This window comes from Mus caroli, unplaced genomic scaffold, assembly GCF_978045245.1.
Source record: "Mus caroli unplaced genomic scaffold, Mus_caroli_1 scaffold_6, whole genome shotgun sequence".
NCBI lineage: Eukaryota > Metazoa > Chordata > Mammalia > Rodentia > Muridae > Mus > Mus caroli.
In genome coordinates this window covers 109,716,948-109,940,000 of record NW_028227261.1, presented here as the reverse complement: position 1 = coordinate 109,940,000, position 223,053 = coordinate 109,716,948, and the positions used below count along the sequence as shown (strand labels likewise).

Sequence of the window (223,053 nt, the reverse complement as noted above, 5' to 3'; positions counted from 1 at the left end):
TGGGTGGCAGAGCAGCCTGCTTGTGATCACAGACACAAGGAGTGGGTGTGAGGGGGTGGGGAGGGTCAGAGACATAGAATCCCCAGAGTAAGCTGACTAGCAAGACCAGCAGAAATAGAGTCTGCTTTAGCAAGAGTCTCGGCTTCAGTGTATGAGGCGGAGTGCAATCAAGGAAGACACGCAGTATCACCTTTGGTCCTCTGCATGCAGGGCACAGATTAAACAGGAGTCAAAATGATACTCTTTACAAAACAAAAGAAGTATTGGTGGGAAGGGGAAACAAGAAAGATGACAGAATAGAGAAAACACACATCAAAGTGGCAGAAAGAGATTCTGGATTGTCAGTGATCATTTAAACATAAATGATTAGACTCACAAATTCAGATAAAGAGCTGGGCATGGTGGCGCACACCTTTAATCCCAGCACTTGGGAGGCAGAGGCAGGCGGATTTCTGAGTTCGAGGCCAGCCTGGTCTACAAAGTGAGTTCCAGGACAGCCAGGGCTATACAGAGAAACCCTGTCTCGGGAAAAAAAAAAAAAGCAAAAACAAATTCAGATAAAGACTGTCAGGGTGGAGGGAAACTGCTCACCGAAGTGCTGTGCACATACTACCTGCTGGACGAGGGCACCCACACTAAAGAATGCTGTCTGCCTTGCTTCTTCTCCCAATTCAAAGTTCATCTCTCCCCAGAACATCACTGTAGATAATTAACCAAATTGCTGTATAACTGACTATCATAGTGGGGTTTAATAGAATGCTTCTCTTTAAACTTATAAGTCTGCCTCCTGTTCTGGAGGTCTCCACTGTTTGGTGGATATAACTGTTGTATCATCTTCATCGCTTGTCTCTCTTAACAACATGAAATGTCCCTGTTTTAGAGTCACAAGTTTTATTTTAAGTTGACTTTGTGTGATATTAATACAGCTACTCAGTTCTGGTTTTATTATTATTTGTGTGAAATGTGTTCTTCCAACCTTGTACTTTCAATGATACTGACAAAAACTGAAACAGACCAGGAAGAGAAAAAAAGGTAAATAACTAAAATCTTAAATGAAAGTGGAGAAATTACTATTGAATTTGTGGAATTGAAGGGTTATGCGAAAGACCTGTAGATAATTAATTGTACAGCAACAGAGCACATAATAACATAGATAAAATGGAAAAATTCTTAGAAACAAAAATTACCAAGACTGACACAAGAAAAAAAGGAAACTATTAAAAGTCTATAAGAGCAGAATACTCTGAAATACTAATTAAAAGACTAATCTTCCAATAAATGAAATGCCAAGAGCAGCTGATGTCACTGATGAATTCTACCAAACACTTGATGAAGAAGTAACACCAATCCTTCTCGACGACTTGCCAAAAAATTAAAGATATATTTTTATGAGCAGTCCTTGACACTAAGGCCAAAAACTAATATACTACATGAAAAGAAGATGACAGACCAGTATTCCTTATGAATATAGACAGGAAAATCCTGAACAAAATACTAGAAAACCAAATCCCACAGCAAACTAAAAGGATTATACACCATGACTAATGGGATTTATGCTAGGAAGGCAAGACTGGTTCAACATGGGAAAACCAATTGATGTAATACATAATATTAATAGAATGAGGAGGGAAAGCCACAGCGTCATCTCAATAAACCCAAGAAGGCATTTAACAAAATTCATTTCATTATCCTTTCATGCTAAATTTTTTTTTTCACCAAACTAGGCATCAAAGGAATTTTGTTAGCATGACAAAGAGCATTCATGAGAAACCCATGGCTAACATCATACTCAATAGGGAAAGAATGAGAGTTTTTCCCCCAGGGGCAAAACAAAGCAAGGGTGGCTGCTTTCATCTCCACTCTTTAACATTTTACTGGAAGTCCTAGCCAGAGCAATTTGGCAAGAAAAAGAAAAGAAAAAAAAAGAAAGAAAGAAAGAAAGAAAGAAAGAAAGAAAGAAAGAAAGAAAGAAAGAGAGAGAGAAAAAAGAAAAGAAAACAACAGCAACAACAAAGAAAAACAAAACGCTCACCCAAGTTTCCAAGGAAGAAGTAAACAGTTGCAAATGACATGGTTATATATAGAGAGATCCCAAGGGACATGTCACAGATCTACTGGAGCTAACATGTGAACTAACCAAGCAGGGAATGAGGTCAACACACAATTGCCACTGTTTCTATACACCATTAAGGAATACTCAAAAGTAGAAATTTAAATTTTCTACTTAAAATGACAAACAAAACAATTTCATATATCCATGCATGCACGTATGAACGCTCTGACTCAGGCTTTTGCATTTGCTAAGCATGCACTGTAATACTGATTTATACCCTTAACCCCTAAGAATAAAGGATAAGAAAACTGTATATACTGAGAGAAACTAAAAGAGGATTTAGCTATTTGGAAAGATACTTCATATTGCAAAAAAGCTTAATGTTGTCTAGAGTAAATTCCAGTGACTTCTACAGATGTGGAACTCTAATTCCTATGAAGTTAAATAGGACTCCAAAAATCCAAAGCAATGTTAAAAAATAAATTCAGAGTTAATGATCTCCTATTTCCTGATAAAACTTACTACAAAGCTATAGTAGTCAAAACAGCATGGTGTTGTCATAAGACAGAAAAATAGACATATATTCAACAGAACTGAGAAGTATAGAAGCAAACCCACACAGATAGGATTAATCAGTTTTCAGCAATGGTATCATAATGAGCCAATGGGAAAGGATAGAATCTTCAAAAGGTACTGTTCAGCCCTAATTAGAACAACAATAAAAAGAGAAAATCTGACAAATGCTGGCAAAGGTATATACAAAGAAGCCTTTGGGGCTGGTGAGAGGGCTCAGTGAAAAAGCTGATTGCTGCATCATCCAGAGGTTGATCCCCAGCACACATATAGTCATACACACCAGTAACCCCAGGGATGCGGAGGTAGAGACAAGGGGGTCCTTGGTGCTTGCTGGACAGCCAATTCAGCAGAATTAGTGAGTTCTAGGGTCACTGAAAGACTTTGTCCCCCCCTCACCCAACACCCCACCCAAAATAAGGTGAATAGGTGACTTGAGAGATAGATGGCTTAGCAGTTAAGAGCACTGGCTGCTGTCCCACAGAGTCTACATTCAGTTCTTAGCACCCACACGGTGATTCACAAACACCTGTAACGCAACAGGGGTCTGATGGCCTCTTCTAGTTTCTGTGGGTATCAAGCATATATGTGGCACAAAGATATACATGCAGGCAAAACACCCATACACATTAAAATAATTTTAAAACATCTTAAGGGCTGGGTGTGCTGACACACACCTTCAATCCCAGCACTTGGGAGGCAGAGGCACTGAGTTCAAGGCCAGCCTGGTTTACCAAGAAAGTTCCAGGACAGCCAGATCTACACAGAGAAATTCTGTCTTGAAATAAAACAAAATCTTAAAAGAATACAGTGGAGGACCAATGAGAGGGCTCTAAGGTAAGGGCACTTTCTGCTAAGAATGATGAACCTGAACTCAGTCTTTAGAACTCACAGAGTAGAAAGACAGAACTGTAACCCATAAGTTGTCTTCTGACCTCCACCACATATGCATCAGAGCATTTGTGTACACACACACACACACACACACACACACACACACACACACAGAGTGAAATGTGATAAAGGAAGACACTGATGTCAGCCTCTGGCTTCTACATGAAAACCTATACACACATACACACACCTGAAAAGAAAAAAAGAAAAAAGAAAAATTCTTACCTACTGTTGATGGGAATGTAAATTAAAATAGTTATTATAGAAAAGACTACAGATATTTCCCAAAAATTAAGAATAGTATCACATATGTGTAATCTCAAGGGAGGCTGAGGCAGGAGGATTACAAGTTTAAGGCCAACCTGGGCTGAATTGCAAGATTCAGGCTAGTCTGGGCTACTTTCCAAGGCCTTATCTCAAAAGATTAAAGAAAGAAAGAAACAAACAAATAAATAAATATAGAAGTTCCATATAATCCTACAGTTCTAAAGGAGGTGGAAGCAGAATGCCAAATAATTCCAATAAATGGAGTACTTCAGAAAAATCGGGTACACAAGAATAGTTGCCAAAGGCAGAGAATGCCAACTGACTAAAGAAAAGATAGAGCAAACCCAGTGTTGCACAGAATGCAAACTATTAGAGTCAGAAAGCCTGCTCAAATCTGGGTTTGTCCCCAACACCACATAACCCCCAACACAGGACCCTAAGTTCAACATTATCCTTGTCTATATAGCAGGTTTGAGGAAAGCCTGGGCTATCTCAAAACAAACAGATAAGAGAATTCCCAAAGCCCAAAGCAAGAAGAAGGGGTTAACACACTGGTAAACATGGCTGCTCTGCAGCTAACCAGAATGTACCAGAGCTTTCCTTTTCCGTTTTCTTTTTTCCTTTCCTTTTCCTTTTCCTTTTCCTTTTCCTTTCCTTTCCTCCCCTTTCCCTTCCCTTCCCTTTTCCCTTTCCTTCCCTTCCCTTCCTTTTTCCTTTTCCTTTTTCTTTCTTTTCCTTTTTTCCTTTCCTTTCCTTCCCTTTTTTCTTTTTTCCTTTCCCTTTTCCTTTCCCCTTTCCCTTTTTGCCTTTTCCCTTTCCCTTTTCCCTTTCCTTTCCTTTTTCCTTTCCTCTTTCCTTTCCTTTCCTTTCCTTTCCTTTCCTTTCCTTTCCTTTCCTTTCCTTTCCTTTCCTTTCCTTTCCTTTCCTTTCCTTTTTCCTCTCCTTTTTCCTCCCTCCTCCCCTCTCCCTCTCTCTCCCTCTCCCTCCCTCCCTCTCCCCTCTTCCCCCTCTCCCCTCTCTCCCCTCTCCTCCCCTTTCCTCCCCTCTCCTCTCCCTCCACTCCCCTCCTGTCTCCCTCCCCTCCCATCCCTTCTCTTCCCCTTCCCCTTTTCCTGTTTTCTTCCTCTCTCTCTCTGTCTCTCTGTCTCTCTCTCTCTCTCTCTGTCTCTGTTTCTCTCTGTCTCTCTGTCTCTCTCTCTCTCTCTCTCAAAGTTTTATTTGTTTTTATTTTATGTGTAAAAATGTTGATTTGCATGCAGGCCATTGTGAGCTCCCACATGGGTGCTGGGAACTGACCCTGAATCCTCTGCAGGAACTAAGTGCTCTTAGCTGCTGAGCCATCTCTCTAGCCCCTGTACCTAGGCTGCCTCAGAAAACTGTCAACATGTCAAGAGTCATTTAAAAAACAGTCTAGGTGTCACTCCACAGCACAAAATGATCAGCTGACTGTGCTAGTGGCTTGCTTTCTCCTGTAGGGTTTAGAATGAGAGCCAGGGTCACCCAATGGGCAAAATGCTGGTTATGACCAGATGGCTATAGATGCTTCCTGGTAAATCCCTACAGTGGATGAAGAAAATGTGATGTATATATACACAAGAAAAGCATATCCAGTCACAAAAAGGACAACATTCTGTCTTTTGCAGCAACACAAACAGAACTGGATATAATAATGTTAAGTAAAATATAGAATGTCCTGTGGGAGAGGAGGGAGAGGTTGGGAAAGGAAGAGAGAGAGAGAGAGAGAGAGGAGGGAGGGAGGGAGGGAGGGAAGGAAGGAAGGAAGGAAGGAAGGAAGGAAGGAAGGAAGGAAGGAAGGAAGGAAGGAAGGAAAGCCAGGGGTGGCAGTGGTTCACAGCACTCTGAGGAGCACTAAGAGCTGCTGGATTATAAAGTATAAAGCCATGCACTGGATGTATAAAGCCATGCACTGGATGTATAAAGCCATGCACTGGATGTATAAAGCCATGCACTGGATGTATAAAGCCATGCACTGGATGTATAAAGCCATGCACTGGATGTATAAAGCCATGCACTGGATGTATAAAGCCATGCACTGGATGTATAAAGCCATGCACTGGATGTATAAAGCCATGCACTGGATGTATAAAGCCATGCACTGGATGTGTTCTTGTGCATTTCCTCTCAATCATTGTTGGTTTTGTTTTATCTTTTTCAGAAATGCAGAGTTATCTTCTGACTATGTGATATGCCTTTTATATAAATACAGATCAAAAGTAAGAGGATAAGAAAGTGGAATATTCATTAATTATAAGACTGGGTGATGACTTAAATATCATCTGTCTTAGCGTTACTACTGCAGTGAAACACCATGACCAGAGACAACTTGGGAGGAGAGGGCTTATTCACTCACAGCTTATCATCAAAAGCAGTGAGGGCGGGAACTCATGCAGGGCAGGAACCAGGAGGCAGGAGCTGAGGCAGAGGTCGTGGAGGGGTGCTACTGACTGGCTGATTCATCATAGCTTGCTCAACATGTTTCCTTATAGAACCCTCTACCACCAGCCCAGGGGTGGATCCACCCACAATGGGCTGGGCCTTTCCCCATGGATCATCATTTTTTTTTTTTAAGATCCACCCATTTATTATATGTAAGTACACTGTGGCTGACGTCAGTCACTCCAGAAGAGGGCATCAGATCTCGTTACGGATAGTTGTGAGCCACCATGTGGTTGCTAGGACTTGAACTCAGGACTTTCAGAAGAGGAGTCAGTGCTCTTAACCGCTCAGCCATCTCTCCAGCCCACATTGATCATCAATTAAGAAAATGTCCTATAGGTCAGTTTCTCAGAAAACTGGAAATTTCAAGACCCAGCTATACCACTCCTGGATATATATATATATATATATATATATATATATATATATATATATACCCAAAAGATTCTCCACCATCCCACAAGGACATTTGCTCAACTATATTCACAGAAGCTTTATTCATAAGAGCCAGTCACTGTAAACAACCTAGATGCCCTTTAAGAGAAGAATGGATAAAGGAAATGTGGTACATCTACACAATGGAATACTATTCAGCTATTAAAAACAAAGAAATCATGAATTTTGTAGGCAAATGGATGGAACTTGAGAATATCCTGAGTGAGGTAACCCTGACCCAAAAGAACATGCATACTATCTACTCACTTATAACTGGATATTAGCCATAAAATATAGGATTCCCATCCAACACTCCACAGACCCAAGGAAGCTAAACAAAAAGAGAGGCCCAAGCAAGGATGCTTCTATCTCATTTAGAAGAAGGAATAAAATAGTTGTCAGAGGCAGATGGATGGAGGGAACAGGGTACACAAGGGGATTAGGAGGGAAATGAGGGGTGTGTTCAGGATCAAGTATGGGAAGGGACAGGAGAGATGGCCAAGATGGCCATGGGAATGAATGGAAATCTACAACTGATGGGAGTGGGAAGGTGGGGGGCATCTCAAGGACTTGCCAGAAACCTCGGATGGGGGGCACCCAAGAATCAGTGGGGTTGACCTTAGCTGTCCCTCACAGCATTGGAGATATGGAACCTGAAGAGGCCACCTCCTGTAGCCAGGCAGAAGCCCCAGTGGAGCGATAGGGACACCAACCCACCTACAAAACTTTCAACCCCAAAATTATCCTGTCTACAAGAAATGCAGGGACAAGGGTTGAAGCAGAGACTGAGGGAATGGATAAGCAATAACTGGCCCAACTAGAGACCCATCCCCTGGACAAGCATCAGTCCCTGACACTATGAGTGATACTCTGCTATGCTTCCAGACAGGAGTGTAGCATGGCTGTCCTCTGAGAGGCTCCACCCAGCAGCTGACTCAGAAGGATGCAGAGACCATAGCCAAACAGTGGATGGAGCCTGGGACTCTTGTGGCAGAGTTGGGGGGAGGATCAAGGGTCCTGTGACCAACAGAGTCAACCAACCTGGACCCTTGGGGCTCTCAGAGACTGAACTACTAACAAAAGAACATACTTGGGCTGGACCTAGCCACCCCCTGCCCCCACATATGTAGCAGCTTTTTCTTCATGTTGGTCCCAAATAACTGGAGTGGGGACTATCCCCAAAGCTGTTGTCTGTCTGTAGGATATGTTCCTACTGTCTTGTCTGGCCTCAGTAGGAAAGGATGCATGTAGTCCTGCAGAGACTTGATGTGCCAGGGAGGGGAGATACTGGGGGGAGGGGTCTACCCTCTCAGAGGAGAAGGGGAGGGGGTGACCACGATGGGGGCAGAGGTTGGGATGTAGAGTGAATATTAAAGAGAGAATGGAAGGAAGGAAGGAAGGAAGGAAGGAAGGAAGGAAGGAAGGAAGGAAGGAAGGAAGGAAGAATGAGAATGGAAGGAAGGAAGGAAGGAAGGAAGGAAGGAAGGAAGAAAGAAAGGAAGGAGAAGAAAGAGAGAGAGAGAGAGAGAGAGAGAGAGAGAGAGGCCCTACAGGTACAGGCTGGGCTATAGCTCTGTCTTATGAAGGGAGGCTCTCTCTCTCTCTCTCTCTCTCTCTCTCTCTCTCTCTCTCTCTCTCTCTCTCTCTCTCCTCCCTGCCCACCGCCCCCCTTCTCTATTGTCCAGGCAGGATTTCTGGATTTCTTTGATGTCCTAGAACTTGTTCTGTAGACTAGGCTGGCATCAAACTCAGAGATCCTCCTGGCTCTGTCTTCTGAGTGCTGGGATTAAATGTGTGCTATACTTGGAGGCATTTTCTTAACTGAGCCTTTCTCTTCTCAGATGACTTTTAGCTTGTGTCAAGTTGGCATAAAGCTATATAGCACAATGTAAAAATATCGCAGGGAGCTAAGAACAATAGTTGCTCTTCCAGAGGACCCAGATTCACATGTGCACAGACATATGGACACAGGGCAGTCATACACATAAAAAAGATAAATCTTTTTAAAAAGATTACTGTAGGGCTGGTGAGATGGCTCAGTGGGTAAGAGCACCCGACTGCTCTTCTGAAGGTCCAGAGTTCAAATCCCAGCAACCACATGGTGGCTCACAACCATCCGTAACGAGATCTGGCGCCCTCTTCTGGAGTGTCTGAAGACAGCTACAGTGTACTTACATATAATAAATAAATAAATCTTTAAAAAAAAAAAAAAGATTACTGTAAATCTAAAGAGCTCACAGTGATGAAAGATTTATCAATATTCTATGACAGCTTCAAAAGAGCTGAAGCGGAAGCTCAGTTAAATCAATAAATACACATATTTCTTATTACAATTTACCACACATTATTTAATGAGTTATTTATTGACAAGCATTATATTTGTACCCAATTTTTACTATTACCATATAATTTGAGTGTGTGCAAAATACTCCCCTACTGAGCTCTGTTTCCAGCCCTAATGGTTCTCACATACATTAAAATGGCAATAGTTTCATGAGTCGATGCTCATTACTGAGTCCTTGAGACCTAGGTTTTGAGGGGTACAGTTCCAATTAGGAGTAACAGCAAGGGGGAATGGAGTCTGTGACATACTAGTCCCTTATCCCTAGGACTTTGTTGTAATGAAAATATTATCATATATATAACTTAATTTATGGTATATGCATTTTTTACATTTCAGTCTCCAGGAAAAATTAAAAGCCATCTATCTATATGAATGTCCAAATTTTCAAGGAAGATTTCATAGTCTGGTTGAAAATTGTGTGCTCTCTCCATCACCTTGCAATTTGAAGAGCTGCAGAATCATGAATAATACAAAAGCACGTTAAAACTTTTCAGCAAATCCAGATGGGTACCTATGTCATTGAGAATTCCCAAGAATCACCTTGATTGCAGCTTTGGACTTAGGAGCCTGAATTGATTAACACTTATCAGCCCAGTGTATCAGCTTTAAGTGATAACTGCTGCTGAGATCATATTAAGCCTGTATTTGGGCAAATGAAAAGCACCCAAACTCTAAAGGGTAAACACCCTGTCATTTGTGCTAGCCTTCTGTGTCTGCTGCATCTTAGAAGTTGTGGTGAGGCTGAAGCTGACAGATTGCAAACTGGAAGCCAGCTTGAACACTCTCTAGCTGGGAACTTGCAAATTCCTTCTGCATTTTGGATTTTCATTCCTTCTTTTGAAAAATGGGGAGGGAGTTGTTGGATTGGACAGACACTTTCAATGATGACCCTGGGGTTTCTGATTGTTTTCTGGGCTCACAAGATGAAGCTGACGCTGAAATACCAGAACTATAGTAGGTGCACTACTCATTTCTCACAGGTAGACAGAAAATATCACATCCTCACGTTCTTGTTTAGATGGCGGGCAAGTGTGTGTTGAGTCAGCCACTTATCATTCCCACCCTGCTCCCACCTCCACTCATCATTCCCGTCCTGCTTCCACCTCACGTTACAGTCCGGACCCTCAGGGCCACCAGCTATTTCTCCACAAACTTGTCAAGTCTCCTTAATTTCTTTGTCAGAAGATTCTCCTGCCTTCTTGGTCTTGAAAGCCCATTCTGTATGTTTCCCCCTTGTATTAGGGCTCTCTAGGGTCACAGGACTTATGGGTAGTCCCTATACAGTAAAGGAATTTGTTGACGACTTGCAGTCTGCAGTCCAACAATGGTCAGCAGCAGCTGTGAATGGAAGTTCAAGGCTCTAGCAGTTGCTCAGTTCCTCAAGGCAAGCAGGCGAAGGAGAGTCTTCCTCCTTCCAATGTCCTTATGTAGGTCTCCAGCAGAAGGTGTAGCCTAGATTAAAGGTGTGTGCCACTATACCTTTAATCCCAGATGACTTTGAATTCAGAGATCTTCCTGTCTTAATCTTCTGGAATTCAAAGCCACTATGCCTCAAAATCTCCATGCCAAGATCCAGGTCAGAAACTTGTATCTCCCAGCTTGCAGATTAGGATCACTGGTGAGCCTTCCAATTCTGGATCGTAGTTCATTCCAGATATAGTCAAGTTGACAACCAGGAATAGTCACTACACGCCTTTTAATTTTATATTCAGTATAACTTCAGGCTTAGAAAAAAAAAAAAGACCAAGTAGAACAAATATTCTTGCAGACCTTGTAACCTAGCATCCTCCCAAATGTCAATTTCTTTCTGGATTCTACCCGTCACAGTTCATGCTGTAACAATCCAGTTCCAGAACTTAGTGCCCCTTTATCTCAGATTCTTCTGGGTGCATATCCGAGAGAGAGAGAGAGAGAGAGAGAGAGAGAGAGAGAGAGAGAGAGAGAGAGAGAGAGAGAGAGAAACAGCAAAGGCATCGTACACTCCACAATGCAAATACGAAAACCAGGAGAACAGTGTGGATTCAGTACTGTCACCTTTTTTTTTTTTAACGAATATTTTGCTTTCTGTAGGTGTTGTGCCAGCTGTAAACATCAAAAGACAATATTAGAACTTGTACTCTCAAGTAGTTTTACAGCCCAGCCCAGCTGGGATAGAACTATGAGAACAGTGAGAGGGAGGGTCATACAATGGGTAGGAAATCCCATAAGCCCATCCTGTGTGTGTGAGTGAAGTTTCTCTGAAGGCTTGGGACTTTAACAGAAGAGACTGAGAGAACACTGGATGGACAGAGGGTACTTCGCAGGCAGAGGGGGTTTCTATGAGGACACAGATGTGGGAGAGCATCATGCGTTAGCGGCTAACTGCTCAGCATTCAGCATGTTAGTCAACGACACCCCATGCTTTGAACTGATATGGGTTTACTTTGCATGTATGTGTATACACGTGCACGTGTCTCACCAGAGGTCAGAGGATAATCTATGGGAATCAGTCATCTCCTTCCACCACCTCAGTTCCAGAGATCAAACTCAGGTGGTCAGGCTCAGCAGGAAGTGACCTCACCCACTGAGCTAGCCCTCAGTCCTCCACCTTTTAAGGTATTTTGTTGGCTGCATGAGTAACAGTGAGAGGCCAGGGCACAGCCATTAAGGGTTATGCTCATTAGCTTTACATTCTTGAGAGAAACGAGGTAAAGGAGCAGCGTATTTATTCTGGCTCACACCTCTCTCTTTATCCCCTTCTAACTCTATCTGGGTGCTTAGTTTCCCTGGATGGTAGGTACAGCTCACATTTAGGTCCTGACCTAACTCCCTCACTGAAAATATGCTCACAGAATACCCAGAAGTGTTCATCAATGCTTTTCAGTTTGATTAAACTGATAAACTCAAGATTAAGCAGTATTCACTGCTTCAGGCAGTTAGAAAACTGTTCATCTGAGTCTGCTTCTCCTTTTTTGTAAATAAAAATTAACACTAATAATAAAAATAATCACTGAGCACAGTGGCACACGTCTTTAGTCCCAATAGCTCAGCAGGCAGAGGCAGGTAGATCTCTGAGTTCAAGGCCTGTCTGGTCTGTATAGAGAGTTCCAGAACAGCCAGGACTACACAGTAGAGAGATCTTGTCTCAAACAATCAAACACACATAAAAATAAAAAGTTAGGTTTTTAAGGTTAGGTTAGGTTGCACCAGGTTGCAATCCCAGTACTTGAGTTTAAGGCTGGACTAAGCTCTGTAGTAAAACCTAAAGAACAAGCAAAAGGGGCAGTAAAACAATATATTGTTATGAAATATAATGTGGTGGGGGGGCACCTGGTGGGTACTTGGCTCATGCCAAGGCATATTCCTGAGTAATTATGCCATGCAACAGATCTGGTATAAAAGAGGTTTCTTTAATAAAAAAAAAAAAAAAAAAAAAAGAGGTTTCCTGGGGGAAAGGAGAGGACTGAGGACCTGGGACAGGGTAGGAAAGGGTAAAGAGGCAGGCAGAGGCCACGAGGGCAAGAGGTGGGGGGGACCTCTGAGGACAGACAGGGGGAGAGGGAAACAGAGAGGGGGGAGGGGGGAGAAGGAGGGGAAAAGAAAAAGGAGAGAGCACATGAGATTATGGAACACACAGAGAGCCAGGTGGCCAGCAGTCCTTTTATAGGTCCTCTAATCCCTTGCTAAGTCCCTGGGAGGAGTCTAGTGAAATCACCTGTAAGCTAACAATATACTAAGAGGAGTTATTATGGTCCTTGATTAAAAATTCAGTCTTTTAATACACACACACACACAGTATTCCTTTGGCACATATTCCCTGAACTGTCCAAACATGTGACCTACTTCTATACCACTTTTTCTATCCCCCAAATAGGTTTTTCAATTTTGCCTTTTCATAGTGTCTTGTCCCTTCTTTCCTAGCACATAACTATAATGCTAATCGAATTTTGTAATTATTTTCAAACTCCTAATCTGGACTTTCTAGAACAGCCTGATATTTTCCTGAAACTCTTCCCCCCCTCTAATTTAGTTTAAGTAAATATAAGCTTATTTTTCTAATAACGTAGAAGGCTGACAGCTTGGCTCTAATATGTTCAATAAATGTTGGCAAAAAGACTTAAAATCAAACTCATCTATCAGGGATGTTGTCAATACCTAATTCGGTATTTGTAAAGTTGCTTAGATGAACTTAGGTTTGCTTGTTTGTGTTTGACTGCGATAAGGTCTTAAGTAGCTCAGGCTGTCTTTGTCCACGTTGCTAAGGATGAACTTGAATTCCTTATTTTCCTTTTCCCACCTCCTCTGTACTAGGCTGCTTATGTGGTGGAACTGAGGAATGAACCCAGGGCCTTCTATGCGGTAAGCAAGCACTTTACCAACTGGGTTACACGTCCAACCTCATAATTAAACAGTTGTTTTGTTTTAAAGGTGTGACCAAGGGAACCAATGCTGGAGGCGGTGAAACCGGTCTCCTAGTACCAGAAAGAATAGCATTTACTCCGTGTTGCAGGAGTGCAGCTCTTCACGGTTCACAAACAGTTAACAAGGCGGAAGCACCTCCGAATGCACTTTACAACCTAAGGGTGGAAAAGCCGTGAGGTCTCTTATCCCACTAGCGGAAAAACCCAAACCCAAACCAGACACTCTCAAAAATGCCTTTTCCCGCGCTGGCATTACCAAGGTCCCTCTCCGAAGTCACCTACTAACCCTAAATCCCCTACTAACTCTGACCTCCACCCGGTAAAGGGGCCGATTTGCTCTGCGCCACGTGTTACTACGAGGGCGTTACCCAGAGCTAGAAAAGAGACGGCCCCTGCCGACCGTACCAAAGTATCATGGGAATTGTAGTTTTCTTCCCAACACCGGAGTAAGTGAACTCGCATTTATTTTTGCCCTTCAAGTATCTTCTATTTAGTATAACTCATAAGATAAAAATAATATTTTCAGCCGAGATTTCTTTTCGAAAGGAAGGATGAAGAAAAAAAGAACAAAACCAAACGCAAAGTTTATAGGCGGAGAAAACAAAGGGTTAATAGGCGTTACGCATGCGCTCCGAGGACTCGCGGGTTGGGCGGAAGGACAGCTCCCAAGAGCTCTGTTTTCCCCGGAAGTACCTTCTCCTCCCTGGAGTCCGCGCGGACGCGGCTTCCTTACCTCATTTGTCCTCGCCCCTCCCCGTTCCTCTACGCGTTTCGGTTCCTGGTTGGTGCTTCCTGGTCGCGGCCGCGGCAGTGAGTATGTGTGTGACGGACCCCGAGCTGTCCCGCGGCCGGGGGACCCCTTCCCCTCTCCGCCTCGCCCGCGGAGCTGTGGAACTAATGCGTGCCCCTCTCTGGCCTTCCCTTCCCGGTCCTTCGGGGCGCAGCGCAGTGCAGCGCAGCAAATGGCCTCTCAGCTCCGTGCCGCCCCACGCGGCTCAGTGGCCGGGCTGGGGTTTGGCGGCCCGAGACCAGGGCTTGGGCAAGGCTAGGCGGCGATGGCCTTGACGGGCACGTCTTCTCTTTCGGCGTTACTCCGCCGCCTCCCACGGTTCACCCGTCCTGGGGAGGTGGGCCAGTCCGGAAATGTGGAGGCCTCCCTTCGCTGAGGGGAACCTGGCCCTCAAGGATGCGTCCAGTCCGGGGCCACCTTAAGCTGGTGCTGTCAAGTAGCCGCTTCACGAGTAGACACAAAGAATCTGGGAACTATGCCCCATCCCTTATATAAAACCAGGGTATCCTAAGATGATCCTCTGTCCCCGCGCCCGCACACCCTAACAGCAGACAGTTGTAGTCAACTTTACTGTGGGGAAATCGAGGTTGGGAGTTGGCAGCCCCCAGTTCCAGCCATCACTGATTAGCTGCCGACGCTCAGAATACCTTTAGGTCGAGTTTACTGTGATTTCAGGTCTCAGGGTTGAATGAAGGAAACTTTTAAGGGCCTTTTTTAGCCCATTGGATAATTTTTTTTCTGAGCCTGTTTTTCCGAAGTATAAAATCATCCTTAATTTAATGACTAGCTTCCTTCAAAAGCTCTCGACGTGGTTTTGAATATTTGGACCTTAAATTGCAGCGTGTATATTTAAGACGGTGTTGTGCTTTAGGGACATTTAATTATTGTCATTTAGTCAGAGGATGGGGTGTGATCTGAGGGAAGAATTGGAAGTGAAAATTGTATGAAAACTACAAGGTTAACAGAGCATGGGACAAATAGGAAAAGCATTGTTTCCAGCAGAGTCCAAAGAGTAGTTAGAAGTTAACATCAGTAAATTTAGCATGCATTTCTGACATGGAGACAAGCCCATTGTTTCTCTCTTTGATGGTCCCATTTGGATTCCTTACCTCCTTGGATTGGAAGTGACAGTAACATTTGAAAAAGGGGCAGACATTTTAACTTTTGTAATTGGTTTTGTTTCAGCCTTCACTGAATCTCAGTAGCATACTGAGATTCTTGTAAGTTATAAACCTAAGTAGAGCATAAACTATTAATCATGTTATCCATTGACAACTGTGGATTTCAAAATTCAGCCCTCAAGGTGGGGTCCAGCCCCAGGTAGAACACTGGCTTAGCATGTTCAGGCCCCTGGATACAGTCCCCAGCACCATCAAATGAATAAGACCAAATTTGGGATTTAAATTTACCTCAGATGACCTATAGCACCCAGAAAGAAGCTCTAAGCTGGAAATACTTTGAAAGAAAATTAAGACCAAAATGTCTAGAATGACTAGTCGGTAAACTATTAAGGGGAAATATTGGCTTTTAAGTCTTGGTAAATTCTGGAAACCTAATTAACCTTTGTTAGTTTAAAGAAATTCGATGACTGACTGCCCCTCCCCCCTTAAAAAACACAGTGAGTGGCTTTATATTCTTTCTTTAGATAAGCTTCGTTTCCACTTCTGGTATTGTAGATTTTAAGATGGATCAGTCTTCTGAGTAGCTGCGCTTTGGGAACATCTTCTGTTTATTTACTTTTTGGGGATGGGTTCTAGGGGTTAAGACAGGAACTTCTGACCAAATGCTAGGATTATTGTGTGTCCCTGTGCCCTACTACACAGAACTTTGATAAAGTTTAAGTACCAGTTAGGTTCTTAAATAGTAAATTTGTAAGTTTAAATGTCTACTACTCCTTTTAATTAAAATGTCTGTTTCAGGTTTGTTTCCCTGTGGAAAGTTAATGTATATGTCAGATAAATGTAGGTGTTTAGCCAGTGCACATATAGCAATGCTTGTAGTGATTGATTGGCTTAGGTCAGGAACATGTAAATCATGCTAGCCGAGTTCTTAACCAAGTGTCCAGCCTTAGGGAGGCCTCCTTATGTCTTTGGACCTGTTTCTTCAAATGTTTATAAAGGGAGCTTTGTGAAAACAATCCAGCAGGTACTTTTTAGATTTAAATGTTTGTCAGAAACATGTGTTACCTGGTTAAGTATGCTTAGTAAAAAGCCGAGAAAGCCTTCTGCGTCTAAGGTGTGTGTGTACACATGCAGATACACATGCAGATGTGCTTCACACTCATCCTTGAGTATACTTTTTAAAAATTAAGAGAATTTGATTGAAATTAAAGTTGTAACAAAGCAAAACAGCTTGAGGCAAACCTTAACTTTGGCATACATGAGCTATATAAATACAAGAGCGTATGTTATGCCAGAACACAGTTTTCAAGTACAGAAGGAACAAAATCCTCTTAACTGCCATAGGGGTTAAATTGTTAAATTCATTTTTCTACCTTTCATGGGAAGAGATAAATCCTTAGACCCAAAGAAGTCCGGGTTTTTTTTTTTTTTTTGGCTCTGTAGTTTATTTTTGGCATATATTCACAGGTGTGCCTATGGCTCTATTCTTAATCCCTTTCCTTTGGGATGGCTCCAAGAGTGGTACAAATTTGTAACTCTGTAATTTAGCTCTTTCATTTTTTTTTTTTTTTTTTTTTTCTGTCTGCCCTGGAATTAGGTTTTATCTTAAGTCCACACTGGATCCTCTGGATGGGTCCACTGAGGATTTTGAAGGAAGCATAATTCCTTGACTTCTTTTAGAATTAATTTACCTATTAAATAAAAAAAGGAAAGAATTCATCTTTCACTTGAATTCCTCTGAGGCTAACATTTCAATATAAACCGATAAATGTCATGAGCATTATTATTCAGATAGCCACATTCCTCTCGAATGACAATAACAGCATATAACTTGAAAATAACTTGAAAGATCACATGGAGGGAGCAAGTACACTATATCCTTTAAAAGAAAAAGAAATTAATTGTGTTTTGTTCTGTTTTGGTTTATTTTGAAATAGTATCTTTTAACTCAGACTGACCTTAGAATTTACTGTGTAGCTAAGGATAATCTGGAACTCTGTATCTTCTTGCTTCCATCTGGAATTACACCAGAAGTCATTTATTTCTGGAAAACAACACCAAACTCTAGCTTGAGTGTATGCTTCTTTGGCTCTTAGATTCCTGGAGTTTGCTGGTTGTCTTAACAAAACAGACAAGACACCTTGAAGTTCTGGCAAAAGCAGCAAACCTAGGAAAACAATCATTGTTTCTTAATTGTATTTGTAAAGCTGAAAGTGGAAGGAAGAGTAAGTTGGCACTGTTACTTTTGTCTAGGGTGCTCCTGTTGTTTAGACAAGCGTGATTTCCTTTCTCCAGAACTGTTATTTTGATCAGCATTCCATTGGTAGATAATTGAAACATCTACTGTGTAGACTTTTGGTTAGTGCTTTGGAATAATTAAAGACAACTGAGAAATTATCCTATCACAATGTCTATGTTCTAAGCATTTGTTAGGCTTTTTTGGGGGAGGGAGGCCGCTAAAGAACAAAGGCTTAATGATAGAAGTCATGTTTTCAAACATTTAAAAACATCTCCAACTAGCTGTTTGGCTTGGCTATTGTGATCTATTTAACAAAGTGAACAAGGTCCCTGCCTTCCTGGATCCATACTTCTGGGACATTTACATTGAATAAGTAATTAGAAATGTGGTGAGTGTTTTATAAGTACCATGGAAGCCTCTGAAATAGAGCACTTAATTCTTTCTGATGGGAAATACTATTAAACCTGAGTTGAAAGATGCAGGGGATTTTATAGATGCTCAGTAGAAATTTTTTTTTTTAGACATATATTCCCAAAGCTGTGATTTTTGTCTCAATTTTAGGTATTTAAAAGAATTGTGTTTCAAATACAGTTTTATAACTAGCATGGGAATAAACATTATCACAGGGTAGGTTATTATTATAGTAAAGGTAGTAATAGTTCTTGCAGCATTGGGAATGAACCCTGGGGTCACCTCACATGGAGGCTCACACATTATTCCTGGGCCCTTGTCTGTTTTGAATTGAGAGTAAACACACTCACAGTAGGTGTGAAGAGAGTTTTCTCTTGTATGAGAAGGTGTACCTGAGAAGAAGTGATGGAGAATGAAAGGAGAGATGGAGGAGATGGAGGGAGGCAGGTGATTCTTCTGTTACTGCGGTGCAGGACGATACACTTCTCTCTTTTTCTTTAAAAAATGTTAATAGAGCTAGGCAACTTGGCATACTTTCATTCCAGCATGCAGATGGTTGAGGCAGGAAGATCACTTTTAAGTTCAAGGTTAGCCTGGTGTCTCTTATAACAACACCCTGTTTTAAAAAAAGAAAAGAGGAATAAAAGATGAATGGACTGGGGAGAGAAACTTTTAGGAGTCTTAACATTTTAGAGAACAAGTGTTCACTGCCTAGCACTGGATCTCAACCTGTTTCCTTTCAAGTATACCTTTAGGATATTTGAATTGATACAGTTCAGTCTGTTGGTAGCAATTCTTGTTTGAAAGGTCTAAGTATTGTTCTAGTGCATCAATCAGTTCTCAACCTGTGTGTCACAATCCCTTTGGGGGTCGAACAACTCTCATATCAGGTGGCCTGCATATTAGATATTTACATTAAAATTCACAACAGTAGCAAAATTACAGTTATGAAGTAGCAGCAATGGTTTTATGGTTGGGGTCATTTCAGTATGAGGAACCCTACTAAAGGGCCTCAGCCTTAGGAAGGTTGAGAGCCACTGTTCTAGTGGGCAATAGCAGGGCTTAGAAATGCGTAGGAAAGTGTATTCTTAGGGGAAAAAGTTTCAGCATGTTGGGAGAAGTGGGATCTTAAAAGTCAGCTCTGGGCTAATAGGTACTTACTGAACAAGATTTCAACTTTTAAAACCATTCTCGTATGACTTTCTCTTTTACAGCATTAAGGCAACTGACTTTCCATAATGTTTGGTGGCTATGAGACTATAGAAGCATTCGAAGATGATCTTTATCGTGATGATTCATCTAGTGAACTGAGTGTTGATAGTGAGGTGGAATTTCAGCTCTACAGCCAAGTCCATTATGCCCAGAATATACATAATGCCAACAAGGAGGAAGGGTATGAGGAAAAGAACTGTGAGAATTCGGAAATAGTGAGTAGTCAACCAAATCAGAAGAACTTAATCGTCCTTTCAGATAGTGAGGTCATCCAGCTATCTGATACATCAGAGGTCATCACATTATCTGATGAAGATAGTATTTATAGATGTAAAAGAAAAAATATTGAAGTCCAATCGGAAGAAAAGACCCAGAGCCCTGCTACTTCTCATTCTAATAAAGTAGCTCAGAAATGCAAGAGGAATAATGAGAAGCCTGAACCTGAAGAGAGGCCAGGTGTGATCCGAGAGGTCATGATCATAGAGGTCAGTTCAAATGAGGAGGAAGAAAGTACCACTTCAGAGAACGAAAATGTGGAAAGCTGGATGCTCCTGGGATCTGAAGAAGATGGTAAAGACAGTGACATCCTTCTCAACTTGGTGGGATGTGAGAACACTGGTGCTGAAGGTTAGTGTCCTGTTGACTGTTTTGAAAAGTACTAACATCTTTATTAAAGGAGGACTACCTTTCCTAGATAAAAGACCAGTAGGCTCTCATCTATTTAATTTCATTTTTTGGTTTTATTTACATGAGACTCACTAGCTTAGTGGTGCTTTTTCTGAACATGATAAAGAATATATTAAAGTGTCAAAGAAACTGCTTCTATAAGCAAATTTATAGCGTTTCTTCTTGTTTGGCTCAAGTCATTCTAGATGGAAATCTTAGTTCTTTTCTGTCTGTGAGCATAGGTGAGTACTCTATCTGCTTGGCTTTGTGCTCTTATTTGGCCAACTCTTTGAACTGCCTCTATAATGCCTGAATAAGTGTTTGCTTATTCAGGAGTTAGCCAGATAACAAACATGTGGAATATCTAGGTCACAGAAGACACAAGATACAGGATTGATATTTCAGGAACTGCAGATCTAGTAGCAGGAGATAGGACAGGCTTAAATTCTGCAGTGGACTGTAGGAGAAAATATTAACGTTAAGCACCACATTCTTGAAGGTGCAACTTTTGGTGTTAAGTTTTGTCCCCTCTGTTAGGTATAGTCATGTAATATCAGTGAATAGTTTTAGAAGTTCCCTTCATGCTCTTCCTTTGTGCCAGGGCTTTTACAAGCTTCCTCATTGGTCTTCTTTTACCTGCCCTGCACACTAGTGCTCTTCAGATGTTTCGTGACTCATGGTTCTTTACTGGTGTTTCAAAACCTTATTGCCTCTCTTCTGTTTTCTGAAGAAATGATGACATTAAATATAAATCATTCTTGGATCTCCAAAGGAATGGTCATTTTTTTTTTTTTTTTTAAGAATCAGGTGGTCAATATTTTAGGACTCCAGGCTATAACGTTTTTTTAACTATTCAACCTATTTGTTGGAAAGTTGCCTTCCGTACTACTTAAAGAAATGGGCACCGAGGATGTAGCTCATTTGAATCCATGTCTAGCATGTGTGAAGGTCTGGGTTTGATCTCTGACACCATATCTATCACTTGTGGTGATGCACACCCGTGTCCTCGTATTTGGGAGGTGGTGGAAGCAGGAGGAGGAGGAGTTAAAGATCAGCCATGGTTATATAGCAAGTTAGAGGCCAGCCTCAAATACATGAGATCCAGTCTTAGAAAGAATAGGAAGACTTGGGGGTGGCTGTTCCAACAGGATCGTACTTAGAAAACGGGGCTAGCACAAGCTATAGTTTGATGAGCGTTGGGATTTGACAGCCATAATAATAATAATAATGATAATAACAACAACATAGCAGTTATACAGCCAAATCAAATGAATTTCTGCCTAAATAAGGGAGAAATGATAGTTTTTAGGCAGAAGGGAAGAAACTTTTAGACCAAGCTGGTTTGCTAGGTCAGGGAAGTTTTGTAAGATGAGATTGGCTACATATGTTATTAGTCTTAAAAGTTAACTGCCAAATCTAATATTTGTAGAGATAGAGAAGAAAGTTATACATTCTGATGGATTGAAATGGATGAGGGAACAATATAAGCTTGTGTATGCTTTTCTTGGGAGGAGGGGAGTGAGAGGTGACTGTGCAAAGGATGCATGCTGTAGATACTCTTTGGTAGTAGATCATGGTATTTGCAAGATAAAATCCTTTTAGAACAGTTGACCAGTCTCACTATGACTATAGTTCTATCTTTTTGTATCTGGTAATCGAGAAAATGTGTGTTTATAAAGAGTTGCTAATACTCTCCTAAAGACTTTGTATTTTACTAATCACAATACTGTAACTTGGTTAATACACATATATGGGAGGTGGTCTTTATATAATGTATGACTTGGCACCTAAGCTGTTACTAATTGTCTGTCTCCCCAGGAGTTCTGAGCTTGGAATTCATTAAGCTAACACATCAAAAATAAAAGAGTAAAGATTGCTTAGAAGTAGTGTTCAGTCACAGTTAGGATAATGTGAATGTAGTGAACTCATTTTAAAGCACTCCATTGTTTTCGTAATATTTGGGTCGAAAGATTCCCTCAACTAGTTTCTATTCATCTTCCTGTATATCTTTCTGTATGTGTATTTTTTTTTTTTTTAGTATCTGTATGTGTATTTTTTTTTTTTTTGCTTAGTATCTCCATTTGGAGCCTTTATTGTAAATCTGAAACCTTGTTTTAGATTTAGCATACTGAAGCTAAAGTTTGTTTTTATTTTGTAACAGGTCTCTGCTGGTTTAAGGATCTGCAGAGATGGTAAAAGCTAACCGCAGTATTTAGATAATTTCTGAAAATATAAACTAGGCATTGACTTTATGAAAGAACTTGAAATGGGAAAGGGTGGTCCTGAGAAAGAGAAGTTGCTAATGCTATGGACCTAAAGAGGAAGTGGCTAGATGGTAGATGATGGACCTGATGTGGCACTGGTGTTGGAGCATGGTGTGGGGCAAGGCTGCCTTTCTCCTGTTAGATGGTGAGGAAACCTGGTTGGAGAGAAGGTTTCTATAAGAGAGGATCAAAGGCAAGTTGTGGCTAGAAAAGATAAACACGAGGAGAAGGCTTATTTATTTGGTAATTTTTTTATTAAAAATTACACTTTTAGTTTTTATTTGTATATATGTGCACATGCATGCATGGGTGTGTGTAAGTTTGGACATGTGAATACCGTGGCACACTTGTGGAAGCCAGAGGGCAACTTAAAAGAATTAATTCTCTCCTTCTACCATGTGGGTCCTTAGAGTCTGTATTGTTTCCTACTAAGCTGCCTCACCAGTTCACTAAAATCATGTAAGTGTTGGGGCATGAGAAGGAAAGGTGGTGCTAATGGAACTAAGTCTGAGAACCCTGAGAAAAAGAGATGCTTAAAATACAGATTGGCATAAGAACATAGAAATGTACTTATTTTAAGCTAGAGACCAATTGTTTCATTGAAGAGACTAATACAGTAAGAAACTGAGTTAATTTTATAGAAGTCTCAGCTATTGAAGTTAAGTTTTTCAAAATTCTGATGTTACTGAAATTTCGTGGTTTATAAATGAGTAAGTACAATTATTGAATTTGAACTATCACATAAGTATGGAAGACTATAAATGCATACATAGTCTGCATTTTCCCTCTAGATATATTTTCACAGATAGAGGATTCATAGTTGCTGTGGATTTTTGGCGATCTCAATATACACAATTTCTATCAAGAACCTGAACATTTTCGAAGGAAGGCCTTTATAACATCTCCTCTTTGGTCTATTCTAGGTGCCAGGTCACTGTCTTGAACTTTGAGGCTGCTGTGAAATAAGATTAGGGATGCTTACTACTCCCTTTGTGATGTCATGATGATTGCCTAAGGACTGAGAGGGCTGTTGAGGGACTAGGAGGCAGTACTGCATGCAGCACATATGCTGGATAAGGGATGATTCTCAAAAGCCACGGGAGGATCGTGTAAGATGTTGCCACGCTACTCAGAATGGGGTACAGCTTGAAACTTACTGCACTGGTTATTCCTGGAACTTTCCATTTAATATTTTTTCAGATTGTAGTTGACCATGTGTAACACACTATGGAGACCAAACCATGGATAGATAGATAGATAGAGGAGGACTTCTGTGTTAGAAAAGCATGTCTGTTGTTGGGAGAGAAGATGTACCGAAAGAAACAAGCATGTTTTCATTGGTGTAGTGAGTGGCAACCATTGTTTGCATAAGACAGCTAAATAATAAAGACAGTAAGTGCTTTAGGAATTGTTTTCCTTGGATTAAAAAGAGGGCATTTTAACTGTAGGAAGAATGGTTAATTTTTCCTGTAGGTCTTTATTAAGGATGGAATGTTGTAATGAATTCCAGTGTCCTGTAAACCAGCTTCATAGCTGACACAGGTCTCAGAACTGGGAACTGATCCTTTCTATCTGCAGTTACATGCTTCTGTCACTATTTTGAAGCAGAACATAGATATAATGTTATCTCACTCATATATGCAGTGTATGTTTCACTCTGTAAATCTTTCTGAAGAGAAATTCATTTTAAAAAATGTAATTATTATCACTCCCAAACAATTTGCGAATAACTGTTTTATCATCAAATGCCCAGTGAGAATCACAGGCTAACTCTCAGTTTTTTTCCCTTAGAGTTAATTTGAATCATTTCTGATCTGTATGTTTCAAGTTGTTGCTGATTTTAGTGTCCTTTCATTTATAAGCTACCCTTTATCTCCTCTCCTTTCTTTTTAATTTTTTTGTAATGTAGTTTCACTAATTGGATTGCTTTCCATCTAGAATTTCCTATATCCATTTTGTTTTGTTTAAATATTTCTTATTGTATTTCCTACTTCCTATGGCTTGTTTTCCTTTTACTTACCTTTGATACATAGGCTCATCTGTTTCATTTTGCTTTTGATATGTTTATTTTCAATTGCCTTAAAAATGCATATTTTTTTAGATTATAGTATAATTACATTCTTTCTCCCCTCCCTTTCCTCCCTTCAGTCCTTCCCATGTTTACCAATCAACTTGTTCTCTTTCAAATATATGCCCCCTTTCCTTTTCTTGTTGTTATATATGTGTGTTGCTGTTATGTATATATGTTGTATCCCTAACTATAATAAATACAACTTGCTTGGCCCATATAATGTTACTTTTATGTATGTTTTCAGGGTGAACATTGGACAATCAATTGCTTTGCTCTTCCCTAGAGAAGACTATTATCTCCCACTCTAAGTTGCCTGTAGTTCTTTGTTAGGGTTGAGGCTTCATGCTCACTCTTCCACTCCCACCCCTTCACTTAAGCATGTCGTTTATTTTCCTTGTTCAGCTCATGTTTAGGCAGTCATGTTGGTGAGACTTTATGAGTATATCTTCTGACATTCCTAGGAGACAGTCTCACAGTAAATTCCCCAATCCTCTGGCGGTTACAATCTTTCTACCTCCTCTTCCAGTGATCCTGGAGCCTTAGGTGCAGGAGTTGTATTGTAGATGTATTCATTGGGACTGGGTTCCACAGCTATGCATTTTAATTGTTGCTGAGGTTTCTGTAATGGTCTCTGTCTATTGCAAAAAGATGTTTCCTTTTATTGTGGGTATGAGAATAAATATTTAGAGTGTAGTTAGGGATTATATGGGTAAAGATTATCTTTTTAAAATTTAATTTTACCTTATAACTATATAAACAATTTAGTTTTATATAATTATAAAATCAATAAAATAAGGTAAAGCCCATTCAGATAAGCCTATTTTTAAAGTCTCCACCTTGTCCCTGAAAATAATTGAGTAGAATGGATTTAAAATTCAGTTTTTCGCATCTTGCCTTTTTATTTATTTCTTGTCATTTCCCACATGGGTGCCATGTATATTGATCATTGAGACCACCAGCCTCACCTTCCTACCTTATATTTACCCAGTGTCTCTCTCTCGCCTTCATGTCTTTGTAGTTGTCAAACATTTCAATTATTTGATTTGATTTGGGTCTTTACATACACAGTCTATCTTCTCGGATCAGTCTCTTCCTTGCCTGCTTGATACCTGTTCATCCTTCAGTTGACAGTTTAAAGTTTACTGAATGAAGTAATGGTTATACTTTCTCAGTTATTAGATACCAAATTCCACAGTTGACCTGCTGTCACATAAACAAAAAACCCAAGTTGTTTTTTGAATGTCTCAAGTATGACACTTTTCTTAAATACATTTTATTTGATTTGATGACATTTTCTAATCTACTAGCTTATGAGATAGTCTTTTTTTTTTTTGGTTTTTCCAGACAGGGTTTCTCTGTATAGCCCTGGCTATACAGGCTGGCCTCAAACTCAGAAACCCGCCTGCCTCTGCCCTGGCTGCAGCCCTGGCTGTCCTGGAACTCACTCTGTAGACCAGGCTGGCCTCGAACTCAGAAATTCACCTGCCTCTGCCTCCCGAGTGCGGGGATTAAAGGTGTGCGCCACCACACCAGACAAGATAGTCTTAATTCTTAAACCTTAAACAAACAAACAAACAAACAAAAAACCCTTGCAAGCCACTTACTTAAGTAAGGTATTGGGAATTGGGCTTCAAGAGTTGTCATATGGTTCCCGCCTTTAGAAGCTTAAAATGCTTGATAATGTGGAAAACTCAGTGATGTTAAACAAACATTTCTACAAGTACAAAAGATGTTCCAGAACCAAACACAATCATCCTCGATGAATATAATACACTTTATATTTTTAAAAGTTCCGGGTGCTGTAGAGATGTCTTGGTAGTTAAGAGCACTGTTGCTCTTGCCTAGGTTCTTTTACCAGAATCTACGTGTCTGTATCTGTAGTTCACATTCCAGGGAATTCAAAGCCTTCATCTGACTTCCATGGGCACCAGGCATGCATATGCGACACATACAAACATGAAGGCAAAATACTCATATGTATAAGATAAATCTAAAATCATATAAAAAATAAAAAGCTCAGTCTGTAAAGCACTTGCCCGCAAGCTTGAAGACGTAATTTTGATCCCCAGCACCTGAATAAAAAGTCTGGTATGATTGTAGGTACTTAAAATTCCAGCACTGATGGGGCTTGCTGGCCAGTTAGCTAGCATAATTGACAAGCATCAGATCCCAACAAGAGCCCTTGTCTCAAAAAACAGGACAACACCCAAGGCTGATCTCTAGCCTCCATGCATGTGCACACATACATGTACATCACACATGTGCTCATGCACAGGAGCAGACACCTACATGGGGGGAGAGAGTGGTGCATGGAATTGAGAAAGCTCACTAGCTGGGTGTGGTGGCATATGCCTGTACCAGTTCAGGATGGCTAAGGCATGATTTCAAGTTTAAGATCAAACTAGGCTATACTGAAACCTTGTCTCATAAAACAGTGCACAGCTGGTTTCATGTCTTTAATCATAGCACTCAAGAGGTGTGCAGGAGGATTGCTGTGAATTCAAGGCCAGTTTGGTTTACATAATAAGTTCTAAGGCCAGCCATGGCTACCTAGAGAGACTGTCTCAAAAGAAACAAAACAAAACAAAAATGAACAAAACATAAAGCAACCCCCAAAACTCCTACTTTGTAGGCAAAACACAAGGCTCAGTTGGAAAGTTTAAGTAATGTATAAGAAAGAAACATGAGTATATGGTATCATTAATGTTTATATATGGTTAGATAGGATGGAACATTTTAACAGCATGTCTTTTAACATGGCTATCTTAGCTGAGATAAGAGCAGACACTTAGGTTCTTTATATGCTCAGAATGCTATGGAAGATTTCTTGGGTCATGATTTTCTTTGTTTCTGCCTCTTTCTTGTCTCTCTTTCTTCCATCTCTTCTTGCAAATACAGTTGGAACCAGGCAGTGGTGGTGCACACCTTTATTCCCAGCACTTGGGAGGCAGAGGCAGGTGGATCTCTTGAGTTCAAGGCCAGCCTGGCCTACAAAGTGAGATCCAGGACAGCCAGGGCTACACAGAGAAACCTTGTCTTGAAACCCACTCCCTACACATAAAAAAGAAAAGAAAATATAGTTGGATATTTTATTTATATATAAAAAAAAATGCCCAGCCTGTGCATTGCTTTATGAGACAAGGTGTCAGTTTATAGTCCAGTTGGAGTGTATACTATATTGCAGTTGGATCAGGTGCTGTGAATAGTTAAGGAATGTGACCAGCTATTTAAGGAGTATCTTATACAGTTCTTTAAATTTTTAAAAATTATATTTACTTTGTATGTATGTGTGTTTTGCTTGCATGTATGCCTGGGCACCATGTGTGTGCCTGGTAGAAGATGAGATCCCCTGGAACTGGGTGGTAAGCTATCATATGGGTGCTGAGGATCAAACTTGAGTCCTCTGGAAGAGCAGCCAATTCTCTGGGCCATCTCTCCAGCCTCTTTATGCAGAGCTTTTGAAAATAGAACATTTAAAAAAATTATATAATTTGGGCTTTTTATAGGTTGTTGTCTTTCTTAATTGTTTGACCATAGTAAAGGAACCAAATTGTTTAGTTTGAAACCACTAATAAAGCTTTATTTTTCAATAATCCTTCAGATTTTTAAGGTAGTATTTTCCTCCTTTTATCAACTTAATTTTGGTAATTACAGTTCTTAGGACATCCCAGGCCTAATTGGTTACAAAAATGAGTTGCCATTTGACATACTTCCTTGTGGATGTATAGTTTAGTATCTGTCTTATAATTAAAAAGTAGCCCCATGCTAGAGCTCCAGTGACCAAGAGCAACAAGGCTCCCTCCCTAGTGTGATCAGCTTTTGTAAGCATGGACTACATACACAATTCCTAAAGCTGCTTTGAGCTGTGTCTCTAGTTGTACATGTCACCTTCCACTTAACTGTTGTAAGGGCATCTTTTTTTATTTAATTTCTAATTAGCATAGTGACTTGAGCTGTGTTATTCACTGTTTCATGGTGAAGTTGTCATAGGAAGAGAAGAAATAAAAATGTTCAGATTCCACTTTACTTGTGAATGGGGTGAAGTTTAAAAGCCTCTTATAGCTATTGTTCAGCAGACTACAAATCTTATTGGAAACCCATGAAGTCCAAGGGAGCTTTGGGTTGAATTTTAATAACATTTTGAAATGTTGATATTGTGTGTCACTAATTTTACTGTGATTTTTCTATAGATCACCAACTTTGGTACGCATTCTTTCAAAGTCATCTTATGACTTTCAGTCTAAATTCATTTATCATTGTTTAGAAAAAATACCTTTTTTAGTACTGAGGAAGAGAATTGAATTTTGCTTTTGAAAAAGCATTAATAACTAGCTTTGATTTTTCATAGTTACATTAAATTTAATAGAAACTGTTCTGTGGAAAACTACCTTGATATATATTTATTGAACTAATGACTTAGTATAGTTACTATTTAAAAGTTAGTTTATAGATTTGCTTACTGCTTTGGAATGGAGAAGCATAAAATTAAGTGGGCAACATTTTCATTCTTGTCATAGGAACTTGAGTCCTGATGTGTTTAGGTGCAGGGTTCAATGTAATTTTTGCATAGCCTCTTGCTATAAACATAATCTACTGTATATAAAGATCATTTGTATAAAGCTATTAACTATAACTAATAGGATATTTTTATGGTTAGATTATACATTTTATATGAATGGCATGTTTAGATTATGAAACCTTTTTCAAAAGAAATACAGAACTTTTTTTTCCATGAGCATAAAGGCTATTCAGATAATTTCTTTATAGATTTTATTTTGTTAAGACTTTGCTAAACTTATGTTCAGTTTCAAGTAATTTGTTACTTTCTTAAATACTCCAATTGTGGTTAAAAATGAAATGTTGATGGAAGTTGCTCAGTCTAAAAGTCTCTTTTGTTTCCTTGCTTACCTTTGTTGGATTGGATGTTAAAGTTCCTGTGGCTAATTAATGTTTTGGCGTTTTCAGTTACAGGCCTGATCATTGTCACTTATGCTAAGAACATGAGAGAAACATTTTAGTGAGCATCCACCATGTAAGGGCACATTTTCTTTGAAAGTCGTACAGAGCACATAAAGGCACACCTTTATTTGATTTTCATTTGAGTCTTGATCCAGTCATATTGTCTCTGGTATAATTCTAGAGATGAAATTTACTTTGTAGTGCCTGTTTGGATTCAAGAAATGGATGAAACAAATTATTTTAAGGAATTCTTACTATGTTAAATGTGTAACTTTGATTTCTGTCGTAAATTCTTAACCTTAGAATTTCAGCTTTTGTCATTTTTGAAAGTTATTCACTGTTCTTATCCCTGCCTTTTACAAACACATTTTAAAAGAAGACAGGGAACCTGTGTGATGGTGAGATGCTTTAAGCCAGCCATCTGCCCCCAGGTGAGAGAGTAGCATTTAGAAGCTCAGGGCTAGTTTTTAAGGGAAAGTGTTTTTATTGGCAAGTCCCTTGAAGGGAGTAGGTCGCATTTGGTTTTACTTTGTAGCTAAATAGCACTTGTAACAGAATTACCCACACCAGCAAAAAGTCTACCTCTAGAGAACTTTCAACACTCTCCATGTTCTACTAATGAGGAGTTCTAAAGACTAGGAAAGTTTGGTTATGCTGATAAATGTCTGCTAAAGTCATTCAAATAGTGCTTTTAAAAGTGGGGAATGTAGGATTACGGCAGATAAGTTTAACTGAAGAAAGGTGGCTTTTGAAGAGTTGTAGAACTACATTAACCCTGGAAGTTAGTCTGTACACTACACTAGCTGTTCCTACGTGTTAAATCGTCTTGCTTTAAGCATAGGGATTTTTTTGCCAGTGACTTTTAGAGGCAATATTATTTTATACATTTAAGGAGACTCTTGATTGTCATTAAAATGTCTTTGTTACAATAAGAACTTGAAAGATTGTGTCAGTTCTATATAGGCAAGTATTTTGATCCTTCTATTTCTGCTCATTTGGTTTGCTTTAGACATGACACAGATTTTGTGGTGAATACTTGTAATTTAAATAATTTAAATATTGTTCGGTTTCAGTATTGCCTAATAATCATTTAACCTGATGCCAAATAGTTGAAGAAGTTCATGATACCCAGTTTAAATGTTTCTGAAAAAATTCTTGGTAAAAATCCACCAGGTAGTAGCTTGTGAGGTATTTGTGAGTGTTTTTGTTGTTATTGTTCTATTTGTACTTAAAATTTTCTGTTTAAAATGTTTTCATTTGAAAAGCCATTATTATTATTATTATTATTATTATTGGGTTTAACAAAATAAATGTAATAGTCAAATCTCAAATCATCTCATTTTCAACAGTATTGGTTAGTTAAAAAACTGACTACAATATAGTTCTGTGTGAGTGAAGGAGCTGTGCTTGCTGTTGGATGGCGCAGCTACCTAACGCTAGGTTAGCAGGACCAGCAAAGAGACTTTATTTCATTAGATGTTTTTATTCCTTTGATTATTTAAACCTTGAAGATTATAGGTTTGTGTGCAACTTTTTAAAGCAATAGTAAGCAATGAGAATCCCTTTTCTTCCTTTAAATATATTACACTCATGTGCGTATTTTAGCAAAAAAGGAAAAACTTAATCTTCTTTTGAGTCTTGGTAGTTATTCTTAAAAATGGATTAAACCAATAAAGTTTGTTTAGGAATCTCAAAAAGATCTTCAGTAGGGTACCTGCGGCGCAGCAGTCTATCTGTGCAGAATCCCTGCCTATTGTGGCTGCTTGCTCATTTACATTTCCCATGGCTTTGGGTTGCAGACTTGGTTTTCTGCAAGAGTGCCCATGCTCATTTGGTCATATATTCTGAGTGACTTTTCTACTTTTTCTTTCTTCTTATTTTGTTGATTGCTAAGAGGACAGAGTTTTGTTTTTTGTTTGTTTTTTTTTAAAATACCGGCCACACTTGTTCCTTTGCTCTTTCTTTTCCTCAGTGCATATATTTCTATGTTGTTTTGTTTGGCATATTGTGAAGAATTATTGTGTGGTAGTTAGATCCATGGGGACTAGCAGAGAAAAAGTCATTTTGATCATGTTTTTGTTTTCTTAATAACAGTAGCAATTTAATTCCCAAACTATTGAGAAGCTTAAAATATATGTCAGCTTTATGAAATTGATGGAAAGTTATTAGTGCTGTAAATTTCTGCTCTTGATCATTTTACTACTGTTAGAATGAAGATGTTTTTTTGTCGTGAGTCAAGTTTTAATAGTAAAAATACTAATTGTCAGTAAGGAGTATTGTAAAATTTTATTTTAAATATTATGTAATAAAAGCACACTCTTGAGATTAGTTATAATTGTATATATGATTTCATCTATATTGAAAATTTGTTGTCCATAACATATATAAGTGGACATTTGAATGTTCATATACTTGATTAGGAATATTGCATTTTTACCTTGAGATCTTCTTATAAATTGGTCTTTTAAAAAAAAGATAGATGATGCTGTTTCTTCTCAGATGTGAGTAATTTTGTTTCATGAAATGACAGCTTGATGCTGCCAAATGCTAAGTCCTTGAGAAAATGTGCTGTGGCAGCTTAACAATCAGGCAATTTTGTTGTAAATAAAAACCAGGGAATCTGCGTCTAACAGCTCTACAAAATATTTTTCCCATATACAAAGGTTTTAAAAGTATATGTGTCTGAAACTATTTCTGTTTTATGGACATGACATAATACAGTATTGTGTATTACTTTAACATAAAATAAATTTAAAAAAAAATCCTTGGCCATTTAAAGGTTGTAATGCTGTGATGCCTCTGAGTTAACAGGCTGAAAACCTTGTTGTTGGTGAATGGAAGGAAGGAGGGAGGGAGGGAGGGAGGGCTAATTTATCATTTTGGAATTTTTAATGTAATACATAATAGTAATTGGATATTTAGTAATTTTCTGTATATGGGTACTCTGATAGTTGGAGAATGGCCATCCTGTATCTAATAACGGTGTTCTTTTTAAATTTTTGATATTTTTAGTGTCTAGTAATGGTGTTCTTTTTAAATTTTTGATATTTTTAGTGTCTTAAATTACAGAATTCATAATTACCAAGAAACATCATTTTTATGTTATTTTGCTTTTTTGGTTTATCATTTCTCAATATTTTGATTTTACACTAATATTTTGATTTGTATGAAATGAGTTCTCAAGAAACAATTTCTTTTAAAAACAGTTTCAAAACAAGAAAATATATGCTGATATCTAACTAGTCGTTGACTGTTCTAAGTAAAATAGTCATTTGAACTTTTTGATCATATATTTATACTCTTCATTAGTTTATAAGATTACTCAGACTTCTGAATGGTATTTTAAAAAAATTTTTTACTTGACCTTTGATGTTTCAATCTAATAATTGCAAAATACAACAATTTGAAATAGTGCATCAGATCGGGGCATGTTCTATAATGTGAAAGTAACATAACTATAAAAAAGTGTGCAGCTTTGAACATATATTTTCATGGCAAGTGTAGGCCTGACTGTGAGCATACTAGCACAGTATTGCAGAGCTAGGCTGGAAACGGACCAAGGGCAGAAGCTGGGGGAGTGCTCAGTGCTGCTGAAACCTCCCAGGCAGTTGTCACACAACCTTTGTTTTTAAAGGTCATGATTGCCTGGTGCCTTTGCCAGTCTTTATTTGCAATTCTTGTTTTGCAGTATTTCTTTTTTTTGTTCTCTCTCTCTCTTTATGCTTTGGCACTGGGTGGAATATTCTTTTAAAACTGAGTAGCTAAACTTGTGTAGTAATATTAAGGTGTAACGGAAATACTTTCATGTATGCTTTGTTTTAGGCCAGAAAATGCTGTGACGGTAAGCTAACGAGAAGAGAATTAATTAATTAATTAATGAGTGTTTTGAAAACTGATTGGCTTTGAAATTTTCTGTTCAGTTTCTGTTCTGAGTTAGAATTTAAATTGGAGCTGTTTACGAAATAAGTCATATTACTGTGTTTCTGTGTTCCAGTTGGGTGTTGGTATTTTTTGAAAAATGATATTTGGTGATATGAGAGAAAGTAGGAGATGAGCACAGAGTAAAAGTTGGGGGAGGGGCAAGGAAATGTCTGCTGCAAGTGACTCCAACTGACAGGTGGAGAGACTGCAGACCAGTGTAGAGTTTTAAGAGACAAAAGTGCTGAAACTCCATTTAAAATACTAAAATACATGCTTGACAAGGTTTGATAGTGAAAAGTGTTATTACTTTTCTCTGGTCTTTATATGTTTTAAAACATTAACAAAAAGTGCCGTGAAACTTAGTATTACTGCCCAATAAGTGATTGTATTTATTAAAGCTTATTAATACGAAACTCTAAAATTATAAGAGGTCTATATAATAGTACAGAAGTGGAATCACAAAAATTAATTTTTATATTTTGCTTTAGAAACTGCTTCTAATTCAGGCATGCCATAATACATACTGTCTTTCTTTGGGTTGTAAGGATATCACTTTTTAGTATTCAGAAATTTTTGAACTTTTAATTTTAAATATTGATATAAATTGGAGCCTTTTTTTTTTTTTAACAAAACAGGTGCAGCTATGAGAAAAAGATACAGGATGCATGCTAGCAGTTGGCTTTTAAAGTTTTTAGTGACTACCCTTTGAAATAGAGATACAGTCCTGGCATGTTTCAGGATACACTTGCATAGTTAGCAACATTAATACTGGAAGGAAGCATTGTGAAGAGTAGCAGATTGTAGCCTTGATTATCCCACTGCTGCTGTCGCATTGGTTTCTTTGTTGGGGTAGGAGGTAAATTGTATTTCAGAAAAGGATGAAATAGAAAGCTGCTTTCAGGTAAATTTGTATCTTTGCTCTAAAATGTCTTTGAAGATTCATGTGAAAGCTTGTGAAAATTCACAAAGCATATTTTCATTTAGTTGGCTGCTAAAAACACGATTAATCTAGAAAAAAATAAGTGAAATTTATTTTTTTATAGTTTAGTGTTTGTTCTTGAATGTTGTTTAGTGTTTTTTTTTTTTTGTTAGAGTTTATTCTGAATTTGGTTTTTAAAGTTCTATTTTTAATAATGTTGTTTGGACAAATTCTCATAAATGTAATTATATTTCAGTCATCAAGATACTTTATGAGCCATATATAAACGCTAGCATTCTTTTATGGGCAGCCGTAAAGTGAGTGCTGCTATATATTACAGTGTATACGACCATTTCTAATTTGACCTGTTACTGTAAAGGAGGCTAACAAGTGTGTGTGACTAGCCCACCCCTTCTGCAGCAGTTGAAAACAGGCCTCAGAAGGCTCAAAGGAATTCTTTTAACTCCTAGCAGGGCCACGGGGTCAATGTCAGATTTAGTCATGCTGTTATTTTAGCCCAGTGGTCCAGAGAGATGACTGAAAAGTGAGTCTTTTATTTCTTTTTTTGTGTGGTTATTAACAGGATTAAATGTAAGCCATTGTGTACTTAGTACCAATTAGTTTCTCATCTGAGAGGTTCATTATGATTTTTTGTCAGGCTTGTTCTTGTAATATTTGTTTTATTGTTTGATTATTTAAAGGGATGGATGGACTAAAGAAGTCTTCCAGCAGTGCTCTGCTGTTCATCGAGAATTTTAATAAACACTTAACTTTCCAGAGATTTTTCTCTTGATTAAGAAATGACTATTACTAAAAACTGACATGAAAGTGAGGAAGTTAAATAAGTGTTTAAAGTTTTCTTTTTTGATTTTTGTAGTTTTCAAAAAGGGCTAACTTTATCAATATTTCATGTTTTTGGAAGTCTACTTCATATTTGTATGCATATTTCTTAAGATTATGTTCATTTTTGTGAATTTGTAATTTATCAGGAGAAATATATGCAAAGAAGTCCCAAAGTGTAAGTTTCTACATTTGAGCTTTTAAAGCAGAACATAAGAATTCTAGAATCAAGATAATTGCCAGGTATAAGCAGACCTTAATTTAGAAGGAAAGAATCTGAAGTTGATTCTTTATGCCATTATAAATGAGTAAAAATAGCAAGGTTTATGAGTTTAGAAAAAGGAAACATACCCAACTTTTTAGTTGCTTATTACATTAATGATTGCTTTTAAAACTGTGGAGTAAAAATTCTTAGTAGTGCTTCATCACGTAATTCCTCACTTAGCATGTTGAAATATCTTAGTAAAATTTTAGTCAGAATTGTTCTTACACGTTGGATTAGTTATGGTCATTTCATCTAAAAGCAAGGAATATAACCCAAATTAAAAGATAAGGTGTCTGCTAATTCGTGTGTGTGTGTATCTTACATCTAGTAAATCAATGTATTTAGATAAAATATGAGCTTTGTACTTGAGGTGCTGAATACACATTTTCCTGTGCATTCACTGTTAATGGATGAATGCGTTACACAGTTCAAATATTATGTTATAATTGCAGTTTAGGTAAATGTGATTTCTACTTTAACTGAATTGTTGAGTTTCTTAATCTCAGATTATTTGATCTATGGTATTAGATTGTACGATTCTGTTGAAGACCTTTGCTATAGGGCCTAACATTTTTGGTACTGAGATTACTGTAGAGTTGAATATGTAAGATATATAAAATATACTGCTTCTGAGGTATAGCTGCCCCACTTTGGCTAGCCCTTACAATTTAAGATTTGTGTATTTAACTTTTTGGGAAAGGCATTTCTACAAAAATCTACATATACTATTTTTCTTACCTTTCTCTTTAATTGTAATTGATTCTCCAGATGGAAGCTTTGAAAAAATAAGAAAAGAGTGTATGGTAGCTGTATAAAGTGACCTGAAGATTTTCTAGCTACAGGAATTAAATCAGTTCCCTCCCCCTTGTGGTTTGCCATCCATCCCATGGGAAAGCAAGCAGCTTCTTTCAGATAAAGCGTGTGGCTTCACTAACATTTTCTGAAGGTCTGTAGGAAGCCAGAGGTGGATCATTAGTGTAATGGCATGGCAATATGAAAAGACAAGCCTCTCATTTTACTGCTTCTGTATTTAACTTTAAAGGAAGTGGAAAGAAATCAAATAGATACTAAGTTGCAAATCAAATTCACCTCTGAGTTAATAAAAATTCACTTGAAATTAAAATTCTTATTGTTCTATGGAATACTTTTTAGATGGATCAACCCCTTGTTATTTCCTTTTTAATTTGACGTTTAACTTTTAAGTACCTGGTAGAGAGCATCCAGGTATTAGCATTCAACAGGAAATATAAAAGGTAGATGGAACTGGAAAAGAATATATTGAATGAGGCAATCCAGGCTCAGAATGTCAAGTCCCACATGTTCTTTCTTGGAGGTGCTAGCTTGTAATGTTCCGTATGTGTATTTATGTGGGAGTGAGCATGGGTAGATGCCAGGAAAGTGGAAAGGTGCTCAAGAAAGGAGGAGAAGTAGACCTTGAGAGAGGAATGTGGGGGGAGGGTAGCAGAATACATATGGTCTGGACATGGAAAGGGAAATACTTGAGGCTAAAGGGAACACACAGGGGTGGGTCAGAAGTTGGGTATCAACCACAACTAAATATGTATGACACTGCATTAGAAAACTCATTAATTCTGGATGCTAATTAAGAAAATGAAAGAATAGATTATGAAAAGTTGAGCTGTAGTAAAGATACTTCATTAGGGCTTCTGCTCCTTTAGGGCAGGGCACCTCATGCAGTAGTGACTGTTGTGAGCAGTTGATGCAGCCCGCGGGGAATACTTGCCCTTTCACTCTTTCTGTTATGTATTACGCTAGTCACACAACCTCAAGCCAGGCTACTTTTAAAAAGTTCAGTGGAAGTTTAAGAACTTAAAGTAAGTTGTTTTACTTTAAGACCATTAAAGATTATTGTTTGATTTATAATGAAGTTCTTGGAATAATAGGCATTTTATTGTAATTGGCAAGTGCTCTGCTAAATAAAAGTGACTTTTAGATAATGCCTTTCTATTTACTCAAATGAAGGCTACCAAATATTGCTAAACTACTTTAAAATGTTTAATATTGCTATAGAGATATAATTTTTTATTATATAAATTAAGACAAAAGGAAAAATAGAAATCTAAGAAGATAAGTGAGAGTCGTGTAGATGAATAGAATGAAAACATGGCTAGTATTTAAATCCAAAGGCTGACTTTTATATACAGTCTCTAATGCTGGGGCTTTTGTTTCCTGCAATACAAATGACGTTTCTTTGTAAAAGTCATGACGTTCTATTAGGATTAAACGTTATAGTTCATACTGTGCTTTTATTAAGCTTATAAGGTACCATCAATGTTTTAGTATATTGAACTTACAACTGATTTTTTTTATAGCTTTTTAATGAAGACCAAATATTTGTGGCTTTTGTCTGTAACTAAGTATATATTTGATAGGTTTTATTTAAATTTTTTAGTACATTGTTTGAAAGATACCAGGCACAAGATGGCTACTTACACACTGTGATATTGTTAATGTCCAATTGGCCTCTTGAACAACACTTAGAGTTGAAAATCACCAGTATTGGTTAGCTAATTTTTACTAGAGCTTACTTATTTCTAGAGTCTAACATTGGAGTTTAACTAAAAGGGACGTTTTGCTCCATTTAAATTTATAAAGCTCCACTTACTTGTTTTTTGTCTGGTATCTTCTAAGTAATTATTTCTTCATATTGGGCTAGCAAAATATATTTAATTTGTTGTTTTTATTATTTAAGGATTTAATTATGAAACCTGTAAACTTTTTGGTTATCTTTTATTGATTGAGAACAAAGACAAATAATCTATGACAACAAATAATAACCAAAACTAAGATTCATATCCATTCATTTAATCAAGGACTAATCAGGGCCTACTGTGTTACACTGTAGATGTCCTGGTAAATACAGAGATGAATCAAGTACAGAGCCTGACTTTGCAGGTCTTATAGTGTAGTGAAGTCAGGATCTGCAGGAGAAAAACCTAGAGGTACAGCAAAGGGAAGACACTTTCCTTCAGGGTTAGAGGTATGTGGGCGAGATACAATGTCATACAAATGGCCAGGGGACAGGGCACAGTAGACTGTCATTTCTTACAGGACACTACTCCAGACAAGGCTCCTCAGAATTTGGAGAAGAAGGTTGCAGAATTTGTCAAAAATTTTAAGATTTGTGTTCTTATTTTGGCATTGAAAGGTTTTGTATTAAAGCTACTGTTTCTCATTGCCAGTTAGGGATTTGCCACAGATTTGATGGATGTTTAAGAGAATTTCACTTTTCTTAAGATGATCCACATAATCTTGATAAACTTGATAAACAAAAGCTTAGGCTAATGTTTTAAATTAATCTGTGCTCTTTGAACAACATTCAGATTGAGGCACAAAAGTAGGTAGGCCAGTGGATATGGGTGGCAAGGGAGTCACCTGGGGATTAACTATTCATTTTATAACTATCTCTTTTCTAGGGAATAGTCAAGGCCTTGAGAAATTGGTTGCTTTTGGATTTCCAGTTTTACTTTCTGTTAGCAGTTTTGCAGTGAATTAACTGTTTAAATAAGTTAATTGAACCTCTTTTATCTTGTAGAATGTGTGTAGGATGTTTCATAAATTCAGGGACTCTGAAAAAGAACAAATAACCTTACCTTATAATTTAATGTTTATAAGGACATTTTAGTTCCATATTATTGCTTTAAGTATAATAAATTAAAGAATATTTATACTGAATGTCTCAAGCATATAATTTTTTGGGAGGAAAAGGGGCATTGAAAATATGTTTTTCTTCCTTCCCTCTTAAAAAAATATTTTTAAAGAAAAATATTCTCTTTCCCCTACCAAACAAAACTGACCAAAGTAAAAATTTGGTGGCTTTGATTTTATACACGTTCTGAAGTCTGTCCAAGCTTTCAGAATGGGAGAATTCCTCAGAAATTCCTGTTTTTCATGGGAGATACTTTGATCTTAGGGTACAAGTTAGGATGACATTATTTGCTTTTGTCATACATAGATAGAGTAATTTTAGTGCGCAAGGTCCTTACAGTATTTTGCATATAATAGGTTTTGTTACTATTTGATGCTCATAATAGTTCTTGTGTCAGCTTGCCATTATATAAAACATTTTCATTTTGATTGATGGATACTTTAAATGGCTAACAGGAACAAAAATGCAGTATTGTTGTTTTCTTGTTCTTGTTTTGTTTTACTTTTTTAAACTCTGAGCATTTGCAAGCATCTTGTAATTTCCTATGTGTGGAAACCCTGACACAGGAGAAGCCGCTTAAAGACTGAGGCCCTTGAAAGAAGTCCTAAAGACACCACTGCCTGACTGCAGGCATTTTTTAGAAGTCACTGGCTGTAATGAACCCAGCCTTTAATGGCAGTTTTTCCTCCTCTTTTCAGAGAATGTGACAGAGTGTCTTTAAGGTTTTAGAAATGAATGCTCGGGAGGGGTGGAGGATCCCTGGGACCACTGTGATGCCCAGTGTGTGGCCTGGGGCTTCTCAGTTGGGCTCCTTTTAGGTTTTTAATCAGGTGCGGAAGGGGGATGGAGAGGTCAGGAGTGGGAGTAGACCAGAGCGTTGAGCACCTGTACTTTTGTCACCGGATGAGGGAAAGTTGAATTTGTAGGGTTCAATGTAAAAAGGTAAACCGAACTCTTATATGTTGAGATATGTTGAGAGCCAGTAAACAATCAGCCTTAACTATTTGCATTTGGAAATGTGATTTCTTTTTGAATTTAACTTAAACTGTTTGAATATATTAAATCTGAAATTTCATTTAAATTGTAATTCCACTTCTGCTCTGGGGATCCTGTTTTAACCTATTGTTCTTTCCTGTGGTGACAGTAATTGCCCTTGATGTGTTCTGCAGGTAAATCAGATTGCATCACAAAAGAGGGCAAATAATAAATGTGTGCCAGAAAGAGCTATTTCTTAGAATAGGAACAGAAAAGCTTGCCTTTCCCCCTTCATACATTGTAATAGCATCTAAAAGATATTGCACCACTTTTTTTTTTTTAAGTGGGGTAGAGGACAGAAAGAGAAATTATTCTAAAATAGTCATTCAAAATTTCTTCCTTTCAATTTCTTCTTAAACACTTGTATTTAATGAATAACATTTGCCATCTGCGTAGTATTTTGTGTTGCTTTTGAGATTCCAGTGTCTATACAATGCTTTTCCCTGTTTTGTAAGCCATAACAGCCTTTTTTTAAGCAGGTAGGTTCCCCCCCCCCCATGAATCCCTATAGTGCTGAAATTAATAGGAATGCAATTTGTTTTCCTGAACTTTTTCCAGTTAAAATTGGAAATTTCTAGAAGGGCTAAGGATTCATAGCTTAGTAGTAAAGAACTTGCCTGGCATACCTATGAAGTCCTGGGTTTAGTTCCCAGTACTCCCCTGCCACCAAGAAACAAATGTATACCTTATTTCTGTTTCCCACGAGAATCTCTTATGTTAAAATGATTTTTCTATACTTAATTTTCTTGGGATTAAAAAAAAAGTTGACTTTGAAAAGGATGGCTTTTGCTTTTTTCTAAGCTTTTTATAGGTTTATGAAAAATTATAAAAGTAATTTTTATATGTTAAAATACTTTAAAAGGTTCGTTTTCCTTGACTCTGAGATGATATTAGAGCTCTGTATTGCTCAGGGTTAACTTACCTTGCATGGGCTGCCTCTTGTTGGTAGCTCAGTGTTTCATTGAATCTTGGTCATTGCCATCTGATACAAAGTAAAATTCACCAGTGTTTCTCCCTTTCTTAAGGAAGGGTTGAGAACAGTAGTTCTCTAAAATGTCCTCAGAATTTGGGTTTAAATCAGCACAGGCTGATAGTGATGGTCAATATATTAGAAGAAATTAGAGAATGTTCATCCCAAGGAGCTTTAAAGAGAGATGTCTAAGTATCTACAAAAGATTAAATAACTTTTCAGGAATTGTGTAGGGATTATTATGTACTTCATTATTCTCATCTCTCTATCTAGAAAGTGTCATCTGTTCTCTGTTCATCTTTTCAAGAGTATATAGTAGAAATGTGTGATTTATTGATGTTAATAGTCTTGTTTATCTGGCTAAGGTAGTATTTGGGTTTTTAAAAATATCGTACTTATTAAATTGCATGTATGTGTATAAGATTGTGTGTATGTGTCTGTGATGGGGGATTGCTCATGTATGTGGAGGTCAGAGGACAACTCAATGAGTAGGTTGTCTCTTTCAACTTTCACGTGGGTTTCAGAGATGAACTCATGCTTACAAGCAGTGATGAACTGGCCTCTGTGTTTTTGAGGGTAGAGTACATGTAAAAATTGAAATATTGTTTACCTCATCTATTTGTTCTTCACATGGTAGTTTATACCCTCACCATTTCTCAATTATTTTTCCCTTTCTGGCTTTTTGAGATGACAGTTACTACACTTTGAATTTCTAGTTACACTGGATATTGGAAGAAATATAAATATAAACACTAAGATGATAATTATATAATTTGCTTAGTGATAACTAGGTCTTCCAAGTTGACTTTTATTAATTTATAATAGCAGAACTTTTATTTGGATTTTGTTTTTGTTTTGGAAGTTTTGGGGACATTGTTGAGGCAAGTACTCTATTACTTAGCTGTACCCCAGTAGTTTTGATAGTAATGTTTGATTGGTGAATATATTTTTAAATAGTCCTGTTATCTGATTCTAACATTAAAATAGCTCTTTAATCTAAATTCTAGGAGAGTGAAGATTTTATCACGTGAAGAATTCTCTTTGTAAGTTGCTGTTGGCGTTCTGAGAAGTTGACCCAAATAGAATTCTTTTAATTTTAAAACGTCTTTGTTCTCAGATGATAACATCTAGCAAATTTCAGAGTCTTTCTCATTTCTTACTACCTAAAATATGCTACATTTATTTTCTTCTCATTAGCTAGTCTTAGCTCATAGAGTGAGTTCAAAGAGGATTGTGTTTGGTAGTGTTGCTCTGAGGGTCAGTGCCCATTAGTGTACAGATTTCATTAGGTGCTTTCTGTAGGCACACAGATGTGCCTGTGGGACTAAGACTGGAGGTCATCTTAAGAAGCAGACCGCAGTATAGTCTGCTTCCCGTCTTAGACTCGTAGGAAGTGGGCCTCTGCGTTAGACTCCCTTCATCTCAGTTTGATTTTGTTAGCAGTTCATGTTTATTAGCTTCTAATTTTCATCGTTGTTCTTATGTTGTGGAGATTCACTCCAAGTCTTGGTAGTCTCTCCATTGGCTGAGGTAGACCTCACCTCTGACCGTGGCACAGTCCTTTGATTTAGGTGCTGATTCACCTTTGTTCTTTCCTTCTTTTGGGCATCCTTTTTTCCTCCCCAACTCTCATCATTTTTTCCAAATATTTATTTGAATTAACCTTTTTTTTTTTTAAATTTTAAGCTATTTTTGCAAATTTTCTTCAAGTATATATACATTAACAGAATATATTTGGACTGCAAGAAAGCTATTTAACTTTTCTTTTTTGTTTTTTGTTTGGTTTTGGACAGGATCTTCTTACGTAGCTTTGACGGGTCTCTTATGCTTGGATTACAGGCTTATGTTACCATGCTTGTCCATGTGTATGTGTTTAAGTGTATGCATGCTTATGCGTGTTTGTATACTCTCTGCCTCCTCAGTGCTGGGATTAAAAGGATATCATGACAAACTGCCCCTCCGTCCTAGCATATCCTCTGGTTTACAAGGCAAGTACTTTACCGATTGACCTTTCTACCCAGCTGTTTAACTACCTGTCTTTAAAAGTAGATTTTCTTTGTATTTTTCTATCAGAACAATATGTTACAATGCAAAGAATGTTAAAACAGATGGAAGCCCACATTTGGGCTGGGGAGTTGGTTTAGTGGTTAGAGTATATACTGCTCTTTTGGAGGACCCATGTCAGGTGGGTCACAACTGTCTGTAACTCTAGCTTCAGAGCATCCAGCTTCCTCTCTTGGCTTTCTGAGGATACCTGCATCAAAGTGCACATCCACCTACACAGACACACATACACATATTTAAAATAAGGCACAACTTGAGAAGAAAATTAACTCCATTGTTAGGCCAGCCACTAGACTATTGTGAAATTACTGTTCAAATAACACTTTGAAAGTATTCATCAAATTATTTTTATTAATAATGAATTTATTGTTAATGAGTTAGCATATATTAAATTACTTAGCTTTAGTTTATTGTATGGAAAAATCTTTAGGCAAAGAAGCTTAAGATGCAGTTTCCTAGCAAAGGCACACATGACTCAGATGTAACAATAATTACTGCACAATAATTGAGTGTATAAAAGCTTTGTGCTTAGAGAAGAGTGAGTTTTTATTTCTTGAGTGGAAGCCAAACGGTTTCATTAGGGAGGCAAATATTAAGCTTATGTGTAGACCTTGTAGAAGTAGGGCTGGGAAGGCGAGGGAAGGGGATATTAAGATGAGGGGATTGAATGGACAGTTCCTGGGGAAGAAATACACTCTTCACAATTCCTGTACATTAAGTGAAGAGGAGGCAGTACTTCCAAGCTTACTTCATGAGCCAGTTGTCAAGCTGACACTAAGGACAGTAAAAGAAAAAAAAATTACATAGTTAAATCTGTGATGAAGATAATTGCAAAATCTTCAACAAAGCAGAGATAAACCAAATTCAGTGGCACATTGTAATTATCACAAAGAGAAGGTACAGGGATAGTTCAACATATATAAATAAATTCGTGAGATGTACTGTATTAATATACAAAAGGATAAAAATCATACCCTTTTACTGTGTTGTTTTTTGGGACAAGGTCATCTTTGTAATACAGATTCACTTGGAACTCAGGAGTCTCCTAAATGCTGAGGTTACACCTAAAAATCTTATTTTGATGCAGAAAAAGCATTTGAGATAACACCACATTCTTTTGAAGTAAAAACTGAACAAATTTGGTGTAGAAGAAAGAAATGTATCACAATCGAACAAAGGTCATATGACAGTCCTACATCAAACATAGTCAGTGGTGAAAGTGGAAGGCTTTCTTCTGATAGTTCAAGACAAGACAAGATCCTTTTTGTCACTTTTGTCAGCAATTAGGTGATGGGAAAAAGGAAGTAGTACCAACAATGGAAAAAATAAATTCATCTCCAGGTAATATTTACATATGGAAATCCTGTAAGACTGCACTGACACTGTTAGGATAAGTGAGACCAGTAAAGAAACAGGTGCAGAGAAATGGACAAACTCAGTTTTAATTCCAAACAATAACAGTGAGCTTTGTGAAGAAGAAGAAACTAAGGAAAGATCCATGAATAATAGCATCAAGAAGACTAAAATACTCAACGACAATCTAGTCAAGAAGGTATGCTTACATTTATTTGTGAATATGTATGCGTGTGCAATTGTGTCATGACACACGTGAAATTCAAAGGGCAGTTTGTAGGAGTTGGGTTTTTCCCACCATGTGAGTTCTGAGAATCAAACTCAGGTCTTCAGGTTTGGTAGCAGCACCTTTATCTGCTGAGCTGTCTTGCTGGCCCTACCAGTAGAAACTGGAAACTGAAACATCAATGAAAGAAATTGAAGGCGAGTGTGTGTGTGTGTGCGTGTATGTTTCAGATATCCTGCATTCATAAATTGGAAGAATTATATAGTACATTCACACACACAAAGACAGACAGACAGACACACACATACACACATACTCCCCTTCAATTTACAATATTCGTACTATATAATCTAATCATAATCACTGAAATACCTGTCAGAATTTCAATGCCCTTCTTTTTTAGAATTAATGAATACATTTTTAGAATTTGTAGAGAACCACCAAAGACCCCCCAGATAGTCAAAGCAATCTAGAGAAGGAACAAAAGTGGAATCATGCCATCTGATTTTGAAGTATATTTTAAAGCCAGAGTGATCAGAACAGAATGGAAATGGCACAGAATGATACACAAAGATATTAGAACAGAGAGTCCAGCAATAAATCTAACCATAAAAGTTTAGTTAGTTTTTGACAAAGGGGTCAAGATCATGTAATTGGTAAAAGTTAGTTTCTTTAATAAGTGCTGTTGGGAAAGCTGGATATTTACCTATAAAAGAAAGAAATTGAATTATACATAAAAACCAACATGAAATGTATTAAAGACCTAAATGTAAGACATAAAGCTTAAAGTCTTAGTAGAAATAGGATAAAAGCTGTTATCAGTGGCCTTATCAGTGAATTCTTTACATATCACACTCAAAGCACAGAGAACTAAAACGGAATAAAGGAGAACTACACAAGAAGTACAGCAATTAAAGAATTACCTAATTACATAAATAACCCAATTGAAAATGGACAAGAAACTTGAATAGACCATTTTTTTCAAGAAATATAGCTGGCTAAAAAAAAATATGGTGCTGAATATCACTAACCATAGGGAAATGCAAGTCCAAACTACCATGAGATGTCACCTCATACCTATTCAGATGGCTTTTATTAAAATGATAAATCATACCAACGGTTGACACCGCTGTGAGGGAAAGGAAACCTGTGTACATTCCAGTGCAGCCATTATAGGAAACAGTGTCAAAATACCTCAAGGAATCTGAAAAGTAACAAATGGTCCACTACTCATCCCACCCCCTGAATGTCTACATCCAAAGAAAACAGATATTTTTCTCAAAGAGAAACTATGCAAGTATATACTTGGTAAGCTTGTTTTTCAGCAGGTTCAGTTAGAATAGAGTGGGTGAACTGAGAGTGGTGTGTTGCTAATGATTAAGTGTTCTGTATCTTCACTATGTTGTATAAAATTAATTGAAAGCATTGATCGTTAAGATATCTAAGAAAAGACTTGTGAATATTGTGACATTTTGAGAATATATAGTGTTTCTAGATAGAAACCAATCAGAATGCTCTGAGGAATGGATACAGTCCATATATATAGTTTTTTCTTTCTGTGTTCTAGAGTGTTTGTTGGTGTCAGAATAAAGCTGTATAGTGGTCAATACTTAGCACCAAGTTAAATAAGAACTTGCAGGCTGAACAGAGCCAATGAGTAAAGCAGAAGTGGGAGAATCAGAACCTAAAGCTTTGATTGTGTGCTGGTAGTCAAGGAACAGAGAATGGAAATGTGTAAAGATATTTGTAATTGTACCCTTTGACTCACAGTAATGAACATAACAAGTACATATACTTACCTGATGTGGAAACAAATACTTTCTGTTTCTGGGTTAATTAATTAAAATTTAAATGTTTATTTAAAAGGTATACAAATTATAAAATCATTGTGGTAATATTTTCATCTTAAAATTTTCCAAAGATTCATTCCTTGTAGAATAGAGGAATAAAAATCTGTATTCAGTATATAAAATGAGGGAATATAGGGCACCCAGTAGTTGTGTACACTTGGCTTACAGGTATTAATATAGTATATTACATTTAGTAAATTAATCCTATATTTCTTTCTGTAGTGTATTAATTGTATTATTGTCTGCCATGGCCATTTTAGTACAATCTTTCTAGTCATGGAACAGCAGCCAATTCTAGGAATTAAAAGAATTAGGTTACTTTGCCTGATGGCACAAAACCACACAAGGTATTAAATCATTGGCTGTTTGGGGAACAGACAGAAATAAAGTTCAAGATAAAAGGCAATTTGCATGCTGTTCATATTTATTCATACTTTAACAGGTATATTTTTCTCCTTCTCCTTGATTGGTGTAATCTTTTTGAAACAGATTTTCAATTGCTATTATGTCCAGAGGAACAGAATTTTAATAAAATTTTAGGATAAAGTCTAAATTCAGGATTCACCTGCAGTAAGTCAGTGCTACTAGCTATGAAAAATATTTTAATCTGTCTCTAGAATATTTAAGCATATTTTATATGATCACCTGCCATAAAACATTTAAAGCATTTATTTATCAAGTAATAAAAAACCGGTTTGTTAATAGAAAGAACTGATAGTTTTAAATATTTTAAAATGCTGTTTTATACTAGCAGCTAACCTGAAGGACATTCTGAAAACATCACAAGTCTATGTTAATGCCTTGGATATTAAATGTCCCCTAAAGGCTCCTGTGTTAAAGGCTTGGTTGCCAGCTGATAGGCATTTGTGAAGTGGTTGGATAATAGGCCTCAGAATCCACTGATGGTGTAATACCTTGATAGCATTATTGGGAAGCAGTGGAAAATTTTTGATGGGGAATTTAGTTGAGGGGAATAGGTCACTAAGGGCACATTTTGAAGGGTTTGTCTTGTTTCTGTCTCCTCCCTCCATCTGATTTGCTTTACCATTTGCCCTCTTCTATGCTTCTCTCTTACTGTAGACCAGATCTCACAGATCTAAGTGGCCATAGGCTAAAAGAAACCTCTGCAGCTATGGTGGTGCCCACATTTAAAATAGTCTTTCCTCAGTTAATTCTCGCTGGGAAGAACTTCAATCTATCAGTTGACAAGAAAGATAAGCACTATACCACTTATACAGATGAAGCTTAGGCTTGTGTATTGAATCTCACAATGGTGTATACTGGTACAAATTGATTGCAAGTCATTGCTTCAAGGGCAGCACTCTGCTTTCCTAAATAGAACATTTCAGTACAGTGACATGCCAGTGTATATTCAGTTTGGTTCTCTATTCATGAGAGCTACAGTTTATAGCATATTTGTAGCTCAGGTCATGGCTGTAATCAGATCTCTAAGAACCAAAAGTTTTGACTGTGACTCTTCAAGACATTATTTGGCGGTTCTTCAGTTATAGCAGGTAGATATTTTAGTGTTAGAACCCTTTCTGGGCATTGCTGAGGTTCTGGGCTCTATTGATCTCTAGTACTGTAAAAACCCCTTCCAGAAGTCTCCTTATGCCTCTTTGGTAGTGCTATCTCTTGCTGCTCCACAACCTTCTTCCTTTGGAACAATTGGCTTCCTCCAGGGTAGAGCGATTTTGCATTAAGAATTATGCTTTTTTTTTTTTTAACTATAAAAGACTGAGGAGATTACTCAGCTAAATAAATACAAGCATGTATGCTTGAGGACCAGAGTTGGGAATCTCAGCACGTATGGGACAAGAATGCCAGGTGTCTCTTTTCTATTTTGTAGTTATGGTTCTGGGACTAGTACTTGTGCATGGTAGACAAGCATTGTTTTTATGAGGTAGAGTTTTGATATAACTCAAGCTGCCCTTGAACTTATTATGTAGCCCACTCTGGCCTAGTACTTGCGATCCTCTCTGCCTCACCTCTTGTGTGCTAGAACTATAGATGAGTACCATGTTATACTCCATGTTTAAGGCCCTAGGTTCAATCCTAACAACAACAGAAATCACTACTTACATGAGAATCTATTTTTGGAATCTGTTTTCCATTTACCGGTCTTAATTCTAGCTTCATGATAAGTATCAATTGAGAATATATTAGTCCTCCAACTTCAGTGTGCAAATTTTCTGTGGTTGTTTTAGGCCCTTTGCATTTTTAAAGTAATCAGTTTCTTCTAAAAACTGTGTTAGGGATTTTAAAATATGCTGAATATTTGCCAGTTAAGATTTGGAATGTTGGAGTATGGAGAGATTGCTCAATGATTAAAAGCACTGTTGCTCGTGCAGAGGACCTGAGTTCAGTTTTCTTCACACAGCCACTTGTAACTCTAGATCTGGGGGCTCCAATATCCTCTTCTGGCCACATGTATACAATTAAAATAACATCTTAAAAGAATTGACATGGTAAAAATGCTTAGTATTTCAGCTCATGAATATTGGTATATCTCCATACTTTAATTTCTCAGCAGTGTTATTTTATTTTATTATTATTATTATTATTATTATTTTTTTTTTTTTTTTGGTTTTTCGAGACTGGGTTTTTCTGTATAGCCCTGGCTGTCCTGGAACTCACTTTGTAGACCAGGCTGGCCTCGAACTCAGAAATCCGCCTGCCTCTGCCTCCCGAGTGCTGGGATTAAAGGCATTCGCCACCACACCCGGCGTGTGTTTTTTTAATTTTAGAGTCCAAATTCTACCATCAAACTCATGTCTAAATGTTTTGTTTTGTGATTTTTGATACAATTGTGACTATTTATTTATTTATTTATTTATTTGTATATTAGTCTTTGTTCCGGTATCTTTGCTAAAATCACTCATTTGTTGGAGAAAATCTTTTGTTGATTCTTTTGAATTTGACTCACTTATCAAGTACAAATAAAGACTGACTGGTATACAGGTGACTTTTTTTTTTTTTTGCTTTCCTTGCCTTATTGCCCTGCATAGAGACATCAGAAATGTTGGATAGGTGGCAGCAAGTATCCTTTTCTCCTTTCTGATTTCAGTAATTACATAAACATCTTCTTTCATCACTCTATATACAGTTTCAGCTATAATTTTTTTGGATTGTGGGTGTTTCCTTCTATTTAGTTTTAAAAGCATTTTTAAAAATTAGGATTAGACAGTTCATTTAAAAATTCTGATTATTTGGTTTTCACTGACTTTTATATATGTTGGTTTTTAAGTGTATATTACTTGTATACCTTAACAGGCTTCAACATTTTTATAATTCACATAATATACTTTGATCATATTCATATCCTTTGTATGTAGCTCTTAGTAGAAGTGAAGAAAGGTTTTCATAGCTGAGACTCATGCAACTTAAAAAAAAAAGTTTCATTCTATAATTCAGACTGGCGTCAGATTTGTGGAGTTTTCTTGCCTCAGCATTCCAAATGCTGGATTACAGGTTCAAGCCTCCTTTTTCTTTGGAACTGAAATATCTGACCTAATTTCTTATAAAACTTAACTTTCAGAAGCAAACATAGTGTAGAAAGCTAAGTACTGTCATATTATGTTAGAACATGTTTCTTTTGGACGACAGGACATTTAACTTTTAACTAGGTTAATCTGATTACACATTTGGTTTTTGATAGTTTGTAGTGGCATAATGGATAGATAAACTTCTGACTAACAGCAGTCAGCCTAATCCATTATGTATCATGGAACTAAACTTCTACCTGGCCTTTATTATTACTTATAAGCAGTGTATTTCTCTCAGTTTTCTAATGGCTATGATGTTTATTTTTCTAGATAGAACCTCTGTGGTGGTTTTGTGGTAGGTTTAATCTTGAATTTTGGAGTCAGATCTTGTTCGTATACCGAACGCATTTCCTTTATAAGTAAGTTACAACATTTCCAAGTTTTAGTTTCTTTAGTTGTACAATACAGAGATCTGTTTTCTTTCCTTTTTTTTTTTCTTTTTGGATTTATTTATTGATGTATTTTATGTGTATTGTATGTGTACTTTGTCTGTGTGTACAGGTGTGCACCAGATGGTGATATCAGACAGGTGTGAACTGCCATGTGGGTACTGGGAATTTAACTCAGGACCATCAGAAGCAGTGATTGCTCTTAACTGAGCCATCTCTCTAGCACCCCACCCCCACCCCCAAAAGCTGTTTTCTACATGAATTGTATCATGGCAGTTATTGTATATTAGAATTCGGAGTTGCTTTTTTTCTCTACAGTTACATAGTATTTTGTTATATGGACATATTTTTCTTTACTTAATATGAATTTTAATATAGTTCTTTATTTAAATGACTGCATAGGTATGTTTAGCCTTTTGTTTGGTCCCTACTTTTCGCACATGTTGTGTGTATAGTACAAAATTTTAAGAGTATACTTGCACCAAAGGATAGATCTCTGTGGTGACTTTAGGTTCACCCTCCCACCCATAAACAAGAGTGCTTGTTTCACACAGTCTTTGTCCATGCTCTTTCTGGTAACTGTTTTAAGAACAAAACTTCTTAGCCAGGTGTGGTGGCACAGGCCTTTAATCTCAGCACTGGGGAAGCAGAGACAAGTAGATCTCTGTGATCTACAGCAAGGTCTAGGACAGCCAGGGCTACACAAAGAACCTCTTTCATTATCATTTCTACTTCTATGTATTTCTGTTATTGTAGAAGAGGTTGAAAATCTTTTTATATATTTACAATTATTTTTGCCTATTTGACTATTAGACCAGTGGTATTTACTTACTGATTTTTTTCCTCATTGATCACCCTCCCCCAATACATGCATTATAACAAAGTACGTAGTAATTTTCCTATGTGTGTGTTCAGTTCTATGAGACTTATCTTTTAAACAATTGTCTATTTGGTAAAATAATTCAAACACTGATAAAACACAGAACACAGGCGCCTTCTCTACCACAGACCCTTCTCTCCTCCCTCTGTCTTTTTCTTGTTTTCACTGTGTAAAATAGAAGCTGGGGGGTTGGGATAGGGGGTTTGTGGAGAGGAAACCATGAAGGGGGATAACATTTGAAATGTAAATAAATAAAATAACCAATTAAAAAAGAAAAAATATAGCATTTCTGAGTAGATATTTTAAAATCTAGACCAGCCCTTTGGGGTTACCCCATTTTGATTGTCTTATGGACACTACAAACTTAGCTAAACTCAGTGTTTTTCCTTATAAGCATGTCTTACATTAAAATTGTCTGAGATATATCAGTAGTATCATTTTCTATTAGGAAGACTAACAACTGTAAGACTCACTAGTGAGAAAGTTCTTACAGTATGTTAATTCATTCATTTATCCAGTAAAAAGTACTATATATTGGAAACTAGAGGTACCTGGATAAAAGAGGTACCCTTCTGCCAGGGCATCTCTCGTCACTTTGGAAAGACAAGCAGTCAGTTGTGCAGCTGAGTAAGAGGCATTGTGTTTGGATAAGCATGGTACTTGAAGGTTTCTATGAAGCAGTGCATAGAGGAGAAGAAGGGAAGCTTGAATTACATTTGTAATTACAGAATATGAATCTTGATAAGGTCAAGAACACTTCTGTCACTATAAGGGGCCATAATGTTGACCCAACTTCCTTTGTCTTCTGTGACTCTTTGTAACAAACCATTAATCTGCATTTCTATAACTTTAAATCTTATATAAATAAAATTGTACTGTATGAGTGAGAGACCTTTTAGGATTGACCTTTTGTGTTCTCTGGAAATTCATTGAAGTTGTGTTTGTATATTATTAGTTGTTTATTCTTTTTGATTGCCAAGTTATATCCTCTAATATGCATACATACAGTTTAATCAGAGTGCTGAAAGACAGCTGTATTGTTTTCAGTTTTAGTCTTGCAAGGAAAGCTGCTGTGAACATTTTTGTGTAGGATTTGTGACCTACAGTCTGCACTGATGTATGTAAGTGTCCAGGAGTAAGTGGATGTGTTATATGATAGCTTGATTGATTTTTTTTTTTTTTGTATACAGAAATTGTTGAATAGGTAACACTTTATATTTCTATCAATGCTGTATGAATTCAGTGAACATGCATATTGTTTTTATAAGGAAATAACCACTAAGCAGAAATAGAATAATAGTTAATTATAGGTTTCATTATTATGGGAAAATATTCATGTTAGTTAGAAAACTAGAGTCTAAGACATGATTATCTTAGGTAGTAAATGTGCAGAAAATAGAGAGGTGGTTCATTATTGATACTTGTATAAGTGGTATTTATGACAAGTTGATGTTGAAGGACATAATGCTTAGTGTTGATTCTTCTCTCATGTCTGGTAAACTAATGATCTCCTTTTAAAAGCAAAGAGAGGGAGGTAACTATTCTATGTCTTTAGCTGCAAAAGACTCACTCCACTTTGTGCACTATGTGAAACAATGCAGTATTGTTCCTTGGTTCTTTTTGTCCTTTTCAGTCACACTTAAAGAGAATAGTTAAATTTGTTGCCATAAACAATTAAGGGTAGCAGTATATTAGGGGTAGCAGTCTATTATTAAAAATGCCTTGAAGTTTAGAAGAATAAAAAATATGGCAGGCATGGAGGTGTACACTTGTAATCTCATCAATCTGGAGGCTGAAGCAGGAAGGTCCCAAATTTGGAACTAGCTTTGAACTATATAGTAGACATATATAGTAAGAACTTGTCTCAATAAAAAACAAAAGGAGACGACAAGGGGGGTGGCTTAATAGATAAGGATGCAAGCATGAGGGCATGGCTGGAATCTCCAGTACCCATTTAAAAACTTGAGAGGCATGGAGGCTCTTTATAATCTCCCCATTCAGCCAGTAGAGACAGAGTCCCTGGAGCAAGCTGGTTGTCAATTCAGTGAGTTTGGGTGTCTGTGAGAGACCTTGCCTCACTTGGTACATGGAGAGTGATTGGCAAAGACACCTGATGTCAGCTTATGACCTCTATATGCATATACACTCCATCTATGCATGCACAGATGCAAGGGAACAAAGCAAACTAAAATAGCCATTTAAAAGCAAAGTATAAGTGTAGTTTTTGTGAAGGCTAAAGTTAAGTTAGAACATAATAAAGAGTGCTGTGTAGACTAGTAATGACAAGACGCTATGTTGATAGTGCCTGCACTTAAGATGAGGAGATATTGCTCTTAAGATGAGGAGAGTGATACTACTAAAGTCTTCCTCCCCCAACCCATACTGTTCCTACAATGAGGAAAACATCAAATAGACCCCAACTATGGAACATTGTATGAGATACCTATGTAGCATTCCTCGGGTTGATAGATCATCACAAAGTTCTAGATACATCCACAGCCTAGAGGAACATTAAAGAAATATGACAGCTGAATATAATGTTTTTTACATATGATCCTAGAATAGGGAAAAAAACTGTAGTAACAACGAAAGACATGTGAATAAAGATGGATTTTGGTTAATAAAAAGGTTTTGGTATCAGTTTGTTACTCTTGCAAACTTGCCATACTAACTAGGATGAAGCAATAGGGGAGCTGGGATGGGGCACCTGGAAAGTGTACTTTTAAAGTATTGTCTAGAGCTTGTTATGGTGTGCACACGCTCCCTAAAAAATATTTAAAAATCACGTACCAGGATTTGGAAGTGGAAACCTTTGGTAGACAATTAAGATCACACAAGGCAATAAGCATGGGGCCTCAATTGATACATCATTGACTCTCACCCTTGTTTGAACATCATCTTGTTATGATTCACTGAGAAGACCCTCACTAGAATGGATGTGGCTTCACACTTGGGCCTTCCCAGCCTCCAGAACTTTCAGAAATACTTTATCATTATTATTATTATTTTAAAGAAATTACCCAGTTTGAGGTATTTTGATATGATGACTCAAAGTGAACCAAGACAGAACCCTAAACAATAGTTTGCTGAAATGGTGGTTTGGTAGTTAAGACACTGTGCTGACGGTTGCATAATGATTCTACTTAGCTTCACTAATTAACCCTTTGATAGGGTTTGGTATGTCATTATTAATGCAAAAGTCAAGGTATGTTCAATCCATATGAAAAACCACATAATAATAGAATTTTTGTTTATAATTTAGAGAAAATTCCAGATTTTCTTTAATTCTAGCCATCTCCACTCCATCCCACCCCCAAAAAGTAAAGAAAGAGAGTAAAGAAAAAAGATAATGTAAACTAGGAAAGAGGGAGTAGAAGGGAGAGACAGAAAAAGTACACTGCCTGGTAGTATAATTAAAATATAAAAGATACAACAGTGATGGCACATGGTGTCGGAACTATTTATTAGTCTTACCAGCAAGGCTATAACGTTCAAGTGTGGCCTCAAATGCGTTTGACCTAGAGACTAAGCAATGAAATAAAAAATAACCATTTTTTAGATTTGTGAATAGAGCTTTTGAAGGCCTTTATAAGTACGATGAACTAGCATGTTTTAGATGTGTTCTGTGTAAACAGTTAATGATCCATGGTGATGAGTAGTGGTCATTTCATCTTCTGATCTGTGTTTGTGATATTTATTTTGTTCTCTTGGGAAGATTAGAGTCACCTTTGTTTTATATCTGCTATACCCTTGCCTGCCTGCCTGCCTGCCTTCCTTCCTTCCTTCCTTCCTTCCTTCCTTCCTTCCTTCCTTTTTTGTTTTCATGGCATTATGTACTCCTTGGTTTTTTTTCTTCTTTGTCCATATGATGCTATGACATTTGCTGCTTTTCTTGGTCTTAGTTGTATCATGATCTTCAAAATAACCAGGTATGTTATTTACACTAGGCAGATAAGCGCAACCCTGTATGTCCTCATTATGTCTCTGAGAGGTGGTGTGGGTTTTTCCCTTTTTCTTTTAAAAAAAAATTGTTTATTTTTTGCTGGCAGTGTTAATAATGTTTTCATAAAATATGATTGATTTATAAGTCTGTTTAACATGCCTTTCCCTTTTTGTCTTAGTGCTTTGCTTCTAAGTTGCAGATGCAGTGACTGAACAATAAACTGTGTGGTGTGACAGGTAAATTTCCCAATTTACCTGCCGCAATAGTGTGCTGTGTAATGCCATTCAGTCATCTCTGAATTTTACTTGCCTGATTAGTTGAGTGAAGCAGATTTTCAATTTAAATGTAACTTCATCTGCTTGATTAAAAATGTAACAGAACATTATCTGCTGCAAATAAATTTCAGTGGAAGAGATGATTTTGCCTGTTTAAAAATAACATCTGTTTATATTGGCTGGAAGCAGGCGATTAATACCTCTCTAATTTCGAGGTTTACCAGTCCAGCTCACCTGTCTCTTTGCATGGATAGTTGAAATTGATGGCTGTCGAGTATAAACATTTACCTGTTGATGTTTAGTTGATGGATTTCTTTTTTAAGGATAATACAGAATCCCATCATTGGGCATTCATTTATTTGCTGCTCATCAAGATGATTGACAGTTTTGCCAACAACATGGAAAAAGGATCTGCCTTCATGATGCATATGAGAAAAATTTTACCCCTCAGTGATGAGTGCCCTACAGAAAAACAGATTCTCGTGAATTCCTTTTCACAGTTGGTATTTATTTGAATTCTGAGTTTATAGAGGCCATGAGTATAAATTTAAGGCAAGTGTGTAGTAAATGAGGGTACTATCCCCTGCTGGCATCTTTCATCAAGTGATTATTTGTGTTGGCCACACTGACAAAGAAAATGGAAGATAGGGAAAAACAGAATGGTGTTTTTTTTTTTTCTCTTTTCTTTTCTTTTCTTTTCTTTTCTTTTCTTTTCTTTTCTTTTCTTTTCTTTTCTTTTCTTTTCTTTCCTTTTCTTTTCTTTACCCATAGTGTTTAGTATAGTGTTAGGCATGTACTAGACCACTCAATAAATATTTATTGAATTTGAATTCAAAATTAGGTCCCAAGTATATTTGATATCCTACAAGTGTAACTCTAGATTTTGTATTTTAAATGTTTATCTGTAAAACTACAACAAAAATATTTGCAGGATTGATTTCTTTCTTTTAAAGCTAACTTTTAGGAATTTACTGAAAGTTTTTAAAATATAGAATTCTCTAATAAATATTTTCTAGGTAGGCATTGTTCACCGTTTATTTTTCTTCATTGAATAGAAAGGTGTAGATAAAAAGCATAATGCAAAGCATTCTGACTCTAGTTAAGAGGGGCTGCAGTTAGTGAGCTTGGCTACGTTGGTAATGCTGCAGAACAATATGTATCATCCCAGAATTGGCATAAATTATGCCAGTCTTGAGCATAGTCTCAAAAAGGTCTTTAAAATTTTAACCTTTTTAAAATTTATTTTTAAGTAGTATGTAAAAACATAAAATTGAGCATATTAATGAGAGTTGTTTCAATGCTAGATTTTTTTGTAGCATATTTTGACTTCATTTAATTGAATAATAATAAATAATAATAATAATATTTTGTTGACATTATTTTCAACATTTGTTTGTAACATTTAGGGATTTTGACCACACATATAAAAAAATCAAAACTATATTTTTCAGGTAGACATTTGATATTTGGTTTTTATCAGATTAATTTTAATCACTAATCAAAAATTAATTTTTAGCTTAAATTTTGCTTCCAAATATATAGGGCTATTTAATCTCATCAGTGTTGATTTAGACATCTTGGGTGGTTTTGTTCTTCAATTATAAAATATAAATATTGGGGATTGGTTCTTAGATATGGGATCCTAGATCCATCCTAGTGCTTTAGGAGAGCATAGACTTATGGTCTTATCTTCTTAGAGGCTTGTGAAGATGACAATTCAGATTTAAGTACTTAAGCTACCTTTAAAATGTAAAGGACTTCACTATTTTTATTATTATTATTTTTTAGATAAATATCAGAAATTTAGAATACTTCTTGGCAGGCTGAGACAGGAGAATCACAAGTTTGAGGCCAGCCTGGACAACACAGTGAGATCCTCTGTCAAAAAAGAAAAAGGAAATTGTATCATATGTTTCAGCACCTTTTTGTCGTTTCTTCTTGTTTATGCAAGTTTTGCGTTTTCCTCTGTCCAGATAATCTTAAAGTAGAATGAGTAACTCAGAGAACTGAGTTTATAGCAAAATAAGATGCTGTAGGTTTTGAAGATATCTAACCTGAGAATCCCAAAATACCCAAATCTGAAATCTAATACAACATGTTACCACTGTGGAAAATTCTAGATCTCACAGTCCAAATGGATATACATCACAGATTTCATAAGACTGTTTTCAAGGTATGTGAATAAAATACATGAGTGTATTAAATACAAATGATTAATAATATAATGTGTGTATGTATATATATATAATATATTACATATATGTGTATATATAATATATTACATATATATGTATATATGTATATATATATATTACAAATATATGTATATCACATATACATGTATTTATTATATATCCTATAATTATATATCCTAAAATCTAAAAAATTGAAATCAGAGACTTTTTCTCAAGTGTTAAGAAGCCTTCAATGTGTATTATATGAAATTTGTATTATTGCTTAGTTTGCTTCATAGACTTCTTTTGCTAGTTGTTTTGTGATTTGCTGTAATTTTGAAACATTGTCACATAATTTCAAACAAGGTGAAGAACTTGCAGAGTGGTGTTAATCTTAGTAGCCAGGACTTAGAAACAACCCAGGAACCATTAACTAATTGAAGGATAAACAAAATTGTAGATTGTTAAAGTAAAATATTTAGCCATATAAAAATGAAATACTGATGAATACTATAAGTGAACCTTGTTAACATTCCAAGTGAAAGAAATCAGATTCACAGAACTATATTCTATGATTTCATTTATGTGAAATGTCTCAAATAGGGAAGTTCATGAAGACGGAGTAGATTTGTGGTTGCCAGGGGTTAGCAGGAAAGAGAATGGAGAATGACTTGGTTGGGTGGAGGGTATATAAGTATATAGATGAATGTTTTATGATGAGTGGTGGTGACCAAATGACTTATGACTTTACAAAGCCTGTTGAATTGTGCCTTTCATATCATGGATGCTAACTGATATTAATTGAAAAGGAGTAGATGGAGAAATTTAAAGCTGCCGAGGAGTGATTGAGAAATCATTATCAGAAGAGTGTCATTATTCATTCTCCTTTTGTTTAATTAAGGTGGTGTCTGCTGGGAGGACTGACAAGAATGACAGGGAAGTAGACTTGCAAGGTAGTGATGAGATTGCAGTCTTAAAGCAGCATCTTAAATTTTATTATATTGACATTTATCAATTATTAACAATTTTGCTGATTTTTGCACATCTTATCTTTTAAAGAACACAGTTTTCTTTCAGTAATTTTAAAAGATATGATACATAAGATAGTCTTGAGGAAATTCAGGCTATCTTGAAATTGTGCTGTCCTTGTTTTGAGATTTCAGCATTCATTTCTGGTAGAGAGGTTATAGATTCTAATGTAGATTGTAAATAAGTTGTTAAATTAGAGAAATAAACCCTTGGTGAATATTTAGGAAAATGAATGAATTAATAAAATCAAGGTAAAATTTTGAAAAATGGAAATATATCCTTTGTATTTAGTCAATAATTTATATCCACTAAAAATTTGGCAGGTATTGTGTTAACAAGCCAGCATTAGTTTTATAAAATGTTCACATGACTAAAAATGTCCATTTTTAGTTTGTAGCTAATAAAGAATACAGTATGTACCTTTTGAGATGTGATAACATTCATTTTGTAAGTCAGAGGAAAATGCCGTCTATTTGAATATAAAATATCCCTTTAGCTTTCAGAATCAATGCAGTGTTGAGTATTGACTGTCTTAGAGGTCAGTCCTAATGGATTGTACATTATATTATTTGAAGTGTGTGATTTGTTTTAAGCCTGCTACAGAAATCAATTACTTCCAGTTATATTTTAGAACCACTGTGTGAATGAATGTATTCTAAGGTTAGCTCTAGTTACTTAATTTTAAAATTACATTTCTTTATCAATTTTGCATGTGTTTCTAAATGTGGGTATTTAAGTACCAAGTTACATGTGTGGAGGTTAGAGGCCAACTTGTAGCGGTCACTTTCTCCTCCATATGGCTCCTCCCATGACGTGGGTCATCCGATATGGTGGCAAACTACTAGAGCCACTGAGCCTTCCGCCCAGCCACCTAGCTGTAGATCTTGAATGCCATGTACATCCTTAATTTTTGCTACTATTTCATTAATTTGAGCCATAGAAACATGTCCAAATTTTAAAGTATTTTAAAAGTGCCTATAAAAGTAGTAATTTTATGAGGTCCAAATTAATAGTAATTTGTGTCAGCTTACCAGGTAAGAGTGAGTACTGATAGCAGACATTGTTCTTTGTCCCAAAAATCAGTTCTGTTATCTGTTATCATGAAGAGATAATATGCTCAGCAAGCGGGATACTCAGGATTTAAACCCAAGAGGTCTTGCTTCAGATCCCAGACATTTGAAAGATGTTGTGTATGTTGCCTTGCTACTTGCTCTAGTTCCCCAAGTCTACTGCAGGTTTGCAATCTGAAACCCCATTTTGTCTCTGCTGTTTCTCTCCTTTTCTTTACCTATAGAATGGTAGTACAAATTGACTTTTTATTGAATTGTGCTTGTATTGTAGTTGTGATTTTTTTTTCAGAATGCTATGGAATGATGTAAGCATAAAGGAACCAATCAACAGAATATACTAATAAGGGATAAAATCCAATTCCTTCAACAAACACACTTCAAAATAGAGAGATGAGAGTTCACAAGGAAAGGAAACTTGTAAATAGGAAAATACAATACCTAATTTTAAATTATGTAATTGGATTCTTATTTATAACTTATTATAATATAATATGGATGTTTCCTAAAGCTTTGCAATATATCACGATATTTTTAACAAAATATATTGAGAACTTCACTTCCCAGCTACTACTACTTTAATGGTTCTCCATTGTGAAACGCCTCATAATCTAACCCCAGATAGGACTACTAGTTCTATGTGCTAAAACATCATTCAATACAGCATAATGTTTGTTTGTTTGTTTGTTTGTTTGTTTGTTTGAGGAAGATTGCCGTACACCCCAGGTTGATGTCAGCCAGCTATGTAAGCAATGCTAGCTTCATGTCTTTACTGCCTGAGGATGACGGCTTGTGCTACCATGCCCAGCTTACAATATAGCTTTCAAAACTGCCAAGAGCATTTGGCTTCTTCACCTTTCTCATAGTTTAAAAGTGTTACACTCTTTCTTTAAGAATTTCAGGTTACTTGGGTTCGAGGGTTTTCTTTTTTTTCTTTTTGTCTTCCACCTCTTGTGTATGGCATTTAAAGTCTTGAAATTTGAGACAAGAGAGATGGAGAGAGTTAATCCACTTCTAAGACAGATCATTTTCAGAGTAAATTCCAAGGTCGAACAGGATATATTTTACTTAATATCTATTAGAGATGGATTTTCATAAACTTTTATCCAAAGTAACTAGATAGACTCATACTTTCAGTGTAAAGGGTGTTACGAAAATGTAAAGTTCATTAATATGCTGTATATTTTTATCCCTTTGAATGTAATTTAGAGATTATATTTTATAATAGGATTTATGACATTATACTGTTTAATCTTTAGGGTATTACAAACACATCAAGGACAGTTGGCAGTAACTCAGGTTTGCCTGCATTTTAACAATGTATTAATACTACTAAGGATCATGTATTTTAGTTAAAAGGAAACAAAAGTTATATTGCTAGAATATTTACAAATTTGAAGATAAATTTTTCTATGGGATACAAAATAAATGTTTAAGAACTAGCAAGATGAATTAAGATGAAATGATTTATTTCTTGCATTGGGTTTTAATATATCAGGGAAGAAACATACACATGCATGCACATACACACTTTACGTGTGTGTGTGTGTGTGTGTGTGTGTGTGTGTGTGTATGCACGTTTATCTAAATATGCATGTTCTCAATAACTTAAACTTATAAAGTGGAACAATCTTCCCACTTTGCACTTTGAAGCAGTTCTGACTTATTAAAGGTAGGTGTGTTGGTGTATTTTTTGTCAGAAATAGCTTGACATTCTAAAATAGGAGGTGCCAAACCAGTAGCACACGGTAAAGCTTCCTTGGTGGTTTTTCTTTGTGCAAACAAGTATATTGTTATGTAATACAATAAGATAAATTTGGGCCTTTACATCATTGCCCAGATTTTTTTCAGCCTGTGATTAATTCATTACTTTCATTTCTTTTTCTTATTGATTTTAATAGTTTAAACTGCAAAATTTTAAACTTATCTTTTCAGTTGTGGTCACCTTGCACTATTAGCAAAGACAGCTTGGCTTTTCAGGATTTATGGGTACCTGATCTTTTAATTTCCCTTTTTAAAAGTTGGCGTTAGGAACACATAGTTGCAAGTAGGATTAGTAAGATGGCTCAGTGTCAAAGGGCACTGCTTCCTAGTCCTATCCTCGGGACCCACATAGTAGGAGAGAATATTGCCCTCTGACCTCCAGGTGTGTACTGTGGCACACCCCTCCCCAATTAATAAATATGTAAAGAATGAACAAATGCATGTATGCAAGTTGTGGAAAGCAGTTTTAGGAAGCGTGTCTTCTGGTGTGTCTGAAGACAGCGACAGTATACTCATGTACATAAGATAAATAATTTTTTAAAAAGTACCAGAAAGACAGAGAATAGTTTAGAGATTTAATAGTTTAAAGAATTCCAATAGAGGACATTTTCCTCACTGCAGTCTTAACTGCCACTGTGGTTATTGTATCCACCATCATCAAAAACTATTGTTATATAAAAGAAAAACAAGCTAGAACTAGACGCCTACTACTGGAGTTCTCTGTTTTCACTCAGTGTGCACTTCCAGACTTTGGCTATATTAAAGTAGGTCAGGGGACAGCAGAGAAGGAACTGTTAAACTTGCTACCGTTTGATGGTAGTTCAGATCTGCCTTAATAAGCTGCTTCATAGATCCTAAGAAAGACAGAAATGCTTATTTCAGCTTACCTCAAGTTGAAACTCTGAAATCTTTTCCTAAATGAAAAGGAACTTTTGTCTTATAGTTAAGGCTTTCCGATTTGTCTTAAGTAAGATTCTAGTCTAAATATCCGTCTGTTTTCTCTAGTCTAGGTATCTTGATAATTGTTTCTAGCAAAGCTTTTGTTTGTTGCAAATATTAGAAGCATGGTAGGTTTCTTGCATGCTTGTCCTGTCTTCTCCCTTGATCTTCCTCTCTCTGTCTTTGTTTTTAAATCTGTTTTAAACTATACAGTTTAGCAAGTATATTGAAGCTGATCCTGGTGCCTCAAATCTGTGATGGCAGTATTTGGGAGGCTGAGGCAGGAGGAGCACCATGAGTTCAAGGTCTGTCTGGGCAGTAGAATGAGACTCTGTCTCAAAATAAAGAGGGAAAAAATATGGAAATCAGTCAAAATAATTCTTTCTTCCTCTCTTCTCTTCTTATCACAACTTTTGTATTTCCTCAGGACCTTTACTCTCCCTCCCTGCCGCCCTCTGAACTACTTCCAAATGGGTGGGTAGAATTATGTAGCCTGCTAGTCTAAGTGGAATTTGAATTCTGAGAGAACATTCCTCTTCCTCCTCCTCCCCCTCCTCCTCTCCCCCATTACCCCAAAGGCTGTCTGTATTAGCTGTCCTCCTGGCTAATTATAATTCCAAAGGGCATTAATAACCATTTAAATTAATCCTATAATACCTGCATTTGCTAAAGGTGAGGCTCAGGCTATTTAACCCCCTACTAATGGACTCAAACATGAATCAAAACTAGTTAGGAATTTTGTATTTTATTTTTGCTATAAGGGGAAATAACCACCCCCCCCCATGCACACACTCATTCTCTTGTCTTCTTGCAGCCATCCAGTTTCTAGTAATGCAGAAAAAAAGCTTTGCCATTTAATACAGCTTTCATTAAGCGACCAAAACTAAATAGCTTGACTTTTTTTTTTTTTTTAAAGAAACATTTGGATTGATTGTGAGTCTTTTGAGACAGAACTGTAGAAGACCACCTAACAGGAGATAATCCTTTAGTTAAATGCACAATTTTATAAAGAGCTAAAAATTCCCATTCTAATAACCAGTGTTATGATAATTTGACAATAGCAGTCTCCCAGGGGGCATTATGCAGATGACAAGACAATTACAATTTCACAATTCTAGATAAAGAAGATTGGAAATTAAATGACCAGTCTTAAAAGGAAGAAGAATCACTACAGGTTATCTAGACCACCTCATGTGAGTACTCTGTCTCAGCACAATGGAGCTCGTCCCTTGGTTTCTAGGTAGATGTCTTAGTACCAACAAGCATTACGAAGACAGCCTGCAATATAGCCAGATACCTTGTCATTTTTAGCAGAGTCTGTCTGAAATCAGTAAACAATACATTGTTTTCTTTCATTTTACCCCTTGAGTCACAGAGTTATTCAGGAACAGCACATTTCCTCATTCTCTTTTTCCCGACTCCACTGTAGCTCCTTTTGAGAGTAGGTGTATTCTATGGCAGGTTTTTGGATTTATATGGGAGAGTAAAGTTTCACAAACTGGACCAGAGAGCAGCATTCTTTGGACATGTTGAGGTCAGAATTCTGCAGCAAGGAAAAAAACACATTCAGATGAAACATTTCTTTCTATGTAATAGGGTGCTTCTTGAAAAATTGTTTTTAGTGCTAGTATATGTGCCAGCTTTGGAAAAGTCTAGAGTCAAGGTCTAAGTCAAGAAAATTGTTTTGAGAAAAAGACATCGTCTGGTATCTCCAGAGCACTCCTTCAACAAAGATATCTTTGGGTCAATAGATGTCATCCCACACCTGGCTGGGACGACTCACTCCTTTCCTGATTACCACTTAGAGATTTTTTTTTTCCCTTTAAGAAAAAAACTTTACACAAAATGTAAACTTCATACATTTGGGATTATTCTTTGGTCTGGATCTTTTCTTTGAATAAAATGAGCTTTGGGATGCTTATTTAGATGTTCAATGGAACAGTGTGGAGAACAGTAATTGTGTTTGGGCTAAAGAATTAATCCAGTTAGTCATGGGAAGCATGACTTAGCTTTTCCTTAGTAGCTGAATTGGGGTGCAACCTAGGGGCTATTTTAGGATTTAGACTCGAATAGAAACTTAGAATTGAAAGTTTATTTTTGTTGATGAACATATGCTTTTGTATAATGATCCATTGACTTGATTTCAATGAATGTGAAATTGTTTGTTTCAGTTCACTGTTATAGTATCTCTGTATTATCCCAGTTTTTAAAAAGATCATTGTCTGAGAGAATGCATTAATATGTGTTATAATTGGAATGTCTCACAGAAGGATTCTAACTTTAATGTTTTTGATAGTTACAGTGAAATTACTCTTATCAACAGTAATTATGCTCCTCAAATAGAAAATCTTACATGTAACAGGCTGGAAACGGGTATTTTTAGAAAGTCCTATTTTTACTTTAGGAGAATAGTTATTCTGTGTCTGGTGGAAAACAGCAGTTTAGATTGTTAAAGTGGTAGACAGGAGAGCATTTCTCTGGTGACATTAGTCGCACAAGCGCACCTGCACTGTACTCTGCATCCTACTGCCTGGAGAAAATAACTTTAAAAAACTTTTTACTTGCTTATCAGAACTTGCTTAAGCGTTTGCATTTCCCATTGTTTTATATACAAGTAAATATGAAAAAATCAATGAGCTACTTGGCATTGAATATTCACTCTCTGCCTAGTACATGGTGGGTTCAGTCATGAGTAGATGCATACAACAGAAAGAGCAGAGTCTGGTTCCCCATGCTCTTTCTCTCTCGGTTCCATGTGGACAGCTCATAGACATACACTCAGGCGACGTGTTGCTTTGGATTCGCTGCTTCTTTCCCTTGCACTGCTTTTCAGAGCAGCCCAGTAACTGTCAGAACTTACTGCTCTTTTAAGGGCTGAATTATAGGCAGTTTGTATGCATAGGTCACATTTTTGTCACTCAGTTTGTAGACATTTGAGGTAGTTTCACTTTTTGGCTATTGGGAATAATGTTTGTTGTGAACATTTTTTTCATACATGTTTTTAGTTCTGTTGGGCATGTACTTGGGATAAGAACTGCTGACTCTTATTTTCTCTCTTAGATTTTAGAATTTGTTTGTTAAATGTTTCTTTCCTACCTTCCAATCTCACCAGAGATCTCCAAATCTAGTCTTAATTACTTTATTGATCACCCCTATTGTTTGCACCTGAAGAAATTGTACTTACCTTTCTAGGCATATTTCAAAAGAATTTCCTATGTAAGAACTTTGCTATCTGCTCCACAAAAGAATCAGTTTTGTATTGTTTTTAGCATGTCACACACATGATGCCATTATATCAAAATTTTTGATATGTAATTATGGATATTAGTTTTACCAGATTTTGAATTCCTGAATATAGAAATTATTAGCAGATTTCTCAGACGTATAAGGAAATCCCTGACACATAGCTTTTAGTGTTTTAGTCATCTTGTTCAGTTTTTTCAAAATATAAATACGTCATTCATGAGCACTGCTAACTTCCCAGTTTCTCAGACTGGCATTCAAGACATTAAGTTTCTTCCCAGGCACTCAATGGACTTAACTCCCGAATTGTTCTTGCTTTCCAGAGTTCTGTTTCTTGTTTTGTTCTTTGTGCAGAATGTTTCTTTCCATCCTGTCTCAACCTTTTCACAACCTGCCTATACTTCAAGCTATATCTTGATTATAACACTGGACATATTTCTAAAACCAGACATTATTGAATATGTTCATTTTGCTTTCTGAAGATTCAGTTAAGCAATCCAAAGTATAAACAGTCTATCTTTTCCGTGTGTGTGTGTGTATGTGTGTGTGTGTGTGTGTGTGTGTGTTTGTTTTTGCGTGCGCCAGAGATGGATGTCCTCTATCATCCTCTTGTTTTATGGTTTTGCTTGTGTTTGTTTGTTTGTTTGTTTGTTTGTTTTTTAAATAGGGTCTCCTACTAGTCATCTAGATTAGCTGACCAGCAAGCTCTATGTGTCTGCCACCTCACCACCATACCAAGCTTTTATATCATTGTGAGTTTCTGACCTCAAGGCCTTGTGATTTTACACACACACACTTTCAACTGAGCCATCTCCTCAGGCCCTCAGACTTATTTTTAAAGTCTATAAATAGAAATTATAGCTACAGATTACCCTCTAACACATGAATCTCCATCTCATTATACTGATTTTTGTTTGTTTGTTTCTCTATTGACCTGTAATTTTTTTTTTTTAAATAAAAATTCCTGTTTGTTTTCATTGATGGGTGTATGCTCTGGTTTTCTAGTAAAAGTAGTGCAGAACTACTCTTATTCTTTGGATAAATTGGTTCCTGAAAGGTGATAATAGATTTATCTAATAACTTACCACCTTTCAATGGCAGATGTTTTCTGGCACTGCCATATTGGATTTTTCTGGAGGCCATACATTTATTTATGGCAGTTCAAGTATAAATCTTAGACCAGGCATGGTAGGTCATACTTCTAATTAGTCCCAGCACTGAGGAAGCTCAGGTAGGGGATTGACATTTGAGACAGAGAGACCTGGGTTTTTCATACAGGTCTGCATATATTAAGGTCGGGCTCTGAAAAGTGGGGTAGCAGCCACTCTGTTCATGTTCATCTCTTACACCATAGTGTATTTGAGTATATTGAGGGTTATTCTGGTGGAGGTGATGCTCTTACCAGAAGACTGCATGGTAGAATCTAGATTACAGAACCTTTTCGCACTGTGAGCTAGGAAATAGTTCAGAGAGCTTATTCAGTAAATGGGTAGGAAATTTGGAGTTAAGTAGAGACTTGAGCAAGAAGCATAGTTCCTATAGGTTAAGAAACTAACAGAATGAATCAGGATTCAGTGTAGGGTTAATTTGAACAGCTCTGAGAAAGTACATCTGAAAGGTGATTCATAGTGCAAGGTTAGAATAAGACAGAGTGAAACTTGGGCTTGTGCAGACAACATACTCTTCATTATTTAAGTAACGTCTAAGTAATGTCTTCATTGTTATCGTGGAATGTTTCTTTTCAAAGAAAAGATTTATTTTGGGTGTTCTGGTTAACTTATTAAAAGCCTTGTGTGAAATTATGCTGGAATTGGTTTTAAGAATGTAAGTCCTATAAATTCACAGCCTGGGTAACAAATTGAATCTCTAAATAAATGCTCACAAGGAATTTAAGAGAAAAAAATCCCATTTTTAAGAGACTAGCTAATATTTATTACAAGGAATTAATATTTAGAGAAATTCTCTATCCAGGTGACACCCGTGTGCTATATCACTGCTAGCTCAGATCTTTAGTAAGACTGAACCAGTTCTTGCATTCTGTTACCTCTGGGAAGACAAGGCTCTGGTAAGCATACCAAGTACATACATGATGCCTAACAGGGTTGGCTGGGAAGTTCTCAAAGCTCTTTGTTATATTGTGAGTCATTCATTGTGAGCATTTGGGAGAAGAAAAAACAAAGGAGATTTTGTTTGTTACTTATTCTTTCCTATCTCTGTCAGAAATATGAAAATACCACCAGAAAATAATATTTGTGACATGATCACATAAGCCCATGTCTTATGTCTTTAAATTAGCAAAACGATTATTTTGGTGTAAATATGGTTTGTTGCATGGTGAGGAAACAAGTTTGAATCCTGAAAAATCTCATGTCAGAAGTATTTTACTATGTGGAGAGAGTGAATGGCATTTTAAGCAAGAAAAACTGAACAGTATAAGTAAGTGGGATTGAGGAAGTAATTAATGCAATTGTGTAAAATGTTTACTATGAATTATCTACTAGAAACACTGCACATATTTTACTATAGTCCAAAATTTGAGAGGTAGTTTATAGTAAACTGGTATTATAGGATTGAAAGTAAATATTACCCAAATAATTCTGAAGTAAAAGTCTCTTAGGACTTGATAATATAATTAAAAACACGACCAAGAAAGAAGTAAAAGAAGTTGCATTTTTTAAAATGACTTTTAGATGTTATTCCACTACTGACGGTTAAAGGGAGGTTGGAAGAAGGTTCAGTGTAGTGGATGAGTTGAGTTCAAATCATCTGCTTGATTTCAGTGAAGGAATTGTGAAGGTACCTCCAGAGAAAGAGTAGGATGTTGTATTAGAAACTATGATACAAATATATCTAGTATTTTTGGTTCTGGAATTAATCTCAAAAACCATATCATCTTCCAACATTGTCTTTGCCAAACCCCAAACTCTCTGCCTTTTGTTTATCTGGCTCACACTGTCTAGTGCAGAAATAGGTTGTAGTAACTAATGAAAGAAGGAAGTATTAGTCATCATACTATAATGAAAGTTTATCTCTAGGTACAGCTACTTTGTAAGCTCTCTGATAACAATATTATCTATTTAGTTTTCACAATAAATCTTTTGCAAAGCGTTGTTCACATGAACAAATATTGCTTAAGGTTCTATACCAGATAAATGGACATTTGAAATTAAAAAGAATCAGGCAAAATTCATTGAGGTAGTGGTTTTGCGACTTACACTGTTATTAAGTATATGTTCATTTAATTTTTCTTATTGTTTTTATATCTAGCTTTTTGTTTTGTTTTGGCACTAGAAAAGGTAAATATGACATTCATTCGGCTTTAGTAGGATGCTATTTAAAACTGAGAATTTAAAGATAACTTTCTTTTCCAGCAGGTCTTATACTTAAGTTCCCTTGTTGTTTTATATGAATATTGATTAGAAGTTTTCTCGTTTCATATTATGGTTGTTATAACATTTCTTGAGGCATTGAAAGGAGAATTTTACCAGATATCTAGGATAGTCCTAAAACCAAATCTTTAATTATCTAAAACAATTTTAGGTCATTATTGGATAATTATTAAAAGGATTAATTATTAATATTTTATTGTTACACATTGGTGGCATATTAAGTATTTATATTTGATATTAGCAAACACTTGAGAGCCAATTTGAATATATCACACTACTTTAAATTCGTTGTGTTTAAGGAGGGAGTGGTCACCACGTTAGTATTTTACTCTATTTATAAGGAGGAAAAAGCAATCCAGAACAATCAAAGCAGGCTGAAGCAACTTGTTAAACACTCTTGCGTTAGGCTGTCTCCCCCACTTCTGATGTGATACTTTGAAGGCAGCTGCTACAGATAAACTCTGGAGCCCCAGATGGTGGTTGCCTAATCCTCATGAGAATTCATGTCCTGGAGCAGCTCTTATCTCTCCAGACCTGACATTGTCTGCGAGCTTTCACTAAGGAGAGGATAATATAAACATGCTATGCATGAGCTTCACTTCTTGAATATGTCAGAGACACAGGAAGTTACAGCAAAGTATAACAAGAACAGAGCTCACATTATTGAAAGTATTATTTAAAGCACTCGATGGCGCTTGTGTTAAGTGGTATATAGTTGGCAGGAAATGCACAATGAAATCTTTTTTAAATGCCACAGCCTCCAATAGCCTGAATTCAGAAATGTAAGTTTGTCGATAAAGGTGCTATTCTCAGAATTCATTGTTAATATAATTTGCTTTAAACTAATAATTTTAAGCAAGCCATCCTTTGAATGAATATTGTGGCTTTTACTTCTTACTTGGTAACCCTTTTTGTTTGAGAAATCAACACACCTATTCAGTATTTAATAAGTTCATATTTAATGTTTTGTTTGAAAATCCTAAGAATGTGATTTGTAGGATCAGGGTCAGAGAGAGCATGCTTGTCTTTCTGACATGGTAGCCACATGTTCTAAAATGGGAATACAGCGGCTGTCTGCTTCAGGCAGCATCACATTTAAACTGTGAGCAAGGGGCATTGACACTAACTCTATGGAGATAAGGAAGGGGGTTCTTCACAGAATTTCTCACCAAATGGAAAGCGATAGTTGTTTTCCATATCTTAAGCCTTTTTTCTCTTTCCTCAAAATACCGTCTTCTACAGCCATACTGGACTTCCCACTAACTGTAGAATCAGTAGGGCCCATTCATGTTGTCATATGTTGTCTCAGTGTATTTCCTTGGCTTATCGTGCATGCTCTTTCTGAAAAAGGCAGCTTTAGACCCCAGAGACACAGCTTAAGTAGCAATTCTGCGAAACCTTTGTGGGTGTCATTTTGTTTTGTTTGTTTCTAGATTTACATTTACTTATCACTTATCTTGCTTGTGTGCGCACATGCATATATGTGGGAATACTTCACCATAGCACTCATGTGGAAGTCAGAGGACACCCTATAGGAGTAGGTTCTGTCATTCTACCATGTAGGTTCCTGAGATCAAAATCAGTCTTTAACCTCCTGAGCTGTCCTTGAGGCTCTTTTGTTTTTCCCTGTTTCTAGAACTTTATAGCTAGAATAATTTTTGCAAATTATAGGTTTGCCAGGCATTATGGTACATGTGTTCTCTCAGCATTTGGGAGGTGAGAGAGTGTAAGTTCAAGGCCAGCCGTTGCTACTTAGTTCAAGACCAGGTTAAGCCGTATAACCAGACTCTTTCTCTACAATAAACAAAAGAGCTATAAGCTGTGTGTGTGGTTGGGTATAGCAGCAGTCTCTACATTCTGGAGGCAGAAGCAGAAGATTACAGGTCTCTGACCAGACCCTATTTCCAAAGCAAAGGAACCCAAGCTTGGGGTAGATGGGCTGAATGACGGGGGAAAGAAGCAGTTCTAGAGACCCGTGTTCCACATATAGGTTTTTACATTAAGCTAATTGATGGTGCTTATTGTGGTTTTTCTTTTTCTTGCTGTATCCAGTTCTGTTGTTCTGTGTAGTCATGCAGCCTGACATCAAGTGCTTACCATCTGTGTCCACTGCTGCTACCCACTGACCTCCTCTGCTGCTTCCTTTTTCTTTCTTGTTTGTTTCACCCTGTCATCCACAGGGTTTGGAGGGATGGTAACAGGGGCTCTTAGTGTATTCAAAGGCCAATGGAAACATACTGCACAATCTCTCATCACATTGTTTTCCATTTTTAAAAACCAGAACAAAAAGACAGTGCTGGCTATGGCTGTGATCCCTTTCTTCTTTGGTGGTCCTCACTCCACCTCTTTGTAACTCACTCTGCTCACTGTCTTTGTAAAAGCTCATGTTTCTTATTTTTGCTTCCCACTCTTACTTTTTCCCAATTTCCCCCTTTCCTCTAATTGCCCCACCCCCACATGCATGTACCACCTTGTGCTGGGATGGAGCATGGAGCTTTAGACATACTGCCATTGCTCCCCTTTCTCTGAGTTTCATTCCACATCCCCACGTCTGCCTTCATTACCCTTATCTTGTCTCCCTTCCCATCCTAGGTTGTATGTCATGTTTCAAACACATGTACCAGTCCCACTGTGCTTCCATAGTATCTATCACAGGCACTGATCCCACGCTGCCCTGACATTTATTACTCTTCTCATATGCCTTGACTATAATAAATCTTTAAAAAATTATTATCAGCTCACTTTTTGTTAGTTTCATACATGACTCTGTGCTTCCTTCCGTCATCTTCCCTTGTTTTAATATGTGTGTTTTATTCAGTCCGTAAAGATGAGAAAGGTGTACAGCTGAGTGCTGAGGTATTTACTGTCTCTTAGAAACTTTAATGCTAAGTTAGAAACAGGAGTCAGCGCAGAAAGAAAAACGAGACTCAAATAAAAAGCTAGAGGAGATCCTGCACATTTTTCTCCAGAGTGTAGCTAGGTAAGTGTAGTCTTCGTCTCTCATCAAGGAAGTATCTCTTTGCAGCAGATGGAGACCACTATAGAAAAACTACAACCAATCAAAATGAATTGTTGTGGAATCCAGGCCTAACTGATAATATCTGCAACACAGCTCCTGAGCCTAAGGCTCAGGGAGCATTGCAGAAGAGGGGGACGCAAGATTGTTAAGAGCTGATCACGAAAATTGTTGTGAGACTGACTCCAGAATGTCAGAAGCTAAACTCGTAGTCTCACCAATACAACTCCTCAAACATGAACTGAACAAATACAGCAGACATGGAAAGGAGAAAGTTCAGGACCTCAACCCTAGATGAAGAACTGCAGGCAGTTAAGGACTGCTGAGAGCAGGAGAAGCACTATCCCTCAGGGACGAGCACACCAAGTGGTTACCTGATACCAAATGGTTATGTGAGTAGCATCATAGACTGACCAGGCCAGATTTATATATTTAGGAGCATATATACATGCATGCACACAGTAACAACCGTTAATGAAAGGAGATGCCCTGAATTTGAAAGAAAGCAAGGAGGGGTATTATGGAAGGTTTTGGAGGAAGGAAAGGGGAGAGGGGAAAATAACATAATTATTTATATATATATATTTTAATCTGGAAGACATTACAGTTGTTTGTAAATTATGCTTTCAGGAAAATGTGTTGGGAGCATGATTGAGAAACAAGGAAAAGTAGATAAACTTTGTGTTGTCTCTGCTGAAACATGTAATTCACATCTACCAACAAGTCCTATTTATTAGAAATGCATATGGTTTAAGTTAAGTATATACCTGTAGCCCCTACAAATGGGGAGGCTGAGGCTGGAGGAGTTTAGGATTAAAGTGAAAAGTGAGTCTGGGTTCTATAGTGAGTTCAGGCAAGCCTGGGTAACAATGTGTTTGAGACCTGTCTTCAAATCTTCCTACATCTCCCACCTAGCCCATATACAAGAAAAAAGGAATCTATGTGTTTAACTGATTCTTTTGGAAATGCAAATGTCCTGACCATAAGTCTCTTCTAGACAGTGTTTGAGTTAGTCTTAGATTGTGAGCAGGAGTTTTGATTTGGGTGTAAAGGACAGTGGAAAAAGTGACAATCTATAGTGGGGAGAAGAAGCCGTATGGAGAAGTATCATCTCATTTTATGATTTCACATAGAATTCATTGATTTTTAGTTGAAGGAGGTGGAGGTTTACTTAATATTTTGTTATAAAGAAAAAAAAATAGCCCAAAGAGATTGACTTGTTAAGCCCTTTGGCTTATTTATATATAAAGGGATGAATTCTGTTCATTGCTTTCTTCATTGAACCGTGTTGTTTTATACTGTAGTGGCTCTGTAGCCATTCTCTGGCTTGAAGAAAAATGAGTAGGATCAAAGAGAAAAAGGGACTCAGATAGCATGTACTTGGGCCCTTCCATTCTTCATGCTTTCTCCCTTCACTGCCAGCTGTTATAACATTCTTGATGTTTATATTTGAAGAGCAGACCCTGCTTGTATCACTACATATCTGTTGTATTGTCCATAAAATAAAATAAATGAGAATCTTCAATTTTTATTGTAGAGGAAAGGTGATAATAGGTAATGACTAGAGAATCAAGTGTCCCTACAGTACTTAAAAGTCGAATGTGTTTGGATCAACGTAGGATACTTATAGTTTTGTCTGGAATCATTGCAGAGGCAGCAGCAAATTACCATGCACAAAATGTGATGAGCACAGACTAATTGTTGGTCTGGCGTTCTCCACTACCTCCTGCTAAAGGTAGAGAAACAGAGCTGCTGTCTAAGACTCGTGTTATTTGCATTGCATTGGCACTGCAAAACCACTTCTTGAGCCATAGTTTCCCTTTTTATATTCTCAACTTACTTATTCTAATGGGCATCCAGTGCTGGTTTTAAGAGTTTGTGTAGTCTATGTAGGAAATAATGAATATACAAATTAGAATTTATTTTACATGGTCTCCCAGAGTCCCAGTTCAAAATACTGCTAACTTACAGTATCATTTGATTCCCACATCCAGAATGTCTTTGGTATGCTGTGTATAGATAAAATTAGCTGAGTATGCTATAGAAAAAAAATTATATTTTATAGATTCAGTTTGTTAATACAAACTAGACTTTCTTTCTTGTTTATTTTATATTACCTCAACAGGACTTGAGATAGATTGAAATAAAGGCAGTTACGCATAAGCTAGAAGACAATAAGTAAAATGGTATGCAGCTGTTTCCCTTAGGAATATTTCATTTAATGAAATGATGACTGGCCGTAAACATTACATCAGATCTTAGCCTTGACAACTAAGACAGTGAAAAATATAATAGACTATATGCTTATTAAAGAGATGTACATTTTAATCTTAAGTTTCTTCATGTTTATGCAGCATTATGTCTTTAAACTCTCTGGAATAAGCACTGTCTAGATCTATGTTTTAGCACAATAAGATTTTTAGTTCAAATTACCAAGTGGCTTTTTCAAGAAAATGAGCTGTTTCAAGAAAATGACTTCTTTTGGCAAAACCAGCAATGCAAAAGTAGCTTTTTGTATAGAGCTGCCACTTACAATGAGCTCCTGAGAAATCACTGGGAAGACCGTGAACAAATCAGAAGCTCTGGGTTCAAATGAGCCCCAGATAGACATTTGGCCTTCCTTTGGACTCTGTGACCCTGGGTGCGGAACAGCCTCATTGACCTTTAGTTTCCTCACTTTAAGTTACGACTAACAACATTTACCAATGTGTCCTCAGCTCAGTATGGGTTTTCCAGAAAAAACAGACCTTAGGTTTTGTTATTTAACCCTAACAAATTATTTAACATATTCAAGCTTGGTTTTCTCACTTGTAAACAAACATTAACAATAGTATTAATACTGGACTAATTGTTAAAAAAAAAAGATAAGAGCACTTAATTACTCAGTATAGCCATTATTAATGATAATGTAATGTAAATCTTTTCACTGAAAATGGAATTTGTTTGACCTAAATGCATTGAATTAAATGTTGGTATATTTGCGTACCAGTAGTGGGTTACAAAGTAAAAGAAAGCTCTCAAATATCTGCCTGGATTGTTGATATTTCTGGCAGTATTTAAGCTCTTATAAAATCACAGTCATGAGCATTACAAGTTCAGCCCTCAGTGTTCCCTTGTAATGGTTAATGTTGTCAACTTTAGAGATTAGACTACCTAGACTCAGTTAAGAGAAGGTCCCGTGGGTTTGCCTGGGAGAGATTATCTTGATCGTGTCTACCAAGGGAACAGGAGTTGCCACTGTGGGTCTGTTCCCTGCTTGGGATTCTGGACTAAAAAGAGAGAAAGGGTCTAAGCAGTAGCATGCAGTCATTGCTCTCTGCTTCCTGATTATGGATGTGATGTGACAGTTGCTTTCTGCGATAGACTGTATCCTTAAACTGTGAGCCAAAACAAACTCTTGCTTTTGTTAGAGATTTTATCACAGCAACAGGTAAAGAAATTAAGACACCACACACTCCTCTCAAATTTAAATCATAGTAATTTGAGTACAAGCAAAAGATTCCCTTATATTCCCACAGCTATGATTGCGTAGATTATTCTAGACAACTGACCATTATGTTTAGGTACAGCCTTCTGTCACGGTAGAAAAGATAGTTTGTTTGTCATGCTTACTAGTAATTAGAATGCTGTAATAGCCTACACTGCTTTTTTGATGACAATATACCCTCTAAGTTCACGAACCCAGTTTCTTTTGTTTGCGTATCTTCGAGAATCTGGTATATCGTGCACTTGCTTTGCTGCTCAGCACTGGCACTGTTTCCCTCACACTGCGTCACTGCATCACTCCAGCACAGTGCCAGGCTGCTAACTGCTCCGTGCTCTGGTGTTATCTGTGCACTTTTACTTACTCAGAATTGAGTGTTTCTTTGTAGTTTTGTGTGTTTTCGATACATCTACTTCTCCTTGAAATTGTACCAGTTCTTCTTTTGTTGTTAGGTACATACATGTTAAATAAATGTTATGTCTTCTTTGAAAATTGGTTTCTCTGCTATAATATGATGCCCCTGTTTATCCCTGAGCCTCTAAGCACAGTGTGATGTGTCTGGTCCAACATAAGGGACATTCTCACAGTCATTTTACATGTCTATTCTGTTTTCTCTGTCTCCCTGGAGAATCCCATCATTCATTTGTGAAATATTTTGTAACTGCCCATATTTCTCAGACATTTCGTTTAGGTTTTTCACTCTCCCTTTTCTTTTCGGTTTTGGAAGTTTCTGTTCTAATAGTTAAACATTCTCTGATGTGTGCTTAACTAGGGAGTGATCAAAGACGTTTGTTTTTAAAGTGTTATTTGTAGCTTTTCTGACTCCTTCTTTATAGAGTTTTTATCTCTGCCTATCTGGCTTACATAAAATGTGTGCTGTTTCCATTAGAATATTAAGCAGAATTTTAAAAATTCCCAGTGTGATATTCGTAACATCTGTGCTGTGTGACAGTGGATTTGATGCTTGTTTGGGTTCTTTGACTGTGGGGTTTTTTGTTTGTTTGTTTTGGTTTTTACTGACACCTGCCACTTTTTTGTTGTTGTTGAATGGTATAAATTGTATGACAGAAAAAAAGTACTATAAAATAAGTAGGCCTTTATTAATCTAATGCTACAGTGTGGGGGTAGGAGACGCACTCTTTGGTTTATAATTTTTAGCCTTTAGGCGACCCTGTGCCTGGCTGTGATTTTCCTTGTTGCTTCTGGGTCTTGTCCTTGCCTACTGTTAAATGAGACTAAATGATTAGCAGGGGTAGAAATTGGCATTGCTCTTCCTCAAGGTAGGGAAAACACTGATAACACTCTTAAGTCAAGTGCTGCTAAATGTTTATTTGAGGAAAATTTTGACTTAAAAATTCTTTCAGATGCTTTCTTTGCCCCCTCCTTGATGGCTGTATGAGGCAATTTTTCTCAGATAGTCATGTGAGGACGTGGTAGATCTCTCCGAAATAAAACTCAAAAAGCTCTGGAGGTCCTTATATGATTTGGTCCCTCTAGAATTTTTAACCTTTAAAGGTATCTTGTTTCTAGCCATTTATAGATTACAGCTTAGGTTTTCCCACCAGGGCATTGGTTCTTCGGAGATTTCAGTTCTCATCCTTTTCCTTCAGGAGGTTTGATTCTGTCTGCCTGTCCCTTTAATTTTAGGTATAATACTTTGTCACAGGACTTGCTTCTCTTCTGGTGACTTCTGTTTGTCTGTCTGATACTGAATCTCACTTTGTAGACCGGACTGACCTTGAATTTATAAAACCCACCTTCCTCTGCCTTCTGAGTGCTAGGCTTACAGGTGTTTACTACCATGCCCTGAGAGAGTGGTGACTTCTGTTTCTTATTTGCTGAACTAGAAACCAAAAATATAGATGCTTGTTTTTGTTCCCCTTGAGCATTGTTACAGCTTTGTCCTTGCTATTAATCACGCAAAATCTTGTCTATTTGGGAGTCACTTTTCATAGATTGTTGTATATTCTTTTGAGCATAGGTAATATTTTACTTAATTGAGAGGCAGAGTGACAAATCAGAGTAAGATTTGACAGAATAAGTCAGAGATAGGATATGAAGGTGTAGATAGGAAAAGTAACTCACATGAGAACAGCACAAGAAAGAGCAGAAGGGGCAAGGCAGGGAGGAGAGTGTAATGTGCTGTTTGTGTAGGGCAGTTTTACAGATACCAGTTGCAGGTGAAGACATAATGAGCCAGAGAAAGAGAAGGAGCCAGAAAATTAGAACAGATTTAGCCAAAGTCAGTATGAGGCCAAGCAGAAGCAGTGAGAAGCCAGACTAAATCAGTCAGCTTGGAAGATTGGATTGTAAGGAGGCTAGAAGCTTCCAGGCCTAGGCCTAGGGATAGAAATTCTCTAAGTTCATCCTAAGCCTTCTATTCACACAGCTTGGGTACAACTCTCATCCCATACCATAATGAGAGGAAATAAAAGCGACATTTACAGTGTCTAATTTAGGGCTGTTTGATTGATTACTAAAAATAATACCTTGTGGGGTCTTTGGATTCTGTTATGCTTCTCCAAAGAGACTTGTTTGTTTTTCAAAGCTAACAGTTGACTATATTTAAACTTCTTCGGCCCCAATTTCTAAATCTTTTAAGATGGGGTTATTGAAAAATTGGGGAGAGTAAAGAGTCAGTGTATATGAGTTCCCTACATAAGAAACTATTCTAGGGCTGGAGAGATGGCTCAGTAGTTAAGAGCACTGACTGTTCTTCCAAAGGTCCTGAGTTCAATTCCCAGCAACCACATGATGGCTCACAACCATCTGTAATGGGGTCGGATGCACTTTCTGGTGTGTCTGAAGACAGTGACAGTGTACTCATATAAATAAAAATAAACTTTAAAAGAAACTATTCTAATTTTTACAAAAATAACAGCATATATATTTTTCCTCTTGTAAATTGATATTTAGTACGGTGTTGCATATGTATTAGTAAAGCATTGTTATACAAAAAGCTCAGAATTGTCATATTTGATGGTGTTTTTAAGTGAGATCTTTTTGGTTTGGGAGTCTACCGTCTTTTCTGACTTCTAAATTTTTCTGCTGTTTAAGTCATTTTCTTACCTTGACAGTTAGTTTTCATCTTTCTATACTTTGTGAATTCTCTCGCTTTCCTTTCTTACTTGAAGTTTCTAGTTACCTGAAGAGAAATGCCATAACTGAATTAATTTAGGAACGTATCTTAGGGGTTGGGTGGAGTGGTGTATAGCTCAGAACCTAGATAGTTGAGACTGAAGGCCAGCCTGGGCTACATAGTCATTTTTCTTGCCTCCCAAGTATGTGATAGATGTGTAATTTTGGTGACCTTTACACTTGCATTTCTTTTACTGCACTTTAGATGAATTTGAGACCCAGAATTCTTTTGGGGAGGTTGTTTGTTTGTTTGTTGTTTGTTTTTTGTTTGGCTTTTTCAAGACAGGGTTTCTCTGTATAGCCCTGGCTGTCCTGGAACTCACTTTGTAGACCAGGCTGGCCTCGAACTCAGAAATTCTCCTGCCTCTGCATCCCAAGTGCTGAGATTAAAGGCGTGTGCCACCATGCTCAGCTGAGACCCAGAATTCTTACATTTAAAGCTTTTTTTTTTTTTTTAAAGAAACTATAGATTTTCCAAAAACTGATTTATTAGGGTAGACTATGCTGTTCAGATATTTTTTAATGTTAAATTTGTTAAGGAATGGAGTATCTTTTTTTCCTTAAAGTTTTTAAAAGGTTAGTTATAAGAAACAGCTCCATTTTGTTTCTAGTAAAAGAATGTGACCCTCCCACCTAGAATAAAACTATGTTAAACCATGTTTTGATGATCATTCTCTTTCAATAGACAAGTGAATAGTTTTGCTATGTAAGTTCTTAGGCACTGATACTCCTGCCCTGTTCTGTGTCTGTCTTGTTCACTTCAGATTTTGAAATGAAAGTTTTAGTGTATTTTCTGATTTAACTCCTAAAGCATACTCTACTTGTTTTACATACACATACTTGGTTTGTTTACAGTCAGTTCTTTCTCAGTTTTAACCATGATACCCTACGTAGAAAAAAAGTGTAAGAGTAAAAATAGATGTAGTAGTGTGGAATGAGACTGCTCAGTAGGAAAAAGTGAGTGCCATGTGCAGCTGCTATATTGGTTGGTGAATGTGGGCTGGCAACATCCTTACCTGAACTACTTTCTGGTAGTCTACATCCACACTAGCAGCAAGTCCGTCATTTTAAAGCCTTTGAAATATAGATCAGGATGTGGGCCTGATAGATATACTATAATCCAGCATTTCTAGAGTCTGAAGGAAGACCATCAATTCTGAAATCGTGAGTTAGTTTGTGTACTGGCTAGTTTTGTGTCAACTTGACACAACTGGAGTTATCACAGAGAAAGGAGCTTCAGTTGAGGAAATGCCTCCATGAGATCCAGCTGTAAGGCATTTTCTCAATTAGTGATCAAAGGGGAAAGGCCCCTTGTGGGTGGGACCATCTCTGGGCTGGCAGTCTTGGGTTCTATAAGAGAGCAGGCTGAGCAAGCCAGGGGAAGCAAGCCAGTAAAGAACATCCCTCTATGGCTTCTGCATCAGCTCCTGCTTCCTGACCTGCTTGAGTTCAGTCCTGACTTCCTTGGTGATGAACAGCAGTATGGAAGTGTAAGCCGAATAAACCCTTTTCCTCCCCAATTTGCTTCTTGGTCATGATGTTTGTGCAGGAATAGAAACCCTGACTAAGACAGTTTGTAACAAGGTCTTACTATTTAGCCTCGTTTGATCTGCTTAGTTCTCCCTCCCTATGAAGTTCAGGTTGGCCTCACATTGGTGACATGCTACCTACTTCAGCCTCTTAAGTGCTGAGATCACAGGCTTACAACACTAGAGCCGGCCTTCAGTAGTATCTTTTGAGTCAATGCAGTGAGGGTAAGAAGTAGTTAAACTGGTAGGAGAAACACCTGATCTTATGCCAACATTAGTATGGTGAAGCCGTGTGGAAACTGGTTTAAGTCAGATTCTTGAGGATAGGAAGTACTGGAGTAGTGGGCATCTGGTGCTGAGGATTACCTGCTGGCCTAACTGCCTAGGCAGAAAATAATACACAAGTAAAAGGCTTTTCTGAATTCTCCCTCCACCCCTGCTCTCAGCCCTCAAGCAGCGCCATGGACAAAGTTGCTTCTCTCATTTGCCTATTTGAGTCTACTATAAGATTAGCTCTTGATGGTGAGTGTCAGAAAGTAAGGAGGATACACAAGCTTTCCTGCCTTCTGAGTTATTGCTGTGGCCATTTTCCAGTTTCCTCACAGCTTGACTTTGCTCCCTATGGTGACTGTCTCTTATCTCCCTGGCTTTTTTTTTTTTTTTTTTTTTTTTTTTTTGGTCAGGAAAAGTATTATTATATATGTGCACTTTATCTCTGAATACTGAAAGAGTACTTGCCAAACTGACAGTAGATATGACTGCTGGTTGCTACTTGACAGAGCGATTGACACCTAACAGTCTGCGTCTCAGTGAAGGGCATTTAGGAGATTGATGTGAGAAGCTGTGCTTTAACAGGGAAAAAACTGTATTGATGAACAACTCTTATTTGTAGCACTAAAAAGTGTCCTTTCTGCGTATATTCTGAGATGAGGTGTATTCAGGGTGGTATAGCCACTGTGGAGTGGTGTGTGTGTGTGTGTGTGTGTGTATACACACACATATATATGTTTATGTGTATAAATATATATATTCTGTATATATGGCTTTGTCTTATAGATCTTCATACAATAAATAAAAACATGACAAACACTGAAAAATTTGAAGACTAGTGGCTAGTAGCCAGCAAAATTTATTTCATCCATTTATTTTTTACATCTCATTGATTCTTCTCCTGTTTTGACAGTCGCAGTGTTTAGTAATATAATACTGTGACCAATACATGAGGCATTTCATAATACCCTGTCCCCAACACAGACTTACCTTCCAAAGTAGTGCACCTTACCTCCCTCTAATGCTCCCTTCCTTGTGTGCTCCAGCTTCCATGTGGTTCCTCATGGGCTCTCCAGGCCTGTCTTGGAAAGGAGAGGGTCAAGTTCTTTATTTTTTTCAGGTTCTAATCTCTTCTGCATGTATGTTGCGTTTAGTAGGGTTCTGTAACTTGAAGAATGTTTGAAAGTCACTCCATCTGTGTGGCTGAATGGTAAGTCCATGTATCTCTCATTGACATCCATCTTTCATGTGCCTCTTTTCTCATACACTTCCAAGACTCTCCTACTCCCACCTGCTGTGGTTTTCCTTTCCTCAGTAGTTCCTGCTCTCCAGTCCTCATTAACATGTTAGACTTTCTTATTACTTTCAGTAGTTGACAGTTTAGGCCAACAGTTTGTATGAATGTATTCTAAAGTATTGATGGATAATGTGTTAATAAATGTGTCAGTGCTTATGATACTGTATTTTAACTTGGTGTTATTTAAAAATAAAGCAAGCTGTATATCTGATGTAGGTTATGTTTTTTCTGAGTTTTGTTATTTCAAATTTTACAGAAAAGTTATATTTATCCCAGTAGTTGATTTTTTTTTTCCTCCTTAGCTCCTGGACAAATGGTGTACTATAAATTTCTAACAATTACTAAAAAAAATTTTAATAACTATAGTGCATTTTACAGGAATACATGTTATTTTCCTTTTATTTTAGTGGTAAAATAGTTAGTACTCTAAAAATATTTAGTCTGACATTACAGATTTTTTTTATTTATATAGTATATGTAAAGTATTTTATAAAGACAGTTCTTTTTATTTCTATTGATTTTTAATTTTTATTACTCTGAATATGTCCATGTATGTGTATGTGTGAGAAAGAGGGCACAGGAGGAGACTGTCCAGAGTCAGCCTTCTCTTTCAAACCCGTGGATCCCAGGTGACAACAGGCTTACTGGCCTTGTTATCCACTGAGCTAGCTATCTAGCCAGCCCTGGGAATGTTTGAAGTTTCAGGTTTCATGCTTTAGAAGTAGGATGTCAGTGACTGATGCAGTTTCGTTCGGCATTTTCCGCTGTGGAAATGATGCTCAACAGTCTGTAAAGGATAAACACTAACGTCTCAGGTATTCAAATCAGTTCCTGGGAAGTCAGTGGCTGAACAGAAGTGACTTGCCCCTCCAGGCCATAGGCTTTTTGTTTATTTTGATTTTAATGTTTGAACGCAGTTTTGGTTGTTAAAGCTGAAGTGGCATAGTCACTACTGGCTTCTACTGAGTAGCCACTAATATCATACCTTGAACAACATACTCAAACCATAAATACTGTTCTAGCCCAAATCCCTATAGTCCCAAGATTGTGAAAGGTGAACTTTATAAAGATAAAGGTTGCTCGAATGTTCCTGTGTAGTTATACAAATTTAGATACCCTAGTCATTCCCTTTTAAAGCATTTTGAACAAACATTTTCATTAAAAATCCTAGTGTGAAGGTCCACACTTTATTCTCAGCACTCTGGAGGTAGAAGCAGATTTCTATGACTCTGAGTCTAGCCTGGTCTACACAATGAGTTCCAGTTGGCAGGCTTAGTAATTATATTTGTGTATATGCCTCCTTATATCTGTTAACAATCAGTATCAGTGAGATGAAATAAAAATTAGTTTTAGTTTATATTTCTATCAACAGTGGAATTTGAAAGCTTTTGTATAAACTTACGGCAGCTCAGTTCAGACTTCAAAGTCACCATCGAACAGAATAGACCTGTTTCCTAATCGGCAGAATTGCTTTCTACAAAAAATTTAACTAAAACAGCACTTTTTTGTTGTTGTTAACTGTCTAGCCTACAGTCCTAGCACTGCAAAGGCCAAGACAGGAGATTCACACATTCAAGGCCAGTTCAAGGTCAGCTTGGGCCACATGGTATGACCCTATCTTAGAGAAATGAAAAGTTTTAGTATTTCCCCTTCCACCACCTGCTTTATTACCCAAACACATTGCTGCCAGTGTCTATGCTTAAGTTAACACTAAAGTATACTACTGTTAACATCTATATTTTCAGTACCCTTTCCCATACATGTATAATGAGCATTTGAAAAATATGTGTTTCATGATATGAAATACATAGAGAATAATTTGTTGGTTATTTTAACTTACCTCTCTGAAGCATATTTTCTCACTTTTACACTAAAATACTCCCTGGTTAATATGGTGCTTCATTTTTTATCCCATGTGCATGAAGGGTTTGGGTGGGGTAGAATGAGGATTGAAACCAGGGCCTCTTTTGTGTTTGGCAAAAGCTGTAACACTTGAGCTGTATCCCATCCCTTGACTTTTCTTTTTAATGGATGTGCCAGCATTTATTAAGCTACTCTTTAAGATACTTAGTTGGTTTCAACTTTTTAAAACTATTTTGAACAATATTATATCTAAATTTCGTTTTCTAACAACGAAATTGTTTAGTTGTATTTAGTGCTAATAAGGAGTAATGGGGACAAGGTGTGTCTGCACTTGATCTTTTTCTGGAAATTGCATTTGATATTTTATTACACACTGTGTGATAACTTTATGTCACAAAAGACTCTGCCTCCTCACAATTTTGATTACTCCTCAGCTTGGGTAGGTCCCACCCCACCCCCACCCCCGGGCGTGACTCCTGCCTTAAAGGAGACAAACAACTATTTCAGGCAAGACAAATTTTACAAAAAACCCTGCAGGTCTCTTGAATGTAGAAAGAAATGCTTATAAATTATGTAGGTAAATAGACTATTTTAAGAAATATTTTAAATTTCAAAACCAGTAAAAGGTATAACAGACCAAAACAATGAATTGCTTTATTGATAAAAAGATCCTAAAGCTATCTTTAGAGAAGTTTCTCAGTTTTGAAATGTGCTTATTTATCTGATAATTATGCATCTTTAGATACCAAGTAAATGTTAGATTCATTAATCTGCAAAGCAGGTTGTAAAATACTCCAGATTCTAGTTCTAGATATGCTGCTGTTGACTAGTTGTACAAATATGTCAGGGTTTTACCTCCAGGGATCTCCTTTTCTTATTGTATACTTGAATTGTTTTTAAAATTTTCAGTTCTCCAGTGTTCTGGTCTATTAACTTGCACATTCTTTTAAAGGAATGTGTGATATAATCATATATTCATTTAATAAGGCTGTCTTCAAATTTACATTTCCCCAAGTTATTGCAGAATAAATAGATCAACAACATTGAAAAGCCAGAAGGGAACTGAAGGTGAGAAGCATTTTTACTTAAAAGTTTTTTGGTCCTTAACCAACATTTGGTATGATACTTGCTGTGTGTGTGTGTGTGTGTGTGTGTGTGTGTGTGTGTGTGTGTGTGTGTGTATGTGTGTGTGTGTATGTTGGAATTCATCAACCATCAACCAAGAAGATTATTTTCTATTCCAGATATTTTATAAAATATCATTTATTCTGTTTTTCTTCCCCCAAAAGACATTTGGAACTCAAATTTACATATCTAAGTGGCAAAGCGCTAAACTTCAATTATCCAGTAGTTTAACATAAAATCATACTGTAACAGTCATTAACATATTTGAGTATGCTATATAAGTTCAGAGTATGAATTATGTATTAGTGAGCAATGCTGCATTGAGTTAATTTTTATGTTGTTGGATTGTGCTTACAATAAGAAAGCAATTTTTAGAGATGATATTGTTTCCAGATGTTTAGAAAAATGTTTTTATGTTATTTTGAATGACCTATGCAATTTGAAAGTCTTATACTTTTGAAACATTGTTATGAAACATTAACCTTTCCAATAGATTTATTTCATGGTTTTATATTTTAAAAATCCATTCACTATATCACTATCTTAATTAAATATGACATTTTAAAATCTGCTTTTAAGAAATAATGTGCTATTTCCCTGATCAATAGTATAGGACTAGAATTAGGTTTAACAGAATGAATGCTTCTGGACCAAGAAACTTAATTTTAATCTTTTGTGCTATTTCAGAATTTTTATTATTATGTTTGATAATTCTGCATTGTTGGAAGAAGTAGTTAGTGACAAACAGATTTAAGGCATAGAAGATACTCTTTTCCAACATTGACAGTAATGAAGTTTAATTTCTAAGCATTCAGGGTTTTTTTGCATTTTTTTATGGAGGCTGAATTATTAGCCTTTGTGAAGCTAGTTTTACAAAGTAGTTGAAGAAAGGGAAATTTCTTTTGTAATCTCAGAAATTAGGGTCAAGAGAATAAGAACTTTATTTTGTAGGTTATATTAAATTTTAATAACATTGATATTCTGCTTGCTTTACAAAACCTTTATTACAAACAGTTATGAATATGAACATCTCATTTGACTACTGATGAACAGAGGGGAAAATCTAAATTAAAACTTTAAATACCACTATTTAATTACCCAAATGGCTTTGCCTGTGTTAAAGAGTGCCTGGGATTATTCTGTTTTTCAATTTGTTTTAATGCTTCCTTGGTAAAAGCTGATGGATTCCCAGGCCCATTGCTGTCACTGATGAACTATATAAAGATAAATGACATTATGGTAAATTCCACTTAATGACACATTTTTAATTTTCAGAACACAGACATTTTCAGGCTAGTGAATGAAGGCTAATTACCTCAAGATCAGAACAAAATAACTCCTCATTTCGAAAGATAATAGAAAAGAAATGTTGCAGATTAATGATGCTATTTATCTTTAAAGGAAAAAAATTTTATCTTTATCCAGATAGCTTAGCTCCCGGAGGAGCATGGTTATAAAATGAATCTGAAGTCGCAACTTAATAGGTTATTAAAATTGTGAGTGCAGGCTCTCCTGCTTAGTCTTTCCATAAATTTAAATTGAAGGTCTGCTGTATTCAGGAAGCAGCAGCTTGTTTATGAGGCCAGGGGGAACAACATCAGTTACTGACAAAAGAAGCACTTAACCTCATTCTAACACCTTCTTTATTTCTCTGAATGAAGCCCAACTATTTGAAAAGATATTTTGAAATTATGTTACCATTGATACCTGCATGGAAGAACCACAGTTGGACTTACTCAATTAAGAATAAAATAAAAATGAATTTAAATGCTTGATACTTTTACTGAATACATACAAATAATTTTGTAATCCAATTTTATTGTATGCTGATATGTGTACAACTTTAAATATTTTCATTTTGTTACATAAGAAGGTGCTGTTTTTGTGGTCATAGTTGAAATTGACTTTAAAACTGTTCAAAACTGTTATTCACAGTTAGAGGATTAGGAATAATCCTTTTTCTGTACCCACAGAATAAACAGTGTAGTAGTACAGGTTTTATTACTTCTGACTATGTCTACGTCTACACTGTAATCATTCGCTCTGGTACTACAATATTTTTAACTATGGAATTATATAGAATATTGCATCCTTCCATTATCTTTTAGATACTGTGGTTTGCTCATGTATTTATTATATTTCTGGGCCACTTAAAAGTGCTTATTATGGCCACTCTACCTTAGAAATAAACATGTTCCTTACATTATATAGAAATTGCAGTATATTTTATTACTTTTCTTTGTGATCTTATTTGCCCCAAATAGTTAGAAGATATGTGTTTTATCTCTTAGGGACAATAGCCTCAATCTGTTAAGATGCTTCATAGACGAGTTAACAATAAGATTCCTTGTAATTTGATAGTATTTTAGCTGCTATGAAAGTCTCTTTATTTTTAACACATACCTAAGTAATTTTGATTCTTTACTCTAGAGGTGATTTTAATTTCTGATAAGACAACCTAAAATGTATTCTGAAGTCATATAATTTATTTTAAAAGATATAAATTCTATAAAATGCACTTATGTATTAAGATAGATGTGTCTTAACACAGCCACCACCACCCAATGCTAAGAGTCGAACCCAGGATTTTGCAAATGCTGAGTGCTTTTTTTTTTTTTTTTCCTTTTCCCAAGACAGGGTTTCTCTGTGTAGCCCTGGCTGTCCTGGAACTCACTTTGTAGACCAGGCTGGCCTCGAACTCAGAAATCCGCCTGCCTCTGCCTCCCAAGCTGAGTGCTTTATATTGAGTGGTAGATCGGGATCTCTCTCTCTTTTTGTAATGTTGGTATTAATTTATTGCCATTTAGTTGAAGTATCTAGCACTATCCCCTATCAGATTTTTCTTTTTCCTTCCATCCCTCCCTCCCTCTTTCCTTTCTTTCCTTCTCTTCCTTTTCTTAAACAAACTTTACTTGCTACAGGTTTACCCATCTTAACAGTGTCTTGGAAAAGAAACTGATAAGAACTCTGAGGTTTATGTTTTATGGTCAATATATTTTTACTATGGAAGCAACTGAATTGGCTTAATATTGGGCACATTTGCTTCTATAATGATCTTTCTAGTTCTCAATAAGAATAATCACAAAAGTGAAAAGAAAGGATGTGTTGTGTGTAAGAGAAATTGCTAAAATGCATTGTTCTGTAAGTCCCATTTCCAAATATGGCAGGCAGTATGTGGTGTAAATCACAGACTTCACTGTACATCTGTGAGCATGACATGGCTGTTATTTCTCAGTAGCTCTAGTCTTATGTTATTATACTAGATGCCCTATTAACCATGCATAAGGAAGAACTGAAAATTGCGCAGAATAGAAAGAAAACTAGGATGGTCTGTAATGATAGTTGGCATACTCTACCTTGAAATCAATCATATGGAATTTATGCTAACACTGCAGTGAGATGATGATGCAGAGAGATGGCCAGTAGTGAAGACCACTTGTAACTCCTCCAGAGGACCCAAGGCAGTGCCTAGCACCTCCATCAGACAGCTCACCAGCCGCCTGACAGTTCCAGGGATCCAGCACCCTCTCTGGCTTCTGAGTCCACACATGCGTGCATGAGTACATGCACAGACATATACCACCTTTAAAAAAAAAGTTTAATAAATACATATACCAGTATTTTGTAGGATTGGTCATATAAAAATTGTTTTTGTTTATTAGCAATGGATAGTAAACTAATTCTTTTAAATGCTACTTACTAAAAAATGAAATATGTACAGAGTAGTCACATTAAAGGTAGGTAATAGCTTTACACTGAAAGCTAAAACACAAAGTAGAGAACCTAAAATGAAAAGCCATGTAATATATTTATTGTTCTTACCTGTATCAGTGAATAGGTAAGCGGCTGTCCTTTGTTTTTACTTGAATGGCACTATCTGAGCTGGTGATAGTACATCTGGGAATACAAAAGAATATAGAGCAGAGTGAAGATCATGAGATGCTCTAGACAGATATGGGACTGGTTTTCAACCAGGAAATGATAGGCTTTCTAACACATTCTTACTAAACCAATTAGATAGCTAAAGTGCTGAAAATAAACTGGTGTCTTCCATCACGTGACATGAGCAGTTGACTTGTAACATTTCATAGGGTTAAATTTGAGAATAAATGAAAGATCCTAACACAAAATGGACACCTTGGATGAATCAAATATTAGAAGAACAAGACCTAAGAAACACAAACTAGAAGCAGAAAATGTTAAATGTTTATTTTTCAGAGATATTTAAGGAACTAAAGCGCAAGCCACAGACCTGGAAAAAGTATTTACAAAGGATCTGTGTCTAGAGGACACAAGGAACTTCACAACTTAAGAGGAAGATAATAATCAAGGGGAAGTTGGGTAAAGAACTTAGATTTATTTACCACAGAAGATATTCAGATGGCATAAATGTTCATGAAAAAAATAAGTCATTAGCCACTAGGAAATTAAATTTGAAGTCACTTGCCTGATATGTGCAAGACTCCTGGCTCAGTCTCCGTACCAAACAATCATTTAGGATGGATTATGGAGTGATATCTGTATTTACTCTCCCATGTCCATTTGTCAGTTTCTTTTTTGCTTTTTGTATTGTTCTGATAATCAGATTGTTGAGCTTTATATATTTATCTTTTATTAGACTATCTTGTTGAAAATCATATATTTTAACTCAGCATGAAGTTGATTAATGTAAAAGTTTAAGATATTTTAATTGAATTATTTATTTGTGTGTGCGTTTGTGTGATTGTATCTGTGTGGGGCTGCATGCATGCTATGGCACAGGTGTGGAGGCCAGAGGACAGGTGGCAGGAGTTGGTTCTTCTCCTTCCACAACATTGGTTCTTGGGGTCAAACTCAGGTCACCAAGCTTGGTAGGAAGCACTTTATTCACTGAACCCGTTTTGCAGCCCCAGAATGAAAGTCTTTATGGCTTATAAAACATATGATTTTTATGGTTGAGAACTTGGCTGTTCTTATTTCTATATCCTAACTAGAACTTCTTGATGTGATAGTGAAACATTTACTGTTTAAAGCTGAAGAGATGCTGAGTTCAAATGTATATATGGTAGTATCTCACCTAACCCTCAAGACGTTAGGCCAGAATCCTGGAGAAGCTTTAAGGATTGGTGTTGTGTCTAACCTCAGCAAATGATTGTTGAGCCATAGTTAATAGGTGAAAGATGGTGTCCATGTTTGGTACTGTCATATGAGTCCACAGTTATTTACATATCTTCACTGTTCTTATTCCTTCCTTCTGTCCTATTATATAATCCTGGAGGGGTTTTTGTTTTTGTTTTTCTGGTAGTTACTTTTTTGGAAACAGTTTTATTATGTTTGTGGTTATTTTGAACAAATTGTTTCTCTTAATACTGTTGTCATTAATGTTTATATTTTCTTACTTTGTAAATTGCATGTGTGCATTTTGTGGAACACATTCTCTTGGGTTTTTTTTGTTTTTTTTTTTTGTTTTTTTTTGGTATATGTGTGTGTGTGTGTTGTTTTGTTTTATTTTGTTTTGTTTGTTTTTTTGAGACAGGGTTTCTCTGTGTAGCCCTGGCTGTCCTGGAAGTCACTCTGTAGACCAGGCTGGCCTCAAACTCAGAAATCCACCTGCCTCTGCCTCCCAAGTACTGGAATTAAAGGTGTGCGTCACCAGTGCCCAGCACACATTCTCTTCTTCCATTTTTGTCTGAATTCCTGGGCTCAGACTCAGTTCTCCAGGCTTGCAGAGCAAACATCTTACCTGCTGAGCCATCTTTCCAGCATAGCACTTGCATTTGTTCAGCTGAGTTTGTTAAAGGAGAGGAATATGTTTTATATAGAAAAAAACAAATCCGTTAATCACATCTGTATGAAACAGCAGTATATAAATCAATAATGCAGAGACTCAAAGACTCTGAAAGAGTGTATCTTGCTAAAACTCAAGAAGCTGTACATTCTTCATTTGGTGATTCTATATTCTGTACCCTTCAATTTTGGATACCCATCAGAATCATCTGGATAATTTAAAGCCTTGCTTCCTGCCTTAACCTTGTCTAGAGAAATTCTTGATGTGAGAATCCCATGGAATTTTAAATTCTGTCTACAACTGAAGTCATATATCCTGGCCCATTCTCACTTCCCTGCTTTGTCAAGCGGTGCTAAATCCAGAACTTTTCATACCAGACAAAGTGTTCTATACCTATATCCCCATCTCTGATTGAAATTTTCTTAAACTCAAAAGACTTTTCCTCTTCTCTCCCCTTCCCTGACCTCAATTTTCTTTCAAGATCGTCCCAAGTTGGCCTCAGACTTGCCTTCCTCTTGACTTAGTTTCCCAGTGCTAAGATGACAAGCCCAAGAGACTTTTAGATGGATAGTTAAAATCTTTCATTTAATCTCTTAAATGAAAGATTCTCTTTTGATGCAAGTATAAATTCATTTTTTTGTTGCTATGATATATAAGAAGAGAAGTTGCTGGCTCAACTTTAGTACTCATTTAAGGGCTGGAGAGATGGCACAGCGGTTAAGAGCACCAGCTGCTCTTCCAGAGGTCCTGAGTTCAATTTCTAGCAACCACAGGGTGGCTCACAACCGTCTGTAATGGGATCTGATGTGGCTTCTCCTGGTGTGTCTGGAGACAGCGACAGTGCACTCATACATAAAATAATCATTTAAAAGTATGAGAAACTTGTGGTTTGTGCTTTCTGTTTAAAGTTATTCATTATCATTTCTCAAAGAGCAATATCATGGATTTGATGATACTGGTTAGTGGTTTAAGTAACATTTAACTTCCCATCCCATTTCCAATTGAACTTGGGTTGCTATAGATGAATTTTCCTAAGGACACTAATAGCTTCAAAGTAAAAGCTGCCTCAGCTCCTAAAGTACACCTGAATGTAAATTATTTTACGGTTGAATTTAAAGTTTTTATGAAATTCCCACTGTGTGTATAGGATTTCTCTGGGTATGGTGGAGTAGAGTCAGTTTTGACTTCTTTTTTGTTTGTGTTTTTATTTGGCTTATCCTATTTTACCCTAACTTCTAAGGATGGGAATTAAAAAATTCTAAATGGTACCCTTTTCCTTGGCAAATTTTAAACAATAATCTGGAACATGCTGCTGCCATTCATGATTGATTTCTTCTCTCTCTCTCTCTCTCTCTCTCTCTCTCTCTCTCTCTCTCTCTCTCTCTCTCCCTCCTTCCCTCCCTCCCTCCCTCCCTCCCTCCCTCCCTCCCTCCCTCTCCCCGCCCCTTGCTTGCTTGCTTGCTTGCTTGGCTTTTAGATTTTGAGCTATAAAAGTTATTCCTTGTGGCTGAACTTCTTCATGAAAGAACTTAGGAACTTTCTGTAACAGTTCGTTTTCTCACCAAGAATGGAATCACTACTATATGTGAACTTGGCAATTATGCTCTCCTGTAGAACTTTGAGACTTTGCTCTCCAGATGCTACTGCACATCCTTTGTTCAGTGGCAAAGTTCGGTAACAAGAAAGGTAACAGACATTCCTGCCACTCAGGCCTTACTCTGTCATCTTTAGCACTGCAGTGGAGACAGGAATTGTTGGGAATGGCAGCGGATGGCACCGCATGAAGGAATGGCAGAGACAGACAAGATGAAGAGACAGTGCAGTTCTTCATTTCCCGAGAGGAAGAGCAAGGGCGATGATTCATTTGTTTATGTGTAATTAGGAAAGTTGGGTATTGTTGTGACTTCAACATGGCCTGATCATTCTAGAATCTCAATTACACCTCATTTCTTAGTTCTAATTTTCTCTGTGCTGGCTTATTCTTTCTTAGGCTGGCTATAGATAGAATAAAGTGAATATTGGCAGCTTCAGAGCTGACATGAGCCTTAGTACCTCTGTCTCAGAGGCTTTGTCAAGGCACCCCCAGTCCTGGGAGTACAACTAGGACCAGTGTGCTAGAAAAGTCCTCTGCTGAACAGTTCTTTATTCAGCTCAGCTTATGTTATACCCAACTACCCAGTGCATACAGAGAATGTATGAATGGAGGTTGGATATGTGGTTACCTCACTAACAGGTGCAGTAGACTGGGGCTGGGACTTAGTGTCTAACCCCTATATGGTAGTTGTATGGTAAGATACTGTTGTGTTGCCAGAAGAAATAGAGAATACTGAGGAGGAAAAATAATTAAGCATTAAGCCAAACTTAGTACACAAGGCTTCTGTGTGAAATTACATATTGTAGTCTTATTGCAAGCTACATTTAAAACTGAAGTATGCTTGAATAGTCTCTATAGCCTGTGGATGGTGAAAATGATTCAATCAGTAGTGCTGGCCTTGCACATATGAAGACCTGAGTTTAATCCCCAGGTGTGAAAATACCAGGTGAGGCAGCATGTGTTTAAAATCCAGCTCTATTGCTTACAGTCTTAGTGCTAGAGGGAGAAACAGACCTGGGGGCATTGGCCAACCAGTCTAGTCAACTTGGCAAACTCTAGGCCAGTGAGAGACTCTATCTCAAAAATAAGGGGGATGGCACCTGAGGAACCATTCCCAGGTTTAACTTCTGCTCCATACACACATGGCACATGTGGTTATCCAGACCTTTATACTTCTCATCAAAATTTCTCAGTGTAATTGTATGAAAGTCATGCCGTTTTGGCCATTCTTTCAACAATGTATTGGATGCCTATTATGTTATTTTGCCTATAATTTTTTTTGAAAAATAATTTTAAAACTTTTATGTAGAGCCCTAGATTTCAAGATTATTCAAAAGTGATTCCCCTCTCCCCCCCCCACACACACATTTTGTCTCAGTTTCTCAAATAACCAGTCTAGAGGATTTATGCAAGCTAAGAAATACCAAGTTATATTTTAAAACATTTACCAAGCCTCGCTGGGTATCTCCCTCCTTTTCATTTATCTAAAGTGCTCTGGGATTTTAAATGTCTACACAAAGCATAGAGTAAGCCTCATCTGGAAGACCCAAGCCCAGCACATTGCAGGCTACTCAATTTATCTACCTTGGAAGGATGAAAGGCTAAGTTGAAAAATCATTTATCAGTTCCACTCCAGTTGTTACATTTTTGCTTCAGAAACATCCTTCATCTCCTGAGTCTCATAATCTCTTGCCTTTGAGGTTGTTTCATAGACATGCTTTCACTCAAACGCTTTCAATTTGAACTTCTTCAAGAGGGTTGCCTATCTCCCAGAATTCGCCTCTAGGGACTATTTTATAGCTGTTATTTCAGCTCCTCCCATTCTGGCTGTTGAAGAAAGTCCTCTAACCAAAGGCATTTCTAATAGGAGCCATGCTAGTCAGGCAGTATAGCTGCTCTCTCAGGACTGAGCGCCCAACCTGGAGTTCTGAGAGGGGAAAACAGGACAGAACAAGAAAGCCCAAAGAGACGGTACAACATACCCTTTGCTCTTCAAAAGGAGCATAAACCCTGCTTTCCTCCTGTGATTGACAGAATTCCACTAAAATAATGTAGTCTGGGTTTTTATATGAAAATAATTCTCTGAGAAATGTGTGCCTTTGCCTTATCCAAGCCACCCAGTGCACAAGACCCAACTGAAATCATGGTTTCCAGTTCACATTTTCATGAGTATGTAGTGGGACCTGTCACATGTTAGGGATTCAGCCTTCATCCTTCTCCTCATCCTCTAGCTTTCTGCCCTGACACTTTCTATCTCACACTGTTCTTCAGACTTGCCTTGCCTTGCCTTTCCATGTTCCACCTCTTCAACCCTGTTATAGACTCTCACACTCAGGAGTTCTGCTCTGTCTGTATTTATTTTGTATTTTTACAAACTGTCAAGGAATTATTTATTTTTGGAGACTAAGGTACTTAGTTTAAATAATACATAATTTCTTATATCATCTAGCTATTATGGCAGACACAATGAAAAGTAGGACATAGCTCCTTCCTGCCATCAAAGAGCTTGAACCCTTTAGAAACTATGTCACATGTGTGTCTAATGTAAATGTGTTACATGTGTGTCTAATGTAAACGGATCACTCAGAACAGGGCAGCTTGACTTCAGGAAAACAGGGTAACTCTTGTGACCTCAGTGGCCATGGATTATTCCTGGTATATCTTAGATTAATGGTCAGTTAAGTAGATCAGTCATGATAAGAAACATTGAAAAGGAAAGCAGTAATGACCCAGTGTCCCTCACATGTATAGTTCTTAGTGAGAAAAACTCTTGCCTAAGAGGTGTTTTGTTTTGCTTTGTTTTATCTCATGTGCTTCTAAACCTAGGAATCAGTGGAGGTTGTATTTACTGTGGGTATGTGAAAGTCTCCTGTGCAGCTTTCAAAGTCCTGTTCTATTTTCTGATTTCCTTGATGATCAGAAAACAGAATTATCAATCTTGTCTTTTCTGCTGTGGTCTTTTGTATTGAGATTAACACTCAAGAAGAAAGGAGAGATTTCTTGTTTCTGGCAGCTGCCCTGACAGGTCAGCACTGATCCTACCCTGCTTGACCAGACTTGTTAATGACTTTTTATAATACTATTACAGCACTCCTTCTGTCTCCTCCCACCAAAAAAATGAAATAGGAAATTTTGTGAGTTTGGACTATTTCTGGATGTTTTAAAAATCATTTATATCTGTTAAATGTTTCTATAAAATGATTTTGGCTTTTGGGATAGGATACCTGCTAAAGTATATGAAACCACTATAGTGTTTTACTAAATAATTTTTCTCTTTAACAGAATTGTATTTTAATTTTTTGATTCTTTGTTTCCATTATGTTCAGATAGTTATTGAAGTGAGAGAAGAAATCTTACTGAACTAATAGATTTGTATGTTACCAGCAAACTGCCTCAGAGTCATCTGCTTTCCACCCACCTGATGGCCACCTCCCTTTAAACCAGCCTTTCCTCAAAGTAAATTTTGGTTTTGATTTTGTTAAAAATCAAATTTTATCATCATTGCGTCACTCTGGACCGGTGTCTTGCCTGGATGATTACTCTGTTTCCCTCTGTATTTCAAATTGTCAAAATCAGTTTATCCACTGCAGGATTGGTGTACAAATGAATGTAATGGCAGCAACTAATATTATGACTGCAACTAAAACTAATAAGTAAACAGAAACTTCATTAATAACTAGCATGGTTTTGCCCACAGTTATATCAGTAATAGGAAATAGAAGCAGAGGAAATAAAACCAGAAAAGCTACATTTCATAAATAATTATGAAATTATTTTCATTTTCCTCCATGGATTTCAAAAGGAAATGTATTTATGCTTATTTTCCATGTTGATTGCTTCTGCCACGTGGCTCCAGGTTCTTCTTGTTTGTAGTTAAGCTCATTTTAAACTTTGGAAGAACATAATGAGTAGGAAGAGTCAGAGTTCTCCATAGATTAAAGGGAGTGTATTGTTAATGAGAGAGAGCCCAGATGGAAACATGCTGACTGTCACTCAAAGGTAAGTTTAGATGGACTGCTTCCCAGTTAAGGGATTGTTGTCTCCTTGTATTTATTGAACTTGAATTTGAAAATAAGTAATAGATTTTATTTCATTTCATATTGAAGAGTATCATTGATACATCTACCCAAAAAAGGCCATGTTTACTATTTCTCATAATTATCAGTATTTTATATAGACCAGTCTTTTGGTTGAAATAAGATTCTTATTGTAATGCCTTATTTCTTTCCCCTGCGATGTTGCTTTGTTGGCTTGTTCATCTACCTTGTAGACCTTGGTGACCCCCCAGGTTCTAGTTTTTGACTTTTTAGTAGGCTGAACCAAAAGAAAGCCCTTGGTTGCTGGCAAGAGAGCTGAACAAAGGCAGGAAGGGCTTTAAGCGTGGGACTCTGGCACAGAATAAGCAGCCTATATTACAGCTCCGTGTAGGAAGCCAGCTTCGTAGGGTAATGCCACTGTGTTGCCAGTTCACTTATTACTGTCCTGTAGCCTCTGCACTGTTGAAAAGTTATTTCATGACAGAACGAGCTGGAAAAAAAAAGAGCTTGTTAAAACCTTTAAAGTTTTCTGCATCATATAGCCATGCATCTGTTTGGGAACAGCCTGCCTTTTAACTATATTGTGCTTCAGCTCTATGTTTATAGTGAGATTGATTTTTATGTCTTTGAAACAAAGACCTTAAAAAAAAAAAAAACACCCTTTTTTCTTTGATTTCAGTATTGAAGTAAAAATGTGTTAGAACCATTCAGCTCTGGTCAGGAGACATTAACGTAAGCAAGGACACCTCTGCCACAGAAAAGAATGCCTAGCCCAGCTCAGTGTGGCCAGCACCTGGGGCAGGAGCTTCAGGAAGTAGTCAGGCCTCATAGTGCAAATCATATATTACAAGGTAATTATTACCATGGTGAACTACATGAAAACCTGGCTTATGCATCATGGGAAGATAAATTGCTGTTGAGGGGTTTGGACCTAAAGATCATTAATATATCTTACATTATACATTTGAGTCTGTCAATGTTTTTGTGACCTATTATGTAAAGGAAACAAACACAGAGGAGTCTCTACCACCCTTTTCCATGGTTGGGTTGTGAAAACCAGCGCTAGTCTTCTTATTGCCGCCACAGGGAGAGAAGCCAATGTATTTTTCTGTTTCAGTTTACAAATTTTAAGCAGTTTTTGAGATAATTTATATATATATTTAAGTTTTACATTCTTCTTAAGTATTACTAGAGACATTTTATAGATGGTAAAAAAGAGACAGACAAAATTTGTTTTTCTAGCCACTTTTGCATGTTATTGTTAAGACCCGACCAGGATTAAAATCAGTTTAATTAAAAAAAAGTCAAATGCTGATGCAAAGGAAATTTGTATTTGTTTCAATTGTGTAGATAATTGTAAATGGACAATTTAGATACACAGATTTTTAGTAAGGATATTTTTACAGATATAGGGTGGTGATGTATTGAATAAATTTTCACATTTAAAAATACAGTTCATTTAACAGAATAATTTGTAAAGTTTACCTCAGCACGCTTAGATCTCTCATTTATCAAGGAATTCAGACATATAATAGTATATATGTATATATGTATGTATGCATGCATGCATGACTATAAGGTAGAGAAAAAAATGTTTTGCTTGATTTTAAGGCATATTTAGGAATTTGGTCTATAATGTGTCAAACAGTAAGCTACTCAGATATGTTCCAGTAATAGTCAAAATTTTTATGCTGCAGCTGGCCTGTGGGTGGTATTAGCTGGTTAATGAGTGGATAACAAAATGCCCCAAATGGAAAGCTATTTCTGATTTAAACTCGACTCTTCCACATTAGTGTTTGTGTAATTGATGTCTTCCTAGTTCCCAGTAGAAGTAGTTTATAATGCCACAGTAAAGCTTGGCTAGGAACGAGAAGTGCTGTCTCCTGGAAGTTCTCTCATATTTCAGCTAAAACATACTCAGCAAAAAAGATATGTAAATTAAAAGAAAATCTCCAGTTTCCTATTCTAAGGAAAGCTTTGATTTCTGCTGATTCAGGAAGGAAGGTTGACACTGCAGCTTCTCATTTCATCTGGAATAATCACTTTCCCTTTTGAAAAGCCTTTCATTTTAGCAGCAGTATCTTCTAAAACAGTCCATTTTGCATGGATGAACCTGTTTTTCTCTAGATAACACAGAAAATACAACTATCATAAATGGTAGCCTGCTTTTTACAGTATTGCTTTCCTGGGTGTCCAGTGAGATACTAAGGTGCCAGGCTGAAGGTCTCACTGATTTTCTTTGCCACCTTCCTACCCCAAACCCAAATAACAAGAATTTTATATCTTCCCAATTGACTACTGCTATAAAATATTAAACTGTAGGATTTAAAATAAGATGCTGACAAGCTAATGAAGATGGCTGATATCAGTGGCATTCTCCCCTAAGCCTGTGTCTTACCTTAGTTCTAGCTCTGTGCCTCAGCAGGACTCTTGTTTTTCCACATTGCACTATTTGATTAAGCTAGCTATTGGATGATCTTACTAAGCCCAGTGTTTTCTCCATGTTTCTTGTGTCTTTCTGTAGCACACAGCAGATACAGCTAATACATAATAACAAGCTTGCTCTGACTTCGAAGTGAAGTCACTGGATCTGCTCACTGGATCCTTCTGTATGGCTGCTCACTGTGGAAAGGATCACTGCTTACTGCCTAAGTAGGAAGAAAAGTTACAAGCATTTGAAAAATAAGTTTGGCATAATCTATATACAGCCTACTTAAATTTCCAAAGGTCAAATTCTTTGTTTAGGTTTCTGCCAAATTATGCTCTAAGCAAACTGAATTTTTTTTTTTTTAGTTTCTATGGAAGATATAAATGTATATGTGTTGTCTGGCCTTGCCCAGAGGGTTGTGCATGGATCCATTGTGTGCCAGTTATTTAATTTCTGTGCTTTGTATATGAAGCATGTCCTTGCTTCCCATAGTACTTGGGACATGCTCTTAATGGAACATTACATGGCAGTGCTCGCTTAGGTAATCTTGAATACTATATTTCTCATACTATGTTTATACCGTTACTGCTTCATGCTACCAAGTACTTACATCAGATTTTGTATTCTGTATAGACAGTGCTTTTTTATTTCCTCCTGATAGCACATTTTGTTATATTAATACAATAAAGCCAAGATGACAGGATGACAGAGTAAAGCTATTATTAAAAACATGTTCTAATTGTTGCAGAGATATTATTGGAAAGCTAGAGCCTACTGCCTCCAGTTCTTTCAAATTATGTATTTTATATTTACAGTTTACATTTACATACTAATTTTATCTATTAAGAATTGCTTTCAAATTAAAAGATTTACATATGTTTAAACAAAAGCATGAAATTACATTTGAACTCCATAAATGAATTCATTGTATCAGCAAACTGAATGCTTATTCTATATTAAGGAAGGCCAGTTTCATTGAGAAGTTTGACCCTCACGTTATAAATTAGGATGAAGGAAGGCAGCAAAAAAAGCATATTTAGATATCCCAAATGCTCAGATTACTATGATTAAAATGTAAATGTATTTTTGAACCAAAGTAGAGAGAAGAATTAGGTTGGAATTTTAAAATTATTTCTTAGCAAGGTTTCCAACATAAAAATAGTTCTTCTTTTAAGGAGTTAGTGAGTTATACATTTTAAAGTAAAAAAGCATTTAAATTATATGTGTGTGTGTGCTTTATCTTGATGTCGTAAATGTGCCTTATAAGATTTAAGCATGTGATAAAAATAATCTTAAGTCCTTTCTTGGAGAATTCAAAACCTTTGTTATAAAATGAGCAGTCAGTATTCTAGGTTGTCTAATACTGAGAAATCATTTCATCATGTTGTATGACTACCTACAAGTGCTTTGGAAAAAAATCTTTAATCCAGATGTTTTTGTCCTTTAAAATACACATCATTTGAGAAGAACCTATTTTAGAAGGGATAAAAATGTGACTTTATCCCTTATTCTGTTTTGAAAGCCATCATTTGTGCTTTATCAGTAAATCATAAGTACCACAAAAAGCATTGTCAAGATGTACTCATTTATGGAGAAATTCTTCTGCATTTCTAGACACATGAATATCTGAACAACCATTTAGACCAAAGTGTGGATTGTGCTAGGATAGTTTGTGTGCTTTCTTTTCAGACATGGTCGATTGGAAATATCAGCAAAGGTGATCCCGGCAGTCCCCTGAAACTCTTTCAGTCTGCATAGAACTGTAACAGCAGAGTGCTGACCAGAGTTCAGATGCAGACATTACTCATTATTCTAGCTTCTCTTTAGTCTTTTCATTAGTTAGTTCACAAAGAGAAGGATACGCTGTGTGTTTGTGTAGTAGTAACAAATTGCTGTAATGTTATATGGTATGGGACCTTTCATGGCGTTTGTCTGCTGTGCATCTAAACTTTCAGTCCTGCACATTGTGACTCTGGTCTACTCGTGTGTGTTCATCAATAATGGGTTACCTTAAAGTAAGCATTTCAGGTATCCATATTGTTTCCCAAGCCTGCTTTGTAGCCCCACAGGATTCCTGCTTGGCTTAGCTTAGAACCTCAGTCCTTTTGCTCTCTATATCAGCCTCTATACAGCCCTAGCCTCTTTGTTGGACTAGTTAATCCTTATGGAGTGAAGTATGAGGCAGGGGATTTACTGTGCTGGATTGGCTTTAAAAAAATAAACAGCAAACACAGCAAGCAAAACACAAGCTGCTCTACAGCAAGGTGTGTTGGAATTTAGCACTTAGGTTTTGTTTAGAAAGAATGGCTTTTTTAAATGGTTCAGTTTAATATAAAAATGTGCACAAAATTAATAAAAAGATTAAAACAAAATACCTATCAGTTCTTTAAAAGGCAACTCCTGGTATTTTAAATACTTGATTTGTAGTAAACTTGGTGGAAAAAGGAGATATTTTTTAGTTTTTATGTATTAAATGGGACAAGTGGTAGACAGTTATTGTTGCCAAGATCTTCTCCTTTTTAAAACCCAACTAATCCTATTGTTTTTGCTCTTTTTCCTTTTCTTTAAAACACTGGGTTAGTTGATGCTTTCCTCTGCTTATCTACTGTGGTTATGCCTAGACTATTCTACCATGATTAACCTGTGAGGGTCACTCTGTGTGTGTGTGTGTGTGTGTGTGTGTGTGTGTGTGTTTCACTGTGGAAGAGAAACCAATGCTGAATTTTTCTATTTTATCTTATATTGAATAGTGTAGAATAAGGAAGAACATTTATTGCATTGATTAACTTATAATAGCTAATTTCTCTGAAGGAAGCTCACCAAAACATCAGATATATCTCACTTAGCAGGGATATTATCTATGAGGTAATTCAACCTTATTATAACTTTGTTATATAGCTCTATCAATTTCTATTTTCTCACAACTTTTAAAATGTAAAATCAGAGATTCCTTCTTCTACAAAATGACTTCATTTTTAAGACAAAAAAGTTTAATGTTTTAGACAAATCATATTTAGGTAAATCAATTTGTCAGATTATACAAACAGTATAGATACTCCTATCTGCCTATCCTAAATAATAACTACAGTACAGTACGAGAATTTTTTTCAGATGCTCATTCTGTCCTTGATATGCTCTAGCAGAGTGGGTAGCTTTCTTTACTGATCAACATTTTTCCTTCTACGATGTTTCAGAAACCCATCATTCAACAATTATTATTGAATGCATAGCAGTGCAGCAGATGATATTAGGAAGTAGAAACCCGTTATTGCCTTCAAGTCAATTTAGCAGGGAGTGAGACAAATAATACTTACAGTGCAAACATACAGTGTCTTGATAGATTTAAGTATAGGACAGAATGGGTACACATAGGAAGGCCTAACTCAGTTTTGGAAGATTAAGGGTAAGCCAAACAGAGGGAAAATGTAAAAAGTGTTTTGTGGGAAATAGCAGGTATATGTAGCCCAAATATGTACTGGTTTGCTCCAAAAGGTTAGATGGGTGACTGGCACATCGGGCATTAAAACAATGGAGAAAGTTAGATGGGTGACTGGCACCTCGGGCATTAAAACAGTGGAGAAAGTTAGATGGGTGACTGGCACCTCGGGCATTAAAACAGTGGAGAAAGTTAGATGGGTGACTGGCACCTCGGGCATTAAAACAGTGGAGAAAGTTAGATGGGTGACTGGCACATCGGGCATTAAAACAGTGGAGAAAGTTAGATGGGTGACTGGCACCTCGGGCATTAAAAACAATGGAGAAAGTTAGATGGGTGACTGGCACATCGGGCATTAAAAACAATGGAGAAAGTTAGATGGGTGACTGGCACCTCGGGCATTAAAACAATGGAGAAAGTTAGATGGGTGACTGGCACCTCGGGCATTAAAAACAATGGAGAAAGTTGGGGATTAGTGCGCAGGGATAATTGACCAGGTTATAAAGGTCTTTAGAAGCATGGTCCGAAAATTTAAGCTTCAAGATGATATTTTTGTGGGCTGGTGTTAAGATCAGAGTCACATTTTAGAAATTAATTTGGTGGGGGAATGGAGAAGAGCAGAAGCCAGGCAAGAGAAGCTGATGGCGTCAGAACAGGTGAGTCATGATGGAGCCGCACTTCCCAGTGACTGCTATTAGAGGAAGCCCAAAGTTGGGAAAAGGGAAATGTTGGCTTAGTTCTCAACATTTGATTTGGTGTGCCTGTGGACTGTCTAATTGTTGATTCTTAGACAGCAGTGGCATATATGAGCATAGGACTAAGCTAAGAGGGAGGCAGCTGGCCAGGTGCAGGGGTTAGAAGCATGGGTATAAAAGTAACTGAAGCCACAGATTCCAGGAGTCTTCACATATAGTTTGTTACTCAATTTATGTTTGTGTGGCCACATGACATATTGTGAACTACTTACTAAACAGAAGTGTACATTTCATACACACATTGCTATGGCATAAAAAGATTAGTATAGTGAATCAGGCTGCCACTTGGAACAGAGAAACAACTTTTACAGTGAACCTTTTGTTATACTAATATTAATTTGTTAATAGTAAAATTTTATCTGATTCTTTTGCTTTATGGACAGATTAGTAAGCTAGAAGTAATGGTTTATCCCTGTAATCCTAACACTTGAAAAGCTGTTACATGAGAATAGCCATTGAGTTTGAGGACAGCCTGAGCTACATTTATGAGGTCCAGACTAGCCTGAGCTACACAGCAAACCTGTCTCAAACAAAAGATTATACAATAATAATTAGGGAGGAATAAAGGAACTGTTTCAAGCACTGTAGTTTGCATATATATATATATGTTTCAGTATTTTATATTACCTTTTATCCTGAAAAGAGTATACTTATTACATATGACTTATTTTGTAAAATGTATAGTATCATGGGTTGGCCAAAGCATGCTAATAAACCTGTTTCACTTTATATACTGTACTTTTTGTGGCAAACATACAAGCTGTAGCAAATTTGAAAAATACTATTCATTGTTACTAACTATAGTCACTTGTATTTATTTATAACTTAATAGTCTTAAACTGACTAAAGAACAAAGTATCTTTCAACCAACAGAACCATATCCCCTCTAACTACCATTTTACCCCCAGATTCTCTAGATTCTGTTAGTTCTTAGTTTTTCGTCCCAAGCAGACATTGTGGAGTGCTGGTTTCTACCAAGATAATTAGTGATCTCGTCAGTTAACTGTCCTGAAGCTTTGCTCGATTGTGAGTTTCAGATGAAAACTGTGATGATAGACCAAGGTAGAGAGAAATAACTAGTGGGAGAAGACTTACAACAGGAAGTCCAAACGTTTCACTGAAAGCTGTGTGAGCTGCAGTGAAGAATCCTGAGGTACACATTAGCCCTGTCCTCTGATAGTGATTGAACACAAGACTTCACCCAAACTAGACAAGTGCGTTCCCACCAAGCTCCTTCCTACCCAAACCCTGACTAACACTACTCCACTCTAGGGCTGATGGTGTTCTGGGTACAGTAGTCAGTATCTGCAAGCCATCTTCTTCTGAGGATGATCTCTAAAATGACAGTAGTAAGAGTGTGAGGATGGTCCCAGTTCTAGCACAGTGAAATTAGAAGTACAAGGTATCTGATGGCCGCTTGACTTGACAGTGAGTCCTAACCCTGAAGGCTGGTGTAGTTGGGTTGCCATTGTTTCCTTTCCTCTAGGGATTTGTCTCTTAGAATTTGTTTTCACTGTTGTGTATATGTAAGCCAACAGAAATTATATTAAAATGTGTTCGTACTGCTTTGATTTTAAGTACTTTGACTTAGCATGGAAACTCCAGTGCTTCTGAGGGACAGTCAAGATGGCTATTAATAGAATATCAAGTTTGAAGGAATAGATTTGGAAGGTGGAGCCACTTATTTAAGATTTAGTGTTTTTCCTATTACATTTCCCAGATTCTAGATGTATAATCTGTGAATTTTCAAATTCAAATAATATGGATAATTCTTATTCAAATCATTCAAATAATATCACAAATAATTCTTTGTGCTTAGTGCTTAGAAGCTTCTTGGAGAAAATTTTGTGAAAATTGAGCCTGCTATTTATGCTATGCTTCTGCCCTTGGCTAAGTTAATGTGGTAAGTCGTGCTTTGTTATATTTTCCTTCTAAACCCTTCAGTGGTTTATCATTTCCTAACACAAGCTCTCACTCCGACATGGTGAGCGCCGTAATGCAGATAGATCATCTCCCTGTTTCTTTTTCTGGTTACCTGAATTTTGTACTATTTTCAAGTTCTTTGAAAGACCTCCTCCTTCCATTTGTTTTACTTCATGGAAAGTTTTTGCCTTTTTATGTTCATAACTTTTACTCTCTATGAGCCATGTGTTCATCTTTCCAAGGGAAGTCCTATGGCACGTGGAAGAGTTTGTGTTAAGAAAGAACTAAGTGATGGTGATGAGGAAAGAGGGTAGTGAGGTTTTGTTGCTGGTTCAGTAGTTGTAATTTGACGTAGATGTTAGCCTATGCGACTTTTGCCCGATACTTGAAACCATTCTGGTGTGTTTTGCTAAGAAGGGTAGCTTGTTGGGAGAAGAGAGCTATCGCTGTGTCTTTTAGCTAATGTAAGAGTAGATGGCTAAGGTCCCGTAAATTGTGTTGACTATATATTAGGGATATCAGTTGTGAGATCTACAGAGACAGCTGAGAGAAATGGTAGCCTTGTACTATTTATCTGATGTTGCTTTACAGTGCAGCTCTGATCTTTCTGTACATCTGAATCAAACATGTAATTTACCAGTTTAAATGTCAGGAAATCTAACAGTAATGAGTCATTCCCAGCCACACAGAAGTGTTTCTGTTCATCATCTTTCTAAAGAATTAAACATTTTCTTACCTTAAATTGCAATACACAGGATTAAGTAAGCATTCCACTGTTTTTCTATAGCATCCTTAAATTAGGGACATAGGAATGTACAAAATATGGGTTTTCGGGCTGTGCCAAGTTGTGTGTCTTCTGAGGGAAAGAGGCTCCCTCCATCCTCTTCCTTCTTAATGTTTGCTTTTGACCCTGGGACAAGGGACTGAGGTACATATCTTACATACCAAAGCAGATCTGGCCTACAGGTTCTCCCAACATCCCTCAGTAGGAATACCTAGGATACCCTGCCTCCAATGCTGAACTTTCCAGCCCAGCCAGGGCAGGGCTCCCCTTCCCCCAGAGGTTCTTCCCTATGCAATGGAGACATTTTGGTCTCTCTCCTCTTCTCCTAATCTCTCTCTGCATGCACACCCCCTTCTCTCTTTCTCCTGTATACCGCACCCCCCATCCCCTTTCCCCATGGTGACTTCCCTGGCCTTGGTTCTCAGGGCCAGTAAAGTTGCTCACCTGAGAGTAGCTTCTCAATACCCTAGTGTTATAGTAAACACAGGGTTTGGATGCAAACAGGTGGATTCTGATTCCTATTCCAGTAAAGCATCTTACTAGCCAGATTTCCTCACTTTAAAATTCTTGTATATTGTTTCAGATGTTCAATTCTGTGAAAGACTCTAATATGGTTCTCATTATAGTTTCTACATTATATATAACATATTATTTATAATGTAATTAACTAATATAAACCATTATAATATAGCTTATAATAATGTCTTCATACATGTGGCCTCCCTGTCTGGCTTATCTAATATTTTCCCAGGTTTAACACTTCTGCATCCAAAGCTCCTCCTCTTCTTCCCTTGTTCACCTGATTTTCTAAGCTTGTTAGCCATTCATTCTTTGAAGCAAGAATAGTCAAATTATACTGTAAAAGTTTGATGTTTTTTACATTTATTTTATGTGTGAATATTTATAGCTATATATATGTATGTATGCATGTGCACTATATGCATACCTGGTATATAGAGGTCAGAAGAGGGCACCAGATTCCTTGGGACTGGGATTACATATTGTTGTGAGCTGCCAGGTGGGTGCTGTGAATCAAACCAGAGTCCTCTGCAAGAGCAACCCATGCTCTTAACTGGGAACCACTTCAGCCCAGGTCCTGTTTCCAGCAGCTGGCTCAGTTCTGGGGCTTTGCATATGCGCTACCACAGAGCTACCCCTTGTGTCCTACGAGGTAGATTTTAAGCAGACATGAGTAGACCCTGGTCTTGTGTAGATGATGCGAATCATTGTTTGCTTTTTAGGGCACTCTTATTTAATGTTTCGGGCTGTGTTATATGGTTGTGTTATTGACTTGTTTTGTAACCAACCAAACCTCTCCTATGTTAGTCAGCCTGGAATGGGTGTATGACCCAGAGTTACTTGTAAAGTGGTGGGTATTCTGACTGCTGCCCCGATGGGAAGGCTCTGGCCATGTTGAACAAGCTGCCTGAGTAGACATAGTTGACTAAGTTCTTTATGTCAGAAACAGTTAAGTCTGTAAACGTGTCTTTTAAAATTCAACTTTTTATAAGCTATTATGTTATGGTGAGTTATAAAAATGATTATAGTATTAGTATTCTTCACAGCTTTATTTTAACACTTCAGAACCCAAATATTAGTTTAGTTTATTTATGTGTTACCTGTCTTGTGTTCTAATGAGAAAGTGGTTTGCAATTATGATTGCTTTCTAGTTATCTTTGGTTTTGACCTTTACACCCACCTTTTGTTCATTTATTAATTTAAAAATTAACTAAAAAATAACTATCTGGTGTGTTTTTGTTAATGTCGTGGCTTTATGTCAAGATACTGAAAAGTATCTCTCCAAATTGTTGTTCTGCTATAGTTATTTCTCTCAAAGAAGGCCTCTTGTATGGCTATTTGTTGAATTGTGTACCTACTGAATTAGTCAAAGCTCTGGCTAAAACCATTTTTTTCTTTACTTCTCCCCTCCCCCCCAAGCTTGCTTTTGTTATGTATTGGCTTGCTAATCCTTGTGTTGAGCAGTATCAGACATCACCTTTCTTGGGGGCAGTTAGTCCACTCTTCCGCTTTCTTTGTCAAAGGGCTCCCTTAATAGGAGAAGTCAACAGGGAGGACAAAAAGGATTGAAAGTTGTATTTAATCAGGGTCAGAGAGGTGGTGTTCAGAGTGACGGGCCCACAGGCAGGCTGGCCTTTTATGCTTGCCGACGCAGATGGTCCCAGAGCATTCAGCTAAGTGAAGAGAAAGCTGCCCAGTGAAACCTATTGTAGGGTAGCATCGTTACAGTTGAGAAAGGTTGCCAGGGGTAACTAGAGAGTATCACCAGTATCGTGTGATCACTAGGCTGTGCCATTGAAAATGTTAGACTGAGAATTGTGTTGGGTCCCTTGGCATCTTGATGTTCATATGTAAGCAGTATTAGCTTATATTAGTGTTTTTAATTTAATTTTTGTACAGTTTTCTTCCTTTTGTTTTTGCTCTACCTTTTTTTTAAACACATTAAAAACTAGGTATATTTAACTAATGATTTAAAACTTGCTGGTGAGAGAAAATAACTAATATATTTATTGTAGATTTTATAAGCTACACCAAATTATGATGGAGTTTAGGTTTATGAAAATAAAGTATATATTAGAAGACGATTTTCTGAAATTGTTCTGAAGCTTCACCAGTGTATATCATATTGAATAGTTTGATGCTTCCCTGTAATTATCGATTATAAAAGATTACAGTGCTAATTATCTGAAAATAGTATGTAACAGTGAAAGATTGGGTCAAGAAATTTCATACTTTTAAGAAATCTGCCTTTAGTTTTTACCCAAAGCAAAAGTAAAAATATACATGCCAAGCAAGTCCAAGTTAGTAGCATAGCAGTTATTACTCTTAACATACTAAATATGATTTTAATAACCAATTTTAGAATTCTTTAATTTTAGCCTTTCTCCTATTTTTGTACTTCAAGAAATTATTTGTGGTCACATATAAAATGTAAATTCAGCAGTCTCCTACAGTCACTAGTAGAAAATGCAGAGATTTCAAGGTAGTATAAATGTGAAATTTGAAGTATAACTGAGATTTAAGGTAAAGTAGCAATAGACTCGCAAAGACTCGCTTTAAATTAGATTAGCAGTCAACTCAACATAATTAAGTTTATGCTAGCTAGAACTGTCTTTAGCTTATACCTGTTACCCACTGATAAGTAAGACATTGGGTGAAGACAACAGGATACTGCACCATACCACCAATAATTTCATAGTCTCATGAGGCGTGGGGGACAAACTCATATTAAAATGAGCAACTTAGCTTTTTCTCCATGTTAAAATATAAATGAATTTTTATATTTTAGGCAGTTCATAACCACTGACATAAAGATAAAAGCACTACATGTGTGTGCCTGCGCATGCTTGCACACACACGCGCGCACGCACACACACACACGTACAGATTGGGGGTGGGTAGAATTTGTTGATGTTTAGCATAAGCTTCTAACTGTCCACAATTACAAAGAGGTCTGCTGACATAATGACAAAGATCTTCATTGGAAAAATTACCCTTTACACTAGTACGAATGACAGAGATGGTGATTTCTTATTTCCTAGAAAACAAGTTAAAAATAGCTAGGTTGTGCTAGTCTTTATCATAGGTTCGTTCTCAAAGAGAATTAAAGTATGGCTTCTTAAAAGATTTGTGGGCAAAGTACAAGATTTTTAAATAGAGGTGGGAGTGTCAAAAAATTTTAATTGAATTACTATACTAGTGAGCCTTGGTAAATCAAAGAGATCAATACCTTAGTTTATGGCTCTTAATCTTTTGGATTGTCAATTGCCTTTTGCTTTGTTGTTATTTTTAAGACAGGGACTCACTATATAGCCCTGCTGCTCTGAAACTCAGGATGTAAATCAGGCTGGCATTGAAAGCAGAGATTTGTCTGCCTCTGCCTCAAGCAATGGGATTAAAGGAGTGTGCCATTATTCCCAGCTTGCCTTTTTCTTTATCTTTATGCTCATGCCAAATATTTGACTGAACACATGGTAAATGGCTTAAAATTATAGTAGAAAACAAGTTTTAAATATATATGTCACGTATTTTCACCTATATAGACTCTATGATGTAAACATCTGTATGGTCGGACCAGAATGGTTGGCATAAAAATGTTATATTAAATCTCAGCTTAGAGTTCCTATCACTCTGATCTTTGAAGCCTTGCAGGTAGCATAAATATGAGAGGAAACATAAAATATGTGTTGCTATCTCAACAAAGATTAAAAACAAAACTGTCTTTAAAACTCAAAGATAAAAATATATTTCCTTGAAAATTGCTTTAACTTTACTGGTAGTCTGGTTTTTTAAATTAAGCCATTTTCTCCTCTCTCCCCCCATATAATATAAACACACTCTATATGTTAAATATTATATATACATGTGTACATATATTGCATGTTTTGTGCATGTGAGAAAGACAAAGGGAGAGAGAACATGTGGGCACTTGAATTCCACAGTACTTGTGTTGAGGTTCTAGGCCAACTTTTGGAGTTAGTTCTTCCACCTTTATATATATTTTTTAAGTGTAGATTTGGCTCCTGCTAGCTTTAAATTAGAAACCAGGATCCAGAAACCTAATTTAGATCTTGCTGATTGAGTTTTACTAAAATCTGAAGCACAAAGCCTTTCTTTGTTTAATTCCCTTTTTCTGTAATCATAATATATAATTGTTAATGGGATATTAGTAATTGGAATCTTATGGCAGAACTTATTAATAATAGTGCCAAATCTCTCTATATATCTTAAGTATTTGGAACTTGTAGTAAGAAAGTACAACCAGAATAGTTACAATGAAAACCTGTCGTGCCAATACTGACAGTTTTCTTCAGTAACAACAGTTATGCTGACTGATCTATACATCAGAAACTCAAAGGCTTGCTAAATATGTAATCTTGGCTTAAGATAATTCTAAGAATTGGCTTACATAGTTAAGGAAAAAGACTTTGTCACCAATATAAAATAAAATAGAATGAATCTTGTGAAATTTGGAACAAGCATGGTGATGTTCACAATCGTGTTATTTATTGGCTTGGAGAAAATTCATGAATGGGAAATTATATTATTTCTGAGTTTCAAAGAAATAGGAAATTCTAAAATGCAATTAAGTGTGCAGTTAATTAACCACATGCAATATTGTATACTGTCTTTCTCAGAAGACAGAAGAAAGGGCTTTAAAATATTTTTATCATAAAGAGATTAATGCTTGAGGAGACAGTTGTGTTTAACCTGATTATACAACGTACATATCAAGTACAAATTTAGTTTTAATGTGCAAAAACCTTGTTGGTTTAATATTTGCCTAAAAAAATTAGAAAGCTCAGGCTATTTCTTATGACTATCAGTTATATTTCAAATGTGTTTAGATTAATTTATTTTTATATTTTGTTTTGCCTGTGTACATTATGTAAATGCTTGGTTCTTGTGGAGGCCAGAAGAGGGTATCAGTCCCCTGAAACTGGAGGTACAGATGGTTGTGAGCCACCATGTGGGTGCTGGAAGCTAAACTCTAGATCTTTGCAGGAATAAATGCTCTTAACTAGTGAGCCATCTTTCCAGCTCCAGAATATCAGGTATTTTTCAAAAACAGGATGTGAGGTACACAGGATTCAGCTTCGTGTAATGCTTTGCTGGCACCATACTGAATTCCAAAAAAGTATCGAACAGAGCCCCTCATTTTATCTTGAGTAGACCCTGCAGATCATTATTTAGTTCTTTAATCTAAGAATAAAACATAATTTCATATATGTTTATTATGGGTTTTGATTATATGCACTCTATACTTCACAAAATATGCACAAAATCTTTTCATTTTGGACAAATCTGTCAATATCCTTTGTCCTCATTCCTGTCTCTGTAAGGTAGTAACCTTTTCCATAGTGATAATTCAAGGACTTGGTCATCTTTACAGTAGCCTTTCTTTTAGCCCCTTCCTCTTCCTGTTACGGACCACAAGAAAGGACAGTAAAACAGCCAAAAATATTGGGGTTTATTAGCTATTTATAAAAGCATAAAATATGCCTACCTACTTCTAGAAATACTTCATACATGAAATTAAAATATGTTAAATACTTCAAAAAAATTAAACAGTGGTTCAAATAATAAGTGATACTGATCAAATAACAATCACTGTTAATGCCTTGTAACTGGTATAGAGCAGTCCTGCAGATATGCTTATATTTTTATATTTGCCAACATTAGTCCTTTGTAACTGATTACTTTGGGGAAAGTATAAGTAGCTGAATAGGTATTGATAAATAAGCGTGATAGTACCCTATTCTTGGAGTCCATTCATTTATGTGGTTTTAGCACTTTGTCTTAGTTCATTTTATTAAAACTGCTATAAATGACACATGATAGGTCTGGAATCTAAGAATAAAACATAATTTCATATATGTTTATTATGGGTTTTAATTATATGCACTCTATACTTCTTTTCTACTCTTGGCAGTGCCATTGAAACTTGGGAAACTTAATAAGAGTCAGATCATTCCCAAAAAATAATGTTTCTCCTTTCCACAGCAGCTATTAGTTGCCAGCAGCAAAGCCAGGAGTAAGACCTGTGAGTCCCTCCCTCATCCATACTGGACTTTTAACTAGCTTGAACTTGGGCAGGGCAGGTAACCACAGCTGATTTGAGTTCATGAGTACAATAGCCATATTATATTCAAAAGGTAGCATTTCACAGCATTCCTCCCTGTCATTGGCTCTTACATTTTTTTCTATCTCTGCTTCTAGACTGAGTCTTGGGTGGGTTGATTTAGATGTTCCATTTAGAACACTCAGAGGACTCAGAGTCATTTATTTTCAGTTACTTATGACCAATTATGAGTCTCTGTATTAACTGTTACTCCCTGCAAATAGAGGTTTCTCTGACAAAAGTTGAGAACAGCAAAGATCTATGGGTATCTTTGTCAACATGAAAAGCTGTTTGACAATGACCATTTAGCAAAACATCAATACTAGATTTTCCTGTGAATTTCCCTACCATGGACTTTTGATCAAGTTTACAGTACCAGGCATCAATTTCTTCCTGTGGAGCAGACCTGAATCCAGTCAGAAAGCGGTTGATTATTTCCTTAACAATCATGCCACTCCCATACCATTATGCAAATCTTGCCAGGCTGATTGATGGTTTAGTACTCATAGCCTTTTCTCCTCTGGTAGGCTGCATAGCACCTGTTACTTTTAGTGCAATGAAAGCCAGTTAGTTCCAGCTTGATTTCTCTGTATCTTGAAACAAAAGTATGTGGTATCTTCAGCAGAATGATCTTATCATCTAGTTGTCAACCATATTCCTTTTTTTTTTTTTTTTTTTTTTTCGAGACAGGGTTTCTTTGTGTAGCCTTGGCTGTACTGGAATTCACTCTAGACCAGGCTGGCCTCGAACTCAGAAATCCGCCTGCCTCTGCCTCCCAAGTGCTGGGATTAAAGGCATGAGCCACACCCAGCTTGTCAACCATATTCTTAATAGTGGTAAAGTGAGTTGTCTTAAGAGCTTCGTAAATATCTAAATTCATAAATATCACTATTTTCTTACCTTTCTTTTCCTCCATATAATATGTATTTCCTTCCAACAGATATTGGCCTGTTAAGATCAACCTTAGCAGTGACTTTTAAATTGTATTTTGTCCCTGTATGAATGAGTGTTTTGCCTACATATATATTTGTGCACTACATGAAGGCCTCATGCCTGAGGAGGCCATAGGTAGGTATCCGATTCCTGGGGACTAGTGTCACAGAGGGTTGTTAATCACCATGTGGGGGCTGGGAATAGAACCTGTGTCACATGGTTGAATACCCAGGGCTCTTAACTATTGAGCCCTCTCTCCAGCCCCACAGATGACTTTTTAAAAAACATTAGAGAGAGAGAGGGAAAGTGTGTGTGTGTGTGTGTGTGTGTGTGTGTGTGTGTGTGTAGGAAGAGGAGGAGGAGGAAGTCAGGCTATCAGATTCCCTGGAGCTGGAGTTACAGGCAGTTATGAGCTGCCTGATATAGGTGTTGGGAATAGAACTCTGATCTTCTGCAAGAACAGTATGTACTCATAACAACTGAGCCATCTCTCTGGCCACCCAGAAGTGACTCTCTAATAAGGCTTATCTTTTTTTTTTTTTTAATTACATCTTTTCCTCAATTACATTTCCAATGCTATCCCAAAAGTCCCCCATACCCTCCCCTCTACTTCCCTACCCACCCATTCCCATTTTTTTGGCCCTGGCATTTTTTTTTTTTTTTTTTTTTTTTTTGGTTGTTTTTCAAAACAGGGTTTCTCTGTGTAGCCCTGGCTGTCCTGGAACTCACTCTGTAGACCAGGCTGGCCTCAAACTCAGAAATCCGCCTGCCTCTGCCTCCCAAGTGCTGGGATTAAAGGCGTGTGCCACCACGCCCAGCTTGTCAATTTTTTTAACGAAGCAATGTTTTCATCATTTACATGAGGTTACTGTAATCAGATGCCATTAATAACTGACTAGATTTTTTACAGCAAAACTTCCAAACACCTGTACAGATTCCTTTCAGGTTGATAAATCACCACAGTTTTTAGAAACTATCATCGTTTGGGGTTTTTGTATTTCTTTCCAAATTGTCAAAAACACATAGCAAGTATGGGTTAGCTTCATGTCTTCTCAGATGAGCCAGCAGCCTAAAGTGGTGAGCCTCAAAGGTTAGTTTGAGGACCTTTGGTAGTCCTGAGTCTGTTTCTTCACGTTCAGATATACTTTCACAATGCTAATAAAAGTTATTAGCCTTATGAATGTGTTGGCAAAAGCAGTGGTGATTAAGCCTGCTGACTCTTTGCCCAAATGAAGACAGTTGCATCAGTTCTTACTAGAAATAGTCATTATGCTTCATTATTTCTCCACATTCTACACCCCCCACACTCCTTCCCACCCCATACCCCCCAAAAGAAATCCTTTCTGGATGAAACTATTTTAAAAACATAAACAAAAAACTGGTTGTGGTATTAGACTTTTAAAATCCTAAAGCTCAGAAGGCCAAGAAAGGAGGATCAAGTATTCGAGGCCAGCCTCAACTACATAATTGCCAGACCAGCATGGGCTGCATGAGACTCTGTCTTAAAACAACAAATTAAATATAAGAAGAAACTTACTAGCCGGGCGTGGTGGCGCACGCCTTTAATCCCAGCACTCGGGAGGCAGAGGCAGGTGGATTTCTGAGTTCGAGGCCAGCCTGGTCTACAAAGTGAGCTCCAGGACAGCCAGGGCTACACAGAGAAACCCTGTCTCGAAAAACCAAAAAAAAAAAAAAAAAAAAAAAAAAGAAGAAGAAGAAACTTACTAAGTCTCAGTACTTAAATACACTTTTTAAATATTCTGTATGATAAAATGGAAGTATAAAGTTCAGTAAACCAGTATTTTTGGGGCATGAATATGTTAATACCTACTCAGAAGTTTTCTGGGAAAGAAAAAAAAAGACTTGGCATTCCAGGGACAGGTTCACAGAGCTTTGAATCTGAGGTTTAAGGAAGGCAAGGAGAATGGTTTACTTTAACACACACTCACGTCACAAGCCTTGCAAACATTCATTCTGCAAGGATCTGTAGTTGGAGTTTTGGTCTACTAATATACAAGATAAAAGAGTCTATATACTCCTGTAGAATAGGAATATCCAGAAAACAGTTCAGGAAACTCGTGGTTCGAATCTTGATTGCTTTGTACAACTGAGCTCCAGGACAGCCAGGGCTACACAGAGAAACCCTGTCTCGGAAAAACAAAAACAAACAAAAAAAAAAAAGCAAGATTTGAGGGCTCATGATTTTATATAATATAGCAAATACTTTAAAACTCATATTTTGATAAATTATAGATTTTCTACTTTTTCTGCAAATATATTTCTCACATCATCAAACTTTATACTTTAGGCAACTTTAGCTAGTATAAAGTAATATTAGTCACTTTAGTAAGTGCAAGTTTATAGATATTTCTATAATAGTTTTTAATGTAATTTTTAGATTTGTTTCTCTCTCTTTCTTTGTTTCCTTGTTTCCTTCTTTCTAAACTTTATGTATGAGTGTTATACCTGTGTGTGTGTACATGTGCCTAGTGTCTGTGGGACTCAGAATAAGTTGGCAAATGCTCTGGCCCTGGAGAAATCAATGGTTATGTATGAGTCACTATTTGAGTGCTAGAAACCAAACTTTGGTCCTCTACAAGAGAACAAATGCTCTTAACAGCTAAGCCGACTCTCCAGCCTCTTTGTGATGACTTTTAGTTATACAGTAGAACTTGAATACTCCTGCTGTACTTAGAAGCCATGCATGAGTCAAATGATTTCTTGATATATGCAATTCAGAATAATCTCTTGATTTATTCTATTATGCTATTTTCAATTTAAGTGGAAAATAATTTAAAAATTGCCTTACTTGATAATTAGTTCATCTGTGGCTAAATACAGAAAGTATTCTATCAAATACTATTCTCTTTACGATAAGTGTCTTTGTTTGTCTGTATTTACTTTGCAATGTGCAACTTAAAAACAGATGAGCAGATAAGGACTTTCCTGAATTCTGCTGAGTCCCTAGTATGTTGTGTGCTTTCATGTCCTTTTATGTTCTTGTGTTTTGGTGCTCGGGTTTTCACATACGGTTAGGATAGCTCCCAGGAAAGCTGGCTTTCTACTGCTTAAGCCTCAGTAAAATGCCACCCCTCTTTCCTGGGACTATTGTCACCATTGTTAGCACCATCCAGGTTTAACTCTTCCTTCTGAGAGCCTGTGATGTCCTCTATAAATCTAGGTGTGTACATTTGAGCTAGGCCAATTGCTTGACCCATATTCAGACATGTGACCTGTTCCTTGTGATCATGTTCCACTGTTCTGTTCTTCACGTAGAAAGGACAAGTTCAGGGATAAAATGATCAACAATTAAAGGTGGCAGCAACAAAGCATTCTGTCAGGCAGAATCCCATGCTGGAAGGAAACCCTGTATAATGCTCAAGTTGCATGTTCTGTGTAAGCTGGCACCGCCTGCTTGTCCATCAGAATAAAGCACACAATGGCTAAACTGTAAACATAAAGATCTTTAAGGGCTTTATGGATACACCTAGCACTGTAATGTTGGGTCAAGCTGAGACTCTTAAGAGGCAGACCTTTGATAGGAAGTTCAAATTACTTAAAATACTCATTTTTGTTATATTTATCTTTTAAATGTTTTATTTATCTTTAAAATGACTTGAGTTGTATTATCTCTGACTTGTTCTTCTTGTGTTGTTGTTAAAAAGGAAGGTTCAACCATGGATTGTTATAATTATTGTTTAGCTCTGCCCTACGCCTCTTCATTCATAGCCTACTGGTCCTCAATGCTAGTAACTAAAGTTTTGTGCACTGCTAATACAGACCCCTCTCCACTCTTCATCTTGTGCTTTTTGTCAGAGAAAGTCTTCAAGACTCAAACCAAAATATACATCTCATAATCATTTTTTTTTCCTTTTTTAAAGTCTCATTTTGAATGCAGTGTTACCTTGTTGAAGTGGATAGAATTTGAAGCAATGAGTACATACAAAGACAAAGACAAGGTTACACTTGGCCACTGCCCTGCCTACTGGAAACCACCTTCCATGTTATAAATGATACCATCACAGAAGTAGGGCTGCAACTCCTACTCTCCTTCCTCCGTTATCCCGTTACCTTTGGACAGAGATACATATCAGAATTCGGTAACTAGTGTGTCAGGTGATTAAGATATGGCCTGCTTCTATCTTCAGGGTGGCCCAGTAAGGTCTTGAACATCCTGGGCTTTGGGGTTGATTGTCTCTGAACGGAATAGCCTCATCATTTATCCTAATATGTTGTTCAAACTTCATTTTGTTTGAACCTTATGATATGAAAAGGGACTGGAAGTACTGCCTTAAACTTCAAATTAAAAACTCATAAAAAAATGAAATTCTGCATTTAAACAGTAACTAGGTTTTATATAGTTAAAATAATAACCTTTTAACTATATTTAATCATTATGGGTTTGTGTTCATAGTATTTTCTTGACGTTGTATTTAAGATAAGCATTAATTAATAGGCTGTACACTGATAAAGATAAACTTTGAGAGACTTAGAGTCAAATAGCTTTGCTCCTGGTTGCTTTGTTGTAAGAACCAGAGCTCTTACAGACAAATGACTAGCCAAGTATAGCAGTGTGCAGTTTGACCTCAGCATTCTAAGGTAGAGCTAGGCAGGCCAGCTGGAGCTACACAAGACCCTGTCTCACAAAGAAAAGAAGTTAGCAAATTGTCTACTAGTCCATCTCCTGGCATTGGGAATGTCTGATCTGATTAAGGACATAGCTTCGTATTTGATTAAGGTTATAGTAACAACATAGATTATACACTGAACCTGCATTGGTGATAAGTGAAATCCAAGAAAAATACCAAGTTTTGAAATGTATTCATGTCCCCAACTCCACAAATCCACTGATAGATTGTGTTTGATCACATTTATTGTAAATTTTGAATTTATTGTAGTTAGTAAATTGTTTAGATAAGTGAAAGTTTACGTAAACTGTAGGAATTGTCAAAAGAGTACTGTAGTAAGAAAAGATAGTAAATTTATATTATTGGTCATAATGACTGTTAGTTCTTGTTTATTTGCAATTGTCAGAGGAGAGCAGGAACTTCAGCATCATTTTATGAGTTTCAATTTACATATCAAAAGTATTTCTTATTAGTTGTTTGTTGTAATGACTTGTGCTGTTATTTTATCTGATTCTTACAATCTTTAATGGCAATATTTTTCTCATTCATTCAATATAAGTAGACTATTCCCTTGATAGCAAAGAAAATTCACATTTTTAAGAGTTCTTGTAGCTGTAGTGATGAGCTGCCCTCTCCTGGTCATCCGTGCCATATAGAACTCCCAATGGGACTAAAGGAAATCAGATCTATGGCCAAGTTGATAGATGAGTCAATTGTCCTAGATACCAGCCTTATTCTCTTTAAAAAAGACACTGACAGGAAAGATGGTGGTTGTCTTCTCTCTTGCACATGGTTGGTTATCATTCCTTGCAACTGAGAATTTCACCATTGTATCAGCCTTAACTGTACTGTGTGCCCTCTTTCTTCATCTACTTCTTCAGGTTCATTCCTTTGTGTGTCTGAGTCTCTAGAGGTTAGTTTCTAAAAGACCTTACAGGTGGGTGGATTTCCCATGATGTTCTTTCTTAGAAGATATTCTTACATATTTTCTTAAGAAATTCTTACATGTTTTTTGTTTTTGTTTTTTCGAGACAGGGTTTCTCTGTGTAGCCCTGGCTGTCCTGGAACTACTCACTCTGTAGATCAGGCTGGCCTCAAACTTAGAAATCCACTTGCCTCTGCCTCCCAAGTGCTGGGATTAAAGGCATGTGCCACCACTGCCCGGCTTACATGTTTTTTAAAAAGATGGGCATAAAAGTATGTTTCATGATGCATATGGGTTGACTAGTGATTTTTCTTAAAACCACTTACTATGGATTTTTTTATTCTAGATTATTAATGTCCTATTATAAGCCCATCCTTAACTCATTTTTATACTCTAGCTTTATGGACCTATGAGGTTAATATCAGTTATTGTACTTAACAAAACCAGAACCAGAATATTGATAAAAATTCGTTTTAGATTTTTATTTTCTTGTTGAAAATAACAGACTAACCCTTCTTTTTTTATTTACTAAGAAATATTTAGACTTTGTTTTCATGTTTTAAAAATGTAAGAAAAGAAAAACAAGACCTAATAGTTTTTATTGTATGTTTTTTCAGTAAAATTCATAGTTTGCTATTGGTTACTATTTATCTTATGGATTATATATATTGATGACATATTATATTTCTGAAGTTCATATACATTTTAATAATTCAGCCTATCTCACCCATTGCAGTCCAACTGTTGACACAAGACTAGAGAATGTCAGACCTTTTCTTGAGTATTTTTTCTTTCAGGGAGTTTTGTATGATTATTTTTTACTTGGAAAAAAATGTTTGTTAAGCACATGTGTCTGCACACATGCATGTGCATGAAGCAAGCCAGATGGCCTTACTTGGCAAATTCCACTTAAAGGAGACTGGTCGCAAGGATCAGTTAGGACATTTGGATTCCCTCTGCCCCCTCCCCACCCCCACCCCCCATGAATTGCATAGAATTTTTCTTGGTTTCAACTTAAAACAGGAAACTGACTTTGTTCTTAGAATTTTTAAAACTATAATCAAAACTTGAAAATTATTTGTGAAGCAAAATACTGAAAGTATGACTTTTAAACTTATGCTTCAAAAGTACACATTAAAATTGTGAGAGGGAGTTCTTCGCAACCAGGACTGGGCAGGTGCCCTTTAAGCCCTCCCAGTCGGTCTGTTTTTTGTCTAAGGGTTTATGGATAGCCAAGACCCCAACTTAAACTTGCTGTCCATGAATAAACAAAACTGAAGTCTTCTTAATTGAATGCATTCCCAGCATGTACAAAAGTTTAGGGATAATAAGCTCTCTCCCCTTGGTGAGGGAAGTAGTGAGTTGTCTTAACACCTGACCAAGCCCTCTTGAGCTGCTTCATCACTACATGGTAATAGTGAAGAAAAAATTCCATTTTCCCAGAAAATGGAAATGATGCTAATTCTCAAGCAGGGTACTTATGAAGATTACATCAAAATATTAACAAAAGCATTTTAAACTATCAAATAGTATACACTATAAAATAGTGTTTCTTACAAATTAGTTGATCTTAATTCTTTTAAACTAATATGAAGTCAGACTTAATGGAAGTCTTTACTTTCTTCTCAAAATAGCGTGATTATTTTTTGTGTGTCGAACCTATACCTTGATGAATATTTTTAACTTGCCAGTTTTGGTGGAGGACAGGGATAACATTCATACAGCCTTCTGCATTTTTTGTTGTGTATGTCTGCAGTCCATAGCATGATGTAAATGTTTCTCTCTCTCTCTCTCTCTCTCTCTCTCTCTCTCTCTCTCTCTCTCTCTTTCATTAAATCTTGTTTTTCCTTGTTTATTTCTGATAAGAATAGAAATTAAGAATAGAAAGAATAGGAAAGTCTGTTTTTAATACATTAGTATTTATTTTACCAGGTTTTTTTGCCTGATATTTTTATATACATGTCTTCCTAAATATAAGGATAGCACCAAAAATCTAGAATGTCCAGATTTGATGCCACTTTTTATTAATTAGGAACCCTGCATATTGTACATTGTTTTCTCTAATCCTCCCCTGGCAGTTAGACTTGAAAAGACATGCTAAGAGCCACAAATTTGAGACATAAGACCAGGCTCTTCTAATGTTTGGAAGTTACCTTATACTTTATCTGTGTTTTCCTGCATTTGAGAGTATTTTCAGGGCTGGTGAGATGGCTCAGTGGGTAAGAGCACCCGACTGCTCTTCCGAAGGTCCAGAGTTCAAGTCCCAGCAACCACATGGTGGCTCACAACCATCCGTAACGAGAGTATTTTCAGCCTTTATGTATTTATGTGACAGTGAAGAGGAGAGGATAAATTTGGTAGCCTAGAAGACCTGTGTCCCATCAGGAGGAAAACATGTTCTTCCTCCTGGTAAGGAACAGAAACTACAGCTATCCATTTAGCAGCTAGAAATTTCTTCTTAGATAATACTCCTAGAGATAGGAGTCTCAGCAGGCAGGAGCAAGAATCACATGACTTTTCCCCCTGAGTAGTACTGAATCCTTTTACACTTGTCCTCATGCCTTCAGATAAAAAAGCAAAGTATGTTGATGTTTGAGTAATACCCATTAAAACCAAACTATTTTATTTTTAAACTTCTAAATGTGAGGTCAAGGCTACTTAAAGATCAGCATTTCCACGCCAGTCAGCCCCAAACCAGCAGTTATTTCTAGCCAAGCTCTTCTGTACAGCATTCTGACCTTAAATTGTTTTGATTAAAGTGATATTGTCAAGTTCTGTGAAGTAAGGAACCTGCGTCTGCCCCTCCCCCTCCCCCCGTTAGCCCTAGCCCTTTACCTAAGAGTAGTTAAGACCTCACTCTGCTTACCTGTCGTCTTGCTGTTTCCAGCTGCTTTCACATTGCTGTACAACTAACTTGTTCAAGTAAGTCTTTTGTCATGGCTTTGCTGTTTTAAAAGACTGTCCCATTGTCTGTAAGAATTAAAAATAGCCTATTTACCCTAGAGTTGGAACCCAATGGTGACCTGCCCTGTCTGTTTTGCCTGTGTATACTATAGTACTCATTCTTAAGGCACAAAGTTGAGTTCAGTATCTTCTTTGAACCCTGTGTATTATCATTCATTCAACTGTTTTTCATCTACTAGTTTTATCTTTCTCTCCTTGAATCATTTTATTTCCTGACTTCATTACAAGTTTCTCAAAGCAAGAACAGTTTTAGGCTTTTTGTTCTCTATGATACTTAGAACAGAGCATATATTTGAAGCCCTTCAAACCTAGTGAGCTTTCTAAACAAACAAGCTACAGTTGTAAGGTGCTATAGTGTCAAAATGGTATTTCATGTGTTCTTTGTTTCTGCACCCTACCAAGAAGACATGCAAAGCTTGCAGACTTTTTGGCTGTTCATTTTAAGATAAACAGAATCTTACATTTCAAAAGCCATGAATGTTGTCTTCAAGACTGTACTAATTACTTTTCTTTAAAAATTCAGTAGAGTTTCTGGTGTTTCTACTGTTGCCTCAACCATGAATTCAGTCATTGTCGCTGCTGGCATTCAGTTCAGAATGGGAACTTTCATGAGTAATGTGTAAGTTTAAATCCAAATGGTGAGAGAGAATTAACTAGTTGAAATGGTAAGGTAAAGGGTGTTTTAGACCAAGAAGTAACATGTACAAGGGCTCACTGGTAGACAGGACAGTGACTCCTTTCTCTCCTGACAGAAAGCCAGTAGTCAATACACACACAGAGTAAGATGGAGCCATAGAGGCACGGTCAAAACTTGCAGACACTAAAGGCCATGGTAAGATTTTTTTAAAAGATTTATTTATTTATTTATTTATTTATTTATTATGTATACAGTGTTCTGCCTGCATGTATGCCTGTAGGCCAAAAGAAGAGACCAGATCTCATTACAGATGGTTGTGAGCCACCGTGTGGTTACTGAGAATTGAACTCAGGACCTCTGGAAGAGCATCCAGTGCTTTTGACCTCTGAGCCATCTCTCTATCCCATGTTAAGTTTTTTTTATCTCTATTTTTAGAGTAGTTGTAAGTTATTGGAGTACGTTATAGTAGCTACATGGTCATATTTGTGTTTTCATTAAAGCTGTAGAATTGAGAATTGTCACATGGGCTGTATAGTAGATTGAAAAAGACCAGTTGTGAGGCTGGTATGTTATTGTAGTAAATAGTGAAGTAGCAGAGAGGAGGGGAATGGATTCATTGCTATGTTTCCAAAAAAGTAAACATCAATGGGAGTCAGTAAAACTTCTATGTAATCGATAAGGAAGAAGAATGCAATTTTTACTGGATTTCTTATACATTGCCCATATAAAGATGTCATAATCTGTGAAAATATGGGAAGGGGACTAGATTTAGAAAGATGAGTTTTGCTGTGAGATTGAGTTTGAGGTACCTAGATACTTGGATTTATAGGAATAGTCAGCCTAAGAGGGGTTTTTCCTCATAAACATGTATAGGCAATCTTATTTAGATTTTCATAGTGTAGAACTGTGTTGCTCAATATGGTAGACATTCACTATGTGTTATAATTGGGCACATGGAATGTGTCTGCTCTACAGTGAAATATGCTATACTCTAAAAGCAGTGTTAAAAAATATAAAGTCATTAATAATTTTTATCCTTATTACATGCTAAATGATATTTTAGATATATTATGTAATAAAACACACTACCAAATACTGGAGCTACTAGAAGTTCTACGTGTGTGTGTGTGTGTGATGCCTATGTGTATGAGGATACACTCATCCATGCAGGCATAGTTATAGTACGGAAATTAATATCAGGATGTCTTCTTCAATCCTTTTTCTACAATATTTTTGTTTTGAAACAAAGTCTCTCACTCAGTCTGGAGCTAGCCATTTCAGCTTAACTGGATGTCCAGAGAAGCCCCAGAATCCTCCTGTCTCCTCCCCAGTCTGGGGGGTTACAGACACCTGCTTCCATACCAAGGTCTTTTTCTTAGTGTTAATGGTTTTTAAATGTAGGTTCTAGAGGATCTGAACTCAGCTCCTCTTAAAAATGCAGTAAGTACTTTATCTGTTGATTCATTGCTCTAGCCTCGCTTCTAGAAATTTCAGGATTATCAATCTCACATTTAAAACTATAGATATTTCTTTTGTGCATTGCTATTATTAAAAACTTAAAATTGGGCCTTGCAGTGGTTTGGATTAGAATGACCCCCATAGGCTCATGTATTTGGATGTTTAGTCATCAGGAATTGTTACTACTTGAGAGGAATTCAGTGAGGCCTAATTGGAGTAGCTGTGGTCTTGTTTGAAGAAGTATTTCACTAGGGGTAGACCCTGCAGTTTCAAAAGCTCAAGCCAGGCTCATAATCTCTCTTCCTGCTGCCTATGGATCCAGATGAAGAACTCTCAGCTACCTCCCCAACACCATGTCTGACAGCATGCCACCACCATAATGGACTTAACGTCTGAAAATGTAAGCCAGGCCCAATTAAATGCTTTCTTTTGTTAAGAGTTGCCATGGCCATGGTGTCTCTTCACAGCCACAAAACAGTGACTAAGACAGACCTTGACATAGTCTCAACATTTATTTGTATTTATTTGTGTTACCAGAATAGTCAAATTCTTGACATCTCCGTTAAAATATTTTGGACACACTGCACACTTAAGATTTCAGCCCTGAAAGAAACCTCTTAAATCTTACTTGGTTAAAAATGTAAGACATTTTCTCTCCCCACCTCCCTTCTGAGGAGGTATCACCAAAAATAGTTTCATTGAAAGAGGAACTGGCTTATCTCTGCTTAATTTCTGAAGAAGCAGAGATAATACTGTATGGCTTGAATTTTTAAGATATCCTCAATTACTGTGTCAATCTTAGGAACAAAGAGATACTAGTTACCTTACATCAGAAGGTTCCCCTTCAAGGAAAGTCTGAAGCTTAAAAATGAACAGACTAGTTTCTAGTGAACTAACAATTCAAAAGATTATCAGTGGCTGTTAGCTTGACCAAAAGGGCTAACCTAGACAATATGGCTTTTCAAAGAGTGCATGCTTACCTAGAAATAATTCTTTAAAAGTTGTGAAAATCAAATCTAAATGTAGTCAGTCATCTTGATTTCACTATTGTGTCTAAGAAGTTCAAGGATATGCACTATAAAAATATGATTAGCTAAATCTAGAATGGGGGAAATAGACTATCAAATTATTTAACAAATCATTTAAGGCAACAAGAGGAAGTATTTTGAAGGGAGGAATTATGGAAGGAGGAAATCCATAAATTCAGAGATATATAAGTTTATTACAATGGAACATTTATAATCTTATAAACTATATTTTTAGTTAATTATAGACATTTCAATACAGATATGTGCCATTGATATGATTAATTTTAAAAGCATGACTTAGTTAACATGATTACTTACATCCAAAGAGTTTTTGAGATAACATACTGAATTTTTTATATTAATTAATATATATTCTAGGGCATGTCGACAAGAATAATGGATGTGATCAGATTGTCAGTGGGTTAATGATTGTTGAGGCTATATCTGTCGGGGTTCTTTTTTTATTTAACCCTTTTCACTACTTTTGTATGTTTGGAACTTTCCAAAATAGTGAAAAGAGTAAGCAGAGGCTATGTACAGGAAACATGAAAGGAGAACATGGGCCTTTGTTTCAGAAGCTCTAGAATAGAGAACCAACATTTCAAGATTTATTCCCATAATTTGTCCCCTTGATTTTCATAAGGACCTGCCAGGTCTGGTATTTTGACTAGTAAATAGGATTTGTGCTCTTCCTAAAGCAAATGCATTGTCTTTTGGTTTTGTTTTTGCTGTTTGTTTGTTTGTTTGTTTGTTTGTTTGTTTGTTTTTCCAGACAGGGTTTCTCTGTGTAGCCCTGGCTGTCCTGGAACTCACACTAGACCAGGCTGGCCTCGAACTCAGAAATCCACCTGCCTCTGCCACCTGAGTGCTGGGATTAAAGGCGTGCACCACCAGCACCCGGCTATGCATTGTCTTTTTAACCTTCTCTTAGTTACTTCATCTTACTTTGTAAGTTGTGTAACTTGTGTTTATCTTTTCCATGAATATTATTACCACAAACATTTCAAAATATACATAAGATTTATAAGGAAATACATGAACATCTATGTAACCATTACTGAAGCCAGGAAATGGGGCCTCAAAGTTCCCTTGAAGCACATGCTTTTCATACCCTAGATCTTGTTTGTTCTCCCTGCCAGTGGATATCTCTATTGCTGTGATTGTGGAAATCATTTCCTTGTTTCTCTTCTAGTATCTCAAAAAACATATTTATCTTTACTCCTTACTATACACTTAAATATGTATATTTTTTTATATTCTCAAACATTATATAAATTGATACTACCTTATAAACATTCTTCTGAAGTCTCTTCAGTTTGCATCTATCTAGAAGACTCATTAAGGTTACTAGTAGTGCCTGTGGTTTCTTTTTCATTGTTTTGAAGTGGGATCTCTTTCATGCCAGGTTGGCATCTAATTCTATATAGTGAAGAATGAAGTGGATCCTCCTGTCTCCACGTCACAAATTTTGGGGCTACAGGAATCGACCAATATACCTAACCCATGGGATGTAGGGCATCAAACCCAGGACTTTGTACATGGTAGACAAGTACATTACCATTGAGCCACATTCCTAGTTCTAGTTCTGTGTGTGTGTGTGTGTCTGTGTGTGTCTGTGTCTGTGTGTGTGTGTGTCTGTGCGTGTGTGCGCGCTCGCGCGAGTGTGCATGTGCACAGATGTGCCACAGAATACCTATGGAGGTCAGTGGAAAACTTGATTCCAGAGATTGAACTCAGATTGTCAGACTTGGAATCAGCACCTTTACCTACTAAGCCATCTAGCTAGCCCTAGATTCATTTCTTTTATTATATATGTGAGTCACATATGAGATAAATATCACACCAACTGCCATCTCATTCACCTCATGATTATGTCAGGAGGCCTATATAAACCATAAAGTACACTCTATAATGCTTACACCACAGTGGATGCACCTATTGTCTGAAAATGTGCCCCTGACATTAAGCAACACAAGCTGCATTCTATGTATGACCCTCTGTCAATGGATTAATTCTTTCATTTATAGACCTTTAGATTGTTAGCTTTCGCAATGATAAAGTGTCTTGGTGTGCATCTATGGGTATATCTATAGAGCAAAGCTTGCGAGAGTGTGGCTCAGACAAGTTCCCCTGGCTTTATTACAGTAAACTTTGACGGGATCGGTGTGCTTAGTTGACGTGCTGTCTGTGAGTACTCTCACTCAAGAGTGGCAGAGCCAGCCTAAAATTTTTGCTACCTATCCATTTAAGAAAAACTTACAGATTCTGATATTCTGATTCCTGCTCCAGGATAATCTTCAGAATCACTAAATTTTAGGAGCCAATATGAGATTGTATTCATGTATTTCCTGCTCAGTGTCTTTTCCTATAGTCTTTTTTTTTAACAGAAATTTCTATGTATTTAATACTGTGGGGGGGGGTGTAGGAATTCAAATAATGTTTTTGTGTAGGTCCTCACCTTTCCACACTTTGAGACAGGGCCTCTTCTTAAGCTAGAAAAGCTAGACTGCAAGTTTCAGGAGATTATCCTGTCTCCATCTCCCTTCCATAGAGGCATGCTGGGATTGCAGACATTTAGGCTACTGCATCTATCTTTTACATAGATTCTGAGGTTCTAACCTTAAGTAATCAGGTTTGCACAACTGAGCCATCACCCCATGGCAATATCTGCAGATGTTTATTTACTGTGCACAGTAAATACACACACTCTGCAGTGTGTATTTACTGTGAATATACATACTGTTACCTAACAATAGGATGATAGGTGTCAACTTCATATATTTATATTAATATGGCTTTATATAAACTACCAAACATAATTAATTTCTTAATGATGTCATCAGGTGTCGATGTTTATGTCGTAGAAATGCATGGTATACATGAGGATAGAGGCCCAAAGTTGACATCAGGTGTCTACCACAATCTCTGATTTTTTTTTTTTTTTCTTAATTAAGGCAGATTGTCTCAAAGAATCCAGAACCTGCTAATTCTAGCTAATCTACGTAGATAGCTTACCTCAGAGACCCCACAGCAGTGCCTCCTAAATGATGCTGTGATTGCAGAGGGCCCGCACACCTGCTTGGCTTTTACATGGGTGCTAGGGAGCTGAACTCTGATGCTCACACCTAAATGACAAGCACTTTACCCACTGAACCATCTTCCTACCCCAAGATAAATATTAATAGACTCAACATAGGACAGATAGTTTAGGATTTCTATATAAAATATTGCATAGTCTTTTTGTTTGTCTGCTTTTGTTGATGTATGAGCTTTCATTCTATGACTACCGGTTTATCCTCCTTTCTGTTTGGACATTTTGACTTTGCTGGTGATATTTCTCTTAACATGGGTGTTTTGTGCTTCTTTTTAGATGCACATTGAGAAGCAGAATTGATTGCTTTTCATGCCTATTCTCCATTTTACTGCATTATGACAATGCTTTTTCCAAAGTGTTTTTGCCAGTTTGTAACATAACAGACAGTATACTAGAGTTTCCATTATCTACACCCTTGCCCACATTTGATATGGGAAGTGTCCTAGTTATATTGTGGTAGATGAGTAGTAGCATTTTACTGTGGGTTTAAATTTGCCAGATACCTAAACGAAGTCAAATGAGTCACATCAGTATCTACTTAAGGGCCTGTCTATTTGGGCTGGGTAGTTTTATATTTATGTCACTAACTCCTAGGAATGACTCCTGTTCTCAACAGGAATCTTTTATGTCTGCCGGGCAGAGATCTCCTTCTGCCCCCTGCTTTTTCAATCTTAATGACATTTGTTTGTTTTCTTTGGTGAAAACAGATTATCATTACTTAATTTCAGTGTAGTCAAAACTGAAAATAAAAAAGGACCATTTGGAAAGGTGAAGGGTATCAGGGGAGGCAGGACAACAGACAGCAATGTGTGAAAGATGATAACTATAGTCAAAGTACATTGTATGCATTATGAAAATGTCAATGAAATCCATTATTTTATATAATTTACTATATAGTAATACAAGTAAATTCAAATAGAAGATGGGAAGTATGATGATTTCAGTTTTTAAAAAAGTTTAAATATTTGAATTCATGCTCCACACGTAACCTACTGTGTGACCTTGGCCAGCTTTTGAACTTCACTTTCCTTATCTGTAAATAGATGGTAATAATATCCATATCATAGAGTAATTGAGAAGACTAGCCAAGATAAAACACTTACTATAGAGCCATTCACCTAACAGTCCCTCAATAAATGTTAATTGCCTCCCCATCATTTAGGGTGCTCATTTTCATCCTGCCTTTTGGGAAATTGGGTAGTATTCATGAGCTATTTGCAAATGAATGTTTTGGAAATTAGAATCTCATATAATTATCCTAGGAATTTAGAAGGTGGCCTAAAATAGTAAACCATAATTAATTTGCCCAGAGAACTAAAATGTAAAATTTTCTCTAATGAAAAGAATTCACAGTCAATATGGGATCCTTGAATAATACAAATCATGACTAGAGTATCTTATCTAGGACAGGAGAAGGGATCAGTTAGAGCAACCCTGAACCAATGCACACTGCATCAGATTCTTAATCAAGCAAGGTAGACCTTAAATTGCTAGTCATTCCAGCCCGAAGAACCTTCTCCAACTCTTCGGAATTTTCTGGTGCTTGTTGATTGGTTTTCATTTTCTCTTGTTCCATTGTTCATTGACAATAACTGTACAAAATATATTATGTTTAAGTGGGCTAGCACCAAACACTGAAAACTATAGACTTAATCCTACCTCAGTGAAGCTAAGTAAAATGAATAGAAGGTTTTGTAAAAAGATCCTAGCACCGTGCATCTTTTGATCCCAAAGTTCCTCTTCTGATAATAATAGCAAGGACCAACCTTCCCACAAATAATCATGCAGTAATCAAAACATTATGGCATATTTATTAATACACGTAATGTATTAATAAATTGTTTAATACATGTTACAATTGTTTCTATGTAAATGCACAACTAAAAAGAGTACTTTCATACCTACACATATGAAGGTAACAGAAACAAATCAATGAGAAACTGATAGAAAGCCTACACTTGCAGTAAAGAAACTGCATTAGATAAATTTCCTGGTTTTATACTGCTTTTTTACATGAAGTTAGTCACTAATTGATTAAACATGAAGATGACTAGGACCAAGAAGTAAAGTCCCAGATTTACTGATTTGAGAAATCAGGAAACTGCCTACTTTAAAATGAAGGAGAATCAATATAAAGAGACACCAAATTCTGCCTGTATATGTTTGCCAAATGTTTGATCCTCAATACTCTTCAGAGGAATAAAATAGAATACATAGTCTCTTAAAAGTCTGGTTCATATCTAAGCCACAATTCAGAATTACCAAACATATGTAGAAACTGGAAATTGTGGTACAGGCTTAAGAGACATTCAGTAAACACTCTGTGATGACTGAACTTGGTATCAGTAGACAAGGATTTTAAAGCCAGTATTATGAATTTACTCAAAGATGTAAAATAAGCATATGATGAAATAAATATAAAATCTCCATATAGAAAAACTATAAAAGAACTAAATGGAACATTTAGACCTAAAATACATATTTTCTGAAGTAAAAATTCTCTGAATGCACTTAACAGTAAGTGTAAAATCCCAATGAATTGAGAGATCAAATTTCCCAATCTGAAAAACAAAAATAATTTGGAACATAATTTTCATATAATACATTCTAATGTCTTAACCCATTAAACAATGTTTAAAGAACTAACATGTCATTAAGATTACAAGAGAGGAAAGAAAAATTGTAAATGAAACTGTAAAGTGTTTTATGAGTGCTGTTGGTCAGGTTTATAGAAAAGTCAAACTTAAAGCTCAGATAGCACACACATCCTGGAATGGTATATACTACCTGTTTATATACTCTGGATTTGTGAGTGTATGGTATATACCCATGCACAGATGTATACACATGCATACATACAGAAGTGGCATTGCAAGTCCAAGAGTCAGACCTGGTGGCAAGCATTTTTACTTTTTGAGTCATCTTGCCAGGCCACATTAGCTGTTTTAACACTCTTGTTCAGATTGTCACTGTCACTCAAAAAAGAAGGTGTGCTTTAGTGTGTCCTGGTCATACATTAATCTGTGTTGTTTTCAGTTTTTCTAATGATGTCATTTCTCCGATTGTAATTTATATAGCTTTCATAGGGCCACAGTCTTACTCTGCCTTACTTGGTTACATAGTTGGACACAGAAGAGAGGTAAATATAAAATTCTGGGTTCATGCACAATCCCAGATGGGAAGGGAAGCGAGCTGTTATAGATGATTATAGAATATAATTATATAATCCTTTATTCCATATTTTAAAAGCTAACAGTAAAATCTGACACTTTCATACTACTTGGATATATATAGGGGTTTTTGATAAAAAATGGATAGTAGTAAAATTGTCAGATTTGTATGTGTGTGTGTCCAAGAAAATCTATGTCAGACTGTTACCTATATACTCAACTGTTTATTGAAGCAGTATTTACAATGACAAAGGTAACCAAACAGGACGTACATTGACAGATGAATGTATAAAGAAAACATATCCTGTATATACTATAGAATATTATTTGGCCACAAAGATTGAAATCTGGTCATTTACAGCAACAGGGTAGAATTGCAGGGCATTGTGTTAAGTGAAATAAGCCTAGCACAAAATGGGAAATTTTGGTGGTTTTCTCTCATAGATACACTTACAATCTCAAGTAACTGGGCAGGGGGAGAAGTTCCTAACATAAAGAAACCTGATTTGACCATTGACAATGTAGATGAACATTAAATTATCACACCTTTAAAAATAGAAGATGTTCATATACTGGTAAGAAAAATATATCAAAATGCAACAAATCCTCTTTTTGTTATTTTTATAAAAAATGGTGTTGGTCATTGAGGTAAAATTGGTTTTGTTTTTCATTTAGATTGATGCTCCAATAGTTTATAGTCAACATATTGTAATCATAATATATGAAATGTATAAAGGGTATTGGCAGCACAGTAGCTTTTCTGTCTCACTATGTTCAGGAGTTACTTGGCAGAAGTGGGTATCCAATATCACCCACCATAACCTCAAAATTTATATTCATGTTTTCAATGGTCTATAAACTAAATTATCTTAATCTCATAACATCATAAAGTTTAGCTTATGTTTTTTCTGTGCTCATCCTTCACCCAGTGACTTCCTACATCTATATAGTGCTAGCTCCAGCCTCTCCAAGAACTCTGTTGCTTTCAAATCGGTTCTCTGTGTGTCCCTCCTCCCTGAAAATTTTTTTTTTTTATTTGAAAGGAAAAATAGAAGAGTGTTCAACATGATCCTCATTTAGCTGATTCTTTTCTCATCTGGCACCCTCTTACTGCTTAAAGTACACAAGTTGTGTTTGAAATTTTTCCTGAGTTGTTTTTTTTTTTTTTTTTTTTTTTTAGTAAGATGATTGGAGATGGAGTTTGGTTAAAGACATTCAGATTACAATAGTTTAGTGATTTGGTGACATAAGAAAAATCTGACTCATAAGATTATCAGAAAGAGAATTTCAGGTTTATTTAACAGAAAGGACAGTTGGTTTGGTTTAGTCATCAAAATAAAGTCCAGCCTACTGGATACCCTGTATTTTGCATTTCCATTGGGAATGCAGCACTCCCCTGTCCCTTTCTGCTGTTTAACTTAAGCTGCAGTGCTCACTAAGAGAACAGCCGTGGGGCTGAGCAGCTTATTTTTTTTAATCTATTCATTTTATACTTTCAGACAGATTTTTCCCTGGGGTGAAACAAAGGTTAACTGAAATTTCCTCTGTTGTGTACCTGAACGAATCAGCAGTTCGAGGAGGAAATCCCATTGATGGGCCAAGAGAGTGACAGGCTCTATTTAAAGAATTCCCCCGACTGTGTGGTAGACCAGCCATGCCATGAATTTAACTGTTCCTGTGGTCCCCATACTTGTACCCACCAAAAAGAGGAGAGAGAGGGAGAGAAAGCGACTTTGTTCTGAGCTTTGAAAACCATGAGCCATTGAGTTTTGTGAATTCAAGTTAGACAGCAACAGAGGCCAAAGCTCTAGGGGACAAAATCTGAAAGGGAGTACACAAAACAGGTAGAAGCTGTTTAACTGTTTATTGCTCTGTGTATGTGCATACTAGTGCTTTGTGTGTACACACCAAAAACTACACTTCCATATGTTATGCAGTTAGCCCTCGTTACAGCTCAGCATGAGCTTTTGTTAAATATCTCTTGACATATGACAAGTAAGAGGGTTTTTTGTTTATACAGCTTTCTGCTCCACTAAATAGTTTGTTTTTAATATATAAGTGTACATATAAGAAATGAGAGTAAACACCATATGAGTCTAAATTATTTTCTTTAAAGTTTATATTAATTAGCCTGTAGAAGCTTTATTTTCAGAGATAGCTCATGTATTTTGTATTTTTCCTGTTTAAGGGAAACTGCTTTAAATATGAAAAGATGGTATCTTAAGTTGGATTAAACATCCTTAATTCATGTGTATTTAACCTCGGGACTTGTGAGCCTTGTTGAAAAAAAACAGCCTTAAAACCCTGCCTAGTAGGCCTCAATAGTGCATACTGCACATGGATTATAAATAGACATTGTCTTCTCTGAAGTAGAAGTTAGTATGTATTCTCAGGAGGAATGAACTGAATATGTGACAAATATTTCACATGTATTTCTATGTATAAAATTAAAATATAATTAATTTTTCCTTTGTAATTTGAAGGTTCTGTTATCAAAATTTTCTTACATGTACCCTCTGTTGTATGAATTGGAACTTAAAGAGGTTTTGAAGGATACTAAAATTAATAGAGAAAAGTTTCTAAATCTGGAGTGACTGGCTTTTGTCTGAGGACTTTGAGGAAGTAGATACTTTTAAAAGTGATGGGGATTTATTTTAGAGATTATGTGATGGCTAGATTTCATGCTCACAAATAGGAAATTGAAATCTCAAAAATGAAAATGTTTAGCATGTAGTCACGAAATGTGCTGGGAAGAAGCTGGGTCTTAGTCCGCACCATCTGTTTCTTTGCACAGCAGTTTACCACTCTTTTATTTGGAGTTATTTAGAAACAGTTTCTTAATCTGTCTTCTGACATTGTCTTTTCTCTTTGTGCTTTGTCTTTCCTTTGATGTCTCGGTCTTACTGCTGGTAGCTTATAGCACTGTAAGGAACAGACTGGTAGGTAATAGAATAGCTAACCATTCCATGTGATGCATAAAGAGCTACATCGCTCTTTTTGAATGCTATTCAGAATCAACATTGTATTTACCTTGATATTTTAGCAAGTTACAAACTGATAGTTGTCAGTTGCTGCTCATGTAAGTACAAGAGTGGCCAATACCCTGAAAGATACTAATGATCAGTATAGGGCCAGCTACATGGCTTAACCGGTAAAGGCACCTGCTGACATGTCCCAGGACCCACATAGATGGAAAGAATTAACTTGTGCAAGTTGTCCTTTGACCTGCACCCACATGTGTGTACCCACACATCGACAAAATTAATAAAATATGTAAAAGCAAACATTTTAATAAAATGACTTTTTAAGAATCACTTAGTTCTTTAAAACTTTTCAAATGCTAAATAGTGGACACTAGACAAGTGCTAAGATAGAAGAGAGCAAGTGGACCTTGTCTCTGCCCCATGCAGTCTTACGTGGCTGGCGCCTCACCCTGAGGAACCACAACTGTAGGTGTGAGGCATTATTCTTACAGTACCTCAGTGGAAGACTGGCATTGCTCCTCACATACCATTCATATCTATGTCAAATATAATTCTATATTAAAAGTAGAGTGGAGTTCACATTAGTACTTGAATGTACTGTATGATAAAAGGAAATCTTGTAGAAGTGAATGTCAGCAACTTATGTTTTTATGTAGTGGGTCCCGCTTCAATCTTGACTTTCTATGTGGGCGAAGGTCTCTTAGTGGGAATTTGAAAGGACATGTTCTTTATGTCTAGTGATTATTTTCTTTGAAGTGTTGTACATTTATATAAAAAATGTAAGTTCTCCTTTGAACGCGGTTTTATATAATTTTAGTCTCATGCCTTTTGCTTACTTTCTGACAGTCTCATTTTATATAAGTAATAATTATTGTAGGTACAATAATGGATACTTGTGTTTGGAATTTTTGTCTTTGTCGCTGTGTACCCCGCTGTCCTGGAACTTGTACTGTAGACCAGTCTGGCCTCAAACTCGCAGAAATTGACCTGCCTCTGCTTCCCAAGTACTATAATTAAAGGCGTATGCCACCTCTGTCTGGCTTGTGATTTGGAATTTAAGGACAATTTAATCATGTATTTTTCCTGGGGTTAAATTGCCATGTGAGTCACTTAGGGAACTGGCTGTTAAAATAGTACTTGAAGTCCCCCCACAGACTAGGTCACTTGGTGCCATAGTAGAAGATGCAACTTTTAAGCTTGATAGGGTACCAGTATTTAGAATTGGTAATAGACAGCTGCCTGTCCTTATTGTTCATGAATTCTTTCCTTCAGTTCTCTTTTCAGTTCAATCAGGTTTTTTTCACACTCTATCCAACCTCTGTTGAGATCACCAGTGGCTTTGTTAATAAGTCTAAAGTTGGCATTCAGGCTTTATCTGAGTTTGGATACATTGCTTCAAGTCAGCCAAAGTACATGGGTCCTTCTGCTCAGGTTTGCTCGCACCTCACTGATTTACATCCTGACTCTTCTGCTTGATCTATATTCATTCCCTTAGTGGTCTTCACCAGAATGAAGCTGAATGTTATCCCCATGTCTCTATTGGGGAATTTCTATCTCCAATTCTCTGTCTCCTAAATTTGAATTGACAGATCCAGTAGCAGCTTCTTCATTTCAATATTTTAATACTATTGTAAGTATAACCTGTCCAAAACTAAACCTAACTCCCCTGACATGTTATTTTCAGGTTTTGTTACAGTAACCCCCTTCTTTTAGGTCAAACACTAAGGAGTCACCCTTGACTCGGTTCTTTCATGTTTATATCTAATTCTCCCATAGACTTATTAGCTTTACCTTGAGTGTATTCAAAGTGTATTACTGTACTTCTCATTCATCTAGCTTGATCAGAGGCCCTATTATTTGTTCATTAAACTACTTTCTTGACTTGTCCCCTACTCCCATACTTGCCGCCATATTTTATTCTCAGCAGAGTAATTCTTTACAAGTCAAACCATATCTCTGCTCACTGTACTCCAGTAACAACCTTTGACTAACAATGAAGGTCCAAGTCTGTATAATGCCCTAAACCTTATAAAGGTGCGCCTATACCTGTTGGACTTCACCCTGCAACCCTCCATTCGCTGCTCTAGCCACACTGCACACTGCTGTCTCATAAGCACTTTGCCATAGCACTTGCTACTGCTTGGAATGCTCTTACCCAGAAACGCATGACTTGATTCTGTCATCACTCTACATGAAAGTGTAAGCCATACCCAACACACTCAGCTTCTGCTGCACACTCTACTGTTTTATCCAAAGTGCTTATGACCCCACAGCATGCATCATTTATGATTACTTTTTGTTATGTATTGGTTTTCTCACACACACACTAAAATTTAAATCCTATTAAAGAATCAGTGTCTATCTTGTTGACTGACATATTCTGAGCCCCTAAAATGCTGTCTGCTATGTGGAAATAATTAGCTAAATATTTGATGAGTGAATAAATCAGTGGTAAGATTTGCGATAATTCTTTAGTTGAACAGTCTAATGTCAATTTCATTGCTATTGTTTTTATATATTATTTTAGTATTGGGATTTTTTACAAAACTCATGATAAAAATTCACAATGAAATATAAAATAGTTTAGAGAAAATCTATCCTGTATGTAAATGAAGTTGAAGGTGTACCAACAGAACAGCCTTCAGTCTTAGGGGATAAGTAAATTCTGAAGACTATAACAAAACAGAAAATTTAACTGTGCTACAGAGACAAGGAAAGAAATATACTGTGGAACACAAGGCCCAAGCTGTTTGGATCGTGAGTGATTATTGGGTCGAAATGAAAGCTACATTTGAGCGATTAATAACTACAAGAGTGAAGGTATTTGAGCCCTTTTAAGGTAAAGTTATAAAGATGAGTTTTGCTTTGGATATGTTATGCTTATACTGGCTTATATCAACATGCTTAAGACCCTGGGTTCTGTCACAAAAAGAAAAAAGAAAAATCATAAATGTTAATGTAGGTATATATTTGATCTAACATCTAGAGAGAGATTTGGTGACTTGTTCTACCAAGAAGAGAGTGAGTACAGAATCAAACACTGGAGAAAAAAGAAGTGGAAAGGAGACAAGGAAGTGTTCAAAGAAGTAGAACAAATGAAAGACTAGTTTTCAAATTGAAATTGCTAGTGCCCACACCAGCACAGGGCTGACCTGTTTTCTACAGCCTCTACCTCCCACCTCTGAAGCCTTCTAAAAGGAGCCTCTGAATTAATATTGTTATTTGTGCTTAAGTTTTTACAGATACTCTGGGCAGGGAGGAAGGGGGATGTGGAAGTGGAAATCAGGTATTTATCTATTGATACCTTTTACTAGTAGGAGGAGTATTTTGCTGACATCTTACAAGAAGAAAAAGACTTCCTGACCCCGCTGTACTGTTGACCTTTGATGGTTTTGTTCAGCCTACTTCTGTCTCTTGGAATTAATTTTGTTGCTTGTTCTTAGGGGTTTGTTTGTTTGCTTAGACAGGATCTTAAACAACTCCTGCTGCTTTTATACTTTATGTAGTTGAGGGTGACCTTGAACTCCTGATTTTCTTGCATCTACCTCCCAAGGGCTAAGATTACAGGCCCGAGTGATCATTCCCAGCTTCAGTTTCTAAATAAGAATCTCTTAACCTGTTAACTCACTGATGAAATATTAGGGATCAGAGGATATTTGATAACTTTCTTTATGTCCATCCCCTCTAACAATACACTTTTATATTTTACATATAAAATATACAATGTAAATATAAAATATATTTTTTATATATAAACTGTGAAGAGCTCTTTGTAACCCCAAGCTAAGCACCTGCACTTATTTCCTCTTTCTTCTTCTTCCTCTATCTCTAAAAAAAGAAAAGTCAAATCCTCATTTATCTTTTACACATAATTTTAAGTATAAGCTGTTTCTGGTAAATTTAATATGATTAAAATAAGATGAACATTTTCTTTCTTATAAATTCTTATGTTAAAATTTGTTTTTCTTAAGCAGTTGCCAGTTATATAGCACAAAATTATGATTAAATTGATTAATTTCTGCCTGGTGTTAAAATGAAAAATCATAAATATGAGGGAAAGGAGAGATATAACGTGCACACAAGTGCACAGTTTGAGAAGAATGCAAGTGAATAAAATGACTGTGTCCTCAGGGGTTTAGTGTGGCATTGTGTGTTTCTCAAAAGTTTCCGTTGAAGTAACAGATGCTGCTACTGAGGTTGGGAATCCTAAGTTCACTTGCGGCTTTTTCTGTTGCTTATTAGAAGTGAGAAGCTCCCAGAGGGAATCTGGTGTGGTAGAGTTAGCTCAGGGAAGGCTACGACGAACACATGATAGCTTTGTCTTTGTGACCTTTAATCTACATGTAAGCACAGGCACAGTTGTCTAAAAATGTGCAGTTATCTTACAATTTATGTAGCTCTTGGGTCTATCTCAGTGTTATTATTCAATAATGGTGATTGGTTTTTCAAGTTCTTTTGAGTTCTTTAAAGTTTTTCTCTAAAAATTCTATTCTTTCTTAGCCATAAAAAATTATCTTGCTAAACATTTACTGTGTATCAACAGGCAATTAAATTATATATTAGCTATATGTCTCAACTCAAAATAGTGCTTATTCATACAATAGTACTTATGATTAAATGTGATTTATTTTTCTTTCTAATTTTAATTATACAAGACACTATGATCAGTGGACACATAGATAAAACATGGAGTCTCCGTCCACAGACAGCTTTGATATAGAAAGGAATAAATTATTTCTTAGTAGAACCCTTAATTTAGGCCTTTAAATGCATAGTAACCTAAAAGATGCAGGCAATGAGCTTTTACATTATCAATGAGGGAGAAAAGACTTTACAAAAGGGATATCAATGGGAATAGAAATGTTACTTAGTTTACTTACTGGTTGGTTTTTGAAATTTTATTTTTACTTTAGTTACGTGTACGTACGTGTGGGTATGTGCACATTTGAGTGGAGATGCCACAGGAGTCCAGAAGGAAGCTATCAGATCCCTTGGTGCTAGAGTCACAGGCAGTAGTGAAGTGCTTGAGAGAGCAGAGAGCCATGCTCCAGAAGAACAGCAGATACTCTGCACCACTGTGCCGTCTCACCAGCTCCTTTAGTTAAGTTACAGATGTATCAGCACCCCCGATAACTAGGTAGTCATACTTTGGTGTTAAGACGCTACAAAGAGAAATGCCACAGTTCAAGTCCAAAATGTTACAGAGTTGTAATTGATCCTTTCTGATTTGAAGAAGAGGTGGCAGTAAGAGAGAACTTTCAAGGCTAGTCTAAGAACCCAGTGAATGAAATGGCGGGGAGTCTTGAGAGGTTCTGTAGAATGCATGTAAAGGCAGACTGCAGAGTATGGTAGAACACTGAGGACATTTCTGGACCTAGCTGAAACAGTGGGACCAGAAAAATAAGAACTAAACCATGGGCAATGTTGTGTTGTACTACTGTCTGTCTTCAAACATGTGTCCAATTGGCAGCAAGGGACCTTTTAGATACAATGTATTCTCATTTCTGTTTTATTCCAATAACAGTAGACTAAGATTGAATTTGTGGTAATGAAGAGAAGCTATTTTAATAATCTGTATCAGAAATTAAGTGGCCCAAAGCTAAAATAATAGTATTAAGGCTATTTAAGATAAACAATTTCTAGAATTTGGTGAGTAATCTTATGCTCTAGATAAAAGAAAACAGTTGGGGGTTTCTGACTGGGAAAAGCAGACGTGGGACAAGTTGTAGAATATCAAGAGGAAAAGGAAAACTAGGGAGCTTTTGGTTTTATATGTCTGGCTGTTCATTAGTTCACAGTACTGGGGATTAAGCCCAGTGCTGAACTCGCTTTCTTCTTCTCCGTCTCCGTCGTCTTCTTCTCCTTCTTCTTCTTCTTCTCCTTCTCCTCCTCCTCCTTTATTTTTTGGGGGGTAGGGGGGGCGGGTTCGAGGCAGGGTTTCTCTGTGTAGCCCTGGCTGTCCTGGAACTCACTTTGTAGACTAGGCTGGCCTCGAACTCAGAAATCCACCTGCCTCTGCCTCCCAAGTGCTGGGATTAAAGGCGTGCGCCACCACTGCCCAGCACCCCCTGAGCTTTCAAGAGTGAGGAAGAAAGAACTTTTAATGCTTTGGATCTGGGTTACTTATGACATGTCCGATTTCAAATCTCCCAGAGATTTGGACTGTATAGGAAACAAAAGAAATGACCTGGCTTGGAAGGACAGATTTACTAGTTTCCTTTCTGGGCATACACTGGGAGAAAGAAGGCACACACAGAGGGTACAAGATACTGATGAAGCGGAAGAGACCACAAAGGAAGACAAGAGCCAAAAGAGTGAGTCACCAGAGAAGTAAGAAAGGTATTGAATATTTTTCTGTTCCTATTGACTTTGAGGACCTGAGACACAAAGATACTCAGAACTATAGTAATAAAACTTGATGGGAATGGGCAAAGAGGGGAGCAATGTTGGAAGTCAGGAGGCTAATGAACACGCACAGAGGCGGGAAACATGACAAGTGTGAGTTTCAGTCAGGGAGAGTAGGTGATAACTCTTGAGCTGTTACTTTTCTAATGGAGAAAATCTTACCTTATGCCCTGTAATAGGCTAATGGGCCTGCACTTAACCTTTACCACCTGGGTTCTTTTTGTTTCCTTGACAATTTAACTGTGTTCTCTCTCAGTGATGGAAGAGTGCTGTTTCAGAGCAGTCAAAGTTGGCTTTATAATGCAAATAAAAAATAAATATTGTGAAAAGACTCAGATTTTGGTTCTTTGGGAATTACAGGTTTAGGCTAATCATTAGCTTTCTCCCCTCCCCACTAGCTTACTCTATATAGTACATGAATTCATAGTTATGAAGAGATTTACAAACTTAGTTGTTCAAGCTACTTCACAAAAGAAAGATTGGGTGGTGTTGTCATACATTAGTCACTTGTAGAAATCAGTACTTTTTGCTAAATAGCTTATTTACCCAAATAATATTGGGCTCTCTCTTGCCCAGGCGCTCTCTCTCTCTCTCTCTCTCTCTCTCTCTCTCTCTCTCTCTCTCTCTCGCTCTTTGCTTGCTTGTTTGTTTGTTTGTTTGTTTGTTTGAAACAAGGTTTCTCTGTCTCAAAACAACCCTAGCTGTCCTGGAACTCACTCTGTAAACCAGGTTGAACTCACAGAGATCAGCCTGTCTCTGCCTCCCAAGTATTGGGATTTAAAGACGCATGCCACCACTGCCGGTTGGGCTTTCTGCCTTCTTAAAAAACTTAGTTACCCATTATTGCGGTACATGCCCATGATCTCATCAATGGGAGGCTGAGACAGAAGAATCACAAGTTAGAAGCCAGCTGTGTTTATTAATCTCAGTTGTCAACTTTTGACAAGATCTAGAATCACCTGATGGTCTGGTGAATCTAGGCTACTAGGCTCCAGTGGTTCCTGGTCACACACAGATAGTCCTGATTAAACTCAGTCACAAACAAAACAAAAAGATAAGAATAAGGGAAATGGGCTCATCATGGGAAACTTGTCAAAAAGGGCAGGAGATGAGAGTGGGAGACAGTAATCTGTACTACATACAAGTATGAAATTGTCAAAGAACAAATTTAATAAAAGTTACAATTAAAAGAAACAGACTGCTAAATAATATGTAGATGATTTTTTTTTTTTGCTAAATGAACTGAAGTACAAATTAGATAAAGAAAAATTATGAGAAAATTATTTAAAAGTCACAAATTACTAAAAATTGGCCCAATTAAGAAAAAGGAAATATAGAAGGATCCATATCTACTAAAGAAATAGAATTACTTGTTTTTGTTTTTGTTTTTTGTTTTGTTTTGTTTTTCGAGACAGGGTTTCTCGGTATAGCCCTGGCTGTCCTGGAACTCACTCTGTAGACCAGGCTGGCCTAGAACTCAAAAATCTGCCTGCCTCTGCCTCCCAAGTGCTAGGATTAAAGGCATGTGCCACCACGCCCGGCTTAGAATTACTTTTTAAAGACTATTCTACAAGTAAAACTCCTGACCCACAAAACCAAAACCACATATGGTGAATTCTATCTATTAAGGAAGGACACAATTTTTTCTCAGTTCTTATGAGTCCAGTCTTATACCACTATCAAAACCACACAAAGATATTATGAGGAAACTCTAATCAATATCCCTGTGTTAGTTACTTTTGCATCACGAAGTACCTAATAGAAACAACTTAGAAAAAGAAATACTTATTTTGGCTCATGGTTTTGGGATTTATCAGTCCATCACAATTCAGTGATGGCCCAGAAGTTCTGTCCCTGGTGGCTCTTCATATGACATTAGACAGAAAACAGAGGGAGAACAGGCCTGGACTGATATCCATAACTTCCAGAAGCCTGCCCACAGTGACCCACTTCTGCCTCTTCCTCCTAACGTCCCAGCCTCCCAGTACAGTGCCACCAGCTAGCTTCTAAGTGTTCAAAACATGGCCTCCAGGGGTCATCTCACATCCAACCTACGATTCTTCATGAATGCAATTACAAACTTCTGACTTATGTAAAGTAAGAAGTTCTTGTTCTTTAAAGATACTACATATTAACCCAGTTAGTTCCAAAATAAAGGCTCAGCCTGACATTTGAAACCAAATTACTGTGGCTGTTCAGGAAGAAATAGGAAAAATCATGGACTTCTCAACTTGTTGCAAAAAATGCCATTGATAAAATTCACTATCTGTTTTCAGAAAACTGGAAATAGAAAGAAATTTATCTAGCTATAAAATTTTCCTAAAAACAGTCTATGTAAGAGAAGGAAGTGAGGGAGGGCAAGGGGGAAACAGTGTATGCAGTTGTAAAAGAAAACAGTTTATTTCCTAAGACTGGGAACTGAACAGAGATCTGCTGTTCCCACCTACATTTAACATCTGTCTGAAGGAGGGCCTGAGTATCAGTGACATAAGAGAAAGAAAAGAGAGCATGGGAATTGCCAGGGAGAGCCAGAACAAACAAGACATTCCAGAGGTAAGGCACTTGCTGCCAAGCCTACCACAGAACCCGAGTTTAGATCCCTGGGACCCACATGATGGAAAGAAAGAACCAACTTTCACAAGTTGCCCTCTGACCTCCTCGTACAGGTGTGTGTGTATATGTGTGTACAACGAATAAAAATGTTAAGAAAGGAGGAAGCAAAACTATCTTTACTTACAGGTGGTATGGACATGTATATTGAAAATTGGCAGAAGCATGCAACACAAACTTCTAAAACTAAGAGACCACAACAAGTTACACAGTGTAATATGAGTGTATAAAAAGTCACTTATATTTTATAAACATATAATCAAAAACTGGAAAAGCATTACCATGAAAAGTTAAGCCAAAGTAGATTGAGAGATGTATCAGTGTATATGGAGACTTGGTATTACAATAGCCTGCTATATGGATTCAATACAATATCAATAAGAATCCCAGCAGACTTTTTACTGAAATTAACATGTTTATTCTAAAATATATACCCACAATCAAAGGGGCTAGAATAGGGAACACATTCTTGAAAAAAATGAAAGTCAAGGGTGTGTACCCCATGTTTCATTTTTTTTGGTTGGGTTGGGTTTGGTTTGGTTTGGTTTGGTTGAGACAGGCTCACAGTGTAGCCTTGGCTGCACTGAGATCTGTCTGTTTCTGCTTTCCACGTGTTGGGATTAATTGCATGCCCTACTATGCCCAGCCTGCATTTAATTTTTTAAGAATAAAAATAAATCAGCTTGAGGAGTTGAGGGAATGGTTTAGTCAGCAAAGTGCTTGCTATACAAAGTGTTTGCATAAGGACCTGAGTTCAGTCCCTAGCACCCATGCAAAAATCTGGATGCAGCATGCATCTGCAGTGGGGAGGTGAAGACAGATGAGACAGATCCCTCAGTTTCCATGGTGAAACTAATCTAGCCAAATGGTGAGCCCCCGTTCAGTGAAAACACAGTCTCAAAAAGTAATGTAGAGAGATATTGAAGAAGACAAAGATGTCTACCTCCGGCCTCTGCACAAGCATGTGTGCAGACACACAGCCCCAAAAAAGAAGAAAAAATTAAATGAGTTTTGCGATTAAAGTGATTACAAGGAGTCATTGAATTTTAGTGATAAATGTCACTGGAATACATAAGGTAGCTCTGAAAATGACAGCCCATATGTTACTTACCTGCACCTTTTGAATGAAAGAATAATGGTGGGATGAAGAAATGGGGCTGCTGCTATTTCATATAGCCTCACTCTTCAGTACACGTGTGCAGCCTCCAGACTCCACAAAGAAAATCAGCAGCAGCACAGCGCCTCTGCTTCCCTATGAATTGACCTTTTTGTAAAGCAGCCTCATAATTTTTTTTTAGTACAGGTATTTTATTTTAAAATATGTTTCTAGACACTTAACCCTGGTAGGCCTGAAAACATGTAGATTACTTCATGTCTCTTCAAAATTCTTTTCAGAGAAGCGAGTCAAGCTTGATTTGTGTTTTTGAGATAGGTGGAAGTAGTAAGGTTAGACGGAGGAGGAAATCATAACTCGGCTTTTAGTCCTTTGTTGACACCTCCTTAGCGTCTGCATTAGTCATAGGTCCCTTCCTTCTTGTCCGGAGAGGGACCAAAGGAATAGGAGGTATTTGCAGGTTTGTAAAGAGCAATGCAAAGAAAAGGAAATAGCTGACACAGAAAAATGCTGTTAGTCCTCCAGTTTTACAGTTGTATTTTTAGATTCATACTTACAGGTTTATGGATATTTGGGGGTTTGCGGTTTGTTTTTATTTTGAGGAAAGGCTTTGCATCTGTGGCTAGCCTAAGCTCACTTGTGTAGGCTGTATGCTCACTATATTGGCCAAGCTGCCTTTAGGCCAGCAGCAGTCCTGCCTCCTCTGCCTCTGCATTTATCACCCCACCCAGAAGGAAAACAAGTTAGGCCTCTTGTTTTGCTCCTATGTCACTATTTTTGATGTTGTTAATGTAATGCAAAGTTCCTAACACACAAAGTAGGCCAGTTTCCAAGGTCTGTTGTGGTTAGAATCTGTCAGTGGAGGCAAGCGAGATGGACTAAGAGCTGGTAACGGTGCTTGCCTGCAAGCTTGATGGCTCTTGTGTGAACCCTGGCATCCAGATGGTGGTCACAGAGAACCACCTCCCTCAAACTGTCCTCTGACCTCATGCACATAGATGTCAACAAACAGGCCAAAGAAATAGATAATTCTTTCAAAGGTTTTTGATACTGTAGTGGAAGTCATCTAGAAAAACCAGTAGACATTGTTAATGCTGATGTTGAGATAAAGAATTTCTCTTCTACCAACTTAGGTGGAAATGAGATGTGTGACTTTCCACCACTGGACAGAATAAGTGAAGACAAGATGCAGTCTGTTGACACTGCTGGGAGGACTCATTAATGAGCAACTTGTTGAAGAGTTTAAATGGATAATGGTCACAGTTTATACACCAACTTCACACAATAGCCAGGTTCAGAGGATCAAAAGACAAGATTCTGGGGCTTGTTTACAAAATATTTTGGAATGTCCCAGTGTCTGGGGTCTAGAAAAATAAAAGGGTTGGGATCATTGAAACATCTCCTCTCTAAGTAAAGTTCTGCTTGGTCAGGTAGGAAATTGACATAAATTTATTTCTACATCTGCTGTTGAGCCCTTTGCTTATTTTTTTTGTATTTGTATTTGAGCTTGGTATACAAAGCCATTTTTCACAAATCTCATTTGATTCTTACAAAAAATTTTAGGTAGACAGGGCAAATACTATAAATACCATCATCCCTATTTTACAGGCAAAAAATATGAGGCACAGGGTGATTAATTATTTGTTGAGAGTCACACAACTGATATGAGTGCTTTTAAGCAAAGTGTTGCATAGATGGTTCAGGTGGGTGAGAGCAGTTGTTGCACCAGCTAGGACCTGAGTTGAGATCCCCAGCACCCATGTATAAAGTAGGCGTGGGCACACATGCACGTGTAACCTGAGCTTTGTGCTAAGCAGAGGCAGAGTTCACTGCCAGTGAGAGGGGCCGTCACAAGGAATAAGGTAGAGTGCTGGCAAGTAGGGTACTGAGATACTCCCGTCCCTCATAGATATCCTGACACATGTGCAGCTGCACGCTCACACACACACACACACACACACACAAAACCAGTGCTATTAGTGCTTTGTCTGCATACTCAAAGCCTACTACCACAGAAAAATAATATAAAATTTTAGGGCTAGAAAGAAAGCACATCGGTTATGAACACTCGCTGCCCTTGCATTTCCTGGGACCCACATGGAGAGAGTCCAGGTCCAGGGAGATCTGACACCCTCTTCTGGCATCCATAGGCACATATACTCATATGCATAGACACACAATTTTAAATAAATAAAAGACTGAAAAATAGTATTTTTAACTTACATGAGAATTTTAGATGTCTAACCCTTTTCATTTATACCTTCTCTTATACTTCTCATTTATACCAGTTTGAATTCTAACAAGTTTGAAGTCCCATTGTCTGTGTGTGGCTTAAGGCACTAAAAGTAACATTTGTTTTATTTTCTAGGAGAAGATGATGTAAATTGGTTCATCAGTGACAAGGACATCGAGGTAAGATCAATTTTTTTAAAGCTAATATTGTCCTTTGATCTACATTTCCATTTGTTTTTTTTTTCCATAATTTTTTGGGGGGTATAAACTTTTTTAAAAAGATGTAGTCCCATAACTTAGAAGAGAAAGTTTGGCTTTAGTATGTATGTAATATAACTTTTCAGAAATGTAACTCAACTTTGATTTTTGTCAGCTGATAAGTAGCTATAAATCACCCTTCTGTTTATATTTCTTCTCTGCCTTAATGATTCCTGTTAGCCCCTATGGTCTAGTACTACTAAGATCAACACCGGAAATAACTGTTTCTTCAGTGTAAGGAAATGGTCAGTCTATATTTAGAACATGGCAGGTGCTTGTGTCAATTATTAGCCTTATTGTAACAAATACTTAAAAATAAAAAAAATTAAAAGGTTGTTTTCAACTTGATAGTCAAGTTTTAAGATATTACTAGATTGGAGATAGTTGACAACCAATTCAGGAGAATAACAGGTAAAAAAAAATGAAGCTTTTTCAAAAATGGAATTTATTTTATTTATTTATGTATGTATTTTTCTCTTTTTGAGACAGGGTCTCCTACATAGCCTAGGCTGTCCTTGAACTTGCGATCCTCCTGCCCCCACCTCCCAAGTGTTGGGATTATAGACATGAACCACCATGCCTGACTTTAAAGACGGAATTCTGCCAAACAAGATAAGCGCATGGTTGGGATTTTCGTATTCCTCTTTAGGTATTTCATATGATGTACTTTGCTCGTGTTCTTTCATATATAGTAGAATTTGACTAGAATAAGAGACAACTAGAATTGGGTCACTGTGTGGCTGATAGTGGAAGAATATTGTCTCATATTCTTAGAAGTTGTCATTAGTTTTATAGTCAATAGAGGTAGCCCTGTGCTTTTCAAAAGAAGGTTATATTTGGTAGTTATATAGTTTTGTAATGTTTTAAAGCACAAAATCATAAAAATACCATTCCCTAACTAAAACTTTAAGCAAGCCTCTCATTCAGAACTAAATGGTGTATGTTTAGATGTAGAAGTTAGCAGCAGCTGAATGTAGCATAGCCATATTCCTGCTTGACCTGAGCCCTAATCGAATCTGGCAAGTGGGGGCAGTCACGTGGGCAAGAGCCAAAGAAATAGCCTCTCGGGGATGGAGTCTGCTTCTGGATGTTAGGTTGAACATAGATGTCTGTTCCTTCTTTTGTTGTACCAAAGTAATAAAGCTGACTTAAAATTTAATGTTTCTACCTCAGTAGTTTAAGAGGAAGAATAGGTAGGTTTCCTTAAACTGAAATAATTTTAATTCTTAATTTTTTTCCTTCTACTCTTAGGCCAAGATAGATAATAACAGATCTTCTGGAAGGTGGAACAACCGATACTATTCAGTCAACAAAAATGTCACCTGTAGAAATTGTGATAAACGTGGCCATTTGTCAAAAAACTGCCCCTTACCACAAGTACGTGAGATGCATGATGCTTCTTCCTGTGTTAAAGGCAGACTGTTAGGCCTAGAGCCCTGGCTCTTAGACTCAGCTCTGGTTAAAGCGTGTTGGATTACAGGTAGCTCATGAGCATGGCATGGGTGTAGTGTCTGCAACCCTGGGCTCCATTTCAGCTTTCCCATTATGAGCTTAGTGGCGGCAGATACGTCATACTCTGTGCCTAGATTTTCTTGTCCACAAGATGAGAAGACTGAGTGAAAGGATTTCCTTTTAAAACTTTGTCCTCTGTAGACAGCACATTTCATTGTGTGATAATTCTCACTATTAGAGATTTGTACTTCTTTTTATCTATATGTGTGTAGTAATGGCAAAGTAAGCATATTTATTTGAGTTCTGCGTTATGGTATGTAGTGGCTCTGGACACACAGTCCTTTCATTACCTAATGCCTCCTAAAGCAGCTCGTGGTAGGCATACAACTGCTTCTCTCTCTGTTCATCCTGTGACTTGATATCCAGACATCCTCATCCTATTATCCTAGATATTTCTACTTTATGACTATTCCTCTGTAAGATAAGATAAGATAAGGCATATGTCCAGACTTTGTGGCAACAACATACTGATAGCTGTGTTCGATCTCTGAGTTCGGACATTGGGCCGATTTTATAATTCTGCTCAAGGTTGGACCTTCACTGAGTTTCAAGTTAGAAATAACTTTTTATATAGGAAAGAAAAACCAATGTTCTACCATTTGAGACTGATTCGTTTTGCTAAAGAGAGTTTGTGTTTGTCTACCATATAGAAAGTCCGGGCCTGCTGCCTCTGCTCGGAGAGAGGACATCTCCAGTATGGCTGTCCAGCCCGTTACTGCTTAGACTGCTCTTTGCCCATGTCTTCCAACCACAGATGTTTTGAAAGATTTTCCTGGAGAAAACGATGTGACCGATGTGATATGATAGGCCACCATGCTGACGTAAGTATTTTTAATGAACTAATTTGTCAAGACTTTGGACAGTGTAGCAGTTCATAACCATCAGCCGTCCTACTTGAGAGAATGTTTATTGGTAGGTTTGTTTGTTGTTTTCTTGAAACAGGATTTCTCTGTGTAGCCCTGGCTATCCTTGTTCTGTGAAACAGGCTGGCCTCAAGCTCAGAGATACAAATGTCTCTACCTCCTGCATGCTGGGATACAAGGTGTGTACCACCACAGCTGCATGCTGAGATACAAGGTGTGCACTACTACCACAGCTGGCTTTAGAAGAATGTACACTTTATGTTTTATACAGATGTGCATATGAAAACTGATCTGAAATTCTTGTTGGTGATTTTACTAGTGGTAAAAATAAATAGTCTGTGACAGTAAGTACATGCTTCCCAGTACTTTAAATATGCCTGCTTTATTAGGTCTTGTTATATATTTAAAAAGTAACTTAGGCATTGTAGTGTGGCCTCTAATTCCAACACCTAGGAGTCCTAATCCAAAGGGATTTCAAGTTTTGAGACCAATTAAACTCTGTCTCAAAAAGCACGTATTTGTTAATATTAAGAAAGTACAAGAAATTTAGAAAACACTTCAGTTACTTACAACAAAATCAGAATGGTGCATTGGACCTGCCCCTCCTGTTGTAAGTCTGTGTGGGGTTGAAGGGTTATCAGTTCTAACCACAGTGTCGGAGCCCAGGAAGGCTAATGGCTTTCATAAGGATTGTGGAGCTTCCTACAGTCAATTTACTCCTTTTATGGAAGGTTTTGGAACCTTGTCGGATATTGAGATTTTTAACATTTTATAAGTTTAAAAATCAACTGGGAGCCAGCAAGATGGGTCAGTGGATAAAATCACTTGCACACCAAACCTGATCCATAGGTTGGATCCCCAGAGCTTACATAGTAGAAAAAGAGAACAGCCTCTCATAGGTTGTCTTCTGACCTTCATACCACAGCATGCACTCACACACACACTGAATGAATATTTTTTAAGATTTAAACAGATCACCAAAGTTCCTCTTACCGTGGCCATCCTTGAACGTCTGTCTGCTTTGCCAGAACCAGATACGTACGTGCACAGAAAGTTCATCATAAAAGCTGATGAGTTGTGTTCAGACTCTTGCTGTATCTGAAATGCCTCAATAGTCACCAACAGTGGAAAGACCATTTGACTGAAATCCCTGTTTTACAATAGAGTATGAGACCTAAGTCAGCCTGCACCAGGGGTTATCGCCCTCCAAATGATGAGACTGTGGGAAGAGTAGGAAAAGATTTCCCCACCTGAAACTGCCAAAGACTCTGTCCTCTTCCCAAAAACTCTTAGGCCAAGAGTTCTCTTGTATTTCAGGCTGGCCTTGAACTCCCAATCCTCCTGCTCTTTGAATGCTGAGATAACTTATGCACATTATAGTTATTCTGTATCTGGTTTTAATAGCTTTCTTCCTTTTGCTTTTAAATAGGGTCTTACTATGTAGGCTCAGAGATACAAAATCATATTTGAAAAAGTTTAGCTGTTCTGAACTGTTTTGTTTGGTTTTGTTTTCTCCTTGCTCTGTCAGTTCCAGTCTTGAAAGGCTATGATGTTATATCAGAAGCTGAACTGTTTTAGCACTGATGTGAAAGAACCATTCACAGTATAGAGTCTTAAGCACTTTCATCATACTTGTTACTATCCTGCACAGTCTGTGAATATTAACTCTGGACTATTATGAACAGTTCCCACTTTGCCCTTTTCTCCATTTTCAGTAGGCAGCTAGTGTCATCAGTCATCCTTGTTTGGGTTTTTCTTTTGGTGGTTGTTATTCATGTTGGTGGTGGTGGTGGTGGTGGTAGTGGTTGTATCTCTGTGTTACTGTCTGGCAAGATATGCAGCTGGGGGTGTATACCAGCATAACCTTCTGCCTCCTAAATCCACCAAGCCTTTCTAAACATGTTTCAGCTTACATCAACCCAAATTTGTATGACTTTGTTTCAGAGTCATAACTCAGGCTCATACAGTCTGCATATGGGCTGTGTATGCTCTTAACTTCTTGACCATAGGGATCCCTGCAGCTTACTTTATTTAGATGATTTCCATCTCCCCAAACGTCTCCTTTTGCCCACCCTGGGTAAAATGGCACATACATCTCTACACCCTCAACTTTCCTTGCCCTCTTTTTCTGATTTTCCTTCATTGTTTCAAAGAGTTACTTATTTATGTATGAGTACACTGTAGCTGTCTTCAGACACACAAGAAGAAGGCATCAGATCCCATTACAGATGGTGGTGAGCCACCATGAGGTTGCTGGGAGTTGAACTCAGGACCTCTGGAAAGAACTGCTGAGCCTTCTCTCCAGCCCTATTTTTTCTCCTTCGCACTTACATCTGACATTGAATTTGAACATAAGTTACACGTGTGTTTCAGCATATTCATCACAGTAACAGTAGTCTCTAGGACAACTCTGTGACAGTGGAGCTCAGTAGGACGTTGAATAATGAATGAATAAATGAGTTGGGTAGGCTAGATCCTGTGCACAGTTAAATGACTGGAGCGTTGTCAAGCCTTGCACCTAAGCATGCCTGATGGGACATTCTCAGCTTGGGTGGTAATAAGGTAAGCCTACTAAATTTTCTGGTTCTGTTTAAAATCATTTCAGTAGACTTTCCAAAAATCACTGGACCTATAGCATACCCAAACTAAAGTGACATTTCTAAGGGAAAGGCATTCTATTATCCTGTCTTTCTTGGGTTTAGTGATCAACTTTAGGTCTGTATTATTTTTAAAATATATTACCTTGTTACCAAATACTCTTCCTAAATATTTGTGATTTAAATAAATGCAGTAGCTGTGTTTTAGTCCTTTAGTTTGGGCCTGTCAACTGCTGAGTTCTATTAGGAAGACTCTTAACCACTGCCTTTGTGGTGAAATATATGTACTGTGTCAATTTTCCTGTTGACTTATTTGAAAATAAGACAGACTACTGGCATTGAGACTGATTTAATGATGATTACAAAATGAAATAAAACAAATACAACTTAATGTAGTAACCTCCTTGCAAGGGTTTGAAGATGAAAATATAGCAACTTCTCCCTCTCTGAACCTTTTTTAGAAAGATTTATTTGTTTCTTTTATTTATAATGAGTACACTGTTGCTGTCTTCAGCCACACCAGAAGAAAACATCAGATCCCATTACAGATGGTTGTGAGTCACCATGTGGTTGCGGAAATTGAACTCAGAACCTCTAGAAGAGCATTCAGTGCTCTTAACCACTGAGATGTCTCTCCAGCCCCCTCTCTAAACTTTGGTTTCTTGTTTTGTTTTAGTCATCATTGTTGTTGCTACAAAACAGTTTAAATATACAGTGATAAAGAAGAAAAGGGCTTATTTTGAAAATAAAATCACCTCTGAGCTGGTGAGATGGGTCCATGAGTAAAAGTATTTACCACCAAGCTTGGCACCCTGAGTTCAGCTCCCTGCTCCCATATGGTAGAAGGAGAGAACCAATTCTTGGAAGTTATCTAATGACTTACACACACACACTTGTGGTGGTATGGGCACATTCACACATGTACAGTAAATAAAGTAATAAAATAATTTAGATTATCCAAAATGTTCCAGAATTTCAGATTGATTGATTGATTGATTTAAATAAATGTGTGGTCCTCGTGATAATCATCACACCAATTTGGAGAATAAAGAGGAAAATGAGGCTCACCATAGAAATATTAGTTTTTTAAGCATAATATTGGAGCTGAGAGACATGACTGGGATAGCTTGATTTACTTAAAGGTAATCATTGAATGGACTTTTGAGTGCTTCTCTCGCTGAGAGGCTCAAGATGCTAATAGAAAAGTCAGTTGACGGCTGCACTGTCTTTTGTTGGTCCTAACTGATGTAGGGTCAGAGGTGTGGGCACACATGCCGTGATATTTGAGTGGAGGTCAGAGGACAACTCCGGGGAGTGGCTTTGCTCCTTCCACCCTATTGAGGGAAGTCTCTCATGCTGCCACTGTGCGTATCCAGGCTGACCGATCCTTGAGCTTTAAGGATTCTCTTGTCTCCTCACTGCATCTTACCACAGAAATTGCCCTACTTTGATTCTATGTTGCTGTAAGAAAAAAACTGACCAAAACTGACTTGGGGACATTTTCTCAGTTGAGATCCCCTCTTTCCAGATGAGCAAATGTCAAGTTGACAAAAAATGACTTAGCACAGCAGTGATCAGACTGAAGATACATGCCATTGCATCTAACTTTTTAGATAGGCCTAGGAATTGAACTTGGGTCCTCAGGTTGGTGCGGCTAGCATGTTTACCCACTAAGCCATCTGCCCAGCCATTGCTTCTGTCCTCACAGTCATTTCAGTGAAACTCATTTATGTGTTCATTTAAGAGAGTAAATCCCAAGCTAAGAATTAATCATTCATTAAAACTGTTCACAAGCCACTTAACTAATAAATAAACATCTGAACTGTTTGGGATTACATATACATTGTCTACACTTTAAATTGAAGCTATGTATCTTAACACATTTAAACGTTGAAGGAGAATCCAGCCTTGTTTTGAAATTGTGTAAAACAGTTTCCTTTCTCAACATCTCTAATCTGAATTCCCCCACCCTCTCAAGCTGTCTTAGAGCACACGCCTCGCTGTCCAGCACTTGGCCCTGGTAGTGAGCCTAGCGGCTAAATGGAAAGATTTCTTTGTTGAAACTAAGAATATGCTAGTAGAGGATAGAAACAGCTCTCTTTCTCCAGAAGGGAGAGTGTCCTCCCGAGTCTGTGGTGTCACTGAGAATTATGTGGTCCTTAGAAATGGACTTACCCTTAGTCCAGTCCTGTGTGAGACTGTGACAAAGTAGACTGGTGCCAGAAGTGACTGTCAGACTCATTGAACATCTCACCTGCTTTTACAATTCAGCTGTAAATGTCTACATAGACTTGGATTTCATTCTTAGATCTCTAATAAGGACAAATTCTGAACAATTGATCTATGAAATTAAGGAAGTCAGATCCACATTAATGCCCTGTGAGGATACAAACATAATTAAATACTGCAAACCAAGGTCAACTCTCCTAAACTTCATTGATTCCAGATAGCTTCTGAACCAGATTTTGCAAATCTCCTTCAAACCATACAGTTACGTACTAATTCATTCACTTAAACATGCAATATGTCTAACCTTGTCTGCAGAATAACTTTGTTTTGACTTAAAAAGTGGACTCAGTTCTGTGTAATATATGTATGTGCTTATTTATATATATTACTTTACCCTGTTAAATAGGATAAAAGATTACATACCAGGTTATTAGCCTTGATTTTCCTCTGCACACTAAGAATAGAGGCAGGCTGAGAAATGTAATTAGTTCCCCTCTACTTTTTATCATAATTCAGTTTTTTAAAAAACAGAGAAAAGGATAATTATTTCTGAAAGACTTCATTTTAAGCCAGACTTGATATCATAGCCTGTATGTAATCCCAGCTACTCAGGAGGCTGAAGCAGAAGGATCACCAAGTTCAAGATCAGCCTGGCCAGCTTAGTGAGAACATATTTCCTAGGAAATACCCCAGTTAGGATTGGTGATGTGGCTCAGTGTAAGCCACTTACCCAGCCTGTGTGGTGGGGGTACTGTAGTTAGGTCAGAACCCATAGATGCGTTTGTATATGTTGTTCTTTATTTCCTTTTTTATAGTAACTTGTATTTATGTTTTATTTATGTATTCAAGGTGTAATATGCCCTATTCTATTACTTACAAGTATTATATGTTATAAATTCTCTGTGAATAGTATAGTCAATGACCACGCTTTAGTACTGTTGGATGGTTTTTAGCCATTCTAATAACTACATAGTATCACTGTTTTTGTGGTTCTAATTTGTGTCTAGCCAGTGACTAACCCTGCTGAATATTCTTTCGTGTGCTCATTTTATTCTTGTGTCGTTCCTGGTAATGTATCTAGATCCCTTCCCATTTTTAACTGTGGTCCTTATTTTCTTATTATTTCAGATGTTACTCAATATAGTGAGTGTTCTAACCCAAAAATACAATATATTTCTTACTACTTATTCTGTGCTTCTTTGCTTTATGTTACAAGAATGTTTAAGATTACAGTATATGCATTTCTTCATATTTAGATTTACACATTTTTTATTGTACCAGGTTTTTTTTTTTTACCAAATTGCTTTTCAGTCATTTATTGTTTATGTATAGAAAAATATTTTATTAAATATTTGCAGTAGTTCTCCAGTGTTACAACTATATTTAACTTATTTTTTTGGTTGCCTGTATTTTCTATATTTAAAATGAATGTTCAGTACTTATAATAATGGTATATGTCTGTGTGCGCGCACACATGCATGCATATGTAGGCCCCAGAGATTGATGTCAAGTGTCTTCTTCAACCACTTTCCCCTTATTTTTTGAGACAGGGTCTCTGACTGAAGCTAGAGCTCTCTGGTCTGGATAGACTGGCCGGCCGGCAAGCAGCCTCTTGCCTCCACTTCCCAACACTGGCCTTGCAGGAGTGTAAGGCTACCACACCCTGCTCTTCACATGAGTACTGGGGATTCAGACTCACCGAGCACCTCCCCAATTCCTATCATGATTCTTAAGATGAGCTTTTAAATTACAATTGTGACAGCATCAAATAGCACAACTCTGGACCCAAAGTTTATCTAACATACCCTGGATGCTATGAGCATCTTGAGAGAAAAAGAACAGGTAATTCCAAAGAAGAATTAATTCCGTGATACTTACATAACTAGAACTGAATGATAAGACGTGATCATGATTAGAAGTAGCTTAGTGTAGTTACCAAGGGAGATAACTTCTGTCATTAGGTGTTGGTCATTTGAGATGCTGCTTATATTTTTATATATGTAAATATAAAATAAGTGTCTGTCAGTGTCAGCACTCAGAAAGTCACTGTTCATTGGGCACTATCAAAGTGCTCCTGACAGGATTAAGGAATACTGCCAACCTAAATTTTTGTTATTGTTCAGGTATAGGAAGGTTAGTATATAAGAAAGGAAGCCTCTAGGTTAGTATGATGGCTTAACAAGTAAGGGTGTTTGCCACTAAGCCTTATTACTTGAGTTTAGTCCCCAGAATCTACATGATAGCAGGGAAAACCAGTTCCAGTAAGTTGTCCTTTGACTTCTACATGCATGAACACTTAAAGATGCACACACACAAAATCCATGTAAAAGGTTGTTTTAAAAGAAATGGAGGCAATGGAGAGATGGTGCAGTGAGTCAGAGAGTTACTGCGTGGCAGAAGACCCAAATTCAATTCCTAGCACCCACATGGTGGCTCAAAACGTCTATAACTGCAGCTACAGAAGGCATCAGGCACCAGCTATAAACAGTGCACAATGCATGTAATGTAAAAAAAAAAAATGTTTAAAAGAAAAGAAGGGGAGCTGGAGAGATGGCTCAGTGGTTAAGAGCTCTCACTGCACTTCCGAAGGTCCTGAGTTCAAATCCCAGCAACCACATGGTGGTTCACAACCATCTGAATGAGATCTGACGCCCTCTTCTGGAGTGTCTGAAGATAGCTACCGTGTACTTACATATAATAATAAATAAATCTTTAGGGGGAAAAAAAAAGAACAGAACAGAAATGGAGGTTCTTGGCACATGTAATTGCAGCATCCAGGAAGCTAAGAGCAGGATCACCGCTTCAAGTCCAAGCTGGGGTGCATAGGAATAACATTCCATTTACCTTCCAAATTTCTCTCCTTCAAGAGAGAGTTTCCTGGAAGGAAATCTCTGGTAACTGTTAAAAAGGAAATGCTGGGAAAAAACGCTGTGCCCATTATAATTTAGACATTGACCTGAGTTTGAGTAAACAAGTCGCTCAGAACTGACCTGAGTTTGAGTAAACAAGTCGCTTTGAGAGTAGAGTGGATCATCAATGGCCAAAATAGCTTAAAAGTTTTGTAGTCAGAAGTTAACTGTAAAATACAGTCTGATCCAGTATCCTTTTCTATGATTGTAAACAACTAAAAACATTAAGTAGATCTCATCTGAATGTAAAACTAAATGGATAACTTAAGTGCTGATGGTTCCGGTCTCTCCCCGACCCCCATGAAGAAGGGAGTCAGAAGCAGCGCTATCTAAATGAGATGTCGTCTGTCCTTTCCTTTCACATTTGTTTCTGGGGGTCTTTGCTTTCCTACCAAGCTCAGCCACTCTCCGATGGAGTCTCAGCTACCTCAGTGATGTCCGTTTGTCCATGACCATAGAGCTTTGATAGAGTATAGAGAGCCACTCTCATGTGCCTGTAGTCATGGCTAATAACAGTTGAGCCTTGCTATTTAGCAGGCTTTGTTCTAAAGAATCAATCTTCTCAGCTCTGACCATCACAGCAGCACATTGAGAGAGTTCAGGGAGCCCTGTTTCATACCTACAAAAGCCGAGGCACAGCAGTGTGTAATTTGCCTAGGACAGTAAGTAGCAGGGCCAGGATTTGAACCCAGCCTTTTCTTTGGTTCTGCATATCTAATGTTAGCTGTTGTGCTAGCATGACTCATTGTCTTCCTTTTCTCCTATTGTTTGACTTTGATATCCCTTAGCTAAAAGCGGTGTCAGAGAATCAGCAGCTCTTTGTAAAATAAACAGTCATCTAGAATCAGAGTATCTCCAGACATTGTGATTCCTTATTAAAAAACTCTTTTTCTAAAGAAAATGTTACTTAAGAGAACTGAGTGTATGTGCGTATATTGAGGGTCTTTTGTGATCAATTTTAAATATTTTTCTGTAAAATAGGACAATTGCATTTCCAATAAAACTGAAATATAATTTAACAAACTTTATGCCCTTATAACTACACTTAACTTAGGAGAATACAAAAAAGGAGAATATTTTCTGCAAAAAAAAAAAAAAACAACTTGTTAGTTTTCCTGATTATAGAGGATTTTGAGTATAAAAACTGACGAAAATTTGACCTTAAATCAAAAGTTAGTTTTATGGAGTCTAGTTCATTTTGGAAGCAGCTTTGAGATAGTGATCAGTGAATGGATTTTCATACTTATTGCTGAAAAATATATAGATTCTGTATACATTGCCACACTATAGGTGTTGAATATATGTCTAAACCTATTTGTGTTTATGTATTTATCTCCTTACCAAGAATAGCCATTTTTATGCACAGTAGAAATATAGTAAACAATCTTAAAACATTTTGAATTTTAATTGTAGATTTCTGTAATGTTAGACCGTAGAGCTGTCTTTATGTAGAATTTTGGTTTAAGGTAAATGTTAGAATATTCTCTTAATTTTCTTCCCTCCTAAGATAAACTCCAGCTCACATAAATATGCATACACGGTGGTTAGCCAAGTGTTTGGACAGTTGGATGACTTGAGAGTCTTTGTATGAAGAGCCTGCTGACCAGGCTTCAGTGTAGGGTTGTCCCTTGTAATGGAAGAACAGCATCAGTGTGTGGGGAGACTCACACTCACAGTCAATCCAGAGATGGCATTATTTTTCTTGCCATTACTTCTCAGTCAACAAATTTTAAACAAAATTATTCTCTTTATTTTTTTTCTATTTAAGTTATTCAGCATTGATGAGCATTGCTTGTTTTATTAAATCTTTTGTTTTGCTGCAGTGACTTAAGGGGCCAGCTCTTAACAGCAGAGGCTTTGACAAAGCACCAGAGGATTCTGTTAAAAAGTTGTGTTTCGTAATTGTAGTTGTCGTGTCAGAGCCTAACTGACTTGGAGCTGAAGGATTTTTGTGAGATGAGTAGCTGTGCCAGCAGGGACCCAAGTCTCCTGGGCTGGCCGCGCTCTCATTAAGATTTGCCGCTAGCAGTGGCGGTGTTGAGCATGTATGTGACGTGCATTCTGTTATTGTATGCTTGGCTTGTCAGCCTGCAGCTTCCTGACACTCACTTATGTCACTCTTTATTCAGAGAGGAAGAAGCTTTTGATAATTTGACAAGACAAGCTCTTAAACGATCTAGGTCATGGCCTTCACTGTCTGTGATTGTGAACATATTTCCTGAAAGCCCTGTCACTCATCACAGCTACATTTTCTCCCGGGGAGCCACAGGCCTGTCCTGGTCTCTTGTCAGCTCATACATTTTGGTTATTCATATACCAAATACAGTACTGGGGTTTTTTTTCTTCCCTTTTGCAAATGCTAGCATGTTAGTAAGGCTAATCCTTTCTCCTGTGCTGTGTTCCCAGCAGGGCTGCGTTCAAGGGCTCTCTCCGTACAAGGCAGACAACTGGCCAAGGGGAGCTGAGGAGGAGGAAAGGCCGCTTAGCGTTGTTTTGTGTTTGTTCATTGTTGTGGAAATATGAGAACTGGTGGCAAGGGCCTTGTCTGTTGAGCACTTGAGTCTTGGTCTGCTGTCAGGGGCTGTTTAAGATTGAGTGTTTTATTTTCTTTGATGTACGCATTTGAGAATAGGGAAGTGGGAATTAAACAACAGATGCACTAAGCCGTTGTTCTCATAAAACAATAATTAGCACCTGATAAAATTCAATATGGTTCGAAATGCACAATATAAACTCTCAGTTCATCTGGCATGGCAAAGTATGTTGATTCATCTTTGAATGTTATGAATAATAACACTCAGTTATTCATGTATGTTTATTATCCAAAGTACAATAGACAGGAAAACTAGTTGGGCAAAAGTTGGCAAGCAGCGGACCACATTGCCGAAACAGATGTACGAGTGCGCTGTGTGTGTTCTGGTGTTCATCCACCTAAATGCCAGGAAGGTGGGAGCCGCAGGCCAGTAGTAGTGCAACTGCATGATGATGCTGTGTGTGTTTCACTTCAGCTGACCACCCATTCCGTCTAAATGTTTTAATCAGACCAAGTTTTCACTTGCAGTAGTTAGCTTCTTTCTTTAGAAGTTTATTCTATCTAAATTTTCCATGCTTAGCCATTCTGCTTGCTGAGAATTTTTAAAATATCTCTGTGCACAATACTAAGGAGTGTTAAAAAGAAGGAGTCACCAAAGTTTAGCATGTAGGAAAAATAGGATTTTAAATTTTGATTAATGATTGCAGCTACATTTTGTATTTAGAATTAACATGTATGCTCTCCAATGACCTCTGCTTTGAAGTCTTTTTTTCTAACCTTACATAGCATTATGTACAAAATACTAAAATGAATCTATACATAGGAATGTTAATAAAAGTACTTCCATAATAGCTAGATGTCTTTAATTGTAGTACTGTTATCTAATAAAAGAGAAGAGGTTCCATATCATCCACTCCCATATCAGTCATCATCTCCCTGTACAGGGCAATCAGATGATTGTTCAAAAACCAAGGAATTCTTTTTTTTATTACTAAATTGCTACTATACCAGAAAAGGTCACATGGTAGAGTGGCATTCTGCCAGTCTATGACAACTCAGTGATTGTGATTTTTCAACCGTATTATTCTGAGGATACTGTGGTAATCAAGAACTATCCATAACTAATGTATAAATAACTGCTTGCTATCTCTATAGTAATCAAACTCAAATTATATGTACATAGCAAAAGGTTTATGCCAGAAGGCAGGAAGTGAGTACTTGAAGCTATATCTATCGTACATTAAGTTTTGTATGTAAGTGTGTTTGAGTGCGTCATCCTTAGGAACCTGAGAACCAAGCACTCTGCAGCTATTCTTTATGTAGTACTGACACTGTCTTTGCCTCCTGAAGCAACTTTTAGTTTTATAAAAGTATTTTTCTTTCAGTTAGTGTTACTAATACAGAAATCATTGACATAAGTAATGGGTTTTTCAGACACTATATATTTTATGAATATGCCATTAAAACTGGGGAGAAGACCACTGGACATTTTAATTTACATGCTTTTCTATAGAAAATTGCACAGGCTAGTTAAGCTTAAAGTATATAATGTGTGGTTTTTCACCTGAGTTATATGTCTTTGGTCTAACTACTTATGTGGTATTTTCAGTAGAGATTTTGCTGTTCATAGTTACTGTTATAACATTCTTTTTCTGTAAGGATGGTCAGCTGGTGAACGAAACAGTGCTGCTAGAGACAGTTTCCTCTGGCAGAGACCAGTGTGGGACTCAGGAAAAGGGCCTCTTGCTGGTGTCTGTCCCTGGTGCTGAGTGTTTTGTTATCTGTTCTGATTTCAGTAAGTTCATCTTGAACAGATTTTTTTGAGGTTTCATTGTTTTGTTTTTAGATTATTTCTCGATAATATGAACATGTAAAATGTTGATGTATAAGAAAAAGGCTATAGATTTTAGGGATTTTGCTTTGGTTTGGCTTGGCTTTCTTTTTTTATTCTCTTTTTCATTAAGTTTTCAGTTAGCACCAACAGACATTACAGATAAGTACACTGCACAGTTAAAGCATCTTAAAAGTGGTGCTCTTTTAAAAGACACTCTAGGCTAGTCTTACAGATCTAGACCACTGCTCTTGATTTACCAGTTTAACTGAGTTATGGCCCAGCATCATACCATAGTCCCCAAACTTCTAACCTGTGAAGAAAGAGAGGAAAACTTTGTAACTGGCTTCCTGACAATGGCAGGGAGTGTGTTAAAGCAGTGTAAAATTCAATTAAACCGTCTAGCCAGGTTTTTGAAGCTGAAATGCAGACCCTTTCTGTTAAGCTTCTTATTTTCCTGTGACCGACACCGGTGGATGCTGGGTTATGCCAAAACCAACAGGCTGTAAAGTACCTTGTTTCATGCTCCCAGCTGATCAATATTTTTATTTTCCAGGCTTGCCCAGAAATCTGGAGGCAGTATCACCTAACGGTGAGTAAAAACACCTTTTTATTTTCCCCAAGACCCAGCCTATTTACCCTTCTCTGAACTGCTGACCATAAAATATAGACAAGCATCTTCTGCAGCAAGATAATAAACATCTGGAGAATTTGTACTGAGAAAGCAATAATGCACCTATCCCTTTCTCCTGCCCACTGCCTGCTCTTTATTTTCCTGTTTTTAAAAGATTTCAGCTGATTTTTATTACTCATGTCATTAAATGATTCTATCATGATACCGTCAGGCTTAGATTATATTCACTAAATTAGAGGGGGAAAGTATTTTAGAGGCTATAAAGCAGTGAAATAACCCTGTGTCTTTAGAACACTGTGTTACCACAGTCCATAAGCATACAGCCCACAATATCATGCATTATCTCTTTCTGCTTTTACTGAAATACATTCTTAAATGAAGCTACAAAAAGCTTAGTGTACCTTTCATATAGGACAATTCAACTCTATCCTTAAAAGTCCATACTTGTTTGAATTTTAGACATATATATTTAATAGTCAATTTCTGGTTTATTATTCAATTCTGATTTATTATGATTTTAGTCTTAGTGAAAGCAGAAAATAACTATTGATGTATAATCCGTTTGATTAATTCTCAGTATAAAGTCAGCTCACGTTGACTTTCCAGTTTCAATAATGTCAGTAATTCAATATTGTCTTACTATTTAATACATTCTTAATGTATTAAATAGTACTGAGAGACCATTTCTTTTAATTATACAGTCATATAGCATAATATAGTTAATAGTTGTTGAAGTTTAATATATAAAAGATTTTGTATGATACAGTTCAGAAAAGAGAAAAGGCAGTTTTTTTAAAACATATCTTTATACTGCTTTCCTCGTACAGAGATATAAAGTGAGCCAACAGGCAGACTCATCTACCATTGTCTGCCCGGGCCACAGTGCAAGGGATAGTAGTAAATCTGCAGGGTTATCTAAAACTTTAGTGTTATATTAAATAAAAGTTATATACATGTCTATATATTGTATACATATATGTGACAAATGCTGTCAGTGGATTATATTTTGGCATTGTAGCAGCTCTTTGGTAACACAATAATGTTAAAGCCCTTATAGCCTAAACCTGATAAGAACAGAATCATTCTTGTATCTCTCAAGGTCTCAGAGTCTCTGTATAATGGTGTGGCAGTACTCGTTACTTTTATTAAGTAATATCATCATAAATTTGACTTTGTATTTCTTTTAGCTTTTCCACTAATTTAAAGAATTTTTATGTGACTGTTATTGAATGATAAAAATTAGCTTCAAATGTAACAGAAGGTTAAAAGGTTTGTTGAGTATTTTTTTTAGCTTTTCAGAAACAAATTGTAAAAAGAATAGAGATCTTTAAAAATGAAAACAAAATAAATTCATCTTTATTAGAATATAATATATTCTATCTGTAAGAATAACAAATTCAATTTGAAATTTTCTTTATATGGAAACCTGGTTGATTTTCTTTCAGAAAATGTTGAAGTAATCATTGTAATTCACAACTACCAGGTTTTAATTAACAGTGAATTATTATGCAAGAATAACTATAACAATAGTGTGCTTATAAATGTGTAAATACTTTTATCAGTCCATCTAAAATATAATCATTTTCCAATTATTTAAATTGCCTTATCAGTATGTGGACAATATTTGAATGCCTGTAATTAAGTAGTATTAAATATTGAGTGAAAGCACACTGCATGCTGATTTTAGCCATCTTCAGCCCTTTTACTAGGCGATGGACTGCCATCTATTGACTCAGAGTAGCCCTCACATGTGAACAGTGGCATCAGTCACAGCAGTGGCCACAGAAGGAAGGAAGTTTGAATTGCCTCTTATGTGCTCATTTCAGCCAGCCTGCTTAAGGCTATAAAGTGTTGAGAGATCACTGTGATACATTCCTTTCTCTTCTAACCACAAAGTCTCTATTGCTAACTCCACATGAACTGGACTTTGGGGGTTACATTTCTTTTAGAACTCGTGTTTGGAACTGTTGACATTTGAGTGCTTTTCACTTGCTGTGCCTGATTCCCAACTGATAAGATCTGGAGGATCATTTCCAGAACAAGTACACTTTAAGCAGCTACAAAATTGGGTCTAGGAAGCCCCTCTCTTATAAACATGCAAGAAAGATGAAGATAAGTAACATAGACTTAGGAATTTTCAATTTTTCCTTACAATATTGTGAAATAAGATTTCAAAAGAGAAGTTTTCATTATTTTCAGTAATATCAATGGTTAAATGAGGTTTCTAATAGATTATATCTAAATAAAGAGCTTTTAAACAAACTTGACTTGAATGCATTAATAAAAGGCAAAGCCATCATTTCAAAAGACACACAATGATACTGAGACTCTAAATAAAGCACACTCCCAGCACAGCATGTGCTTTACTGCTTTTCTTTATCCATTTCGATGACTAATTTAAAAAAAAAAATTGTACCTTTTGATGTCTTTGTTGATCTGGAGACATATGTGAGAAAATTTATTTAAAAATTACCTATACTTCCTTTTTTAAAAAAAAAAGAGAAAAAGCAAGCCTTTTGATATCTTTGCTGATCTGAAGACAAACATGAGGCGGGAAAATTAACAATTATGTAATTTCCTCCAAATAGCTAACCCTTTTACTTCCTCAAAAAGTTAAAGTTTTTACATGTTTTAATCATATAACCCTATTCTTTACATTGTAACTTCTGCTTTCAGATTTTTAGCAAAGCATTGTCTTTTTCTTCATTCACATAGTTCCTTGTAGATTATTTCCCTGTGAAAAAAGAAAGCCCCTTCTCCATCCCTCATTTCTTATGTCATAGTAGAAGCACTAGGCTGACATGGCGCCAGCAGAGTTCTATAGTCCAGAGCACTTTTCTCTGATAGAAACTATGACTTAACATGCATTAGACACTCTTACCGTGTTTACTTAAGAAGTAATCAGAAGATTGCCATTCAAAAGCTGTACATAGTAAGAACCAAAAAGATTAATGCACCTATTATGTTTAATTTTGTGCTTGTTTTTTAATGTATTTAAAATGCATTACAACCTTACTACTTCTTAGTTTAGCTAAAAATTTCAGAATATGGAAGAGGATATAATTTTTATATGAGGGTTAAGTTTTATATGTTTGGTCATAATGTTTGGAATGCTTAGAATTTACACCTCAAAAATGGAAATTTTTATTAACTAGGGGAGAGAAGAAAAATACATTTCCTTGTCTTCCTTTCTGGTCAGTGTTGACTAGCAGTCAGGAGTACAACCCTGAACCCGCTGAATAGCGGAGTTTTCCAGACTGCAGTTCAAGTGCTCCATTTGCTTCCCGTCCCACGCTCTCTCCTTCCCTGGGAACGTCAGCCTACAAGTACACTGCTGAGTTTGCACAGAATGATTTTACAGCAGATCAGAATCTTATCATCTAAAAAGTTCTATGCTTTATGCCACAGAGTGTGCCTAAAGCTAACCTCAGAACGACTGTTTGACAGTCCAGAAGAGAAGAGCAGGAGATAGGTGCCAAAGCTACAGCCATTCAAATGCCTTTCCTCTTGGGATTGAGGTGGAAGGCAGGGTAAATATAACATCCCATGCTTTTCTTTAAAAAAAAAAAAAAAAAAAAAAAAAGTTTTTTAAAGTTACCAACAATGGAGACATTTTTTTATTCATGTTTTTAATGTGTTACGGGCATGCATTTGGAGTCTTGGGTGGCTTTGTCAGCTCCCCAAGCAGACCTGCCAAACGTGCGAGCGCCATCCACATGCTGCTCACCTGAGGAGTCTCCTCATCTTTCCTGTGTGTGTCTGCACGTGGGAGGGAGGGAAACAGCCCAGGCGTATATTTAAGAAAAGAGCATTGATTGGGCATTATCATTAGAATTATATATTCCAAAATAGGGTGAGGCCTGCCTCATTTTCACAATTAAAAAACAAAAATGTTGTACCATCTTTAAGGGCCTGACAGAAACTATCATAAACAACATTTTTATAAATTCATTTGATAGTGCAATCCACATTGCCAACTCCCAGAACCAAGAACACTCATAACTCATAGGCATTTTCCTCTGCTGCTGGGTCAGTGCTGTGATTGTTATGTTGCTATTAAGACACTAGAGCTGTTAAATTTCAAAGATTCAGCTGTCTTTAAAATCCCTTAAACCCTGAAACTGCTAAAGCTAATGTGCTGTGATGTGACGACTGAGAGCACACACACCTTGTTTGCAGTACGTGAGGATGTAGTTCTCTTACAGGACTCGGAAGTAAAGCTTTATTTCTTTTTCAAGTTGCTTAGTATCTGAAAAACATGATTTGGTTGGTTGGTTTTTGGTGCTGGGTCTAAACGCAGGGCGTTATGTTTGCTAACTATGTGCTCTGCCACTGAGTATACCCCAAGCACAAATGAGATTTTTTTAATTAGCATTAATGACTTCTATAATAATAAGAAATATATTTGAACATTAACATGACATCATTTTTGAAGATTTTTCACATGGAAATTTTATCTAAAATAGTTTAGTATTTGTCCTTCCCTTAATGTCAAAATGATAGATTCAAAGAATTAAATTTACTGATGTTTTATAGTAATTCACTTACATGCCAGAATTAATCCTTGGAATCAATAAGAAAATACACTTTCAAAGAGGGTGAAACCTGGAATTATAAATCTCAATAAATGAAATTCATTTTAAAATAAATATAATTTGCCAAATCACCAAAAAGCAGTTTGCTAAAGTGCTTTCTATAAAAGAAAGTTGAAAAGTATAGAAGTTGTATGTTATTTTTCCTTTCATGTTTCTTCAGGCCATGTACATGTGCATATAATATGGAAATTTTCTTTTGAAGGAATATGAGTTATCCTTTCAGAAATTTTTTAGCATATATGATTTTTAATATTCTAATTCAAAAGTAATTTGGCCTGGACAGGAAATCAATATGGTATTTTTTCTATAGGCTTATACTTGTATAAATATATTTGAATACTATCAAGGCTTCCTGGCGATGGTCCTGATGTAGATATAAGCATGTGAGGTAGTGAAAGCGGAAGTGTGCATCACCTGTGCAACTTGTGGATGACTTAGGAAGCCAAGCCCGTGCTTTCCCACCTTCTGGACATCTGTGCTCACCTCAACAGCAGCTCCCATGTTAGATAGGATCACTGTTCAATAGTAAGTTAGTTTAATCTGAAGATCTCCTATAGTTGGTAACTTCTGTCTTCATAGGTCTCTCTGCTTTTTACCTCTCTCATACTGGCTGGAGAGAATGACCAGCACACTCAGGATTTACATCGTCACTAAATGAACTTCTAGTTTGAGTTCTGCTTTAAATTTGAAAGAAATTCTTATAGTCATTAATTTTCTAATCTTTTTCCTGAGAATAACAGAAAGGTAGAAAGTTACATTTAGACATTTTATTATCCTTTCCCCCCTCCGCCCCTGTTGTGTTCATTTTTAGTTACAAATGAACTACATTTATTCGTTATAGGGAAAAGTGATTAATAATTAAATATGTAGCAGTTAAATTCCATTTCTAGGTGTTTACATTTTAAAATATGGTACACTTTGAATTTTTTTTGTTTTTTCCTCTTTAGAAACATATATATTAGTCATGTCATCCCAGAGAAAATTGTATCCCTTTTTACTAGTGACTCTGTACTTTGAAAGAATTCCATTTTAAGTGAAAATGAATATAATTAAATAAAACACTTAAACTAAATTTTCTCAGACTTCTAGTTGACCACCAGATACTATCTAATACCAGAAATTACAGTTTTCACATCTGAAATGTTTAGCCATTCCAATTTTGTAAGATTACCTACACATCAGAACAGAAGAATAAAATGCAGTGTAATTTTAGCACATTTTTCATATGTTAGATAAATAGGGGGCTTATGCCATTCCTTAAAGTGCATTCTAAGTAACTTGACTCTGTTGTATGCTTTTCTGGATATTTTAATGCAGCAATAAATGTAAATAGGGTATACAAAACCAGTGTCATTTGCACTAGCTAATTACAGTTAGGATCAATATAGTCTTAGAAGTCAGCTCAGTCATTTGATGAAGGCCTCTTTCCATGAGCAGTGTCTGAGCCAGAGCTGGGTTTTGACATTACGCATGCTTCTGTAATTAACAAGTTAAGCTGGCACTAAGATTTCAAAAACTACTCTCATTTAAGTGACTAGAAATCTATGAATTACTTAAGAGATTGACCTGACTTAGACTTGAAATTCATTGATAGTTTAGCTCCTTCATATATTAGAAAGTCAAGAGAGTTATATGTAGACTTGTACATCTGCAAATATTTCTTCAAGCTGTTTGAGAATTGGCCTTTCAGTAATATTAGTAATTTACATGAAGAAAAATGCTACAAAGTTTGGAAGGCATTGAACAATTAAAAGAAAGCTTGAATAGCTATTATGTAATCCAAATATACATATGTGTATGCATGCATGCATACACACATAAATGTATTTGAGATTAAGTTATACATTCACTTTAGCTGGGTTTCCAACATATGAATTGATTCTTTTTCAGAAATAAGAATTATTTTAATGTGAGAGGTCAGAAATCTATTGGTGAAAATAATTCATACATACAAACACATTCATCAATTACTAGTAAGGCTACCAGAATCTTTTGTTTTGAGACAGGTAGTTCCTCCCCTCAGCCTCCTACTGCTGGGCTTGCAGGCATAAACTACCATGCCCAGCCTTATTCTCATTGCTTGTTTTAAAAACTCTGTATGTGTGTATACATCATATATGCTATGCTGTATACATGCACACAAATGTAACTGAATCTACTAGATATAAATCCGTCTTTATAATTTTGTAATGTCTGATCTTATAAATACCCACCTGAGGTTTTTGCATATTGGTTTCCTTTTATGAGGCAAGTCTGGGCTGACCTTGGATTACTGGTGTCTTGCTTCAGCCTCCAAAGAGCTAGGATTACAGGCATAGACTACCATTCCCAGCTAAATGCCTTCATAGGAGTATGCTTGTATGTAGATATTTGCAGTCAGGAGCACTAAGTTTGGGGCTGTGCTTTAATTTCATTTATGAAATATAAGTCTCCATTTTTTTATGTCTTAGATCTATAACATTTCTTTTGTTTTATAGTTATATACTTTTTCTTTTTTTTTTTTTTTAAGAAAAATATGCTTTGAAATTTGGACAGAAGGGCAGGCTTGCCAATGAGTTAATGTTCTGTATTACAATATAAGGAAAAGAATGCCAACTTAAGGCCGTGCTCTGGTTTCAAGTTTGATTCCTTTGTGTAGTATGTGCACAGAGGTTGTGGTTAAAATGTTTAACTCAGAAGAGCCTTAGTTGTGTATCTGAAAATGAGTGGTAGTGCCCACAGGACTCGTGAGTATGCAGTGAGATGGTAACAGTGCAGTGCCTCACAGCTCCTCATACAGCAGGTTACACCAGGTAAGCACTGCCAGCGCAAGCCCGTGGGCACCTGCACAAGAGGTGCGCTGGGCAATGTCCCTGCTCAAGGTGAGGTTGTAATGACCTCTTGTAGCCTCCTAACAATGTTTCCTCCTTACAGTTACTGAAGTTAAATACAGCGTTCTTCTTTTCTTACTATTTATACTTGTCTTACTTGTTTCAAAAAATGTAGGTGAGTAACTTCTTTTTTTTTTTCTTTTTTTCCCAAGACAGGGTCTTGCTATGTAGCCCGGGCTGGCCTGGAATCGCTATATTGCCCAAGCTGGCCTGGAACTCGAGATCCTCCTGCCTCAGCTTCATGAGTGCTGAGATTACAGGCGTGCGCCACCACGCCCGGTTTAGGTGAGTAACTCTTAATTAAGTACTGCAACAAGTTATTTTCTTAATTTGATTTACCTTAACACCAGCATAAACATTTAAGATTATATCACAAAAGATTTAAGTTACTTCCTTTCCTATAAAAATGACAAAGTAAAGTACATTTCATAATAAAAATGCAGTGCACGTTTAGACTGGCTTTAATCTCCACCATTAAAGGAAGCAAAGAAGCAAGAAAGGGAGTGGGGGGGTAAGTAATGACATCACTCTAAAATACCTGAATTATGCTATTATGTGCATAATTTTAACAGATAACTTTAAATGTTCTATGACTAGTTACTGTAAGCAAATTATGTAAATCTTTATAATGAGAATAATATGAAATCAAACAGTTCACAGTAATTATAGTGCTTTATACAAGGAAGAGAGGGATCTTTTTAATAAGACAAGAAAGGAAACCAAATAATATACCAGGGATTTGCACTTCAGATAAAACTAGTTGTGCCTGCACATGGCCGATACCAGAAATGAGCCAGAGAGAGTCACAAGTCACAAACTAGAATAACGTGAGACCTGGGTGAGCTTCGCAGTCTTCCTACTGTGTATGGTTTCGGAAAAAAGGCAACATCAAATTAGGCATTTCCTTGGTGTGTGCAGTATGTACCCTTGGAAGAGCATTCCTAGTCCATGTTCCTTATTTTAAGACAAGCAGGGTTAGCTAAGACAGAGTGTATTATATAATCAGAGACCTGAGCTGGGAGCACTGGCGGGCCCTGGGTTTGATTTCCAGCACCCACGTGGTGCCTCAGAGCTGTCTGTAACTCCACTTCCAAGGGATCCATCCTCTTCTGGCTTCTGTGAGCATCAGAAAGATACTATGCAGACGTAAGTGCAGGCAAAACACCCACTCATATAAAATAAATTTTAGAATTTAAGAAAGGCCAATACTTTATTTTTTTAAAAAAGACCATTTACTTCCTACCCTGAATGAAGGTAGGTCCTTGAAGCTGTGAACAGTATTCTAGTAGAATAAGCAGGCTTGGGAGGGAAGTTATATGGGGTTCTAATCAAAATTAAAAGCTTGGAATTTATTTGGGTCCCCCTGTATTAACTAATAAATACAATAGAGCTATGGTTCTGATCTGTAATTATCAATGGAGGTTTATGTAAACATTTCATATGGTTGGAAGATATGTATTTAACATGATTTCCATGCCTTACAGTCTACCCCAATAAACCTGCAGATAAAATATCTGTGAGTTTACACATGTGTGTATTCTTTTCTGTCCCTTCCCTTATAGCCTGTCTCTACACCCTCCTCAGCCCTCCCCTACATCAAAGCCTGTGGCCCTTTTCCATCTGTGTACTAAAAGGTTCCTTTGTAAACCAGGCCATTTGTCCGTCATTGTTTGGGGTCCAAACAGTGGTAAGATACTCTGTCACTGATCCCGGGTGCTATGAATGGCAGCTCCTCTCTGGACAATTGGTGGAGGGGCTGAGAAATATTCCTGAGAGGATTATTTAACCTTTCAATTTAGAGGGCACAAAGCCTAGCTGATTAATGAACTTTCTGATGGTTGCCGATAAGCGGATCTATTGCTTTATTTCCTCTAAAAGTGATTCCTTCTCCTGTCCATATTACTATAATCTGAAACATAAATGTGGCAAATAGATTAAAAAACTGCACTAAAGAGTTTATCTGGCTGGCAAACTGAAGGAGCTAAATTAAAATTGGTAATGACAGCAGTGGCTCAGCCTCATATATGGTTTTTAAATGCACTGTGTATTTTGAAGAGACTTATTCTCCAGCTTGCCTGGTAATGACTGCTTTTGGTGCAGTCTGGGGCTGGCTTCTGTTATCCCCACCTCATGCCCCCCCCCCAAAAAAAATGAGTTGTGTTATCTGGATGGCTGCAGACACATACGCACCCCCTTTCTCACTGCATGGGCAGACAAGGTCGATAGCATTACAAGGTATTTGTGGCAGTGCTTGTTTCAGTTTTCAGAGCTGCCAGTTTCCAGGCAGATTTGAATTACAAAAGAAGAAGCTGGCATGAAAATTGAAAGGTTTTATCGGCTGGTCTGAAGCCTCATAGCACATTGCTTATTTATGCAGTCCATTTGCACCAGGAAATATAAAAAGGAAATACATTTTTAAAATAAGGCCATAAAGACCCAGATATGTTTAAGATGGCAAATAAAATATAGATACCTATAATATCTTTCCAGGAAACGATTTTCACTTAATGTTACTTCAGAAGAGCAGAGCATTTATGTTGCCGTCATAAATGTGTGCGTCTGTGTCACTATGTAGGTAGTCTCTGGGGATTAAGAAGGAAGCCCTATGCTAACTTACTTTAAAATTAAAATAGACGGAGGGATAGCTCTGCAGTTGAAGAGCTACATTGGAAATATTTAAATAGGGTGGTAAATTAAACTTAAACTAACATTTTTGCATTCCATGTAAAATTAGCTATGGGCCAGTGAATAAACGCTGCTACCTTTAGAGAAAATTGGGATGCTTTTTAAGCCTAGAAGATTGGGAGCATCTGGAAGTGCAGCCCTGGGCTCCTTCCTGTCTTGCATATGCTCATTGTTCTCCAGTTCTGAGCTTTTCATTTTGTTTGTGTTGTTGGGGTTTTTAGTGTATTGTTTACAGGAAGATTAGAAAGTGGTCAGTTTAGTAGTTCCCTCTTATGGAACTTACGCTTTTATTTTAGTCTTTAGATATATGTCTTCTAGATACAGCCTATTGCTTTTTTAATGTAGTAAATATGTAATTACACTATTAAAATGTATGCCAGTAACATACATATTCATCTTACTTTAACAGTTTTTTGCTTACCAAGAAACGATACGCCCATGTAATAAACTCTTACATTAAATGAAGGCATAAATACGTAAGCATTTGGTACTGCAAGGCCTTGAATAGTTCCTGGATTTACCAATGGACATTTGCAACTGTTCAACCCATGGGTTTGTAAAACTCAAGTATGTCTAAGAGAGAGGGAGGGAGGGAGGAAGCTAGCTGTATGTTGGAAATATCAGATCAATAAAACAGCACTCACTCTGCTGCAATTCAAGTTAACATTGTTCAAGAATCTGTTTTCCAGTAAAGCAAATTACTCTCAGCTAAGCCACAAGAAGTGCAGTTTTTTTTTATTTCATTTTTGCCAGTGTCTGGGGCCATTCTCATATTTTCCTGACCTCAACTAATTACTTCATGAAGGTTTTTTTTTTTTTTAAAAGCAGAAAACTATCAAAAAAACATACATGCCTGCTGCATGCTAATGATGTGCTGTACATTTCTTACGAGTTTTCATAAGGATTTTTCTACGTAGCATGTGTGGCTTAATGATGTAATCACCTGATAGACTGGAAAATGCGCCAAAACAGACGTTCCGGTCTGTTGTGTACATAATACATATTTCAGAAATCTGCCTAATTAAGGAATTACCCAATGAATTGGGAGTCTGTTGGGTATATGACATAGTTTTAATACATAAAAAACATATGTATATTATTATATATGGCACTTCAAAGAATAGTAATGTCCCCTGGAATGCAGTAGAGTTGTTTTTCTCAGTAAGAAAAAAATTAAAGCTTACAACCTTCATAAAGGAAGCATTGTCTTAGCTTGGGGCAAAAATTTCCCCCAGTATTCCTCAAAGAAAAGTAATGCTGTAAATATTTATCAGAACATGGACCAAGAGGAGGCCTTTTCCAAAACCATGATGGACAGACCCAGGCCTGGTGTTGAGGTCACGGGTGGAGGAGACACCCTCCAGAGACACCAAGAGCAGAAAGCATTAGCCTGCACGCTGCCAGTACCTGAGGTCCCAGCTGTTGTTCATCACAAACTCAACCTTGATTTCTGTTTTTAAAAAAGTATATATATATATATATATATATATATATATATATATATATATACACACACACACACACATACATACACATACATATACGTGTATGTATATATGTGTATATATATATATACATGTGTGTGTGTGTGTGTGTGTGTTCTGAAGAGTGTCAGAGGAAAGGGTAAAGAAAGCACCTGCTCTTCCATGCCTACTCGCTATAAGCTAAAGAAAACACAGAGCTAACAAAACTTAGCATCACTACCAGTAAACAAGTGTATTTTAAATTCAAACCTTTTTTGCTCAAATATCAAGTACATGCCAGAGGATCACTGCAGCTAATGGAATTTGAATATGAGTGCCCCTTTAGTTTGGGATAACATTTTCTTGAGGAAGCCTATTTGATTTTGTGGGTTAGGTTTTTAAAATATCAGTATTAAGGAAGGGGTTCTGATACTAATTTGTTGAAAGAGTAAAATTATTTGTAAATACTTGGAATTAATAAGGTATTTCTCAAATATAAAAATCACATCAATTTAAGAAGTATACATATGAAAGATTTTAGCTAATCTCTGCTTTTCTCAGTGTTGTATTTGATGAATATACATTTACCTTAGCAATTTAATATGCTTTTTTAAATAGTTCATATGAAAACTGGCTTGATAAGTAAAAACATATGGTCTGTTCTTTGAGCATATGTATGATTATAAAAATAAATCCATTTTTCAGTCACAAGAGTAGCAAATTCCCTCTAATTAGTAAAATTGATTACATATCCTGTATAGTAATGAGCTTCAACTAGATGTTAGCCCTCATTGGATCAAAGTCAGTTTAGCTAAGGGCAGCCCAAGGTCACAGAGGGAGATGCCCAGCAGGTTTATTAGCATAAAAAATTACTGTTAGACCGAGGACACTGAGGCAGCGCTGGCATTTTGATCTCTTGGCCTTTGTCATGGAGATTCTTAGTAGTGAAGGGAGTAAGGCCAGCGTCCCAGATAATGATTAACTGTTTTAATGGCATTCATTCATTCATTCCGCACTAACTATTCATGCAGAAAAAGGGTTATGTAAAGTGACATTAGAAGAAAATCATCTGTAATGGTTGCATCGGGCTTCACTTTGAGGAGACGTTAGGAGTAAATCCATGGCGTGGTGGGCTCATGCTTTATCTTCTGATAGTTACTGAGCTACTGGTGCATGAAAAGCCTTCAGCAGTGCCAGCAGATGGGACGGACCTTTCACAGGTTATGCTGTCTACCAGGTTCTTACTGCTATCTATCGATAGTAAAGTCATCTCCAAGATACCACCCTACAATATAGATTATTTAAATGTCTGTCTCACACACACACAACCTGCTTTCATAAATAGTTCATTTGGTAACCATTGGGTCAAAGTCTTTAGATATATTTTTTACTTCCAGAAAGTCTTAACAAAGCTATATTCACTCCCTCACATCTATATCTTTGTCAGTAATACCAGCTCAAATGACAGAACCTGGAACCTAGAGTTTATCAGCTGACATAGTCTACTTTAAGTTGGACATTTGCTGTTAACTAAAAATAGAGAAATAAATGGACCAGGAGTGGTAGTGTACATCTTTAATCCCAGTACTCAGAAGGCAGAGACAGGCAGATCTCTGTAAGCCTGAGGCTAGCCTGGTCTACATAGTGAGATCCAGGACAATCATGACCACAAAGTAAAACCCTGTCTCGAAGAGAGGGGGGAAAAAAAGGACATGTATAAGGTAGTACTAATACTAAGGTATAAGTATTGGGTCAAAAATTTATATTTCCAATACTTGAAATAGCTTAAAGATTTTCATTTAATCTTAGTATAAAAACGTGTCCAGTGGAAGTCATTATTGGGTTTCTGCTACTGTATTCTAATACAGTCTTCTCTAATTAGGTAAGATCTAGGCTGATTTCATTTCTATTACGTCCTAGTACATGCTAGTTTATTAAAATGAGAGCATGTAGATAGCGTTTGTCAAGTCATTTACTAATTAATTATTGTGAAACAGTGTAGAATTTCATAACAATATAAATACTGCTGCTATTTTTATTAGTAATAATGGAAGTTTTTAAATAGTGACATTATTCAGTTGAATGAACATCAAATGTTTATGCTCCATCCAGAGCAATAAATGAACACTGAGGCTGTATTTCAGATTATTCTCTAAATAAAATAACAACTGTCGATATGAAACATGCTTTCAAATCTTGATTAAGAAGTATCTCTTCATCTCTTGTACTGAAGACTGAGTTCCTCTTCTCTCTACATTACCATTTCCCTCTTGGTTTTCCAAGTATGTACCATACTCTCAACATGAAGTAGGAAAAACACCAAGGAAACAATATCATTATTATTAATTATTATATTCAAGTTTTTTAACCTTTCATGGCATGATTTTTATAGGTTTGCTTTTGGGGATATAAAAGCCAATAGTTTCCCAAAGTATCTAAACTGTTATTAGCAATACCCACAATGCAACAGTTTTTCTGTGAGCTGTGTGCTCTACACCTGTAGTACCTCAGCCTTCACTCACTGTTGACTGAACTCTCACCATATGACTGGCCCTCTCAGTGCGCAACTTTCTCCTTGCCTGGTGGGTAGGTGAGGATTGCTAGGTAAGGTAAACTATTTAGTATATCTGGTGCGGCATGTTTGGGGTCCGGGGCTTGTTTTTCAAAGGGAAGGGGATTAGGGAGCACCAAGTGGAGGCCTTACTAGGATAATGACCTCTTTGTACCTGGAGAACTTTCCCAGTGTGGAGTGGATGGTATTAAACTCTCAACAGAAGAAAGTTTGTGTAGAGTGTCCAGGGAACATTGAAGAGGCCAGTGAGGCGATAAGACACAAAAGGCATACAGGGAGGAAGGCTGTGACCCACTGTAAGACTCTAGGACTTAGTGAGTGAGAAGAGAAGCTGTTACAGGAGTGATAACAAACCAGAAGAATCATCGTGTATTGAAAATAGGCTGCAAAGAAAGAAACATCCAGACCAATTATAAGCCTCTATTAATCATATAAATGTGAGGTGAACAGTCAGATGGTACAGGTGGAGTGAGAGAGAAGAAGTGCATATAGCCTATAATAAAGCCAGTATAAACAAGAGAGCCACGATTAAGCATAGTAGATGTGTGCCTTTTTAAGAGGGCATTTTTTTCTGGAGGTTGACTGTTCCTCTTATCACCACCTACACACCCTGCTAAGTTGCCAACTGGTTACTGAGTACCTACCTACCATTAGCTTCCAATCCTTTGCTAGCTTTCCATGTCACTTAAAATATGCACAGAGCATCTCCACCTTCGGTTTTAGAATTCTGAGTGACTGACCCCTCCTCGCCTTCTAAAACCTCTTCTTCCGCTCTTTCATCTACTCTATCTCAAGGTACTGAGGTTTCCTTGTTGGTTTGTTTGGGGGTGGGTGTTTTAACCCTCTGAGCTGCAGGCCTGTACTTGCCTGGGACTTTGCAGAGAGTAGTTGGGTTGGTCGGTCAGCACAATTACCTGCCTGATTTGTTTTTCAGCATTAGGATCTCCATCAGCAAACCAGTCTCAGGCACCAGCAGTGACTTATTCACTGTCTTATTCCAGTATTTTGTTTATACAAACGTATATGTATGTGGGAGAAAAGGAGTAGACTAGGGGAGGGAGTGGGTTATCTTTCCTCTCACTGGAAATATAAGCAGTGATTTTTGTGTTGCTGACTTCTCAAACATCAGACCTTAGGACAATGTCTGACATGGATTCTGCAGTTACTATTTGTAATGAATTGCTGAAAATGTATGCATGCACTCATGCCACATGCTCAGGACTCTGACAGACATCACTGTGGAGCCACCCGTGGACTTGCGTTCTGTTTTGCTTGCTCCCTTCCCCTTCCATTCACGGCCAAGTTCCTTCACTGTCCTTGTTCTTAGGATAAACTAACAGCCAATGAGTGAACAGTTTTCCATTACCTACAATTCCCTGACTTCTAAGTCCACTGCATTTCATAGGCTCCATCTTAGGTAATAATGCATCGTTACATTAACCTTTTTCTTCTTCTTCTTCCTGGTTTTGTTTTTGTTTGTTTTGTTTTTTGTTTTTTGTTTTGAGATGGGTCTTCTGTAGCTGGGAGCTTGCTGTGTAATTGAAGCTGGCCTTGAACTCCTGATCTTCCTGCCTCTACCTCCTGAGTACTGGGATCACAGGTGCGTGTCACCATGCCCAAACCATGAATAGCTTTTAACAGCTTTGTCCTTAAAAAGTTACAATATCTCTTTGATTTTGTATTCTTTCTGTATGTTCTGCAGTTGTATTTCCTATTAAAACAACAGCCATTTTTTTTCGGATAAGGAAAAAATATTTCTGTGTAATAATTTAATAACTTCTGGAACTCTACCACCTAAAGGAAAGCCACTGCAGTGACACTTGCCTATACATATGCATCTCTGTTAACGTCTGTTGAGTAGTTCTGAGAATAGTCGTGTTTTTCTTGTATCCTAGTTGGTGATAGCTGAGGTTGTAAATGCTGTTATATGTGCCATGATCGTTTTCAGCAGAAAAGACTGGTCAAGTTTTATTTTTCTCAAATGTAATGATTATTAACTTGATTAGATTAATAGCAACTAGGAGCTTACTAAGGCTTGCCTTTAGTTGTGTCTGAGGGGCAGATAGTTGGGGTTTCTAACTAAAGAATGGTTTAATCAATTAATAGAGTCAAATCTGAATAGACTGTTGGAAGGTGGAGAAAGTCAGTAAAGCTGAGAAAGGGTGTGTGTGCTCCTGGAGGTTCTGTGCTGCCCTGGCATCCTCCATTGCTGCTCTGTTTCCTGTCTGCTGTGCTGTGAACTTCTCTAGACACCTTCCCTGCTGTGATGCACTGAAGTCTCTGAGACTGAACAAAGTACACTGTCTCCCCTAAGGCCTGTGTCAGTGCTCCATCACGGCACTGGGCAGGGTAACCAGCAATCCAGCTTTCCATTCAAGACATAAGAGCTACAGTACAGTTTTTTTTAAAGATTCTTTTCTTACCTATACACTATTCTTCTATATCAAGAACTACTCTCTCACCTATGCCTGCAACCCCAAACCACCTGATCGCAGCATTGGATAAAATGTTAGTAAGCAGACTAGCGCTCTATTACAGAAACTCAGTGAGCATGAGAGAGAGATTTACCAACGTGCATACAGAAAAGAGAACAAATGAAGATGACATTTTCTTCTTCTCGGTTAAATCCACTACCTTCTTGAGGTTCTGCTCTGGCCCCTGTCTGTCCTCTCCTTTCAGCTCTCCCTCTCAGCTAGCCTCATCTGCCTGCTCCCACTAAAAATGCCACCACCCAAGTCTTCCTCCTAAGCACTGACCTTTTTACCCTGTCCTTCCTTGTTGGTGCTTCTTAGTAATCTATGCCTGCTCCCTTTTATCAGCTTATATACTTAAGATATAATTTAATAAATAAGCTGCATAGCTTTCTCCACATCCCTTCCGTCCTCACCCTGCTCTCTGCCCTCCCAGGTTCTCACAGGGAGGCCCCATGGATGGTCGCATATGAGATAGCTGTGCCTCATGTTGCTAGGTTTCTGTTGTGCTTGGCAGTGTAGGTCAGACCCTCCTTGAAAGTATCCTTTAAGTCCTGGGCTCTGTCCTGTGTCTCCTCAACCCTGAACCATCCCTTCTCTGTCCTTTCGTGAGCTCTGTCTGCCCCTTACATGTTGTTTCCTGGGCTCTATCATGAGCCCACCCTCACTCCACTCCACTCCACTCCACTCTAAGAAGCAATATTCCTAAGGATTTTCTTACCATAGAGCTCTTTTAGAAAGGATGGGCTTTTAGCTTTTCCTCTAATATGTATTAACTTCTTATAAATATTTATGTTGCAGACCAAACCTGGACCACCAAAAAAGCCAAAGACCCCCTCTGGACAATCAGCGTTAGTGTATTGCTACAACTGTGCACAGAAAGGCCATTTTGGACATGTAAGTTTGAGTGGCATTTGAACGGAATGCATCTTGTCAGGGAGTGGTTGCTGAAAAGATGATCCCCAAATAGATGTAACTTGGAACACTTACTTGTTTATATGCTACTATCTGGTAGTAAAAAAAGAATTTTCAACTAATTTACCTCCCTGATTCCTACCAACAAAAACTGACAAAGCATAGTCCTATATGAAAACAAATTTAGCTCCTAAAGGTAGTGAGGCAGAGTCAGCAGCAGCATAGAATGAGGCCTGGCACCTTTTGTGGCCTTTTACTAAACTATTTATTGGGTTTTCTGCTTGGTTCTTCAGCCTTCCCTGGTACCACCACACTCACTTAAGTTTTTGTTGTTCACATGCAAGTGTGACATTCTGTGACAAGAAACACAGAAATTGTACAGCTGTGGCTCACACACCTACTCTCCAGTTCCCTTCCGGCCAATACTGTGCAAGTCGAGACTGAAAGGACCAGGCCGTGTGATGGGTATAAGAAGGTGGTAAGGTGGTGAGTCTCCTCTAGCTAGTTGCCACAGTAAGCATGAAACAGTAGCAGCTCATCCGAGCTGAGAGCTAGTAGGAATAGGCTTCACACCCATACACTGGGAACCGCAAAGTTGACGAGGAAAAGCAGTGGCTCAGGGAGTAGAAATCCTTGTGCAGGGGATTCCTGTTCTCCACAGAAGCTCTAACAGCCTAGAAACCAAGGCAAACATCAACCAGATCCCATGGAGTGAGGACGAAACCCTGCAGAGGCTCAGGACAGTGGTAGCAGAGGTAGAGTGGCCAGTGTTGCAGACTACCTCTGAATTCCAGCTGTGGTGCCTTTCTAGTACAGGCCTTGGGAGTCCTACAGAAAGAGGGAAGAAGCAGAAACGCTGAGACAAGAAAAAGTGCTGAGTTTATCTTCCGTGCTCAGGTAGCAGGAACCAGGAGGTGCTGGGTAAAATATAAATGCTAGGAATCAGAATGCGCAGGTCCTTAGTGTAATCTTTACTCTGTCGGTGGCAGCCAGATGACCTAACTACTGTCTTCCCCTTTGGCATTCAGTCTTTGTCTTCAAAGCTAAGAAGTTGTACGGCACTGACATGCAGATGCTGTCCCCAGTGTGGTAACCTCACTGTACAGGTAGCGAGATCCTACAGGATACTTGGCATCGCCTTTGTAGAATTCTCACTGAAAACCTACCTAGAGAAGAGTCTTGTAGGAAGTCACCGTCCCCAGGCTTCTGTTGTCCTGTGCACGCCTCCTGTTGCCAACACCTTTTAGGAAACACACATATTAGCAATCCACTGCCACACACATTACACAGGTGCGTAATTTATATGCTTGCTTATCTCCTTAAAGCAAAAGAGTATACGTTAGCATTTGTGTTCAATTAAAGAAAAACAGTTACAGTTGGATGCTTCCTGCTTACTAGTCACTGCCGTTAATGTAGATGGGAATATCAAGAGCATTTAGAATTTATTCCTGAAATCTAGAGTTAGACAAATTTCAATTTACAGTAAAACAAATTTGGCAGCCATAGTTGAAGGAACTCTAGATTATCCAACACTAATGAAGAAGATCATTGGTGTGGCTAATCCAGAACAGAAGATAAATTATATAGCCAGCTATCAATTATCTGTGTTAATGGAGGAGACCAGTGATGTGGATAATCAAAATATAATTTACATGTAGCTTTGGAAAACATTTGTGATACGATATAGCTCTGTGTAGTTACATCCGTCTAGATAGAACAGTATCCAAATAAGAGGCTACCCCAGTAGTGAAAGATGTCCAAGCTCTCCTCCCTGTCAGTCTCAGAGATTCAGCCCTCAGATGGTGTTAGTGAATCACTTCATATTGCCTTGCCTAACTCCACTCACTCTGGCTAGAGAAGCAAGGATAGCAGTAGGCACTGAGAGAAATAGGATGTTCCAGGAGGATGTGAAGGGTGAAGGCGCTGAGAGAATCAAAAGGGTCTGTTGTCATGGGTACCAACTTAACATAGCAAGATTTCTAGGATTCTGATATAATCGTAACTTAATAATTTATTGATGAGTCAGCTAAATTCTATGTGGTTATCTCACATGCTTCCTAAAAGCATTCTGATTTTCTTAAGTACTTAGTTAAGAAATGCTGAACATTATTAGGAAAGAAGTCTCAGGCAAGATGTTAGAAGGCAGATAAGGTCGCAGAGGAAAGTCTGAAAGGGGTGTTTCCGGCTCCCTTGCCACATCTGTTGGTGTCACCCAGTGTATGGGAGATAGTTAGAGCCAAAGGGCAGAGATTGGGAATGTCAGTCACAGGAGAAACGGGTGAAAGAAGTGACCTCAGAGTGGCTAAGGGAGCAACAAGAAGGGAGAGTTTTCTTCACGGCACTAACCTCACAGTGAGAATCCTTAGCCCAGGGCAAAGGAGACACATGGGAGGCCATAGACTGACTGGGGGAGCAGGCGGTGAAGGGAATGGGCAGAGGGAACAAAGAATATTCTCAATACACAGTATGTACCATAAGACATCCTTAGTTAAAAAAATAATCACTGTCCCAGTAACTAATGAGCGTGGAGTTAAAATATAACTGGTGTATGTGTATAGAGAAAAAAACAGCAGCCCCCAGCCACAGTTTGAGGCTAGGGAAGATAAGGGCAGGAAGGAGCATTTGCTGTGAAGACTACTGAAGGCAACAGACAAGAAAGGACAAAGAATTCACATAATGCTAAAACTCCCAACTGAGTACAGGAAAAGTCAGGGTGGCACCCACCCCTCCATGCTGTTAACTCAGACTGGGAGAGGGCCTTGGCAGAGAGTACTAAGAAAAGGGAAGAAACCCAGGGCCTGAAAGATAGTATAAGAACATAGTAGGACTTTTGGATTGGCTAGTCCCTTTCCATGGCAACAAGGACTACTTCAGCAGCCACTGCATGCCAGGTTTGTGGGTGGGACTCACGTCTAATCAGCACAGACCAGAAAACAGTCATGAAAAGGTTTGTTGATCAGTGCAAACTCGTGATGTCATTCTTTCAAATACAATTGCAGGAATGTACAGAGAGACGAATGTTTAACCAGACATTTCCAACATCTCCATTCATATATTGCTATGATGGCAAATATGACATCCAGCAAAGGGATCGGAGAATAAAGCGAAAAGTCAAAGGTTCGTCATTAAACTTCTGCTTACATCACTTTTGCAGCAGCTCCAAAAAAATCTTTTTATACTATGTTTGCCTACTTTGGAAGTCACTGGTTAGCACAGAAAACACTTTAAAAAAAAAAAGATTCATTCATTCATTCACTTATTATATATACTGTAAATCATCATGTGGTTGCTGGGAATTTCTTCTGGAAGAGCAGAGAGTGCTCTTAACTGCTGAGCCATCTGTCCAGTCCCTGAAAACAGTTTTAATAATTATAAAAACTAAAACTTTCTTGAGCTCCAGAAAACAAACCTCTACTTTAAAACTCCTATACTGTAATCTATTCACAGTTGATCTTTTTCTCAGAGAGAGCATTTCGGAAACCTAAGAATGTTTCATCTGTCTATGCAGAGAGGTAAAGATTTCTTTGAAATTTTTCTACTTGACAAATAATTATCTCCCCTTTGTATATCAAATATTTTCCATGGAGCGTGGGTTTCTGGTGACTCGTGGGGCTTCCCCCACCGAGGCTCTCACAATTCACCACTGCAAGTGGGGCTTCAGGTCCATTGTCCCCCTCTGTGCCTCACCTAACCTCAGAGGTTCAGAGCACTGCTCCTGCAGATGACCTGCACCCACATGGCGGCTCCCAGTTGTCTGTAGTGCCACCTCCAGGGATCTGATGTCTGTGACCTCCACAGGCAAACACACTCAGGTGCATGTACCTGCATGCAGACATGCACACCTACAGATAATTAAAAATAATAACCTAAGCTAATAAATGAATAATTTTTAATTTTAAATCCATTTTCTCTGCCTTGGCTCTTTCTTGGTACAATCAAGATGTGTTCCCAAGGTTTTCTTCACTGTTCATGGTAAAATTGTTATGTAGTTTTTAAGCTTTTCTCTGAAGTCTTTACTGATTCTTACCATTTTTAACTTTTTTTCTTTTGGCTTGTTTTCTCTTGAGTTCAGGCCCTTTTAAATGGTGCTACTCATCTGTGTGGCTTGTATTCCTAGTACAGCAGAGAAATGAGAGGGCATGACTGACGAGCAGGCTCAATGTAAGCTTGCCAGAAAAGTTGAGCTGTCTGCTCTGAGGTACAGGGCTTGGCTGCGTGCTGACAGTGAGCATTGATAAAGTATAGTATGGGAAAAGTAATTGTTTTCTCTTTAGCTAGGTTTGACACTTTGAGACTTTGGAACTTATTTTATGCTTAAGCTAAGTTTCTCCCAACCACTTCTGTGATATTCCAAGGCTCTGTTAGTCTCCACACCTCACCTTAGCCTCAACTGCTTCTGTCAGATCTCAGAACAACTTACCAGGTCCTAACAAGATGTACCGCAGCAGCAGGTGGCACTGAAACCTCTGAGCTATGCACACAGGAATGCACGCATACAGAGAACTCCCCACCCAGCAGCCACTTCTCTGTAGGAATAATATCCTGGGTGCTACGTTATCACATCAGAGAAGATGGCCAGGCTCAGCCTCAGAGGGTGATGGAAATGTCATATGAAACTGTGCAAAGGCCATTTCTACATCTTGCTTCACCTCATTTTCTCAGGCTGACTCTTCCCTGGAGGAACTTGAATAGGTCAGACATCCCTGCTGCTCTGGTCTTCATTGTCTAACATTGTAAAAATATGTTGAATAGAAAAAATTATAATAATAGTAAATAATGGGTTTGGAATGTGTCCCCATTTTTAGCAGTCTGGGTTATAAGGAGTGCCGTTTGTGCACGTGCCTAAGTGTCTGCTGCCTCTCTCTGCTAAGTTATTTCCAGGAATGCAAGAACTCTGCATGGGCTAAGTAGGCAAAGTACTTTCATATCTTACAGATCTCAAGAAAAATGGAGATTTTCCAAGGCAGTTCAAAAGACCATATGTAGAAGAGACAGATAAGAGGCGCCACCACGATATGAGAAAAAGCCATTCCCCAAGCAAACACAGGAGGTGGCCTCGAGAAAATAAAGAAACACAGAAAGAAAAGACCAGGAGTAGAGAAGGCAAGACGCACAGGAGGGGTCACCAGCCTCGGGGTGACGATGAAGACTTCCCCAGGGGCTCAAAACCCAACTCCTCTGGCTTTGTTAACAACCAGAAGCCTTCTAAGTCCCTCCACCGTGCATCCCATTACCACAGGCTGAGAGAAGAGCGGCTTCTCAGGGAGAGCAAGCGGAGCAAGCCGAAGAAAAGGAAGAGTGCAGAGGACGGCAGCCATGATGACTTGTTTCTTATTAAGCAAAAGAAGAAGAAGCCTAAGCGGAGTGCTCTCTGACCTGGTCTCCGCGCTTCAGTGTCCTGGAAGTGCTTAAGTACCTGTTAGATGAGACGCTGGGGACTGAATGCTGAGTTCCGGCCATGCCTGGAGTTGCTGTACAGAGACCACAAAGAGTCCAGGTCTGTGGCCACAGGCTGTTCTTAGGTAGGAAGGCAAACTTGAGGTAGAAAATTGTCTTTTCAAATGCTTTGGAAAAAGTACAAGCTCATCAGATGAATTTATCTCCAATGTTTGAGGACTTAAAAGCTCATTGGAAGAAAGTTTATTATTAAGAAAAGTCACCACTTTTTTAGCATTCTTTTTTTTTTTTAAGAACACAGGAAAAATCAATGAAAATCCAAGCCCAGCTTTGCTTGCATCAGAGGCTGTTGGAATCTTTCTCTGTACAGAACAGCGTGTAAAATGAAGCTGTCACCATTGAATTCTGCAGGAGGTGGAGGAGAGGCCATAGCAAAATACACATACAAGATGTGTGCAGTGTGGGCGTGCAGGACAGAGGTGTGAGAGGCATCCTCAAACTTGAGTGCAATGGCAGGGACAGTGTTCTCACTGTTAACAGCCATAGTTCAAGAGATAGGGATAGATATCATGAACCTAACTTGTTCTCGTGGATCCTTTTAAACACTTCAACGCTCTTTAGAATCTTTTGTACTTGTGAGCCTTTTTTACCCTTGTGAAAGCCTAATGTTAGAATAAGAAAAATAAAATGCCTGAAACCATGTGTAAATAAATGTGTTTATTGTTACAAAAGACAACGAGAGCCTGGGTACCAGAGAGCATAGTTGGGTAGACAGGTCGCTACAGTCTCGCCTTCTTTATCAGATAGGAAAGAAGCTGAGCGCCTTTACCTGTGGGCATAGAGATAAGCTTGTTTTCTGTTAAGGGAAGAAAAGAAAAAGAAGCCACTTCCTGGGTCTTTATACCCGAGAGTCAGGTGAAAATTGTCACTAGCTCAGTTTATCAATGCAAGGGCTCTTTGCATAAAAGGATGAAGAAGTCACCAGAGGGAAAACCCAAAGTCTAAAACAAAATGGCTCTGTATGATCACCTTCTGGTCCACTTGGATCACAGCAGCCTGCAGAGCCTGAACCACCACCATTAGTGTCTGGCAGTCTCAGTATGGAGACAAGCCAGTCTCCTCCTGCCTTGGGGCAAGACTGCCAGTGGACCATGCTACTAGCTATGCCTACATTAATTTGCAGCCCTTTTTTGTCTGTCTACTTGCTTGGTAGACCAACATTACATAATCATTTTAAGGGGGAAAAGGTTACAAGGGAAAATAAAAAAATAAGTGATTTTACCCACAGACGTAAAATTCTTAATGACCAACCCTCCAGACTTCTGAGGGCTTTGTTATTTCCTCATTTCCTGTTGAGCATTCTGGAGGTCTCTGATTTTACTATTTTTAAATCTATATCAACTTACAGATGAGAACATGAATTTATTTCATGAAAGTTTATCCATTGGCAGAATGCTTGCCCCGTTTTCCTAGTCATTAACATGGTATGTTATCATTCCTTTTTCACTTTGACACTCTGAGGGGCAAAGAATCACCCTACAGGGCTGCTGTGGACTCTGTGTAATTAGACAGGGGTAGCAACATGACAGACCGTCCACTGCTGAGAAGAAGATAAAACCCATCTCAAAGAAGGGGGGGTGTCTGGGGGTAGGAAGCTATTCTGATGAGCACTTTTAATAATAAAGCAAGTCAAATCTTTCCAGATAAGCAACCCCCCAGACACAAAGCTGGAGAATGTTAAAAGGACTACAAGAATATCTGGCACCCAATACGGTAACTCACAATGGAATACTACTGAAAATACCACTCATCTATCAACAAAAAACCCACGCGCAATAAGGAGTCTTGGTCCGTAGCTGATCCCATAGCTCCTCGCAGGGTTTTCTGCTGCAATGTTGGTGAAGGCAGCCATTGAGGAGAATTTTAAAGTGTTACCTCCCATCTGTCTCCCATGTGCAGGACAGCCCGATAGTGTCTGACCAGATGTAGCCTTGTCTTACCATGCTTGACCTTTCATTACATTACCAGTGTTTGAGACATGTGCTGAACACATCTTACTCAGCTGAAATAAGCAGTGGTTCTATGACATGAAGATCTGTAGATAGGCCTCTGTGTGCCACTCAGCCATATAAAGGTATACCCAAAAATAATAGATACAAAAGCTACTGGGGGTGGCAGGGTTTACAGATAAGTGCTGAGCCGGGAGCGTTCTCGGGGTTTAAGAGCACTTGTTCTTGCTCAGGACCCAGGATCAGTTCCAGCACATACATGTCCACTCACTCACAGCCATCTGTAACTCCAGTCTCAGGAGATCTGATGCTGTCTTCTCACCTCTGAGAGCACCAGGGGTGCACATACATACATGCAGGCAAAACACTCCTCCACATGAGATATTTTAATGAAAGACAAAACTGCAAAATCAGGTATTGGGGATAAGTGAACACAGAATTGTGAGGTGGGAACGAAGTCTGCTGGTGGAAGAAGGAAAGGCGAAGACTGTCCTGGGGCATGGGTAAGGTCACTGGGATCCAGATATGATGGTAAGTACCTGGAATCCCAGTACCCTTAAACCTAAAGTAGAAGGAATTGTGGACTGGATGCCGACCTAGGCTACACAGCTAGGTGCTATCAAAAAAAGTGACTAGGTTATAGGCACCATCACCAGGATAAAAGTCTAGCTCAGACCCAGGTCTTAGAGTAGGTATTACCATTTTAAAGAAGCAGCCAACTGTTGGAGGACGAGGTCTGTTGGTCATGCCATGCTGAGCCTTGATAAAGCTGCTGGTTTGTGATTTGGGCCAAACATTTTCATTCTCTTCCCAGAGAGAACAGTGCTGCTCATGCCCACCATGACAATTACCAAGTCAGAGGCTTTTTAAAATATTTTTGTTTTTGTTTTTGTTTGGTTTTTCGAGACAGGGTTTCTCTGTGTAGCCCTGGCTGTCCTGGAACTACTCACTCTGTAGACCAGGCTGGCCTTGAACTCAGAAATCCTCCTGCCTCTGCCTCCCAAGTGCTGGGATTAAAGGCGTGAGCCACCACACCCGGCTTAAGATATATTTGTATGTGCGTTGGTGTTTTGCCTGCATGTATTGAGGGTGTCAGATCCCCCTGAGATTGGAGTTATAAACAGTTACAAGCTGCCATATGGGTGCTGAGAATTGATCCCCTAGAAAGACAGCAATTAAGAATAGCTTAACTGGGCCTGGTGAGATGGCGCAGAGGTTAAGAATACTGGCTGCTCTTCAAGAGGTCCTGAGTTCAATTCCCAGCAACCATGTCATGGCTTCCAACCATCTGTAAAGGAATCTTAAGCCCTCTCCAGGCATACATGCAGACAGTGCACTCCTACATCAAATTTATATATATATATATATAATATTCATTATGTATGTATATATAATATTCATTATGTATGTATATATATTTCATTATGTATATATTATGTATTTTTTATTATGTGTGTGTGTGTGTATGCTTAATTGCTCTCCAACCCAAAGACTTTTAAAAGGGATGGAGCAGACATTTCCAAGAAAACCTAGTGAGGTAGGGAGAGTGAGAGCTGGAGTCCAGCCAAGCCGAAGTAGCTGCAGGTGGCTTACCAGAAGAGAAGGCTGCAGAGCCAACCTCAGTTGTCCACACCGTATGTGAGGAGCTCCTTTTCCCACCTGCGTGGGAGCCACGGGCAGTGGCTACAGCACTCAGGAGAGCTTTCCAGTGGAAAGGGAAATATAGCTAAAGGTTTAAAGTATTCTGTTTCTTGATTAAAAGCAAAACTGGGGAGGACTGGGGATGTAACTGAGTTGGTAGAGGGCTTGCCTAACATGCACAACGTCCCAGGTTCAAGCCCGGGTTCAGTCACAATTGGTGCGCAGCTATAAACCCAGCACTCAGGAGGGTAAGGCAGGAGGATGTAGAGCTGTAGACCAGAACTTGGACTACACAGTAAGGTCCCATCTCAAAAAGGAGTGGGAGACGGCTGCCCCGCCCGATGAGCAAAGCAGTAATAAATCAAGTCAGATCTTTACAGTTGCAGTTAAAAACACCAGAATCTCAGGGTTTCTATTGCTGCAATGAAACACCATAACCAAAAAGCAAGTTGGGGAGTAAAGGGTTTATTTGGATTACATTTCCCCAGCACTGTACATCATTGAAGAAAGTCAGGGCAGGAACGTGAATGGCAGGAACCTGGAGGCAGGAGCTGACACGGGCCATGGAGGATGCTGTTTATGGCTCGCTCCCCATGGCTTGTTCGGCCTGCTTTCTTATAGAACCCAGGACCACCAGCTCAGGTGTAGCAAAACCCAAAATGGGCCTCCATATCAATCAATAATTAGTAAAATGCCCTACAGGCTTGCCTACATGTCCTCAGTTGATGTCCCTTTTTTTCAGATAATTCTAACTTGTGTCAAACTGACATAAGACCAGCCCAGCACGACCAGTAACCAGTAAGGCGACTCACAGTCAAATACTACTGAAAATGTTAATTACAGTGCAGGAAGCAGAGCAGCAGCTGCCAGGGGCCAGGAATGCTTGGTAGAGGCAGGAGAAGGGATTATATAATCTGTGTGTGTGTGTGTGTGTGTGTGTGTGTGTGTGTGTGTGTGTGTGTGTGTGTGTGCATAATAGCTTCAAAACCCGAAGTTTAAAAAAAAAGTCACTTTCACAGATTCAATCTATTGAAAACAATCTGGAAAATCTGGTTGAGGTCAAGGTTCATTCAGTGGTCCATAAGCCATCTTCATTTTTGTTTCTTCCTTTGCTGTATAGAGCCAGAGGGAAGCTAGGATTACAAGGCCGGTGTCCACCGGGGGTCTGGGTGGCTGCTCACTGGCCTCAAGCCTCAGCAGCAGGCTCTTTCCACAGGTCTCGTCTTCAGCCTCTGCTTATTCACATAATGTTTAGGACCTAACCCCATGAGATGACAGTGCCACAGATGAGGTCTTAAATGACAGTCTTGGCTCAGTGCCGGTGAACAGTGACCCCCGTAAGCACTCAGCACTCCTCAGAAACTCTGTAAAGTGGGTTTTGGTTGTCAGGGCAAGCCATTACTTTCTTATCCACCCCTACAACACCCAGGAAGGACTTCTCGTTCCCTGCTAACTCAAGCCTCCAACAGATGCACCTTCCTCTGGCCTCAACATAACCCTTTACGGCTGACAGCGCTCTCCTGGCCATTTTTGCTATCTTCTTAGCACCTCGAGAGACAGCCCTGGCTGTTTGGATAACTCTTCCTTCTACTCACAGAGCAGACTACTTTGCTGGTCTCACTACACCCTGGCTGACGCATACACATGAGGAGAAATAGATAGTGAGAGCCAGAGAGTCCTAGTGCCAAGGCACCAGAGAACCCACAAAGAACTGAAAATTTACACCATAGCCTGGGCACCAATGAGAATGGCCTATATTAGATTTCTTGGAAGCCAAGGCCATTTAGCCAACACTGGAGCTGTGACGGGTCAAGAGTACAGAAGTTCCAACACCTTGGTTTAGGGGGTTTGAGGGGTTTTTTTTGGGGGGTGGGGGGTTCATTTAGTTTTGTTTGTTTTTCAAGACAGGGTTTCTCTGTGTAGCTCTAGCTATCCTGGAACTCACTTTGTAGACCAAGCTGGCCTCCCATTCAGAGATTTGCCTGCCTCTGCCTCTCAAGTGCTAGGATTAAGGGCGTGCACCACCACCGACCAGCACCATCTTATATTCTAGCTGAGGCCATTTCACATTTAACTAGAATTTGATCTCCTTGATGGAGAATCCCATGGAAAATTTCTGAACTCTAGTCTAGAAACCCAAGGTCAAGATGCTACAACTCGCTGGGCGGTGTTGGCCCACACCTTTAATCCCAGCACTTGGGAGGCAGAGGCAGACAGATTTCTGAGTTCAAGGCCAGCCTGGTCTACAGAGTGAGTTCCAGGACAACCAGGGCTACACAGAGAAACCCTGTCTCGAAAAGAAAAAAAAAAGAAAAGAAACAACAACAACAAAAAGATGCTGCAGCTAACTTTGCTTTTGCTAAACTGCCTGCTTGTGCAGACCTCCCACTGTAGCTGCCCAGCAAGATACAAGATGTGGTTTTTTGCCTTCACAAACCCCCTCACACTGGGCTACACTTGGGTCCCTAATACCTGAGTGTAGTTCCAGCCTGCTGGAGTAGACTTTCAGTTGGATATAAACTATCTAAGTGACCATCTCTGGTAGGCTCCCTGTAACACATGTAAGACTGAAGAGCTCTGGCTTTCTCCTTCTGGATTGCAACAGTTGCAAATCGCATTACTTTCTGCAACTCTGAATAGAGGCAGGCACTACTACAGTGTACTCATCAACAGGGTTCTAGGTGTAGAGAGGGGTAAACAGCTGCTCATAGACTCAAAAGATAAAGCCACCTCTGCCCTTAGCCCTTGTTCAAGGAGTACATCATAGAGGCCAACACAGCTAATCCCCAGCAAGCGAATTTAACTGGCTGGCCCCACCCTGCTCTGTATGTGACATTACCAAATGGGGTTAACTAAAACGGGGAAATGGGGGAAGCACTTCAAATGGAAAGGTTTGCCATGGTGGGCCTTTCAGAAAGAAGGCTGGAGGAGAGAGACGATACACTTAAAAGAGCTGTGTAAGGAAGTAAGAAGGTACCAGTAAAATGCCCCAGGGAAGACAGATCACAGAACACCATATTCCTTCCAAGCCCCAAGTCTATAGCTCTGTGTTGGAGGAGGGAGGGAAGGAGGGAGACAGGGAAAGAGAGAGGATGCAGGAAACTGCTTCCCAGTCAGAATCCCCTGCTCATTGGAGAGGCCCCTGATCCAATGAGCTGTCATTACCTGTCGGCTTGGCTCCCTGCCCTCAGATGAAATCACATCTCAGAACAGCTGCTCAGCAGCCTCAGTATTTTGACTAAACAACTTCAGCCCAGCCTCAAGGACAAGGAAACTCAGAGGACAGTGAGACTGCCGTCCTCTTGGTAGCAAGGGGCTGCGGAGGAGAGCCAGCTTCCAGGGAGAGTGGACCAGGAGCCAGAAGGAGCCTCCCCTGGGTCTTGTGTGGATACTTATAACCCTGGGACCAGAAGTGTTACCCATGCTGAACCAAATGTTTCAGAAAGTCCTCCCCATCACCACAGTGCCCTGGGGGGGGGGCGGACCACCTAAAACTGAAGCTGTCTGAACATCCCCTCATTCTTCCCAGTAGCCATCACCTGGCCAGGCTTGCCGGCTTTCACCTTTCTGGGAAGGTGCCAGACTTGTCTCTACCTCAGCCTCCTTACATACCCCCATGTTCTTCCTCCACACCCACCCAGTGGAGCCTCAGAGACTTGGGAACCCACAGGCTTCCTGGACAAGTCATGGGTCACCAGCCACTTGTCTTCTGTGCCTATAACCAGTTAATCATCTCCCCTGGGGGTTTGTGTGACAGTCCTCCTGCACTTAACTGCTCAGGGACTTTTCTGGTTTCTCACCTCAATTAACCCTGGCTTCCTGAGTGACTCTGGATCCCCACAACAGAACTAGACTTGAAATCCCGCCTGCCGGGCTGCACGAGGCCCATCTTTTCTTGATCCTTTCTCTCCCGTCTGCAAGGCCGCAAACACCACCATCTTAATAAGGATGGGCGAGCTCTCAGCTACATCAGTATTTGTGACATTCTGGTTGCTAACAAAGCTGCAAAAGACAGCCTGGTCTACTCTGTTCTCTTCTCCATGTTCACACATCAAGTGAGGCGTGGAGACCTCCCTACCGGCCCTCCTGCCTCTCTGCTGAGCCTCATCAACAGAAAATGGTTTTTGAAAAATCCGACAGACCAGGAGTATGGAAAAGGTTTAGTATTGAGCCTCAACAGCTTGATCCCTCCAAACACCTGCTCAGGTGGCAGATACCTGTAGCATCCACAGCACAGGCAGCATGAACTGGGCTATAGCATAGGGACATGGACGAAGGATCAGTTCCTGGCCCTAACAAGGCTCCAAACTTTCCCTCTCTCAGTGAGGTACATGAGCACCCCCCTGGAGTGACAATTCCCAGAGTTGCTGTACAGAACCAAGGAGCAGATGAACACAAGGGTCATGTACCAAACCTCCAGTGGGAGGCAAGCCAGAGGGAATACAGACCAAAGAAACAGGATACCTGCAAGACCTCAAATTTGGGGGCCAGCATCCAACAGTTGGCACCTACTGAGGTCTCCAGTCCCAAGAAACTGTCGCAACACAGCATCCTGGAGTTTGGAGGATTTTCAGAGATTATCATCAGTTCCCTTAGTACATATGGGAACCCCATCCCATACTCAGATGCAGCCTCTTTCTTATCCCACACTGAGTCAGAGGCAGGTCCAGGCCCTTGACTCTCAGTGTGGAGCTTTTTCTATGGCTGGGAAGTAGGCTGTGGGAGCAGCCGCATCGATGGCTGAGTGTTGAGCTTTGGGAGGCCGGCCTAGAAGCTGGTGATACAGAAACATCACAGTACAGGGGTTAGACTGCAACATCAGGCTCGAGACACCAAAATGAATCCAGTGTAAGGAGAAAGAAAGGCTGTGAAAGTGAAATTTGCCATTTGTGAGAGGAGGAAACTGAAAATGTGCTCTCAGACCCATGCAAATCACCCGTGGTCTTTTGTCTGCACCTGCGACTGCTCACACACACAGATCACCGGGGGGGGGGGGGGGGGGGGGGGGGAGCCTAGGTTCCCACGCAGTCTGCACTGGGAGGAATGGCGACTCCCTCCACAGTGGGCAATCCTCAGATCTAAGCAGTACTTGCAGGGGCTCTGCCCTTCCAAAGGATGCTGGGCTCGCAGCAGCCCCTTCTGTAGGCTGGCCAAGACAACCCTTATTAGGAACAACCCCTGTTTAAGACATCATTGCAGGCTCCGTCCCCTCCCACCTCCCGTCTGCTCTCCTCCTGCCTCTCTGCCTTGGGTTCCGCCTCTAGAAACCTACACTTGCCGTGGGAATTTGCTCATCCCTATGGTTGCTGGAAATACCTTCTCCCCTTACTCTCCATCACCCCGCTAGAAGCTCAGTGTTACGCGTTACGCTTTGGAGGCCGAGCTTAGAGGCTGATGACATCAGAGAGCACAAGGGTTACCCAGACACCGTCCCCGTCTCTCGGCTGGGCCTCCTGCCTCTGCACTACCTCGCGCTAGGCCTTTGACAGGTTTGTAACTGTTGGCTTGCATTCATCCAACACTGTCTCCTTTACCTAGAACAGCCCCTACATCTGGACCTCTATTCCATAGGCCCATCCCAATGCCCTCCCTGGGGCTAAGGACTATACTTACAGACCCCAGCCAGCCAAAGAAGGCATCCCTAAAGAGTCGCCGGAAATCATACATCTGCCCTTCTTGTCTTGTCTCAGATGTCATTGGGAAAAGATGGGTGACTGTAACAGAATGTCTCTTCACAAATCTCCATTTGCTAAGCTAAACAACTCAATAAGGCCACTTTTTTTTTTAAGTTCCTACCTCGGTGCCAGCACCTTACCAGGCAAGGCCAACACAGATCTACTACCCATGACAGAGATATGCCAGACAAGAGGAGAAACTGTGGTGCACAGAGGGTGTGCTTCACTCGTACTGTACTGGAAGCAGGGAACAGAGCTTATGCTGACACAGAAAAGGCCATCCATGTCCCTAGGCTTTGTCATGTGTGGGTAGAGCATCAAGTGAGTGGCTCAGCAGACAGGAAGGGGCCAGAGCAAGCAAGGGCTGGGCAGGGGGCAGGGCTTCATCGTGCTGGCCAGCATGGCACAGCTGGGAAGCAAGTTCACTCTCACAAGCATCCTCAGAGCTGGGTGAGTTACAGGCACCCTCTTTCCTTGAGGTCTCACAGGAATATTGATTCAGGATCTGTCCCTCCTGCGAAGACATGAGCGTATCAGGCTGTTCCTAGGCCGCCATTACTATAGACTGGCCGCACTGTTCTTGGACTCTATCATGGCCATAGCAACCACTGCATGGTGCTCTTCTGTCTCTGGGTTCTTTAGCTCTGAATGTCTGAGGCTCACCCACGGGTACAATGGTTTTTAACTTGCTTTGTTGCAAACATTGCAATCGAGGTGCTAAACTTGGAAGAGTCTGAACTCAACAATAGTTTCCTAATCGCCCCACCACAGAAGCAGGCTTCTCAATAAAATGAGCTTTTATCCCCTTCTTGAGAAGGCTTACCCAGAACATAAGCGTGGAGGACCACAATGTACAGCAAGCGCCCCACACCTTACTCAGTCCTCGGCTTAAGTGGCCCTATTAAACCCGGGGTGGATTTTCTATGCCCCATGGTTTTTCCATTTTGTCTTTTAATTTTTACTTTAAGGACTTAATTTTAACAAAAGAGCCAAATTACCACCCAGCTTAAAATGAACTTGTTTGGGGAAGTTAAAAACAGGCTTTAGAGTATGGAGCTGTAATTGACTTTGGAAGGGGATAATTACATGGCCCCTGCGCCCTCTGCCTCACACTTTGCAAAGAGTGAGGCCCAGAGAGATCAGCAGGCAACGGTGTCTGATCCACTGTGAGCCTGGACTCCCAGCCTGAGCACAGGACCAGAGACATCAGGACCCATCAGCCTAGGTCTCAGACACGGCAGTGCCAATCAGTAGGCAATAGGTTGGTTGATGGGATGAAAACACAGACAGGGAGGAATGAGTTGGCATAAGAGACAATGGTCCTCAGACCACACTGGGGTCCAGACTTAAGAGAAACCCAGTGGGCTGCACTCAAGCCCAGCGACAGCAGAGGACAGGCTTGGGCTCTCAGGACTTGCTTTGTTATGGGGTAAAGTGCATTCCTGATGATGCTATGTTGATGTTCTACTCCCCAGTACTTCAGAATGGGGGTGTACTTGAAGATTGCACCTTCAAAGTAGAGATTAAGCTATAATGAGGTTGGACAGGTACAGGGAACTTTGATCTAATCTGAATAGCATCTTTATGAGACCAGGAGACAAGGACACAGGATACCTGGGAGCACAAAGAGATTTCCATATGAAGAGGAACCAAGAAGGTCACCATCTGCAAGAAAGCGATAAACTCACCCCACCCCCACCCCCGCTGGCACCCCGACTTTAGGTTTCTGTGGTTGAAACCACTCAAGCTGTGGTGTGTTTCTAAGGCAGCCTGGCAGTTAGTGTCCCTCCCATTTGCCATGTGTGGAGTGACACAAGGGTGACTCTTTGTCCCAGTGTCTTCACCTCTAGACCTTTACCCTAAAGGTTAACTAAGAGTCCTTAAAGAATTACCCGCTAGGTTGATAGAATAGTCTCGTAATTGAAAGTATGAGAGCGTTTGCCTGTGAGAGAATAGAGAAATAAATGAGAGTAACTGACTCAGTAGACCAAGAAGAAGCCATTAAGTTACCAACATCAGCTGAGCTGCACACGCTCTGTCCTCTGTGCAGAAATGAGAGTGCCCTTCAGCCAGATAGAGGCGAGATAGATCCCGGCGCATCCGGGAAATGGAACGTGGAGGGAGCTCACATAAGATGTGCCAAGAAAAGGGAAGCTGACGCACCAGGTTGCCCTTCTGCCAAATTTAAAATAGCCAGAGCTCCCTGTGGTGTCAGCCATTCCCTTGGAGAGAGACTGACTTGGAACGGGGTGTGAGGAAACCTTTGAGATGCTAGAAATATCCTACATCTTGATCTGGGGATCAAAGATCCTGAGCTCTCCTAGCTACATCTCAAGATGCTGGCCATTTGTCTAAAACAACAGGGCCCCAACCTCCCGGTTACCTACATGCAGGTACCTCCCCAACATATATGAGACTAGCTTTCCAGTGTGCCCCGGCCTACTTCTCTGTATCCCAAACATGAACACTGGATATGTAAATATGGAAGTGCTCTATTTATCGTATGTTTATTTTAATAACCACTTTAACCAACAATGTAAAAGGTATGGAAGTTGATATAATATGCACACGGACAACAGTCACTGCAATCTGACTGCAGTTAGCACAGGATGTGACGCACCAGCAGAAAGAATGGAATCAGGAGAGGCTTTCCCTGGGGGAGAGGGCTCACAGATGGAAAGCGGACAGAATGAGGACGAAGCGCCTCTCCTGTGCTTGTCCCAGTGCCACTTGAACAGGGTCTCCTTAGAAGAGAAGGTGGGAAGCCTAGGAGCCTGATGGGATTGTGGTGTGAGGTGTGCCGGGAGAAGCAACAGAGAAGAGGCAGGGCCACCGACTGCAAATGGAGTTGTTGGTCTGCAGAACAACCGCAGGTGGCTGACCAAGGGTGCAGATGACTGACGAAGGGTGGCCTGGGTTATTGATTAACACAAAGGAGGGTCAAGCTCCCTGCTGTGTAAGGAGAAATAATGAAAAGCTGTCATATTCAGATCCAAGTGACGAAACTGTGGTCCCAAGTCTCTGTCCTTCAGGACACAGATGGATAAGCAAGGCACAAACCAGGCTCCAAGACTATGAGTCTCATGTGGAGAAGGTGAGCCACCAGGACCTTCAACCTTGGGGACGTAAGAAGGTAGATTTAGGATGAGGTAAAGCCTCAGAACAAGGTCTGGGGCTGAGATCTCCTCCGGAGGCCAGGGAATGCCTCGCTCAGGGTTGGTCTGTTTTCTCCTTCTGTTGTCTGCTGCCTGCCTGCTTGCTTGCTTTGTTTGGTTTTGGTTTTGTTTCTAGTTTTTCTGTGGGGTTTTTTTGTTTGGTTTGGTTTGGTTTGGGTTGGGTTTTGGTGGTGGTGGTGGTGGTGGTGGTGGTGGTGGTGTGTGTTGTTTTGTTTTGTAACAGGGTTACTCTGTGTGGCCCTGGCTGTTTCAGAATTCACTTTATAGATGGCAGGCTAGCCTCAAATTCAGAGATCTGCCTGCCTCTGCCTCCCAAATACTGTGATTAAAAGCATGTGCCACCACCAAGGGGTTGTTTGTCTTGCTTCTTAATAAAATTCAGTTGGGAGAATTCTTCAAGATGACACCCTCACTTTGTTTTATATCTTCCCTTTGCCCCCTGATCCCAGTTTACAGAGAGGGCAACACTCAGTCCTAGAGAAAAGAAGAGGAGAGGAGGGGAGGGAAGGAGAGGGGAGAGAAGGAGAGAGGAGGGAAGGAGAGGAGATTGGAGGGGAGGGAGGAAGGAAGGGAGGAGGGGAGGGGAGGGGAGATCTCTCTAGCAGTGAGCCAAATTCATAAGACTGAACAGGCAAGGACAAGGGTCTCTCCGGGTTTGACTGAGGCTGGAGGCCTCCCACACACACACTGGAGCCTCCAGGATCAGGACCTCAGAACTGTGCTCTGCCGTTCCCAGCCTTCCCCTGGAAGGCCCTAGGCCAGTCACTGCCTGAGTACCAACAGAGTACACCACAGAGCTGAGCCTGTGGGCCAGCAGGGCTTCCTCCTGAGTTTCAGTGGGGTATTTCGGGTGGATTTTTCAATTATCCAGATTAGCATTAGGTAAATCCCCATGAATAGGGGCTTCTCGGTTTTTTTATAATAACAGCTGTCAAAATGGAAGTGAGTGTGCAAATGACCTGCCCTTTGTGGTTAAACAAGAGGGGACTGGGACACCAGCCGGGTTCTAACCCCACCCTCACCTGCTCGGGACTGACCCCCTCACCGTCTGAACAACACAGACTCTGAGCTTCTCTCCACAGTCTGCTTCCACATAAATGCAGAACTTGTTAACTATTTCTCCAGTGCAAACCCGGGATCAAGACGCAGGGTTATGCGCTGCCTCAGTCCTACCGCAAGGGTCTCCAGCATGGGAGGATGCAGGGGCTCAGTGGAATTTTCATAGTCACTGCCCCAGGGGCCACCTCGCCCTCTGTGGTCCCCAACTGCTCACTCTCGCTTCCAAAGCAGTGAGTGTCAGGGTAGCAAGATGAACTCTAGGACCATACTGAAAAGTAAAAGTGGGAGTAAAGCCGGGTGTGGTGGCGCACGCCTTTAATCCCAGCACTCGGGAGGTAGAGGCAGGCGGATTTCTGAGTTCGAGGCCAGCTTGGTCTACAGAGTGAGTTCCAGGACAGCCAGGGCTACACAGAGAAACCCTGTCTCGAAAAAACAAAAAAAAAAAAAAAAAAAAAGAAAAAAAAAGAAAAAAGAAAGAAAAGAAAAGAAATGGACGAGGGTGAGCCCGGCATCCCAGTGGAGCCCAGACATGGGCAGTGGCCACTCACGGCTCTCCATGCCTGGGGTAGCCCTGGAGACTCTTGGTCTGAGTTTGCTGAGCCAGAAAGCCCAGTGTGAGGGACAGAAATTCTGAAGTGGTGTGTCTGACTCCGTAGTTAGTTTCTCAGTCCATAAAATGTGTGCCTGTAGTGGGACACTAGAGTAGAGGGTACTGACTGAGCCGTCCCGGAAACCTGCCACCAAGTCTAAACTTTTTCTCATTGAAATACACATCTGTATTTCAGAAGTTTCAAAAAACTATCGATGGAAGATGTGTCCCTGTGCCACGCCTTGCCCTGGGGTCTTCATGCAGTTTTGCGTGGTACCTAAATATGTATACAACATTCTCAGCCACATGTTCCAAGGGACTGCTCACACAGTTTTACACTATGCCTCTTTTAAGGTGCATTTTTTTTCTTAGCTGTATGCATGTATCCCCTCATTTGCATCTGTGCACGTGAGTACAGATGCCCACAGAGGCATCAAATCTCTCTGTAGCTGGAGTCAAACGCGGTTTTGTTTTATTTATTATATGTGAGTACACTGTAGCTGTCTTCAGATACTCCAGAAGAGGGAGTCAGATCTCATTACAGATGGTTGTGAGCCACCATGTGATTGCTGGGAATTGAACTCAGGACCTCTGGAAGAGCAGTCAGTGCTCTTAACCTCTGAGCCATCTCTCCAGCCACCTTAAAAGCAGTTTTGAGCTGCCCAACATGGGTGCTGGGATCAAACTCAGGTTCTCTGTTAGAGCAGAACACACTCTTAACCGCTGAGCTGTTTCTCCACTCATGGCTCTCCTACCGTCTCAGCCTTCTGAGCGAAGCACACCCATCTCTCCCTGAGTTCTCCTCTCAGGACTGCAATGAAGGTGCAATGTATAATTTGCTTAACCAGTTATCTCTAGTCTGGACAGAGCCTCTCATTTTTTATTACTATAGCATTTATTATTAATTTATTATTAATTTGTAATGTCTCCCTTTTCCCAGTGCCTTCATAATTTTTCTCTGGGGTACCTCTCAGAGATATGTGGGTAACTCAGGTTCATGTCCTCAGAAGAGAGCAGAGATGAACCAGCCCCGGAGAGGCTGGGTCACAAACTTCGTTCCAGCATTCAGGATAGAGAAGTTGGCCTGGGGGTAGATCCGCATGCTACTCCCGTCCCTGTGAAAGTCTGAAGATCAGAAGTTAGGAGCTGAGCAGCGCTCAGTGGCAGCGACGGACAGTCACGTATACCGCCCGGTTAAGCACAGCCCTTCCTTGTGGAAGGTTTACATCCAGACAGATCTGCACGGAAAGAGAACACTCACCCAACACAGGCCAGACTCTGTGCTGCACTCCAGGATGTCACCCACCCTACCCCACCCCCACCCTCACTGCTCAGGGTTCTTTCCAGGAGGAGGCTGTGGCTGGTGCTAGGTTTGTAGAGTCCCCGTGTGGCCATTCATAAGCAAGAACACCCAGGAATGACCCTACCAACACGGAGGACCAAAGTAACTCAGTTACAAGACCAATATCCAAGTTATACTGTTGAAAATTGTTAACGGTGTTAATGATTTAACCAGGGACACTGGTAATCTTGCCACTCAGGAGACCAGGGCTCCACAGCAACCCAAGGCCACCCTGTGCTATACAGAGCAAGACCCTGTTTCAATTAATTAATTGATGGTTGAATTTCAATTAGAGTCATGTGCCTCATAATGACTCTTTGGTCAAAATAGACCTTGTATAAGACAGTGGTATCACAAGACGATACGGCCCAGTGATGTAATCACTCGGGTTTTATGATGAACTTGCCCGGCAACCCACTTTTCAGATCACGTCTCTCCTGAGTAACCGTGTCTGTGCTCCCAGTAAAGAGGAAGGCCACTGAGCTGAGGAAGGTGTGGGACCTTTAACCGGCATAATGGCATGGTTTGTCCCCTAGAGGGGCAAACTGCAGTGTGGTGGGTAGGTTAGGAAAGCAGAGCTCAGGGGTGGGCACTCTGATGGAAGAGGCAGGGCTAGAGTTGAGCTGAGGATGGTGGGTGGCAACACTAGGCTTAGGTCACCCCTCCCTGCATCCCCAGGCTGGCTGCAGGCCTTCCCGGAAGAGGTGTCCCTGTAACTCCCTAGACTTCGCTGTTGCTCTCCTGACTTATTTGGTCAATGGTATGTATCAGGATCAATGTATACCAACGGGAGATTCGCCCTTAACAAAGCCCTTCCTTGTTCCCACAATCCCTCCCGTGTACCCGCCACCAATGTGAGCATCACCTGCCCAGAAGCCCTGGCAGGCTGAGACCAGGGTCAGAGCTGCTCCCTGGGCTGTTTGCAAGCGAGGAGAACTGCAGGGCATGAACCACTGCTGTTGGTAAAGTGGGCTCTGCTGCCCAGGGTTGGCCCAGCAACTTGGTGAGGATGGAAAGGTGTGACCCGAGCCAGGAAACACTCAGTGCAGATTGGAACTGGGGGTCAGTTGAGTGAGGCAGAGCCTTAGAGAACTAGACATTTGATTTGGGGTCTAGAAGAGGGTGCCAATGTCTGGAATAAAGAACACAGGAGGAGAGCGAGCCACCTCCCATGTCGGATGGGTGCCAGCAGCAGGTTCCCTCAGGGGAGGTTTCTGCCTGCTGTTCCCAGGGAGCCAGAGCCCGTGTGGGCTTAGAGGCTAAGCCCATGGGGGGAGGGGGGAGAGGGGGGAGCCAGAGCCTGTGGGGGTAAGCTAAGCCCACGGCAGGGGGGGGGGGGCTGGCCTCCCTGCCACTCAGAGGTCCCAGGAGCCTCCAGGACAGACCCATTACAACACCCTTTCTTTTGGACCATGAAGTGACTCAGCCCTCCCCACATGGGAGGGGCAACTGCAGAAAGGTCTGCAAAGTCCCCTGGTTTGTACAGAGAGAAGCGGGTCTCCTTGCTTTCATTTACTAATGAATACCAGGACCTGCAGCAGCCAAAGTGCTCACTCCGTTGTCTCCAACCTGACTGACAACACTCTACTTACACTTGACAACTGCTTTCAATCAAGTGATAGCAACCTTATTTTGTAGGGAGAAGTCGTCTTGCCCAAAGATCAGTTTATTCCATTGAAGAAACAAGCAGTCTATGAGAGGACGTGCTCAGCAGGCTGGAGGGATGCCTCGTGGTGGCGCCCATGGTGGGCTTTGATCCAGTAGACCTCTGACTTGCCCTTTGGCCTCCTCCAGCCCCTGCCCCAACCCTGCCGACACTCTCTGCGAAGGGAACATATCACTAGTCCCCCAGGGCCTGACACACAGCTGATGATCACAGATGAAGCTGTTTCCAGCCTGTCTGTCCCCTCAGCATTGACTGGCACGTGACATATACCTCATCATAGAGCCACATGTGCCAGCCCTTCCCACAGATCACGGTGCCTTTATACTCCCTGCATCTGATTGGAACTCCCGACTGACGTCTTGAGTATTGACACATGCCAGGGAAGTGTTCTCCCCAGAAGTTGGCCTGTCCTTGCTAGTGCTCCATTTCCATTGACTTGGGAGGCTAGCACATCCATTCTTCCCACTCAGAAAACACTGTGAAGATTCCTCTAGTGCAGGCTCTCCATCCTATTCAAACTTGGTTGATTCTACAGCACAGACCACACAGCCCAGAAGCAGCCTCGTGTAGCTGTTTGTCTAGAGGCTGGAAAGGTAGCTGGTAGGTGTGGTCCACCTAGCAGGCAGAGTTAGCACAAGCCTATACTCCCAGAACTCAGGAGACGGAGTTAGATGGGTCAGGAATTCTGGGTCATCCTCAGCTACATAGACAGTTCAAGGCCATTCTGGGCTACAGAAAGCCCAGACCTTAAAAAAAAAAATTTAAAATGCAGGGCTGGGGTGTGGCTCTGTGATAGAGCTCTTGCTTAGCTTGGGTAAGGCCCTGTGTTTGATATCTGCAATTCAAAAGGGAGAAGGGGTGGGGGAGGAGAGGTGACCCAAACCAATTGTGTTTTAAATTCCTGTGTCCAATACTTCAAAGGCTTGATATGGGCTGGCATATTCTGTGCAGCACAGGTGGTTCCCACAGCCCCGTGTGCCTAGAGTTCTTGTCACTAATAGATGAGAGGACTGAACTGAGAGGGTAGGGAAATCCACTTCTGTCACATCAAGTAGGAATCAGGCTGTGCTCTGGCTGGTCGGATTAATGTGACTTTCGTGTCTGTCATCCATGTTCTTTCTTACCCGGTGGTGGAGTGTCCCTTTCCCTCTGACTCACGGTGCCCTCAAGCAGGCTGGGCACATAAGCAGATAGAAGAAGCCGCCATTGGTGCTACCATATCTTGCCAGTACAGAATTCTGTATTCAAATTAGATGGGGCAGTCTCCATGAATAAAATTACATTTCCCAAAGGACTGTGTCCAATTTAAATGACTAAGAGGCCAAGAAGGGCAGCTGGCGGTTAGGACTGAGCACCGGCTCATCTGGGTTGCTAACTCTGCTGAAGAGGGAAGGGCCGTGGAGATCATAGAAGCAAAGGGTCTAGGTCCTCGGACTAGGTGGCCTCTGGGGTCCAGAGCCACCAAGAATGCTAACCAGGTCTTAACAAATGGTTGTAAGGTAATGGTGGATGCTTTTGGCTGGCAATTCAGGGACAGGCTAGCTGACGCACGGGGCAATGGCTGCTTGGACGAAGCCCATGGGGTGCCTAGAAGCTACACGGCCTCTAAGGGTGCTCAGAATTGCCATGCAACGCCACACCGAGCTTAAAATAAATTCTCAAGGGACAAAACTGTTCTCTCTCTTTGCCACTCTTGAGTTTCCAAACTTTATTGTTCCTGAGCCATTTACAGCTATTAAATCCACCCCAGCCAGATGGGATATGTGGAGAGAGGGGGCTCATTGCCAATACCCCCAAATAAAACAGAACACAGTTAATTGGCCCTTCAGTGGCCACTGGATGGTGACAGTTCTTTGGGGCTCCCCTACTCCTCTGACCACCTCTCCTAGTGGTTCTCACCAGGCAGCATCCATCACCAGCGCCCTGAAGGCCCTGAGAGGGTCCTCAGGGAGGAGATGCCACCAAGACCCAGAGCTATGGACTGTCACAAGACTCAGGTTCCACCTGCCACAGGCCAGAGAAGCATTCGCTGTCCAGACATTGCAGGAGTAGGTTCAGCCAGCGTGAGTGTCCCCTCTGTCCCCTGAACCAGCTGGCCTGGCCACTCTCTAGCTATACAGGAAGAATGTAGGAATGTGTCTGTAGACACATTTCCACCTGGCTTTGTTGCCTGCTACAGTAGAGAGGTGAGTCGTTCCCTAAGACCTCAGTCTGTTGGAAGTTTAGTGTGCAGTGTGGCCATGCCCAGCAGGAGGAAAAGGCATCTCCCAGCTCCATTTCCACAGGAGGATTAACATCCTCAGGAAGGGGTTAAGACTCTAACCCCTGTGCCACACTTCCACACAGCCCCGGTGGTCCCTCACCAGGACCAGCATTATGTTGTCAGACTTGCCGGCCAGAGTCACAAGCCAATCCAACCTCTCTTCGTAAGTGTGGCACCTTGTGCCTGTAATCCCAGGATTTGGGAGGTTGAAGCAGGAAGATCAGGAGTTCAAGGTCAGCCACAGCTACTTAGCAACAGTGAGGCCCTCTGGGCTACCTGAGACCCTCACTTAAACAAAACAAAACAAAACCTCTTTACTTGTTACTCAAAATTATCAGGTAATTGTTATGTCAACAGACAGTGGGCCAAGTCCCCACCGCACACAAACTCTTCATCCTGACATTGTCAAAGAGGTTAGAAGTGGCAGTTCCCAGCTTCTCTCTGTATAACTGTCCCTGTATTCCTAGCTGATATTGTCCCTGAGGCAGGACCAAAATGCATCCTGTGTGACACTGAACCATGACCTCAGAGTTTGGACAAACAGATGAATATGGATGAAGGTAGCTTTATAGGAAGGAGACCAGAATGGGCCTCAGTCGTCATAAGAAGGTCCTCCTTGCCTCCTTCCCACAGAGGAGGAGGAGGAGTTTGGGAGAATGTATGGGAGCTGATATGGGGCCAAGAGCACTGTGGAGCAGGTGAACAGTTGAGCCTACATCCCTTAACCAGGACAACACTGAGACCACGAGGAAGTCTGAGTCCGCATCCCTTAGCCAAGGCAGCATTGACACCATAGGGAAGTCTCTAATAGTACAGAAGCAAACAGCTTGGTAGCCCTAACCTTTGAGGTCAAGAAAAGCAGTGTTTTCAACTCTGAATTTTTTTAAAAAGGGGGGGGGGACGTCAAATGAGAAAGAGTTCAAGTGTCCCTAAAATACACCTAGAAGCAGCACCCTGTACTGAGCCCCTAAGTGCTTCTCCTGATGGGAATTCAAGTGTGGCAGGCTGGATTCTCAGGCCACCATGTAGTTCTGGCATTTGGAATTACTCTCCAGAGTCTTCTCTGGGCCTCAGTTTCCCCATCCATAAAATCTAAGGCTTGGATGGACCAGCTCTCCGGCTTTCTGCTCAGATCTGAAAGCCAGATGTGCCAGGTGGTCTCCTTACACATATTTTAAATACGTAGGAAAACAAGCATGCTGGTTGTCTTAGGGTTTCACTGCTGTGAGCAGACACCATAACTAAGTCTTATAAAGAACAACATTTAATTGGGGCTGGCTTACAAGTTCAGAGGTTCAGTCTATTATAATCAAGGTGGGAACATGGCAGCATCCAGGCAGGCATGGTATTGGAGGAGCTGAGAGTTTGACATCTTCATCTGAAGGCTGCTAGTGGAAAACTGACTTCCAGGCAACTAGGATGAGGATCTTAAGGCCACACCCACAGTGACACACCTACTCCAACAAGGCTACACCTCCTAATAGTGCCACTCCCTGGGCCAAGCATGTACAAATCACCACACTGGTCCTGCAGAGGTCGCCTCTAAGAAGCTCTGCCACACCATCAACCTAAGTCCCTGTTTCTCTACCCATAGATCAGTGCAGCCCCCAGGCCTCCTCAGGGAGGTTATCCATGCAGGAATGGTGGTTAACATCAAGACTGACAGCTGACCAGAGCATCACAGTGCTGGGCTTGACTGCATGGGACCATTTCAGGAGAGAGAGAGAAAGACTGTAAGAGCCAGAGGTTGGGGAACACCAGAGCTGAACAGCACCTCTGGACATGTCTGGACCACTGCACTCAGGAACTCACAGCAACCACTCACAAGACCTGCACAAGAGCAAGCCAGGCAGAACTCCAGCATGGAGGGAAGATTCACCAGCCCTGGTGTGGTTTGAATGGGAATGGCCCCACAGGTTCAAACGTTTAAATACTTGGGCCCCTGTAGGTGGAACCGTTTGGGAAAACCAAGAGGTGTGCCCTTGTTGGAGGAGGTGTGTCACTGTGCAGGACTTGAGGCTTCAATGGGCTGCTATCCTCAGCGTGCTCTCTGCCTCCAGCTTGTGGTCGGAGATGTGAGCTTCTGGCTGTTCCTGCCATTGCACTCTTACTCCATCACCATGGGTGGATGGACTCTAACCCTCTGGAACCATAAGTCAGATTAGACTCTTTGCTTTGCAAGATACCTCAGTCACGGTGTTTTGTCAGCAATAGAATAGTAACAGATGTGAGCTCTCACCTCTAACTATTGACTGTTGTTGGAGTCTGTGGAAGGGAGACTCAGTTTTCTTCGATAGTATGGCCCCTGGTAGGGCGAACAAGTGAATGACAGCACACCAACAACTATATGGACTGCACAAATGGAATCTATAAGGTTAAGGAAGAGAGGGAGTTAGGGGAGGAAGAAGAGGAGGAAGAGGAGGAGGAGGGGGAAGAGGAGGAAAGGGGAAGCAGGAGGGGGAGAAGAAGGGAGAGGAGGGGAAGAAGGAGAGGAGGAAGGGGAGGAGGGGCAGGAAGAGAAGATGAAGAAGAAGATGAAGGAGGAGGAAGAGGAGGAGGAGGAAAAGGAGGAGGAGGAGGAAAAGGAGGAGGAGGAGGAAAAGGAGGAGGAGGAGGAAGAAGAGGAGGAGGAGGAGGAAAAGGAGGAGGAGGAAGAAGAGGAGGAGGAGGAGGAGGAAGAAGAGGAAGAGGGAAGAAGAAGGAAGAAGAAAGAAGAAGAAAGAAGTGGTGAACTTGGGAGGGGTACAGAGGCCCACAGATGGATCTGGGAGGAGCTGGAGGGGAGGAACAGGATGATGTGTATGATAAATATGATCAAAACCCATTGTATGAAATTCTTAAAGAATTAATGAAAATATTAAAACACAAAGATGTGGTGTCACATGCAGAACAAGCAGGATGCAGTGTGAAGGGCTGCCTGATGGCACACGGGGCCACGTCAGCTGTGCACATCCAGGCACAGGCAGTATGTGCAGGCAGCCATCACAGGGCTGTGGATGACTGCTGGTCTCTGCTCGGTGTCTTGTCTTGTAATCCCAACATGTATCTGTGACCTTGGACAATGTTCGTTGTCTGTTAAATGCACCGCACAAATTTAATTCCTGTGGTTGGAGGCTGGGCAGTGGGAACTAGAGTTGCAAGGCGCTTGCAAAGAGCTTAAACCTGGGACACTGGAAGGAGAGGTGGGAGGGGCTGCCGCCTTTCTCTTCCACTTCCAAGTTCAGAGGTCAGCAGTTCCTGCAGCCTGGGAACAGACAGCCCAGCTCAGAGCCCCATCCTGCACCCCCAAGGGCCTGAGGTCACGGAGCTCTGCCCACTCTGCCTAGAAGGGTCCTTCTCACTCTTTGGAGTAGATATGCATGCTGTTTGTAAGTTTTCCTGGAGAATGCCCCTGCCTCCACCCCCCACCCCCACCCTTCAGGTGGCTCTGTGGCTCAGACAGACAGACAGATGTGCCTGTACTCCTGTCACCTGCCAGGCCTGGTTGACAGACTTCTGCCTTCCTGAAGCCAATGGATTCCTTGATTGCCTATGCTCCACAGAGTTATGGCCTCTCCCTGGCAAACAGTCTACGCCAAGGTCCACTTAACAGCTCCGTGAACTTTTGCAGATCTGCACCATGTAATACAGTCTCTCCAGATGATTGCCATGCGCGGGCAGCACCTCCTTTCAGAAGCTTTTTCAGATCTCTCAAGGCAGAGCCCGCCTTCCCAGCCGGATGCTTTCTATGCCTCCTAGTGTTTTGTTAAAATTGACCATAGGCCTAGACCCTGGGCTATAGTTAGAATCGTTAAATCGTTTGTTTCTATAGTACTGGGTATTGAACCCGGGTCCTTGCCAGACAAGCACTTCCCTGAGTCCTAAAAGTCTGGCTCTTAAAGAATACCCAAGAACTTATGACAGGGACCCTTTAGGAGGTCGGACTTAGTGGGAAGTCTTTACCTAATTAGAGGCTTGACCTTGGAAAAGATTGTAGGATCAAACCACGTACATGCCATTTGTCTTTCCTTTCTCTTGTTTTTTCTCTTATGGGGGCGGGGGGGGGGGACACTCGAGACAGGGTTTCTCTGTGTAGCCCTGGCTGTCCCGGAACTCACTCTGTAGACCAGGCTGACCTTGAACTCAGAAATCCGCCTGCCTCTGCCTCCCAAGTGATGGGATTAAAGGTGTGTGCCACCACTTCTCTTGTTTTCTCTTGTGGCCAGTTACCCCCTGCCATGACGTGCTGTCTCCTCATAGGCCCTAAAGCAATAGGACAAACTGACCCAGGTCTACGACCTCAGAGCCACCACAGCCCTTTTCTCTTCCGTACCTCCGGTGTTTCTTACAATGGACCAAGCCTATTCCCACTCCCACCGTGCTGCAGTTCTACCTGTCAGCCAGTGCCCATGATGTAGACTAGGATTTGGAGCAAGCTTTGGATAATTCTCAGGCTCAGGTGCCTAAGGCTAAGAAGGGCATCCCATAGCACACCTGCTATAGACCCACTGAAGGAGGGATACCTGTGCTGGCTGATGGTTCTTGTCACACACGGTGAGTCTGGGTCCCCAGGGCCTGAGGAGGCTGGCTTCCAAGGAGTTTTGAGTTGGGTGTCTCCGAGGTGGCGAGTCCTCTGGTACTGCTTCACATGAGCACCTACCTCATTCTCGAATGTGGTTCTTCCCCCTACACCCCTCCCCCCATACACACCCCCAACCCTACAACCTGCCAAACTGATCTTTGGGCAGACCCCACCCCACCCAGCCCCTGTTCCTGAAAGTCAAGGCCCCTGACACGGGGTGCAGCCTCACTTCCCAGCGTCTCCCGGCCCCACCCCAGCCCGATGCTCAGGACTAAGAAGGGTCTCTGTATGGGTCTGTGTCAGAGCCTCAGATAGCTCCAGCCCCAAACACAGCTTCTCCCTTAGCAGGAGACGACAGATGCTCATCTAAAGGAAGGAAATAAATACATGGCTAATGGCTGAGTTTAAGCAACTGCACAAATACTCATTTTCTTAGAATGTTAATGCATAATTAACTGATAATAAAATTGATTGGGAGAACAGCTTAATAAAGAGGCAGTGCTTACAACATGAGAGAGTGTAACTGCCCTGAAGGGGGCTCAACTGCCAGAGACAAACAAGTTCCCCGAAGCAGACACGACCGCCTTCATCCAGCCACCAAGGGCCCAGAATGCCACAACCTGTGGGGGCCCAAGCGGACAACAGGCTCAGAGAGCACCCCAGTTTTTCTTTCTTTCTTTCTCTCTTTCTTTCTTTCTTTCTTTCTTTTTCTTTCTTTCTTTCTTTCAAGGATTTGTTTATTTATTATATATAAGTACACTGTAGCTGTCTTCAGACACACCAGAAGAGGGCATCAGATCCCATTACAGATGGTTGTGAGCCACCATGTGGTTGCTGGGAATTGAACTCAGGACCTCTGGAAGAGCAGCCAATGCTCTTAACCACTGAGCATCTCTGCAGACCCCTATAGACCATTTTCTACAAAAGTGATTTCTAGAGATTTCTTTGATGTACCCCTTTGCATAGCCAGGCCCCATGCCCAGCCTGGGGAGTCTCTCATCCAAGCAAACCCTGGGTGTTAGGGGGAAGGCACAGGCACAGGACACACTCATTGCCACTGCATGGAGTTCCTGTGTGATATACAGGGACAGAAGGAAAGGAGGCAGGGGATGGGGGGAGGTTGCACAGTACCCTGAAGAAGTCGCTTGTAAGAGGTTGGTTTTGACCTATGTGCGTTAACGAAGAACTAGCCGAGGCAGGAAAAGGCCCAGCAAAGTCTGGAGCCAGAGGTATGTATGCACAGGTGGCCTCCTGAGTCCTGAGAAAGGGGATCGTGTTAGAGTCCAGAAGGATGGAGCAGAGAAGAGACTAGCTGTGGACACCAAATGAAGTCCCAGAGGGAAGCCTGCCTTCATTCTCAGCATCTCTTGTGAATTCAGGTGGGGAAGGCCTGCTGAGAGACATGCCAGAATTCACAGCAGCGAGATGCTGTAATTTCTTTTAGCTCTATGACTCTGGACAAAGTATTCAGTATTAATGCAGTTGACCATGACGTCTTCTGTGTGCGCAACTGACAGACCAAATTACCTTCCCTTATCTCCTGGCAAGAGAAAAAGGACCATTTATTTGACATATTTTATAATCATTTCACCTGCTTGCCCCCTACCGAGAGCCCTGCTGACCTGGCCCCCTCCTGCCCGCGCACGACGCAGGAAGCATGTCCTCTAATAAGCCAGTTTCTAAAGAATTTTTAATCTCGGAATACTGAGTGTGATTTTCGATTGAATTTTTAATTCTCCACTTTTTAAAAAGTACCTGTTTCCACTCTCGTCCCCGGTGCTGGGAAGGAGCCATGGATGGGATGGTTTCATGTCCTGGGAAACACCGGAGGCCTGGAAAGAAGACAGTAGGCAGGGTGCTGGGTGGGTGGCAAGCATAGCTGGGAGTTCAGAGAGCATCATGCCCTCCGAGCGCTCTGTGCCCTCCCCTCCCCATACCCACCAAAATAGCAATGGCCCTGAAAAGAGTCTTTAATCTTTCCTCTGAAATTTCACAAGCCAGGCCTCCATTTTCTGCACTGTTCTCAACATTATCTTCCAAGCTCCTACACAACATCCGACAGAGCCCTTAACACCAAATGGATCTTCTAGCCCAAAGTTCCAAAGTCCTTCCACAGTCCTCCCCAAAACATGGTCAGATTGTCACAGGAATACCCTACTATGCTGATACCAATTTGTCTTAGTCAGGGTTTCTATTCCTGCACAAACATCATGTCCAAGAAGCAAGCTGGGGAGGAAAGGGTTTATTCAGCTTACAATTCCATACTGCTGTTCATCACCAAGGAAGTCAGGACTGGAACTCAAGCAGGTCAGGGAGCAGGAGCTGATACAGAGGCCATGGAGAGATGTTCTTTACTGGCTTGCTTCCCCTGGCTTGCTCAGCCTGCTCTCTTATAGAACCAGAGATGGTCCCACCCACAAGGGGCCTTTCCCCCTTGATCACTAATTGAGAAAATGCCTTACAGCTGAATCTCATGGAGGCATTTCCCCGACTGAAGCTCCTTCCTCTGTGATAACTCCAGCCTGTGTCAAGTTGACACACAAAACCAGTCAGTACACTCTGGATGTCCTGGAACTCATTTTGTAGACCAGGCTGGCCTCGAACTCAGAAATCTACCTGCCTCTGCCTCCCAAGTGCCACCACCGCTCGGCTAAGATTTTTTTTTTTTTTGAGACAGGATCTCACTATGAAGTCCTGACTGGCTTGGAACTCCCCATATAGACCATGTGGATCTAGAACTCAATTGTAGAAATCCACCTGCCTTTGCCTCCCAAGTGTGAACCATTATGCCCTGACTAAGACTTATTTCTTTTTATTTGATGTGTGCAAGTGTTTTTACCTGCCTTGTGTCTGTACACCATGTATGTGCCTGCTGCCCAAAGAGGCATCATCAGATCCCCTGGAACTGAAGTTATAGGTGTTTGTGAGAAGCTGTGTGGGCGCTGGGAACAGAACCTGGGTCCTCTATAAAAGCAGCCTGCGCTCTAAACTGCTGAGCCATCCCTCTAGCCCTCAGACTCCCTAGGTAGCCAAGGAAGACCTTGAACAGCTAATTGCAGTGCATTTATCTCCCAAGTATCGGGTCTGAGCCATGAGCCATCAGGCCTGGTTTGTGAGGCAGTGAAGATCACACCCTGTGCTTCTGCCAACAGGCTATGTTCTCAGCTGTGGAGAAAACAGGTTTTTAAATCAGCTGCCATCATGGTCTTCCAGTCCTTGATCTAGAGCCCAAGACAGGTATCAGAAGAGAGTGTGGGAGATTACCCTTCTATCAGGGCTTTCCTGGGCCAGCTGCGCCTTGGGCAGACTTCTCCAAGCCTGGGAAAGCAACCGGAAGTGAAGTGCTGAACTACCAGTCCCTCTCCGGGCTTCTTACAGTGTCTAGTCAGAGTCCTGGAATTTCTGAGACTCTGTGTCTGCTCCAAACCTCATGGAGCTGACCGAGCAAGGAATTGTGTCAAATATAATGAGCGATGAGAATCTTCCATTTACTTCTCATCTCAACCCTAGAGGTAGCCACAGTCGTGATCCCATTTTACAGACGAGAATACTCGTGCTCAGACAGGTTAAATAATGGGGCCTTCCACTGTGGGTCTCCCTTCTCGTGGGGAGGGTGTGTCATTGGCTACCTGCCAGTGAGAGCGGAAGGAGCAGAAGCAGTGAGCAGGGTTCAGACAGCCATGAGGAAGACCAAAGGACTTCTGGAGAGACAGCTTCAGTGAGATAGCTCTTTTTTTTTTTTTTTTTTTTTGGTTTTTCGAGACAGGGTTTCTCTGTGTAGCCCTGGCTGTCCTGGAACTCACTCTGTAGACCAGGCTGGCCTCGAACTCAGAAATCTGCCTGCCTCTGCCTCCCGAGTGCTGGGATTAAAGGCGTGCGCCACCACACCTGGCTGAGATAGCTCTTCTTTATTGTTCCGGGGGTAGGGTATATGGGGTTATGGATGGAAAGGGCTGATTGGCCATAGCACAGCACCTAATTATCATACGGTGGGAAGCAGGAGCTGGACTTGTCACGCACAACAGGATGATTCTTCCGATCAGGGATCAGGTTGGGCGGCTATGCTCAGAGACACTCTCCAAGGAAGGCTAGGCAGAGAGAGGACGCCCCACTGAGACAGGGAGTCCTCCGTTTTGTGGTGGCACAAGCCTTCAGCCCCAGCACTCAGGAAGCAGAGACAGGGGGACCTCTGAGTTCAAAGCCAGCCTGGTCTACAGAGCAAGTTCCGGGACAGCCAGGGCTACACAGAGAAACCCTGTCTCACTCAGAAAGGGGGTGGGGTGGGGGAAAGACTACAAGATCGAGTGTAGCCGTGGAAATGGTTCTGGAAGTACTGGTACTCCTTCCTGACAGACTGAGGTCTGCCTCCACATGTGTGCAGTGTCCCCACACACAGTTGTAACAACTGAGACTGTGAATAGAAGCCAGATGTACTGCCATGGGCATTTAACCCTAGCACTTGGGAGGCAGAGGCAGGTGGATCTCAGTGAGTTTGAGGCCAGCCTGGTCTACACAGGAAGTTTTAGGACAGCCAGAGCTATATGGTAGAAAGATTCTGTCTCAAAAACAAAAAACAATCAAACAAACAACCCCCCAAAACAACAACAAAAAGAATTTTAATAGATTGGCCCAGTCATCATGGAAGAAATGTAAAGGCTTTTGCTCTCTGTATTGTGATATTTGAATATTTTATGATGAACATTTATTACTCTGAGGATCTGAAAAATAAGCATAGGTAGACAGAACACATGGAAAATATGACGTTAAGCAGATTTCACATTGTAAACACAGAGAATGACCCCGTATTGGAAATATGTGCACAAGACTTTTTCAGGCTTTGTTTGCAGGTTTTTCACAGGGCCTCACTGTGTAGCTCTGGCTGGCCTGGAACTCACAGAGATGCCCCTGCCTCTGTCTCCTGAGTACTTAAAGGCGTGCGCCACCACGTCTGGTTAAAACTTCTTCACGGCTGTTCCTAGGACGTGAGAGTATGAGTAGATCTCTTTTTTTTTTATTGTTTATATTTTATCACTAAAGAAAAAAAGAACTATATTATTCTTCTGGGGATATTATAACACAACACCACAGTCGGGGCACTGTAAGTAACAGAAAATTCTTTTATTACAGCTTTAGAGACTAGAAGCTCACGTCTAGAGTCTAAAATTCAAGGTGTCAGCAGGGCTGGTGTCTCTAGAAGGTTCTGTCCTTGACTTGCAGATAGCCAGTTGTCATGGTCTTCTTCCTGTGAACATATTCTCTCTCTCTCTCTCTCTCTCTCTCTCTCTCCCACACACACATTCTCTTTCCCTCTTCCCCACCTAACAGAACACAGAGCCTGCACAAGCTAGGCAGGTGCTCTACCACGGAGCCACACCCCCAGGCCCCTCGTGTAGCTCTCCTCATGACAACACCACAGCACATTAGCCTCACCCTCATGACTCAGTTTACCTGAATGACCTCCTTGAAGCCCCTATTCCCACACACAGTCCCCTGAGCTGTTAGTGCTTCATCTATGAATTTAGCGGAATTGCACTTCCATCTATAACAAAACTTAATTTGAAAAAGAAAGTGCCGCTCATTAAGGCACCTGCTGTAAAGAGCCACAGGCAGCTGATCAGAGGACAGGCTTTGTCAGCTAGCCCAGCGCCATTAACCTTTTCCGGAGCTTAGCCAAAAGCTCAAGTTTTCCCAATTAATTCTACATATTTCACATGACTCCAATACCAAGCTCTGACTTATAGAAAGAGCCCAAGGGAAAGGTGCAAATCGAGAGCTGACTTCACACCAACAAAACAATACTGGATTCCAGCCTGCAGGACGCAGAGCAGCTGTCCCAGCGAGTACCAAGGCTTTCTGTTGGATTTCAATAACTCGAGCTGCCTCAACAAACATCACCCGAAGTCTCCGGAAGGGTCACCGTAATAAACGCGATGTACTTATTCACACACAGAGCAACAGGGATTCCAGTGCTCCTGGCCGCTCCAGGAGGAAGCGCCTTCTGCCTTCTGTCCCTGCCAGCAGCTAGTGTGTGCCCAGCACCAACCCTACACTGGACAGGAGGAAAGAGAAGATTTCACAGGGAATCTGAGCGCACGGAAGGACCTGTGCGCTATCACACATACATCACGGCCAAGTCAAGCACATAGCCCCATCTTACTAGGTAAACTGAAAATGACGTCTGACCCAGAAAGCAGAGGAGGGGGACCCAACCAGATAAGAGCACAATTCTTCTTACGTGCCCTACTCTGACCTCTAGATTTTTTTTCTTTGTTTGAGTCTCTGATACTTTTTGCCCACATTGTGATAAGTAGTAGGCGGGCAACGGCTGTGGCCTCAGTGCCATGGAATCTCAGAGATGGGAAATGTGGTTGGGTAACTCCATAGGAAGTTGCCTGGTAAGACTCACGGGTGAGAACTCAAAGGCCAGACATGCACAGAAGAGAGACTGAGCTACACAAGAATGAAGGCCCCGGGGGCTGGGGAGGTGGCTCAGCAGTTAAGAGCGCTAACTGCTCTTCCAGAGGTCCTGAGTTCAATTCCCAGCAACCACATGATGGCTCACAACCATCTGTAATGGGATCTGATGCCCTCTTCTGGTGTGTCTGAAGACAGCTACAGTGTATTTGTATACTTCAAATAAATAGTACGTTAAAAAAAAAAAAAAAAGAAAACCCCCTTATACTAAAAGAGGACATTGAAAGGAGAAGACAGCGTTTGTGGGGTGCTCGATAGGTGAAGAATGAGTGGGCTTCGCTATTCAATGGTGACTTTACCAGTCAAGACTAAGAGAGAAGCCACCATGACAGATATTGGGCAAGAGACCGCAATAATAAACTCATAAAAGAAGAGCTAGAGGCCATGAAGTGTGTCAACTTTGCTGAAGCTAAGCAGTAGACAAAGAAATGAGAGAGCCACAGAACTGAGAGGCAGGAGGGTGTGAGTTCAAGGCCAGACTAGCTCCACAGTGAGACCTTGCCTTGAAAAACAAAACAAGGGCTGATGAGATGGCTCAGTGGGTAAGAGCACCCGACTGCTCTTCCGAAGGTCCAGAGTTCAAATCCCAGCAACCACATGGTGGCTCACAACCATCCACAATGAGATCTGGCGCCCTCTTCTGGAATGTCTGAAGACAGCTACAGTGTACTTGCATATAATAAATAGATAAATCTTAAAAAAAAAAAAAAAAGAAAAAGAAAAGAAAAACAAAACACACACAGAGACAAAAACAGCCCTAAGAAACCCTTTAAACCCTCAAGTGGGTAGAGATGTGCAAGTCGATGATGGAGTTTGCAAAGACTGGACAACGGAGACTGTTATCCTCCTGGCAGAGCAAGGCGGGTGCCACTGTGGGCTCAGACTCTGTGAAGCACCTACTGATCCAGCCCACGGCAGACATCCGGCTTGGGATAAGCTTTGCACCGCCTTCCCTTCCCATGTGACTTGGATTTCCTCTCAGCCAGCTCTGTTTAAACCCATGATCCCCTAATTGCCATTCCTAGATCCCCAACAAATGGCTTTTGCTTTTACAGTTTCTGAGTTTGAAACTGATCTCCGCTAAATCTTTTGTCAAATGAGTTTTCAGGAGACCATGGCTTTCTTTTCTGGCATTACCTTGGTTTCCCAGGACTTAACTGACTTGCGCTGATCATTGGCCTGATCTCATCTTTGCAACAAATTTAACCAATCTTTCCTTTTTTTTTTTTTTTTTAGACCTTGAACACATTTCTCCCTTGTACCCTGGTTCCACGGGTGCAATTAAATTATCCATTCTCATCCATTATTCTGGGAATCGCCATTTTCTCTGCACACTTGGAGGACATTGTCCCCAGTGCCCTGAAATCTCTTTGTGTGAGTCTATTTCTTTCATTGGTCTCAGTATTATCGTGCTTCAATTCTAAGAAACATGAAAAAATTAATTACTTTCTTCCTTCTGCTTTCCTGGAATTTCTGTTACTCAGAAGTCAGAGTCCCCGGGCCAGCCCACCTGGCTTCGTTTGTTTTGTTCTTTGACTTTCTGCTGTATCTCTTCATTCCGGGAGACATCTTCAACTTTCCCTTCCAGGGGCAGGCGGCACTGCACTCAAGCAGATCGGTTTGTCCCTGCTGTCCTGGGAAGTCTCTTGACCTGGAGTGGGCTGGGCTGGGGGAGGCCTCGCTGAAGCTTCTGGAATAGGAGAGAGGCAGGAAACAGTTGGTTGCTTTGTCTGCTGCATCCACACACGTGTGGCCACCCCGTGCCGCACACTAGCTCTTTGGTTTAGAAGATTCCCTGGATATAAGACCAATAGGCAAAAGCCAACCTGGCAGGCTTAGATTTAAACAATTGTCTAGTGTCCTATAGGGTGGACTGGCGAGTATTTTTTAAAAAATCTGACAGCAACGAGTGTGGGGGAGGAGACTGGACTGCCCAGGTCCTCTGGGAGTAACCATTGCAACTTCAGAAAATCTGTTGGTACCTTCTGGCTAAATCTGGCTGAACACACTCTAAATTCAGCCTTGGGAATTTGCTGGCACGTACACAAGACAACATTTGCCTAGGGTAACACTGTTGGAATAGAAGAAGATAGACAAATAATCTGAAATAATACTGCTAAAGACGGTACCCTCATCCAAAGACACTTAGATGGATGAGTAAATAATCTGGATTTGGAAGGGTGACCTTCTACCTAAAATCACAGCATTCCAGAGGCTGGTGAGGTGGCTCGGCAGGAAAGGTGCCTGCCATATGTGTTGGCTAATTTGGATGGCAATTTGGCAATTTGGGAAGAGGGAGTTTCAACTGAAGAGCTGCCACTATCAAACTGGCCTAGGACATGTCTAGGGATGTTTTCCTGACTGCTACTTAATGGGCAAGGGTTCGACCCACTGTGGAGTAGAGACTGCGCAGTCACTGGGCAGGTGGGCCTGCGGTGTATATTAAAAAGGTAACTGAAGCTGGGTGTGGTGGCACATGCCTTTAATCCCAGCACTTGGGAGGAAGAAGCAGGTGGATTTCTGAGTTCGAGGCCAGCCTGGTCTACAAAGTGAGTTCCAGGCCAGGGCTATACAGAGAAACCCTGTCTCAAAAAAAAAAAAAAAAAAAAGGTAACTGAGAGGGCTGGAGAGATAGATAAGTGGCTAAGTCACCTGTCGCTCTTGCAGAGGACCCAGGTTCAGAGGGAATCAAGGAAGCAGGCAGTGTAACTCCTTGGCCTCTGCTTCAGTTCCTGCCCTGATTTCCCTCCATGAGGGAACCTCCATGAGCTGGAGCCAAATAAACCCTTTCCTCCCCAAGTTGCTTTTGGTCAGTGTTTTGTTTTGTTTTGTTTTGTGACAGCAAGCAAACCGAGACACCACAACTCGGTGACCTGAATTTGACCCCAGGAGAAAGAGAGACCCTCCCCCACAAAGTTGTGCCCTGACCTACACACACATGTCACAGTACATGTCCCCACACATACACATCGTGCACATACACACAGATACACACACACACACACACACACAAATGTAATTCTAAAGACAGCTTTCAGTGGACAGTAGCAAAGGAAAGTGGAGTTGGTGGATAAACACTGCAGGTGAATTTGGGGAGCCCTGGTGAGAGCCGAGGTAAGCCTACCTGCAGACCCTGCCCTCCTGAGTAGTTTTATTTCCCAGGCTGGGCAAAAGGACCAGTTTCACTTGTTATATTTCCAGCCAAGTTTGCATAGCAGAAAATTTCCATATTACAACTAAAAAGGAACAACAACAAAAAAAAGGCCCCAGCCCCCAGCCCACACCTGCACCCCGTGCTAGCTTTCCCAGGGTTTCCCCAAAGGGCCTCCTGGGTCAAGGACACAGAGGGCCTTTCCCAGGGTCAGAGCAGCCTGGGCTTCGGTACTCCCATGCCTCCCTAGGGGGTCTGAGGACAGACATCCCAGAGGTCCTGGGTGAGGTGGAGAGGCAGGCCAGGGCAGTCTGTCTATCACACAGCCTATAGACAACAGGGGCCTTGCCCAGGGACTCCCTGCCCAAGGCTGGCTCCTCACAGGTTGCCCTGGGATCCACTTTAGAAGACCCACTCACCCAGCCAGAGGCAGAGCCCAAGGGAGCCACTGCGGAGGAAGTTTCACCTTGCTTAGTGTTCACCCCAACTCTCCACCATGAATGGGGAGAATAAATACACACACAGACACACACACACAGACACACACAGACACACACACACAGACACACACAGACACACACACACACACCAAATGACTGCTGGAGAACCAAGCAGAGGGGGAAAAAAGACTCTCTGGAAGCAGAGTCATATCCCTGCGGCCCTGACATTTCCCTGTTATGAAACCTGTTCATGTAAACCTCTCCAGCCTTGCAGAGAATCTGAGTTGTCAGCATTCCTTCTAGGCTCCGCCCTCCCGTTACCTGGCAACAGCCAGGTGATGCTTGGCTTCCTATAAAACGGGCTGTTTGGCCCCTCTTTGCCCTCTTACTCTTTGCCCCCTCTCTCCCTCTCCCTCTCTCGCCACCCCCCCCCATGTTGCTGGCCGGACTCTCCTTCTCCCCTCTTCTCCCTCCCCCTTCCCTCCCTCTCTACTCCTTCCTCAACTCTCCTTCCCATGCCCTAAATAAGGCTGGTCTCTCAGGGGGAAGGGATGCCTCAGCATGGGCCGACAGAGACACCCCCTTCACCTCACAATACCGCGCTCTGCCAAACATATCCTGGATCTTTCTTTTTTAAGTTCCTTACTAGCTGAAGAATTGTCGAGGATTCAAGCCAACTTACTACAGTGTCTCCCCACTGACCAGGTGTGTCCTCAACCATAGAGCCACGGCCACCATCTCAACCATAGAGCCACGGCCATCATCTCAACCATAGAGCCACGGCCATCATCTCAACCATAGAGCACACAGCCATCATCTCAACCATAGAGATCACAGCCATCATCTCAACCATAGAGATCACAGCCACCATCTCAACCATAGAGCACACAGCCACCATCTCAACCATAGAGCACACAGCCACCATCTCAACCATAGAGCACACAGCCACCATCTCAACCATAGAGCACACAGCCACCATCTCAACCATAGAGCACACAGCCACCATCTCAACCATAGAGCACACAGCCACCATCTCAACCATAGAGCACACAGCCGTCTTCCTGTGTTTGCCTTGCCAGAGACTTGTCATCACTGCTGGGATCTTACTGTGGTTTGTTCTGTTTGAGTTGAGAACTCACTAAGGAGCCTAGGCCTCAGGATAGAACCCAAGTTGACCTCAAACTCATGACCCTCAATTCCCGGCCACCTGAGTTCTTTGATTGTAGGTATCTGGGGCTGTACACACACACACACATGGGGGTGGGGTGGGGGAGACAGAGGGAGACAGAGAAAGAGAGAGCATTTACTTTTTGTCAGGCTGTGCCAAACACTTTCTTATAGTATTCTCTTTCGCCTTTGACCCTTTCAGGCAGGTAGCCCACATTACAGACAAGGAAACTGAGGCACACACCATAACGGGGCCATATGGCCTATAACCGGTGAAGAGCAGCAAAGACAGGGCTGGCCGTGGAGAACCAACTGGTGCCTCCTTAGCCTCCACACTGAGGGTCCCATTTCCCAGGAGAGGGTGAGGGTCAGGTGCAGTGAGAGTCCCTGCCTTCCCTTTCTCCACAGTACAGCTTCAAGACACCCTGGGTCCCAGCGGAGCCGGCTGCCAGGCCATGGCAGGGCCGCCTGTGCACATGTTCTGCAGGGAGGCACAGGCTTGCCAGTCGGCTCTCCCGTGCTATGGATGGGACAGGCACACACAGGCCACAGCTGCGCCTTCTGGGTGCTCTGCCCAACTGTTCAGGCTAAGCACCGTGGCTTAGCCTTCGGGCTCAGGAGAAGCCACTTTGTGATGCCGGCCGTGGAGTTTGGGGGAAGCCTCTAACCACAGTTGCTCATCTGTAAAATGGGGGTGACAAGAACTACCTTGGGGTGCTTGTGAGCCCCGTGGAGCTGAAACTGAGCTTAGTCAGTCCCCAGGTGTTCTCTGGCCGAGACTCAGGGGCCCACTGTGATATCACTGGCCCAACACTTACCACAAGTCTCAGGCTAAAGAAGGTGGGACCACTTTCACTGGAGGCTTGGAAGAGCCTCCAGGGCTTCCTGGAGGAGGTGTTTGCCCTAAATGAAAACTAGGTGTATCCAGGGTCAGTTGCTGCCTATAGCCAGAGCAGAAGCAGAGAGACGGGCGGAGGCAGCTACAGAGGTGACAGGTAACAGTGGCTTAGACCAGAGGATTAGAAAGGGATTGGGGGGGATGGGGGACGAGAGGGCTTCTGGGTGTGCAGAGAGGTGGAACCTGGACTTTTGGGGGAGCTGAGCTCTACCTTTAGAAAGACTCCTCAGCTTCAAGAGCCTCCCCAGAGCCTTTGGGGTCCCCAGATGACTGTGGAAATGAAATCTTCGGGATTTCATTTGGAGTTCTCCTAAAAGAAAACTGAAGGCTAGAGAGCCGTGGAGGGCCAGTGCTGGAGCAGGGAGAGAAGCTGTGTCCTGAGCAGAGCTCTGCTAGGCTGGAGGCAGGGTCAGGTGAGACCTGCACAGCTCCGGTGAATCCCCATTTAGACACCTGGCCTAGATGAAGGACAGAGGCAAAGCTGGGGGCAGGCGCACGGTCTTCCTGCTATGGTTTCTATGCTGGGAGAAGCCACTTCTGCAGCGCCATGGAGTGCAAAGGTGGAGCAGGACTTCTGTGCGGCATCGGGATGTCTCTTTGACCCCCAGGCTTTTCTATGGGGACCCTTTACTAGTATGAAATCATCTTGAGATGCTGGTGGTCAAGGAAGCCTCCGTTCTTAGATGGATGCCCAGGCAGAATCTAGGAGACACCACCTCCCACTGTCCCAGCCCTTGGTTAAGCTTGCATAGGCACTTTCTGCCACTCTTGTTCCCTGGGCCATATTGTTCAGTATGTAAGGACAGGAGCTGAGCCCTGCGCAAGCAATGGCTCTCCTGACTCTGGGTCTTAGCTCCCCACCCCCACCCTGCAGTGGCTCCTTTGGAGAAAAGAGGGGCATCATGTGTGTGAACATGAACAGCTGGGTCCCAGCTGTTACAGCAGCCCAGCCATGCCCTGAGCCAGCTCACAGGAGGAACTGGCTCCCACTAGGAAGCTCTAGGAATCCGGCCACTCCAGTCTCCTCCTGAGGCGTCCCTGAAGTACACGGCTGGGCTGGTGAGACATCGGATACTGTCAGGCAGAAAGAGGTGCCTGCTATCTGATGCATGTGTGGGACCTTGGGCAGCTGCTGGGGAGCTGGGTCAGATCCAATGGCCCCACGAAAGGAAGTTGAGGCTGTATAGGTGGCTGTTCTGTCTGGAACATGCCAGGATTCAAGCAGGCCATGTCCCCTACTAACCCCACAGCTTTCCCACTTGAAAAATCGGGACAGGGTTCAGCACTGGGGAGGCAGAGGGCAGCCTGTTCTACAAAGTGAGTTCCAGGACAGCCAGGACTACACAGAGAAACCTTGTCTCAACAAACAAACAAACAAACAAACAAACAAACGGGGATGGGGTCTGTCACTACAAGGATTCCCTTGTGGGTAAAAGGGCACTTACAAGTGTACACCCCAGGGGACTCAGACAGAACATCAGGTTCTCAGAAGGGGCTCACCCCTGCCCACTCCCTTGCCTTCAAAGCCCTGATCCCAGGCTCCACACTGGAAATGTGGAGGGACTTTTAGGGTCAGAGAGAGAGATCAGATGTGTATGGCATGAACCTTGTTATGGGAAAACTGGAAGCCAGAAGAAGACCCTAAGCAGAAGTAGACGCTGCAGTGATACCCAGAGGCTGGCGAGGGATGGGTGGCTTCGGATTTGGCCTAGGGAGCAGTAGTGACTTGGGAGCCTCCTTGGAGTTGTGGTCAAATGCCTCAGTGTTTTAAGACTTGGATTTCAGATCAGCTTAAAATTGGTGATCTGGTTTTGAGGGGTAGGGGTGTTTCTGGCCCTCTGAGCCTCAGTTTTCACACCTCAAAAGTGGGTCTCCAGCCATGCCTGGTGGTATAGGCCTGCAATCCCAGCTACTCTGGAGGCAGAAGCAAGAGAGTTGCAAGTTCAAGGGCCAGCCTGGGCAACTGAGCCAGACCATCTCAAAATAGAGACTGAAGAGTAGTCGGGGTGTAGCCCAGTGGTTAGTGCTTCCCTGGCTCAACCTGGCACTACTAACAAAAAGTGAGACTCCTAACCAGGCACACCCTCAGCTTTCAGGAGGTGAATATTATAGTCTTGGGGTTCCAGCTCTGTGTGCGGGAGCATGGCTCCCTCATCTCTCTAAATCGCTCAGGCTGGAGCCCTCTGCTCCCAGAAGAGCAAGGCAGTTAAGTGCCACTGGGGGATATGAAACTGCACAAGTTTGCAGTTGGGGGCTGCGCAGTTCTACCGCTGGACTTGGGGAGCTGGGTACCCCACACCTCTCCTCATGCCCTCCTGAGAACATCGGACAGCCTGGAGGCAGGGCCTGCTGGCTCCCTTCCCTCTGGGGAAGGCCCAGCCCCCATCCCACCTGCACTCTATACACACATGCTGCCCCTAGGGACAAGCCTCAC

General features: G+C 39.4%; 1 protein-coding gene across 4 annotated transcripts; it reads left to right on the top strand.

The window, feature by feature from the left end:
• The first annotated feature begins 14,114 nt into the window (after nt 1-14,114).
• On the top strand, nt 14,115-185,210 carry Zcchc7 (zinc finger CCHC-type containing 7). Of its 4 annotated transcripts, XR_015047389.1 has the most exons (10): nt 14,115-14,233; nt 19,199-19,823; nt 146,311-146,354; nt 147,684-147,809; nt 148,595-148,765; nt 161,463-161,498; nt 178,998-179,093; nt 180,140-180,401; nt 182,111-182,228; nt 184,047-184,084. XR_015047389.1 is itself a non-coding variant. In XM_021160513.3 (9 exons), exons 2-9 carry the CDS (start codon nt 19,223-19,225, stop codon nt 184,484-184,486), a joined length of 1,632 nt encoding a protein of 543 aa, XP_021016172.1. In that variant the 5' UTR covers nt 14,115-14,233; nt 19,199-19,222; the 3' UTR covers nt 184,487-185,210. The 4 variants fall into 4 exon arrangements, 3 of the variants coding, with proteins under 3 accessions (XP_021016172.1, XP_021016173.1, XP_029331790.1); XM_021160513.3 differs by lacking the exon at nt 180,140-180,401 and having other exon boundaries at nt 184,047-185,210; XM_021160514.3 differs by lacking the exon at nt 180,140-180,401 and having other exon boundaries at nt 14,121-14,237; nt 184,047-185,210.
• Nucleotides 185,211-223,053: the final 37,843 nt, after the last annotated feature.

Excerpts from the sequence above, each read along its gene's own strand:
- Zcchc7 (XM_021160513.3), top strand. The coding sequence starts at position 19,223 with ATGTTTGGTGGCTATGAGACTATAGAAGCATTCGAAGATGATCTTTAT. Across the intron at positions 146,355-147,683 it reads TCAGTGACAAGGACATCGAG|GCCAAGATAGATAATAACAG; the intron begins GTAAGATCAATT and ends TTCTACTCTTAG. Across the intron at positions 148,766-161,462 it reads TGATAGGCCACCATGCTGAC|GCTTGCCCAGAAATCTGGAG; the intron begins GTAAGTATTTTT and ends TTTATTTTCCAG.